General features: G+C 41.8%; 3 protein-coding genes and 2 long non-coding RNA genes across 8 annotated transcripts; 4 read left to right on the forward strand and 1 right to left on the reverse strand.

Annotated features, from left to right (window-relative positions):
• Window positions 1–488: 488 nt before the first annotated feature.
• On the forward strand, window positions 489–17972 carry LOC133478096 (putative helicase mov-10-B.1). Of its 2 annotated transcripts, XM_061773694.1 has the most exons (23): window positions 495–721; window positions 818–914; window positions 1239–1402; window positions 2660–2753; window positions 2866–3007; window positions 3350–3599; window positions 4414–4524; window positions 6092–6269; window positions 6680–6822; window positions 6905–7081; window positions 9821–9933; window positions 10008–10207; window positions 10790–10887; window positions 11812–11909; window positions 11990–12088; window positions 12685–12787; window positions 12859–12976; window positions 14914–15105; window positions 15870–15941; window positions 16063–16188; window positions 17263–17351; window positions 17453–17565; window positions 17633–17972. In XM_061773694.1, exons 1-23 carry the CDS (start codon window positions 591–593, stop codon window positions 17674–17676), a joined length of 2952 nt encoding a protein of 983 aa, XP_061629678.1. In that variant the 5' UTR covers window positions 495–590; the 3' UTR covers window positions 17677–17972. The 2 variants fall into 2 exon arrangements, 1 of the variants encoding a protein (XP_061629678.1); XR_009788575.1 differs by lacking the exons at window positions 17453–17565; window positions 17633–17972 and having other exon boundaries at window positions 489–721; window positions 15870–15958.
• On the reverse strand, window positions 17801–33604 carry LOC133478102 (rho-related GTP-binding protein RhoA-D-like). 2 transcript variants are annotated; one of them, XM_061773720.1, is made up of 6 exons: window positions 33446–33549; window positions 32089–32214; window positions 22065–22220; window positions 20053–20173; window positions 18975–19105; window positions 17801–18901 (listed from the first exon to the last, which is right to left on the reverse strand). In XM_061773720.1, exons 3-6 carry the CDS (start codon window positions 22218–22220, stop codon window positions 18728–18730), a joined length of 582 nt encoding a protein of 193 aa, XP_061629704.1. In that variant the 5' UTR covers window positions 32089–32214; window positions 33446–33549; the 3' UTR covers window positions 17801–18727. The 2 variants fall into 2 exon arrangements, with proteins under 2 accessions (XP_061629704.1, XP_061629696.1); XM_061773712.1 differs by lacking the exon at window positions 32089–32214 and having other exon boundaries at window positions 33446–33604.
• Window positions 33605–46908: 13304 nt separating this feature from the next.
• On the forward strand, window positions 46909–136506 carry LOC133478111 (chemokine-like protein TAFA-2). Of its 2 annotated transcripts, none has more exons than XM_061773734.1 (5): window positions 46909–47400; window positions 92959–93059; window positions 122986–123135; window positions 127531–127655; window positions 135699–136505. In XM_061773734.1, exons 2-5 carry the CDS (start codon window positions 92960–92962, stop codon window positions 135708–135710), a joined length of 387 nt encoding a protein of 128 aa, XP_061629718.1. In that variant the 5' UTR covers window positions 46909–47400; window position 92959; the 3' UTR covers window positions 135711–136505. The 2 variants fall into 2 exon arrangements, with proteins under 2 accessions (XP_061629718.1, XP_061629725.1); XM_061773741.1 differs by lacking the exon at window positions 46909–47400 and adding an exon at window positions 85167–85187 and having other exon boundaries at window positions 135699–136506.
• A 20169-nt stretch (window positions 136507–156675) lies between these two features.
• Window positions 156676–189813, forward strand: LOC133481619 (uncharacterized). Its single transcript, XR_009789628.1, has 9 exons — window positions 156676–156812; window positions 157001–157103; window positions 157283–157380; window positions 187345–187575; window positions 187814–187929; window positions 188629–188765; window positions 188851–188944; window positions 189071–189169; window positions 189396–189813. It is a non-coding gene; the product is annotated as an uncharacterized LOC133481619 (long non-coding RNA).
• A 66491-nt stretch (window positions 189814–256304) lies between these two features.
• On the forward strand, window positions 256305–257596 carry LOC133489081 (uncharacterized). The gene is made up of 3 exons (XR_009791814.1): window positions 256305–256436; window positions 257134–257196; window positions 257534–257596. It is a non-coding gene; the product is annotated as an uncharacterized LOC133489081 (long non-coding RNA).
• Window positions 257597–288358: the final 30762 nt, after the last annotated feature.

Genomic DNA, 288358 nt, shown 5'->3' on the forward strand with positions numbered 1-288358 from the left:
TAGCCCAGTGGTCAAACTCAAACATTACTACGAAATGATGTACGGTGAAATGATCAACTATCTGTTAGTTCATCTTTGTTCGAATGGTATACTCCGATAAAGTTGACCACAGCAGCAGTCACATGACCATCTCATCTTTCACTTTTGTTTCCAGCGTTTCCTCCATTTTACTTTCACTTTGCAACTCGGGAACATTCATTCACGGTATAGCAGTTGATTAGTGGCATGCTTACCCCGGAAAATCGGTTAAATCATATCTTAAACGGGAGCTGGCAAGCGCCCCGATTTAGTTTTCTCGTTCTTTATTATTTTATTATTCTTTTGGATCCCGTGGTTTTAAGTTTCGTTTCTTCTTAGCGGTAATGTCTGTGGATGCGCGTGATTTGATAACCGTCATCGCGCTGCCAAGCACTGCGACTTGGTATCACAGTATAACAGGCGTAAGCACCGCCCTCACGGGCTGTACATGAATTATTACCCGCGTGTCCAACTCTCTGCGAGTCGGCGAGTTGGGAGGAAGTCTTCTTTGGTACTTCCGCATTTGAACGCGCGAGGAGCTTGGTGGCCGTGGGAGAGGGTCGTCAGGAAGCATGCAAAATACCAAGAGGTCAGGGCTCAAAGCTGGGCTGCAATTCTTTGTGTTTCTGAGGGATACCGACCGTGCAACCATTGTGGTTAGATCCGAACTGAAAGACATTTACAACACCGAGTTCAAAGCAAGGTGAGGGCAACGATGTTGTGTCGATCACTCGTCACAACGCTAACCGGACCGTGTTCATTTTCAACATTTGTATTTTTATTTTTGAATACTTTTCAGGAATCAAGACACCAAAGTGCCAAACTTTAGCACGGTCCTCTTCGCCCTCAAACAGTCGAAGAAAATACACGTGGGAAGACACAAAATTCGCGTCCTGGTATGGCTATGCACTCTTGTTTTTCGCCTGAACTTCCATCGTTTTCGTGTCCCGATTCAAATGATCCATAGTCCACACGATAGTGTGTATAAACGCATGTCGTCACAATCTCGATTGTAAAATTGAGTTGGTGGGAAAGGTCTCTGATGAGGTTGAGGTAAATGCATTAAGATCAGAAGGTTCCAATGTTTGGACGCAAAGTTGGAAACAGCGTAGTTCACCATGTCTCGGTAATTCGGTGATTCACAGAGAAATTGAACAGGATAGGCGTGACAGACAGTTTTTTTGCTCGTGATCCGAACCCAACAGTGACGCTGTGCACAGGTCAGCGAGATTTTGGTGGACCAGTGGCACGTGACCAGGAGATCCCAGCCACAGGTGGTCCTAAATGTTGAGGAACATCCAGCTCCAGATCAGCCGCCGCGTTCTGCAATGGAAGAAAATAAGAAAGCGGCCAGAGACCTTACAAAATTGCTGAAGAATAAGAGGTAAAAGGAACCTAGTGTGCGCTCTAAAATATACATGCCACAAGATTGCTGTGTGCACCGTTTGTCTGCTCTTCTCTTTCCCCTTGCGCCAGTTTCATATCCCATAAATCTCAGATCTGTGTGGTAAAGCGGGTCGAATTTAGCTGTAGGAATGTATGAACAGTGTCACCACAATATAACGAAGAAGGAGAAAAGCAGGATTTTACCATATAAAGAAACCAGTGGTTAACCTGACTTTCGTGACTAATGCATTGCCATGCTATTTAAAGTCTAGATTTGTCGGCCAGCCAGACGTCGAGATATTTGTACGTTTCGACAAACTCAAGGAGTACCGTCAAGAGTGGAAATAAGGGTATAGAGGCATCTAAACTCACAGGCGGTACCTCTATCTCCTCAAAGGGTACTAATTGGGCCTGTCAATTTTTGGATAACCTGAAATCAACACTCAAATAAGTTCATGTGTCGTCGTGCGTGTCAAATAGTGCTTGGCTGCCGTTCTTTTGTTTCCAGCAGGGACACACCTGCTAATTGACAGATATAGCCATGAGTCACGACTATGACATCATTACGGGAGTGGCGCTTACATTTGTTTTATTTCACACCCAAACTGTGAAATTCCCTTGTTTATTAGCACCCAAAAATATAGTTTCATATGGGTCATGTGAGGACATTGCCCTCATGAAACTGTATTTGTATTTATTCTTTTTTTGTCTATTGACATTTTTTTTTGTAGGAATGTTGTGGAGATGATTTTGAATATTGAAGATTGCTTTTAAGTAATTAATCACTCGAGTTATTGCAAATGGTGACTTTTCAGTATTTCTGTGGACATCAGAATCAACTTTATTGGCCAAGTGTGTTACAAGACACACGAGGAATTTGTCTCGAGTAACTGAAGCCACTCTAGTACGACAACAAACGGCTACTATGACAAAATCTACATTTTGGACATAAAAAAACAAGTCTATATTTTGAAAGCAAATATTGTGTCTAGAGAATAGTTTTCTTCATATGTTCATCTGGATGAGTAACACATAAAACATGACCAAAAGTAGAGCAGGAAATGCCATCAGTGCAGTGAGCTCCAGTGAGTGTCATTCTTCTTCTCTATCAATTTAAGAGCGCTATTTTTGGCAAGATATCTTGACTAAACTCAAGTTTTGAAAGAGAAAGTTTTACTTACTTCCACTCTGTGCCCAATGATTCTGTATAACATGACCAATACTTTGCTGCTTTTTTTTTTTTAAACACCCAAAGGTCTACCTTAATTTCCAATAAATGTAAGATTGTCATCAGCTCAGACCCCGATTTCCAAAATGGATTACTTCTCTTGGATGTGGAAACGGAGCAGGTATTCATTTTTTTATTTTTATTTTTTTCCTTCAATGAAATTGTATGCAGGTCTGTGGCAAAAGAAAATAATATTCGAATGTGTTTTCATTCCTTTCCCTCTTTTTTAACAGCATGTTGTTAATATAAATGTGGAAAACACTGGAACTGAAACAGTGCTTTTTACCTACTACACTGCACTGCACAAGCTTAGCTGCTTCACACTAAAGGATGAGCACAAGGTGACCCGAAAGAACCCACTTTCACTCAAACCAGGTAGTAAAGAGGCCTTTTAATTTTCAATCTATTTACCAGACTTAACATGGGGACACCTGCTCAAGCTCATGAATTCCCAAAATCCACCTATGCGTTGCAACGTAATATTCAGTTGACAAGAAGTGTCTTTTAATATTATAGTATGTTCATTATAATAGTTTGTCATGATATGAAATTGCACTGCACTGCGCCACGCTGGCGCACGTTTCCATTTTTTTTTTGGTTCGTTTAATATTTCTCTCATAGATCTTATTGGACAGCGCAGGTGTCCCTCGTGTTATTGGCTGATGATTGCATTTATTGTTATTTTCCCCGTAACCAAGTATATGTGTGATGTTTCAGGCAATCGCTATGTAATCCAGGTTCACTACCAGCTTGAGAGCGCCGGTTGCTATCCAGTGACGTTGACCTTTGAATTTCAGCAGAATTCCTCCTCTTCTCCATTCTATATCGTGCGCGATATTCGGGTTCATTATTTAAACTCGCTGGGAATGGAGCTGAAACCGATTGCTCCGTTCAAACGCTCCCGTCCTGCTCCTGTGCGGCAGTGTTCGTTGGACTTAAAAGTTGTGGAGGGAGTGCCACCTGATGGGTAAGTTCACACGCTACACTACAATTGCAAAGTTGGGGGGGGCGGACTTTATCATGCATATTGCAATTTACAAAAGTTAACTGAAAATCGTCAAAATATAGCCATAGAGCAGGGAACTTAAATTGTGGTTAAAAAGCACCACTTTTAACATACATTTTGGCGCACTGAGCTCCGTTTGCGCACACTAAGGACTCGACATACGGGCATGTGACAAAAAATTAGAATATCGAGGGGAAGTCCATTTATTTCAAGAATTTCTTTCAAAAAGTGAAAGTTGCATGTTATATGAGTTCACCACACACAATGAAATACTTCAAGCCTTTATTTGTTTCAATTGAGATGATTATGGTAGAAAGCCAAAAAATAAACATCCAGTATTTCACAAAATTAGAATATTTCATGTGACAAACAAAAAAGGATCGTGAACACAGCAATAGTGGCCTTCTGCAAGGTTTATTAAAGTACTTTGTTGGGCGTCCTTTTGCATGAACTACAGCATCAAGGCGGCTTGGCATGGAGGCGATGAGCCTTTGGCGCAGTGCAGCTGTTGTTATTGTAGCCCAAGTTGCTTCAGATCGTCTGCATTTCGGGGTTTCTGTTCCCTCGTCTTCCTCTTGACTACTACTCCATCACATACACTGTTCATTTCCCAAAAAAATTAATTTCTCCACATTGCACAGTGTAAAAACTATTTCAGTACTGCCCTTTTAAATTAATCCCTCACAAATGTTTGGATTAGTTGACATTGCCTTTAAGATAACTCCATGCACCCATGTGATATTTTGTCTCATTGTGTTCCCTTTCCTTTTCTCAGGCTGTCAATGGTGGCGCTAAAAAGTGAAACCCCACTTTATTCTTATCTGACGCCAAAAGATTTAACCCAGCGCGTTCTGCTACTCAACGAGGACCCGCCCAGAGATAAAAGGTTTTTTAAAAGCTTGATAATAACATACAGTGGATATAAAAAGTCTACACACTGCTGTCAAATGCCAGGTTATTTAAAAAAAAGAAATTATAAATTATTTGGAGGGGGGGGGGTACACACGCTCCTAAACTGTAACTGGGGATGATGATCTGTTCAGAATGAACCAATCACATTCAAACTTCCGCTAAATGAGAGTCCGCACACACCTGCCACTGTTTAAGTCCCTACTATTGACACCAAATACAGTTGGTGTTTTGTCGTGTATTCTGTGAAAAATGTTGGGTACCCGTTTCTCCAATACCGACTGGCAGACGAGCATCCGTGTCGTCGAGCAATGACTCAATGTATTAACTGTTACTGTTAAAGGTTCACGTGTCCCGAGCTTGGAATCTGCAGCTGTTTCGGGTCCTGTAGAAGACTACGGAGCTTCTTATTATCCTCTTCTTTCTCTCCTTGTCTGCGTTTCCACCGGTGATGCCGTCAAATCCTGTGCGAGTGGGTCATGAATGGTTTGCCTTCCGTAACCTCTGGTCCTGCAAACAAACAAATCCTCTCCAAAAACACATGCGCAGACCTCCTTTGCCTTTTACAACCTTAAACAGCGGAATGTTCATTGATCAATAAAACCTGCGACGGTCCCTGACTTGCATCAATCAATAAATCAATCCTCTTCATGCACGAGTAACTGAATGCAGTATATGGCTTCCATTTAACATTAGAAATATCAAACAGAAACAAACAAAAACAACAACAAAAAAATCACATCTAAAAGTTGTTTTGCTTTCTAATAGAATCCTGAAAGTTTTCTGGCTAACATTGATTTCTGTTTGGAACTGTTCATAATTCATTCCATGTTGCCCACGGCCCCAGTTCCAGCTGAAGAAAAACAGCCACAAAACATGATGATGCCACCATCATGCTTTCCCAAATTCCCATATTACCCACATTTGTCACCCACATTTCACATTTTGACCTGTTCAAATACCCACATTCTACCTTGTTTCCACATATCTTGGTCCAGTCAAACCATTCCAACTACAGAATGGTTTCCACAATCGACACTGTGCATCACTGAAATAACGGCGTGAATCGGATTAAGAAATGTCGAGCGATTCGCACCGTTCCAGCTCATTCAAACCAACCCATTTCTCAAATTTCACAATATTTCAAAATAACAGCCTGAAATACATTTTTTTGCTATAACTTCCTTATTTCTCAACAGATTTGCACCGTTCCTACTTCTGTGTGTTCAGCTCATCATTCAATACGATTCAAGTAACTTCCACATTATTTCCACCAGCATTTCAGCGTTCACACGCAACTTTCTAGTAAGGTTTTCACACTTGTGCAACCACATCGTTTATTTTTTTTTCAATTGTGCTGTACAGGTTATAGGTCGCATTAATGGTGGCAAAAGTTTCGACACGATTTATCTTGGTCTTTATATTTGATTTTGAATATAACCAAAACCTGGCATTTGAACAGTGGTGTGGAGACTTAACATGCATTATACAGCATCCAAGCTTAGGTTCCACATTAATGTTTTCCTTCCATTTGTTTTTTTAAGTCGGGTGCTGGCCAGTCCTTTAAGTTATGAGAACTACTCTCAGAAGTTCCATGAGTTGTTGTATTTGGAGGAGCATCAGATGCAAGTGGACATCATGCAATACTTCATACCCAACAATGACAATGACTACGCTTGCATGGAAAAAGATCCAAGCAACAAGAAACTGCTCATTCTCAAGGTTGACTTATTTACTCGCTATGTTCTTTGAGCAACTTCCAAAGATTATTGAGGTTTCTCTTGTTGTGGGCAAAAAACAAAACTTGTTGTGGTCTGATTTCAAGTTTAAATGAAAAACACTTTTTTGTTTTACCATTATAGCCTCGTTACACAATTTCTAAATGATACCGATGTTAAAATAATAATAATAATAATAATTAAAACATTAAACGGGTGAGTAAGGAAGAAGTTCAGCTGAGTATGTATCATCTCATTGTCAATCAAGTTCTGGATTCTTATTCTCTGTTTTTTCTTTCAATTTTGGCTCAGGTTGTGCGTCATTTTCTGTTGCTATTAGAAAAGCATGCTATACCCATCGTCATCCAAATACAACTTGCGAAATATGTTATTGTTTGCTATTTCACCTCCCAGTTACCCGGTCTGTCTGAGAACCGCCCATCGGTGCTACGTGGAGATAGGCTGCTGGTTTACCAGAAGGGAGAACGACGACACAAGTACTCCGGTTATGTCCACAGAGTAGAACGGGACTCTGTCAAACTGGGCTTTAACTCAGAGTAAGAGGCTTCATTTAAGTCTGTGACCGGCCCGGAAGGTCAGTGTCAAGAGTTTCACGTGCCTTTGTGAATGTGCCCGTAGATTCGTAAATCATTTTGTTGATGGCATGAAGTTCAACGTGGAATTCACCTTCAACCGCCTGGTTTTGCGTCTGCAGCACAGAGCGGTGGAATTTGCGACCAAGTTTAAACTGGAAAACGTTTTGTTCCCGCCAGACAGCCTCTCCTCAAAGCAAATATCGAACATTTGCCAACTCAGGTGAGGCACACAAAATTCCAAATAAGCCACTCTTTGTTTTTATTGGTTGACAGAAACACAAAGTATGGAGTCGCTGCCACATATATATGTACACACATACATATACTCGTCACTGTCTTTGCTGAGGCGTGTGACTGTGGTGTCGTTTGCGAACTTCAGGCGTTTGACAGCCGAGCGTGTTGAGGTGCAGCGGTTCGTGTAGAGAGAGAGAGAGAGAAGAGCAGCAGCGAGAGGATGCATCCTTGCTGGTGGTGCGTGTAGATGAGGTGGCGTCCCCCAGCCTCACCTGTTGTGTTCTTCCCATCAGGAAGCTGCAGGTGGCAGGTGTGGTGTTGAGCTGGAGAAGCTCGAGGGAGATGGTGTTGAACGCAGCGCAGGCGACTTCATGACCACAGATGTCAGGGCAACAGGTCTGTGGTCAATCAGTCCTGAAATTGCAATTTTCTTGGAGACTGGGGTGATGGTGGAGCGTTTGAGGCAGGATGGGAAATCAGAGTTCCAAGACCTGCCCGAAAACCGTAACAAGCTTATCTGTGCAGACTTTCAAGGAGGGCCTGTCGCTTTATTGATCATTTGTTGTATAAAGACACATTTCACGTCCTGTTTGTGAATGGTCAATGCAGAAGTGGGGGGGGGGGGGTCAGAGGTCAGAGGTGTGATGGTGGTCGTCGGTGGTGTGGGGTGTGAAAGTGTCCTTTTCAAACATGCAGTAGAAGGTGTTCAAGTCGTCAGCCAGTCCTTTGTTGTTGTTTTGCTTGTAGCTGGTTGCCGATCGTCATCCTCGCTAAACTGACGCAGAGTCGTTCGCAGCAAACGGGTTTCCGAGCTTTTCTGCATAATTTCTCTTTCTTTTGTCAGCTGGTTTCTGACCTGATTGTACAGGGCTCTGTCCCCACTCCAATTGGTGGCCTCTTTAGCCTGTTGGAGTTGGCAAAGTTCGGCAGTGAACCGCTGCTTGTTTTGATTGAAAATGGAAAATGCCTTTAGTGGTCCACACACGTCTTCACAGAAGCTGATGTAGGATTTAATAGCAGGCTTCACACGATCGGGATTTTTGGGGCCGATCAACGAGTTGAAAAAACCGATAACCGATCACGATCCGATCACAAGATGGAGGAATGTGTCTATTTAAATGACCTGTTCATTTACTGTATATACTTGTGTACTTAATTGCTCCAAAAAAATACATTTACAATTAATAATAATGTATCTTTGTTCATCTGTCTGCCAGTGAGGCAGAGTGACAGACAGAACAAATGATAAATGGTCTTCTATTAGATGGCAGGAAGGACATTCAGTCATTAATGTATCCACTTTTTGTGACATTTTTGTTTGTTGGTGTACGGTGAGATTTTTCAACTGTAAAATATGTTCCTTGGCTCCATAACGGTTGGAAATCACTGCTCTGGTCTGATCGTGGATTCTAATCAGTCAGGTCAAACCAACATTACATGACCGAAATAATGGCCGCTAACTTACTGTCATTCAATTACTTTATTTTTAACGAAATGACTTCATCCAATCCGAAACGTTCGAGCATGATTCGACAGAACGGCAGCGTGTTTACGTCCGACCGCTTGCTAGGCTACAGAACGTTTTGTCGCCTGCTTGCGATTCGTATTCAGAGTACGGGAACACACCTCAAGCAAGCCTTAAACGAATGTTCTCTCCTGTCCTGAGCACCGGTGACCACCAACACACGTTTTCCCCCATTTTGTCCTTATAATACAAAGTCGGCTCGCTCCGCTCTTGTCGTCGCCACGGTAACGAGTGTATCCGGTCGCATTTGAGTTGACGAGATAAAGCCCAATGATCGTAAATAACGGGAGATTGTATTACAGTAGTCTGACATAGTGCCATCGTGAAAGAGCAAATTTGTTTTGTAGTCTGATCCGTGTATTACGTGTTGTCTGTTCCACACCGCCGTCGTTTTTTTTTTTTTTTTAAATAACTTTATTGGACGTCAGATCAATGACGTCATCGATCGGATCGCCGAATTATGACATTAAAGCCGATCAGGATAAAATGCTAAATATCGGCCGATACCGATCAGCCCGATAAAATCGGTGTAAAGTCTATTTAATAGTGTTCGTATATTCATCCAGCTGCCAGTTAAAGTTTCAAAGACACTCCAATCCAGTCTAAGCAGTCATGAAGTTCTGTCGTAGCTTCATTGGTCCACTTCTTCACTGTTCTCACAACAGGTTTCGCACATTTAAGTTTGTGCCTGTATGTTGCCATTAAATGAATTTAGCTGCACGGGGAATAAATAGCACAGTACGAGTCCTTCAGCGTGTTAGAGCAGCGGTTTAGAATGTAAATGCAAAGTATTTACTGGTCTTTTGTGAGATGAATCTCATCCATTTTGTTGGGTAGAGAGCGTATATTTGCGAGGTGAAGTGACGGAGGCGGCATTCGAAATCCTTAGCTGGCGTCAAATGTATGCCCCAAATTGGTGCACGGTTAACGCAGATTGCAGTTAGCAGGCGAAAGCGCGTCAGAAGAAAATCGGCCCGACTTATAACGAATCCAACCGTGATTTTGCATGTACGCTGAACTTGAGCGCAGAGTAAGAACATCTCTACGCTTTTATTAGTGAATGAAGTCCATTATTTCCACAGAGCAGAGAGAATACAGTTTGGTTGAACATTTTCACAAAGGGAAGTCTGTTTCCTGCCAACATACTGCGCCTGCGAACTTAACGCCGTGGATGTCTTCTCCTACGTGTGTGTGAATTAGTTTCTATGACAGACAGCTGGAGAAAAACCCCGAGCAGAGCAAAGCTGTGCGTCATATTGTAGCCGGCACCTCCAAGCCCGCTCCATACTTGGTTTTCGGTCCACCGGGCACAGGTAACTCAACATGGTGCTGTTCATGTGGTTGTACTAAGCAAGCCCTCGCTCAAGATTCTTCTTTATCCTTTCAGGCAAAACGTTCACTTTGGTGGAGGCTATCAAACAGATCGACAAGACCCAGAAAGACTGCCACATTCTTGCCTGCGCTCCCTCCAACAGTGCTACGGATCTCCTGTGCACGAGGATTCTGAAGGGCCACGGGAATAAGGGCAAGGTGTACCGCATGTACGCCAGCAGCCATGACCCACAGTGTGTGTCTGAGGAGCTGAAGGTCAGTTGAAGGCACGGTGTGTTTCAAGTTCCTGAAGTGAACTCAAAAGTACAGTAGTACCTTTATTGACCCGTGCCCCAACTGAACAAGCCATCACTTGGTGGATTATTTTACTGGCTTACGCCAAAACTCACACCCAGACGTTTGCTGTCAGACTAACCGGCCAAGTTGGGGCTATTCTGCCTCTTGATATCACTCGCTAGGTCACACCCCTTAAATGTACATTACTACAGTTGTCCCAAGGTGGGATAGCTGCAAGCGCGCCCTTCCCGACGCAAGGTGGGTCGGCTGAAGCGCTTTCACTCGCCCGGCAGACCAATGCTAATGAAACTATTTACCAAAAAAACACGTTTTTTTTCATCATTGGAGATTTCCATGATGCGGGACTGTAATGTCTTGACAAATGAGCGGCCTCTAGTGGACATCCGAATGAAGTGTCACATAAAGGACGACAACGTACTGCAGTCAGGATTGCTGCGCTGTGCCGAGCTTTTCTTTGTATGTTTTGACCTCGGTGCGTTCTTCCATTCCCGTCCAGTCTTAATGATGTTTGTGTTCACGTTCCTTTTGGTGACCTCACAGGCATGCTCGAACCTGGTTGGGGACGGTTATATATTCCCTCCCAAAGAGGAACTGATGGGGTATCGAATCCTGGTCACCACTCTGTTCACCGCTGGAAGGTAGTGTCAAACACGTTTTTTTATTTTAGTGCATTACACTAATATACCGTGTGTGCATTCAGTTCAAAATATGCCTGCACTGGACACTTCATTAGGTACACTAGTGGGGTCGTCATCATACTTAATGCAAAGATTGATAAGCTAATACTCTATATTACATTTTACTCAGTATTATGTAAAAAAAAAAAAAAAAGTATGTAACATTAGTGCAGTGTGAGGAGATAGTTGTGCCTAATAAAGAACACATTTTTTTTTTTACAATTGAAAATAGTTCCCAGTTGTTTTAAATAAAAGGTCTCTGACATTCTTTGGGGAAAATATGCAAAGGATAAAGAATCACAGCAATTTGTATGCAAAGCAATTGAAAAGTCAGTTTTCCATGTCTCATTTAAAGTTTCAAATAGTGGTTGACAGGAAGGACCTCCGGTACTACATTTTATTGATATTTGAAATACTATATGTTATCTGATTATTATTTCGTGTTAACATATCAAGAAACAAACAAATTCTTAAATGAAAACCTCTCTGACAAAATTGATCCAAATTGACATGACTCGACTTTGTTTTAATCATGTAAAGCACATTGGGCTACCTTGTGTATTAAATGTGCTTTCTAAATAAAGCTGCCTTGCCCTGCCTTCAGTCACCTTTTTGTGGCACACAAAACCGTGCACCTTTCCCATGTTGTCGTTGTCGTTTTTAGCTGGAAACGTGTTTACAATATGTAGGAAGCTGTAAATCGTATCAATTAAGGGGATAGCTTGAAACGAGTATTACTGTGATTGTGACAGCAGTACTTGACTGATGTCATCGAGGGGGGAAAAGCCTGACTTTTTGATCCAGCTCTTGTCTGGATCTCATTAGCTTAGATAAAGCCAGTGAGTCGTGTTCTCCTGTCAACTGTCTACTTTCTGGTCTCTGCAGGCTGGTCACAGGAAACCTCCCCATGGGTCATTTCACTCACATTTTTGTGGATGAGGCTGGACATGCTACGGAGAGTGAATGTTTAATCCCATTGGCTGGTAAAAAAGGAAAAAAAAGAAACCTCGTCGAAAAGGACTTTGAACTGAATGTGTTTGGTTGAGCTGTGCTTGCGTTAAAGGGCTGCTCGATCCCGAGGCTGGCCAGGTGGTTCTGGCTGGAGACCACAAGCAGCTGGGACCCATTGTCGCATCACCTCTTGCGCTGAAATATGAACTGGGTAAGTAGAGTCCTCATACAAGCCTACTTGTTTATGCAATACACGCAAGTAGGGCCGAAACTAATGATTATTTTAATAATCAATTGTGTAGATTAGGTTTTCGATGAATCGGATTGCTTCTTGTTTTGTTTATTATTTTCATCCCGCTATTGAAAAAAACGGGACATTATTTCAAATTGACAGTGCAGAAAATGCACAAACATAAATTGATTATGATTCAGTTACTGGTTTGGCCGGTAACATGTCAGAAAATATGCAGAAATCTAGATAGTTTTCCAAAGTAAATGTTTTTTTTTTTTTTTTTTTTGCAAATTTCTTATTTTGATGAAGCACAAAGATACTATAGATAGATATTTTACTATTCTAATACATATCATTAAAATGCAATGTTTTAATATTGCAGTAGATATAATCAAAAATATAATGATTAAAATTTACAGTTGAGGCTGAAATTCTGAAGATTTGGAGTGAAACAAGGTCTCTAAATGACTAATCGACTATCAAAAATGATGATCTATTAATTTGATAATTGATCCGTTGTCGAATATATTCGTTGCACCTCTCCATGCAAGCTTACAGTCTTTTTTTTTTTGCAGGCATTTCCCTCTTGGAGCGACTGATGAACATTTCCTCCTCAGTGTACCAGAAGGACGGTGTGCTCAACGACCTCTTTGTCACCAAACTGCTACGCAATTACAGGTGTTGTTCAGGTAGATATCACATGTGTATTTGTTTATCCTCAACACATCCACTTTTGTCCTCCTCGTAAGGTCCCACCCTGCCATTCTGAAGGTTCCCAATGAGCTGTTCTATGGCGGAGAGCTCCAGGTGTGCGCTGACGAAATGAAACGCAACTCCTTCTGCAAATGGGAACACCTCGAACGACCGGTAACGTTTCCCTCTCGATTGCTCACTTCATTTCTCTCATTTTACTTAGTATGCCGATAACAATTTCTGTATAAAAACGTCCCAGATCTGGATCAATTAAATAGCCCAATTGAAAATCTTAAAATTTCGCTTTACAAAGTGTCATTTGTTGAACGAAAAGAATAACCAATAGAAACCCAAATCAGTAATCCATTGACAACATGATTCAGAATCGTACTCAGATTATTATGAGAACGTTTCAGTTTTCCAAATTTTGCATTTTCTGTCAGTTCAACAAATGTTAACCGGTTTTTAAAAATCTAAATGCAGTGGACTGGCCCATACTCGTGGTTCAGCACCTAGCGGAATCACCTATTTGTGGATTATTATTTTTTTCTTCTCTTTCAAAAGGTTTCAGATTTTTTGTTTAAAAAATTGTCTCTCTTCTTTTTGGGGGGGGGGGAACCAACCCAGAAATGCTTATTGATAGTTCATCCCCACTTATTCAAGAATTTTGTGGGGGTTTTAAAAATAAAAATGAATGTAATTATAATAACTGTCAATTTTTTAATCATTAACTTAGAATTGTATGGCTGCAACGCGTTCCAAAAAAGCTGGGACAGGGTCATGTTTACCACTGTGTTACATCACCTTTTCTTTTAACAACATTCAATAAACGTTTGGGAACTGAGGACACTTAATTGTTGAAGCTTTGTAGGTGAAATTATTTCCCATTGTTGCTTGATTTACATCTTCACCTGTTCAACGGTCCGGGGTCTCCGTTGTCGTATTTTACACTTCATAATGTGCCGCACATTTTCAATGGGAGACAGGTCTGGACTGCAGGCAGGCCAGTCTAGTACCCGCACTCTTTTACTACGAAGCCACGCTGTTGTAGCACGTGCAGAATGTGGTTTGGCATTGTGTTGCTGAAATAAGCAGGGGGGTGGGGTCACCCGAGGGATGTTCCAAACAGGTGTTTGATGAGCATTCCTCAACTTTCTCAGCCTTTTTTGCCACCTGTCCCGGCTTTTTTGGAACGTGTTGCAGCCATAAAATTCTAAGTTCATGATTATTTGCTTAAAACAATAAGGTTTATCAGTTTGAACATTAAATATCGTCTTTGTAGTGTATTCAATTAAATATCAGTTGAACGTGATTTGCTAATCATTGTATTCTGTTTTTATTTGTTTAACACAACGTCCCAATTTCATTGGAATTGGTGTTGTACATAGGTATAGGGGAAAATGAAAAATCCATCTCGAGGTTATGAAAAAGCTGTACACTTTCATTCCAATATGCCACCACCACCTAGAGGTTATGAAAAAGTTGTAGCCTCCACTTTCATTCCAATATGACAGACAGGGTACATATGACTCCTTATATGTTCAGTTGTGGTCATAAGGTTACATATCCTGGCAGAATTTGTGAATTCTTTTTTTTTTTTTTTTGACTGATGACTGAACAACAACCATCATTCATTTCTTTATGGTTATGTTTTTTTTTTTAATGATAATGCTTTTCTGAATTGCTTAACAGTTTAATTTGAATCCCATTAAAATGCAATAAAATATGTTTCGCCTGGCCCTTCATGTTTTCTTTAAAGAATTGTACACATCTTACAAATTCTGCCTGGGTAATCAAACATATGAGCACAACTGTGTGTTTTCTTATTTACTAAATCAAAGTAGGGCTGTGAATTTCAAAATAAGAGCAAGTAAAGTATGACATGTTCAAATAAAGTGCTTAACTTCAGAATAATTCTTTGGGGGAAAAAAAAAAAAAAAAAAAATACAGATAATACTGGACTTCATGTTTTGATCATATGGGTAGAATCAAAATCATGCATTGTAAAAATGCATTATACATAGGTTAAAGGGTTTTCCAGAATTTTGAGGTCATCTTTGGGGGTGCGCATTATACACGTGAAATTACGGTACATGTGTAATTTGTCGTAGGACTTCCCAGTGATTTTCCACGGGGTGACGGGTGTGGACGAGCGCGAGGCCAACAGCCCATCCTTCTTCAACAGAGCAGAGGTGCAGGTCCTGATGGACTATGTCAAGAAACTGCTGCTGACAGGTCGCAAAAAGGGCCAGAGCGCCATCTCTCCCAAAGACATCGGCATCATCGCCCCCTACAGGAAACAAGTAAGAATTGTGTCGTTGCGTTCTGTACTGTGAACCCAATATATCATCCTTTTTCTGTAAGTGAGATGTCCTGTTTCGTTGGCGGTGGTAGAATCTACCCCTTCAACCTCCAAAGCAAAACTTGAAAGAATGCGGTTACAATTTTTCTGTCATCGCTCACATTTATTACTGTGTGTAAATGCCAAAGATGAGACTTAATAGCGTTTGTGTGACGTGCGACTGTGCATACCGGTATTTGTTTGCCTGTGTGTTTTTTGCCAGTGTGTTGATTAGGCTATTATGCTAGCTAATACCATTGATGAGTCTCATCTGACGGTGGTCTGTTTGTGTTGAACAATGAACTACTGAATACAGTCGTTTATTTAACATGGGACTGAAAAATTTAAGGGGGTCAGAAAACTTTCCGTACCCACTCTGTTTAATTGGTGTTATGGTTCTAAGGCAGTCCTTGGGAGAAAGAAAATCCTGTAACAGGCCCCAGGACCAATTAAGTTTTCAAACAAAACCCTATACTACATTTATGAAGAGGTTGCGTACAAATGATTTTTCAAAAGATGACTTAACCTATTGTGTGAACAGTATTACAATGTTATATCGCCAGGTCAAATATTATCCAAAGCATTAGACAGAAGGCGGTATTCTGTATCTGATATCGCTTAATTGACTTGAAACGACTGACTTTACATACTAAACTACAAACCAATAATTCAGACTTAGGCTACTTAAACGTTTTAATGTTTACATTTGGGTATTTTCTTTAACAGGTACAGAAAATCCGTCAGGCCCGCAATAGGCTTGGGAAAGAGTTCCCACTTTTGGAAATGAATGCCTTGAAGGTAATTAAGCAGCAAAGGTAACTTTCTTTTTGTTCGTAAAATGTAGCCGATTTTTCAATTGATGCTTCCTATTTGCGGTACACTGGGAACATGCACGTTACTTATGAATTGTTTGTGTCAGGTTGGTTCGGTGGAGGAGTTCCAAGGTCAGGAGCGGAGAGTGATCTTGCTGTCGACAGTCCGCAGCAGCCTCAATTACACAGACTTTGACGAACAGTTCAACCTCGGCTTTGTTGCCAATGAGAAGGTACACAATACACTTTGTTGGGACGCATCTCTTAAGCAAGACATTTTGGACAACTTTCTGATTGCTGTGTGGGAAGTTTGGTGAAAGTCTAACAACTATTTTGTGTCCCAACAACACCATATAAAGGTTATTTATTAGCATTTTTTTTTTTTTTTTTACAAAAAAACATTATCAAGGTTTATGCTTACACATTGGTTCTGAAAGTTAAATGTGGGATGTCTCGCCAAATACAGTGGTGCCTTGAGATACGAGTGAACCGACTTAATAATTTTTCAAGATATGAGCCATCGTTCAGACTGTTTTTGCTTTGACTTGGAGGCAGAAATTTGAGATGCATGGTGGCAGTGAACTTAACTCGCGTCACAACCAGCAGCAACTCGGCAGATAATGGACGATTCTTCAAAAAAAGAGGCTTCAAGCTGTTTAGTGCAGCTTCCAGTTTTGGAGTTAACTGTCAAACTAAACATAACACAAAAAGAATTATACAGAGTATTAAAAACAACATCATTTTAATTTAGTAAACCCAGTTTAGCTTAATGCCAACAAACAACACAAAATGCCATAGAAGGGCTAATGAATAGCATGCATTGCGGTGTTCTAACCTTTAAAGAAATGAGCAACACCTGTAGACGGACACTGTAATGCTCATAGGCAAATGTTCTTTATTCTCTGTGACGAACGACTAATATTACTGCAGATTACCAAAGGGCTGTGACCTTCTCTATGTATATCCGCACGTTTATTCTACTGCCCGGCGTGCAACCCAGAAGCAGAGCAATGTCCATTGAATTAAAGCAAAGCAATGTACAATTGATTTTAACTTGTAATGTAATTACTGTTTTTATGAAGCACAATACTACAGAGTGGTATTATTAAATAATGCATCACACATTTTGTTTTTGGGACGGTGGAATGGACATTGGGGAAAGATGATTTAACGTACTAATGTTTTCCGTTACGAGCATGGTCCCAGAACGAATGAAAAGATATTTTAAGGCACCACTGTAGTTTTGACCATATAATGTTGGTCCAGTGAGTGCACAAAATCTGTTTAACACAAATTATCTTGATCAGAGGTTCAATGTGGCAATGACGCGATCTCAAGCTCTGTTGATCGTGGTGGGAAACCCAGTGGTGCTTTGCACAGACAACGTATGGAACCAGTACGTTCCCCATTACTTTTTTTTGTCACTTTCTATGCATGGTCTATTAAAGAATAAAGCTCGTCTAATTTTATCATCTCCTTTCCCTGCTGACACGTCAGCTTCATTAAGTACTGTCAAGATTCAGAAGCCGACCGTGGGTACAAGCCTGTGGAGGAAGCTGAAGCCGTAGCCGAAAGACTTTCGTCTCTTTTCCACAAGATGCACGCTCAAGGTGACTCACAACTCCTCACTTTGTAAACATTTTAAAACAGACATTTAACCAATTTCCCTCTCTTCAGTGAAGAATGGGGACGACGAAGGATACTATCGAACAGAGGAGTGACCTGTGAGATTTTTAAAAAAGTGCCAAGAATGTTTCAGCACCTGGGACCAAACAAATCACATTTAAGAAATGAAAATGCAACATGACAAATCATAACCCAAATGACTTCAGACGACCACACATGCTACTTTAAAAAGAATCTTTATTACTAATGAAATAAGCCATGTGAAGTGTTTATGAAAAAATCAGTTGCTTGAGGGGTTTTTTTAGACAGGCACATTTTATACTATTCAATATTGTGGTACAAGATGTTATTGGAATGTTTCTGTGTCAAATAAAGGTATTACTTATGCTGAGGCTTGTCATAAATTTAGCGAGGAATTGCTGCAAAACCATACTCACGAGTCGACGGTTAACGGTGTTATTTTGAGTCTTGGTGGTGCATTAAGTAAATGGTACACAGTGATGATTTTGTCCGGCTAATTATGTGCCACATGCCACAGTTCGGGATGCTGAACAAATGCAGAAGGACTTTGTGGTAAACATTATTACAGTAATCACTTGCTATATTGCAGGTTTTTATCCCTTGCTCTCGATATTGTGTTGTGTATAAAACCCTTAAAAATCAAGTGCCATAAATGCTAAAAAAAAAAAAAAATGCCTAGGTGTATTTCACTTATTACAGGGGTGGTCTGAAATGAAACCCCAACGATGGAGGGGGGATTGCTGTAGTTGCATGTGAATTGTGAAAGGAGGAGTTTAACACTAATTAGAAACAAAGCAAAGTATCAGCACTCGTTGCAGAGGCAACTGTAATATATTTTTAAAGCAAATGCACAAATACAAACAGGAGGAGATGTAGGTCCTTGGCATGAACAGAAGTGGGACAAAACAAAAAGAAAAAGTGTGAGACGCAGAGGAAAAGTCCTACAAAGGCTGATCTGTTTTGCTGTTACAGACGAGTCAGTCTCATTTTCACCAGTGGCATAACTGCGTGGTCCACGGAAACCACTGATGTAAGGTTTCTCCAGGTTTTTTTTTTTTTTTTTTTTTTCGCCATCTCCGGGAGCCCATCCTCAGGTGCTGGCCATTTGGCATGCGACCTGTCCCTTCACAGGAGTTGGCAGCCGCTCCTCTTTTTACGCTTGCGGACCTGCAGAGCGGCACGGGTGGCCATCTCGAACACCTCCCGGACGCCGTCCTTCGTCTTGGCCGAGCACTCCAGGTAGCCGAAGGCACTGATGCGGTTGGCCATGTCCCTGCCTTCGTCAGACTTGACCGGCTCCTGCGCGGTTAAACGTGACACAAATGTTAGAATTGAATGGTGGTGGCGGCGGTTTGCGTATATGGGGCCGCACCTGTTTCATCTTCGCCAGCTCTCTGCGCGTGTTCTCGTCATTCCTGAGGTCCTTCTTGTTGCCCACCAGGATGATGGGGACATTGGGACAAAAGTGCTTCACTTCAGGTGTCCATTTCTCCGGAATGTTCTCTATGAAATGGAAAAGTAAAATACATGCCTTAAGAGTTTTGTGACCACATTCATAACATCTTTCCATATTGAAATGAATGAAACTATTAATCTGTTCCATTCCAACATTGTGCTGGTGTGTGGGCCTCGGCCACTAGTGGGCAGTATAATACAGACACGGAGAGTCTACCAACTAAATGACTCGGTAAACTTCAGTAATAGTTTTCTGGAGAGAATAAAGAATATACGACTACTATTGCTATGTTGTCTGTCTACATGTGTTGCTTCATGTTCAATTATCAGTTACATGAAAGGTTATAACACCATGTCTATTGAGTTTTGCATTGTTAGCATTTGTGGTGGTTTTAAAAATAATGTGTAATTCGTTTTGTGTTAGTTTGAAAGGAAATTGGAGTGGCAATAAATAGCTGGAATCCTGCTTTTTTTTGGGGGGGGTGGGGGGAATTGTTCATTCCTGCTTGTTTTAAAGTTGAGTTTGCTGCCAAGAGCTCACGCTCGTATAAAGAGTTTAAACCAGTCCATCCAACTACTGCTTTATGTGAAACAGGTTGGTGGTGCAAAAAAAAGTTAAAGACTGCTGGGCTAAGGTACAGGACAGTATTGCAGCTTTTTTTTTTTTCCTTAAAAGGAAAAACGTTGGCGTTTACTCAGTCTGCGGCGATATAAACGAAGAGGTCACTGGCCCCCTCTGCTAATGTGTGGAGAGAAGGAATACCAACACGGCGTGGGAAACTTACCACGCCGGATATGCTTCTCACTCAACATTCTACAAAAAAGAAAGTGTTTTTATAAGATTCTGGGGGTGAAATGCATTTACTGTAAGCAAGAAGGGAACCTGGGATGAGTCAAGTATCACAACCACAAACAACAAATATTGTCATGCTGACAGAGCAGCCCCTTTCAGCTTAACATTCTCACGGAGATTTGGCAAGTGCAGTTTGACTTACCAAGACTGTCGGGGCTGTCTATAGAGAAACACATGAGGATTACATCGGTGTCGGGGTAGGAGAGAGGTCTCAATCTGTCGTAGTCCTCCTGACCTGCCGTGTCCCACAGTGCGAGTTCCACCTGCCAGGTCGACGACAAAAAGGAGGGCAGTCCGCGTCAAACGAGGAGGGGCTTGGCCGACTGCCTGCCACTTATTTTTATGATAAACGTCATCTACATTAAATTCTACGAAGGTAGGGGGTGTCCAAAGTCAGGCCTGGGGGCTTTTTTTTTTCTGTTGTACAAACATTGCATTTTCTAATACAAGTTAATCAAAAAAAATTATTCAAAAATAAAACGAAAGTTTATTATAATACTTTTTTAAATGTATGAATATATATATCCATCCATCCATCCATTTTCTGAGCCGCTTCTCCTCACTAGGGTCGCGGGCGTGCTGGAGCCTATCCCAGCTGTCATCGGGCAGGAGGCGGGGTACACCCTGAACTGGTTGCCAGCCAATCGCAGGGCACATCGAAACAAACAACCATTCGCACTCACAGTCATGCCTACGGGCAATTTAGAGTCTCCAATGAATGCATGTTTTTGGGATGTGGGAGGAAACCGGAGTGCCCGGAGAAAACCCACGCAGGCACGGGGAGAACATGCAAACTCCACACAGGCGGGGACGGGGATTGAACCCCGCACCTCAGAACTGTGAGGCTGACGCTCTAACCAGTCGGCCACCGTGCCGCCTGTGTGTGTGTGTGTGTGTGTGTGTGTGTGTGTGTGTATATATATATATATATATATATATATATATATATATATATATATATATATATATATATATATATATATATATATATATATATATATATATATATATATATCAAAAACAAAAATTGTAAACAAAAGTTTAATAGAAAATTGTCATCATCCATCCATTTTCCTCACCGGGGTGCTGGAGCCTATCCCAGGTTACTTCGGGCAAGAGGCGGGGTACGCCCCTGAACCAGCCAATCGCAAGGCAAATCATTCACACTCACACCTACGGGCAATTTAGAGTCTTCAATGAACCTACCATGCATGCTTTTGAGATGTGTGAGGAAACCGGAGTACCCGGAGAAAACCCACATAGGTACAGGGAGAACATGCAAACTCCACACAGACGAGGCTGGATTTGAACCCGGGTCCTCAGAACAGTGAGGCACATGTGCTAACCAATCATTACCGTCCCGCCCCATAAAATTGTCACAATTTTTTAAATGGTAAATGAATGCATTTGAATTGCAAATACATTTCCATGGATACACATCGCTTTTTGCTTTCTCACCACGCTGAGAATGTACTATTCTTTTTTTATTCAACATGTAGTAAATGCTTGTGATCCATAGAGCATTTTAAATTGGTTTTAGCATGTTTCATAAATGCAAGGTGAATTGGTTCTCATCCTCCATTTTTCTGTATAGGGGCCTCATTGGAAAAGGTTTGGACATCCCTACAGTAAGGACCATTTTGACCATGAAATTGGTCTTGCTGCACATTAGTCCCGTTTGTTGTTAAAGGCTGATTCCAATTTAAGTTTAATTTAACAAACGAGGCTTTTTGTGTGGGAAATTTCGAAATATGGTTCCTCAAGTGCCTTGTGCTTTTCAATACTTGGCCCATTAGATGTCTCTTCTATGTGGCTCACCACAGTGCAGGATAAAACCAAAATTTGACTAATGACGTCACAGTGGAGTCAGCTGTCGTGTAAACAGTGACACAGTACTTTCAAACTTCATTTACATCCAACTCCCAATGGACTGATGCCTGATTTTGAGGAGCAGGAAGCAGGAACAGGAAATAGGACATTAGTCATTTGGTACAAAGGGTGGGGATTTCCATCCCTGCACAGGAAGGTGGTACTGATCCATTTCCTGTTATTGACTGGAGTTCAGCAGCAGAATTGCAAAGAAAAGTCCCAAGCTCTTGCTTATATGAGGCATTTATTCCCATCTGCATAGAGTGCACATTGAGGGACATGTACCTGTTTGCCATCCACTTCAATGTCAGCGATGTAGTTCTCAAACACAGTGGGGACGTAGACCTCTGGGAACTGGTCCTTACTGAAGACGATGAGCAGACAGGTCTTCCCGCATGCGCCATCTCCAACGATGACCAACTTCTTCCTGATGGCTGCCATCTGCAAATGCAACAAACCTTGGCTTAGTGGAGCTACAACACACGGACAGACACCAAAGTGGAGTCCTGAAAATAGTCAGTGGGAGAGGCACACCCTCCTCCCTTTTCCCGGGTTGTGTCCCATGCGGGGTTGCCTCTGTGGAAAAGTCGTGGGTGGGAAAGGAACAGGAGGATGTCAGGCACTGTCAATATCCCACAAGTGCCTGTACTAGGTGTCGCTCAGTCTTAGGTGTGCATAACGACAATTCTCTGTTAAAAATGTTTTGTTCAGTTTTATTTATTTTTCAATAAAGTCAAGCAGATTTGTTGCCCAGAATGTGACTGAAACGTGGTCTCCATCTTGCAGATGGTCATTTTGCATCAACTACTTTTTGCCCACAAAAAAAGCAGTTCCATGTGGCTAAGAAGCAGTTTCCTGTTTGGAAAGCGTTTATGACTGGGACTGATGAATTTCATCGTGCTCATTAGCCGCTGAGCAATGTTTCAATTATTATTTCACATTACAGTGGTGCCTTGAGATATGAGTGACCCAACTTATGAGTTTAAGATACAAGCTGTCATCTGGATCTGGATGGTTTTTTTTGCTTTGACTTGCGAGCAAAAATTGGAGATAAGAGCGCTGTATGGTGGCAGTAAACCCAACTCACTTCGCAATAAGCACCAGTTTGGCAGATGGTGAACAATGCTTCAAAAAGAGGCTTCAAGCTGTTTAACACACACAGCTAAAGTTTACTCTCAAACTAAACATAAAAGAATTACACTGTGTTTTGAAAACAGCCAAAACACTGCCTAAAGAAAGACACTGCTAGCTTAATGCTAATTAGCATTTCTGTTGTGGTGCTTTAACCCTTCAACCAACTGATTGAAAACAAATAGTTCAGCAAAAACGTAGGCAGACATAACAGTACTCAGTCATATACTCTTCATCCTCTGCATCGAATGAGTAATATTAGTGCCATACTGATGAGGTGAGAGAAGAGTTGCGACGTTACCATGAACCTCAGTTCTTGCCAGGACATGCACTGCTGCAATATGAGTGGCTGCTGCAAAGAGGTCGGAAATGCCTAGAATTACTACTGGGTGGCCAACGCAGGCACACCAGAAGCAGCAGCGTGACAAAAACTGCTTCATTCTTGATATTCTATTTATACTATTACAATGGCTGGAACAGCACTCTCATTTATTTCAATGGGGAAAGATTATTTGAGATACGAATATTGAGTTATGAACATACTGTACTGCTGTTACGCCAGCTTCCACGACTCCTTTAATTACTTCCCGTCCAAATCATGTTTAATTTGTGCTTTTAAATGGACTGTGTTTTTGTTACATTGAATAGCGACGCCAAATGACCTGACACACGTAAAACTGTTTACATAAATATGAGAATCAAGTCATTGGTGCGACCACAGAATGCAATAAACAACTTCTGATATAACAAACCTGTTTGAGGTCATGTCCATAAAAGCAAAGGAACTTTTTAAAAAAGTGCTTTGGGGACTTTCCAATTTTGACGTATTTGACGCAATCTAATACCTGGAGCACTGTTAGAAGTACTGTAGTGTGTGTAAAATCTGTCAGCATACTTTGTCTGCAAAGTCTGCCAATCTCCATTCTCTTCTGTTTGTCAACTATTTAAAAGGTGTCTAGTCTAGAAATTATTTTCTGTCTTTATTTTGGGGGGGGGGGGGGGGTCACTAGGAATTCCAGTTCTCGTTGTACTTGATAGCTTTAGAACATATTTTGTTGTGCAAAGAAATATGGGTTATCTTTCATTTTTAATTAATATACTTACATAGGCAAAGCAGTGGAAAAGCCTTCAAGAACGCTCATCGCTTGAAAACAACATCGTAAATAGTGGCGCTTAAAACCTCTGAGATATGCAGCCATTTAAAGTACAGTGGTAGCTTGAATTACAATTTATTCCAACCACACTCATAACTCAAAATAATCCTAAACCATCTTCCCCCACAATCAGTGGAAATGCCATTACTTGCGTTCCTGCGCCCCAAAAAAAGAAATAAATATATATATATATTTTTTTAAAACAAGAAAAATTTCACTTGGCAGTATTGTATTTTATAAAAACATATTGCAATAACAGAATGTAAAGAATTAAAGGTTTGTGCATTCTTATTTCCTGCATTACTTCAATAGGCATTGTTTGTCTAGTATGTGTAACCTTGATAAAATCCATCCAGACATACTACATTTAGACTTGATGAAACAGAAGACTGTTCGATGTCAGCAAAAAAACAAAACAAAAAAAAGATCAGATTTCCGATTTTACCACTCTTATACAAGCAGTCTATTCCATGATCCGCTCGAGCACTTCTATCCAGCAGTGCCCGGACGGCATGCAGAGCCCACGCGATCACAACAACAGGTTGCTCAGGTGCTAAAATAGTAGCAAGGAGTAAGAGTGAATGTTGCTTGCTTCAAATCTTTTATTGACACTTCAGTTTAAATTCACTGTAAAACTAAACGCGTAAAATTACACCTACTGAATGTTCAAATACATCACAGCCTTAGTTTATTTGTTTTTGTTCACAAAAATCGCTAGCTCAAAGCGAACATACAACGAATTAAAATTTGACCATTGACCAGCTAACAAAAATTTGCATTGAACTTGCGGCACTTATTTCTCTCAAAATAATGAATACTGGTACACAAACATTGCATAAACACATACCAACCAGCCAATATAACAATACCCCTTGGCATATATTCTTCAAATTTGAACGAGTTATAATAATATTGGATCGTGATTTCTACTTTCTTTGCTACTGCAAGTGTGCATCTCATTGCGTGCCCTTCAGAGGCAAAGATGTGCACGGCACGAACAGAGATTGTCAATAAAACTAAACCCCAGTTGCATCAATCATTTCAAAAGTGTATTGCTGCACGTGTGGAGAAAAATGTTCGCACCATATACTTTATTTTGCCCTATAAAAGTATAATTTGTATTTATTTAAGACTATTTTTCATGGTTTTAAAATGTATTTTTTTTTATTCATTCTATTCAAATGTATAATATGCTTATGTTTAAGTTCAGCAGTGGTTATGTTGCAATTTAAATATATATTTTTGTTATTGGTTTTATTGAAGTTATTCAGGATTTCGTAATCTAATTTGTATTTTATTGAATTGCTGTACATTATTTTTAAAGTAATCAATAGGTCAGTTTTTCTCATACCCCTGTTGCTGATTATTGATCACTGTTTGAGTAATATCAGTTCAAGCCTTTTCTAACATGTATGATTATTGCTGCTATCGGATCGGATCAAAATTCAAAGCTGCAATATCGGTATCGGATCGGAAGTGAAAAGTTGGATTGAGATGTCCCTACTATGTACTGTTAAAATAGCTAAACACACCGTGCTGACCCACAAGAGACGGTTCATATAACGGTCACGGGACACGTTTCAAGATAAATCACATCTTGCATAATGTGCCTCTGACGACATGTTAAAGTGCAAAGTTCCTGTAATGATCACATGTAGCACACACACGTCTTTATTTTCACTCCCTCCCTGATAATACCATTCTTGTGCAGTACACTAAGTTATAGGTAGCATGGAACCATTGTATATATCACACAAGCTCCTTGCAAAGCATTGCTGCTGATTGTTGAAATGACAACTCGTTCACCCGCTAGTCAACTGGAATCCGACCGTTTACTGCCACCGACAAATATGTTCATCAAGTAATTTTTTCCCCCCCAATGGCTAAAACGTGGGAAAAGGGTCTCGCCCAGCTTGTCTGTGAAATTTAAGACAAAACATAACTGGAATAAGGACCAGACGTCAGTAAATGGCAGTGTTGGATCACTTTGGATTTGAGATCAGCATTAGAGGGTGAATCTCAGTTTGTCACGCAGGAAGTCGGACAAGTTTAGGCAACTGACACTTGTATGGTATAAACAGTATGTGTCACAGTAGGTAGTAGAAAATGTGTGTTACGATCGTAAGGAAAGATGACACAGTCCATGGACTGAATGGCCAACGTCAAGTTAAAAAGCCACACGCAAGCCAGCTTTGCTCACCGCGCGTTTCTGTAAATAAATAATTTTGCCAAGTTCATTGTCTTCTTTTTGTTGTTTTACAGTTTGGTGCCACAAAAGCAAAAAATATTACCGTCACTGTCCTGCTTGACCGCCGTCTTTTTCAGTCTTTTTTGGGGATGAAACCAACCCATGCTCTACTGCTGAATATTAAGGAACGGAAAAAGCTGGAAACAAACTTTTGGTGGTGAAAGAAGAGTCTAGTCTTTCTTTTGGTAGGTTCAGTGCATGTATATGTCACAGAACACAATATTCTGTGAGTCTTAAAAGTTATTGAACGAGAATGAGAGAGGATACATAATGCTATTCTGCATCTGACCAAAACACTTGATGTCCTCACAACTTGCAGAGCGAAAAAAATGAATAAGAAGCGTTAATAGCGGAGTGGTGAAAGCAAAAAAACTGCGTTCCTCTAGGATTAATAATGGGTCACTGACTGCTCACACACGTCCCTGTTTGACTGTGTTCAAATGTGAGATGTCAAACTATGAGGAATGGCGAACCCATTTTAACACACACCCGTCACTTGTAAACAACGCCAAAACATCCCTTCTCTTTCTCCTGGTTCAACAAGGTGACAAGTAATTGTGATGTAACTTCATGGCTGATAACATACTGTGCTTTACACGAACATCAGCACTCAGCAGGAATATTCCTCCATGACCAGAAGTGAGGAATTATAGTTCATGGCCACACTAAGGATTGCAAGGATTACTAAATCTGTTCAATTTGCAAGATGCAACAATAAAGTTGTTATCCTTTAGCTTTTTTTGGTCAGTCCTAATTCATGTCAGCTAAATGGTAAATAGAACAGTTATCAAAAAGTGACTATGATAATCACATCAAATAAGAGAACCTTGCTCTGGTGTTTCGAGGAATCAACTAAACGTAAAACTGAAAATGATTCAAAAAGAAAATCTAATTAGAACAGTTATGCCACAACTCACAAGCATACCACACCCCATGGTGATTCTTAAATTACACCTTAAATTGAAGTCAGACAAACATTTAGGCATCAATTCAAACAAACAAGAGCAGAACTAGCTGTTCAGGATCTGGGGCAGACCAGAATCTAAAGTCAGAGAACTTGGCTGGACCCAAAAATGGAACAGAGCCTCTGAGACTACTCGGCCCAATTCATCACAGGTGAACCACAACTCAGAACCACTGAGGGGTCAAACAAATGCCATGAAAAAGCCTAGGCTTGTCTTTGATTTCTATTACGTGTTAAAGATATTAACACAGTACATTCAATGTGATGGCGTGGGTCCGGGAGGAAGCTAATTGGCATCTGTTAGAAATAATGTACTGCTGCAATAACATTCAAATGTAAGCTGGCATTTTTCTGGAGTTCATTCCCATCCATACAGTGGGACAGGGAAACAGCAGAGACAGAAATAGGTCGTGCTATGCACCAATTAGTGGCGACTCGAATTGTGATTCGAGTGGGCGTGCAAAACTGATCGGCGAATCAGAACGAATCTTAGAATATCATACAATATTCTGAAAAGAGCTGCTAGTGCTGCCACAGCGCATTAAAAAAAATTAATAATTTTTTAGCCTGTGTTTATGGCTGACCCCATTTTGAATTACTGCGCATGGTTTCTATGCATGTGTGCAGTTGGCCTTGGTGGCCACAGTGGGGACGACAAAAACAGACTACGATACGCGCGGAATCGCTTCCATCGCTGCAAGGAAAGGCGATCGCGGCAGGACGACGGTTGATCCAATACAAGGTAGCATATGACGAGAGCTTGGCGGCTAGCCAGACAGCTAGCTAGAAAGGAGGCAGCCATTTCAAACGAGAAAGAAAGACTTTTCCGGAGTGAGAAAAGACATTATTTTATTTTGGAATAGTACAAGGAGTAACGCTTCCATTCTGATTGGAAGTCATTCGTTACTGTCAACACGAATAAGGAATTGGGATTTAGAGAGCGAGTTCTACCGTGTTGCACATACCGTACAGTGATTTATGCAGAGGTGTAGCAACTAAGAAATTGATTACTGAATTAATCAACAACTGTTGATAATCGATTAATCGCTTAAAGCTATTGTTCAACTTTAAAATGTCCAAATCCTAATTTCAGCCTCTGAACAGTAAATATTGCCTGATTTTTATAGTTATTCATGAAAGCAGACTGATTATCTTTTGTGCTTATCAAAATAAGACTTTTGCAAAATCTGCTTTTACTTTAGAAAATGATCAACATTTTTACCTATTTTTATAGTTATTCATGAAAGCAGACCGATGATCTTTTGTGCTTGATCAAAATAAGACTTTTGCAAAATCTGCTTTTACTTTAGAAAATGATCAACATTTTTACCTATTTTCTGGACGTTACGGACTAAACCAGTCACTGGATCATAATTCATAGAAAAATAATCTACGACAAAAATAAACATTTGCAGCTGTAGTATGAATAACCTGTAAGTGACGTACTTGTACCTGACGCAGCAGAAGTGTATATGAAACTAATATCCCTTCGCATTAAATCGGTACCGAAGAAGTAACTCAGTTTCAAAAAAGGTTGAGTATTTCATCACTCTCGTGTGATTTTATCTAATCGTTGTTCATTTGGTTTAATGTTTAATCAATAAACAATACCAGATCAACAATAATAGGTTATATACTGTAAATGCTGGTAATCAGGAAAGTGGATTTTGCAATTAAATTGAATGAAAAATAGTTTTACCAGATTATTCGACTAATTCATGGGATAATCGGTAGAATAATAGATCTAAAAATATTCGATAGTAACCCCCCTAGATTTATGTGAAGCCCGTCTGGTAGAGTGTTGGTGTTTGATAAGGGGTCAAATCAATTCCTGTGTTGCACTGCTGTGCATGGACACGACTGGCTAAGATGTGTAATGAATATTTGTGAGACTGTTACTAAGGATGCACTCATACCGATAACACTATCGGTATCTATACTGTCAGTCTATACTCTTATACTCGATACTATGCGCCGCTACTTTAAGGACACATAACACATTAGCCCAACTGCAAATGATGCCCTGCAAAAGAGATAAACTCTGCTTTGGTAGCCGCCACCCGGCAAGCCGCAGGTTTTGCTGAATTGAGCGCCTGTCATGAAGTCATGGCAGGGAGGGAGAAGTTAGTGTGATAAAGTATCAAGTTATCCTGTCTTTGCTTTATTCTATAACTTGAGGTACTCTCAGGAAGCAGTCATTTCTTTTTAATCACTTCATTTTGTAGTAAAACACAAAAGGTAACATGGCATGCGTATATTTCTATTCGTTTATATCCACCAAACTTTGTTCTTTTTACGTCAGTTATTTCTTCATCTATTATCCACTGTATGCACTCCATATACATTGTGCCCCCTAGTGGTCAGACTGAGACACCACCAGCCTACATTTTGAGTTAAATGTGGCAGTACTGCTAAAAAAAAAAACATAGTTGGAGGTAAAAATATCAGTAATGACGAATTGTTACTCTAAAAAGTGTTCACATGCAAGTAGAATATTTATATTCTACTTGCATGTGAAGCACACAAAACAAGCACCGCATAAGCAAGAAGCCTGAATGGTGTTGCCACCATCTGTATCGACTCTGCTTTCCTCTCAAACTTGCCAAGTAAACTTGTTGCTTGCAAATGTAAATCAACGGAAATGTCTTTATTACGCAAATGTGTTTTTTAGTACAGACATTCAAACGGGAAACACTGGATTTTACTCATCCACATGACTGACATTTTTCTAAACACATCACAGTAATAGAAGCAGTGAGTGAGTAATCACAGCATTTTCTACAGCGCTTCAAAGCCATGTCAAGCCATTTTCAGTAGGACACTAGAGCTCGGAGAATGCAGTAGTGTTGTGCTCATGACCACACTATTCCAGACCAAGACTTCCCCAAGACTAAGACAAATCAATTTTAAAAACCATGACAAGGGTGAACAGTTGAAGAGCATTTTCTCTTTAATTTAAAGGTCCAATATTTTGGGAATTTTGACCTCCACAGAGTGACTCTCTGCCATGGACTCAGTATAAAAGTGGCAATTTCATTTTAAAAAATACCTTTTTTTTTTTGTCATACGGGTGTCCACAAAAGTCCGCTCTGACATCTAGTTCGGTTTGACCCAATTTTGTATCCGTTTTGACCATATATGGCTAAGACTGGCCCCTTTCCTCTGATTGGTCGCCTCCGTGTAGAAGACCCACTTGTGAGAGCACGTGTTATGTTGAAAGTGCTGGCTCGGGAGCGGAGAGGTAGGCAGAGATCTCTAGTGACGTAGATAAGATGGAGAAATTCGAATGACCTGATTTCAGGCCTCTCGGAAGAAAAACGTCTGGAACTCAGGAATGCGTGGACTATTTAAATTAAGATTTTACATGTTTATTGAAGAAGCCAATAAAATAGAGCCACTATTACACCCCAAATACTAGAAAAACTTGTAAAATATGGCAACTTTAAATTTTCTTTTGAATATATTTGACAACCAAAAACACTGTCTGCAACTCTTTTAATGCCAGCTACATGGGGGTGGGGGGGGGGGGGGGGTAGTCCCTCGGTCACATCATCACAAAGGTTGCAGTTATTACCAGGGTTGTGGAGGGTTCATCACATGAATCAAAGGTATTTGTTGTTTTACCAAGTGCTTCTCATTATCACACAATTGAAGTTCAAGAACAGAGCTGAGTGCTGGTCTTGATGGAAAATCCCGAGTCCAGCCAGTCGGAGACCGAGATAAGACAAAGACTTTTGGGAGTAAAGTCCGAGACAAGACGAAAACCTTCAAAATGTGGTCTCGAGTGTTACAACACTAGAATGCAGTGAATGGAAAGTTCCTCAAACTAGTAAGACATCAGCTCCTAGGGCACTATGCGAGGATACCTCTGATAAGCACCAAACACAACCCCTAGAAGCCCGTACTGGACTTCCTGAAGTTTTGTTTTGGTGATTCAGATTATACGGGCGCATAATATTCCCTCATTAACATGAGAAGACCTCGCATCATACTGCCAGAATAACATCGTCAATAGCTGGGTATCCAGCAGGCAGTGAGCCAGGACCCGACATGTTGCTCAGTGAATGGCTGCTTTAACAAAAGAGCCACATTTTTGCTTGAAGACTTCTGTTTGTTGTAAGCAACATATTTACAGTATGTATTATATTGTCTTTGGTGTTACAACTCTTATTCACTCAAAATGGGATCTTACTGTAGTTAATCAGCTGTTCCATGCAGCTCAGGGATTACAAACCCCAATTCGTAAATAAAAACAGAACACAATGGAAATCCTACATTCAATTGAATACACTACAAAGAAAGACAATATATTTAATGTTCAAAATGATAAACTGTTGTTTTGTTGTGTGTGCAAATACTCATTTTGAATTTGATGCCTGCAACATGTTCCCAAAAATCTGGGACACAGGCAACAAAAGACTGGGAAAGTTGAGGAATGTTCAGAAAACAATCTGGAACATTCCACAGGTGAACTGGAAACAAGCGAGTGTCATGTTTGGGTAAAAAGGAACATCCATGAAAGTTTATCAGTTTGAACATGAAGTATCTTTTCTTTGCTCTGTATTCAATTGAATATAGGTTGAAATTTATTTTCAGATCATTGTATTCTGTTTTTATACAAGGTCCCAACTTTGTTGGAATTGGGGTTTGTAGGCTATTTTGTTTGCAAATTTGCATTCTCTTGAATTATATGATCCTATCGCAATACATTAATCAATATACTTTGTAACTTTCGTATTGGAACCTCTCACACACACACACACACACACACTTTTGAAACTGCAACTGAAATGAGAAGTGATATTTACGTACGTAGGGTCAGTTGCTCTTTCTGTCGACTTCAATGACTCCAAAACTGTCTTAACTGTGTTAGAGTTCCGGGACGGCTACTTCTGGCGCGGTTTTGTGTTGGAATTGCGTATTGTCTGTTGTCCAGTTCTGTGTTCCGGATTTACAGGGGAATCCAAAATTAACCCATACGTCAGATTTAAAAGGAGAAGTCGCTCGCTTCAAGCTGCTGCTGCAGCCGCTGTTTGCTCGAGTAGCCATAATGTTTGGTTCCCAGTCGCAGAAGTTGCTACTACATCTTGTGAGCTTCTGTGTACAACTATTTAGGGGTCAGGATTATCCATACCTCACCCACAGGTTCCGTGCAACCCCTAACCACAGTTTCTCAGTTCAAGTCAGTAGTAGTCAATCACTTTCTAGCACCACTAAGTACCCTGGCAACTATTCTTTACAAACATCGTGCAAATGTTTATTGGAAGCTCTCAATGGAGTGTGCAGCTAGATTAGATTCACCCGGCATATGGATGTGCGTGTCTGGCCATTTTCACCATTTCAACCCACCGGTCACAATAGTGATTGTAAACAGTACTTGATTACTTGAAAGGGCTACCAATGACATCTAATTTGGATGTTTAACTGTGAGAAAATGCTGGGATTAAATGGGTTAGAGGCTTGTCTTGTAGCAGGTTCAAAGAGCAGTACATAGTGTGGTGCCTTTTTTTTTGTTCCCCATTGAAAAACATGCCGAGGCACGGATACAAGCCGCTGGGAAACACGAGGGTCTGCTCAACTGGAGGCGAACAGCACAACAAGGGTGTGGTGGCTCAGATTCCTCCGGAGAAACATTTCAGCAACATTTTAAACTGGCCTCAGTGGTCCAGACACAACCACTCGCCTTAATTTAATCTGTTGGCATTCAGAGAAATCGTCACAGGACAAAATTAACACACTCCTGAGGAATTTAATGGCAATACTAGAGGAACCAAACAGACGCATTTTTTAAAATGCAAACTTGAACTTCGCAATCAGATGACGTCATCAAATGAGACGCACCGTGCTAGTTTTAGGGCTGGGTTGCTCCGTTCAAAGGTTCTGCTGAAGAATTGCGTTTCAACGTCGAAGGTTAGTTTGAGAAAAGAATACCTCATTTTATGGAAGGTATCCCAGTTTAGCATTACCATCGAGTAACCTCGAAGTCCATTTGGAATGCACAAGAGGTAAACTTCGGGGAAAGTAACAGGTTTCAACAAGTCAGTGAGCTGTTGGTAGCTAGCTAAGAGAGCAGTGGTGGTTTAAACTTTCATGGCAAACTCGCTGTCTTGCTCAGGCCTCACAGTTTGATTGTTACAAGTGAGAACATTTATGGGGGTCGTTCGCCTACCTCGGCCGAAGAGGACTTTCAAATACTGAGGAGTCAGGACCTCCGTGTTTCCTTCCCACACGTAGCAACAGCAGCAGCAGTGAGTGGATGAAGTGAACCAGCTGAGAAGGAATCAGACGCATACCCAGTGCCACCCTCCCTCACTGCTGCGTTCAACGATCCCTCGTAAAACCTAAAGAGCAACCGTCAATGCTCGTTCGCTCGATAACACTTTGGTAATTAACATCCAAGTTCTTTTCCTGTGGATTTTATTTCACGCCTTTAATTACAGTGCAATCGAAAAAAATGCGACCCAAATAGAGGACACGTGTTCAGGTGCCGTTATAGGTCATCAAAATTCGGATTATTTTGAATGCAACCTGGCTACGATTCACAACGCTTGCAAGCTATTGGCCAAAACGATTTAACTGTTCCAAGTTCCCTGCCCCTTTACGGTTAGAGGATAACGTCACTTGTTTAGCTTGGTAACACTTTTCAGCCGTTTTAACAAAGATGCTATTAGTATTTTTATTCCGCGGTCACTAAGAAAGTCAGACTGCCGTGACGTCACTGTACATGTACCCTTTGGAATATTTCACATAACTTATTTTATTATACTACTTTTTCATTTTAAAATGTTTGTTGTGGCCACAGTAGAAAAAACAGACATCTGGAGCCTAATCACTTAGCCTGGAAGCAAATATCCAGATGAATTATTTGGATTTTTATGACAAAGGCAAGTTGAAATGTTATTCCCATCAAAGCGAATTTATCCATCCATCCGGGAGTGCCGGAGCCTATCCCAGTTATCAACGGGCAGGAGGCGGGGTACACCCTGAACTGGTCACCAGCCAATCGCAGCAAAGAGAATTTACTCTATGATTTAAAAAAAAATAAAAACATAAATGTGACCAGTGTAAAATGCTATGACGCTATTTTTATGAGCCGCCTGAGTGGGAATGTTTACTGGAATGTTTGAAGAGGAACCACGTTTCGAAAATCACAGCACTGCCTAATGATGTGTTGTCAAAGCAGCATATCTACAGCTATTCGAGACTAACACATTGTACTGTGCGCAATTTTGATTTTGTTTTTGATCGTACTTAATGAAGAATCAAGGTAATTGGATCATTTTAAGACACCAAGAACTGGCGACTTCACATATGTTGATTGAAATCATTCAATAATAGACTATGATATTGGGACATTCTGGTTTGACAACAACAAAGTCAACAGCAGCACATAGAATACAAATTCTAAAATATCTACATACATATTTACAACACCTGGCAAATGAGATTGAGCAATGGCAGTGTGTGACCCCCACATTGACTTCTGTTCTATACTGTACATACAGAAGTGAATGTGATCAGCAACAAGACTAGTCAGCAACATATATAGCAAATTAACAAAAACCTATACAGGGATTTAAGTGTGAATATTTTATGAATAAATAAACTGAGAGCAGTATTTGTTGTCAAATAAGTATGTACTTGTACTATTTCATAGGATTTACCAACAATAGGGCGAAGACTTCAACACGATGTCAATGTTTGAGCTCTGAGGGAATTGGTAGTGCTGCAAGTTGGCTGTGTCGAGGGTGTTTTCATGACTGAGACACACACACCAAATAATAATAATAATAATAATAATCATAGTATGACGTCCTCCATGTCAATTTTGTAGGATGACTTGTTGTGAGACACTACATGGTATATACAGTAGATGTAATGGCCATATATGCATCTGCATCCTGATGCGACATCTCAATCCATCTACAATTGATCGATGTGGGTGCCTGATAATCTACACAAGCATATAATTAGCTCTTCCGTAGGTATTTAAGTCTGTATTCTTTTTGTGTCATTTTGATTAACCATTTTTGGAATGTGTGGTGTGTTTGGATGCTGTTGGGTTTGACAGCAGCAACCCTGTTTTTTTGAATAACACATTTAGATGGATGTATTTTGATTTTGATTTTTGATTTTACACAAAGACACAATTGCAAGCCACTCAAGAAAGTTGCACAAGAACCACCCAGTAATCCTGTCCAGAACTATTAAATGTATTTTAATTATTATTGTTATTTTTTTGGTAAATGACTTGAATGATTGATTTAAAAAAAAAAAAAAGAAGGATTTAAATGTTCTTCTATTTGGCAGATGGTACAACCTGTTTCCATTCATACAACAGAATATGTCAAGGCTTCCTGCGAGTACATCAGCTTCGTGTTCAATTAGATATGCCCACATTTCACACTATAGTCAATTGGTGATCGTCATTATTTGACTCTTCATAATTTTGGGACATTTTTGTTTGATGATGTGCCGTGAGATTTTTCCAATGTAAAATGGGTGCCTTGGTTTAATAAAGGCTGGGAAACACTGGACTCGTCGAGTCTTGGGACTAGTCTGCCATTATATCCCAGAGAAGCGACATGCGTGACCCTAGGTCACCTTTGGGCACAACACAATTGAAAGTGTGAGTACACAGCGGCACCTACGGGCCAAAGTTTATGTGTACAACTTGCTCAAGGAGCACGCAGACAATACCCGCTCCTGATTTAGTTAGTGTTCCACTATTCTCATCGTGGCATGAAACACTTCATGTACTTTAATTAGTTCTATAATGTATTGTGATCAAAAGACAAACGTCCGTACATAATCATAACAATTAGAGCAGATAATCACTTGTCACATACGGGAAAAATATTAAACAAAGGCAATGAAATCTACTCGACACAGCATCCACTAATACCCTTATTATGGTATGTAGAATGGTCCAGTAGAGTAGTACTAGTAGAAATAGTAGTAGCAGTGGAAAAAGTAGTAGTACTGGTTAAAAGTGATCAAGACTACCAAATACATAATACATAATACATAATTGCATCCTTGTAGTTCCACCCTATTTTTGTATTTTTGTAAATGGTCTTATTTCCCGCCAATACTAGGAAGACAGCTTTAAAGCTATTTTAACGTCAACGTTTTACCTCTAGTCGTTGCACATCTCACCAGAAGAGGGCCCTCACATACAGTACAAGATGACATTTCATCCCAACCGTGATTCATTTCAGTTTAGAATGAGGTTTTATGAGGGCTCAATTAAAAGTAGTTGTTACACCCTATGAACTACTGCAAAGTATTGTTCATGCTCCTTTGCTTTTCCGGAGGATACTTTGGAGATGTTTAAACTCCATCCATCCATTTTCAACACCGCGTTTTCAACTCCTGCCTGGTTAGGGTCACAGTGTGCTGGAGCCTATCCCAGCTGACTTCGGGCAGAAGGTGGACTACACCCTGAACTGGTTGCCAGTCAGTCGCAGGGCACATATAGACACAGACAACCATTCGCACTCACATTCACATTCACACCGTCACTGAGTGGGAACTGATCCCACGCTGCCTGCACCAAAGTCAGGCGAGTGCACTACTACACCATCAGTGACATCAGTGTTTAAACTCGACCTAAACCAAATCAACAGCCTCATATTTCTTCACAAATGTCCATGGCCACCATCATTTCCTTCCTCCTACTTGTGCTCAGAGCTGATTTTTCTCTAAAATAATGCAATCAGTAGCACAAAACGTAGGCCTGTGGATTTCTTCCCTCCAAAGTGCCTTTCATCTTGACTCCCTCTGGTGTCTTTTCACTCAGTAAGTCAGTTGAGAAAAAGACACTTCTGGGAACTAAGAAAGATCGGTGAAAATTCCCCCTGCTGCCTCCCATAAAAATACCTCTAAACTGCTGCTGATGGCCTGCATCGATTATCATTATTCATTTGTGGGTGTCGTCATTGGGGAAATTGAGGGGAGTGGAGAAAAACAAGAGGGGATAGGCAGAATCAGGTGGAGAAGGAGGGATAAAAAGGAAGAATGAATGCAGTGTGGCGCCACTGATTGACTGAATTTGCGTTCAGTGGCCTCCCTTTGAACACTGATATGGATTATGGATTATTGACACACATCTGTACGGGCAGAGTGCCGTGGAACTGTCTGGCAATTTACCGCAATTTCTCGTGTATAATGCGCACCCATGTATAGTGCGCACCCCAAAGTTGACCTCAAAATTCTGGAAAACCCTTTTGCCTATGTATAATGCATTTTAAAATGCATGATTTTGCTTCTACCCATATGGTCAAAACATTTTCAAATACATATTCTGAAGTTAAGCACTTTATTTGAACATGTAATACTTTTTTATTTACTTGCTCTTATTTTGAAATTCACAGCCTTACCTTTATTTAGTAAATGAGAAAACACACATTTGTACTCATATGTTTGATTGCCCAGGCAGAATTTGTAAGATGGGTACAATTCTTTAAAGAAAACATGAAGGGCTAGACGAAACACATTTAATTTTATTTTAATGGGATTCAAATTAAACTGGCAAGCATTTCAGAAAAGTATTATCATTAAACAAAACATAACCATTAAGAAATGAATGATGGTTGTTGTTCAGTCATATTTAAAAAAAATAATAATTTCAAAAATTCTGCCAGCGTATGTAAACCTATGAGCACAACTGTACATACAGTATATGCAGTCATACGTACCCCTGTTATATTGGAATGAAAGTGTAGGCTACACCTTTTTCATAACCTCTAGGTGGCGTAATATTAGAATTAAAGTGTACACTTTTCTCATAACCTCTAGATGGCGGCATACATTTATAAATGTGAAAGCTTTTTCATTTCCCCCTATACCTATGTATAATGCGCACTATTGACCTTTGCCAATTTTTTTGGCAAAAAAATGTGCATTATACATGAGAAATTACGGTAAGCCTTTGTAATGCCAGTTGGCATTTGTCAGACTGTGTCCACGAGAACTTTTAAAAACAATAGCCTCCCCCGTGTCAGGCTTCAAAGGCATGACCCAATCCTGCGAGAATAAAAAGACAGTGAAGGTAAAATATTTTACTGCCTTAATCTTCGGGCCACCGAGCCACTGTGACACATATATCAAAGTGGCAAGTGCGTCCATGATTACGTTCCCATCCATTCTCTAATTCAGTTTTATGTACAGTACACTGAGCCGAAGTGACACATGATATTAGGCAGGGATGGGTTGGGAGCACACACTCTTTTTAAAACTGCTGGGTTAAAATTAACCTAAATTGTCTGAAATGTTTAATCCAGTGCTGCGTCCAAAAGGGACCGGGGCAATGCTGGGTTACTTATATCCAGTGCATTGGGTTGAGGATTTGACCCAGCATGTTAGGTCAAGATTCTGACCCAGTAAGGGGTGAAAACTACCCATAATAATGAGTTAAAGCTACCAAGAAACGAGTTACCAGGTTATCAGTATAACTGTGGTCAAAAAATACTAATTACCAACATTTTCTAAGAATGTTACATCCAATTTACTTCAACTTCAGCAAATTGTAATTCGATATAAATTACTATTAAATCATGAAACAACAAAATTCTTCCAGACATTCTTCCAGACATTCTTTTATTGGTTATTAAATACAGTTTAACTTTTAGAAATATTAATAAAACAAAGACCAGTAAATATATATTTTCTTCTTCTAACATTGGAACAGTTTACTTTCTTAAGCAGAATTCACAGTGACTTAGTGGCCACTCACCAGAAACCATTTCGATATGTAGGGGGCAGTTCAATAGGGCAACACTTGACACAAACAGGCCATGATAACTTTCCATCCATCCATTTTCTGAGCCGCTTCTCCTCACTAGGGTCGCGGGCGTGCTGGAGCAGGCCATCATCGGACAGGCGGCGGGGTACACGCTGAACTGGTGGCCAGCCAATCGCAGGGTCATTTGCGGGTCATCCTCCATTTTTGTGTGGCTCACATTTATTCAATATGGGCCATAACTTTGCATATGTCCTACAGCGTGGTGTCCAACCTACCGCCCGGGGGCAATTTGTGGCCCTTCATCAGAATCAGAATCATCTTTATTTGCCAAGTATGTCCAAAAAACACACAAGGAATTTGTCTCCGGTAGTTGGAGCCGCTCTAGTACGACAACAGACAGTCAATTGACAGAGAACACTTTTGAGACATAAAGACATTGGCAAAAAACAGTCACTGAGCAATAAAGGCTTGCTAGTTATCTGGTAATGCCGGTAATTTTTTTTTTGGACAATTCAGAATCAGAATCAGAATCAGAATCCTAATCATCTTTATTTGCCAAGTATGTCCAAAACACACAATTGTGCAAAAAGATGCAAAGTCCTCTAGCACTTAGAGCAGTTCGAAAGACAAATATTTGAATAGTCCGGTGCAATGACCATTGTGAAAAGGGCGCCGAGACTTCAAGCAAGTAGTGCGATAATCTGGGACAATGTTGATTGTGCAAATGTTGCAGATACTCCTCAATCAGTGTGCATATGGAGCAGATGCTACTCTGGCATGAGTGGCCAGTATTGTGCAAATAGTGTAGGGTGGCGTTGATTGTCGTTTGCAGTCGGAGTTTGTCTTTTTGTGTAGCAGCACCAAACCAGACTGTGATGGATGAACACAGGACTGATTCGATGACCGCTGTGTAGAACTGCCTCAACAGCTCCTGTGGCAGGCCGAGCTTCTCAGAAGCCGCAGGAAGTACATCCTCTGCTGGGCCTTTTTGAGGATGGAGTTGATGTTGATCTCCCACTTCAGGTCCTGAGAGACTGTAATTCCCAGGAACTTGAAGGTCTTGACAGTTGACAAAGGGCAGTTGGACAGCGTGAGGGGCAGCTTTGACGAAGGGTGCCTCCTGAATTCCATGATCATCTCTGCAGTCTTGATTGCGTTCAGTTCCAGGTTGTGTCGGCCGCACCACAGCTCCAGCCGCTCCACTTCCTGTCGATACGCAGACTCGTCACCGTCTTGGATGAGGCCGATGACTGTGGTGTCGTCTGCAAACTTCAGGAGTTTGACTGCCTGGTGCGTTGAAGTGCAGTCGTTCGTGTAAAGAGAGAAGAGCAGCAGCGAGAGGACACAACCTTGCGGCGCTGGTCGTGCGTGTAGATGAGGTGGTGTCCACCAAGCCTCACCTGCTGTGTCCTGCCCGTCAGGAAGCTATAAATCCACTGGCAGATGGCAGGCGAGACGCAGAGCTGGAGCAGCTTGCAGGAGAGAAGTTCGGGGATGATGGTGTTGAACGCAGAGCTGAAGTCCACGAACAGCATCCTCGCGTAGGCCCCCATGCCATCGAAGTGATCTAGGATGAAGTGAAGTCCCATGTTGACTGCATCATCCACAGACCTGTTTGCTCGGTAGGCAAACTGCAGGGGGTCCAGCAGGGGACCTGTGACGCTCTTGAGGTGGTCCAGCACAAGGTGTTCAAAGGACTTCATGACCACAGATGTCAGGGCAACAGGCCTGTAGTCATTCAGGCCCGAGATTGCAGGTTTCTTGGGGACTGGGATGATGGTGGAGGTGGCGGTGGATATGAAGAAGATGGGAAATTGTTACATGGAAGCTCTCTGCGGACCATGGCTTGTGCTGTAAGATGTAACTACAAAAATATCATTAAAATCCTACTAGAACAGAAACAACTTAATTTGGGGTTTATTTAAATAGCGGCAAGTGTGCGCTGATTATTTTTACTTCTCTTCTTGAAATGATTTGTTTTGAATTGCATTGTACAGGTTACAGCTAACATTAATGGTGGACAAAGTTGAAATGATTTATGAAGGTCTAATTTTTCATATCAGACAAACCTGTCATTTGAGCAGGGGTTTGCAGACTTTTTATATCCACTGTATAAACTCAGCCATTTGCCCAATCAAATTTCTTGGATGTCAGAGTGAACCACAAGAAATACTGCTTTTAAGTCGGAATGCATGACCAACCTTTAGCAACTTCCAGCTTCACTACTGAATGTTTGAAAAAGCCATGGCAATGGGTCTCATTGCAACATCTCTCCTTGCCCTTGCTCCCAGCTTTCCAGCTGGTGTGCGTATCACCACGCACGTATAAGATAACTGATCTCCTCTACATGTGGACATCTGATAAGTTAGCGCATCATCACTTTTTCCCCCCCAAGTGAGACAGCAGGTGACTCTGTCAATAAATGGTCATATGACCATTTCCTGATCTGTCGCCTCCGTCGGTTTGTGTTTTGTTAGATTGAAGGAGCTGGTAGAGCGATACAATTTCCATCATGACTACAAAAAACAACTTTTCTGTATTACAAAACGCAAACGCACAAATTCAGACATTAATTTACTTTAAAAACCATTTTTAATGAAAAGAGAGCAGTACAGCCATTAGTAGAATATTGCCAATGTAAATGACATTCAAAGTTTGAATTTGGCAGAGCAGCGTACGGTGTGTCTAAAATGTCTGTAATGTAAATTTAATGCAGCTACTGTAACTGTGGTGTTGCTTCCGCTAATGAGAGTTTCGAGCAAGGCGCGCTCGGCTTTCATGCAGAGATGCGAGGCCATCAATTAGCAATGCGGGAGGAGACTGGCCTTTTATGCTCATTGCAAGGTTTGAAGGAATTAGTCCGTTTGAACATTTACATCTTTGAGTGAAAAAAGGGAGAGGGAGAAACAGACAAGAGGAGAGAGTTGAGCTGGTAGGTTGTACCCCGCTGTTATCTGAAATAAAGTCTTCGTTGCCGAGGGCAGCTTCGCTTTTCAACTAAACTTACAGCCTGTGATAAATGATCCAATGTAACTTTTTTCAAACTCCAGAACTTTTCCGTTTTGAGAGTTCTGTTAACTATTCTCTCAAAAAGAATATCCAGTTGATTTAATTTGATGAATGAATGCATAGCGGAACTAGTGGTTAGCATATCTTCCTTACAGTTCTTAGGCTGGGGGTTTGAATCCGGGTGCCGGCCTTCCTGTGTGGATTTCGCATCTTCTCTGCGTGCTTGCGGGGGTTTTCTATGGGTAATCTGGTTTGCACCTACATTCCAAAAACATGCATGACAGCTTTATTGAGGACTCCAATTGCCCATATAAGTGAACGTGAATGATTGTTTGTCTATATGTGCCCTGCGATTGGCTGGCGTCCAGTCCAGGGTGTACCCCGCCTCTCACTTGGAGTCAGCTGGGATAAACTCGGGCCCCTAGTGAGAATAAGTGGCATACAGAAGAAAATGGATTGATGGATGAATTAATGCATGTGCTGTCATTCGTGGTGTGCTGGAGGCAAGTAGTCCAAAGGCGCGTGTAACAGCAACTCCAGGCAGCTGGGAAACTGAAAATGCTGTAATTGTATTTTCTTCAAAGAAATGAGCCAAAAGCAAGCAGATAATAACCGTCTGTAAAAAACCAAAAAACAAAACATGCAGTACAGAAGCGACAAAGACTTGAAGAATGAAATGAAATGACTCACTCATTGGGCCAAGACTTAACTACGGAAAAAAATGTCAGACAAGGAGCTGAATGGCTGACTAATCAAGCCAGCATGTTGGAGGGCCTACATAAAAAGTATACACATGAAAGTAACATCAAAGATGCCCAAAACAGAGTAGAAACCAAACCGCGGACAGGATATATTTGTAGATTGGTGAAATATGACAGCATATTTGGGGATTTGAGGAGTTATATATCCCAGACAATTTCTCAGAGCTCCGTGTTGTACATACATCTTCATACGTACATGTGCCTTACATTCCCCGTGGGGGACGATGAGCCACACACTGCATGGGGGCCAAAGCCAAAGCGTGATTGACGGGTGGCGGGAGACTCCCAGAAAGACTGGAGGAAATGCAAGTGGGAGCGTTAGTTCAGCAAGAACAGAGGAGCTGCCATCTGAATGGATAGCACAACAAGGAACAACAACAACAACAACACTGACAGATACACCTTCCAGCTGCTGTCTTTCATATGCTAATGTTGGTGTGACTGCCTGGCTGGGCAAAATTGAAGTGTACTTGTAAGTAGTGTGTGTGTGTGTGTGTGAATTTCCAATGAGGTGATGTACTCTGAGCCACATAGCATTCAAAAACATTCCAAGTGTTTCGTAGAAAGAGCCTGTCCTGAATCATACTAAATGCAGAGCTGCCAAATGTTACAGAACGGACTTTGTTCTGGAAATCACTGAACGTTGACTCGTTCCGGCCATAGCACTAATTGGTTAATTGGTTAACATCTCTGTTGACAAATCTACTACCCATAAAACATTGAACAAGAATGGGGTTCATGAGGGGTGATTCATGCCGGACTCCAAAGTGTGTCACGCATTTTAGCCATGCCCCCCGAAAAATCAGGAAAAAAGAACTGGTGAAAAACTGTTTTAACGCTATATCGCCACAGTTGAGTCCCACATAATTCTCAGTCTTTGCACGTTTTCAGCAATTATCTTCAAACAGACTGTATATAATGTATGTAGAAACACATTTCTGAATTCACTTTACAGAGTCATTAACACCTCAGATGATCATAAGTGTGCACCATGTGGCCAATGTTTGGAGGGATTATCTCAGGGTCCAGCAGGATTGAGTTGTTTTTCAGTTCACTTCCGCAACCAAAGGAAATATTTGTCAAACAAAAGTGATCAGACGACTCTGACCTACTCTATTAATATTTCCACTCGGCCTTGTTGGTGTTACGTTTATTTATGCATGACTAATGCGGTCATGTGGTCTGCAAAGCTCCTCTCTGAGGGAATGGTCTATCTTTTCGGTTACAGAAATCCACTAAGGGTCTGCGATTGGCACGTCTAAATCCCTCTGTGTGTCACAGGGAGGCCACCAACTGGAGTGTGTTCACAAATGAGTGGGTGAGGGTGTATGTGTGCAAATGCCACTGATCCCAAAGGAGTAGGGATGATTTTTGAGGGCTTCCAAGTAGCAGCGGGCTCTTCCAAGCACGTGTCTGTTATCTTGAGGTCCGCATGCCGACTGTAAGTGTTCTGCCAGTGAACAGAGCACAAGACAAATCCCACGCCACGGGTGGGTTATCCACCAGACCTACTTGAAAGAGAAAGCCACGATGATGGCTTGGATTTATTGAGAAGATAACAGTGATGGATCAGAGATGGACAAGTGAAAACAGAAGAGAGTGGAGAGTGGAGAAGAGGAGGACAGAAAGGAGATCAGTAATATGAACTCTCTGACAGAGTAACAGATTAGCTCACTGGCTGCGATGATATATGAGTGGCACTAGACCTCCTTACGTACACGCACTCACAATCACACGCTCAATATGGATCAATTACTCTGCCATCCGTGTGTGCAGCCATTTATCATCACCTCAGTTAGGGCACCCCCTGCACACACACACACACACACACACGCACACACCCTCTCAATTACACTGTAGAAATTTGCTACTTTGATTCATTGAGTAGATGGTGTACATGTGTGTGCTTTTGTGCGTGTGTTTTAGGAAGTTCACCCCTTTTTTCATAGTCGCTTTCAGAGCACCCCATTGCGAAACTGAAAATGAACATGACAAACTGCATTCGCATAAAGGAATACAGTAAAAATTCATTGTCACAATTACACAAAATAGGGCCACAAAATTGCACTTGTATCTTGGCATGGATCGCTTCTAATTAGGAAAGTCCCTTAGCTCATATGTTCCATGTCGGAATATGTATCTTTCTGACTCATGCTTGTTAAAATATTGTTATTTTTCAAATAAAAGGCAAATAAAATATTTGACTGGAAATGGCATCCTTGGATGCCAATGGAGTTCCGCTCCTCCAAATTTGTACATGAACCGAAACGTGTCATAGTCTATCACTAACTTACACTACCACAATAATAAAGTCATATTTACAGTAAATCGGGCATTTGTATAAAAAACAGTATGTTGTGCTGTGTATCAGTACTACCATAAACTAAGGACCTCCTGTAATTTGTTACGACCTATGTGCGACCCATGAATCCACAACGCACTTTTGGGTCCCGACCCACCAGTTGAGAATCAGTGCGCCATATACCGTACCTATAGCTGTCTCAAAGGTTATAGGGCAGCATTATTAAACAAACTAGACTGAGTGGAGCTGGAGCAAGTAAGTTGGAAACTTCTTTGGTCAGTGACTAAAACCTACACACACACACACACACACACACACACACACACGCGCGGCCATGGTGACGGTCACCTCCATGCACCCCTTGCCTTATTTGACTGGTATATATTTATAGCTTGGTCAAAGTGCATTCAATTTAATTTAAACTTCCCACAGCGAAGACAAGAGGAACATTTCTGCATTATGAAATGACATTTTGAGGGATAAGACATTGCATTCCAGCTATTATTAGAATGAGGTTTAGGACTGGGTAAAGAGGTCATATCCAAAATTGTGATGGTTAAGACTTAGACTGTATGCAGTATATTGTATTTGTGATGTTGCCAAGCAATAGTGTTGATTTTTAAAGGCAGATCATTATTCTTATTCACACCTACATGCTGTATAGAGTCTACAATTAACCTAATAAGTACTTTTCTTTATTGTGGGAGGGAAGCACATGTTGAGAATCCTTGCAATTTTCTACTAAATTGTTTACCGTGTAAGTGAAGTGCTCCAAATACTGCATGTTGCCACTCATACGTAGGAGGGTCCAATATATTTGGAGCACTTCACTTACATGGTACACTATTAAAAAGACAAGGAGTGGGGCAAACATATCGCAAGTACCGTATCTATGATACTAGTACACAGAGCAGGTGTGGGCCAAGTATGTTCCGGGGGTCACAAACGCCCTGCTCAATTCTTAGATCTGGCCCACCAAGGATTTACATTATTTATTCACTGCCATTGACGGCTTGAGAAGTCAAATATCCATGTTAACTGGGAAGTCTGGGAGTGAATGAGTTAAGAGTCCTGTAATATGTGTTGCCTTTATTTATCTGCTTTCCTAAAATTGTTTTTCGAAAATGTATTTGTATTTAATTTTTAGTCATAGAACTATATAAATAAATATAAATCTTTACACAACTGATATATACAGTATGTGCTACCTACTTAAATAAATAAATAAATAATAAAATATATATATATATGTATTCAACATTTGGCCGAAGACACAATATATATATATATATATATATATATATATATATATATATATATATATATATATATATATATATATATGTATATATTAAAAAAAAAATATTTTTTTAGCAATTTCAGCTTCAAACAATCGTCATCAAAGCGTAGTCATGGTCATGAGGCTAGCACGCACAGAAAGTCAGCTTGTTTTTCCGGGTTTGGTCACGTGACATTCCGCATAGAGTGGTATGAATTAAAAGCATGTTGCAAAAACTGTTTAATTCTTTACATTTAATCATGTCATTATTGCATTGTTTTTTTTTTTTTACTGTACAATAGTTCAGAGTGCTATTTTGCTTAGTAAAAATTAGTTCAAAAATGTGCGCGTGTTTTTTTTTTTTTTTTTTTTTGCGTTGCACGAACAAACAAATGAATGGAATTTTCATGAATTTCATTGGGGAGGTTGAAATGTCCTTTCACATTGACTCTGGTCAGCTGTTTCCTCATCAAACCGCTAAACGGCGCTGCTCCACTTCCGAGACTCGACGACAGACGGTCACGCACAGTGGCTCGCTCGTCCTGCAGGAGGGCAGGCCGGGAGGGTGCGGAGCGACCAAGCAAGCGTCTGTCTCATTCTAATAGCAGCGCACATCTGGCCCGGCACGTCCTCTTCGTTTCCACCACGCAAAGAAAGGATTCTGGACACAGCAAAGCCTGACGAGCGGCTTTAACTTGGATTTTTGGGCCATGTTTGCCGTCGGGCTCCACAACTAAGTTTTTTTGGTTTTTTTTCCTCGCTGCCAGCCCTGTGCCAAAAAAGGGGAGACAGGCGCAAAACTTTCAGTGCACCTTTTTCTGCGGAGGGCAAACGGGAATTCCAGTGTGGTGCCGCGTTCGTCGGATGTTTATGGTGCAACTTTACCACGTCGGGCGAGCCCCAGAAGCCGTGAAAATGATCGCGGAGAGGGGATGAGAGACCTTCTCTCGTCGCGGACCGCGGAGCGGCTATGAGGATTTAAGTCTGCTCTTAGGGCTAACGGAACCAGACCACACCGGACCAACAGGTATTGATGACGTTCCGCGCACTTGCATGCACGCAGCAAGAAGCGCTATTATTTGGGCGGTGGGCTTGATGACACATTCATAAGGGAAAAGTGACCCCAAAAAAGTTCACAAACATCCTGCCTCTCGAGTTGAATTGGAAAATCAATTAATGCTCATATTGGATTAGGAGCATCTTATCGGTTGAATTTTGCGACGCTGCAAAGCAAGGTGCAAAACAGCCTGCTATTCTTTCATTTGTTGTCATCATTCATGCTTGTGACTGTATTGCAAATATTAACGATTGCAGTTTCGGGCACATCCTGCCCCAGCGCACGCACGCGCGCGCACGCAAACACACACACACACACACACACACACACAACGGGTCACGTAGACTGCTTGTATGGCACCTTGTTCATTGCTTGTTTTTAGTGAGAGAAAGTTGGGGTCTGTGTTGTTTATATTTCAAAGCGCATTCTAAATTCTCCCAATTGTCTGCCATTTAAAATACACGAGGTGGTGTTTGGACACCTGCATGAGACCAACGGAAAATGAGTTTCGAGAGTGGAATCGGTCTCTCACTGAAACAGCTTTTATTCTTGTGGAAGAATATTTGTTCATTCATCCAAAAGAACATCTGTGAGCTCTGACGTCACTGATGTGTCTTCGAGTTCACCCAAAAGGTGTTTGGAAGGAATGAGGTCAGGGCATCGTGCTTCAACAGAGGTATTCTCTTATTCCGGCATTTATAAAGATACAACGCTAATTGTCCTTAATGTGTAGATGAGAGTAAAACAATGAGATTCATTTGTAATAAAGGGCAGCACGTCTGCTTCACAGTTCTAAGATTCCTCCCACTTTCCAAAAACATGCATGTAAGGTTAATTGAAGACTCTTAATTGTCTGTAGGTATGAATTTGCATGGTTGTTTGTCTATAGGTGCCCTGCGACTAATGGCAACCAGTCCAGGGTGTACCCCACCTCTCTGCCAAAATCAGCTGGGATAGGCTGCAGCCCATATACAATGTATGTGTAGCCCTCACTGGGCAGTACTCACAAAACCGTTGAACCCTCAGTTCACTGGGGGGAAAAACCCAAACCGATTGTCGTAGGAACGAGCCCTCAAAACGCTTCAGTAGGCACAGCGACTGGATCCCGTAGCGTCGAAGCGGCAGCCCGGTGGCGTTGAGCAGGCAGGACCCGTGGCTTTGAAATAGTAAATCCGTTCGCGTTCAAAACAGTCCAAGAATCCGTTCGTGTCCAAAAACAGTCCAAGCATCCGTTCGTTTCCAAAAACAGTCCAAGCATCCGTTCGTGTCCAAAAACCCCCGCCAAAAAAACTCTCTCCCTCTCGTCCCGCCTCTCCCGCTCTTCCTCTTCACGACTCACCTCCTTCCCCCAATCCCATTGGACCACCACCCCTTCAATCAATCATTAAAACAAAAAAAAACCTGAAATGTTCACAGACCCCTCGGGACGCAGGAAACCCCAGTATCCATCCACACAAAGAACCAAACAAACTTTTAACTAGTTTTCACAACAGCAATTCAAACAAATACAGTTCAACACATTTTAGTCAGTACACTACACTCTCCCCCCACAAAAAAAATTTTGTCATGCCCTCATGACATGTATAACAACATAAACTTTTATGAACAGGATAAACACTCCCCTCTCAAACCAATCCACTTATAAAAAATGCTCTTGTACCTCAAAGGTGATGGAGATAAGCCATATGTCTTATCATCAACCTTAGCTAGAGAGACAGTATGAGTACTAACTGCCACAGAGCTTGGACTCCCTAACAAGTCATAGGTTAGTCGGGTAGGAACCCTTTTCAGTCTTTGAGGCCGTCGTGCCTCGTCTGAACTCTCTGTAACACTGTCTTGTCTCGCAGTCGTTACATCGAATGTCTGTGCTTCAGTGTCCCTTCCAGTATCACCAGTACTTTCAAAAGTCTCATCTTGCACTACGGATCCATCGTCATCTGTTGCCGCAGATGCCTCAACTGTAACCTCATCCATCTCTTGGTTAATTGGAGGGACAACTTGATCCAAATCCATGCTGACAGGTTCTGATTGAACAGTTTCCTGAGCTTCCGGTTGTCTTGACTCACATATGGAGTGATAATCATACCACACACCCATTTCATCCTCTTCTGAGTCAGATGCAGACTCAATCTTTTCAACATGATCAAGCGCTGGTACACCAGAAAGATTACAGTTTTCAGCCCTCTTTGCTTTGAGTCTTTTGCTGGCTCTCCGTTTGCGTTGAAGTGTATCTTCGTTCTTTTCCACATTCAATTTCACTTCCTGTCCAATGGGCAGAATGTGATTTCGGTGCAATACTTTGTTAGAGCCTTGTCCGTTCTCTGGCTTCAACTTGAACACAGGCAAACCAGGGAGTTGACTCTCCACAACGTATGGTGTAGCTTTCCAACGATCAGCTAGCTTGTGTTTTCCTTGCAGTCCAAGATTTCTGATTAACACCCTGTCACCAGAGACTAATGGACAGAAACGAACTCTCTGATCGTAGCGTTGTTTGTTCCCTTCATTTTTTTTTCTAGCCATGCTCTCGGCGAGCTGGTAGGCAGTCTGTAATTCTCGTTTCATGTTTTTGACGTATTTCAGATAGGACTTGGTGGATGTACCATCACTTGAGACTCCAAATGCCACATCTACTGGCAGTCTAGCCTCTCGACCGAACATGAGAAGATATGGCGAGTGGCCTGTTGACTCATTTAGCGTGCAGTTGTATGCATGCACCAGCTGACTGATGTATTTACTCCATTTACTTTTGTCCTGCGCATCAAGAGTACCGAGCATGTTGAGAAGAGTTCTATTGAAACGCTCAGGTTGCGGGTCACCCTGCGGGTGGTAGGGTGTGGTTCTAGACTTCTTTATACCAAGCATACTCAACAGTTCATGAATGAGGCGGCTCTCGAAATCTCTGCCTTGATCCGAGTGTACTCGCTTCGGTAGACCATAGTGGACAAAATATTGTTCCCACAGGACCTTAGCAACTGTTGACGCCTTTTGATCCTTAGTCGCAAAAGCTTGAGCATAACGTGTGTAGTGATCTGTAATTACAAGAACATTACAAATGTTTCTGGAGTCAGGCTCAATTGTCAAGAAATCCATACAGACAAGATCCATCGGCCCCTCACTGGTAAGATGTGACAACCCAGCAGCTCTCTTGGGCAGCGTTTTTCTCTGAATACACCTTGGACAATTTTTACAATACGTCTCAACCTGTGTTTTCATACGAGGCCAGTAAAATCTCTCTCGCACCAACCCATAGGTTTTGTCAAACCCAAGGTGACCTGACTGGTCATGCAAAGACTGAAGAACAGTTTCTCGGAACTTCTGTGGGAGTAAGAGTTGTTGTCGAACTGGTTTGTTGGGAGGCTTACTGATTCGGTACAGTACAGAGTCCTTGACCTTTAACTTTTCCCACTCTTTTAACAACAATGACACATCCGGATGTTTTCGTTTGTTAGCCCGGTCCGCAAAGTTCTGCACAACAGCACACCACACTTCTCCGATGCATGGGTCTTCCTGCTGAGAATGTGAGATGTCAGCTAAAGACATTTGGGGCAGTGGCTGAGTGCTTACAGATAACACACTACAATAAGCTCTAGGTACAGCATGCTTGGATGAGCCCAGGAGATCCACAGCTCTGCAACGGTGAGGATAAGGTGTTCTAATTGACGACATGTGACAGACAGCTTGGACGCTGGTAGGAGACATGGACACTTCCTCTTCACCAGACACATCGCTGTCAGCATGAGGACGCCGTGACAAGGCATCTGCATCAATGTTTTGTTTTCCAGAGCGATATTTCAGGCTGAAATCATACATTGATAGCTCCGCTAACCATCTATGTCCTGTTGCGTCCAACTTAGCAGTGCTTAAGACATATGTTAACGGGTTATTGTCTGTGTGAACCTCAAACTTGACTCCATAGAGATAATCATGCAGCTTGGTAGTGACAGCCCATTTTAAAGCCAGAAATTCAAGTTTATGCGTGGGATAATTTTTTTCTGACGGAGAGAGGCTCCTACTTACAAATGCAACCGGACGCAAACCTTCTCCTTGGTCCTGATAGAGGACACCTCCTAAACCTTCTCTACTTGCATCAACATGCAGAACATAAGCCAGATTTGGGTTTGCGATTGCTAGGACAGGTGATTCTGTAAGACTGACCTTTAATTTCTCAAAAGCTTTCTCACAGTCTTCATTCCACCTTGCCCCAAACGGCTCTGAGGGGTGGTACCACTCTGTTTTTGAGTTCTCTTTCTCTTTGTTGTTCTTTTCCATTTTAGTCTTTCCTCCTGGCCTTCCAGTCACAATGCAGCCCTGCAGTAGCTGATTGAGCGGATGACAGACTCTGGAAAAGTCTTTCACAAACCGTCGGTAGTATCCGCAAAACCCAAGAAATGAACGGAGAGCAGTGATGTTCTCTGGGCGTGGCCACGACTTCACAGCTTCGATCTTTGAAGGATCAGTAGCAATGCCATTGCTAGAAACGACATGCCCAAGATAGGTTACAGAGGGACAGCAGAACTGACATTTATCCAAAGATAATTTAAGTCCCTCTTCCTTTAATCTGTCAAGCACTTTAAGAAGGCGCTGCTCATGTTCCTCCATTGTTCTCCCGAAAACAATGACATCATCAAGGTACACTAACACTTCCAGCAGATTCATATCACCAACCGTCCTTTCCATGATACGCTGAAACGTGGCTGGTGCTCCGCAGATGCCTTGTGGCATTCTCTCAAATTGATAAAATCCTGCCGGACAGGTAAATGCCGTTTTTTCTTTGTCAGCATCACATAAAGGGATCTGATAGTAGCCACTTCGGAGATCAAGCACGCTGAACCATTTGCTACCACTCAGGCATGTCAGGGCATCCTCCACACGTGGGACTGTATACTGGTCAGGAATTGTTCTCCTGTTTAATGTCCTGTAATCCACGCACATACGTATGGTCCCATTTTTCTTTCGGACCACAACGATAGGTGACGCATAGGGGCTTCTAGACTCTGAAATTATTCCAGCTTCTTTCAAATCATTTAAATGTTTTCTCACATCCTCCAAATCCTTTGGAGGTAAGCGTCTAGAGCGTTCTCTGAATGGTTTGTCCTCCGTCACTCGAATGCTGTGTTGTGTGCTCTTTGCACAACCAACGTCAAACTCACTACAGGAGAAAACCTCTTTCCTTTCCATCATTCTTTGACACAGCCTCTCCTTCCACTCAGGAGGCACAGGAGAATCTGCGAAGTTGAAAGACGAAGGGGATAGTTGAGATGTGGACGGCTTAGAGGACTTCTTTTCAGGGACTGCATTTATTACATCCACCCTGTGCAAATGAGCAATTTGCATACCACGTTTCAATGTCACAGAATGATTTGATACATTTCTCAAAGTTACTGTGATACGACGACAATGAACAGCACTTGCTTTATCAACAACGGGCATCACTAACAGTTCTTCAGGGAAGTAACCCTCCTCTGGGCGTTCTACAAGAACAGCCTGACCAGAAAACCCCCCCACAAATTTTGGCATGCCAACCACTTTTGCAACGCCCCCAGGAGACAGGACTAAGGGCTTCTCTCGAGTGAACCAGACTGTTCCTCTTTTTAGGTCAGCTGTGTCATCTGGGGTGCTCCGAAACTTCTCATAAGCCTCTTTTATTGAGGGGTGAACAGACATGTTATGTAAGAAATTATCTCCGTTTTGTGTCTTGCAGGAATGAAATAGGCTCCGAACTATGGAAGTGTTTGTGCCAACCACAATAGAAATCTCACCTTTCATGACTGGGTCTGGACACACAAGCACAAGTGTTTCTATGGTCTTAGCTACACCCACTACATCTCCAGCAAACTCAAGTTTCAAACACATATAACCATCATATGGATATCGGTCTACACTGAGGCCCCAAATCTCCAAGCACTCAATAGGGGTCAAGGGCAGGTGTTTCAGATACTTGTCATAAAAGGAGCGGTACAGCAGGGTAACTTGGGACCCACTATCAAGCAAAGCTTTGGCGTAAATGCCCTCAACTTGTACAGGAACAACAGAACTAGGTCCAATTAAACCCTCTGGCAAATCAGCCTTGCTTTCTTTTAGCGTATCACACTTTGTGGAACGTGTTCTCTCCAGAGCATCAGGCCGTTCCTTTACTGAGCTCCTGGGAAGTTTCCCATCAGCTGTTTTGCTTTCAGGAGACGCTTATTTACTTTTCGGAGATTCTCTGGGTTTTCACACTCCCGCTGAAAATGACCATCTTCACCACATTTGTAGCAAAAAACATCTGCACCATATTGAAATCTGGGAGTTCTCTCTTTCCCACTTGCATATTTTACAGCAGCTTTTTGAGTGTGGTTCTGGATTGGATGCTGTGGTGGACTTTCTGATGTAGCGACAGAGACAGATAGCAGACGTGCAATATCACTTTTAAGCCCCTGAATTTCCTTCTTCAGACTCTCTATGGCATGGTCGGTCTCCACTCCAACAGCTACTGATGGTGCAGACTCTGGTTGTTTTGACACCACTGACGCCGTAGCACAACCTGCACACTTAACCGCAGATGAAGAAACAACATTCTTCACTCTTTCTCTTTCAAGAACCATCCCCTCTTCTTCTCTTACCTCACGAAGGAGCTCTGTGAAGCTTGGAGCGGGCTTTAGCTTGTAAGTCATCCTTATACGAAGTGCAGCAAAATCATGAGTGAGTGCACCTCTAGCAATTTGCTCGATGCGTGTCCTGTTCATGTCAGTGACGTCGATCCCACCTTTCCGATGAACAGCGTGCAGCAGTTTGTCTAACCTGAGTAAGTATCCTGACAACTTCTCAGTTTCTTGCTGGAGTGTGTTACGGAACTTTACCATGAGATCAGCTGCACTATCTGTGGTCCCAAAAGCTGTTTCTAGGGCCTTAAGATACTCATTGGCAGTGGCACTGGGGTTAGTGGCTCTTAAACCCCGGACAATATCTGCTGCAGGCCCTTTGAGACTTTCAGCGATTCTCTGTTTCTTGACAACATCAGAACATTGCCACTCATCTAGCAGGTGGGTGGTCTGTTCCGCCCAAGAGTCATACTCCTCTTCTCCAGGTAGCGTTGGCTTTATGCCCGAGAAGAAGCGAAGTTTTCGATAGCATTGTCCGTCCATAGGCGGGGCTTGACATTTTTCCACAAGCAAAGAGATGGCATTGACAAGCTCTGTGTTCAAGTCAGGAACAGTGGGTGGGGCAGGCGTGGTCTTAAGCAAACCTGTCACATCATCTAAAGTCTTTCCTTCACTGGCTAAGAATGATACTAGCTTGGATTGGAAACCTCTTTTGTCACTAGTCACATGGAAAGTCTGAAAATCAGGGACACTTACTACCCACAAGTCTGACGGGTCCCCAGCAACCAACTGTTCAGGTAAGTCAGTTTTAGTCATGTCATCTGTGGTCTCAACTAATACGGACTGATTGTTGTTTGTGCGTGTTAGACACCGTCCTCTGATTTTAGTGCGACCAAAAATTTTAACTTCATCAAGTACCTTATAAATGTTCTCATCAGTAACATCAAGAGAAACCCCGCTAAGCACAATAGATTTCTTAACATCAATACCTTTGTCGTCACACCATTTGATTATTTGTTCGGACTCCATGTTTTGTTTTGAGTTTTTTTTTTTTTTTTCAAAACCAGTCACACAAAACACACTCAGTATTGTGATTACAGTACTATTACAACCCCGGTCAACATTGACCGAATTTCTTCCTTTTTTTTTTTTTCCTCTTTGCTCACCAATACACTAGTGAACAATAACGATCCCGGACGAGCCCCCACATGTAGCCCTCACTGGGCAGTACTCACAAAACCGTTGAACCCTCAGTTCACTGGGGGGAAAAACCCAAACCGATTGTCGTAGGAACGAGCCCTCAAAACGCTTCAGTAGGCACAGCGACTGGATCCCGTAGCGTCGAAGCGGCAGCCCGGTGGCGTTGAGCAGGCAGGACCCGTGGCTTTGAAATAGTAAATCCGTTCGCGTTCAAAACAGTCCAAGAATCCGTTCGTGTCCAAAAACAGTCCAAGCATCCGTTCGTTTCCAAAAACAGTCCAAGCATCCGTTCGTGTCCAAAAACCCCCGCCAAAAAAACTCTCTCCCTCTCGTCCCGCCTCTCCCGCTCTTCCTCTTCACGACTCACCTCCTTCCCCCAATCCCATTGGACCACCACCCCTTCAATCAATCATTAAAACAAAAAAAAACCTGAAATGTTCACAGACCCCTCGGGACGCAGGAAACCCCAGTATCCATCCACACAAAGAACCAAACAAACTTTTAACTAGTTTTCACAACAGCAATTCAAACAAATACAGTTCAACACATTTTAGTCAGTACACTACATATGGATGGATGGTAATGAAGGAAGGGGTCTAGTCCAACCTCTGAGGTAAAAATACACCTGCCAGTAAATGTGGTCATGTAAAATAATGACGGGGGGGGACGGGGACGTTCCTCCCAATCACGCCCTTCCAGGTCTCACTGTCATTGCCCACGTGAGCATTGAAGTCCCCCAGCAGAACGAGGGAGTCCCCAGCGGGAGCGCTCTCCAGCACCCCCCTCCAAGGACTCCAAAAAGGGTGGGTACTCTGAACTGCTGTTTGGCGCATAGGCACAAATAACAGTCAGGACACGTCCCCCCACCCGAAGGCGGAGGGAGGCTACCCTCTCGTCCACCGGGGTGAACCCCAACGTACAGGCGCCAAACCGGGGGGCAATAAGTAAACCCACACCTGCTCAGCGCCTCTCACCGTGGACAACGCCAGATTGGAAGAGAGTCCAACCCCTCTCGAGAGGACTGGTACCGGAGACCAAGCTGTGTGTGGAGGCGAGTCCGACTATATCTCGTCGGAAATTCTTGACCTCACACACCAGCTCGGGCTCCTTCCTTGCCAGAGAGGTGACATTCCACGTCCCTAGAGCCAGCTTCTGTAGCCGGGGATCGGATCGCCAAGGTCCCCGCCTTCGGCCACCGCCCAGCTCGCACTGCACCCGAGCCCTGTGGCCCCTCCCACAGGTGGTGAAGGGGGACCCCACGTTACCCTTTCGGGCTATGCCCGGCCGGGCCCCATGGATGCAGGCCCGGCCACCAGGCGCTCGCCTTCAAGCCCCACCTCCAGGCCTGGCTCCAGAGGAGGGGTGGTATATTTCAAAGGGAGTATTTTGTATTTTTATTCTAAATGCTAATAATAACTAGGAATGCACGATATAGGGAAAAATGACATTGTGATTTTTTTATACCCCTGTCACATACAGTATATTGCGATGTGGAAAAATACAGGATAATGTACTCGTGACGTGAAAACCAGCATACAATTCTCTTTATTCCCTCTATGTATTGTTTGGACAGTTTATAGTATCATTAAAATAATAAACTACAACAAATAAAATAAAACCAACTAAGCTCAAGAGAGCACAGAAGTATACAAAGTCATTTGTATTTGAATTTGGTGAAATAAACACTATATTGTTTCAAAAAAAGAGAGGAAAAAAAGCTGCTCGGTGCACGCTATTTTATTATGCATTTGTTTGTTGCATTCTGAAGAGCAATATTGTACCTTAAATGCAGGCGTGAAATTGCTATCCGTGTGCTTAATACCGTACAAGAAGATACGTATGCAACAGTCTGGACTGCTCCGTGTGTTGTTTTTAGGGTTACCGTAACACTCTAACCTAATCTTATTAGCGTGTCTATCTTTTCTGACCACTGTACGCTACCACTTAGCTAGCGGACATTCATTTGTTTGTTTTACAAGACAGTTTTACAGTAAACTACAGCTGGGAGTGACAAATAAGCAAGAATATTTTACCTCTTATTTGGAAAATGTTTTGCTATCTGTGTCAAGCTATTCACTGTATGTGCGTGCGCACATGCTCAAACTATACATCGTGCAGCCCTAATAATAACTAACCGATTGTCAAAACGTCTGGATTCATCGTGGCTTGAAGCAAACGGGGCAAAATGCAGTGCAATACTTGGCTGCAGCCAGCAGAGGCACTGTTGACTCACTCTGAACTCGTTTGCGGTCAAAGAAAAGAAAAGAACAACATGACGGTCAGCAATTGGAAGTTGAACTATATTCACACACACATACTCAGCATTATCCTGGTCAGAATGACACACACCGCTTATCCTCCCTCACTAGGGTCGCAGGCGTGCTGGAACCCATCTCAGCTGACTCTGAGACCCCTTTAAATATATTTTGGAAAAATTATGAATTGATTAACGGATCACTCATTTTCCCCATAGTTGACCCATGAAATGTGGTCAAATGTCCACCTGGATTCTAAGAAATTTACATTCATGTATCAATATTGCACATTGCCAGAACCCAAAAAGACACGAGGCGGCAGCGTTCCCAACTTCTGTACGTCTCATCAGAGACATTTAACAGACCCTTTTCTTCTTGCATGTAACGTCTTCCATTCTGCTCTTCTACCAATAAGCCCTGTGGGCCGTGGGGATAATGTCAAAGCTCCTGTCCAGTGAACGATTGAGAAAGCGAGACAGAGAACATGAGACAAATAGAGCGACCAGAAGAAATGTGTCATATTATAAAAGGCAACTTCTTTTTCATTTGCCACATGGCGGGAAGAGTGAAGAAGAGAATGAACAAAGGACAAGAATGAAAACGGGACTGAGTGACAAGGAGACCTTGACAGAGTGGATAGAAAACAAGCGGGTAACAGCAGATAGATGATAATAAATAAAAAGCATGTGTCCTATAAAAGGGTGTTGTGGATTTGATTGGCTATCTCCAGTAGGCAGGAGCTCTGTGTCGTGTGCTGGAGCCCAGAGGGAGCGTGTCGCCACTCTAAATGTGTGTAACCACCATATTGTTTCTGGGAGATCGTGTCCTGTAAATTCATTCCTCGCCACCCGCCCTGTTCGTTCTCATCCCACTTCCCCAAGGTGAGCTATAACATCCAAACATCTATTTTGCAACATTCTTTACCGGTTTCCTGCTTAAACACCTCACTCTGTGTGCACACAGATATGCACGTTTTTTTTTTCTTTTCTCCGAGACTCACTTCTTACCGGAAACAGGCACACGCAAAACATGCATTGCTCTACTCCCGAATGGCTCACGTGGGACAGCGCCGACAACGGGAGCACCTGCTGTGGAACAGAGCGCCGTGTCAGAGAAGAACAGCGGCAGCTGCTGGGCTCGCGGCTCCTCGATTACGTGAGCCTGAACAAGCTCCATTACTGCCTCCATTACCCTGGTATACAGAGCCCAGGAAAAAAAAAAATGCAGAACCACTGTTTACCTATAGCCTCTCTGTGCCTCACACACTGTCTCCCTTTACCTACACAACGAGGACAAGTTGAGGACTCCAGTGAGCAGTCTGATGCAAGCAAGCAGTATGAACTATTGCCTCTGCCGAGGAGGGTATGAGGTGGTGACAGCTGGATCACTTAAATGCGATGTAATTAATGATTATTGTTGCAGTTATTAACTAATTCATCGAGCTGTTGGTAATTAATCTCACTGGTATTTAACATTTCCATCCGTTTGCATCAGTTGTCAACAATCGACAATCTTACTATCTTATGCTGCTTTCCCACTACATAGTCGTGCCTCACCTCGGCTCTGTTACATAGTTCACACCTTACTGAACACATCAGTCGAAATTAGAAATGCTCACAAACTACAATGGAGGAGAACGGCCTAATTTCATTGATTTCTGGTCATGTGGCCATTAGAGATTAATGTCTCTGTAAAGTAAACAAAACTATGTCTTGTAAATTTGTCACTCATGTAACACTGTTGTTAACAATCCTGCCAAAAACCTGTACTTAAGTAACCTAAAAAATCAAACAGTTCGGTGACAACGAGGCCATGCCATCACGACGCCCCTGTCCACAATCTGGCTCTCACGTCCAGGGGCGCTCTCTTTTTTGCCTCCTGCCACTTCTGCATTTCTGTGTGAGACATGCACACACTCATTGCCGACAACGAGGCACGTTAAAGCACCCACGCCAGCCGGACGGAAGTCCTGGTCCTCACACTGGCTATTTTATTCCCCCCCCTCCTCGCTATTCACCTTCTTCTGCGCGATGTGCACGCACTCACAGCCGACATTGAGGCACTTTAAAGCGGCCACGCCAGCGGACAATATGAAGGGATGCATTGTTGCGGTGTACGCATCGGTATCGAATTGCACGTCATGATTATGCCGTATACCCGCTGATGCAAATGAAGGTCCTCAACATCTTATGTAGTGTGGGAGGGGCATCAAGTATGTCGCTGAGCCCCATTTCGAACACACCCCAAAAAATCAGCAAAACTGAAATGGGGAGAAAGTTTAACGCTATATAACCACAATTCTGTACTATGTACTATGAGAGACACACAGAGAGAGAGAGAGAGAGAGAGCGCAAGAGAGAGTGTCGGAGCTGGCAAGCTAATTGTTGCGTTCGTAACGTTTTGTTCTGTTGTTTCTGGGAGTAGCTGTATTTTACTGTTTCACAATAAACCCTAGCGTCTCCCGTGGTCATTGGAAATGCTACAGTACTATTCAAATGTTATACTTACCGCATCATTCAGCATTGATTGGAGATGCTCACGGTCTTTGTTCTTTGCCAATCTGAGAATTTGAGTAGAAATGCATGGTGAGGATGCGACACGAATGTCAGCGCATGCACACAGACCAGAATATTTATTTGAAAAAAATAATAATAAATACAAATAATACATAATACTTCATATTTTGAGCATGGATGCCAGCAAATTGACGGTGCGTATTATACATAGGTAAAAGGGAATTCATGATTTTGGGATTCGCATTATTCTCGAGAGCGTATTAAACATGAGAAATGATGGTATTTTGAAACAAAACCTCACAATTCTGCCAATGGAAATGCATCAATAGGAAATAGAGACATGGCAAGGTGAGGAGGTAACGTGCAGTGGAAAAGCAGCAGGACAGGAAGAGGTAGAGGCAATACATAATCAGTACATAATCACAATTAAAGGCAGTGCATAGCCACAATAAAATATTTAGCAGAGGTAAATACTGTCTAAGCATCTGAATCTGTTAAACGTAATCAGTCATGTTACCATCGAATAACGACCTCTAAATCACTTTGATGGTACATTGCCTTGTACCCAGATCACCTGCTTTAGTGGTTTATACTATTGGCGGATGAGCCCGGACACCTGTCGTTCATCATTCATCATCATAACTTTTGTGTAGTTGTGCACAGTGCTTCTAAAATGCTGAAACGGTCAAAAGTAGTTGTGTACAGTGCTTCTAAATGGCTGAAATGGTCACTTGTACGCCAAAGTGACTTCAATGTATTACACATAGCGGGACACCCAAAAAACTCAATCTGCTATAAATGACGTGGTTGTGGACAAAGCCGGGTGCTTTTTATTTAACATTAATCTAAGATGGGCTGTCTTGATTACTAATGAATTTCTGTGAAAACACATTGTTTGCGCGTGTGTTTGTGTGTGTTCGCGTGTGCGCTCACAAGTATTTCCCATGGTTATCGATGAGACTGCAGTGCCGCCACATGAAAGAGCAAGTGGAACTCACAGAAGGTTAATTAGGGCGAGAATATTAGAGAACGAGGAACAGTGCATGATTCAATGTGAATACTCACTGCATGAGTTGTGTGTGTGTGTGTGTGTGTGTGTGTGTGTGTGTGTTTCTCTTTGACATGAGTGATGAACTGCTGTTTACGTGAGCTGAAAGCCATCCATCTCTCTCACAGTGACTCCGGGGCGCTGTCATTATCGGTTTTCCTTCATTTGCACAGATAATGGCCATATAGTGCATCTTTAGCCGACTGCCTGTCTTTCTCTTTAATATGAACTCGACTTATATTTCGGTTATTATTCCTATTAATATTTATAGTTGAGCTCATCAAAATCATCTTGTGTCATTATTTTCCAAGCTGTGTCACCAAACTGTGTCTCGAATACTGTTGTTTGTGAGGAAGTGATTTTGAACGAACTATTGTGTAGTTTACAAAGCTGCCATTGGAAAAGGATGGTGAATTTTTTGCACTTCTGCCTCACAGTTCAAAGGTTGCTTGTTTGTGCCCGGGTCACGGTCTTCCACATTTTAAAAAGTCACGGTTTCAGAGCCGCGAAATGTTTCCATCGTATTGTCCCTGTGGAATAAGGTTTTTTTTTTGTATTTTTTTTTAAATGAGAACCCCGTCTTTGCACCAACTACGAGTGTAACCGGGTGGAGCATTGGTGAAATAAACACTGTAGGCTTGTTACCGAGGCAAATAACACGGCTAACTAGCATGGCTAAGATCAGCTCAGCAACAGATTCATAGTGACCCCGACCGACCCACTTTCACCACATAAGGCGACAAACATCTCTGGTGAAACAGGAGAGTAATGTTTCATTAATTTACATCGGAGTGTGCATTGAGGTGCTTGGCGTTTGAGTGTGATGACTGTTGGGAGGTTAAAGTCGTACGCCAATGTCAGAATTGGGTTAGGGCAGGAGTCGACAACCTCAAAGGTCCGATGCCGTCCAAATTTTGGGATGCTTTATGTTTCACGCTTACTAATTTAACAAATATTCTAATAAATCAATGAAATTAATCAAAATAAAATACATTCCCTTCAATATATAAAAAAAGTTGTTCATTGCTCAAATCAAATCAAAAAAATACATTTTGCTGCTGTAAGTGCAATATCATGAAACTGTGATAATATTTGCTGGAGGTTATCGTCTTGTCAGAGGGGATTCGCTGGCGACCAGCCCAGGGTGTTCCCCGCCTCTCACCCAAAGTCAGCTGAGATCGGTTGCAGCTCACCCGCGACGGATTGATGGATGGAAGAACGGCTAAAATCACACATTGCTATTTTACATTCAACACAGCCTCATTTATACGCTTAGGGAGAATTTGTGTGCATTCAGTCTTGGTTCCGTTAAAGCCTTTCCTATCTTCAGCTCATTACAGTCATTAGTCAGGTTTGTAGTCAATTGTCGTGGTAAAGTGATAGTTTATCATGTGGAGTCAAGTAATACTGTTTGAGATGTGTTCAAGTGCGTACATAGATGTCTTGTAGTGAATATTTCAATCCACTTAAAAACTTAATTGCACCACATTTCTGACTTGGTGCTCAAGGTCTTTATTCAAAACAGCAATTCAAATTTGAGAACATTTCTGCTAACGAATCTGTGGTGACCGGATTGCCCGGCATGTGGGTGCCGGGAGGGGGTCTTACTAGCACCGACAGTTATGATAAAGGACCAATTGAGACAGTGGAGCTTCGGCCGTGATGCGGCTGACTCATTACGTCTGACAGCTCAATGGAGCCGATTGCCAGAAGTCGACAACACACAGCACAGTTTTCTTCATCGGTAGCAACTACACAGTAATGACTGTAGCCATTGGCCCAGCATAATTAAGTCCTGTTTTGTGCGTGCGCGTGTGTGTAGGTTCTCCGCTCTTTGGGAGACCTGTTTATGTGGCCAGGAGTGAATAGTACGGAAAGGTGACGATCAAGACCAAGAGCGGCGACATAACAGGATAAGCCTCTGTTGACAAAGTATAATGAGAACACAGACACGCCTGGATGCACTCACGCGCACACGTTCATATGTTGAACTCCTCCCGCTTGTTTAGCTCGAGGCCTGTCCTACTGTTTGCCGTGTTTGTGTATGCACTTTTATCTTTTCGTCTTTGATTATGTTCTTTTAAGTGGAACCGGTAGTTCTTTTATGTCTGGCACATCTGTTTGTCAGGCAAGCCCACAGGACTGCAATTACTACATCTACTTATGTAAATATTCGTTCAGTATTAGGCTTCATGTGATTCAGTACTCAACAAACAACAGCAACCTGTGCAGCCTTATTGTGGGGTCGCATTCATTGATCAGTCATCCAATTGTTTTTCCATTTTCTACCGCTTATCCCCTTTAGGCTCTAGGGTGAGTTGGAGTCTATCCCAGCTTTGAGCAAAAGCCGGGGTACATCCTGGATTGTCAGTCGCAGGGCACATACGATAGACAAATAAGAATTCACACTCACATTAACACCTATGACCGATGATATATATATATATCGTGAATTGTCAAGGATGGTACGTCTTTGTTGTTCTGCTTGACCATTGGTCAGTCGTGCACGGTCACAAACTGCAAAGAACTCAGCAGTTTGGATTTTCCTCTCTGTTTACTTCCAGCGTTTTTTGACACTGCGTTCAGGCTAGCCGAAAAATTGAAGTGAAGGCAGCCGCTACAACAATTGGTAATAGTGTCTTACCGTGAGACGCCACCTCTCTGCCAACATGCTGAGAGGGTCAATTTCAAGATATAAGTTTCATATATTACAACATTGGACATCAATGCCTTTTAGTTTGAAGTTGGCACCTGAGCACAGTGCCGGAGCTTTAAGAAGCCTTAACAATGCGTTCGCCGCCCGCAGGCTGGCCGACTAGGTTGCGGGCACTGCTGCAAATGAAGCACTTGTCATAAGCAGCGGTGCCCGCATTTTAAATCACCGACAATCCGGCTCACTTAATCGTGGCAGCCAAAATCGCTATCTCAATTAAAATGTGATTTATTGTGCAACCCTATGATGAATGTATGTTTTTATAAAGTACAATATCAATATCAATCTATCAAAAACACATTACATCTTTTTTGGGAGGGGGAAGTTGCCCCCCTCATTTTATAGATCAAACAGCTTCCAAGACCATACAAGTCTATAAAGTTTTTTTTGTGTGCGCGTGTGTGTGTGTGTACGTGTTTTCCACAGGTATTGATGTGAATGCACTGTAGAGGTCATTCGTCCCCGATGTTGAACGTGAGAGAAGGCGTCGCTTACAATCCATCCATCCATATCCAAGACACGTTTAACAGATCAATATCACGATCAAGTGGCTTTGGTGTCCACATCAGAATCAAGCAGTCATCATGAAAATGTAGCGGAATAATCAAATCTTAATATGAGTAGCCAAACATTTGCAGACATACCAGTGCAATGATGAGTCTTTATAGCATTTTAATTGGGATTTTGCATGTCCCTGACTGCTCTGCAAACAGCAGTGTGTGCGAGAAGTTGTCAAATCATACAAAATCGTTTTTTGGCATGGTTTTACAGTGCAGAAGAGGTTATCTAATCAAACAAGTCATTTTGATCATGAATTTCATCACCATCTTGAACGTTTTCCTGAAATTGCTGTCCCCTCAGTTATTTAAAGTCACATTTCACCAGCATTTTGTCTTTCTTTGATGGAGGTTAAAAGAATGCATAGTTGCAGAATAATTGCTTAATCATTTTCATCATGTAACCTTAACATGTCCACTCTTTTACTGGGAATTATCAATTGATATTAAAAGCTTTCGAAAATCTGAAATACATTTGTTAAACAGCACAGCCCGCTTTGAACGGAACTGAATCATATTTCTTCGCGAAGGTCCACCATGGGCTCAATAAATGCTCTCCAGCCAAAAATGTCCACTCTCTCAGAAAGCTCACATGTTTTGCAATATGCATTTCCAGCGGCATCACATCTACTTAAAACAATGAATATGAAGTTCACTGGAACATCTCAACTTTTTTTGTGTGAAATAGGTCTCAGAAGCACCTCATGGTGACATTGACTTCCACACAAGCACTTTAAGGGGAGGAGATCACGGAATCCACACCGGAACGAGACTGAGCTCCGGCAGGGGGTTCACCTCCGTGTGTCAAGTTACTTTACAGATCCCGTTGAAAGATGCCGGCAAAGCAACTCCCAGTCCGCTCGAGAGGCCGAGCTGACAGTAATACGAGCAGTATCCGGCACCCCCTCCCAGGGATCACATACTTAAGACGGTTTCTCTTACTAATCCCCTCCTAATAGGGCTAATGATATAACATTGCCGCTTGGGAAAATCTCACGTACGCCCACATAGTGTGAGCACAGTACACGCGAACAGCCCAACAATCACATGGGTAGCAATGCAATACAATTTTCTGTAATACCTTAAGATATATATCCAACATCAGGTAAAACTGCACAGTCTTGTTAGAGCCAGTACGAGACATAAATATTATATTATAAATATATTCACTTACAAAGATACTGTATTTTTTCTCAGTTTAGATTGTTATTAATTTCACACAATAGACAGATTTTTTTTTTCTTTGCGGTGGTGTAAATCACACTGCGTTTTTTTGGTCATATTTTTCTCCCGTCTGATTTCGAAATAAATCATTCACTGCTGTGGAGGTTTACGCCTGTCAGTTGGAATCCAAACTTTACTTTACTACTGCCGACAAATATATTTTTCAAGTATGTTTTTCAACGGGCAGGCATGGAAGATGGTGTCGCCCAGTTTGTCCATGAAATTCAAGTCTGTAAACGACTGTAATGAATAACCGATCGCTGTAGATGGCGACGTGGCATAGCTTTGGCATTGAGATCATCACAGCTTTTGAGTGGAGGATAAAGATCAGGGGGGGCGAATCTTGGCACGTCACGTCGATTATGAGCACAACACATTGGAAGTCGCTCAGGTTTATGCACCTCATGCTCAAACAGAGTATGTATATGTCCTGTATGGTATGAACGTACAATGCATCGCAGTAGGTCGTAGAAAGTGTGTGTCGTGGTTGTGAGAAAATATGACGCAGTTCATGGAGTGAATGACAAACGGCATGTAAAATTGCCATTCAGAGTCAACATCGCTCATAGTTGTTTATCTGTATATAAATCATTATGTTGCCATTCAAAGCCCTTTATCTGTGTTGTTTTGGTTGTTTTATAGTTTGAGGTGTTACAAAGCAAACAAAATAAATATTAGCATCCATCTCGCTGTTCTGCTTGACGTTCCTTTTCACAAAAAGCTCATTTTCTCTGTTTCTTTGGTCAGAAACCCGTGTTTTTGGAAAAAGCTAGAATTTTATTTTTTTACTCGTGAAAGAAGAGAGTCAATCTTTTTTTGGTAGCTTTGGTGCTTATATGATCACAAAACACTATATTCCGTGGGTCTCCAAAGATCAGTCAAAATGCTCTAAAACAGATGGGAATATGGGGAACTGCTTTGAAAATGGCTTTGTAGTGAATCATGTCATGTCCATGTAGTAATCCACATCAATGCCAATTACAAGCACAGTAAAGGCACATTTTTGACAGATTTACCAATACATTTCTGTACGTTTTCATTCAATAAAACCTAAAGGAATTGCTGACAGATTACGATAGTTCTTCACAGTTCTGCATGCATCGCTGGACAGGTGATGTCCCAATTACCATTTAATGATGGTCTTTTTAAAAATGATGAAAGATACATTTTAAATACAACCCCAATTCAAAAGTTGGGACGTTGTGTTAAACATAAATAAAAACAGAATACAATGATTTGCAAGTCATGTTCAACCTATATTTAATTGAATACACTTCAAAGACAAGATATTTAATGTTTAAACTGATAAACTTTATTGTTTTGAGCAAATAATCATTAACTTAGAATTTGATGGCTGCAACACGTCCCAAAAAAGCTGGGACAGGTTCATGTTTACCACTGTGTTACATCACCTTTTCTTTTAACAACATTCAATAAACGTTTGGGAACTGAGGACACTCATTGTTGAAGCTTTGTAGGTGGAATTCTTTCCCATTCTTGTTTGATGTACAGCTTCAGCTGTTCCAACAGTCCGGGGTCTCCGTTGTCGTATTTGACGCTTCATAATGCGCCACACATTTTCAATGGGAGACAGGTCTGGACTGCAGGCAGTCCACTCTAGTACCTGCACTCTTTTCCTATGAAGCCACGCTGTTGTAACACGTGCAGAATATGGTTTGGCATTGTCTTGCTGAAATAAGCAGGGGCGTCCATAAAAAAGACGTTGCTTGGATGGCAGCATATGTTTCTCCAAAATCTGTATGTACCTTTCAGCATTAATGGTGCCTTCACAGATGTGTAAGTGACCCATGCCATTGGCACTAACACAGCCCCATACCATCACAGATGCTGGCTTTTGAACTTTGCGTCCATAAAAGTCCTGATGGTTCTTTTCCTCTTTGGCCCGGAGGACACGACGTCCACAATTCCCAAAAAACAATTTGAAATGTGGACTCGTCGGACCACAGAACACTTTTCCACTTTTCATCAGTCCCTCTTAGATGAGCTCTGGCCCAGAGAAGACGGCGGCGTTTCTGGGTGTTGTTGATAAATGGCTTTTGCTTTGCATAGTAGAGTTTCAAGTTGCACTTACGAATGTAGCACCGAACTGTATTTACTGACGTTGGTTTTCTGAAGTGTTCCTGAGCCCATGTGGTGCTATCCTTTACACATTGATGTCGGTTTTTGATGCAGTGCCGCCTGAGGGATCGAAGGTCACGGGCATTCAATGTTGGTTTTCGGCCTTGCCGCTTACATGCAGTGATTTCTCCAGATTCTCTGAACCTTTTGATGATATTATGGACCGTAGATGATGAAATCCCTAAATTCCTTGCAATTGTACATTGACGAACATTGTCCTTAAACTGTTTGACTATTTTCTCACACACTTGTTCACAAAGAGGCGAACCTCGCCCCATCTTTGCTTGTGAATGACTGAGCAATTCAGGGAAGCCCCTTTTATACCCAATCATAGGGCACCCACCTGTTCCCAATGAGCCTGTTCACCTGTGGGATGTTCCAAACAGGCGTTTGATGAGCATTCCTCAACTTTCTCAGTCTTTTTTGCCACCTGTCCCCCCAGCTTTTTTGGAACGTGTTGCAGCCATAAAATTCTAAGTTAATGATTATTTGCTAAAAACAATCAAGTTTATCAGTTTGAACATTAAATATCTCGTCTTTGTAGTGTATACAATTAAATTTAGGTTGAACACTATTTGCAAATCATTGTATTCTGTTTGTATTTATGTTTAACACAACGTCCCTACTTCATTGGAATTGGGCTTGTAAATTGTGTCATTGTAAAGGGATTAAGAACATGTTGTTCCGTTAGAGGATAACACAAGAGTGTCTCAGTTCTAGCCAGAATAAAGCTCAGGCTGTGTGAGAGACTTGGTGTGAGCCCCTGAATGCACAACAAGAATTCTAATTTTAAAGCCACGAATTGCCAAAAGACTACTTTCAATCTGATAAAATCCAACTTTATTTGTATTCCGGCTGCGGTTCTGTGACGACGCCGAGTCTGGCCTCGTGTCCTCCTGGAGACTGCACCTGTCGCAAAGGTGTGCACAAAGGTGATTAAATCAGGATACATGTGGCTTTTGGGCCGTATCGTTTAATTTTGTTGGTGTTTAATTTTTGAAATACATCCTTGTCTATCAGCAGTCAATATTTGGATCGAGATCCTAAGATCACTGTTTTGACAGTGATGTTTGTTCCACATAGAGTAAGAGATTATTACAGTTGGGATTTAATGGTGAATCTGAGTTGAGGGTAAAACAATGAAATCCCATCACTGTTGAAGGTGCCATGTGACAACATAGAATTTACTGTGTGCTTGTTTCTTGTCTTAATCTACTTTGATAGACTAATTAATCTTCCCCAAACCCCCACAAGTGGAATGTTGGTAAAAGGATGGTGTCTTCAAAAGGTGAAACGTCAGGTGAGATTTGTGATGCGTGTTGTGTGCTGGAGGCTCAAAGTGTCAAACTGAGCTGTGAGTATTTTTTATGCACAATCTGCATATCCATGACAATATTAATGGGGCCCCTGAAGGTTTCTGACCGTCTCTTTGAAACTGCTGGGTGGTGCATCTCATTCAGGGAGGAGCTGTCTGTATGTGCTGACCAGTGCAGCACAGCCAGTACAATCCTCCTTTGAGGAAACTCGCTGAAGAAATACAAACCTTTACTGCGGCCACTGTTAGCCACTTGGCATGCATGGCAGTCGTAGATCAGAACAAAAGCATTTCTCACTGGGGATACATCAGTCAGAGTCCTGGTGACCCACGTGGCAATGGCATCGCTGCTGGAGAGGTGGGGCGAAGATTCAGCACAGCATGGACATCTTAAGAATCTCCTTGACATAGCCCGGTCTTTCTGACCCTCAAAATGTATTTGGAAAAAGGAAATGATGCACAGGGCAGAGAAAATGCATCGAATGCAGAGTGTATTTGAATGGGTTGGGCGAGGAGAAGGGAGGTCACTTCTGGGTCACTGCTCTAGAAAATAAAATGCTTGAAAAGGAGGAAAAGCAGAATCAACTAAATAGAACTCTTTTCTGTGAAAGAAAGTATGGTGTGCGTTTATGTAATGCCACGCCCGGTATTTGAACACAAATGGTGGCGCAACACATGTAGACAGATAATGTTATATAATCCGATGAAATCCAATCCAATGAAATCTGACATAAGAGCTGTATCCACCTTTATAATACTGCTCCATTTTGATTCACACTATCAGAAACGTACTTGTCGAACAAAATGTGAATTGTTGTGTTTAGCGTGCATACCATCTGAACACTCTTCTCATGTTCTTATATTGTGGGCGGGCAGGCCAGCTGTGGCTACACAAGTAGCTTACCACCACCAGGGTGTGACTGAGGAGTGAATGAATAATGTGTGAAATTGTCAAGCGTCTTTATTATTATATTGTACAGTTAGACCGAATGATGTGTCAGGTGAGTGGATAAGTAACTTAATGAACCTGTGTCCTTCCCTTTGATTTGCTGCCTCTATTACATCACATTAAGCTCATGTTTCTTTGATTTGTTTTGTTTCTTTGATCGGCGCTGAAATGAGAGTTGGAGTGAGAATCCCAGTTAGCGTGCGTGTGTTTGTGGATATGCACATGTGCATAGCAAGACCTGTAAATAAAATACAAATGTGGATTTAATTTTCTCGAAAAAACGAAAATGCTACGGTCTCATTCACACTCCACCACACTGTACCCAACACATCGATTTTGACTTCACGTAACTTTGTGGCAAAGAAAAAAAAACCATTATGATTATGCTGTGCAGGGTAAGCCTGGAGGTAAGCTTTGAGAGATCTGAAAAGAAGCGTGTGAGTGTGAACGAGAGGACACATTTGAGGGGTTATCTTTCCCTGCAGACCCCCCGTCCCGTCGGCCCACATATCCGCATACGCAACAGATTCACACAAACATCATTCCCATCGTGTAATCATGTTTAGCGTGGCTCTCTTTCACATACACAAACACACACACCATGCGGTGTTGTCAATGTGCAACAGGAAAAAGCAGCGAGCAAACGGAACGTTGCCTGAGATTGTGCGAGCGGTTGATGCTATTTTTTACAGCGATGTGCTGACGGAAGATCTCGCTTCTACTCTTTGATACTTTCATTGGAATGTGTGCTGTCTCGCCGAGGTTTCATCACTAATGAATGAACAAATGCTCGGAATATATGTATTTATAATGTAAAAAGTACGGTGCCTTGAGATACAAGTTTACTTTGTTCCGTGACCACGCTCGTAACTAAAAAAATATCGAATTAGCTTTCTGCATGGAAATTCATGGAAATGCCATTATTCTGTTCCAGCCTCTGAAAGAAAAACAAAAAAAATGCAATGTTTTTTTTAAATAAGAGAAATAGCACTCCATGTTATTTCCCTTAAAAAAAATACTGATTACTGGATGTATATTTTATAGAACGTAAAGAAATTAAACAGTCGTTGCATCTTATTTCATTTTGAATCAATGGACATTGTCCTTTGTCCACAGTAGTTAGTCATTCTTCTTCTTCTTCGCAGAGGATAAAGAATATAGGTATGTGAGTATTGTTATATCCATCTACAAATATCTGTTATTTAAAGGGTTATTACCCTGTGACACAGATGCTATTCGTTAGGGCAACTATGGCGTTTTGCGTTGTGTGTAAGTTTTAAGCTCGAGGAAGGCACATTTGTGCAGTTGTTTTAAATACAAATAGTGCAATTCTCTTGATATTATGTTTAGTTTGACAGTAAACTTCAACTGGGAGTGTCATTCAACAACTTGAAGCCTCTTTTTCAAAGAATTGCACGTTCCCTGCCACCACACAGCGCCCGTATCTCAAGTTTTGACTCGCAAGTCAAAGCAAAAATATGAGCCAAACAGCAGCTTGTGTCTCGAAAAACGTGTAAGTCGGGTAGCCCGTATCTCAAAGCACCGCTGTATATGCACTGGCTGAGAGCAAATCATTTACGACTTATGCCGAAGGAAGATTTACAAGCAAGTGGCGTTTCTCAGTGGTGGTCCGGTGTGGATTCATGTATTATGGTGTGCCAATGTGTGCGTAGCGGAGCGGGAGGGGAAATCAATGCAGAGAATATAGCGGCAATTACTAAAGCGGTATGGAAGTCAACCTAGTGGAATAAACTAACCAATACATACATGAATAAATAAGCACAGCGAAAAGGAGATGGGATCTGTGTGTGTGTGTGTGTGTGTTTGTGTGTGGTTGGCCGCTCTGTAGATCTTGGACAGTTCTTATCTGTGGCCACCAATTAACTGAGTGTGTAAATTTAGCTCACTAAAGAAACACACAGGAAATGTTGCATTTGGTTCGTCTCGTCGAGCTGTTTGTGTTTGCTATCAAGTGCTCCGGGTCTGAGTGAGCGCGTATAGACACACTGTGAAAGGTTGATTTCGACTGCGTTGCTTTGAACCACTCGCCAAGAGGCGCCTGGTGAGCCACCTGTGTTTCCAGAACCGAAAGGTGTGTCTCGCGTCCACCCGCAAACTGTTACTCTTTTGCAAAGCGTCCCTATCACCTGTCTGCTGCTTCTCTGACACCCGCTTCCAGTCTGGCTTCGCTATTTCTGCAAATCCTGCCCCAATGGTCTCGAGTGGTTGATGAGACGAGCAGCACAAATAAAACATTGTCCTTGTTTCGCGGTGTACTAATGTTGAGGCCTGAGGGCTTCTTAGGTTGTGTGTGTGTGTGGGCATGTGAAAATTGTTTTTGCCCAAAAAAGACCAGGGAAAAAAAACATTAAAATTATTAGGAATCAGTTAATAAGCAGGTCTGACATTTTAATTGTATTTTGTTATGTATTCTATGCATTAACTGCCACACTGACTGCATGTGCATGTTCTATCTCGAGTCAAATCAGTTTGCTTCACTTAGATTAAATTACTCCGCTTCTACAGTATGTCACGCACACTCATTTAAATGTTAATAACCATATGAAAGGGCAAAGGTTGATTGGTTTGTGTGTTAAGTAGCAGGACTATGCCAAATCGACACCACATATTCCATGAGACTTTATGGATATGCACATGTGCATAGCGAGGCCTGAAAATGAAATAAAAATGTGGATTTAATTTTCTCTCGGAGGCCGAAAATGGTACGGTCTCATTCACACTCCACCACACTATACCCAACACATCAATTTTGACTTCACGTAACTTTGTGGCATTGTTTGTCGCAAAGAAAAAAAACACTATGATTCAATTTTATAGTATAAAAGTAAGGAAATATATATGTCCATCCATCCATCCATTTTCTGTATCACACACACACACACACACACACACACACGGCAGCCGACTGGTTAGAGCGTCGGCCTCACAGTTCTGAGGACCCGGGTTCAATCCCCAGCCCCGCCTGTGTGGAGTTTGCGTGTTCTTCCCGTGCTTGCGCGGGTTTTCTCCGGGCAGTCCGGTTTCCTCCCACATCCCAAAAACATGTGTGGTAGGCTGATTGAAGACTCTAAATTGCCCGTAGGTGTGAATGTGAGTGCGGATGGTTGTTTGTTTGTATGTGCCCTGCGATTGGCTGGCAACCGGTTCAGGTCGTACCCCGCCTCCTGCCCGATGACAGCTGGGATAGGCTCCAGCACGCCCGCGACCCTCGTGAAGAGAAGTGGCTCAGAAAATGGATGGATATATATATATATATATATATATATATATAGGTATATTTAGATATATTTTTTTACATATTTCCGGCCATATTTCCTCTACCCAAAGTTAGTGTGGTCCCATCCGTATAGACTTTACAATCAGTGGGAAGTAAAATCTGCCAAGAATCCTGAGCAAAAGTCAGTTGAATATTAAACGTAGGTACCTTCGTAAATTAGTCACAGGTCGACTGGATTGAGTGAGGACAGAGAAACCCACGCAAACCCGTGCAGCCTATTTCAGGAATTCTTATCTTTCGATTGCAATGTGAAACGTTGTAAACAAGAAAAGCATGTGAAAATGTAATCACACAAATGATATCTCTCGCACAGAGATAATATCAAGTTCAACCTTTTGTGTGTACTGTTTATTGTGTTATTGTGCAAGTGTGTGTGTGTATAGATAATATGCTGAGTGAGGGATTTGGAAGATGAGAGTGAAGTTGTGTATAAATTCTGTCACTGGTTATACAATTCAGTGAAAAACTTGACACCTTTTAAAATGAGTGGTAATACACTTCCGTTAGTCAGGGAAAGCTGTATGACGAAATCAGGGGCAAGATCAGCAAAAGCTTGTTCATATCCACGGCTCTCGGTCATTCAGCCAGAGGTGGCACGGCCGTTGGGGCAAGGGTGAGCTGGTTAGCCAGTCACCAAGCACTTTAATCTCCAACAAATTCCCACCACCTGGCCCTGCTGGCATCATACCAACCCCCACAGCACTCAATCTGGGATCGCCTACCGTCGTGTTGCCAGGGGTTCAGCAGGCACTCAGCTGGAAATGGCAGCATGGACTGCGCACACAAGTGTATCAGACCTGCATTTCTTAAAGAAGATTGAGCATACTCTATTGCCGGCTCTGTGAGGGTTGCAGTAAAGGTTAGGAAACGCTGATCTAAAAGGCGGAGCTTAGACACCACAGCAGCTCGGTGAAAAAGAAAGGATTCAAAGTTCTTTATGTTTACTGTTTTGGATGATCAGCACGCACTGTGTCATGTAGGATGATGTCACACTATTTACGTAGCTGATGCAACTAGTATGAGCCTCCTACTGAATTGCCTTCCGCATGGTGGAAACACAAGCCGAGCAAGAGCAACAAAACCCCAGCATTAAACAGTTAAATAATCAATCTTATGGATGGGCACTGAGTTTTTGGGCTCAATTAGTTTTTCATGTCCGGGAGGGGGTCAAGGGTGGGCATGAATCTCTCAGGACCTGAAGTGGGCGACCGACATCAACTCCGTCCTCAAAAAGGCCCAGCAGAGGATGTACTTCCTGCGGCTTCTGAGAAAGCACGGCCTGCCACCGGAGCTGCTGAGACACTTCTACACAGCGGTCGTCGAATCGGTCCTGTGTTCTTCCATCACAGTCTGGTTTGGTGCTGCTACAAAAAAAGGACAAATGTCCGACTGCAACGGACAATCAAAACTGCTGAAAGGATTGTCGGTACCCCCCTACCCACCCTTGAGGACTTGCACGCTGCCAGAACTAAGACAAGAGCGCAAAAAAGCAAAATCCTCTCGGACCCTCCGCACCCCGGTCACCGGCTCTTCCGGCTCCTTCCCTCAGGTAGGCGCTACCGATCCATGCAAACTAGAACTAGCAGACATTCCAACAGCTTCTTCCCTCTTGCGATCAACTTCTTAAACACCTAACCTACAATTCCATTACAACAAGCTGGCAATTTTTTTTTTGACTTGAGTCGGTTGTCACATTTCTGTGGGGCCAATTATGTATTACTCGTGCACTCACCGTAGTTCTCTCGCCATGCTGCACTATTTGCATATAGTGGCCACTCATGCCAGAGTAGCATCTGCTCCATTTGCACACCGATTGAGGAGTATCTGTAACATTTGCACAACCATTGTCCCAGATGATCGCACTACTCGTCACTTTAAACCGCATACACTCCTTGAAGTCTCGGCGCCCTTTGCTCAATGCTCATTGCACCGGACTATTGCAATATTAGTCATTCCAACTGCTCTAAGCGCTCGAGGACTCTGCATCTTTTTGCACAATTGTCAAAAAAAATAAAATAAAAAAATGTACCGGCATTACCAGATAACTAGCAACCCTTTACTGCTCAGTGACTGTTTTTTTTTTTTTTTTGTCAATGTCTTTCTGTCTCCAAAGTGTTCTCTGTAAATTGACCGTCTGTTGTCGCACTCGAGCGGCTCCAACTACCGGAGACAAATTCCTTGTGTGTTTTTGGACATACTTGGCAAATAAAGATGATTCTGATTCTGATTAAGGACATGAAGGGCTGATTGAGGTCTTTTTTTTTTTTTAAATAAACATTAATTTTGTAACAAACAGATAAATAAAATCAATGGACAAATGAAAAATATTAAGAGATTCATCTAGGAGATTTCCATTGGGAGTTTTTCCTGCATGGCTTTGCTGCCCTCTACATTTTCGCATCCGGGCTTTACTCTTTACAGTTTGTTCCGTCCAGCTGTGTTAAAGGTCAAATATGAGAGGAAAATGCATGTGGGTCAGATGTCAACACCACCCGACCAAAACACAGCAGAGATTAAAGACGGCTGCGTGGAAATCACTTGACCTCTAACCCGTTCGAGGTATATTCATTTGTGTGTGTAATATCAGTATCCTGCTGATCCTCTTCTCCCTGCTGGGTGTGCGCATTTTAGCACATCTGTCTGCTCGATGTGTTTGCACTGCGTGTAGACAGATTTTTTATTTGAGTGTGTGTATGCGGGAGACAAGCAGTTGTATGTTCGAGTCACCATTGCAGAGAGAGATCTGTGTCAAACAGGGCTGATGCTGTTTATTTTGGCAATGTGCGGTCAGGGGCAATGGGACCTGGGTTCTCGGTTTCTGTGTATGTGTGTGTGTGTGTGTGAGTGAGAGCTTGTGAACATCATGCCAGACCTTGTAGAGAGCATCCCATAATGAGGTGGAATACACGGCTGCACATGCGTGTGTGTTCTTCTCCGGAGAGGCTCAGCAGGAATCAGGTGTGATGGTGCAGCCATCACATGTTCTCTGTAGCTGTGCAAGAAATGCACAAGAACATTTCGCTTGTGAAAAAAGACAAAAAGACTGCTCTTGTAATTCTTTTGGTATCTTTGTCCACTGAATTGTTGGTTGTCGGTTGTCCGTATTTGTGTGACAGCGCCCCACAGCGAACTGCAGCTGCTTGATCGTAAAACCAGCAAGGGGCAAAAGCAACGCTATCATTTACTGACACCACTTCCTTGAGCTGATTGGTGCTTAATTCGGACCCACAGGCGCTGCTTCACAAACTTAACAGACGTTCAAAAGTTGTACTTTTATTTATAGAAAATGGAAAATGGATAGTTTAGTGACCCATAAATACAGCCTTCATCGCAAATGTGTTCTCAAGAGTACAGTGGAACCTCAGTTGACGTGATTGATTTGTTCCAGAAAGTCTAAATACAAATGAATCATACAAACTCTAAAGCAGTATAGCAAATAATGTAAATAATGTCATTCTTCCATTCCCCAAAAATGTATTTGATAGAAAATAACTATAGTTTTACACACAGGAAACAGTGGGAAATAAATAGAAATGACTAATAAAGGGGATTAGTAAAATTCAACAGCATCAGCGGAAATGCTTCAGTTGTTATTAAAAAAGATTTCGGAGAGGGAAGAAGTCCCAGAAGACTGGAAGTGTGGCGGCTTTTGATGTGGGAGACAAGGGCAGCCACATTCTCTTAGTCTTAGTCTCGAAGTGACTCACAATTGCGAAGGATAGCCACAAACGGCGCTCAGTATTTATGTAGCGGGGGAGGGCCGACGCATGCCGTTCCCTGATAGTGCCAGCGCACCGCCATTTAAACCCCGCCCCAAAAAGCTGGACAAATGAAGTGGTGAAAAACTGTTTAACGCTATAGCTCAACAGTTCAGTAGGAAATTGTTCCCAGTCTTTGCACGTTTTCAGCACTTAGCTTCAAACATATTAGTATTTAAAAAAACAACAACAATGAAAATGATATTATAGGCACGTTGAGCTCTGACCTTTGACAGGGTAGCTCACACAGATGTTTCCTGAGTGTTGCAGAGCAGACCAGGAAGGTTATTGCCTTGAGTTGTTAATAAAAGCTTGCATTGTGGAAAATGTTTTGCATAACTTACAAAAGGCTTCGTATGACAATTTAGATTACAGATGGATAATGACCGTAATCAAGACTTTGTGAAAGGAAAGGAATAGAAAATTATATTATTTTACAAACAGCTGTAGGTTAGCATTTATTCTGCCATACTCTGAAAATGACTCAACTTGCTTCTAGGAGCTGCAAGATGAACAACAGGTCGACAAATATAATGTACGGTCGCATGGATCGGAAATTACCTTTGTCTTACAAACCTTTCCAGAAGTATCCAAAGTCTCAAGAGTCAAGCTTGAAATATTCGGGAAGTTAATGCATGCAAATTTGATTAAAAGAATATGGAAAACAGCCTTTTGAGTAAGCGGGCCAGGGGCAGGGCCAGGCGTGAAAATGAATAACATTCATGCATTACGGATCAGCAGGATTCATGCATTTCGCATAGCTGAGAATTACAGATCTATTTGTTCACCCAATTTGCAGATGCAGAAATGTGTCAGGACACCTTGCGCCAAAACATTCAGCGAGTAGAAATGTCCTCAAATCACAGGACAGCACATATGTGTGAAAGTCTGACAGAGCGACGTTATGTTATGTTATGCATACATTTTGTGTTGGCATCAGTGGCATGTTTTAAGGAAGGTACTTTGACATTTGGTGTGCGCTCACAGTACAGTAACAGTAAATGGAGGTTTTGCAGTGGTAACAGATACAAATATTAGTCAGCGATAGTAAAAAATGGCGGCGCTCGCTCAATCAAGCCAACGGAGAATATTCAAGTTGTACATGCAAGAGAGAAAGCTGCTAAAGAATTACGGTTGTGTGTGTGTGTGTACAGCAGCAGGGCGCCAACTAGGACACATTTTCCAGAGTGAGGCAATATCGTACCTTCTAATCGAAGAATATTCTTCACATTTTATTATTTGTCTTACATTTTAATGAGGCATTTTATTGTATGACATTTTTTGCCGCGCACCTCAGCATAGCAGCTGTTCTGCCTCAGTGCTTCGCAAGTGCTGAGCGTGCGCAGCGTATGGAGTCACAATGCAGCCTCACCGGCTTGACACCTTCATATGTCACAAAGCAACTGTAGGAAAATATGTCCATTTAGGTTCAACCCATTTGTACTTTTCATCCTTCTCTTCGCTCATTTTTTATTGACTTCAGGTTTCAGTAAGCTTCAGTTTTTAGTAAGCCAACAATCCGTCCCCTGCTCCAAACCTCACATCCAGGGATGCACTCTTATACTTTATCCATCGAAAGACACCCCTGATTTCATTGTGATTTTCACTGCTTGAGACTCTAAGGGGAGGTTTTTGTGTGCGTGAGGTGTCCACAAATACGTGATAAAGAATTGCGATTAACCTAAAAAAACGGTACGGTCTTCGACTGGTTAGCACATCTGCCTCACAGTTCTGAGGACCGGGTTCAATCCCCGGCCTGGCCTGTGTGGGGTTTGCATGTTCTCCCCCGTGCCTGCATGAGTTTTCTCCAGGCACTCCGGTTTCCTCCCACATCCCCAAAACATGCCTGGTAGGTTGATTGCTCGTAGGCGTGGATGTGAGTGCGAATGGGTGTTTGTTTCTATGTGCCCTGTGAGCGGCTGGCGACCGGTTCAGGGTGTACCCCGCCTCCCGCCCGAAGATAGCTGGGATAGCCTGCAGCAGCCCGCGACCCTAGTGAGGAGAAGCGGCTCAGAAAACGGATGGCTGGATAACCTAGAAAACCACACTCACTAGCCCCTCCGGAATACATGACACACATTGAATGAACAGCTGGGCTGTCTCAATCAAACACGCCGGGTTCGAGTCAGTCTCGTTGCCGTGCGAAAGCTCGAACAACAGTGCAAGCAGACACGTTAGCCCAAGCATCCGCCATCCATTCACAAATTGGAGCGGCGCTGCCTCCTCGTCTTAGTAAAGCTGTGTTCGCCATCTGTCATCCACGGCTCCCACGGCGCTCACTTCACTTTGAACGCCCTGTTTACACGGATGTCCAGCGGTTGATGGCAAGCCCCGAGTTATTGCATTCAGTCGCATGGTGACTGTAGAGACGCTTCTCCCGGCTCTTCTCCTTAATCCATTGCTCCAACTCGAGCCACCTCGCCTTGTTTCCGCGTTTTGTTTCCGCGTCTTTCCCCCCCCGCCGAAACTCAGCTTCGTCTTCTTGACTTGGCGAAGCTGGTTTTCCTGCTTCCTCCACTTGCGAACCATGGATTCGTTGATCTTGAATTCTCTCGCGGCAATTCCGTCGCGTAACTGATAGCTTGCAGTTTAAACTGTGCTTCGTAAGCAGGTCTCTTCGTAGGTGACATTTTCGGGGGTCCTTAGCCAAACCCATGTTTTGCACAATGCACACCTCGGAAATGCTCGTCAGTCAAGTGGTAAAAAAATAAAAACTAAATAAATAAATAAACAAACAAACACCCCGGCGCTACATACCTACTAGGGGAGTGCCTTTAGCGTCCTTCTTCACGCAGCCTTCCCCTGTCCTCAGCCACGTCCGCTTTTCCTCTGTGCAAGCAGCGTGTCGACAGGAAATGCTAAAAAAAAAAAATATATATATATAAAATACAAAAAAAGTCAAGCGGAGCACTCATCACACAACAGCATTTATAGATGTTGGAACTCGGTGCACACATGAGGCGCCCCGTCCATTTTGGAGAAAATGTAAGACTTTGAAGTTCGCCTTATGGTCGGGAAAATACGGTACTTGTGTGTCGCTCCTCACTTGTCACACAGCCGAACAAACTTAGAATCGTGTACGCGCACTTTCTTCCACGAACTGCATCGTAAGGTTCACTCCTCCAGCCACTGTGACGTTATCACCCATGCACAAAACACATGAACAACAATAATAGACAAAAGAACACCAAATTTGAAACTCCAAATTACGCCACTTCCGGTAGCGGATTGAGGCTGACTTGATGACCGCGACACAGCAATATGTTTACTACTAAACGTCACATTAACACAAACCACTTTGGTAAAACAGGCAATGGATAACCGTACCAATCTGTTTGCATGCATGTGTATTTGGATGACATCTTGCCATTTTGCTTGGCATACTTTCTCATCACGCACACGTTATCTTCTAGACTTTTGACTGTAACAATTCTCCTCCACCATCCACGTGCCCGCTGCAAATGCGCAAATCACGCAAGACTCCTCAAACAACAACGTTATAAAAATGCATACAAAGTTAATAAATGTTTAAGGCACTTAGAAAGGTTCAGATCAACGCGATAGAAAAATGGATGGATGGCGCGCTCATCAGACTTGAGTCAGCCATGTTTGGTAAACGCATCCACAATGTCAGCATGTCTTGTGGGCACCCGGCTGCGCGAGGCCAGGTATTATAAACTCAAATTACAGAGAGTGTGGCTAACATCTGCCCAGATTTAACGGATATACAAAACCAAACCAGCCACTAAAGGTCACAGTAACACTCCAGATGTCAATATTGTACTGGCAAAAGTTGAAATATGGAATAGAAACTACATTTATTGAAGTGGAAATAGTAATGAGCATAAGAAGATAAGGAACAGAAGAAAATGTGTTCAGAGTCGAATTTATTCAAGTCCATAAAAGTAAAAATAAGGAACAGTTGTAAGATACTGTACAGCTGCTGTGGTGAATTTCAGCAGACAATACTTTTGCCGACAAGCACACTGAGGTGTGGTTAGTTAGATATTAAATAATAAATATTAAAGAGGCTACTACTAAGCAGCTCAAGGTAAAAGATGCCTCGCGACCTTTTGGTTCAAATGTAAGCACGCACGCAAGACAAGAGTTGTTTGTGCTAGTCCACTTAATTAGAACTTGGACTAATTCTAGACCACTTAAGTGTGCGATGCGGGGTCACCATGGTAAACACAGAGTCACCATTCCTATTTATGCCACAGCCTTCCAAAAGGTATTGTGAATCAAATTCATACCTTGTCTTTTTGTATTTTAGCTCCCTGTCTCTCCCTCTCGCACTCATTTTAACAGCATTTTGACCCCAAATGTTGAAAGAGCCGTCTTTCTTTAGTCCTAGACCGAAGCTTCATTAGCGTACATTCTTCATTCTTGAAGGAAAATAAATAAATAATCTGTCTGATCCTAATTCTCGACAGCCGAGTCCGCCTGCTCTGTTGAATTCAGTTCATCATGACCATTCCTGGTGGGATAGCGTGTGTCAAACTCTTGTGTTTTGTCTCGGGCCGCATTGTAGTTAGGATTTCCCTCAGAGTGCTGTTACAACAGTGAAACCACATGAATGTTTAATCATCACCAAAACATTACCATTACACAACAAATTGAGGGATAACTTGTTTTGAAATCAGAAGACAAGGATAATAGTTTGTTCAAGTATTGTTTAAGTTACTGTAGAAGAAGGGTTTGGTAACAGAAAAAAATGCAACAACATTATTATTATTAGGACAATTTGGAATTCGGGTACAGATTTGAGCAAAAATCACAGAAGTTGACGAGCATGGTTTGCTTTTGCGGGCCACATAAAATGATGAGGCGGGCTGCATCTGGCCCCCCGGGCCTTGCGTTTGACACCCATGTGGTAGAGGATGTGCATCGTGTAAAACTCTGTGGCTTCCTCTGTTAGCTCTGTTAGCTGCAGTATTGGTTGGTGCATCCTTGTTCCCAGACATTCTGGCTCTGTAAACTGTATCCCGATATGAAAAATCATATAGTGGCTGCTAAGCTGCCTTGCTCCGCCATGAGGCTGGACAGCAATAGTTTGCTGTGATGACAGTACTCCCTCCCACACCCCTGTTCCAGAACACAGGAATGCAAATTGTTTGAATAATAACTTTAGACCACGCTCCTTTTATTTTGTAGTATGATAATTGATGTTGCTTGCCTGCGTGTGAATTTGCATGCATGTGCGTGTCACTGGAGCCCATCTGTTGCAGTGTGTTCTGAAATTGCAAGTGCATATGCGGGAAGCTACGAAGGACGTTAGAAATATACACACACACACACAACCTGTGCATATACTGGATGGATAGCAATTCATTTGACACTGTAATTACAGCTAGTGATTACGTATCCATTTATCAGCCCGTTTCCTCCGGCTGTTGGCTGACCTCCAAAAAGTATCACTGTGTCACAGAGAGATGTGAATGAGAAAAAAAAAAAGGAGGAGGAAAGAAGAAAATTGCTTCATTTGTCGCAGCCTATTTTGTGGTATATTTCCAGTTGTATGAATTTTTTTTTGCACTATACCAGCAAAACGCTAAAGCTGCCATCAGTTTCTTAACCACCTCTAAATTCAGCCTTCTGCGACATTACGTGCACACCCTTTGTACGAGCAAACTAACAAGTTGAAGACCTCGAGTTGATGCAGTGCTACTTTAAGAGCAGGCCCCAAGGAAGATGGGTTATATAAAGTGCATATGTGGGAACTGTTGATCAGCAGGAGACCTACTTCCACAACGACTAAGAAGCAGCTGGTGACTCAATGCTGAAGCATGAATAAAAAGTAAGCCATCATCACGAGTGAAGATGAGCGGAATGAATAGAATGACCATGGAATTCTGCACCCTGCAGGGCTGCCCACTATACAGTACTGTATGGACTACATGTTATCCATAGCAAGGGCTGCTTTTAATGATAGTGGCAATGAAACTGGGAACATTTAAAAACAAGAAAAATGATAAGTTACACCTCATTGAATGGCCTATACGCGCACAACACTTCCGTGTTTGTGATACGGCGGCGTGACAACTGCTGGTCACCAGGCAAAGGCATAGTGACAAGGGAAACGTGTTGACTGGAGGAGCTATCCCTTCGTGGTTATAGCAAATAAAAAATAAATAAAAAACATCCTATCCATAGTATGGGCTGCTTTTAATGACACTGGGAACATATTTAAAAAGAACAAAAAATGATAATAGGCAGCACTGGATAGGACATCTTCCAACCTCAGCTCTGGTCTTGCTCTGTGGGTTTTTCCACAGGTACTCTGGTTTCCTACTCGATTCCAAAAAGAGGCATGTCAAGTTTATCAAACACTCAACGGTTGTGTCCACACAGGAACTTAGAATTGGTCAATATGTGGCCAGACATTGCTTTGTCCATTTCCGTGAATGAAACAGAATGCAATAACGAAATGATGTTACTCCTCATTTAACGGCCTATATGCACAACACTTGTACGTTTGGGATACGGCAGCATGCTAACTTCTGGTCACCAGGCAAACGCATACTGACAACAAAGGTAACGTGTTGAAACTCAAAACCCAGTTGACGCAGAACAGTGTTGACTGGAGGAGCTATCGCTTGGTATTTTTTATATTTAAAAAAAAAACCTTGAACTTTCTACCTTGATAAAAGTACCATCACCAAACTATTGAAAGAAGTTATTTTTTCCACCACATGGCATCCCAGTAGCATGAAACAATTTGACCCGGGAAAATGTGTACACCGCCTAATCCTTCCACAGGAAATGCTTAATGCATTGCATACAGTACGGTCCACTGACAATGAATCGTGACGACAAATTTACCCTCCAATATGTAGTCGCTGACAACTTCGCTGGGGGCCGCCATTATACAATCATGTGACCGATTGATGCATTTTGATTGGCCACCTCAATTCCTGACCTCAGCAAGTAGGGAAGGAAAAATATCAAGACAAAATATTTCTCTCAAGGACTCATGAAGCAGAAAATTCACAGAAATATAGAAATGGCATTTTGCACAGCAGATAGCTCCATAGGTGTGAACGATTGTATGTGACCTGTGATTGGCTGGCATCCAGTTGAGGGTGTACCCCATCTCCTGCCCAAAGTCAGCTCTAGCGCACACACATCCCTAACAAGGATTAGCATTATAGAAAATGGAATAGTTGGTAATACCAATAATGACAACAATAATACATTGTCAAAAGGATTTATGCACTTAAGATGACACTGTAGTGGGAATTCGGATTCTGTATTTTTCAATGAAAGTTGTTATTTCCCTTCAAACTGTAAGGAACGCAGTCAAACTATTTTTGAATGATGGCGTGCGTGTTTGCATGTGTGTGAGCCTGAGCCAGAAACACACGAGGGCCTACTGAGACCACCCAAGCAGATGCTTCATTTACAAAATTATGCATTTAGGGCAGGGAAATAAGTCTTAACCGGGGGAGTTAGGGAAAGTTACTGAACAAGAGCAGAAAGTGCCACAGCCATTAGCGCAATGGCCTGTTCTGATATCCATGTTGGTCCTCAGATAATCTTGGCAGAGAGGAAATAAGGGAATAAAAGAAGGGAAGCAAAGATGATGAGCCAGTGCCATTTCACCTAGGCTGTGTTCCATTTTCAGCACTAATGAAAATAAAGAAAGCCCTGTAGAATGTTCCAAGTCATCTTAACCTCTCCTTTCGTTATAGCGGTGTCAAACAATATATTTGGAGCCCAAAACTAAAACAACAGAAGATGCATGTTTCCAGACTTTATTGACCAAAAGGGAGCACGCTGATGTGACAAGATGACTGTAAACAGAAAGTGACGTGAGAGAAGGGCAACGTGAAAAACCATCTAGTGGACCGGTACTTAAACAAGGACGGTGGACGGAGAGCCACAGGAGGAAAACACTAAAGGAAGCTAGGAGAACAAACTAACCTACGCAAGGAGGAGAAACAAGAACAGAAAAACAAACACAGGTAATAGCAAGAAGCGAAGTACAATTTCTCCTGCGTCTCCCATGCTTAAATACACTGCTGATGACAAATCACCAGCAGCTGCATCGCGAGAGACTCCGCCCACCGACCGGCACACAGGGACTGCAACACAACAGGAAATTCCACACAGGAAACAAGCAAGCAAAACAGGATATGACACCTTTCTTCTCATAGTTTTCTGCTTTTCCATCACTTTCATCCAAATGTTTGTCTACATGAAACGTAAGCAGTCCTCCTCCACTCGCACACATGGAAGGTTGGAGATGCTTTTCTTTTTCTAAATTCAGGTTGCATGCCACTTTGTGTGGGAGTGCTCATGATTAAGTGTGCGTGTGTGTCACTCAGAGGCAGGTGTTGCTTCCAGTGCTGTTCTGCTCAGATGTCCGTCTTTAGTGCTTAGGATTTACTTGCAACATCGCTAGTGACTGTGACTCTCCAGGGTTAGCGCTAGGGGTTGCATGACTTCATATTTTTTTAAGTAGACCTTTATATGATGAAAGCCAAGTCGACATCACTAGTTGTTGATGACGTCATTGACATTTATTCAATCTTCACCTGTCCCACGGAGAACAAATCAGGTTACATTTCCATTAAAAAACATATAATACATGGAATTTTAATTGGATGGTTGTCCCTGGAAAAGATGTTGTCCTGAGGTCAGCATACACTTGTTTCTTGAAAAAGTCATACTTCTCGCCCCGCACATCATCACCGTGCTTTCGTACTTCCACGTTCGCCATCTCCAGCGCAAATTTGCATGTTGACTCACATGTTGCAACAAAACCTGCCCTGAACTATCACAAACATGTATGTCTGAACACAGGTTTTGTGCTCCAGCGAGTCAGTTCTTTACTTGGCATTTGGCAGGTGATATACAGATATATATTTTGTTGTGATTCGACGGTTTTGTCATTACCTCCAGAATCAGGTTGAAAATGCAATAAAAAACATGCATATTATTGTCATGTGTATAGCAGGAGCTTGCATGTGAGGGCTGGGTGTATTTTTCTTGTATCGTTTAATGATGTTGGGCTCAGTCAACAGAACTGCATTTTTACCACCTGGATCTGCATTGTCAGCAGGCGCACTCTACAGCGAAGCGTCGTTTGTACACGTGTGCACGTCTGTTTGACCTCGGGGTGTTTTAGGGGCCTCGTGGACGACGGATTTATAGTGACATCGGGATTGTACCTTGAGGTGAAACAAGTTCTCCAGGTTGGCAAAGCGAGCGACGGAGACAGAGCGATGCAAAAAGAGAGGAGAGAGAGACGGAGCGAGGGGAGGGGGAGATGGATGGAGTGTGGCACCCTTGGGTTGAAGCAAGCTTTCGGGATGTGTTGAGGACATGCATGTATACCAGGAAGAGGCAAAAGCTGATTTGAAAGATGGAAATGTCAAGTCTGTGATGTGCATTCTGTTGGGGTTGCAGAAAACTCTCTTTTAATGAGAGCGTGATGGTGCACGCGCAAACACACACATGGCTGAATTTCCGCAATTCATGTTCAATTCCAGGCTTAATTTAGAGCCACTGGCTTTGTCTACAAGCCACATGGAGTGTAGTGCAATGGCCAAATTGTGTATTTGAGGAGGTAAAACACACTTGAACCACACAAAAATGCATGCAGACACAAACAGACACGCCCACACACGCTTCTGGCTGTACTTGGGGACCATCACCCAGCTGAAACCTCTTGAGGTTGCAATTAGTTTGGATAGATTCTGGCAGCCAAAGAGATGCTTCAATTAAGTCAGAGGAATACACAGAGTTGTTCTGACAATTGAATTTTCCCTTGAGGATTTCAGCTTTTCTTTTGTTTCACTGGTAAAACAATGTACAAGTTCAAATAGGAACCTGCACCCACTACACTCAAGCTAGCAATTGGCGTAAATAGTATCATCCTCAATCATCCACTCACCCATTCACATTTTTGTGCTGTGCCTATAATGACCTAAGATGACACACGATGGCACCATAGCGCTGCCCAGTAGGAAAGTGATACATCTTGACAGAGATCTTTGGATGTGAGGCAGGACGAAGTTTTGGACAAAGCCTGGGTTGTTATCGGAAGTTAAAGAGTTGTCACTGTGCTCTCGTTGAAGACTGAGTTTAGTTCGTAGTATCTTTCGGCTTGCCCTGACTGTCGGCCGTGTAAGCAAAATGTTTCCACATCAACCTTCATGCCTCTTTTTTTTTTTTTTTTTTTTTTAAAACGCAGCTTTTGAAAACTGATCACAAACTTTTGGAACAGAAGCTTTGGGACAAAGCAGAAACAGAAGAAACACAGAAGCTGCGGAGCAGACGCACAGACTGCTGATCGGCCCCGATTTCCAATCGCGTGATCGGACTAGGACAACTCTTGTTTAAACTGTAAATATACCAAACTATCATCCCAAAACACTTTGAAAAAAATGCACCGGCAGTGCTCACGTACATGTACAAACAGCAAAAACTCAACTTCCATTAATAACCCAGGCTAAATTTAGCTCCTCCCTGACATACAAAGACCTTCTCTCAGTTTCGATGCATCACTTCAACAATAATTCCTTGTAACCAATTATTTTGCTATAAGCCAGGGCTTTGCCACCATCTTGTATTACAGAAAACACCTGAATGAGAGAGTTTTTTCAGCAAACGGCAAGATTGATTCCTCAGAAAAATATCCCTAAAGGTGGGGATTTACTAAATTCTGCTTGTCTGTCCCTCTTCATTTGATCTTCATCTACCTGTAGGGCTACTCTTTTTTTCAATGAATAGCTTAACTTTATCAGATTCTGTCACAAGGGGTTTTTTGAAGGCGAGGAAGGCAAGGCAAAAACGTGGAAGACCCAAGTGCAGGGAAGCAGGGAGGCAAGGCCGGAGTGCAGGAGTCTCCAAAAATTATATTTAATTTTCCCAAAAAAAGGCAAACAAGGAACATGGATAAAGCAAACTAAACAAAGTCCCGCAACAGATAACCAAAGTAACAAAGAAACACTTGAATGAACCTAAAACTGGAAACAAAACATGACTGGTAACTAAGACGTGGCACAGACGGAGACAATGACAATGAAAGAAACCAAGAAACCAGGGAACTAAATACAAACATATTGACGAGACAACGAGGAACACCTGGACAAGACACGAGCGGCTGGAGGGAGCTGATTGGTCGACACAATGTAGAAGGTTGACGAGAACAGGTGGACACAATAACTAAATGAGCGCACGACATGACAACATGGAACAAAGGAACACATGAAACAAAACTAACCACAACCCAAACCAAACCAAAACACAGATCCATGACAGATTCGGTGACTTTTAACAGCATAGCTAGTTACTGTGAGTATCTTGTTGACCTTAGCCAACTCTGTTACCCAGGAGACTCAGTTATTTTTGCTATTCCATAATAAGGCTAATACAATTTATACCTGGGGTTTTCTATTTTCCCAGCTTATTTTTCTCATGGAAGCTGCCCTTGATATACAGAAAGGGAGCACTAATAGTTAGGAACAATTATATTAACGTATGGGCAAATGTTCTCCTACACCCTCTGATAACGTTGCCATGATAAAGTTATTCTGATTCCTGATCGATTTCATCGATATCAAAAGCAAATTCAGTGTTGTCTTGAAATACAAGTGACCAAACAAAACATTTGAGACACGCGTGCTGGTGGTGGCAGTCAACTCCACTCCGTTCATTTCTCAACAAGCAGCAGTTAGGCAATTCTTTAAAATAAGGCTTCAAACTTTTGATTGCCGTCAATTCCCAGTTGAAGTTTACTGTCAAACTAAATATAAAACAAAAAATAATTACATGTGTATTTAAAACAGCCACGTACAGTAGCTTTGCTTTAGATGAGTCTGTTTAGCAGCTTAATACTAACAAACAATGCAAAACGCCATAGATGGGCTAACAAATGGCATTGGCTCGGGCATCTGTTTGCGATGCCTCCCTGTTGAGCACGTCCCACCGGGAGGAGACCGCGGGGACGACTCAGGACTCGCTGGAGAGACTACGTCTCTCGGCTTGCCTGGGAACGCCTCGGGATCCCCTCGGAAGAGCTGGAGGAAGTGGCTGGGAAGAGGGAAATCTGGGCTTCCCTGCTAAAGCTACTGCCCCCGCGACCTGACCTCGGAAGAGCGGAAGAAAATGGATGGATGGATGGATGGATGTATCTCCGTATGTCCATATTATACTGCAACAGGTTAATGGCATTTCCATTCCTTTCAATGGGGAAAGATGAGTGTTTTTACCAGTGTGATGATGGAACAAATTCAACTCATATCTCAAGGCACCACTATAGAGTAGTTGATCTGGTGATGTCACAGTAATTGACACGACTGTTCTTAACAGGTTGTTATTTTGTGGTGAAATTTCTATGTATCATTGATTTTTTTTGACAAAATGTTTTTTGTTTTTGTTGCAAAGATCACTTGCTTTTAATTACTGCTGTGACTGATGTTGTGGGACGTTCTCCAAATATCTCCAGGAATGGATACACCTTGAATGTTAATATATTTCCACTGCATTTTCCCGCAGACCTTTGAGAACTCAAAGATGCCGGCGGGGTGTCAGTCCGGCTTAAGCGAGAATGCATACAAACGTGCACGCCCACGACGCGCACACGCTCAAATACTGAGTGGCGATATAAAGGGGAGGCTGACGAGGCGCGCGGAGTGTGGAGCGCATTCCAACGGGACTAATTAAAGGAATGGAACAGACTGCACAACTCATCAGAGACCAGCACTTTTTCACCAAGCATCTCTCGCTCTTCCTTTCTCTTTTGCTCTTCTGAGCTCGATGAATGAAAGCAACATCATGCAGGCTTGTAAAATCCACTGCTGCTTTATTGCCACTATTTTGCCTGGCAGATAATCTCATCAAGTGTTGTAGACTTCTCGACGTGACATCTATCAGAAATACCTGAGGAAGCCGAACAAAACATCTTCAACACATGCTGCTGTAAACAATAAATTCAAACACTAACATTGTTTGCATGCAATCAGTTTAATATTCTGCGGTATCCCTAAATCCAAGTGGCTGTATGCGTGTTTGTGTGTGATTCAGATCTGTGCATACACTTGACACGAATGAAGGATCAGTCAATGGTCTTCCACATGCTTTGCCTTCTCTCATCCGCTCCCTTTTCTGTGGCCGTTACGCGTCACCCACCCACCGGCTCTGCGGCAGACAGACCAAACAAGCAGTCATGATGAAATGGTCCTGCGTTATCGCACACTCTAATCCGAGTGTGTAAATGAACTGGAGAGGGAGCAGGTACGATTGTCGACCAGAAGAGTTTACGTGAGGAGAAGAGCAAAGTGTGGGTGTTGATGAAGGAAGGAAAAAGGACACAAAATGTGGCAATAAAACAAACATGTGCATGATTCCGTGTGTATGATGCCCTTCAGCCTGAAAAAGCCTTGGCTCAGCCTGTCTGGCTTTGCAGCTTCCCTCGGCTCTAGAAATGCCTTGCATACCCAGATGACTCACACACGCTGCTTAAAAGTCAAGCCAAGGCTTAACACACATTCACAATCCCTCATAACAGTACTCACATACGTAACCCCTGAAAACCTGAAGATTGGTTGACAATTGGACTAGCTGAAGAATAAACATGGATGTAGCTTACCTGAATATGTGAAAAAGATTCATAGAATCCTGAAAAATGATTGGTGTGTGCTAGGGTCAAATCCTAAACGGTTTTTGAATTTGTATTCCTATTTTTTTTTTTTTTTTTACATCTCCAGCATGACATCTCCACTAAATGGCTCTCGCACGAAGATATCAAACTTTTTTTCGTGGTTGTAGTTTATCTCGAGTGTGCAGTCTCAATGACTTGGATGTTGAATGGAATGTTCTGGGTAATCTTAATGCAGGCAGTCTGGTAACATTCGAAACAAGCTCAAACAAGGGATTGCCAGATACGGTATGGGCCATTCAACCGAATTGGTGAGATTTGCTTGTTGTAACTCTCAAAACTTACATTTCTGTCTTTCTTTCAACTTCAACTCCAATAATGCTCAAAATAAAACTCAAAATGTGTATTGGCTAATCTCAGGCAACTTGATTTTCGAAGCCTTCACACCTACGGGCAATTTATAAACTTCAATTAACCTACCATGCATGTTTTTGGGATGTGGGAAGAAACCGGAGTGCCCGGAGAAAACCCACGCAGGTACGGGGAACACATGCAAATTCCACACAGGCGGGGTAGGGGATTGAACCCTAGACCTCAGAACTGTGAGGCCAAATGGATAACTTTAAGAAAAACTGGTCACCTTTCATTAAAACAGTGAATCTTGATTCTTGTCTGAATGTCATACAGAAATGTAATGTGTAATGTAATGTGACCTGGGCGGGGCCGGCCCCGGGGCTGCTTCCGGTCCCCTGGATGCCAGGGAGGTGCTCGCTGGCCACACTCCGCGGGTCTTGTCCCGGTCTCCGGGTGGGGGGCTGGGGGGTCGTGCTGCTGCACCCGGGGCCTGTGTCTGCCTCTTCCCTCTCGCCGGGGAGCTGCGCCCGTGGTCGTTGCCCCTCTCTCGCTCGGGCTGTGTAGGGTCCCCAGCTGAGTTCAGGGCCTACTGCATGGTAGGGTCTCAACACCCCCCGCCTTCTGTGCCCTGTTCTGGTCGCTGGGTGGTGGTCGGTGGTGTTGGCGGCGGGGCTACCCCCCTTTTCTCTGTGGTCTTCGAGCAGGAGTCTAGCCTCTTACAGCACACACTCAGCACATTTTATACTGTAGTAGAGCAACACAGATATATACAGTATATAAAAAAAAATCTTGTATTTCCAAAGGATTTAAATGATTATATCTCAGGGTAAAGTTTAATTTTAGCAAGTGGGGAGAGGCAACAAATGCTATTTTTTCAGGGTTTTTATGTAGTTTAAATCAATCCTAAATGAATAGACTAAATTGTATTTATCAATGTCCAGGACACTTTGCTTAATACAAAATATATTTTACTATTAATTTTATTGTGCCTTTATACATTATATTTCCTGGAGACCCATATGGCACTCACATGCATTTTCTTTGTCAAACTGCAGTAATGATGTACAGTAAATATAGCAGCGTTCACAATATAAACAAGCTTACGACAAAATAAAAGCATTTTCCCGAGGTTGATAAATGGAGTTTGTTTCTCTGTTGTGTGCATTTTTTCCCCACTGTCGAAGCTTAACAAAATGCTTTAGTCCTATGCGTCACTCTTCAACACCTTTATGTCGAGATGCGCTGCTGTAATTCCTCTGTTTCTGCATGCTATTTAGAGTACAGCGCGTAATGGGAGAGATGTCTTCTCCCAGAATGTAATAACAAGGCAAGGTGTTTCATTATGAATCAAACCTTTGTCATAAATAAAATATTATTGGTTTATTTAGTTTTGAATGTTTATTTTTTTTTTTGACTGCATGTGTTTTTTCAGCAGACCTGGTGAAGGCTGTGAAATCGGCTTGGTTTGGGATGACAGTGCTGTTCATTTAGCAGATGCCAGCGAATTTCAGCCATTCAAATGCACACACAAAAAGACATGGCAACTGTATTAACATGGCGCAACCTGGCTCATCTTCCTTTTTGATGTTGACATGATGTTCCAGTTGGCTCCCAGACGGGAAATTAAAGAATGAGTTTCCCAACATCCCTTGTCCCTCACCCTTTATCTCTTTGTTTCCGTCTCCTCACTTCCATGTTCTCTCTCAACCGCCCCACCGTGTGAACATTTAGGCATGAAGCAATATTTTTACATGTCTAAATGTTTTTTTTCTTCTTTTTTGCTGAGATGGTGAGGTAGTGCAGAGTGTATGTGCGACTGCCTGTTGGGCTGGTATGTTTTACCGTTTTCTTAGAGCTCTTCATGTTTTATGCATGTGTGCTTTACAGAGGTACAAAACCGGAAGGAAGTTCACCTGCATTTATCACAATTTGACGCCACAGGATTTGTGTATGTGTTCTCTAATAAACTATGCATGTATTTGTCCCCCCCCCCCACCCCCTCTCTTTTCTGGCAGAATGCGGGAGCGCGGCCCTTGTATGTGTAGAGTCGGTGTGTGGAGTCTACTGCTGTCACTTTGTCTGGCCTCCCTCACTCACGCACACAGGAGCCACACGGGTAGGTTGGCTTGCTTGTTTGACGCAATACTGAAAAATCATTTCATGACGAGACACTGTCTTGTAATAAGGAGGATTGTCAACAGTTTCAAATATTACAAGACCTTCATGACGTTTCAAGTCAGATGATGTTTTGTGCAAAATCACTACTTCGGGAATTCAAAATAACGGCATTTTGCTTGAGTTACCAAACACGGCATTGTTTAAGATGGTATTATACCTTATTTTGCTATCATATAGCGTTCTGCACCAATGTCAACACAACACCGCCCCAAAATAATGTTCTTCTTCTTCGTCTTTTCCTTTCGGCTTGTCCCGTTAGCGTGTCATCCTTTTCCATGTTAGCCTACCTCCTGCATCCTCCTCTCTAACACCAACTGCCCTCATGTTTTCCCTCGCTACATCTGTCAATCTTCTATTTGGTCTTTCTCTTGCTCTCTTTCCTGGCAGCTTCATTCTCATCATCCGTCTACCAATATACTCACTCTCTCTCTCTCCTGTGGATGTCAAAGTCTGCTCTCTCTAACTTTGTCTCCAAAACACCTAACCTTGGCCATCCCTCTGATGAGCTCATTTGTAATCTTATCTAACCTGGTCACTTCTAGAGAGAACCTCAACATCTTCATTTCCGCCACCTCCAGCTCTGCTTCCTGTTGTCTCTTCAGTGCCACTGTCTTTAATCCGTACATCATGGCTGGCCTCACCACTGTCTTATAAACTTTACCCTTCATCCTAGCAGAGACTCTTGTGTCACATAACAGATCTGACACCTTCCTCCACCCGTTCCAACCTGCTTGGACCCGTTTCTTCACTTCCTTACCACAATTACCATTGTCCTTAACTGTTGACCCCAAGTATTTCAAGTCCTCCACCCTTGCCATCTCTTCTCCCTGTAGCCTCACTCTTCCCCCTCCACTCCTCTCATTTTTTATTATGTCTTACTTCGGCTCATCGTCATTCCTCTCCTTTCCAGTGCATGCCTCCACCTTTCTAACAGTTCCTGCACCTGGTATTTGCTTTCAATGCAGATCACAATGTCATCTGCGAACATCATGGTCCACGGGGGATTCCAGTCTAACCTCATCTGTCAGCCTATCTATCACCACTGCAAACAGGAAGGGGCTCAGGGTTGATCCCTGATGCAGTCCCACAGTTAAACTCCTCTGTCACACCTACACACCTCACCACTGTTCTGCTGCCCTCATATATGTCCTGTACTATTCTAACATACTTCTCTGCCACTCCAGAGTTCTGCATGCAGTACCACAGTTCCTCTCTGGGTACTCTGTCATAGCCTTTCACCAGATCCAGAAAGACACAATGTAGTTCCTTGTGACCTTCTCTTTACTTCCCCATCAACACTCTTAAGGCAAATAATGCACATGTGGTCCTCTTCCAAGGCAGGAAACCATACTGTTGCTAGCAAATACTCACTTTTGTCCCTTGTCTAGCCTCCACTACTCTTTCCCATAACTTCACTGTGTGACTCATCAACTTTATTCCTCTATAGTTCACGCAGCTCTGCACATCACCTTTGTTCTTAAAAATTGGCACCAGCACACTTTTTCTTCTCAACCGCTAAAATTCTGCTGAACAACATGGTCAAAAACTCCATAGCCACTTCTCCTAGATGTTTCCGTCCCTCCACAGGTATGTCATAAGGGCCAACTGCAGTTCCATTTTTCATCCTCTTTAGTGCCTTTCGAGCTTCCCCCTTAATAAAAATTGCTATTCCTTGGTCCAACACACTTGCCTTTTCTACTCTTCCTTCTCTCTCAAAGTATTCTTTGCATCTATCCAGCACATTACTGGCACCAGTCAACACATTTCCATCTCCATCCTTAATCACCCTAACTTGCTGCGTATCCTTCCCATCTGTATCCCTCTGTCTAGACAACCTGTATAGAACCTGTTCTCTTTGTTTAGTGTCCAGCATACATGTCACCATATGCCTCTTGTTTGGCCTTTGCCACCTCTACCTTCGGCCTACGTCGCATCTCCATGTATTCCTTTCTCCTCTCCTCAGTCCCCTCAGTGTGCCAGTTCTTCTTAGCTAACCCCTTTCCTTGTATGATTTCCTGTACTTTGAGGACCCACCACCAAGTCTCCTTCTCCCCTTTCCTACCAGAAGATACATCAAGCACTCACCTGCCTGTCTCTCTGATCACCTCGGCTGTAGTGGGCCACTCTTCTGGAAGCTCCTCCTGTCCACCGAGAGCCTGTCTCACCTCTTCGCGAAAAGCCGTAGAACACTCTTCCTTTCTCAACTTCCATCACGTAGTTTTCTGCTCTGCCTTTGTCTTCTTAATCTTACTCCCCGCCACTAGTCATCTCACACACTCTCCCCTACCACTACCTTACAGTCAGTAACCTCCGTCAGATTACATCGTCTGCACAAAATGTAATCCACCTTCGTGCTTCTACCCTGCCCTTGTAGGTCACCCTATGTTCATGCCTCTTCTGGAAGCCTCCACTACAGGCATTTACATCCTTTTTGCAAAGTCTACCACCATCTGTCCCTGCAAGTTCCTATCCTGGATACCGAACTTACCCATCACTTCTTCATCACCACTGTTTCCTACACCAACATGTCCATTATAATCTGCAACCAACCAACAACTCTCTCTCTGTCTTGGATGAGAAAACTCTAAATTGTTACGCTGTCATTGATTAAATTTGCACGGGTACGTCGCCGCCGCCAGCCGTGCATATTAAAGTCCGCGCTCACGTCGAATCTAGAGCAACACGAAAAGGCTTACATAATCTTCCCAAACTCAAAGGTGTCATGAGCGATGCAACAAATAAATGATGAGCTGACTAAGCAGTTCAATAGGTCTAGATAGGAATCTGCATGCAGTTACCTTTGTGGCTGACCAGTTCCTTCTGCACTGACGCATTACAGTGATCAATATTTAATGAAACAGTCTTACTCAAATGTATCTAACCTATTTTAACTTGTTATTGTCACAAAACATCCAACTTTCAATCTTGAGGCGACATAATGCTGCACGGCTCCAGCAGTTTTACAACACTTCTTAGACAGTTGAGTGTTCAAGAGTGTTAAATAGATTTGTTATCAAATTATTTTGAATTGGTTAATAATGTGTAAAAATAGCAGACGGCATAGGGACAGACCAATAGTATTGACTTGTAAAAATATCTGAAATTGACGGTATTTGGACATACAAGGGCGGCGCGGTGTAGGACTGGTTAGCACATCTGACTCACAGGTCTGAGAACCTGGGTTCAAATCCTAGCCTGTGTGGAGTTTGCATGTTTGCCCGGTGCCTGCGTGGGTTTTCTCCGGTTTCTTTTTCTTTTTCTTTCTGAAAATCATGCTTGGCAGGTTAATTGAAGACTCTGAATTGCCCGTAGGTGTGAATGTGAGTGCGAATGGTTGTTTGTTTATATGTGCCCTGCAATTGGCTGGTGACCAGTTCAGGGTGTACCCCACCTCTCGCCCAAAGATAGCTGAGATAGGCTGCGGCACACCCGTGACCCAAGTGAGAATAAGTGGAACGCAAAATGGATGGATATGCAAGGTTTTGTGCATAAGAGCAACAATATCTTAATCCTTTCAATATCAGCACGCCCCAGAGTCTACTCTTCTGAGGATCGATCTATTTGCCTTCAACATAAATGAAGTTAGCATAGCGGGTTTATGAAAGGAATTCCCCTGAAGATCACCTGCATACTTAAGAGGACCGGCCTGCACAGGTCTCATGTCGTCAGTGGTAATGTTACTTATAAGGGTAAGCAGCGCACAAAAATGATCCGAATACACAACTGGTCACCTCCAAGCAATTGAAAAAAACCCCTCATGATTCATCTCATCTATACAGCAGATTACATCGATACTACACTGTCGCTATATAACCTCTTTTACAGTATATATTTTAAAATTGGGCCAATAAACCACTTTATACCAAATGGCATTCAGAATGATGTATGAGACCTCTGAGGCATCTTTCCAGAAAGCACCTTCTTAAAATTGCCCAATATACTGGAGGGATGGATATGAGTAGCCCCACAAAACAGGTCTTCAAGGGGCTTTTCTCATTGTTACAGTCCCACCAGGGAAGGATGGCTCTCGAAAATGCCTGTAGGTTGCGACTCAGACCGAGCAATGAGCCTTACACTTTTGAAATCCTCTGTTGCATGATATCGTTCCCGTGTGAGCCAAGTGGGTGAGTCACAAGTATAATTGAGCCCAGAGGCCTATTACTCCTCTCCATTTTATTTCTCATGTGAGGGCTGCATATCTTTCCTCCTCAGGTCCACTGTGATCACCCGTGTGGTGCTAAAAATGACCTCTCTTTATTGTTGCTGCTTCTCATGTCTGGATTAAGTGAATTTTCTGTATCGTTGGTGTGCTGATTTATTGTTGTCAGCGTGTTATGTAAAAGCCTTTGAAAGCTAATGTAATCGGTTTCAATACATAAGACCACTGGTGATAGTTTCACCTATTATCAGCCATATGTAATGTGTGTTGACGTTTAATGGCGATTGGTGAGATACTTCAGTTTGAATGAAATGGGTTGTCCGGCCTCAAGTCAAGTCATAAATATGCCACTTTAGTGTCTGGCTAAAAAAGTAAAACCAATATTATATTTTGTTCATCTACATCATGTTAATTAGGATGAATGACACACACACACACACACACACACACAAAGACTTTTGATAAAACCTCAATTTCGAGAACAAGAAGCCCAAATGGCACCTGCAGACAAACGCATTCTGCACTGCGGTGCTGTCACACTTGCTTACTTTTCTGTCCGTCCACGCAACATGTCAGGCAGCAGGTTTAGATTTCTGATGCTTTTATTGCAAACACAAGCTAGAAAATGGCATTTTAAGATTGCGCTTCCTGTACAACAAACCCAAGAACCAAAACAGGCCCAAAACAACATCTGGCCATACTGACTAATGTGCAATGACATTGTCACCTGAGGAGGAAACCAAAAAGTTATTAAAGTGGGCTTTACTGTATGTTTAGATTGACCTTATATGATAGAGAGTGATGGCTCGAAAATGTTAAGCTCTGCCTTTGGCTTCCGTGTGGTGATAAGAATTTGCACAGGTTTGCCCTTCATCTGAACTGGTTGCCTTTGTTGTGTTTAATTGTCACAACCGCTAAATACATTTGTATCTCTGCTGGAGTTAGCATTTCACCTCGACAGAGTGGGTGACTGAAAGGGGGGAGCGATTGTTATTGTTATTGTTACTATGAGACCATTTTCTGTGAGTTTGCATGAGCAAGTGTGCAAATGGCTATAAACGTGACTTTATGGGTTTCTATGGCACAAAAGATTACCTCCAATATTCTCCAGCTGCCAGGTGTCATTATCGACTGTAACTTGGGTGGAGAACGGAAATGTTCTCTTTAAAAATGATGTAGTAGTTCTGTCTTTGTCAGATGTAGCCCACACTTTGTTGATGAGAGCAAGAAATAGCAGCAATAATGCTGATGTCAGTATTGTAGTTTCACAGCAGCCGACTGTGTCAAGGTGTGTCGTGTCTCCGTGATCCTTTTAATTAATGATTGATTGTAGAGCAAGTTGTCATCAGGGATTCACAACATCCATTTACAGCTTGCCGCATGGGCGGGAACAAACATGTAATCAGATAATTACTGAAGACCGGCCTTGAGGTCACTCCAAGGTTGTTGCTCCAACCTGTAGGATGTGCATACATTGTCTCTTGCACGGCTCATTAACATGATAAATGATATCTTGCATTTTTCATGGACACTGAGCAACGCGCTCACAATACAGATGTGTCAATGTGTGATTAAAAGAAGGATACTTTTTGATCAAACCAAAAAGATGTTTTAGTACAATGTGGTACAACCACTACAATAAACATACAATTGAGCATTTTTAAAAAAAAATGATTTTTATTCAATCTTTGTAAGGCAACATTTTTGAACAGCTTTTATATTGCAGTTCATTACAAATGTGGAGGTGTACCAAATGATGAGTAGATTGCACACAAAGCTTCCGATTTTTTTTCTCTCTTTTTTTATTACTAGGAGCACAGTGGCCCTTAGCTTAAGATTTGTAGGTGTGGAAGCAGAAAATTTATGGGTGCACACTGTAAATCGACTTGAAAAATAAGTATTCATAATTCCTCTCATTTTTACTGTTTTGACACAACATAAATGTCATTTTTACTATACACCATGGGATGGAATTTGGACACCCCTGCTTTGGAATCAGAATCATCTTTATTGGCCAAGTATGTTAAAACACACAAGGAATTTGTCTCCGGTAGTTGGAGCCACTCCAGTATGACAACAAACAGCCAGAGGTGGGTAGACTAGCCAAATATTGTACTCAAGTAAAAGTACTGTTACTTGATAATAATATGACTCAAGTAAAAGGAAAAAGTAGTCATCCAAATATTTATATTGGGGTGAAATATCCAAGTTTGGGAAGTCACAATTTAAGAGCTGCATGTTAAAGTTGTTTTTTTTTTGGTGTCTGTAAAATAAACACAGTCGCGCGGCTGTTTTTTTTACCCCCAAAATTAGTCATTTTGATTGGCTCGCGAAGGCGACGTGCACAGTCATGTGACCGCCTTGTGTCGTCTGATTGGAGTCAAATGACATTAGTGATCCCATTTGATTGGCGCAACGGGCGCCCTATGCAGAAGTCGAAGATGGTGTCTAAAAATAGACGCGCACACGCAAGAATGAATACATAAAAGTAGCGAACGGCATTTCGATCATTGTAACGGAGTAAAAGTATCAATCCTTCTTCACATAAATACTCAAGTAAAAGTAAAAGGTACGGTGCATTTAACGTAATCTGACAACTACAGTTTGTGGAAAATGTTACTTGAGTAAATGTAGCGGAGTAAACGCAACGCGTTACTGCCCACCTCTGCAAACATCCACTGACAAAATATCCATTTAGAGACTCACATGCATGATTTTGGAATGTGTGGATAAGTATATACCTGCAGACGAGAACATGCACAAACGCCACACAGGAACGCCGTTATTTGAACCTCAAACCTCTCAACAGTGAGGCAAACATCATAACCACCTGTACAGCATATAGCCCAAAGAGGCTTTGTTTGAGGGCTGTAGATCTCAGATATGCTGCAGATGACTTCCAATGCAGTCAGATATTGGCCTTGGCTTGGGAGCAGTTACATCAGTCTCATAGAAACAGCTTTGCTTGGACTTTAAGGAAAGGCAGAATAGTGATTATGCTGATCACTTTACCACACACAGTCGGCTCATTGATTCAAAAGTTACTGACAGCAATCTCCATATGCCGCCACTTATCAGAGGCCACGAAGAAGTTACTTTCCTATGAAATGGCTCCCTGTCTGCACTTACAGTGAACCACAAACGCAGAGGCAAAGCTACATTGCAGTATCTGCTAAGACGGATACAGAAACCACTCTCACATGAGCTCAGTTCGTCAGGCACGTAAACAGGGTTTTCTTCGGTGACTGCACATGGAAGAACTCACGTTTAGGGACCCACATGCATTCGGATGTCAAAGACGCTCTCTACTGTAACGTGTGGAGACAGGCTCCGTGCCCTCTTTAGAAGCTGCTCCACACTTAAGCTACACTCTGTGCTACATGACTCAATATGGCTAGATAAAAAATTCAAACTGAAAATTAGAAATGTGAAAGTGTCACGCTGACAAACGTACAAGCACTTACTAAGATTCGCACTGGATTTGCTGGTGATTCAAAATCTAATCAGCCATCCATCCACTTTCAACGGACAACCATTCACACCGTCAACTGAACCCACGCAGACGAGTGTACCACTACACAATCAGTGACTTAAATCAAATCATCTGTAGGTATTTATTGTTCGGGGTTTTAAGGGATGTTGGGAGATGAGTTTTCAAATGGTGAAAAAGCATTTTGGGATCATAGTTTCTGGTACATTTATGGTTGAAACTGTTATCGGCAAATATAAACTGCCAATTATTGGTAGTTTTTCGCTGTTTGTTGCAGGGCTCAATCCCTACATTCCACCAATTTTAGTTTACAACCATTTATACAATTCAATGCATTTCAGAAGGGATAAATATGAGGCTTCCCACAACCAACTCGTTTATATTCATATTGGTACTATTTCAACTGTTTGTCAACTGCTGACAGCAGCTTGCTCTCTGCTGCAGCAAGTGAAGTTCAGTTGAAGTTCATTGCTTTTTTGGCGATTCAACATCATCTCTTTAAATTATTTATTGACTATCGCCACCAGCTTTTGTAGCCCAAAAATAAGCCATCAGGCTCACGAGGAATCTTCCACGTTTAGAGCTGCAGTGAACGAAGGAAGAGCAGCTTCATTCATGACTGTGGTTACAGGTGTAATGGATCCCAGCAGAACAAACACAGCAGATGATGCAGGTAGGACTGCATCAAGTGCTTCAAGTGAGGCAGGCAGCTGGCGGAGCACTGGGAGTTATCACATGAGAACTTTGACAAGAACAAAAGCAAAACAGCTAAAAGCACTCTCTGATGCGGCAAAGGCCAAATGAAGTGGATACAATGCAGGATGAAGGTTGATGGCATCTGATGGCTGTCAGGAAGACCATCAGACCCCTTCAGGAGAAAGTTGGCTTTTTTGTTGTCTCCTCCTGACAATGAACAAATGAAGTATTGATTATGCTGGGGACGACAATCAAGAGGCCGGTTTAGTGGCACTGCATGCAATGGTTGTACACTGTTCCAAACACAGAATATGGTCCGACTCAAAGCCACCTATCAATTTTTATCTTGATTGATTGATTGATTTTTTTCCTTTTACCTCAGGATGGTTTTTAATGCAGGTGTTTGTAACTCAAAACATTCTTATCTCAAATCATCTTTCCCGATTGAAATGAACGGAAATGTCATTAGAGTGATCCCTCGTTTTTCGCGGTTAATGGGGACCGGAACCCCCCGCGAAAGGTGATAAACGTAGGATTTGCCCCCCCTCAGGAATTTCCTTGTATGTGGGTACCAGAATGTTTAAAATATGTAAACAGAATTTATACTTTAGATATTTGAGACAAAGATTATAACAGTACACGTATTTACTTAAATCTTGAATTATCAAACCTTATATAGTAATTACCATTCATCAGCATGGCGCAGGAGAGGCTCGCATTTGAGTCGTAGAGGCGTTAGGTTCACACGGAGACTCTTCTGCTGGAGGCGCCGATTTTTACTTTGGAGAAAAAATGGTGATGGGTAGTTGTCGTCTTTTGTTTTTTCTTTTGCTTCAAAATCCCCCTGTACAAGGACATAACCCCATCTCTTATTACGCGGAGTTACCACACTTTTCGCTTCAGTTTTGCGGCTGTTTGCTTCCTCTTTCTTGATGTACCGCACTGTAGATTCATTCACGCCATAATGGCGTGCCACAGATGCATAACCTCTGCCCTTTTTGATCATATCTAAAAGTTTCACTTTTTCGCTGATGGTCATCAACTTCTTCTTCCTCTTGGGCGCCCCGGAGAAAGCTTTCGCAGGGGCACAGCGCTTAGGCGGCGTTGTAAGGGCTTAACTCAAAACAACAACAAAAGTTAGCGCTTAAACAAAAAAAGTTATCCCCCCCCCCAAAAAAACAAAAACAAAGTATTGTAGTGTAATTTATTGAGGAAAAATAGCGCTCCATTAAATTGTACTTAATAAACACATAAATTAGCAGATATTTGAATAGAAAGTTTTTGTCACATTTCATGAACTGAATGGCCATTGGGCTGCTTTCTGGTGTGCCCAACTTGGCTACCTGGGGGCAGTAGAAGACAGATGTAGACAGGCATACTGTTCATTGAGATGAGTATTGAGTATTGCGGGCGATGTTTAAGAGTCACTGCAAGCTGAAAATTACCATCTACAGTTTAGCGTGTTAAATGTCTGTTTTGATATTTCACCAACCCTGCACAAATGTTCCAAATGTTTGTCAACCGAAGAAGATGATAAAATGTTTTACCTCCGACAACACAACGTCAAAAATCACGGCCACCGAACCAGGTTGAAACACTTATTGCATATGTTAACCATGGGGTGTGAGAAAATGCAAAAGCTGGCAATTAATGTTCTTATTTTAGATCCACTGGAGGCGGTACGGTGACCGACTGGTTAGCACATCTGCCTCATCGTTCTGAGGACCGGGGTTCAAATCCCGGCCCTGCCTGTGTGGGTTTTCGCCGTGCACTCCGATTTCCTCCCACATCCCCAAAACATGCATGGTAGGTTGATTGAAGACTCTAAATTGCCCGTAGGTGTGAATGCGAGGAGTTGTTTGTTTATATGTGCCGTGCGATTGGCTGGCGACCGGTTCAGGGTGTACCCCACCTCCCGCCCGAAGATAGCGGGGATAGGCTCCAGCACGCCTGCGACCCTCGTGAGGATAACGGTACAGAAAATGGGGTATGGGGGATCCACTGGATTTAGACCACAGATAATCAAAATCAGAGGTGTGGTCTGTTCTTCCCGTTCTGGTCTTTTGGGCAACTACCCTTTTTTGAGTACGAAAGACCAAATCCTCTAGTTCTCTTGCTCTTGTTTTCCTGCTCCGCCGAAGACGGTGACTCCAAGCCAAAGGCCCACTCCTCACCACGTGGGCGGGGGGGGGGGGGGGGCTAGGCCGCCCAATTCTTCTAGATGACAGAGATTGATAGAGGGTTTTTTTAAATCACTTTTCTTAAAATTTGCAAATATAAAATGAGACGTGGTGCCCTATACAAGACAAAGATAGTTTGATTGTAACCTTCTTTCAGACTTATTTCTTTTCCAAATTAATTACGCTTTTATCCAAACCAATATACGCTACATTGATAAAATACCAGTCAAATTTGCGTCGCCTCACCTTTGTCAGACAGCATGTCCATGATAACAGCTGTGTTTTAACCATTTTGTGTTCAATGACAGTATTCTCTCTATTGTACATTCAAGGGACGCACAGCACAGATGTGGAATATATTTTCTCACATCTGCGAGGCAGACTGCCTGCTTGCTAAAATATTAAACTGGGACATCAGAAAGCAGCCAAAAGGGCTTTTTCTGCTGGAGGAAAATGTGTTTATCTGTTTGTTTATTTTTTAAACTGCATGCTGAAAATAATAATCTACGACCGTGGAAAGGTGGCGAACTTTGCTCCGAGGCTGTGTGATTCACGGCCCGCACTTGAACAACGAAGCTGACTCACTAAGGCTGGCTAGTTGCTATCCATATGAGTGTACTACATGGGCAAAAGTGCGACAATCACCTTGATCTTGAATCACCTCTAATCCATAAGATTTTGGTTTCGAACCCTCCCTAGATACTACGCAGGGTCCCTAAAGGCATTCTCATTACTTCTTGCTACATAGAGAACAAAAATACATCATAGTATCATCATGTTGCATTTCAGAGTGTTAATTGTAATATGTAATACTTTCGGATCTATAATCGTTCTGACATTCCAAAGCCTCCTTTTCTTCACTTTTGCCCCTTAATTCCCTGTACTTCTTCCCTCCTCTTTCCAACTTTTGCTTTATTTCACGGCTATTAAACCAGGAAATTTCAATCAGCTTGCACAGCGTGAATTTCTGCTGGAGAAGGGAGACAGAGGGAACTTTTTTTTTTTTTTTTTTAAATGCAGCAACCTTTCCTTTTCTTCTCTCCTCCTCCATATCATCTGTCTTTTCTCCCCACCCAAACTCAACCTTGCCGCTTTGTTGTTGATGAGTCCATTCCTATTTCATCCTCCAGAGGTATTTGCCTGGCGGGTGGCGCAGCCCTGTTTATTCTTATGTCTTTGTTCACTGCTCACCTCTTGGTCTGCTCTGAAACCACACTATATGCATTTGAATTTGCAGTTTGTCTTCACTTTTTAAGTGTTTTGTGAAAACCCACATAGGAGTCAACATATAATATTATACTTTCTTTAGAGATATTAATGACCTTTTTTTTTTTTTCGATGTTTGTGGTTGAGCTCACACCCCCAAACAGTCACACATTTACCCAGGAATACGACTAGTCAAATAAACACTACATTTATACATGCCCCAGTTAATAGCAAACTGTACATGAATAATAATTCTGTAATCTATATCGCAGCAAGAATAGTCAACAGTGTTGTTTTAACCCAAATTGGATATTTGACCTCAGATACAATTGAAATCTCAGTTTCCATATCCTTTAAAAATTTGAACGGTTCCTGCTATTCCCTAAAAGCCACAAACACCTGAGGAAAATCAAACCAAATGTAACAGATGGTGTTTGACTCTGCGTTGTGTAATGAAGTGAAGACGCGCACCAGGATTGCCTCAGGGTTGTACTTTATTCGTGCCACAGTATCTAAGGAATTCAGCACAAAAACAAAACTCATCCCATAAAAAATGTGGCCATATAACATGCCCCTCCGATATGGACCTCAGTGGAAAAATAGAAAAATTAAAGGCAAGGACCCAAGAGGACAGTGGCACATTTTTTTTCCGGAAGTTGGAGAACAAATTAATATTCATGTTCCACTAACTGACACAAGAGGCTGCATTAAAAGAACACATCAGGTTATGATTTGAACTTTGAGCAGATTTTTTTGCAATTATAAAAATAGCTAGAATACCTAATAGTAATAGTTATTGCTGAAGTCAACCTGTTGCCCGCACATAAATATGACTATATACTCCGACATCACTTTTAAAATGTGTTCAGAAGCACCTGAGAGATTTTACAATTCCTTTAAAATACAATTTGAAAACTTGCGATTCCTTGATAGTTAATTGTGCTCATGGTCGATCTAGGAAATTACCCATCAAACGGCCATTGCTAACCTGAACTGTCACGGATAACAATTAACACCAAAACAGTTCTAACAAGTTACGATATGACTTGTTGAATGAACTTATTTGTTTAGAGCACTGGAAAACATCATCTTTAATGTTAATTTCCTCCCAAAACATGGCGTACGCTCAAATCCATAGAATAGTTTCCCAGCATCACCTCTAAGTGTCGCCAAAGCACCAAAAGCTGCAGAAACGTGCGTACGCCAGCCGTGCAGTTGGCGTGAGGCACCGCACATTTCCACGGTCATGTCACTCTTCATACATCTGAACTTTGCCGTGAAAAAGAACGGACGCCACATTTTTGTGCGTATGCACCTTTGATACGTGAGGCCCCAGATGTTTGGAAAATAAGCACCGATCATCTTAGAACCCATCCAAATATTTTTGTAGTCATGTATAGTTCAGCAGCGCAGGAATGACCTCTGGTACATACGTACATTTTATGCTTTTTAATATCACAACAATATGATCTCCATTTATTACCTGTACCCTCTTTAATTACATTTATGAATCCCTCGAGTTGCCTTGACTAGATTGTGAATTGCTCTTCTCCGTAGTTCTCGCAGAATAATGAATAGGGTGCGTACTTATCCTATATAAAAGCTCAATATGTGTAAGTTCAAAACAGAAAAATCCCACTATATAATATGATATCATACAAAAACTTACAGTAATGACATGATTAAATACAAGGTAATGAATGAAACATTTTATTACACATTTTTTTTTGCTTCGATTCAGTGCACATTGTGCTGCTCCTTCTGATTTGCACACCCTGGCCACCGGGACAATATAATACAGACATAGAGACAAATGCAAAGAGGTGTTTTACTACTTACTCAGCAAGATGCTGTAATATTAGACATTTTCCCCAGAGGATAAAAAATATATTGTTAAATTGTCTATATGTGTTGCTCTATCGTTTGTGTTCAAATAGCAATCGCTTTAAGGCAGCGACCCCATGCTATTTGTTAGCCTGTTTATGGCATTTTGCACTGTTCAATAGCATGAAGCTAAGTCATCTTAAATCTGTGTGTTTTTTTTTAAATGCACAATGTGTGAATCTCTTAGTTTGAGAGTAAACTTTTTGTATCAGTGTTACCATACTACGGGACACAATATTGGTTCCTGACTCTCTGCACTTTTGTGTTCGTCCTAAATGTACATTTTTGTTATAATGGCTCGTTTGCTGTAGTACTCGAGTGGCTCCAATTACAGGAGACAAATTCCCTGTTTTTTTTTTACTGCACCTGGCCAAAAAAGATGATTCTGTTTCTGATTCTGAACTTCAACTTGGAGTGGCAGTAAACAGCATGAAGGCTCTCTCTCTTTTTTGTTTTGTTTTTTATTGTTGGCTATCTGCCAGACTGGTGTATATTAGGAATTGTGTTGGGTAAAATTCATTGCCACCACAGAGCACTCATCTCAAATTTTGGCTCGCAATTCCAAGCAAAAAAAAAAAATCTGTCGAACAACAGCTCATACCATGAATAACACTGATGTGGTAAACAAAACGACGGTGCGTTTCTGTGTTTCTGTGCACAACGGTGAGGAGCCTCAGTATTCCTAAGAGCAGCTCAGGGAGTCACACGCTGATGGATGCTGTGCTCTTAACTTTACTGATGTACTGTGATCAATGCTGATGCGAGGGAGAAGATGGACAGCGAGGAAGAGGGGAGGGAAGGAGAGGTAATGTGCTGCCTCTGCAGATCGCTCTCATTTTCTCCCGAACTCGCTCTCCGCCCGGTCTTTTCTATTTAATCTTCGCCCGCTCTACATGAGCTTCCCAGTCTGCTGAAGCGACTCCCTATCTGCCTGCATATGCTGCACTCTTACTCTCGCCTTAACTAATATGACACAGTCTTTCCATGCCGAGCATATGCTTCGCAGGGCAACTTTCAGCAGATTACTAGATTAGAGATTAAACACAGAAAGTTTAGCGTGCGAGAACATCTGTGTGTGGATGCATGTGTATTTGTGCGCATCCTTTTCCAGCTCATGTCTTAAAAAAGGACACAAACATCATGTTTGTCTAGCTGTCAGGCTTGGCCTCTCATGTTGCCTAAATGTGGTTAAGAGGCTTTTATTTTTAGTCTTTCGGTGTTGTGAGTTAAATAAAACAGCAGTAATGCAGCTTCACTAATCCTCTCTCACACAACTAATCCTTGCAGAACACCACTGTAAATACTCTGTGGGCTGCACTAAAGCACAAATCGCTCAATCCCTCACTGAGTGTTTTATGCTTATTTCGGTTCAGATTAATTGATATTTCTCTTTTATTTTTAATAGGAGAACTGCTCGAACAAAATAAAAGGATCTTCACCACACTCTGCTGTAAAATGCAAATGTTTACCCTAAGACAACGAGGTCTGATCTTTTTAACGTTTGTCACTTCTTCAAAAGGTTGTCGAATCATTTTCATTCATTTCCTATAGCGCTTGTCCTCATGAGGGTCATGGGTGAGCTGGAGTTTACCCCAGCTGACCTTGGGTGAGAGGTGGGGTACAACCTTGACTAGTGGCCAGTCAGTCACAGGGCACATGCAGAAAACCATTCACCACTCACATTGAGACCTACAGACAAATTTAGAGCTTTCGATTAACCCAACGTATGTTTTTGGGAATGTTTCGTAGGCTGCCCTTTTACAGCGAATACAATCACTGTTAAACGTTAAAGTGTTTGTACAATGAAAAATAAAAACATTTTAAACTGAACCTTGTACAAGGAGTCCCCTTGCCTGGCTTCAGCTGCCTGAAGGGACACAGCAAATGTTTTCCTTGCAAATTCCTCATGTCAATCATTGAAGCAACACACATGAAACACAAGTATATGGCAACTAATCAGTCTGCGGTTAGCTTACTCAGAATGAAAAAAGATAATGTTGAAGTCTACATCTTCGCTAATTGCTGCTTTCTTGCCAAACGCCACAAACAGATGGACTCAAAAGCATGACACCGGTCCCCAAATCAAAGCAATTTGTCCTCCAAATGCTGCTCGGTCCCGGCCAACAGCAACGGAACAAAAGAGGAAGTAGAGGCTTACCAAAATAAAACCGCTGACAAACATCGCTTAACAAAACCAATTGAGTCTAACAAAACCATTGACTTTATTCTCCAACATCATGCACCGAATGACACAATCATTTGTCACAAAAGTACTTTGGCACCGACCGTCATATGATCAGTTTACCGTATTTTCACGACCATGAAACGCACCGTCTCAGTCTCAGTTACTGTATTTCTATTTCTGTATTTAACACATACATAAGGCGCACCGTATTATTGGGCGCAGGCATGGTAAAACATACGCTAGCTTAAAACATACGCTAGCATGCATGCATGCATGCACGCTAAAACAATGTTTTTAAAAAGGCAAAATGGAGTTCGGTTGTACTTTATTGAAGTATTTAACAATGTTCTCACGTTATTTTTTGATCAATCCTCATCCACAAATCCATCAAAGTCCTCATCTTCTGTATCCGAAATGAAATGATATCTTAGGAAAAAGAAATGGTGAATGGACTGCACTCATATAGCACTTTATCTACACCATCACAGTGCCCAAAGCGCTTTACAAAGCCTCACATTCACACACACATTCATAATTCAATGGGCGACTGCTGCCATGCGAGGTGCTGCCAGGCCCACTGGGAGCAAATTAGGGTGAATGTGAGGCTTTATAAAGCGCTTTGGGCACCGTGATGGTGTCGATAATGCGCTATATAAGTGCAGTCCAGTTACCATTTCTTTTTCATAAGATATCACATGAACTAAATGTTTGAATGCATCTCAAGATTCAAATGAAGCTCGCTGGTTGCATTCCTTAACCGAAGAGCTTTTATTTTGAAGGTGGCGACTTATTACCGTAATGCCTAGTATGAACAAAATTAGGGTGCGGCTGGCTTGATTGCTACTTTACGAGTGGAGGCTGGCTTGACCGCAGTCATTTTCGGGGGTCCTTAGCCAAACCGATGTTGTTTTGCACAATGCACACACCGGCGCTATATACCTACTGGGGGCGTGTCTTTAGCGTCCTCCTTCACGCGCACCCTTCCCCCTTTAACGGCCGCATGCTGTCCTCAGCCACGTCCGCTTTTCCTCTGTATAAGCAGCGTGTCGGCAGGAAATGTCAGTCAAGCGAAGCGCTCATCACACAACAACATTTATAGATTTTGGAACTCGGTGCACACATAAGGCGCGACGCATTATAAGGCGCCCCGTCCATTTTGGAGAAAATTTAAGACTTGTAAGTGCGCCTTATGATCGTGAAAATACGGTACTTGGACTTGTGTATAAAAGTGGTCCCCACAAAATTGGTCAAGCTGCAAACTGTACTACTGTACAGTAATTGCATCATTATCCTACGTGTCTGTGTCTGTGTGGTGGGGCAGAGGAGTTTGGTACTACAGTGAAATCCCGTTTATCTTCGGTATATGTTCCAGACCGCAATAGGTGAAACTCCACCACAATGAGGAAACATATAAAAATGTTTTTTATTATGGTTTCATCTCTTAGCTTTAAACACATTTATTAAAACACAGTAAAACACCGTTTTGAAAGACTTTGTAAACATATATGAACAGAAAAAAGATGGCAAGCATAAAATGTATTGAAAATACAGTACTATTGTAACGTATGTGTACATGCATGCTTCATTGATTTCCGTTATTAGCTGATGTATTGTTTATGCTGAATTAATTTACCTGCTAATTTGCTGTTCACAGTTGATTTACTTTCCACTGTGACTTTTGTTAAATAATTGTACTACAAGCTACCACCAAAGCACTTATTCTGGTCTTTCACCTTCTCCTTTTCTAGCTTCTTGCTCAGTATGTCACATGCTTAACTCCTCCAGAAGTGTCACTTAAAAACCGCAATGGAGGCAAGCATTAGACGATTTTGCGGAGTGAGTTTGTTTAGCCGCGCTAGGTAGTCATCTGCGGCTCGTAGCTGGTGAGGAGCAAATTAGCTTCACGCCTAGCATCTGCCATGGGTTCTGAGCAGCCAGGAAAGCAGTGAGGTTGGGTAGGTTGGAGGTAGAAGCACGAACGGCAGGCAGCTCCTGCAGCCATTTTCACGCTGTAAAAATGCATTAAAAAATTATCACTCCAAAAAAAAAAGCGCGATATAGCTGGGGCGCGAATGATGAACCAAAATACAGCAGGGAAACATGCGTTTGGTTAAATTCCACATCCCCAGTGTACATACTAGTGCCTATATTGATTCCACAACTACCCATACATACTATATGTCGGTAAGGGTGGTAATTTGGGGTCAGTAGAGCGTGAATAACATGGCCTTTAGCCATGCTGCAGGAAAAATAAGTAGATGGTCTGGTCTTTTTGGGGTGCAGATACATAAAGAAAGTAGCAGGAGAATGCTTAGAATGGAAATGATTGGTGTGAGTGTGAAACATGCTGCGGCACGACCGTGGTGGTTCTTCAGTTTCCTTCCCACAGAGTTGCAACGCCAATTAATCAACCGTTGTCGCCTTCATCTCTCCTCCTCCTCTTCCCTTCTCATCGTTCCCACCTCTGGCTCAGCCGCTGGCCGGCTGCTGTCGAGCCGGGGTTTCTCCTTCGTTTGAGCGATGGCGCGAGAGAACGGGAGAAGCGGAGGAGGAGAGGAGCGGAAGGACGTAATGATCTGTGCTGGTGAATGCAGTGTGAGAGAAAGTGCTGATGCGAGCGAAGCGTGCCTTTACGAATTGACAGATTTAATGCACCAATCACAGAGCTCAGCATATCATTAGTCAATGCTCAGTGGCCACTGAGGGCGCTTGAAATGATTTAAGATGAGAGAAGCCTTTGTAACAAATTTAAGAAATTAATCATTAAACATGCTATAACATTTAAAGACTTACACCGCTGTCAGTCTCACCAGATCAGATTGGCATTTGTTGTGCTTAAGGGGGATTATTTAGATGGAAGGAGAGTTTTCTCAATTTTGATGTAATGTTCTACAGTGATATCAAGAAAACATACAGTATGGTACAATTTATTGTATAGTCATCACTTTGTGTCAACGCCACCGAGATGCAAGGTATTAATTAGTATTAACAGCAATGTGTGCATGTGAACCAGAAGCACTTTTGTCAAGGGAGGCCATAACGTTATCCAAATTGCGAACAGTGCTGAGGCAGCATCATGCCACCGCAGTATCTTAATAGTCCTAAAGGGTTGAATTCATTTAAACTGGAGGTGCTGCAATTAACTCATTTATTTATTTTCATCAACTAAATACAATCTAATGGCTACATTGACAACAATAACCTTACTACTGATGTTATTTAACATTAAGACCATAGTTTCAGGGTAGTGCGTATATGGTATAAAATGTTCAATTCATTTTCCACTTCAGCAATGAAGTGTTTTTTGGTAGTAGATTTTCTCTTACACACGCCTGACTTCTGTGCAGGCAGCGTCGGTGTGAATGTGCGTGTGAATAGTTGTCTGTCTCAATATGAGCCTTGTGGTTGATGGGCGACCCATCCAGGGTGTAGTCTAGAAAATGGATGGATGTTCTCTTGAAACTGCCAATGAACAGCAAAACAGAAGAACATGGACAGGAGGACAGATATCTTCACCGTATAGCCGCTTATCCTCACAAGGGTCGCGGGCTATCCCGGCCATCATCGGGCAGGAGGCGGGGTACACCCTGAACTGGTTGCCAGCCAATCGCAGGGCACAGACAAACAAACAACCATTCACTCTCACAGTCACACCTACGGGCTATTTAGAGTTGTCAATTAACCTAGCATGCATGTTTTGGGGATGTGGGAGGAAACCGGAGTGCCCGGAGAAAACCCACGCAAGCACAGGGAGAACATGCAAAAATTGTGTGATGAGCTATAACATTTAACGGTGATAAACCCTGAAAAGAAATGAAATCAGGATGGGGAAAATACTTTTACGCAACACTTTATACACATGCTGCAGTTCTGGTGCAAAAGTCTATCAGATTGTGAAATTATATTAAATAATTATGGCCATCAGAATATCGTTAAAATCGTTTATCGGATCCCACTAGCTGGACAGAAATCTTGGGACATCTCTTTCGGTGGGTAGGGCAGGTTCTTCATCTTACTAAAACATTTTGTACAATGATATTATTTACCGAATAACATAATTGCCAAATCGTTTTTAACCTAAAGGGACAATATCAATACAAAATACCAATGTTTTTTTTTTTTATGTCTGTGTAAATTGTCAGTCACCCAGGTTATGGTCATCTGCAAAGGTTGAGTGGAGGCAACTGAACTCACAATTGGAATTTGTTGGGTTTTACTTGTTATGAAAAGGTTCAGAAATTACTTCGGCAATTATGCTAATAGGCTTATTATGCTTCCAACATTGTGGGATCAATTTTAGGAAGAACCTTTTGTTTTCACACATGGCCTGGTATTTATAACATAACAAATGTCACTTTTCCCCACCCCGACTAAGACTTAAAAAGCTCCAGGAATCCTTGCCATTAGCCACTTTAGCTGTTTGCAGATGCCAGTGACAGTTTGTGCACTGTGTTGAGTGGCAGTGTGCAGTGCAGCATATGGGATTGTCCAATCTTTCACGCAGCATAAGCAGGATGATAGCAAGCCATTTATCTTGATCTGCAAAATGACACCTCCACGACAGGGTGACATAAACAACAACAATAACTCATGCATACGCATACACACACTGTCACATAGTGTCTTTATTTATATATACACTTGCACACTAACACACCTACTAAAGTAAAATACATGCTGCTTGACGTTTACAAGTGTCCGTCCTTATTCCTTTGACAGGAAGAGAATCCAGACAGAATGTAATCTGCATCAACATGCCTGGTGTGCTATAGATCTTGCCTCTCCATTCTTCCCCTGGCAAAGAGAACCAGGAGGAGGTAAAAGAGGCTGCTTGGAATGAAGACCAACATTTCATTTCTCTTTTCTCCAGAATGACAGAGAAAAACAAAAAGGGAGCCTGACGGTAGAATAGAGACACACCAGCTTCAAATGTCGCCCCCTGAAAAGAAATGGCTGCCTGGAAAGCACTGTAGAAGGATGAAGCAGATGCAAGCACTGGGATGGTTTCAATAACTTCTAACTATGCGGGAAGGAAAGGAGAGGAGGGGGGCTGAAAAATTAGGAGAGCTGGAAATGCCTGGAGCGCTCGTAGAAAGTCACCTGCAGTCAGGAATTAGCAATTAACACCAGGTTTTAAACATGAAGCGCTCGACCACACACATACACACACACGGGAAGATTAATGGCTCACTGGTAATGCTGTGTTAATACATCTGAGCATATCAACCTTTTAAATGCAATTGGCTGCCCTAGCATTTCGCCTGCAGTTCAAATTTGCGCACAGTGGTTTGCTGTGTGCTGGTAGCGACGGTGGCCGTGGGCTTTCTAGTATGGCAGGACACACCATGTGTCGCCCATCCTGTCGCCAGTGTTCGTACCTCTTATGAAGGAGGGAAAGGTCCCTGATGGCAACATTGGTTTATTGGCTGTCAATATTCGTCGTTCTTTCTCAGAGGATAAATATGTGCCTGTGAATATTGTTATAGGGTCTGTCTATATGCTTTGCAGCACCGTTTGTGTTCAGATAGCCGTTGTTAAGTGGGTCACAACACAGCCACATCAATGCTAATTGTTAGCCTGTGTGCCTATGGAGTTTACCATTGTATGTTCGTATTCAAGAATGGGAGGCTGCGGTTGCTTTAAATGCACAACGTGTAGCTCTCTTTGTTTTATGTTTAGTTTGACAGTAACCCTCAGCTGAGTGTGGCAATAAACAACTTGAAGCCTCTTTTGGAAGAACGTCAACAAATTACACCTGCCAAGTTCCCCCTTGTTGTGAAATGAGTTGAGTCACTTCCCACCATAGAGCGCTCGTATCTCAAGTTTGGGCTCCCAAATCAAAGCAAAAAATCGGCTCGTATCTTGAAAAACTCACAACAAGGGGGATTCGTATTCCAAGGGACCAACTGAAGTGATTGTATATGTGTGTATTACTCCTTCCAAATAAAATAAACTAGGAATATATAATGCATTACGTTTTTGCCCAACACTGGCACCAATTACGTCATCCCTCCGCACGTGCATAATGTGAATTTCCTATCACCATGTTTTAGAAAGTAAAGCATTTATCGCCATCCTAGAGTCAGTGGTAACTGGTCTTGAATATGTGGATGTGTTCAGTGGCCTATTCAGCTCTTCTGTCTTCAGCTTTTCCACATGATGGTCTCGAGGGTTATATTACCAGAAGGACATTAGTGTGTCAGTCTCCTTTAGGGGTTGCAAATGGTAAATGTATTCATGCGCACGAGTCATATGCATCAGGAATTTATTGTGGAGTGAATTTTTGTCATTCTATTAGCCTGTGCCCTCAAATTAAAAAAAAGTATGTATAAAATATAAAAAACAACTGGAATGTTTAACCCCAACTGCATACATAGAAGGATGGAGGGAACATGTTGAAGAGAAGGAGACATGGCAAAGGGCCAAAAAGCAGTGGTGAGGAAAATAACAGAGCTGTTGAATGTGTGTTCCTCCTGTTTTCTCTGTGCTCATTTTCTTGGTCGGTTCTATAACAGAATTTTTATTTGCCCGGTATTTACGATTCGTAACTGATGGTCCCATCTCAGTGGAATGTAATCTAATTATTAGCATAAATGCATGGATGTACATGCACTGATGGGAGCACACATGGGCACAGCGATATGTAAAATTATAATCTAATTAACTGAGCAAGTGTTTTAAACGTGTGCTCCATTTCAAAACACCCTCTGTGAACACACTACATTCAATATTTACGCCTGTTCAATAAGTGCCTTTGATGAATCATACATCATCATGCCTTGAGATAATATCAATATAATATTACTCCTTTCCTTTCAGCTTGTCCTGTTAGGGGTTGCCATAGCGCGTCATCCTTTTCCATGAGAGCCTATCTCCTGCATCCTCCTCTCGAACACCAACTGCCATCATGTCTTCCCTCACGAGATCCATCAACCTTCTCTTTGGTCTTCCTCGAGCTCTCTTGCCTGGCAGCTCCATCCTCATCATCCTTCTACCAATATACTCACTCTCTCTCCTCTGGACGTGTCCAAACCATCGAAGTCTGCTCTCGCTAACTTTGTCTCCAAAACATCGAACCTTGACCGTCCCTCTGATGAGCTCATTTCTAATTTTATCCAACCTGGTCACCCCGAGAGTGAACCTCAACATCTTCATTTCCGCCACATTCAGCTCAGCTCTGCTTCGTGTTGTCTCTTCAGTGCCACTGTCTCTAATCCGTCCATCATGGCTGGCCTCACCACTGTCTTGTAAACTTTGCCCTTCATCCTAGCAGAGACTCTTCTGTCACATAACACACCTGACACCTTCCTCCACCCGTTCCAACCTGCTTGGACCCGTTTCTTCACGTCCTGACCACACTCACCATTGCTCTGGACGGTTGAGCCCAAGTATTTAAAGTACTCCACCCTTGCTATCTCTTTTCCCTGTAGCCCCATTCTTCCCCCACCACCCCTCTCATTCATGCACATATATTCTGTTTTACTTCGGCTAATCTTCATTCCTCTTCTTTCCAGTGCATGCCTCCACCGTTCTGTTCCTCCACCTGCTCCCTGCTTTCACTGCAGATTACAGTGTCATCTACGAACATCATCGTCCACGGGGATTCTAGTCTCACCTCATCTGTCAATCTATCCATCACCTCTCCAAACAGGAAGAGGCTGATCCCTGATGCAGTCCACCGCCACGTTAAACTCCTCTGTCACACATAGAGCACACCTCACCGCTGTTCTCCTGCCCTCATACATGTCCTGTACTATTCGAACATACTTCTCTGCCACTCCAGACTTCCGCATGCAGTACCACAGTTCCTCTCTGCGTACTCTGTCATAGGCTTTCTCTAGATCTACAAAGACTCAATGTAGCTCCTTCTGACCATCTCTTTACTTCCCCATCAACACCCTCAAGGCAAATAATGCATCTGTGGTACTCTTTCTTGCCATGAAACGATACTTTTGCTCGTAAATACTCACTTCTGTCCTGAGTCTAGCCTCCACTACTCTTTCCCATAACTTCATTGTGTGGCTCATCAACTTTATTCCTCTGTAGTTCCCACAGCTCTGCACATCAACCTTGTTCTTAAAAATGGGAACCAGCACACCTGTCCTCCATTCCTCAGGCATCGTCTCAACTGCTAGAGTTCTCTTAAACAACCTGGTCAAAAACTTGGAAGCCACCTCTCCTAGATGCTTCCATAGCTCCACAGGTATGTCATCAGGACCCACTGCCTTTCCATTTTTCATCTTTCTAACTTCCCCCTTATTAATCATTGCTACTTCGTGGTCCATCACACTTGCCTCTTCTCCTCTTCCTTCGCTCTCATTTTCCTCATTCACCAACTCCTCAAAGTATTCTTTCCATCTATCCAGCACACTACTAGCACCAGTCAATACATTTTCATCTCTATCCTTAATCACCTTAACCTGCTGCACATCCTTCCCATCTCTATCCCTCTGTCTGGCCAACCTGTATAGATCCTTTTCTCCTTCTTTAGTGTCCAACCTGGCATACATGTCATCATATGCCTCTTGTTTGGCCTTTCCCACCACTACCTTCGCCATATGTCGCACTTCCATGTATTTATTTCTCCTCTCCTCAGTCCTTTCAGTGTCCCATTTCTTCGTAGCTAACATCTTTCCCTGTATGATTTCCTGTACTGTGAGCTTCAACCACCAAGTCTTCTTCTCCCCGTTCCTACCAGAAGATACACCAAGTACTCCACTGCCTGTCTCTCTGATCACCTTGGCTGCAGTGGTCCAGTCTTCTGGAAGCTCCTCCTGTCCACAGAGAGCCTTTCTCACCTTTTCTCAAAAAGCCAACCAACACTCTTCCTTCCTCAGCTTCAACCTCATGGTTCTCTGCTCTGCCTTTGTCTTCTTAATCTTCCTCCCCACTACCAGACTCATCTTGCACACCACCATCCTATGCTGTCTAGCCACACTCTCCCCTACCACTACCTTACAGTCAGTAGCCTCCTTGAGATGACGTCGTCTGCACAAAATTTAATCCACCTGCGTGCTTCTACCTCCGCTCTTGTAGGTCACCCTATGTTTCTGCCTCTTCTGGAAGAAAGGTTTCACTACAGCCATTTCCATCTTTTTGGATATCAGAGTGAACAAATCTTAAAAAAATAAGCTTCAAGCTGTATAATGCCACTCCCAGTTCAAGTTTATTATCAAACTAAACCAAATAAAAAAACATAAAACAAAAGAATTACATGTGGGGAAAAAAACAATTACATAGCTTTGCTTTCAAATCCACTAGCTTAATGCTAACACATAATGGGAAACACCACAGATGGGCTAACGAATCGCATCTATATGGCGATGTTAATAACACTTCAAGGAATGGATATTTGAACACAAACAATCCACAGAGGCATATATTCTTTATCCTCTGTGAAAACAACTAATATTACTGCAGATTAGCGAGTCCTAGTAGTTCTCTTCTTCCTTTGTGTTTGCATGACTGCATTATACGGCGGCCCCTTGGCCAAGTCGCAAACACCAGAAGAAGCCGCGGGGCCTCGATGAATGAATATGATGCAAAAACTGTTTAATTCTTTACATTCTAATTAATCATGTTATTTCCATATGTTTTGTATATATGTAAAGTATTATATCATAGAGTGATTTTGAGTTTTTTTTTTCTCGGAAGGCTGGAAAGGATTCATGGCATTTCTATTCATTTCAATGGTCAAAGTATTTTGAGTTACAAGCGTGGTCGTGGAACATGTTCAACTTGTATCTCAAGGCACCACTGTACGCATTCTTACTGCCCAGTAGGCCAAACATTTGTGTGCCTCTATTTTCAAGGCAAGGTATAGACACAAAACATACAGCAAACAAACAGCATAAACCCAAGGTCACCAAAGTACGCCGACGGAAAAAGAAATGATGTATGAATTCTTCTGTGACTGCGTCAGACAGAACAACTGGTGGGACGAGGCCACCAGTCATGGAGGATCATTCGGTGGTTGCAGCCAATCCCAGATGAGCACCAGCACGCAGAAATTTGCATAATATGGAACGAAACAAAATGTGATGTATCGTTGACATTTTTTTTTTAACACAAAGGGTCAAAAGACGAAAAGTACCCCTATCGCGCCAATGCTAGCAAAAAGCATGTCGTCCTTAGAAAGCAGCATGAACTTCCACCGCTGTGACAGAGTCATGTCAAGTTTATCTATAGAACCCTTAATCACAAGAGCTTCACAAGCCCGCGATTCAGAGCTCGACGACATTCGGCGACATACCCTGGTTCACACCCCCACCATACGCATGATAACAAGGAACACATCAAAGAAAAAGTGAGGTAAAAGTAGATAAAAACACGACATTTAAAGTGGGAAAGACCTTTGATTTGATTTAAGGCCTGAGATGACCGGTAATGTTCGCCACCCCGCTGGGTAAGTGCAGGACACAGTCGGGACAAAATGAGGCCGTGGACTGAGAAATCATTTTAAAATAGAAGGCTCATTTATGAAATAGCAGCACATCAACATGGAAATGATGAGGACGAGTTTGGGGAAAGGAATGGGACTTGAATGTGATGTGCAACAAGACAGATCTTAAATGACGTTTTGAAGTTTTACAGTCTGTAACTTTATGCCTTCAAACAGTGATCTTAGAAGGTCTGCTAATCCCCTTTTCCACTAAGCAGTACAGTTCAGTTCAACTTATCTTGTCAAAAGTTGTCAAAGACAGGCCTGATGACTAAAGAACTGATGCCTCCTGCACCATGATAGCATAGCAAATGGCATCGTTTTACATCTTGAAAATAATGCTGAGGTCGTATAAAGCTACATGACATTTTTTTGTTTGGAGTGTATACGTTTATTTTTTAGTCTTTGCACGCATGAAAATATGTTTCCACAGCAGTGAATGAGGTGGTAGGGTTGTTTTAAAGGTACGTTTTTACAGTGTCATCGTTGCAAGGTCCAGTCGGTATCAGGTAGTCTAGTCGTTCCCCAAAACTGCAACGCTTATTCATCCAACCATCCATTTCCTTTACTGCTTCTCCTCAGTAGGGTCGCGAGCGTGCTGGAGCCTATCCCAGCTATCTTCGGGCAATTTAAAGTCTCCAACCAACCTTTTTTTGGGGATGCGGGTGGAAACCGGAGTGCCTAGAGAAAACGGGAAGAACATGCAAACTCCACACAGGCAAGGCCGGGATTTGAACCCCGGTCCCCAGAACTGTGAGGCGGATGTGCTAACCAGTCGTGCACCGTGCCAGCGCAACGCTTATTGTATTATTAAAAAGACTAATTTCCATTGGTTTTGCAAAGTCGGCCATGGATTTCAATTGTGACTAAAGTGCTGAAAATATCATAAAATAAATGATTCAGTATAATATACTAATATTCAAGTGTGAAACAAATTTCACCATCTGGCTATAGAGCATATGACCGCATTTCTTTTACAATGAAGACATTAACTGCCATCTATTAACATTAACAAATGGAATCACAGTTCAATTTATTTTAACATTCCCCGAGTAAAATTGTATCCCCCCCCCCTGCGTCCCTCCAGTGAATTATACAGAGTTAATGATTCCTCCATTTATTGAGACCAAAAATGCTCCAAAAATGTACGCTTGCTGAAGCCAAAGTATTTACTCTGTTAGTTTTGGCTTTTTAGTTGAGCCACATGTGCGCCAACAGGCTTGTCATGCCTGCAAGAAAAATACAATGCAAACGAGATGCCAATTAGAATAATGTAAAAAGAAAGGCAGCAGGGATGAACAAGTATCGAACAAGACTAACTTGGTTCAATGAAGGGAATGAAGATCCAGAATATAATGAATTACACACAGCCTACTGTTTTGTACAACTTGATTAATAGCCTATGTAATAACCTCACACTCCTTAAAAATTCCAACTATATAAATAGAGACTACAGAACAGTTTTTCAAAATACGAGCCGTCGTTCGGCTTTTTGCTTGAACTTGTGAGCAAACATTAGAGACACAGGCACTGTATGGTGGCAGTCAACTCAACTCACTTTACAACGAGCTGCAATTTGCAGAGAGCGAAATATTCGTCAAAGAAGAGGCTTCAATCTGTTTAATAGCATTGCCAGTTGAGGTTCACTGTCAAACTCAACATAAAACAGAGAATTACATGTTGTGTATTTAAAACAACCACATTGCTTTGCCTTACAAAAGTCTATTTAGCTTCTAGCTAACAAACAATGCAAAACGCCATTGACAGACTAATGAATAGTGTTGGTGGTGTGGGTAGCAATAGATATTTGAACACAAACGGTGGAGCAACACGTAGAGAGACAATATCACAATGCTCACAGGGATATATTCTTTATTTTTAAGATTACTGCAGTTTACTGAGTCAGTTGTGAAACACTTTTTCGTGTGTGTCTCTATGTCAGTGTTATACTGCCCCCAGGTGGCCAAATAGCATGCACCAAAAAGAACAGCACGTAGTCCATTGAATTGAAGCAAAAAAAAGTGGCAAAAAAAAAAAAATTTTTACATCCTATTTAATTATGTCATTTCTGTATGTTTTTTTAAAAAAAAATATATATATATATATTATACAGCTCTATTTTTGGTATTAAAAATACATTACAACATTTTTTTTGTTGGATTATCAGGGGCAGATGGAAGTGATGAGTGCCATTTCCATTCATTTACAATGGGTTTTGAGTTAAGAGCATGGTCACAGAACAAATGAAACCTTTATCTCTGTTTCTTTGAAAACATACTATATGATTTTTAGTATTTTAACAGATTTTTCCAACAATTGATATTGATCACATACAGCCAGTCATATGTAGTAACTCCAAAACAATTTGCCATTATTTTGTTATGGTCTGCTTTATTTTTAAAGTGGAAATGTCATCTTATAAATCATTGGGACACAACATTGCATTGTAAAAATACTAATGAATTTTGTTGGTATTTCTCATTTCTATTACTTGACTTGGCCTTTAAACAAAACTGTCTACTGTAGCAGCATGGTTCAAAAACACAATGCGTGGACTTTATAGTTAATCTCCCTCACGAGATAAAATAATCTATCTCGCTGTTGATCGATAGGACCCATAAAAGATGTTTGTCAAACATTGTTGTCATGGTAACAGTCATAAAACCATACTTAACGATCAGATTTCATCATTTGTTCTTTCACGACCATCATTAGCGAGGATACTACTAATTTGTTTGGGGACATCATTTTTAGGAGACACAGGGCAGCACTGGGGACCGTAAAAAATGAAGATTTAATGACATGCATAATTAATTGATTATAATTGGCTTTAAATAAAATATATAAAAGGTCACATTGTAAACAAAAGCGATCCCGTGGGGGTCATTAGTGTGTGGCTCCAGAGAGAAGGTCATTGCGGTCACTAAGGTTCTTCCTCAATGGATATTTAAAATTGAATGTCTAATTTCAACAACATTCCAGACAGTTATTATTATTTAGTTGTTTGTGAATTTTTTTGTTTACATATGCTGCAGATAATGTACTCGCTTCAGCACACCGATCAACCAAGAGCAGTCGCCCACTGCTGGTAAAAGTCAAATGGGAAGAAAAAGTACTTTTCACACACATTTCTCACGATGCAACTTTCCAAATCTCAGTTCACTCGTGTGACATAATAATATTGAGTTTTCCATTGCATCTAGCCTCGCTTTTAATTATACTAATTGTGCTTCTTTCTCGCTTTCATATTGTGTCATTGTGATCATAATACATGTACAAACAAATATGACAAATGCATACATGAAAACATTGTCTCTTATAAGGCTTTACTGTTCGTCCTTGAACATTTACGTTATGAAAGGTCGCTATGAAAAGGTCGATGCGCTGAAATGTACACCACTGAATGCTTTGTTTCCGACTGAAGTCTCAGTGCCTACATTGAGCATGATTGCGAACAGGTTTCCCCTATTTACACTACATACTGCACTGCAACTATCCCCCACCCCATTCCTTCCAATACACGTGAATGTACGTGTGTGCTATTGTCTCCTTACAGTATTTACATATTTATATAGCACTGACTATAAAGCTAGCGACCGAGTGCGTCTGTCTGTGTTCCGCAGTGCACGTGAAGGCAGGCACGTGCGAGGTGATCGCCGCCCATCGCTGCTGTAACAAGAACAAGATTGAGGAGCGATCTCAGACAGTCAAATGTTCCTGCTTCCCCGGACAAGTTGCTGGTACTACTCGGGCCATGCCCTCTTGTGTTGATGGTACGTACCACGGAACCTCAATTTGTTCTATTATCTTCTGTTTGGTGCTTGTTGGAGTTTAGCCATTCGTGATCCAAGACAGCAATAGTAAACAAACAAAGCACCAATGTCCTAAAGATTGGTTGATGCTCACTCTTTGACTCGAACTGACCGAGGAAGGTCGTGGTCTCCCAGTGGTCTCCCATTTGCCACATTGATTGTCAGAGAGTTCCTCCTCAGAACGCAAACGTGCTTAGCGCCCAACTGTTACAATTTGATAGAAACACCATCCAGTATGGCAAGGCCTTTAAACATTTAACAGCTCATCTGGATATATCTTCAATTCAGTTTTTCCTCGTCAAAACCATTTTAGATATCCACAACTACATTCTTGTTACCCACAATTGTTATTTCAGATATATTTTTTTCGTGAAATCTTCAATACAGTTGCAGATATTCACGACGGGGTATATTCTCCCGTGCGCTTAAGTCGGAATAGGCCTGCAGCGCCGCGCATCTCTGGCTGTGCAGATTCTCGCGTGCACTTAAAGTTTGGAGGCAGTTATAGTATACACCATACTACATGAAAGAGACTCCCAGAAAGCTATCAAATGTCATCAAACTTCCACTGTCACACAGTTTTCTTCTTCTTTTTTTGCCACCAACACGTGACGGTTATTTATTAGATAACTTTGTATGACATTAGGATGGCCACGCAAATATGCGGATGGCAGCACAACACACCTTTGGACTGTCAATCGATTGAAGCACTAATATTTGGATTTTTGTGCAATTTCCCTGTGACGGCGCTGATACGTTCAGTGATGAGCACGGCATTGCTTATGAGTGAAGCGGTGGTCACGTCATCAACAATGCAGCGTTGATTTCACATTTGGAGTCTGGCATGTTTTCCTGGTGGATTACGATGTCAAGGGAAACTCCCCATTCAGGAAATGAGATCATCCCTTGCACTTCAAAGAGTCACGCATCTCAAGACGTTACCCGCAGATGAGCCGGGTGAGCACGGGGGCGTGGCAGGGGTCACTGCGGAAAAATCCCCTCACCTTCAGGGCGTGCAAGCACAGCGCGTAAAAAAAACCCAAAAAACAGGAGAATATGACCCTATGTGAAATACGGATATCTGGAACTGAATTGAAGATATCTGTAACTCTAGTTTGAGATATAGTATATCCAATTTGATTGTGACAAGTCATAATTTCAGTAAAGATATCTTTAATTAACCTAAATTCAAGATAGACACATTTCCCTTTTCAGATATCTTGAATTTTGTTTTAACAAGGCAAAATGGCCTTGAAGATAGAGTATCTGTAAGTGGAATTATGACTTGTCAAAATAACAATGTCAATTGCACAAATCTCTAATACACTAGTGTATACATGCAACTGAATGATAGATATCTGTAATGAGAAAACCTTCTGAACATTTAAAACTTAGAGCAGATACTGTATGTGTTGCAGATATCCGTAATTCAGTTTTGCCTCGTTAAAAAGAACATTTTAGACATCTGCAACTATATTCTTCCAATCAATCCACAATTGGCATTTCAGACATCGGCTACGTCATTTCGCCAAGGACAAATGACTTCTCTTTTGCCATTCATGTGTACGGGGTTTGTCTTTACGGATATGAACATGCAGTTGCCGATATCCGCTGTGTGAGTTACAGATATCTTTCAACAAGTCAAAATTACATTACAGATATTTTGAATGAAAATCCCAAGTACTCAACATGTATGACTACTCAGAAAGACTATATATAAGAATATCTACAATGTTAATTCTGGATAGTCCAACTCAGCTTTTAAATACTGAATTTGCTTGCCTTACATACAGACCTGTCACTAATATTATTTTTGTAGATCTTCGAAAGTGGCAAAAATGACGACATTAAATAAATGTGTGACATTCGCTATGAAAAATAGGGTGTGAATGCCCGCTGGTCGCTGTTTGCAGCTTTTTATTATGCATTACATTTGGTGTTCGCGACCAAATGTCTTGAATAAACATTACAAAAGACGGAACTTGATTTAAGGGTGAATGGACGGATGGATGCAGTACTGTACTTACTACTTGAACAAATGCCTCAAATAATTCAAGAACAAACATTTTGTGATGAAGAAATGTTGTATGAAAAAAAGGCAGTTAACGTAAACTACATCAATCTGTACTGTGCAAACCAGGGAAGATTGTTTTCATTGTCTCATCAAAGATGTTTATTTCTTTCATTCGCCTGGTTAGGTAGGGTCAGAAGTCAAACCAGTACCAGTCCTAATTCCGTTTTACAGGCAGTCAAAGAAAGCTGTGCACTTGAATTGTTTTTGTTTCATTCTGCGTTTCAGAGCAGCGCTAATAATTCTAATCTCAAGAGATGCATTGAAAATCCGCCTTTCTCCTTTTCCTGTGTCTGCAAAAATCAATAATTCGCACTGTGCACAGCTATGGATGGCGCTTGATGAAATCCCAGACCACAGTCTCTGAGCTTGCGTGTTTGTTTCTGTTTTCAGTGTGCAGCAGATAAAGTTAATGTGTGAATCAGCTCAACATATTCAAACGATTCAGTAACTCACAACGTTCCAACTTTTGGTTTAATCTCCGTTGTAGACATTTGCATTTAAAAAACGATCCATTAAAAATATGGTAAGAGAACTTTGACGATAATTATAGAACTTCGAAATGAAGTAGACATGGAGCAATACAGGTTTATAATGGGCTTTTTGTAAATATCGGTGCAATATAATGACAAAATTGTTAACAACAACCATGCAATGTTTTCTAACAAAACACTTAAATGCCGCTTATCATTTCCAATAGGCAGATGAACCGAAGTCTTCTATTCACAATTGTATCGTTACAAAACATGACATTGTTTTATTGAGCAATTCTGCCATTTCAGCTCGAACTTGCGGGGGACGATGATCATTTCTCCAAATTTCCCCACCACATCTCTTCATGCAAAAAAAAAAAAAAAAAAATGCCAGCCCATTTAATCAAATAATTGATCAATTAGTCACATTTTTAGCATATCAGTTGCTTTCATTTTCACTGCCTATGGGGATAATGGCCAAGAGTCCCATTATGTTTGCCCATATTGTGTAAATGCGCTTAATGTTAACTGAAAGTAGAAACCCCGAATGAATGCACTTCAAGAGCCAATATACCGTATAAGTATAGATTCATACAGTAAGTACAGTATGTCTTACTTTGTCCTGATGATGTCATTTGAGGCCTTCAGAGTGAGAATGAATGAGTACATTCGAATTATAACATACATAAAAGGATAGAGTAGACATAGCAATGTTAAATCAAGTCCAATCAGGGAGAAAAACTGCAAGACCGAAACGAACTGTCAAGACTGGGATGTAAAAGTAATGGCGCTATCAGTTTTATTTACCGCAGAACTCTTAAACCGCTTGCACGCGTAACATCCTTAATGAGCCGAAATTATGAAAGTCCGTCAGTCTCACTTTTTTATGATGCTTCGGTCTCTTCCCAGGCGATAGCAGGCAGAGATGGCTGTAGCGTGAATGAAACGTGATTACCAAGAAATCTCAAATGCAAAGCTGCTCTGTAGGAAACAATAACTCTCTCCAAGAGTCACTACGCTCCTGGGAATGGTGCCAGTGGATGCAATGTGTTGTGTAAACAGACTGAGCGACAGCTGTGTTACAATTTAAATGTTAATCCTGCAATTATATGGGATTTACAGTAATGTACTCATTCAAATTTGATCCAATATTCACTTATTGAAGAAGTATTTCCCCCCTCACTGTGATATCAAATCCGATTGCTCTTGATGTGTCTTTTCGAGAGCTTTTCTGTGATATGTGCTAAAGGCTTACATTCGTTTTTTTTTATCTGATGCGATGTGTGGTGCACAAATCTGCTTGGAACCCCGAAAGATCACAACACAGCTCAGCTGTCTAATGCATATCTTGCCTCCAGTTTTGTCCTTTTGGATTTGTTTCGACTTGAATTGACTATGCAAATGATCCCCTGTGTCCTGATTGAATTCACATGACACTATAGTGCCCATGAAAGCCACGCAGACAGGGATCATAAATGATAAAAACACACAGAGCATTGCCAAACTGTATTTAAAAATCTGTGTCTACAGTTGGAATATACAGTAAATTAAAAGGCACCAATTCTTTTACAACATTGGAAAATGGTATTTAAAAAAAAATAAAAATCACTAGTTTAGTTTCCATGAGTAATCAGACGTGAAAGCACTACAGTATGTATGGAGACTGAATTACAGTAGTTCTCCAAGTATAAAGTTTTATTTCTTGCAAAATTGTTGCACATTAAGGTGTGGAATAATCAGTGAATCAATTTGAATTTACATGAAGTAAGGAGGGGGGAAAAAAAAAACTATCCTTGTAACTTTTTCCACCAGCCTCCATTGTTGCCCAGAAGTGGTGGTGTCAAATGGAGCCATGTATGGAAGGTGAGGAGTGTAAGGTTCTTCCGGACCTCACAGGATGGAGCTGCAGCACTGGCAACAAAGTCAAGACTACAAAGGTGAACAAACACAGTTTTGTTTTTCTTTTTTCTCCTCCAGCCTCACACTGTAACGATTGGTCCATCTCTCTCTCGCTCTCAAACGCTCTCTTTCTGCGTCTCGTGCGCTGACTGGCAGGCACCGCCATAGCTTGCTATTTGTTCTGCTCTCAGACTGACGTTTGTAATATATGTTTCTATGCAAATAATAGCATATGTGGACTAATGTGACGCAGTCGCGCTGGTCCACAGAACAAAAGGTGGCGTTTCGGTGGAATTTCCCAACCGGAGAAAATAATTGCTGACTGTTTGTTTCTTTTTTTTATCCAACCTTTATTGATCAAGGTAAGGCAATTGAGGACAAATTCTCATTTGCAATGCCGACCAGCTGGCTGCCGACAGAGGAGTAAAACAAAGCAAAATAAAATTAAATATAAATAAATACATGCAATGCTATATATTTACAGTGGGTACGGAAAGTATTCAGACCCCCTTACATTTTTCACATTGTTAAATTGCAGCCATTTGCGAAAATCATTTAAGTTCATTTTGTTTTCTCATTAACGTACACACAGCACTCCATATAAACAGAAAATTGAATTGTTGAAATGTTTGCAGATTTATTAAAAAAGAAAAACTGAAATATCACACAGCCGTAAGTATTCCGACCCTTTGCTCAGTATTTAGTAGAAGTACCCTGTTGAGCTAATACAGCCATGAGTCTTTTTGGGAATGATGCGACATGTTTTCCACACCTGGATTTGGGGATCATCTACCATTCCTTGCAGATCCTCTCAAGTTCTGTCAGGTTGGATGGTGAACGTTGGTGGACAGCCATTTTCAGGTCTCTCTAGAGACGCTCAATTGGGTTTAAGTCAGGGCTCTCACTGGCCCATTCAAGAACAGTCATGGAGTTGTTTTGAAGCCATTCGTTCATTATTTTAGCTTTGTGGTTAGGGTCATTGTCTTGTTGGAAGGTGAACCTTCGGACCAGTCTGAGGTCCTGAGCACTCTGGAGAAGGTTTTCGTCCAGGATATCCCTGTACTTGGCCGCCTTCATCTTTCCGCATTTGGCTTGTCCCAGCAGCTGAAAAACACCCCCACAGCATGATGCTGCCACCGCCATGCTTCACTGTTGGGACTGTGTTGGACAGGTGATGAGCACTGCCTGGTCTTCTCCACACATGCCACTTAGAATTAAGGCCAAAAAGTTCTAGCTTGGTCTCATCAGACCAGAGAATCTTATTTCTCACCATCTTGGAGTCCGTCAGGTGTTTTTTTTTTTAGCAAACTTCATGCGGGCTTTCATGTGTCTTGCACTGAGGAGAGGCTTCCGTCGGGCCACTCTGCCATAAAGCCCCGACTGGTGGAGGGCTGCAGTGATGGGTGACTTTCTAGAACTTTCTATGGGTTCTTCTTGACCTCTCTCACCAAGGCTCTTCTCCCCCGATTGCTCAGTTTGGACAGACTGCCAGTTCTAGGAAGGGTTCTGGTGTTCCCAAACATCTTCCATTTAAGGATTATGGCGGCCACTGTGCTCTTAGGAACCTTGACAGCAGCAGAAATGTTTGAATATATTTACATATTTACCTAATACATTAATGTATTAAATTACATCTTAGCATATGACGAATAAAATGTTCATATCAGGGTAAAAACAGGTGCAGCGATCATGTACTATTTAAACGATGATATTGGGATGAATGAGCGAGAAAATTGAAAAATGATAGACCAAAAGTATTGCAGACCTTTGGAACAAAGAGGTCAATAAAAGTGTTGCAACGGAGCGTGCGGGTGGTGGTATGCATGGTGAGCAGTGAGCAAAGAGACGCTGTAGGATGGGGTCTCGCCAATGATTGTTTTATAGATGAACACCGGTCAGTAAATTTGTCTGTGCGAGTGAAGAGAAGGTCATTTACAGTCCACAGTGGTGAGTGTTCAAGGGAGAACCGTTGGCGGTTTGTCTTTCACTCTCTTTATTTTAGGAGAAAAGCAAAAATAAATGAATAAAATATACTGTTACGATGGATGCCACACAGTAACTCCTCGCCGGTTCTAGTACACAGGTGACAATTTATGCAGTTTTGCATCCCGGTTGTCTATGTATGCTGTTTTCGTATGAAAGCTGCATGTACTATATTAAGGCCATATGTAGCATATTAAGTTGATTTGAGTCCAAACAATCCCTCTTCAAGCTACTGTATGTGTTGGCATATCAACCAGGCCCCAGACTATGTGTGTGTGGCCTTAACACTAATAAAAAAAAAAAATAAAAAAAAAACATTTTCAAATGAAAATAAACAGAATAAGAGCTTTTTCAGTAAATAATACAATTCCCATTACACTGACAACATCAGATAGTGTGCAATGTGGCTGTACCTTGAACTTAGCAACCTCTCAATGTATCCCTTTGGACTTGAGTTAATATTTTGCTCAGGCAAAAGCCAAACTGGTACAAGCAAGACTGCAGCCCACTTCCACCCTGACTGTGCTCTAGCTTCCTGTCTTATTTCTCTCTATCCTCCTTTTGTTTTCTCCCCGGCCCAACAAGTTCTCTTTTCTTCACTCTTTTCTCTCTCGTTATGTTACGTCCTCCTTCCACCCCGATTGGATCTAACATCAAACAGTGAGGAAAAACAAGGACACCGGGAACAAGGCACACACACGATTCATTCTCACTTGCCCTGCTTCCTTGCATCTGACTGGCATGTATTCCACTTAGATGCCTAAACTCTTCACCTTGTCTGATACACCACAGCGGAAATGCTCCTTACATGTGCCTGCGGAGTTTACCATATTTGCAATGTGTGCACGTGTGTCTTCTTCCCTGTGTGGTCTTTTCGGGAGTGTGAACAGCACTTGTGCGCGTACATAATGCATCGAGCCCACCGGCTGCTCTTGAGTGATTCGACCCGAGCGAGCTCCGAACTGTCTGTCACACGGAGGCGTTTGAGTGAAACTCACCACTCATCACTGCACACCTCTGTTCCTAACCGCCGTACTACTCTCTGCCTAGTCTATTATTCATGGCTAGGTGCAGACCTTTGTTTCCAACCTCAATAATTTATTGAAGGCGTGGCCGAAGGAGGGAGAGTGCTCCTTTTTGGGTAAAAAAAAGAATAAATAAAGTGACTATACAATCCATCGCTTCCAGCCATCTCACGCTTTCTAAAACACTCAGAGGCTGCCTCTTGGACACCAGGCTGATTAAGAATTCCTTCCCTATGTTTTCACTCGAGTCACCCATAGCAAAGTGGATGAGACAATTTGTCTCTTTAACCACCCATGCTCCCATTTAAGTACGGATATATTTACAACTAGTATACAGTAGTACTAGCACTAGTAACTGCAGATTTATTTTCTTAGCAATTTTTCTTGTTGACGATGTTGTTGAAACCATTAATGTTAATACAGTGATGCCTTCAGATACAAGTCTTACGAGTTTTCCAAATTAATAGCCACCATTTCGCCATTTTTTTGCTTTGACTTTGACAAGCAAGTTTGAGAACGCGGTATCTTGGGAGCAAACTCAACTCGACTCACTTGACAGCAAGCAGCAGTTTGGCATAGTGATCAAATCTTCCAAAAGGAGGCTTCAAGCTTTTTTTTGCCACTCCGAAGTGAGGTTTACTGTCAAACTAAACATCAAATTAAGAGAATTACATGCTGTGTATTTAAAACAACCACATACTGTAGCGGTGGCACGGTGACCGACTGATTAGCACATCTGCCTCACAGTTCTGAGAACCCGGGTTCAAATCTGGCCTCGCCTGTGTGGAGTTTGCATGTTCTCCCCGTGCCTACGTGTGTTTTCCCAGGGTACTCCGCCTTCCTCCCACAGCCCAAAAACATGCATGGTAGGTTAATTGAAGACTCTAAATTGCCCGTAGGTGTGCATGTGGGTGCGAATTGTTGTTTGTTTCTATGTGCCCTGCGATTGGCTGGCGACCAGTTCAGGGTGTACCCGACCTCTCATCCAAAGATAGCTGGGATAGGCTCCAGCACGCCTGTGACCCTACTGAGGATAAGCGGTACGGAAAATGCATGGATGGACATACTGTAGCCTTAATTGATAAAGTCGGTATTAATAAAGTCAGTTTATCTTAACGCTAACAAACAATGGAAACGGGCGAACCAAAAGCATCAGTGTCACAAACAAACACATGTTGACAGAAAACAATAAGCACAGCTTTTTGGGGAAGCTGGAACAAATGAATGGCATTAATTTGTTTTCAATGGGGAAAGAGGATTTGAGATCACAGAACAAATTAAAGTCTTATCTCAAGGCACCACTGTATACAAATAAAACAATCTAAAAAATGTTTTTATAAACATATCAGTCGAGTACCATGTGCACTAATTGCTTCTCCTCCTGGTCTTATGCAAAAGCACATTTGTAATCAGAAGTGAAGGGATGAACGTGTTGCCACTGGTCAGAGTAAGTGTGCACTTGCTGGAGAAGCAGACTCATTATCTTGAGTAGCACACCCTGCGCTCTGCAATTGATGTTTTGAATGTCACGTACAGTACTCATGCATGTCCTCCATTTTCCAAAAACATATTTTTCACTTCAGATGGGAAGTATTCTGCAATTGTTCTCCAATACATTGTTTTCCATCTCCAAAAGCAAAAAAAATGTCGGGTGAGTTTCAAGGAACTTAAAAAGACAAATAGTAAAGTGCATGCATTAGATGGAGTGTGCGAACAGTTAGGAAGTTGTTTCCCCTATCGCAGTGATTTTGTTTGATCAACCGGACATTTGTAAAGTTCCTTTCAAGATGAAAGATGAAAACTAGAGTTTCAGACATTTCTTTATCACTTACTATCATAAACTTGGAAAGACCACATACTTTATATTTGCCGTTTGTTGCATCCAGGTCTTTGATCAGTGATTTGTGTGTACATGCACTGGGTGTCTGCGTGCACATTGTGTGTTAAATGATGCATTTGCCGGATGATGAAAAGCTTTGTTTTTTTTCTTCCCCTTGTTGTGTGCTAGGCTGAGGTCAAGATGCACCGGCACCCAGATCAATATCACGGAACGCATTCTTATAGTCCCATTAAGAGCCGCTCGTCAATTGAGATTGACGACGGACTGAGAGAGCGCGTGAGATGAGCGCGAGGCACGATGAGAGCCGTAAAAAGAAAGAGAGAGGCAAATAGAAGAAAAAAATCAGTGGCGACACAAGAGGAATACTGAAGACAGAGGGTGGGAGGAAGATAAAGGAGTAAAGAAAACAGCTAAAAAAGAGAGCATTGCACCTGGTCAACGGACAGGGAGCTTGAGCCTGTGCCCTGCATCACAGTGCAGGCAGCAATACAGAGGAGGTTTTGGCACTCTGGGTCCTTTGCTTCATCCCTGGATGGGAGCAGAGAAGAGGTGGGGAGGAGGCGGGCAAAGGGAGGAGACAGAAGACAGCTCGATCAATGCCAAATAATATCATGTGGATGAGCAGCCAGACATTGCTGGGCTGCCAAGTCACTGAGCTGTCATTGACCACTGCATGCGTGAGCATGTGTGGAAGTCCACATTAAGACCAGCAGTAGACTTTTGCGTTTTATTCCTAGCTCTTACATCAGACTACATTGTAGTCACCGTTCTGTGTTGCCTTTATATTTATATTGCTTGTTTTTGTGGTTTCCCAAGATGCTGCTAAACCCCACATTGCCAGCTGTTTTAGACAGATCTTCCAAGACCACAGTGTTTTCGTGACAATCTAGTTTTGTTTCTAGCTTGGTTCAATTCTTTAGTAATCAGCAGTAGAACATGGGTTGGTTTCATCGAAAACACGAGTTTCTGACCAAATAGTGGAGAGAACAAGCTTTTCTTGAAAAGAAACATGTCAAGCAGAACAGTATTTGACACGAATATTTCTAACTACGTGACGTCAGCCGTGCAGCGCATTAAACCAGCTCACAGTGCGGACACCACACGAAGTTCAAAGTTCTCACTTTTCACTGTAAATATTATTTAAGATAAGTATTGGAAGTCCTTCAACGAATCAGTCCTTACCCTGCATGACCGATTTATGACCGCACACTTTGGTATGAATAATTAACCCACAATGCACTGCTAGTTTAACACGCCAGTAAAACTGTATTCTTAAGGTGTAAATAGAAACGTAACAATCCAAAATACTTTTTTACGAAGGAAAATAACTAAAATAGTGTGGCGACACTTTTGCACTTTTATGGTACTGCACTGTAATAAACAAACGCTTTCTTCTGTTCGTTTCAAAAAAGAGCGGTCTTGGTTAAATGCCTCTGCACAGCTGGACTGCTCTTTGTTCGAATCACCAGCTACAAATTAGAACTCGCTGAGAGACATTGATGATGCAAAAGTAACTATGGTTGGTTTGAGGAAGTAACTGTAGTGTAATTACTTTCCCGGGAAAAGGAACGTGTTACTTTGCTCATTACTCAGAATTATAATCCCATAAACACTACTACTTTATATGAACATTAATATAGTGCTATAGTAATATAATAATAATGAAGAAGTAAGGAGTATTAATGTATGCATATCCTTATTCCTATATATGTTAATGCAATAATATAGTTTATTATTTCAGTATCAGTATTATTGAAAAGAAAAAAGAAAAGATATGGCACACTAAAGAAAAACAGCCATAAAAGCTCAACACCTACACCAATGTCATTTACATATGTCATATAAATATATATTTCTTTATTGTCCCATGTAGTAATAATATATATTTGTTTTGAAACTATTTCAATCTCATATTTTGAAAAAAGTGAATGAGTTAAAGATCAGCTTGGTGTCTTTATTTTAGTATTAGATATTTACCAATGAACATTTAGTTTTGATTTCCAATGTATGTATGTCTCTAGCAACATGCAAAACATGTCTGATTTGATATGCATACATACATACAGCTGTGATTAGCTGGCGACCAGTTCAGGGTCTACCCCGCCTCTCGCTTGCGACCCTAGTGAGAATAAGCGGTAAAGAAAATGGATGGATGGATGGACATACATACAGTACATAATACACGTACAGTATCTATCTATCAGGTTATCTTAGTTAGATTGAAAAGGGGCTTGTTTTTACCGCTGCGAAGAACGGTCCACTTGTGCACCTTGAACACTTAGTAGTCTGCTCAGTATAATCAGGCCACCTACAAACATATTGACATACAAGTAGATTACCGCCTCAAGGTACATGGCACCTAAAACGACAGCAGGCTGAGAGATACAGCGGCGTGTGTGTGTCTGTGAAGAGTGCGCTGGCGTGACAACAGACGCTTGTAGGCTCTCTGATCAGCCGCAGGATGAGATGCCTGAAGTCAATGGGAAGGGGCCCCAGCAGCGAGGGAGCCCTGGAGCCACAGAGCCGGCCCTGATACACCATAACCGTCCCAGCTGCCAGCTGGAGAAAAACGCTTTTTCTGTGCTCTCTCGGCGATGGCTGGCCTTCAACACTTGGCACCTGGCATGGACAAAAGATCGACTCCCACAAGAGGAAGTACAGGAGGACCAGCGTGTGTTGGTGTAAAGCAGGAAAGCCAGTGGGACTCATGGCACCAAGTGGCATGCAATGCATGGAAATGGGAAAAAGATGACATGAAAAGCCTGATCTGTTACATCCCCCTATACAACAATTTGTGACATTACCTGGTAGGCGGTGTCTCCTAATGGCTTGAAATGGCTTAAAAGAGGGTGTACGGACAAACAAAAACGGAAGATGGAATAGGGTAAAGGTGGCAAAGAGGCCTTGTGATTAGAGCGGCGGTCTCAGACTAAATGACATGGCGGCACGCCAGGTGCTGAGAGCGAGGCTGACTGCCATTACGCCAGCTGCATCTTGTTTAGTCGTGTGCCAGAAGAGAGCATGCTGGCCGTGCGCTTGTTGCTCCTACAACAAGCATCGCTTTCCATTACTTTCAAAGAGACCACTCTGTTATTCACAGCTGTGAAGTGATACTGCATGTACCAGCAATAATTCCATTCGCTCTCTCTCTTTTGTGTTTCATGCAACTTGCAAAGCTTTTTTAATTGTATTATTTATAGTTTGACCCACTTCTTTTGTCTTTGTTTTGTTAGGTGACACGATAGTTCAAAAAGACAAGTACCGTGGTGGCTGCAGTGTTTATGCAGCACAAAGGACCTGCAAGCGCAGTGCAAGTGTACTCTGATGAACTTCAGTGAAGATTTCGTTTCATTTTTCGGAAGACGTCCAAGGAATGGCGGGCGAAAAGCCAAGACTTCCATGTTGCCCAACTGACCCAAACTGTGTCACTGGTGCTTGGCTGCAAAGGACTGCGGAAAACAACATCTTTTACTGAGACAGCATCTTCGAAAAGTGAACTATGACCTGAAAACTACTAGGTAAAAGACGTTTTTCCCTCCAGCAAGCTGTATTATTCAAACCTCTTCTATGACTTAGTAGTGTTCCGTATACACACTGAGAATTATTGGGCTCCGAATTTTAGAAAGAAAACATGAATATAAAGATGGCTCATGTACCTGTCGTGTACACTATAAAATTAAACACACCATGAAATATTCAAATCTCTTCAAATGTTTCCTAATAACGAAACCTCTCCATCAAAGCTCTAAAAATGTCACCTTCTTAGGAATATCTTACTTTGAATAGTTTGTGGTTTACCAAATTAATTTTTTTAATGGGCTGTCTTTTTTTCTGTTCAGGGTTGAGTTTAGACTGATATCAAGTAAATGTTATGTTAAATGGTATACATGTAAAAATGGTTCATGGATTCAGTGGGACTAAAAGTAAATTGATGCTCAAATGGTTTTAATATCTGTGTTTTTAAACACTTGTTAACTGCTATTGAGTATGTGTCAGTACTATATGAAATGAATAAAGCCTTTCAAAAGGAAATGGAAATCTCTGTATTTTTCCACTTGACAACTCACAATACAGCAGAATTATTAAATGTAAGTAACTATATGAGGTCTAATGAAGTTAACAAAACAAAAAAACAACACTGAAATAATCCATTGCTTGATTCAATTTCAAAGAACTGGATTCAAAGATCAAACTAATTATATTGAGATGATAATCATGAAATTCTTTGCTTTCTCTGTCTACCAAAAAAAAAATAACCCATTCTTTTTGTAGTCAATTGGCAGTCAGACTTTTGTGTTTCCATATGGTGTCCCTCAAGGGTCAATTCTAGGTCCTCCTCACACTTGATTTTCGGGAACTTGAATGTTCCACCTTTTACGATGCTGACCTTAACTTTGTATATCTGCCTACAACCTGATACTACTTAATAGCCTCAACCACTACAGTGGTAATATTTATTTATTTTATTTTTGTACAGCAAAGTTAACAAAAGTACGCTTAATTACCGACATGAAAAGTGTCATTCCTAGGGTTCGCCATTTAATGGAAATAGTATGTTAAATGTTCATGTTTGGTATTACTGACATTCAAAGTTTCAAAAACGGCATTGCTATCTTCATCCACACTGCTTGTTAGCGGCTTCCAGTAAAACACCAAATCGTTACATGGTACCTCTTTAACAACATAGATGGAGTTCTCCTATGATTAAATTCCACTTTCAAAAAGGAAGGAAAAGGAAGTTGAAACCATTGACCTTATTTGATCATTTTCTATGATTATTTAAACATCCATGGACAATAGCCACAACTTACCTATGCTTGTCATGTGATATGTGTAATTAAATGTGCCTTGATGTGACTACTGTGGTTGTTCTAAATCATATATGTCAAACTCAGGCCCGGGGGGCAAATTTGGCCCATGATTTAATTATATTTGGCCTGCAAGACCATATCAAATGTGTATGACAGCTGGCCCGCCAGTATACAGCACATGCGCCACTAATATTACAAATCCCAGAATGCTTTGCTAGTGTGTCGGCCCATCAGTCGAGACCGGCGAGCGCCCCTTCCCTTTCTGTTGCTGTCGTTAGCATCTATGCGACCAGTTTCCTCGGGCAAATTGACTCTTCCCCTTCCCAAAAATGGCCAAACGAAAGATGGAAAACAGTTAACTTCCAAGACAGGTGGGAGGCAGATTATCTGTTCACGAAAGTAAAAGACAGACCTGTTTGTCATGTGCGGAGCAACGTGGCTGTAACAAAGAATATAACACAATTGAATTGTTTTTCAATGTCCTTTATCAACTCAAAGGCAGGGACTGTTAATAGTTTGAAGTTTGGGTTTTTATTGAAGAACATTCTTATTTTTTGGGGTTGTTTTGTTGTTGGCCTTTGAAAAAAGATTGACATAAAAAAGAAAGGTCATTGGAGATAGATAAATAGAAAATAGAGAGACAAAAGAATTCATTTGATCTATTTAAATACAAAACAAAAAACCAATACCACTTTATTCCAGATTCAGTGATTAAGCAAAATTAAAATTTGTTGTCATATGATAAACTTTAACGCTACATTTCTGCAGAGAAGGGAAACATGCATATCGCAGTGATTTTTCATTCGATATTGAGTTTGGCCCGCGACGTTGTCCCAATTTTTAATTTCGGCCCACCGTGAATTTGAGTTTGACACTCCTCTTCTAAATCATCAAGTTTGACAAATGGATAAAGAAAAAATTCTACCCAGGGGATACAAGTAGTGTCATATGAATTGCTGCAGTAAGACAAGGTTAATACAAGTTGAAGTATAAAATCATTGAAAGACACTACACTTGTAGGATGTGAGATCGCTGTGGATGCTGACTTTATTTTACATTATGTTACATGCGGGGTAGGTTGATTGGAGACTCTAAATTGCCCGTAGGTGTGAATGTGTGCGTGAATGCTTGTTTGCTTATATGTGCCCTGCGATTGGCTGGTGACCGGTTCAGGGTGTACCCCGCCTCTCACCCGAAGATAGCTGGGATAGGCTCCAGCACGCCCACAACCCTTGTGTGGAGAAAGCGGTACGGAAAATGGATGGATGGATGAAAAACACGTGCAAATTATTTGTGGATTTGAAAAACACGTGTGAATCGCGGATATATTTGTGGATGAGCAAAACACGTGTGAATTGTGGGTATATATGTGGATTGGAAAAACACGCGCAAATAATTTTGAGACATATCTCTCCCCGGAGATGAGAAACCTTGTCATCTTTAATTAACACAACTTAACCTGTCTGTACATAATTCGCCGTAACAAAACTTGGAGGCGGTCCGTAGTGTGATGGGAAGCCTGTTTATCACACCAGCATCTCATCTCTTAAGATATGTCAACCTCTGCTTCGTTTGTTGTGCTTTTTAAAGCCATTTTGCCAGATCTCACAGCAAGCCATGGTGTAAGGTAGTTGTTACATCGTGTTTAATCATGGCATATTCTGGCCCGCCGCAATATGTCGCATTGCATACGCCGATGGTCTGACACGGTGCGCGTTGTCTGAGTATAGAGCAGAGGATGCAGAGGCCGCAAACATGCTCTAAAGATGCCCGGCATCCTCGTTTCTTCTGTTATTGCATGTCAACATTACATAAGTATTATTAGTTCACAGCACGAGTCATACAAGAAGTGAAACAAACAAAATAACAGGCTGTTATAATTACAGAAGACTGCTGTGTTAAAGGCTTTTGACACTGCAGTGTGACAGCTTTCATTTCAGAGCATTCTTGTTCACAGTTTGCGAGGTGTTTCTCAGTCGCACCTGAATCTAAGAACGAACCAACCACGTGAGGTTTTTGAAAATTGTCGTTTCATTGCTGCGCAGTTCCGCAAAACGTTTCATTTGGTTGCTGAGGCGAGGCATCAGGTGGAGCTCGACGTCTCCTCATATCTGCCTGGCATCCCTGATCTTCAACAAGAAGGCAAGTATCTATCTTGTCATATGTGAATATGCTCCAATTACTGCTCAGATGAGTCAATGTGCTCTGCGGTTAGCAGGGGGAATAAAAAGTGGTTGCATCTGAAAACAGATGGCGGGCTGACAGATGATACTGTCGGTGGATAGCAAAGATGTTTAATTCACAGGGAAACTGGTCAGGAGAGTCGACTCGGAAAGGGAAAATATGCAACCGTGAAAATAATATTTGTCTAGCTCCACATACCTTGCGGAAACTGTCAAAATACTTTGTTATCTATAGTCGAACACTTTGTGAAGCGGTCTAATTTGTGTGGCTCTGAAAACAAAATGTACCTTTGAGATTGATTATATGCGGAATCATTTTATGACAAAACAACAAAACACTCTAATTATTTATACGTGAGTAGGGGTAATATGCGCCTCACACCCTAACTCATCTCATTTTTTATTTGTATTTTTTTTTTCATCTAACTTTCAGTCTTGAGGTGTGGTCAAGGCAGAGGCAGGTGGTCCTGAAGAATGCGACGAAGTAAACAAGGCAGGAGTGCAGGCAAATCTAGAAAAAACTTTTATGAATTGAAAAAATTATGCAAACAAAGGCACTGGAGGCCAAAATTCAAACATCCTAAAATGTCCAAAGGAACACTCACCAAGGAAAGACTCAACAATTACCAATTACCAATTACCAATTACGATTGCAAATTCTTGCGTGTGGTCAACACCGAGGTCGGCCGAGCCATGGACGCCGTAATTGTGATTTGAAACAGAACAATAGCAAATTAGGAACTGACCTGAAGCTCGATACCAATAGAGAAGCAACTGGTTGTGTTAAGTGTGAGCTAAAAAAGTCAAATGTTTATTTTGACACTTTCTTTAACGTAATTGCATGGGTGTTTTTTCCATTCCTTGGTGTAGAAGATTGATAATTTGTCTTTATCTCATTTTAAATCTACAAAGACACCTGAGCATTCACCTGATCAAATAAGTCGGACCTTTCATTCATTCATTCATCGCGGGCGTGCTGGAGCCTCTCCCAGCTATCTTCGGGCGAGAGAGTACACCCCGAACCGGTCGCCAGCCGATCGCAGTCGGACCTTTCATATTGTATATTATATATATATTTTATACTTCGATCAATGCTTCTCTGGCTTTGTTCCAGCATCCTTCTCGAGATATTTTTCATATTCATTCCGGTTTTGTGCTGCGTGAGCGCTGCGCCGGAACGCTTCTCTTGTCTGATTCTTCTGCTCTTGGCACACACATGAAGACATGAGAGGACAGCGAGGCAAGTCAAAGGAAAGGAGAGGCACAGAAATAATGGAGGAGGGAGGCCTCTGACGCTAGTGGGAAGTGATGGCCTAAAAATAATACGGCTTCTGTCATGAGACTTGGAGAACACAGCGGATCTGAGCAGGTTACAAATGAACTCAAATGATCAAAGTGACATATAATTCAGCAGAGATACTGTGCCTGTGAGTGTGTGTGTGTGTGTGCGTGTGTGTGTGTGTGTGTGCGTGTGTGGGTGGGGGGCGGTTGGGGATGAGCACTGATAAGTAGCATGGGGCCAAGGGGTTCTGCACTTGGCGGTCTCAACCTGTCACATTACTCCAACATACTTCCTGCTATCCAGTCCACTCACACAAAGGCACACAACCCCCAGCTTGGCGTTGACATTCGTGTCATTGAAAGCGTACTGTAAAGGAGGTGGAGGTGCCTTGTTCTTTTTCATACACTCGCTCCTCCACTGTGATTGAGGCTCTTTGGGGAACTTGATGCACAAAGTAACGTATCAATGGAACTGACGAAATCGGTATGCGCTTTTCTGTCGTGGCCGCTCAGTACAATAATAGTATGGCTGCAATCACAGTCAGTCAACATCATTACTAAAAGAAGAATTGAATATTGCAAAGTCACCTCTGTTTAGAGTCCATGTGACGAGATTCACCTCCCTGGGCCCATGCTATAAATCCCACTGCACCAATTTACCACGATGTCCAGCGCACACAATCACAGTTAAGCTTGAGTTTTACTGTACAACTTTTTATTTTAATGAGGTAACTGTATATTAAAGTCCCTGCAAAGTGAAAATCAATACGGTATGTTTTGTAAATTTGACACATGACAAAGAAGAGTGCTGTTCACAACCCTGCCATATTTGAATGATTTAAAAAAAAAAAAAAAAAAAGAAAAAAAAAAAAAATTTTTTTATCCCTTTTCTCCCAAACAGGACATTATTTCAAAATTACAGTGCAGAAAATGTACAAACATAAATGAATTATGATTCAGTTACTGCTTTGGTCCGTAACACCCATCAGAAAATTGGCAAAAATGGGGATCATTTTTTTCCAAAGTGAAAACAGATGTTTGCAAATGTCCATCATAAAAAAATATTTTGATTCAACACAAAGAAAATCGGTCTGCTTTCATGGAAAAGTACAGAAATTGTAGGATATTTGGAAAATGTTCAGCTAAACAAGTCTGAGTCTAAATGATTAATCGATTATCAAAACAGCTGTCAATTACTTTGATAATTGATTAGCTGTTGATTAATACATCAATTGTTGCACCTCTTGTTAACATGTAACTTAAAACATTCCCTGTGCATTAATAATCATCTGATGATGACAGTTTGAAACGTGAAGAAATTGGAGGACCTGGAAATGCTTGTGGTCAACATTTTTCCAGCACTAATACTAACATTTCTATGAGGGGTGTCAAACTAATTTTTGTTGTTGTTACTTCAGAGTGGCATTATGATTGTGAAACCATATAAATGTACAGTTAAATCGCATCATATTACCAAAAAAAAAAAAGATGGATGGCTAATTTTTAAATCAGAAGCTAATGAAAACTGTTGAATTATTATTTATCTTATTTTAAAAAGGAAACTGGTAACAAAACAGGGCTTGCGATTCTCAACGTTACCAAAGGTTAAGATAATTTGCAATTTGGTATTTCAGCAAAAAACATGAAGTCCACGCACATCATTTGCTTTCACGGGCCACATTATTGTAAATGATGTGGCCCACGGGCCTTGAGTTTGACAACTTGATTTCAATTAAAACCAAATAAAACAACCGAGCCTTTTGGTGATGCTCCTTTTCTACCCAATCATGACACTCACCTGTTTCCCATTATCCTGTTCACCTGTGGAATGTTCCAAACAGATTCTTTCTTGAGCATTCCTCAACTTTTCCATTCTTTTGCTGCACCTGTCGCAGCTTTTTGGGAATGTGTTGCAGGCATCCGTTTCAAAACGAGAGAATATTTGCACACACAAAAAAGAAATAAATAACACTCATCAGGTTGAACATTAAATATCTTGTCTTTTTATTTATTTGAATATAAGTTGAAAAGGATTTGCAAATCATTGTATTCGGTTTTTATGTATGACATTTTACACAACGTCCCAACTTCATTTGTTCTATAAATGCTGTTGACTGCTTTTCCTTTGCCTGCATGAGTTCTGTGGACACACGCGTGCGCCATCATCTTGTGTGGTAAATTATGATGTTTTCACTAAACAGAAGTGATTTATCACCTCATGCTGTGTGCCATATGTGCCAAAAGTACTTTCCTGTTCTTTTTAAGTCTATGACAACAAACATTACCACTCCATTACTCTCTTTATGACACTTTCCACTTTGTTTTCTACTTTGTATGTAAGCATTTCTCGAGAGAACTTAAAACCTACAACATATTTCAATTGAACAACTACTAAGGCAGCAGAATCACAAGCTACTGTGCGAGAAAAAGTGTTAATAGTGTGGGAAAACCCACCACATGTGGGTTAATGTGGTGGGAATCATTTTGTGGAGGCAGTGAGACAAGTCCCAAAAATATCTGTCTGCCCTGAGATTTATAAAGTCACAGCACAGGGGTGTCAATGCTGTCATGAATATTCAGTTGTTGACATTTCAGCGTGGAGCACTGAGGATGGATGATGCCAAGTTGGAGTGAGAGCATTACACAACATGGCGGAGATTAGGAAAACATGCTCTCTTAACTCTTCTTCTTATCTTAATACTAGGCTACAGTTGTATTCATTTACACCCCCCCCCCCCTCCCCCCAAAGTCCCATCTGGGTAATTAATTCTGGGAAATTAGGGCTACACAAACACACACTAGGGAGTTAGTTGAATTGAGTTGATGTTGTAAAAGGACATCGTGTATATAGTAAGAGGAAACACTGTCATGCATAAGACTTGTTGTTGATGGTTGCTATTGTCACTTTGCTGTGCAGCTCAGTGACAGTCGGCAAGCTTCGTTCATGTAGGTCACACCACCAAAATCTACTCATTAAACCCATCGAGCTGCACCGCCGCGCCATCCGCTGCTGTTTATCGAGCTACCGAAACCGCGTGAATGTTTTCTTCTTTCAACTTCAGAAGCCTCTCTAATATGGAGACTCACTTGAGCTGCACCGAAAGAAGCCAGTGTTAAATTTGGAGAGCGGTAAAGCCAGAGAGGCAGTAGAAAGAGTTTGAGGAAGAAAAGAAAGAAAAGGAGGACGCAGGGAATCTGTGCCTTTGTGCAGTTGTTTACAGACATCTTTATTAGTTTAATGACCTGTTTTGCATAATTGCTGTCACATACAGTTTGTGGTGTATCCAACACTCGGGAGAGTTTTGGCGCTATACATAGTTGCAACTAAAGACGGTGAATGTTTATTGTCACAAAGCCAAAGTGGTGTGCAGTTGACTAATCAAGGACACAGACTGATGCACAGTTATGCTCAAATCTTCTATGTGCATGGCAATTTACGCCAAGGCTCTTTTCTGTCTTACTGTTTGACTAATCAGAAAGACATCACATTCACACAAATTCGCCTTTGAGGGAAACATTTTTTCATAACTGATGACGCACAGTTTTAGCTGTACAACTGTAGAAATGCAAGAAAAGCAAATGTTTTTGGCGTGTTGAAGACATCTCTGAGACAAAATTGGCAGAGCTGAGATTGTAATTCTTATCACAGTGACTACTTTGTGATAGTGTGCTGGAATTTTCTTTTAACTCGGTTTGTTATCTTCATTTTGTACGTCCAACATTGTGCTGAAAATGCTTTGCTGGCAAGTTTCGAATTTGCTACAAAATATATACAGCAGCAAGCTGTGTGGAAGTGTTGCACCAACCCAGTTGCGTACATTCAACGCACTCTTAAAGAAGGCCACTCAAGCTCTCCCCAAAAAAATCATTAGAAAGCGGTAAGTACACACACAAACATCAACACGCTTGCAAACACCTTGTTCGACATACGTTCATTCTCACCTATAAAAAGGGAACATGGGAAATTGCACATACTTGAGGAACCCTAAATAAACAGTCTCACTGTTCTTCACAATGACTAGTTAATTATAGTACGCAACAATGGGCGTGACTGCAGATAATGAAGTCTATTTGCCTAACTGGGAGGGAGGCGGGCTGAATCAGAAAGTTATTGACAGCTCATAGTTTTAGAATGGAGCTTGGGTGGTAGCTGTGAGAAAGTAGAGGTTTTAAAAAAAGAAGGAATTCAAATTGAAATGAAAATGAACCTTTGTACCTTAGCACATCAAACACACCATTTAGTACATTGGTGCTCAGTCATACTTACTCATATGCAAATCAAGGGCACTATTATTTAAGTTCCAATCTTTTTCTCTGTCAGATTTTTTCCCTCCAGTCATCCATTTTGCTATCCCCCTCTAAAGCTTCCATTCAGCAGGAAATTCCTGAGATAATGTATTCCAAAGGAGCAGCAGGTGTGCGTAGCTTCGGAAGCGTTCAGGTGCACAATACAATATGTAACTTTTCTTGATATTTTTGGCGCACAATACAATAGTGATGATGTCCACCGTCGGGAACCTTTTTGGCTAAGAGAGCTATATCAAAGCCACATATGCATTCCGTAAGATTTTTTTTAACACTGAATACAACTAAAAGTGTGATTTTTTTAATCAAGACCAACAATTTTAGAATAAGTCTGAATCTATTCCTTTTAATAATGTCGTACTGAAGCTAACCAATAATGAATAAAATATTTCTTAGCGTGAATGTAACTTCTGGTGCTGCATGGTTTTGCTGATGATGGCTTTAGTCTGGTTTATACGTGGTGTCGTTAAGCTTTATGCAGGCGTTCGGGCTTTCATTTGTTAAACATGATCGTCGGTTGGTCTTGATGTATTTTAGATGTTCGCATGCATACGTAGAACTTAACATGGTCAATCACGCTCAACTGCGATAAATGGCTTACGTCTATCGACTCATCCGAAGCGAGAGAAAAGAATGGTGCTGCATCGACAGTATTATCCTTCACTTGCCTTTCCTTCACTTGATTTGCCATCATGATGGTACTATCTTATCTTTTTTCCCAAAAATCGGCCCCATCAAGCATGAATGCATTGGCATACTCGCCACCTGTGAATGGCTTTCTGTTCCTCACTATTGCTAATATACCAGCAAAGCTAGCCGAATTCCAGTCACCTTATTGGGTCCATACAAGGCGTTGCTGCTGGCTAGCTTGGAACATTGCAAGTAACTTCATTGTTGCTAAAATGTGTGTGATGTATTAATTTGAGTTATGTGATTTTTGCACTTAAATACAACATGCTTGATTGTTAAAGTAAAAATAAATGCCTTCCAAATTTGACACACCACAGGGACAATGCTACTACGTTTAATTGACTAAAAAAAAAAAACAATCACCAAGCATGTAAAACGAGGCTTAAAATTTGTGAAAAATCAAGTGTCAAAATCATGTCTTTGCTTGCAAATGCTGTGGGCATGTTCGCTGAATGCATGAACCCACACCCTGCTGAATAATGGATGCTACTTCGTCTAGCATCTTTCTTATGTCTACACATCCCTACATGCTTGAGCCACGAAAATATCCGCTTAAAGTCTCCAGTGGCTGGAATATATATGTATCCGCGCCACGACAAAATGCACTGCATTGAGGGGACTCTACATTTTCTACACTGAAAAAAAATAAATAAATACTGATGAGACAGATTTTTGTCCCCCACAGTAATGAACCGCCAGCCCTCCCAGTTAACATGGATATTTGACTTCTATAGCTGTCAATGGCAGTGAATGAGTTGTTTTTCACTCAGACGTTTTCTACGGATGGACATTGAAATCAGCATGCATCGTTTTTTTTATCCTTTAAAGCACACTGTTTTTCAAGAGGCTGCTGTGAACATGTATGTTAGGTGCTCCTTACCAGACACATACTTCACAAAATGCATTACAGTAAGCCATATAGAATTAATTAATGTGACTGTACTTGTGGGCAGCTGCAGACTAACATGAATAAAAAATGGATGCAGATAAAATGGGAGTGCAGCAATGGAAAGGCATTTATCTTATAAGGGGAAAAAAGTTTCATCTCCAACAGAGTTCCCTTCATTTCAATTAGATTGTTCCTGCATTTCCACAGTAAATAATTTAAAGGAAAAAGCATCAGCAGACAGGCATGGGCATATGAATGTTTTAGAGTGTGCACAGGGAGTGCAGGTAGTGATGTTTCAGATGGCTGTGTGGGGTTGAAGAATGGAAATAATCTTTAGCTGCGTTTCCTGTGCGTACAAATATTTCTTGCCAGCCCTGTGTGTGCCTCACCCACTGACGGACTACACGTGGATGAGGGTTCTTGTTGCCTCTTTTTTCCTCAATCTTAATGCAGGAAGTCAGCTCCAATGCACGTCAATATGGAAGACCAGAAAATAAGCGGTCAAAAATAGCTGTAAACATGGGTTGGGCATCTACAATGATACACTACAGAGTAATTAGAAAGAGGTAAACAATGGGTGGCTTGATCAGAAAAAAAGGCAATGTTTCTGAAGATTACACGGAATGTTTGAGATTGTGTTCAGGAGACTACAGGTGCTGGAAACATGAGTCTGCAAAGTGAAGGCCACCGGCTCCAGACCTTCTGGCTGGGCGTTGATCGACCATCTGGGTTGGCATCAGCCAAACCTAGAGGCCAGATGGGTTGGCTCTAAAGGCAGACAATGAGCAATGTGGGGTGCACCGTTGGGTTGGTACTGCTGAGCCAGGGGCTGAGGCTGAAGGATAACAGGCTGCTGGCTAGTCAGCCCAGAGGCTACCCAGCCTTGAGCAGGCCAGCAGATGGCTCGCCAGATAGGAGCCTTGCCTCTGGAGAAACAGGTTGAGACCTTGGCCAACGACCGGAGCCGTTCCAGAATCAATGGGGTCAAATAAACGGTTTATATGACAACAAGCTAATGAGACTGAGTTTTTCCTTGTTGCCTTTTTGAAAGGTTTCTCATCCAAAGGACACTGTTCATAGACCTTCAAAAAGATCACAGAAAATTCTGGAACGCATCCCAGGCCAGTTGTTGATAATGCCACATTTCCTGCATATGCATCCACTGCTTGTCTTACCCAAAAGCTGATATCCCTCTTAGGCATATACATGCTGTATAGTATATGGATGAAGACAGGGGTTCTCAACAAAACATGTAACAGGGACTAAAAAAATACAAAATAAAAATAATTTAAAAAAAAATACTGTTTCTCAGTGTTGGGAAGATTACTATGGAAATGTAGTTGGTTACAATTACAAGTTACCGTTGAAAATGTAATAGTAGTATAACTATTTCAATGACCGTGCTTTCTCAAAGTAATGTAACTAATTACATTTGATTACATTTTGTTGACTTTTCTCAATTTTGAATGAATGCATCAACAGGATTCTTGGATGCTTTCTCTAAAAAAAGTGGATGAAAACAGATCATTATTTTGGAATTAACCACATATTTTGTTCTTCACACAAATAATAAAGTGATAGCAAAACATGTAAACGCAAAATGTAAATACATAATAAAAATGTGTTTCTTGCATTACACATATATCATACACATATATACAGTATTTGTAAAGCATATGGATATCATGATACCATGTCAACCTAATGGCAAATGTGCACAATTTAGACACTATTACTTAATGTGACAAACCGGATAAGTGATAAAGGCTTTGACTGGGACACAAATTTGATACGAACATTTACAGGAACAACATGGACTGGCACCACTCTTGCCTCCTCTGCTGAAACCCAAAAACTCCACTTGTGAAAGTTTTGTTGAGTTTGCAAAGAGAGCATTATCTGAACAAGCAGTGAGATACTGCTTTGCAAGGATGTACTCATGTAGTTAGTTACTAAATGTCTTTTATTTTGCTTTGTCTTAGCTCTGCTGTCTGCAGCCAGGTTGGCATTGCAAATGAGAATCTGTTCTAAATTGCCTTAACTGGAAAAAGAAACTTACTTTACTTTGTATATTATGTTGCATTGTCTAAGTGCTTGTTTGAGTCCATTTGAAATTAGTGCAGCAAGACAACTGGATAGATGAGGCAAGTGTAGAATCAATATACAACGTAGACAGAACACGTGGGTGTATATAGTCTACTGGTATACCAAAAAAAAGTAAAAACAGTGTTATTTTAGTTTGTATTGACTTTAGACCCAAACATGATCAATATCTATACTGTGCAGCGTGACTGACAGATGCCTAATGCTGCACTGCTTGGAAAAGGTGTATTTGTTTCAGCTGACAGGAGCCCAGGGCTGCACAGAGTGAACCAAAGAAAAAAGAAAAAAGAAAACAAGAGTTGACAAAGTAGTAAGAAATACAGAGGGAGATTACCTCAAACCAAATGCACATAACAGTACCTATGATTCACGCGCAGCTACAGGTTATAAGAGCCAAGAAGCTGAGTGGCAGAATTGAGTTTGTCAATTACACACAGGAGTATGTTTACCGAGCCTGTGGACAATTGTAACAGACAGTTGACAGGCTTTCAGTTGAATTAGTGGGCTGCTATTGCTTCTCCCATCATTGCAACACCATCATTTCCACCATTGAGAGCGTAACACTTAAGGAAGCTATAAAAGATCGCCACCCTTTCTAAGTGAATTGTCAAAAGTGTTAAGTACAAGTACCCTCAATAGCCTTCCCCGAATGAAAGCAGTAGCTACAATTGCTGTTCCAACAACTTATGAATGCAAGTAGCGTTGTAGAACAAGAGATCTGTAATGGTCTCAAGTCTAGTCTCAAAAACACAGGAGCTTTGTCTTTTCTCGGAATCACATAGCTCAACCTTGCCTTGGACTCGATCATTGGGGCCTCAAGATTTATTGTCAAGACTTTTCAAAACTAAAGCTGGGCCATAATATACGGCACATCACATACGTCATCATTTTCCAAAAAAACAATTATCAAATTGGTATGCTGGAATTATACCTCCTGATAGTGCTATTGTCCTCATATTTTGTTGTTTTTTTAAAGACAATATAATGAAAGATGGTGCATGTAATTAACACTTCTGTCTCACAGTCGAGAGGTTCTGAGATTGAATTCAATTCTCACCGTGTTACCATGGGTTTTGTCCGTTTTTTTTCTCTCTAAAATTAATATGAATTAAGGACTCAAAATTACCCTATGATGGACTCAAGACCCGTCCATGGTGGAGTGCAACTTTTGCCCAAACTAAGCTGTGATGGCCATGAAAATGAATGATCAATCATAGACGCCTTAGCTTGATCTGGACTTGGTCTCTACTCCTCAAAGACTTTTGACTAGAGTTAACAAAGACCAGCGTTCAGGAGGAATCAAAGACATTCAATTTAATCTAAGAATGTTGGTAGCTGGAACGTAATATGTGGTGTGCTGTGATGTGTTTAAAGTACCTGTAAAGAGAAAATTTATTAAATTTGACACGCCAGTGTTTTTTTTTTTAAAACAACTCTTCTTATTTTGAAAGAAAAAAACAAAAACAAACAAACAAAAAAATGCCAAGTATACTGTATACATCAGTATATACATCCTGTTTGAGCCCCAAAAATACATCCACTTAAAGGCGTCGTATTTCCCCAAACCAACTTTTGCTAGTATTTGGGATGTGATATTGTCTCTACGGTGCCTCAGTAAACATGTGAACTATGAATTAAAATCATCCACGCATTCCCGCGTCCCAGGTGTTTTTCTGCCGAGAGGCCTGAAATCAGGGCATTCCAATTTCTCAAGCTTATCTACGTCACGAGCGAAGATCTTCACCTACCTCTCTGCTCCAGAGCCAGCGCTGTCAACACAACAAACACTTGTGCTCTTGCAAGTGGGTCTTCTACACGGAGGCGACCAATCAGAGGAAAGGGGGCGGTCTCAGCCAAATATAGATACAAACCTGGATCAAACAGAAGTCGTTGTCACGTATGACGAAAGCAAGGTGTGTTTTTTTGAAATGAAATTGACACTTTTATACTAAGTTCATGTTAGAGAGTCCCTCTGTGGAGGTCTAAAAATATGGGACCTTTAAAGCCTCTGGTAGTTGGAATATATTCCATTGGGTCACGCTGTGACACCAAGGCGCTCTAAAGCGGTTACTCCAGCGTGAAGCCCCGGTCCACACACTGGCTGTCAAGTCAGACTACTTTTTCCCCTCTTCTTTCCCTGTCCTTGCGCCTTTCTCATCATGACATGTGCGCACTCACAGTCGACAACGAGGCACTCTAAAGTGGCCACGCCAGTGGACTAAATGATTCAAAGCTGCATTTTCGGGGTGTAAGCATAGCTAGCTGGCTAAGTGCACATCGCAATTGCACCTGAACGCATGAACACAGTTCTTACATAGCGGGGGTGTGACTCATATCGGACTCCAAAGTGCATCACGTGGTGACATTTCAGCCACGACCCCCCAAAAATCATGAAAACCTATATGGTGAAGAACTGTTTAAAACTATATCGCTACAATCGTTTTCATTCTTTGCACATTTTAAGCACTTATCTTCAAACAGGTATTTAAAAACCAACTTCGGAGTTCACTTTACAGGGTCTTTAATCACAAGGGACATGCTCAGTGCATACAGGCTACGGAGGAATGTAGCACAGGCAAATATTTCTTCATTACCTGTACTATGAGCACTCAATCATCAAAGTGAAAGATGTAATTATTCATAGACAACATTGCTGTTCAGTGTTTCCTGCCGATGTCATAGCAGCAAGGGTTTATTTGTGGTAGTGTCTTATATGTTCTGTCAATTTCCCTCAAGATGTTGACATCTCATTTCCTCATCATTTTTTGAAGTCTGACCAAATTGAAACAGCTGTCAGAAACTTCACCTCGACATGTTGCTGTTTCCGCCCCAGCCAACCAAATTAAGTTGCACCCCATATTACACACGTGAATACCGAAAACAGTTTAAAACACACACACACACATGCACATGCACATGTACACGCGCACACACACACACACACACACAAACAAACAAGCATCTGTCTGCATTTCCCTCTCAACATGTGATCTGTGAGTTGAGGTGTCAGCAGTGATTTGTTAGTGCTGAGGTTGTCCAATTTGGAGGATTTTTCTGATTCCTGATCCTCTTATTGCATCTGCCTTGGAAAAAGGACTACATTTTGTCCTTGCTACTTCGCTCGAGCTTACAGTCCCAAGGCCAAGTGGTTTGAATGCATTGTGAAAGGCGATTCAGTATATTTGTCTAGCTGGCATAGCTTTGATCTTCAAGCAGTAGCGATCAGACTAATGGAAAGTTAATTCTAAAAACTTTCATCCTAATCATGACGCATAGTTGGAAATCATTTGTCTGCCACACCTAAAGAATAATGTGGAGTTTGGGACACAGAGATAGACTTTGACTTTGCATGCTGTAATGAAGAGTAATCATGTGGAAAGTGCATATGAGCAGCCAATGATTAATAACTGCATGTTTTACAAGGAGGTCAGAGATTAGAGCTTATGCAGTTAGGTGATGTGATTGGTGTGGTAAAAACTCACAGGGTCGAGTGTGCAATGACTGGAGATGGATAAATGAGCTCCTAACTTCCATTAAAGTTCCTTTGTTCCCTTCCACCCCAACCTCTTCATTTGTATGCGAAGTCCAATCCCTTAGGCTCGCTTACCCTGTCTTTAATTTTCACCCATCTTTTTTTAATCAATTTTCTTTTATCTCTGGGAAGTTATTTTAATACTCCTATATCTTATTTCATTCTCAGCAAGACTGTGTGGGTATATCAATTATTCAATGGGGAGGGAGCTGAAGAATATGTTAATATTGATTAAGCTTTTGCCACACCTAAGACGATTGCTCTCTCTTATCACTATGGTAGAGTGCTATATTAGACCAGCAAATTAAAGGACACATGGATCCACTGTATTAGATGTAAGCGATGTAAAGAGAATATCATTTGTGTTTCTTCTGTGTTTGGAACAGGAATTAAAAGCAGATTTATGCAACCTCAAAGAAGTGAATAGGAGGCAACATCCACATTCATCATGAAATGCTTTGTAGCTTAACCCTTTTTATTACAGCAAAGCAGAGCAATTAACCCAAGGGCAGAGAAAATTAAATACATCTTACCCTTAGACTGGATATAAAAGAAAGAAGAAGGTCTGCAGTCTCTGTAATAAACGCAACAAAAAACAACATCCCTGAAGAAAAAAGAAAAAAGAAAAATAGCTCATATGTTTAAAGGTTTATTCAAAAAAAAAGTCCTTATTTTTCACTTGGCTAATTGCCACACTTGTTCACATGCTTCTAAGCTATGATACTGTACATTCGGTACAAGCTTGCTCATATTTGGAAGTGGGTGAAGTAGCATGAATGCTTTTCCCACTTGTTGGTTGATTGCTATCATAGATATGAACAAAAGGCATCGAGAATCAAGAACCGTCTGGAACCGGCCGGGGCTAACGTTCCGATTCTCCCCGAATCGTTCAAATGTAAAAATTTCGCTTCCCAGTTTCAATGTCGTCCTCCGGCCCCGAAGAAGTGGTGAAAACCAATCAAGAAGCGGCATAAACCAAAGAAGAAGAACACGCACGTAGACGTGCTTGTGCTCAACGGCGGCGGCGGTGGCGAACAAAAGTGTGTCTTAACTTTGTTAAAATGAATGACCAGTCGCCTCAGTGCAACACTTGGAATAAGATTATATTGTGCAAAGGAGGCTTTCATGATGTGTAGCATCTGACGCGCTCCGAGTCTCAGTTCACAGCGCGGGAGCTTCAGTGAATGAAGCCAACTCTCAGTCAGTTGGGTTAGTGAAACAATAAAATACGTCTATGCCAACATTGAGACATCTAACAAGGTAAACGATTGGTTGCACTTTTGCACTGATGGCTTTTAGCATTTATTTTAGTCTTCAAACCAACATAAGAGCTGATGACAGAAAAAAAAAAAAAGCTTAACATTGAGCTAAAACTTCACCGTAGCAACTTTACATCACAATAGAATTGGGAGAAAATTCACATAAACGTTGTCTCACAGCATCACAAACACTAACCTTATGCCTCATCGTTAGGTAAGGAAAGGAATCAACGTTATATAGCATTTTCTTCCATCTATTTAATTAAACAAAAATAAATCACCAGTGCCGTATGAAGTTACATTTCATGCCAAAATGCTGAGTTCCGGTGCGTAGCCTTCAAAATAAAAGGCGAGAAGCTTAAAATAGGAAGTCAAGTTAAAACTTGCACATATAAACCATTTGATGTGATAAAACAGTCGCAAATAAGGATTTTAACAATGCTATATTTAACTTTCACCTGAAACATTCATTGATAAATATTAAGTCTATTGGGTTGGTTCCACACACATTGCCTTTTAGTTCAGAGGTTTCATTTTGATACTGGTTATAAAGAACCCCGAGTCAAATGTTCATTTTAGTCTATGCTGCGGGCTGCTAAGAAAAAGGATGTTCATAATTTGGACACCCTTTATTTAAACCACGCAAACTTTTTCGACCCAGCCCCCTGAAAGTATCGGAGTCGAGAATCGTTTGGAACCGGAATCGCTATTAGGAACCGGAATCGGGACCGCAACCGCTCAAATTGAAACCCTAACCCTGCCTCTAGCCCAAAGGTAGCTGGGCGAGGGCATGCATACACACACACACGCACACACACGCACACACACACGTAAGCTCAAGTAACACTTTTACAATCTGTTTGTGTTAAACCTAACCGAGTGTGGTGTCAGGGTACTGCATGGTTTTCGGCAGTGATCCCTTAGATAGTGTGGCATTTGTATCTCATTTCCCCAGAGTCATGTGTGTAAGGCAGCCAAGAAGTGTATATCTGTCAGGGCACAAAGCCGCCAGTCAGAGGGTTGAGGGAAAAGGGAAAGGAACAGAGGTGGGCGTTTATGGGACAGAATGGCTCAGAGATTTGCACGTGTTCAAGGAGCTAAAAGAGGCTTTGAAGTCAAAGAGCTGCTTCATGCATTCGTCCATGCATTTCCACCCACAAAGACACGCAATATTTTAACTTGTTAAGTGAACAGTACCCCTCTTGCAGATGACACACTGAAAGTAAACGAGATTCCCTTTTCTAGCACCTTGTAACCCCCCGTGTCCAAATCGAATCATATCCAACATATTTTTCATGACCGTTTGTGTGAGCCTAATAATAATACATAATTCAGGGTAGTGGCCTGTGAAATCCTGGTGCTTTTAAATGAAAAAAAAAAATGCAAGGACTGTTACTATGTTTTTCCAGACTAGCTGCACACTGTTTTGCAGATTTCTAATTGTTTTTGTTTGTTTTTTCTTTTGACAAAATAAAGTAATGAGGAGGAAAAGATAGAGCGAAGGTGAGAAAGGAGGAAGGGAAGGACATAAGAGAGACAGATAAGTAAAGATTGAGACCAGAGGAGAGCCCCCCGCTCTGCATTAATGCTCTGTTTGCCAGTCAGAGCATGCTTTTCCCTATGAGATCAGGCTGATAAAATGCATGCGTGCATGAGTGTGTCCACACACTTACATGCCAGTGTGCGCGAGTATATGCACCCTCCCTGGTGAAATTCGGCTTATTTGTTGGTGATGCAGAGGTTCATCCATGATTAATAGCCCGGCCGGCTGAAAACGGTGTTATTCTGTGTTAGCTACCTGTGGGACACATTGCACTATGAATATGTGTTTCAATCTGTAGCATGGATATCAATCACAGCATTGTGTTTCAAACATGTTGACAAGGGTTGTACACGTCAACCGTGTTTGTGTGTGTGTGTGTGTGTGTGTGTGTACGTGTATGTGCACGTGTATGTGCACGTGTGTTTGTGTAAGGTTTGCTGTGTTATTTACGAGTCCACCGATCGAATCTCCCAGCTGCAGAGTCACCAGGAAAGGTTTGGACAAGTGTGTCTATCAGGACCTTGGGTGGGCGTTTAGTGTTGATGTTAACTCATATTCAGAGGTAATAGCATCAGTAGATGCCATTAAGTCAGATAGATATGGGAGATTCCATATTACATACATTACACTTCATACATTATACATGAGAGATACAGTAGATGAATCATTTTGGCCTTGGGTAAGGTCCATCTTCGCTGGGATGCTCTAAGAACAGTCCATGGATTTACCATCATCTATGAGTGAATCCTCAACACTATTTACTTGAACAAAAAAACAGAGGTGTACAAATCTGTATTGGATCTGTCGGGTGACATAAAATCTTTTCACATGTGCTAGCCTTTGGCTAACAGAGTGATGGAAACTCCATATTTACTTTGTTTTTCTTTTGTGACGGTATAGCCAAGGGACCCCTTACTTTGTCCAAATTAGTGCCATTTAGAAAATAATTACATCATAACATTTCACACAATCATCAATGCAGACACACATTACTGCACCCTTGTTATCAACTCATCTGTGAGTGAATGAATGCCGGGATTAGGTTTGTCTGCACCAATGCATCTGATTTTAGGCAGCTAAATCGGAATGTGACTTTAATCAGTTAGGTAAAGGACTGCGTTAGCTTGCGAATGAAATGTGCAATATAAATACATTTGCTTTGCTTTGCTCTTTTTTTATAAAGACAAATACTATGCCTGTGTGTGTAAGACACCAGCTGTGGATGAGATGAACGAGTCTGTAAAGTGAAGGAAATGATCAATACAAGATGCACAGATGCACTGGAGAGTGGGGAAAGTATATGTCGTCAATTAGAGTGCAACTTCAAAGAGGGAAAAAAGATTGTGTGGCATTTCATTAAGTGGAATCTTGATTGAACACAGATCACCTTGCAATTATTATGTATTATATTATAATATATTCAGTTCTATCATTTGTGTCCTTCTTTAATTTCTTGATTTTCTCTTAAAAAAGGTCTGCATATTAGCATGTGGACTCACATGAAATGTATACACACACCGCAATCACATCATGCACATATCCTGCAACAACATTTCCTTGGCTGGCACTTTCATCAGAAGAGAGCATCTATGGGAAAAACTACCGTAACTCCTCTCTCTTCAACTTGTGCTCCTTTCAGCAGATGCATCCATTTTTCAGTTAAGAGCATGAATATTTCAAGGCTGAGCGACACATCCAGTGAAGAATGAAAAGGCAGGAGTACGGGATGCTGAGGCTGGATGTCCAGTGAGGTAAGGGTAATCAAATTAACTTCAGCAGATTTCAAAATGATGGAAGCACTGCGCATTTCAATCACTAGTCTTCATCATCTTCATACTTGTTATATGAAGTTGCTCATTTTCATTTTTTTTCTCTCGCCTCTCGGTTTTGTTATTGTACAAGTCTGTACTAAACCTTGTGAATATTCCCATGGATCCAGGTCGTTGTATTCTCAGGGCTCTGAGTCGATCCCAACAGGACTATTCGGGTTGTTTCGCCCTTCATCTGAGCAGGCTTCATCAGTTCATGTTCTTACGGTAGAGGTACGCCCCAATCAATAATGGCTTCATTGAAACATAACATTTCCACATTGCAGTTGCTCATCTGGAGGAAAAAACAGTGAACTTAACAAAAGAAGAATTACAACATATATGATGTTTTTCAAAGAACTTCGTGTCACATTGAGAAAGTTCACATCTATGTCCTTCTGTGACTCTTCCAGTCTCTCTGAAGCTCCGTTGCAACCTGCTGATGACAATCTGTGGCACTCTGAGCTCGGAGATTGTTCATTCTAAGATCACCCTGTTTGAAGACTCAAAGGTACTACTTATTTCCTAGAACACCTTAGCTGCCCAACAAGGTGCCTCACATAAATTTATGAAGGTCAGCACAGTCTGAGCAATGCATGTACAAAGCGTAGCAATAATAGGGAATGACTCACTCTGACTGCAATATACTGCCTAGGATATTTCTGTCTGATATTTTCCTCACAAACAGAGATGGACTTCGATGTGAAAAGAAAACAATTACTGCCATGAACAAACACCAGACATCTTCCCGAAGACCCTTTAGCTGCCCAATAAGCTACCTGACGGAAAATACACGAAGTTCAGCACCATCCAAACAATGCATGTACAGAGCGCAGCAATTACAGTCCCTCTTCCGACGAATCCAGCTTTGTTCCCTCACCAGTTGTTATGTTCCATCCCGAAACCTATCCTCGCAACACACTGGTCTTTTGGTGGCTCCGAGAGCCAGAAAGAAATCCACAGGCTCGAGAGCATTTTCTATCTGGGCTCCAGAAGTCTGGAATGCCCTACTCGCGGATATTGGGGCTGTTACCTCAGTAGAAATGTTTAAATCTCGATTTAAGACTAATTTTACACACTGGCATGAAGTTAAAGTATGCGTAGGCCTGGTTTACTGACACTTGTCCTATTTCCTCTGTCCCTTTATTTTTTTCATCAATGTATTTTACTCACAACTCCGATATTATCGCCAAACTGGTTCTACTATTTGACACATTTGAATGATTTAAAGGCATCAAATGTACCTTCATTCATGGCCTCGCCAACTCAATCTTCCAAATTCCCTGCAGCAATGTATTAATCCAAGCGCAAATGATCTGTGAACCCAAATAACCTATTTTTAGCAAGGCAGGAAACATGTCATGTTTCTCTAGACTTTCTTTTCCACTTTAATTGATTTATTCCATTAGATAAATAGCTGCTGTAGCAGGAAACATAAATTCCCAAGGCAGGCAGGTAGAAAATCTGAGAACTTGTAACCTATATCGCTGTGCTTTTACAAATACAGTCAAGGAGATAAGAGTAATACCCCCTGCTTGGTTGGAAATGGAGGTCTGATTTACAAACACACACAAGCGATATAAAATCAATTTCCCTGGAAATAGAGGGAGTAATCTCTTCTCCTTTAAAGCTGCAACCAGGGAGTCTGTGTCTGAGGAAGGCAAATAGAACTGTTGGCTGCTTTATAATGGTTGTCTGTAACTATGTATGTGTGCGCGGGTGTGGTGGTGTTAATCCATTGAGTATGGCACAGCAAACATTTGTTTCCACACATGATGTTGTTTTCAATCCAATCGGGTTTTTTTTTCTTTCCTTTGGACTACATCAAATGTTTCAAAACACCTATTCAGCCTCATTCAGTTCTACAGTGTAAATATTGTATAAATCCCGGATGTACAGCAATTATACACAAACTATTGCATTACTGTCTCTAGATAATAATTTGGTTTTCCAAATCAGTTGTCACCATTAACTCTGCCAATAATGTTTTTGACACTGTACTTTCTTATTGTCATAAAAAAAAAGCAACATTGCAATAGATACACTATTGTCGAACAAACAGCAGGCTCAACTAAATGTGGCACAATTTTGTCCATGTATGTATAAAGGAGTTGTGGCTGCAGATATATCGACTACTGTACCGAATAGGTAACATGGAAGCTCCCGAGTGGGGACTGGACCATTTTACTGCGGACGTTGCCATTGAGATTTCCTAAATAGATCTCCAAACCACCACAGCAGACATCCAAGACAAAATAGGAAACTGGAACAGCAGCAACCCTTCGCTGACAAGCGAGTTGAGCTGGAGGTTTGCCACGCTGCATTAACTCCGACTGCCTCACAACCACTGGGAAAGTTTTTCAATCTGTTTTGTCTCAGCTAAATGCCAAATTGTTCATGGCTTTGTGATTCAGGATCCAAATTACAATTGTGCATAATTTTGTATACAGAGTGAATCATCCAAATATTCATATTTTGTATGAGCAGTTTTTATGCAACGCTAGACCTTGATTAACAGATCAGAGCAGTGATGATCAATTAAGAAAAAAAAACACCCACCGAAGCAACATTCTGTTAAGGCAATTCAGCCAACAACAAAGAGATCTTTTAGGAAATCTCCGTGTCCCCACAAAGCATCTTAATTACGGTGACAATTCCGTTCTTTTCCCTATCATATATATGGAAAAGCATGGTAAAAATATCAAATGTAAAAGACTATAGGATGTGAGTTCATGTATTTAATGTTGAAATAAGCTTGGCAATAGTTTTGTAGTTGAATTTAATGCAACTATTGAGGGAATGCTATGTATGTTTGTGGTCTGTGTCACCACAACTCACGCAGGCACACAGCAATGGTTTGAAAATGGTACACTTTTGTTGTGGTTTTAATCACGTCAGTTGCTGAGATTTGAAGATTTGATGCCAAGGGGAAGTAAAAAGCCTGCGGTATTACGTCGTGAAACCAATATGATGAGTGACAGTGTCTTTCAACGTAAATGAGAATATTATTATTGGATTAAATTGCACACAAATTGTAAAAAAAAAAAAAAAAAAAAAAAACTGATCAATACACTGTAGGTGCAGTCAATAAGACAGGCAGATGGGTTAAGGGGCTGAGAATTAGAAGTGCCGTCTCCATGGTAATTGCTGCGCGTAGCCAACAGTGTTTTGACAGAAAAAAATTCATGCCTTTGATATCGTGCCCTGTGTAGTTAACCCTTGATCTTAAGAAAACACGCCGAAGAACATCCAGAAAGTGAGTCCATGCACACTCACACTACAGAGGATGAGTTGAGCTGTAGTTGACTGTGAGACTTCATTAAGCTTCAGACATGTAGCATACAGCACTCACATATCCCCCAAGGCCCTGGCTGAGGTTAACTGGGCTTTTTACGTTCACCCCTCCACTCGTGCGAGGCGTGAAAGAAAACTCGAGCGGTGAAAGAGCAAATGCTTTGATAAGTATGACCAAACCCAAAAGTCTTTTTGTGTGGGAGGACTTCAGAGTGGCAGGGATTGTCTTATTTGGTGAAGGGTCCTTGAAACATGTACAGATATGAAACAGGGTGACACTCTTTGCAGCTCTCATGTCGAACTGAGGATGTGTTCACGTTCATCCATTTTGGGGAAAAACTGTGCAAGCTGTTTTAAGCATTGCGTGTCTCTGTACATATCTCTGAGAAAGGGCATTATCCAAAGCTTAAGTGGCTGAGTGACGGGAAAAGGGTTACTTACCTCCTGCCTTTGGTTCAAGCTGAGTTCATTGGCCAAAAGTGACAAAATGGAAATGGATTAGCATACCTTAGTAGGTGTCATGTTGTAATAGTAGGGGTGCGAGCATACAGAAGACGGTATACGTTTGGCCTATCGATTTGGACTATCCTGACCAATCGTGACAATGTTTGCTGATGATGTCATTGTATCTACCTCAGTGTGAAAAATCTTCAAGCACATCTGACTTGGGAGCTGCCAGCACAACCTTTTTTAAACAACTCAGAGCTGGTTAAAAATCGCCACGTCCACATTAAACAGTTACCCACCCGTTCCTGCTTTCCCCACGGCTCGGGAACTACTGGGGGAATTCTAGGGGCTAAGCTAACTTGCTCTTCCCAGGACATTTATCAGCATATTGCACAAGAATATTGTGTGGCAATATTTGACAATTAATAACTTCAAGTTACTTCAAGTCCAGGCTGTATACAGGAGAACATGCCAAATCAGGTTTAGTTAGTTAGAGCTCTCAATGCCATGAGGCACATTAGTCCACAAATTGCAGATTCTGTAATCTGTAGTTTTTTTTAACAGAAGCAGGTGATTGTCTTACTGGCCAACCCCAGCACCTGCTATTCCTAGGTGGTCTCCAATCCAAGTACTAACCAGGACTAAGCCTATTTAGCTTCCGAGATTGGTCGAGATCTGGCAGCATCTGGGGATTGGGCTGTCACTAAATCATGTTTACACAATAGTACTTTAGTTAAGCTTTTATTTAAAAAAAAATAATAGTTAAAATGACATCAAAATGTAAGTAATGAAATATTTTCAACCAAATAGACAAGTTTGTCACTCCAGTACACACTGGCAAAGAAATTTGGCTAGAACAGTGCAGAAAGAAATGTAGTTGATGGCGTTCTTTATGTCTTGCCACCGTTTGTTGTTGTTTTTGTCATGTAGTACATGTTTAGTAAATGACTCAGCGAGGGTCCTTTGAGTGTATTTTGCAGATTTTATCATCTTTTCTTTAGCGGAAGTCGTGAATGGATGGCTGGATGAATACTTTAGTCATCCCGTGAGGGAAATTAGATTTGCTAGCTTCATCACAAAGTTTTAAAACCTTTCCACATGACAAGGTGTTTCTTATGAAGCGTGAAATGGAAAAAAAGATCAATCTTTACACTCACGGGCACGTGCACGCAAATCAAATAAGTAAAGCACTGGGTGATTGGTGATGGGGTATTGAAATACAGTATTTACTTACAAAAAGCCTGCGATTGGCTGGCAACCAGTTCAAGGTGTACCCCGCCTCCTGCCCGATGATAGCTGGGATAGGCTCCAGCACGCCCGCGACCCTAGTGAGGAGAAGCGGCTCAGAAAATGGATGGATGGATGGACTTACAAAAAGTAGGGCTATGCTAGCTAGCTCATTGATTAGTCTCGCCAGCAGTCGGGATGACAATGAGAATGTAGTTTTCTTTATAAATGTTATGCAAAATGTATAAATCCTCCAGCGAATATATGATCGTAACAGCACCGTCCATTCTCTTTGTTTCGCTCTTAATCTGGCCACGTTTGGGAAGCCAGCGTGTACATCAATGGCCTGTATCATTTTCCTGTTGGCCAACAAAAAACTATAAAAGCGTTCCATTGAGGTCCAAACAATGGACAATTCACCCACTTGCTGCTGAACTCCTGAAAAGGTTGCTCGGTCCGCTAGTTTGAGAGCGAGAGTTTATTTTGCTTGCCACTGAGTCACGTGACTGAATCATGTCCGCTGATTTGGCGAATGTGGACTTTCATGCACTGCTTCCTTTCTCTCCTCCTCATATGCCGTCCATGCACCCGTTCGGTTGTTTTCTTTTAGAGACACTATGGATACTCGATAATGTAAAATTGCTCATCGTTAAAGGAACGGTCACGATTATATCGAAGGTGACGTATATCGGCCACCCCTACGCACAAGCTCTCTGTATATCGCAGCTAAACACTGTTCTTCCACTGAACCACGTCATTGGGGAAAGTAACCAACTGTGAACAGCAAATTAGCAGGTAAATTAGGTGTCTAGAGAGAAAGTAATACAACAGCTACACAAGAGGCACACACGACACGTCTGAAAACCAGAAAGGGATCAGCATGTTACCACGTACATCAGCCAGGGGAAGCTCATGAGGTCAGAAGTATATTAAAGTTTCCATCCATCCATTCTCTGTACCGCTTATCCTCACTAGGGTCGCGGGTGCGTTGGAGCCTATCCCAGCTGACTTTGGGCGAGAGGCGGGGTACACCCTGAACTGGTCGCCAGCCAATCGCAGTTATTAGTACATACTATATTAAATTGTGTTTTTACTGTGTATCAGCAATGTTTTTGTGTCCCTTTTCATTATGTTGAGCCATACAATGCTGAATTTTCATTTTAAGTTTTGAGATGGGCAAGTTGAATGTTCTCAAAGTTACATTATACCCGTTTTTGTTTTTAATCAATTTAGCTTAGCTCGGGACTATATAACCATTCAGAATGACTTCAATTTTGACACTTAACTTTCTATCACGATGTATACATATTGATTCAATTCATACCGTGAGATGAATTTTAGGATATATCGGCCCGCAACAATCATTTTCTCATTGGGACAGAGGGAAAACATGAAACATTAGTTTGGTTTGGGGACAATGACCCCAAAACGGGGGAATATATAGTAGAGTGACCTAACGTGAACCCACAGTAGAATGGGATCATTCTGACCTGGTTATGTAACTGTACGAAAAACAAAATGAAATGTTTTCACCAGTGAGTTCTCCCCTTATTGCTTTGTCCTCATGTTTCCCAGAATCAGAGTCGACTTCCTGGAATTGTTGTCTCCTGGCCGCTTACAAAAATCTGTGTGTTGAGTAAAGGAACAGATTGTCACCCTCACTACTGCAGTAGTGTGGGTTAGTATTTCAATTTATGTACAAATTCGGGTTACATCACCGCGACAGGATGGGAACTCCGTTGTCAACCAAGAATCCCCTGTAGTAGTAGAGATCATAATTACAGAAAAATCTCAGAGTGGCGGGCATTCTGAGATTAGACAGATTTTGCTGCCCAATCATCAAAAAGCATTGTTATTGAACAGATGTGAAGTGTTGTCCTGGTAATCTAGTTTCACTGTTGTCAGCCAGCTGGTGCTGCGTTCCTCTATTGTCGTAACTAATAAGATTAGAGCCATATTATATTGTCATGCGTACATGCAAACTTCATTTCAAGAGTACCCGTGGTACAAAAGTAGATGTACTGTGCTGTGCAGGCCTTCCTCACAACACTAAGATCATACTAAAATGTATCTTCTGAAGGATCTTGCAAATACTGTATCTTGCACTGAGTAGAAACTGAGCGAAAAAGAAAAAAAAACAGCACGATCATCCACTTTTTCTACTACGGAAAAGGTCTATTAAACGGTGTAATATTAGTGCCCTCTCCACTCTCCCATTTCTCACATATGAAGTCACACTGTCAGGGAGAGTTTGAGTCAAAATCCATCATCCCGTCAACACTATTAGGTGTTAGAAGGCCGCTGGCCCATTAATAATGTCTCACCACTGCAGTGAGAATTGTTGTGAGTGGATATGAGTGGAACATTTCTGTGTTAGGTTTTGTTCTAACGGTGAATTATTTTTGGATTTACAATTGCCAAAAGATGGCATCAAATAGATATCAATTAGTCCTCAATGGTTGTACTGACAAAGTGAAGGTTGTCAGTGAATATCATTGATAAATAAATCTTTGTACAACCCTGAGATGATGGGTCTCATCGGTGTAGAGGTTGCTGGACACAGTGGCTGGAACATGAGATGGATTCTCCTCCAATGGACTACTTGCACCAGATCCATGACATACTTCCGAATTTGCCAGTGATTGGCAAATTAGTTTCCAGCAACTTCGTGCTTCATTCACAATCAGGAAAACCTGAGCGCTTTAACTGTCAGAAAAATTATTAAGTATAATGTGAGGGATACTTTTACGTTGCATAAAATGGTGGGTGGCTCAAATGAGACTGCTTTGTGCCACTTTGCACTGGATTGAGTCAAGTCATTTTGCCAAGGACCCCATCCTACACGCGCATCTGAAACAAAATTAGAAAGATGGGATTTGTTGTTACTTTGTTTGTTGTTTTTGGTCACAAACGTCCCACCATCATTGTTTGAATAGAGCAACTACGTTGATCTTTGCCGAATGTTTCCAAGGGGACCAGAGGCGGGACCATTGTCGTCAAAAAAAGACTTGCTTGGGGAACCCACTTTTATACAAAAAACAACATCGGGTAAGACGTTTGTGTTTTTGTTTTTACTTTATGTTTAGTTTATTGCAGGGTGCTTCTTTAATTGGCTACATTCCATTCCACATCACAGACGTCGGTCTCCCCCACACACATGAAGAGTTTTGGTCGTACTGTAAATATTGAACACGTTCATTATTTAAGATTGTCGCCCCCAACCTGTTTCGGACCCTAAAATCGGGACAAATCAGACCCAAGGATATTCTTATAGGATGCATATTCAGATGCAAATTTTGCTATTTCCTATTTGAAAAAGCTTGAAGGTCGATATTAGGGGACTTGGGCTGCAGTGAACCATTATAAAATATTAATGTTTTTAACATGACATTTATTTGCAAAGATAAGTTTTCAGCATTGCAATATTCTTGCTTAGAAAAGACTTAGCTCGTCCACATTTGGGAAATATTCAAATGAAATTGACTTCCAGCAGGTGAGTTGCCCGTTAGGCCAAATGTTGTTTTGGGAACATCCACAGGGAACTGTGCTGGAACTCAATTCAGCTAACAGACTACACTCAAGCACCTCCATCTCCTAACATTTCTGTAGGCTTTCCGTGGAGAATAGCATATCAGCTTCGGGGCACATGGGGTTATATACTTATATATATATATATATATATACTCTGCTACTTTCTTCTAGTCTCTTGCCTTCTATCCCATTAATAATCTGCATGCGGAGAAGGGTCGACATTACACACTGAACGTTCAGACAGTGGTGCAAAAAGTCTGTCACATTCAACACAGATCATTCTTAATGTCCAATGACATGCTAACTTATAGTTATACTTCAGTCTGGTCTCAAAAGAGTAGAATGGGATAATGGACCTCATTCATGAACAATGGCACACTTTTTAAGAAGAAGGTGGTATTGACCAATGAATGTTTTCTTACAAACATGACACAGAATCCATGCCTCAGTGAGATCAATTTATTGCATTGTCGATGATTCTACATTGTACAACATAATCAATTCATCAATTTTCTTTTTCTCTTTGACCACCTGGTCCTAAGTAGCAGAAGTAAACTCATTCCATGCTTTTAGTGGGGCATGAGACTGTCATCATCCGTTCTTATGTAGGAAACAGGAACACAATATGCAAATCTTCCTTGGCACAAATAATGTCTTGAGATTTTTTGATTTTTTTTTAACTCATCACCTTAAGACTATAGAAAAGTAATGCCACAGAGAGAAGTGGAATGAATGGCAAAACTAGAATGGCACTTAGAACAGCTCAAACCTCCACCACTGCTAAACAATTGACATGACAACAATTGACATAAAGTGTTGTACTCCAGTTCTTTAGGTGGCAGTCATGCACGTTACAAATTGGGGGCCACCTGCCACTCTACAAGCTTTTTTTGGTTCTAGTTTGCCCCATTATGTTTTCTCTCAATGTAGACCTTGTGAGAATTGAGTCTTATTTAGAACAAACATTTTTTATGAGTAAAAAGCTTGTAGGTTGCTGGGTTACTTAAAACAATCTTTAATGAAAATGTAGGAATAAAAATATACAGTATGTAGGGAAAAGGTACTGTGTGTGTTTTTAGAGGAGCATGTCAAGCACGTTTATGGTGTGTTGTGGCGTGATCCTTCATTTTTCTGTGGCATGTCGCTCTAGGGTTTTGTTTATACTGTATGTGAGAAGCTTGCACAGTGATGCTAAGGAAGCAACATATTATGGGATACTAAGTTTCCTTACAAACCAGCATTGCAGAAGCACCAGTACCAAACACATTCTGGCATGAGAAATTTATTAGAAGAGCAAATTCTTAGGGAAATAAATTTCATGGGTGCAATTAACGTCTGTCACTCACCCGAGAGGCTGTGTGGTAATAAACCCAGCATCATGTCACGACCAAGCCGCAAAGCTGAGTCAACATACGCTTATAAAAGCGAGTAACTTCTCTCTAGCTGGGTAATATTCAGCTGAAAACTTAATCACTGCACAACTTCAGTGGATGAGTTGATTATTCTTGTGAGGAACCACAACACCAAATATTCCCACAGTGACTTCTTATTAAATGGCAAAACTCAAAAGCCTCATAAAGGCAGTGGACATCACCATGGCGCTGGACAAATAGACATAAATCAGGAATAATTTCATTAAAGTAGGCCAGTTGAAATAAATTACCACTACATAAAATTACCAAATTGAAAATGAAGAGTGTTCATGTAATTTGATAACGTGTTTGCAGATTAAAAGCATAATACCTCATATGATTCCATTAGACGATGTGTACTGTGTGAGAGAATGTGTGTAAATGTCGACACGTGCAAGGCAAACACATCAGTATTGTTCTAGCAAAGCATCTGTTGGCCTCTAGATAGCATTTTTTTTTCTGTATATATATCTACAGCCTTTCAGTACCCAATTATTGGCCACAATTCTGCAGTGTTTTTAAAAGGTCCGTCCAACCTCTTAAAGAGATTTATACGAGCATATCAATCAAATCTTTTTCTCATCATGCGGAAAACATGCCTTTAAAATCAACTTTGAGCAGCTATCTCCTGTGGAAACAACAAAGTGCTGACAATATAAACAAGGAACCAAGCCAATACAGTGGTGCCTTGAGATACAAGTGCCTTGACCGTTTCGTTAAGTTTTTGAGATACGAGCTGTCGCTTGGCCGATTTATTTTCTTGAGATACGAGTGCCCTGAGTGCAGTGGCTGGTAAGCTGAAAAGTTAATGTCAAACCCTGACTACAACACTGTTTTTTTCCAATTTGTCTTTTGAAAAAAAACACATTAAAAACCTAATTTGGGTTTTTTTATTTTGGGGGGGGGGGTGCAAATTAATTGGATTTTTGTTCATTTCAATAGGGACACGACTGTTTTGAGGTATAATAGTGGTCACAAAACAAATTAAACTCACGTCTCAAGCCACCACTGTATACAAGACAGACAGCACACTAATTAAAATAAAAAAAGTATTGTAATATCAAAACAACCGTAAGCAGACACTGAGAAAGATGCTTTTGCCTTTCTTATTATGGGCAATAACTAACAAAGTTACTCTGACTCGCAGCCTTCCTACAATTGTAGCATATGTACAGCAGAAGGTAAACAATTCAATGTGCACTCTGTAGACGGGCCCAACTCTCACAATCCAGCATTCGAGATGCAGTAGGCCCTGAGGCTGACTATGCAGAGAAGTGACAAAGTTGTGCTCGTCAGCTGGCCTGAATATCATTTATCTATGACAGAAGCAACTTGACACAAATTCAAACTGAACACATTGCATACAGACACTACCTAGGGTCAAATGTTATTCGTTCGATTAATATTGCAACCTGAAAAGGTTATTCTATAAGGCCACAGCAGCAGAATGGTAAAATGACAAAGTCACTTTGCATATTCTCTATCACAATGACTCAGATACCCCAAAAAACGATTATATGAAATGTTTTAAGATTTAAGTGGGTAGTTTGCAGTTTTTTTAAAACCACCAGCAAGATTTGAATGTAGCCTCACTTCATTAATCCCTCCTCCGCCTCGAGTCTCTGAAGAGCACAAGTACTATTCTCAAACATGGCCATTCATAATGGCATGCAATTATGAAAGTGTGATAAATAGTCAACGAGAACACTGTTCTTCTACAACCCCAATTCCAAAGAAGTTGGGACGTTGTGTTAAACAAATAAAAACAGAATACAATGATTTGCAAATCATGTTCGACCTATATTTAATTGAATACATTACAAAGACAAGATATTTAATGTTCAAACTGATCAACTTTATTGTTTTTAGCAAATAATCATTAACTTAGAATTTTATGGCTGCAACAGGTTCCAAAAAAGCTGGGACAGGGTCATGTTAACCATTGTTTTACATCACCTTTTCTTTTAACAGCTTTCAATAAATGTTTGGGAACTGAGGACACTAACTGTTGAAGCTTTGCAGGTGGAATTCTTTCCCATTCTTGCTTGATGTACAGCTTCAGCCATTCAACAGTCTGGGACCTCCGTTGTCCTAGTTTACGCTTCATAATGCGCCACATATTTTCAATGGGAGACAGGTCTGGACTGCAGGCAGGCCAGTCCAGTCCCCGCACTCTTTTACTACGAAGCCACGGTGTTGTAACACGTGCAGAATGTGGTTTGGCATTGTCTTGCTGAAATAAGCAGGGGTGTCCATGAAAAAGACATTGCTTGGATGGCAACATATGTTTCTCCAAAACCTGTATGTACCTTTCAGCATTAATGGTGCCTTCACAGATGTGTAAGTTACCCATGCCATTGGCACTAACACAGCCCGATAGCATCACAGATGCTGGCTTTTGAACTTTGCGTCCATAACAGTCCGGATCGTTCTTTTCCTCTTTGGCCCGGAGGACCCGACTTCCACAATTCCCAAAAAACAATTTGAAATGTGGACTCGTCGGACCACAGAACACTTTTCCACTTTGCATAAGTCCATCTTAGATGAGCTCGGGCCCAGAGAAGCCGGCAGCGTTTCTGGGTGTTGTTGATAAATGGCTTTTGCTTTGCAAAGTAGAGTTTCAAGTTGCACTTACGGCTGTAGCGCTGAACTGTATTTACTGACATTGGTTTTCTGAAGTGTTCCTGAGCCCATGTGATGATATCCTTTACACATTGATGTCGTTTTTTGATGCAGTGCCGATCGCAGGTCACGGGCATTTAATGTTGGTTTTCGGCCTTGCCGCTTTCATGCAGTGATTTCTCCAGATTCTCTGAACCTTTTGATGGTATTATGGACCGTAGGTGATGAAATTCCTAAATTCCTTGCAATTGTACATTGAGGAACATTGTCCTTAAACTGTTCGACTATTTTCTCACGCACTAGTTCACAAAGAGGTGAACCTCGCCCCATCTTTGCATGTGAATGACTGAGCAATTCAGGGAAGCTCCTTTTATACCCAATCATGGCACCCACCTGTTTCCAATTAGCTTGTTCACCCGTGGGATGTTCCAAACAGGTGTTTGATGAGTATCCCTCAACTTTCTCAGCCTTTTTTGCCACCTGTCCCAGATTTTTTAGAACCTGTTGCAGCCATAAAATTCTAAGTTAAGGATTATTTGCTAAAAACAGTAAAGTTTATCAGTTTGAACATTAAATATCTTTTCTTTGTAGTGTATTCAATTAAATATAGGTTGAACATGATTTGCAAATCATTGTATTCTGTTTTTATTTATGTTTAACACGTCCCAACTTCATTGGTATTGTGAGATTGTGGAGATTGATCTTCCAAAATAGTTCAAGCAAAACTCCTGAAACCCAAGCTAACATTTCAGCGTGAGACAGCGTGTGTCCGTAAGTGTGTGGCAAAGGATTGACACCTCCTTGTTTCACACTTTCTGTCTCTGATTAGTTGTTCTTCCTCTAGCGTGGCAGTTTTGTTGGTTGTTCTTCCTCTCGTGTGGCAGTTTCTTTCAAAAAACAAAACTGCAAACTTCCCTTTAAATGTGCACAGGGAGGTCAGTTAAGTGTTGCTTGTCTGTCTGAAAGTTTCATTAAACCACATCCCCAATGACAGATGTGCAAGTGACCAACCATAAAGAGCACATGCGTGAGAATATTTTAAGTGAGGGTGAAGGTGTTCTGTATCTAAGCATGTGCAACAACAACAACTGACTATGGCTTGAGAAATAGCAAACAAAGTCATTACTACGTGCTTCTGTGCACGAGCACCTCCTGAAATGTGTTTTTACTATAGTGCTGGATCATTGATTACCGAGCTTGAAAGCTGTTCTGCCTGGGCATGACGATGCTGAGAGAAACAGACTCCTACGTTGAGTCAAGACTTGGAAAGTTGTTAAATTGTATCCAAAAGGAAAGTTTTACATATACTGTAGAGAGTTTCTGCCTCAAGCTATAATTTGATGATCAAGTAGCTCTGAACTCCGGGAATGCAATTGTTCGAGGTTCGGAGAAGAGAACAAAGGAAAAGTCGCGGCCTGGGTATAACCTGCCGGCCGTACAAACCTCTATTGCCCAGTTCTTTTATTCTGGTTGAGTTAAAACCTCAATGATTAGGCCGGGCGGAAAGTTTGACAATTTATTCGAAAATACAAAGTCAAACAATAAGGTTGGAAAAGGTTCAGCGCTCGGCTCTCCCCACTTGGTTCAGAACAACGGCCATGGAAAAGAGAGCACAAAAATTCTTGTCCGCTTGTTTTGTGGCCAAAACCGCTTCCCGTCGTGACATCACGCAGTCTCGGACCAATCCTAGCTTCGCCTGTGTATGAGGTCTGTTCGGAAATTCAGTCCGATACTCCCATCGCGCCCGAGACCGCGGCACCCAAGAGACTTAGTCTGCTCGACTTTCTATAACTTTACTAATGAAAGTGTTGGCTATTGCTCGGGATGCGGTACATCCGCCATATTGAATGTGTCCGTTTTATTTGTATCGAGTGGCACACACACTACCAACGCTCTGAGTTACCGAAGGTTCCGGTGTGCGGAGAGCGCGCTCGGAGTGAACTTCTCAACGCACCCTATGTTGATATGTTGTGCGTTTGTTGCGACGGTGCGACTAAGTGTAATTCAATTATATGTTTAGAAGGATATCTGGATGTGTATCTGTAATGGGATGTATGAAACAAAAGTGTATCCAGTGTTGTGTAAGCATGCAGCCAGTAATTTCTATCGCAGTGGTTTAGTGAGTCGATGAAGCACTTTGAGCTCTGCTTGACTATTTAAAGTTGAGTAAGTGAGGAGAAAAAAATCCATTTGATTCAAAATTTGTCAGACAGTCCATGCAGCGAAGAGAAATACAATTTTGTTAAAAAACATTTGTTCTTATCAGCACTCGAGCGGCAGCATTCTGGACAAGCTAGAGGAGTCTTTGGAGACTTTTGAAGCGAGAGTTACAACAATCGACACTTTGAGACTGAATTTTTTATGTGCTTGTGGGCAGCAGACTTATTTGAAATAGAGTGTCACTTACTAACACTAAATTTATCCACTTGAAGATTTATTTTGTGGAAAAGTACAATCAATTAAAAATCAAAAAGAGTCGATAAACGTACGTCGAGCAGAAATGTTGCTAATTCCGCATTGCTTCTGATTCCTCTCAGCTGCCTGAGGTCTAGTCGCTTTCTTTCTGCTAATTTGTTTTAATTTTGATTTGTCTGAATTTACTGATCAATACATTTTTCATTTCATTCCGGCTAACTGATAAATCTGAATCCGTTGATTGAATTTAGTTTTCGTCTGCTTATCATAGTTCATGCTTAGAGTTGTACAGAGTGAATACTATTGGTATAATTAGTAAGACTTAAATGCGGAGCTCTTTAATTGTTAACATGTACAATTTGTAAGCTGTCTAATAAGGATTACAAAAGCCACCTTAAGCTTTTATTCTTGTTAAATGTGATTTTTTTTCGATTCCAATTTAATGCCCACCTCTTTTAAAAAGGATTCTGTGAGTTCAGGTTACTACGTTGACAACTAAAAAAAAAAGCATGCTAGGTTAATTGAAAACTCTAAATCGCCCATATCTGTGAATGTGAGTGTGTAGAGGTGGTTTGTTTATATGTGCTCTGCCCAGTAGAAAATAGATGAATGGGTTTTGAGATTTTGCAATTTATTCATAGGAGGAAAATGTAATGCACCACACTAGATTGTGTTTCTGTGAGTGTGTGAGTGTGTGTGTGATTGACAACCCCATAACCCCTGTGCATGTAAATTTGTCTTCTCTCTATGTCACATTGTTTATATTCTCCTTATCAATCACATGGGGCTGCAGGCCTGCAAGCAGACAGAGGGTGTTGGAAAGCAAAGAGTGATGCGATGGTGATTGGTGAGTGTAAGATAATCAGCCCTCAATTTTTAATACAACTGACTAATTTAGCCCCAGATATGCATGGATGAATATGTACCCCTTTCCTGAAATGAAAATCTGTTGAAGTTAAAGTATTGTGCGATATGATGGAGCAGGATATAAAGCACTGGTACGAGATCAGCATGTCAGCCTTGCAAGATTTGCAAGGAGAGGAAGGAAACGTTGTCAACACACAGTGTCCATAATAATGATATAGCAACACTCACATAACATAATAGCTCTCTGATACAGATTGGGGTTAGAGTTTGCAAATTTGACCACCCACTGAAGCGGGGAGGGGGAGACAAGGGTGACCTTTTTTAGAGGAGGAGAAATGAAGACTTGGCAGACAGAGTGGGTTTGTGTGCGTGCACTGCTATTTGTTTTGCGAGGCCTCTTACCATCACTGCCTGGTGCTGACAGTGCTCTATAGATGAGCCACAGCAGAGCAACATGGGATCTGCTTTGGCATTTTCAATGTGATTCATTAAGTCTTGGCAGGGCTGGTGACATCCAGTACACAATTAAATGGGTGACACACCCGCCACATGTTTTAACAACGTATTTAAAAATAGCAAAGCTGTATGACGCAAAGCTCTACTCACAATCACAATCTCCTCCTTTTTTAAAAAAAAAATCTTCCTCCCTGGAGATGCTCTGACAATCTTTTGTAATCTTGAATTAAAATTGAAATCCTTCTGCATATAAATGTGATTGAGACAACACTTGAGGGCGGCACCACAAGGGCTTTATCCAGACTTGTCCAGAGGGAGTCTGCTTTCTAAGCCCTTGGAGTGTGACCAGTGGGCTGAAGCTTCTGCAGGATGTCTTGCGATACCGCTGAGTTCACAGTGGTATTATGGGAGTCTGTGTTCAAGCTTGAATCAGCTTCTGTGATTAACAATGGGGAGAGAAGCTCATTTCCAAGCTGATGACCTGCTTAAAAATATCATTCACAGTCCAGTCCCACCGTGACTGGAAAGAATTAAGTCGCACTTAATGGACATAAACAGTGTGCGAACAATAACATACAACACAAGTCTATTCTAGTATATGCACTAGTGTGTACCAGATAATTTGCCTAATTTCCTCTGGTGATTTGTAACTAAAATCAAATGACTTACTTTACATGATGGTGCTTAAGCTTTGGGAAGTACACAAGGGGCTAGTATAGAAAGTGACAAACAAGACTGAGTGGGCTCTATATTCGTAGAGTACGCCACGTGTAACGCTGTGCAAAGGTGACGGATCTTGATTTTCGTGCAAGCGCAATGCTCTCTGGCGTGTTTGCCAATTTGGCAGACCAGTCTGCGCCAAGCTGGGCGTATACCGACGCACAGATCGCTCATGCGAGTCCGTCATTGCACCTCAATTAAAGGGAATGAATAAGCCGCTTTGATTGGCGCTGTTCACGCCCATGAGGCACAGACAGACCCTTTTTTTGAATACACTGGCTATGCTTGTCTACTAAATTACAAACACTCGGTCTAACCCGCCTCTTTGCAGAGTTACGCCCAAGCGCCAGTTACAAAAATAACAACAAACATGCCGGAACCCAGACAATTTAATACAACAACTAAAGACAGCTTTGGAAAATACAAGTAAACAAAGTAATTAACAGATAGTAATCCAATAATCTCACAGATTTAAGATGATAGTCTTCAAACATTACCTCGCTTTGCTTTCGTGAGTGAATGTGCAAGATCTTGAGTGTTCATGCATGTAACCATACAACACACTAATTTCCTCACTTTTATGGCCTCCAGCTAAGCAGTTCAATAAATGAAAAAGTGGAGACGCATCGCGCTCTGCCGCTCTGACTAGTTCATATCTACAATCTGAAGTCTAAATTAAAATGTCACATTTCATTTAGATGTTGGGCTGCAAGTGAAGTTGATAAAAAACATGACAGTCATCAGTCATCTTATCGTGATCAGATTCTTCTCTTGGATGATCACAAACGTTCGTGCTATTCCTTGAGTTCAGACTGTCTTAAAAAGGGGACAAATTGCCTGTTTTGCCTTTTAGTGTAAAGCTTTTTGGACTCACTGAGGTATTTTTCCCAAGTTAATCCTCTAAGAAGATTTAAATTCAATGCATTTTCGGCTATAGCCACTAAAGCGAATTACGGCAATCCAACCATTAGGATTATTTTGCACCAAAGAATAAAAATTGTATAGAGTGGTGCCTTGAGATACAAGTTTAATTCATTCCATGACCACGCTTGTAACTTTAAACACTTATATCTACAATCATCTTTCCTCATTGAAATGAATTGAAATGCAGCCCCCGTCCTCCCCAAAAAACAAAACTGTTTCCTGTTTTTTTTTAGTCAGAATAGTAGCACTTAATAATATTGCAATTCATAAAAACATACAGTAATGGCATAATTAAATAGAATATAAAGACTGCCTCATTTCTTGCTTCAATTCAATGGCCATTGTGCTGCTCCTTCTGGTGTGTCTAATACACACATACATTGTTTCTCTGCTTATGTTTAAATATCTGTTGCTCAAAGGGTTGTAACACTGGTTTCTTTTATCTGTTGGCATTAAGCTAACAGACTTTAAGGTAAAGTTCTATGTGTCATGAACGGAACAGAGGATCGGACCCAAAAATGCACGACTCCAAAACAAATGGACATTTTCAAAAAGAGAGAGGTTTAATCAACGAGCAGAGGTCGGTACGCAGGCAGGCAATCCAAAAAAGGCTACAGTATCCAAAAATGTGAGGCAAAAAGGCGAGAACAGGGTCTAGTCTTACTGTGAGTCTGTGAGGTGGAAACAAGGAATGCTGGAACGCGACGACAAGGTACAACCAACTGGCGACTAGAAAGAATGAGACACGAGGTTAAATGCAAGGGGTAATTAGGGTGAACGAGGCACAGGTGATGAAGATGCTCTCAGGAGCAGGTGTGTACGAGACAGGGGGAAGACAACAACCGGAACACACACCCATGACAATATGGTTGTTTTAAATACGTTATTCTCTTTGTTTGTTTAGTTTGACACACTTTAACTAGGTTTGGAATTAAACACCATGATGTCTATTTTTACAGAATTGTTCGTTAACTGTTGCGTGTTGTGAAGTGAGCCGAGTTTACTGCCACCATACAGGACTCATCTCAAATTGTTGCTCGGAAGTCAGTGCAAAAACTACTCGGCCGAACAGCGGTTCGTATCTCGAAAAACGCTTAAGTCGGGTCACTCGTATCTCATAGCACCACTGTATATGCGAAGTTCAGTTATTCCTCTGTGGCCATACTTACTGTGATTCCCTATGGCTACGCCAGCGTGTGTGCATTATGTGCAGCTAAATGTGTTACGTGTGTTTCATATCATTCTGCTACTATGTCATGATGACACATGCGGCTTCTCAATAGGCTGTGATCTGCATATTTAATATTATTTTGTGCAGTGCTGAGCAGTTGAGCTTTGAATCCTTAAGTGATCGTGGGGACAGACGTCATAAATCTGTGCCCCCCGTTTTAACATCAATGATCGATATATAACCACAGGACTTACATTATGTGTGTTACTTTGAGAATACATAATTCCTGTTCCAGCGCTATAGTTAAAATATACAACTTAATGTATGATTTTATGGTATGACAGTAAGCTGTCTCATCTCGACAGAGGAATAGTCACAATAACAGTAACTTCAATATGTACTGTATTCTTGCTGCTGAATGCTGCTCAGTGTGACTGCTAGACTGCTGGCATGACATACTGCATGTGGATGAAAAAGGAAGAAAACAGGGGCAAATTTGGTGGTGCATGAATTAAACTCATATATTAAAATGTTTACCATTGCGTCCATGAACAAATGCGTGCGATGTATCGCTACTTCTTCCCTGTCATTTGAGTGGCAAATGGATGAAAGGAAATGACACGATGCAGCCAAATGTCACGTTGGTGCTGCTTTTAATTCCATCAAAGGGAGGACGTAATTAAGCAAGTCTATCCCTGCGCCATTAGCCAATTATCATCTTGGTCAATCAGTCACTGGGACGTTAGCATCCAGCAGTTTGCGATCCATACGACAGTGTGCCATCCAGCGCACATAGACTGCTAGAATGCAAACTAGTTCTCACGCTAACACTTGTCCGCTTTACATAAGAAATGTCATCCTTAACAAGAAGGCATCTGGATATATACGGTAATTTATCATGTATAATACGCTCTCGAGTATAATATGCACCCCCAAAACCAACCCCAAAAATCAGGAAAACACTTATACCGATATATATTACGCACCATTGATTTGCTGCTATCCATATGCTCAAAACATGAAGTATTATTCATATTATATTAGGTTTTTCAAAGAAATATTCTGCTCTGTATGGATGCGCTGATGTAATTCAGATTTTTTTCATTATTGATGTTTGTGTAGGCTCCATACCATTTTTACTACACTCTACTTTCTACTCTCATATTAGCAAAGATGGCGATCGACTCAAATCAATGCTCAAAGATACGGTGAGTATAACATTTAAATAGTACTGTTGAAAATATTATAGTCTTACTAGGTATGCTGTGAATGGGTGCCATGTCCGTCCTTTCCTGCGATGAAGTACAAAGTGGTCAGCATGCAGCGATGGCTGACAAGAGGAAGAGCGGCGTTGTTGCTGTGGGGCTTGTCTCACGCACAAGTACTCCCTTAGACTCCACAGCCTTGGATGAATCAAGTTGTTGGACAATAATTGGTGTAAAGTCCACCAGGGATTGTTTTTTTCGCCGGTCGTTTTTGTGCTCAAAGTCTGGAGATGCTAGCAGCTAAAGGAGCTAGCCCTGGGAGCTAGTGACAGGAGCTAGCTAGACACAGAGTAGTGATACAAGGAGTGCGTTCTGAGCGAAACGTCTTAAAGGTAGCCAACTCGAGACCGCGTTGCGGTGCAAAGTAAGCTGTAATTTACCAGATAAGTAGGAATAAAGTAGATAGCAAGTGCACCAACATAACACGCACACACACACACACACACACACAAGTGACCCGCGACCCAGAAGTCGATCTGGACATATATGATATCAATATTGTTGCGCCTGCGAGGAAGTCACGATTCTAAAGTGATCAGCAAAAAGTTACCGTTTTAAATATACATTTGTAACATTAGACAGTACATATCATATTGGAATGAAAGTACCGTGGTGGTGGGTTGACATTATTCCCCTACGAAACTAAGAGCCGATTAATGTGTTCCACATGTTAGTTTTGGGGTGCTGGACTTCCAGTTGGCTCGTTTTTTCTTCTGAAATATGTGTTCTTTTACTCAACATTTTTGTACTTTGGCGATGCGGTCTATAAAGTGGCGGTACAAGAAATACATCTGCCATCTTGTAAACAAAGACGCTAATCCGATGCTGTCAAATCGACGTGGGAGCAACAGATACGATATAATATGGCAGGACCCGCTAAGACGTCATGATTCTCGATGGGCAGTACAGAGTACACGTTTACACAATGTGAAATATTTGTTTTCCATTTTTCTTATACTGTACCCGTGTATCATACGCTCGATCCACTTTTGGTTGATTCTGGGAGGAAAAATTGCGATATACTATCCTTGAGAAATTACGGTACTTTTGTATTCCGTTGATAAACAAAAAAAGAAGCTACTGAACCTCAAAGTTTGTACACGTTTGCAATGCCACAGGCAGACCTTCAGTTAGATGATTATACATGTTTTAAGTCTGCTTATATCGTTCATGTAAAATGGGTCATTATTGCTTGTGGGATCCAATTCCTGTTTTGCTTTTAAATATAAAAAGTTATTATTATTACACTACAGGGTTCAAATCAGACCATCAAATCAAAAATACTTACCTGCCTGAATTTGGTTTTCTCTGTTATAAAGCATCATTAACATCCATTCAGTTCATAAACTGCGATTAGACTACAAATGTCTGGTGTCTGCTGAAAGGGTCTTACTTGCCGTGGCCACGGTCTCTTTAACTGGAAGTCGGCTCCACAACTGGAATCCTCGGGTATGTTGACATCCGGCTCGAAGGACCAATTTAATGTTGGATTTATCTTACCCAACATTGTAAAAAATAGACACAAAAGGAATGAAGACACTGGTTTCTTTTTCTCATGAGGAGGGCGTATGGGAGATTGTTCAGATCACAGCCTCTCAACACGCTCTAAACAATCCCCCCCCCTTCGCTCCTGCATTTATTTGAAATAGGAGGGATTTACAAATCATAATGTTCTAAGCAATAAGACACAACACAAAATATTTGATAATAAGAGGGTTTTTCCCAGACATAGTATTCTAAGTAATAAGACACAACACATAATATTGGACCAACACCTGTCACGACCCGACCACATCCGATCACGTCCTTGGTCCAGGCGCCCTTCCATCGGATGATGCTGAGTCTTCTTTTTGAAGGCGAGACATCTAAAATTGTCCATTATACTAATGCAAGCTAAGCAAATAAACGATAACTTCTATAATATATTGAACACCCTAAAAATAAGAAAAGTAGAATTTTATAAATTAGAATCTGACATTGGAAATGACTAGTCTGGGAAAGTCTATTACCTTGTTTTATTTCCTTATTTTACAACAATACCATGAGATTGTGTGACAGCATAATTTAGATGGGTTTTCAGTGATCATTGCAAATTTTCATGCATTCGTTGTCTTGTTCTCCATCAATAACCAAACCTCCTAGCCTCTCGGTGAGCCACGTATTCCCTTAACATTTTTTTCTTTCCACCATGCAAGCGGCAATGAGCAGGACCTTCTGTTCTTTTGTCTCAAATAATCAAGAGAGTAGGAAAGAATAAAATCACCCCGCTGGCTAACACCCAAACAACATGCACACGCTCCATGCACAGTAAAGGACGCATGCACATGCTTTATAAAATAACGTGTGTCATGTGATCACACGCATGCATACACACACACACACACACACACACACACACACTAATATATCCTGACAAAATAATGAAGCCATATACAGTATAGGCGCATTAGGCCTTAATCGTAATCCTAATCATATCTTTCAATAATGCAATAATGTAATAATGTCACAACAGAGATATGCAAAATTGGCAAAGATTGGCAACATGCCACAATGGAATTGGAAGTCAACTTTTTAAGAAGTTAATGGAAAGAGGGAAGAAGCTATGGAATGTCTCCTGGTTTTATTGTGCATTATTCGATAGCGCCAGCATGAGGTAAGGAGCTGGAAAAAGTGGTGAACAAGATGTGGAGGATTCAAGAGAATTTTCACTGGCCTTGTCTTAGTTCTTGCAGTCTGCCCCTGGTCTCAAGAGTTGGTAAGGGGGTACCGATGATCCTCTCAGCAGTCCTGACTGTCCGTTGCAGTTGGATATTGTTCTTTTTCGTAGCAGCACCCACCCAGACTGTGATAGATGAACGCAGGACTGATTCAATGACTGCTGTATAAAACTGCTTCAACAGCTCCTATGGCAGGCCTTGGTTCCTCAACAGTCGCAGGACATAAATCCTCTGCTGGGATTTTTGAGGATAGAGTTGATGCTGGTCTCCAACTTCAGGTCCTGAGACATTGTATTTCCCAGGAACTTGAAGGTTTCGAGGGTTGACACAGGTCAGTTAGACAGCGTGAGGGGGCACCTGTGGCGAAGGATATTTGCTGAAGTCCACCATGATCTCTACAGTCTTGAGCGTGTTCAGCTCCAGGTTGTGTTGGCCCCCCCAGAACTTCATAACCGTAGATGTCAGGGCAACAGGCCTGTAGTCATTCAGTACCAAAATTGCAGGTTTCTTGAGCACTGGGATAATGGTGGAGCGTTTGTTGCAGGATGGAACTTTCAGTTCCAAAGACATTGAAAATCGGATTAAAAACTGAAGAAAAAAAAAAAAATAAGTGGAAAAATACTACCAGGATCGTTGCTACTAAGAAGTGTCTGTCTATTTCTCCTTTATCCTTACGTGAGGTCATAAATACAGAAATGAAAAGATAGCTATCACCTGCCTCATGCAACTGCCCACCAGATTATTATTATTATTATTATTTGTTTTTAACAGCACAGTGATAATATAAGAGAGAGAGAGACGGGAACAGGCTGTCCTTTCTTATCCTCGCACTAAAACGAAAAGCTCTATGAGGTTATAACTAACAGAATACATTTTATATGTGCAAAGGCATATATTTTTTCTGACAACATTTAATTACACAATAAAATAATGAACAGAAACAGGCTTCATAGGAATTGGATTAGAAGGAGAAAGCAAAAATGTGGTTCTTATGTTAGGAACGCATTTTCAGATTTGTAAATTTAGGTTTGCACACTTTCTGTCCACATATTTACAACAAATTGTTTACAAAAATATATGGAGAGAGGAAAAGACTGGAAAGAGAAGTCTTTTCAGGTCAGTTCTTCATTACCAGAAGGTCTCTGCAGTAGACAAGGTGGTGTGGGGTGGAAAAATTGATTTTTTTAAATGTTGTTGTTGCATATTATGCGTAGAAATTGGAAAAACTAATTGAATACTGAGAGAAGGGGGAGGCAAGCAGACAGACTGATTGATGCTGAGTGATTAACCATCCATACTCAGATTAGTATCCAAAAGAGCTCAAGCAATTGGGCTTGTCATGGATACTTGGCAATGTCTAATACCGGGCCTCATTACACACTTCCACTCAAGTAGTGTCCAGATGGGAGCCCATTTTTCATAGTCTCCATGGGACACTTACTGTATGTGTGTGGACCCTATGCGTAAGTCACCATGGTCAGGGATCCCAGAATGGCTTGTCCCCATGACAACTATGGCACACCAATTGCAGCTGATCCCACTGTAAAAACATTATGCACAGTGTCAGTGTTCAGGGTGAATGAGGTGATCATTGGTTATGCTCTCCATTTTGTCTCCTGCCCCTTTTACCAAAGATACTCAAGATGATCCTGTCATCACAAGCATGTACCAGCGAAGAACAGGAAGGTCAGCAAGTTCTATGTCCATAAAAGTAATAATAATAATAATAATAATAATAAAATACAAATAAATGAGAGTGTTTCAGTCAGTGGGAAAATTTAAATTTTCCTGATAAACTTTTCAGAGTAATATCTAAATTCATTTTCTGTAGAACGCTGAACCTGAACTTAATCGCTGACTTGTGGATTGACAATAAACGATTTGGAATGAAGGAATAATGTGAAACGTTTTTTAATTCTTAATTTATTCAGAACATTTTGGGAATTTGGTTGAATGGAAATAGTTACTATAACAATGAGCAATCACAGCATATTACTTCAATAGTAAAGTCTTTCCACTGGCTCTCAGTAACCTATAGAGTTGAAAGTTCTGCTTACTGGTCTATAATCTCTGAAATGGAAAGAAATGCTAAAGGAATTTCAAGCCAGAAGGGGTTTGGGATCTGCAGACTCAGGTCAGATAGTTTAGCCCAGAGTTCAAACCAAACATGATGAAGCAGCATTTAGCTGTTATGATACACACAAATGGCATAGGTTGCCAAAATAGGTTCAGTCAGCCTCAAGTGTGAATAATTATAAATCCATTTGAAAAAGTATTCTTTTTTTCTGATGCTTGCCATGAAGCTCTTTTAAAGCACTTTAAAATCATTTTGAAAATATTTTACTTGCTTTAATTGCACTGTACATTCTTGTAATCATTTTAGTAGGCTGTGTTTTATTTCTGTACTTTGTTTTTAAAATGTCTTTTGCTCTTTTTTAAAATGTTTTTAAATGTTGTACTTTTCATCATGTAAAGTACTTTGAGTCACCTTGTGTATGAACTGCGCTATATAAATGAAGCTGCCTGTCCTGAATGAGATGAACATGTTAAAGTTGGAATGGTTTGACTCATTTAAGAAATGAGGAAGGAGGATGAAATAATGTAGAATATGTCTTGAGTTGGGTTCTTTTAGTAGAAAATGGAGAATTCTTGGGAAACTGGGAATTTTTGGAAGATGATATATCATAGCATCAATGCCCTGAATATTTGGAATCTTTGGAATCCATCAATCCATCCATTTTCTACCAGTTAGCCGAGGTCGGGCCGTTCCCAGGCCAGCTGAGAGACGTAATGGTCTGTTATTTGTTTCCGCACGTTGCGTAGCGAGGTATACAGCCAGGGCTAAAAGTCCAATACTATCAGTGTTTGCGTATACATGAATATATAGATAGTATGCGACGGCACTGTATATACCATCTGTTGTGGTGCTGCAGTGGTCAGACACCACCTACAACCGTGACTAAGACTGTATATGCAATTTACTATGTGCAAAATGTAATTAGTGCGCTTGTGTATGTGTAAGAGAGAGATAAAGACAACGTGTGAGACAGACAGATAGTGAGAGAGATGATCCCTGGAGAGGCTGATTTGATAGAATAATGCATGTTTTCAAATATTACTATGTTGAATCTGGAAGAAATATTGGGAGGTATTCAATGCACTCTTGGGACTCTGCAATGATTGCAGTGACCTGGACTGGTTACACGCGAGCACGCAAACACACGCTGTGCTGTAAGAGACTGTCAGCTCTAAATGACTGGTATTAATGATACTGCAAGTATTGACGCAATCCAGGTGCTACATTTTCTTGGAACCGTTCCTATTTTATCATTTGATTACTTCTTCGCAAGCGCATGTGCACACGTGTAACTGTGAAACCTATCACGCTCGTTTTGATTACCAGTGATAGGCTGTGTAATAAGGTGCCATAAAATCCTAATTAATAATTGATTTGAAGCTGGGCAGGAAACCAGTGCCAGATGCTCCCTGTCAGCTTGCTTCTCTCTCACACACTCGCAAACATTAAGCTGATGTAGCGGTGGGTAGCGGGTGCATGCAGTCTCTTGTTTCATCAGTACATCAGTGAATGCTTAACTGCAACAGTGTTTGGGAAAGTAAACAACTGCATCCATGAAACGTCTGTGAAGAGCAACACTTTGTGAAAGCAATGTAAGGCCATATTTATCAGGTGAGGCAGGGGGCTGACAGTAAGAGGTTTGGGTTTGAATTTAGAAGCTTTTCTGTGTGGCGTTTTCATTTTCTCTGCATGGGTTTTCTCAAGGTTAGTTTTGTTTCTTGCATATCACTTTGTCTTATTTTGAGAATGTTGTGACACTGTTATGTGTTGCTACAGCATATCATTGTAAACATCTAAAACAAGAGGGTACTCGAGGTCCACAAAGATTCAAAAAGTGCCTGAAAATTTTATGACGATGGCTCAGGAACCATTTTTTTTTCCACCCATGTTTTTCTGAAAATTTCTTCCAGGAGGTACATTTATGATTTTTTTCCCCCCCATGGCAGGCTGTTCGCCAAAAGTCAGCAACAAATCAAAACACGTCTTCTTTTGAAGAGCTCACTGTAGTTAGCTAATTAAAGCATTTCAGACTTGGACTTAGTGCTAAACTATGTTACAGTTTGGCACAGTTCTCTGGTTATCCCCACATGTGAAATCGAAATAAACAGTAAATCAGTCTCCAATGATGTGTGTTCTATCCACAGCTAAGCCCCAAATCATGTAAAACCTGGCCAAAGTTTTTGACAGTGTGTTTGAATTTGGTGATTGGTAATCTTTTAATGAAGAATGACACAAAAACCAAAGCAAGGTCTATAGTACATTGGAAATATGTCAAGATGGGAATATGGGCCATTTAAAACATTTAGACATTCACACATAAGATCCTGGGAATATGGGATCCCACGAAAACAAGAGCTTGGAATCAACGCATTTACTGACAATGATGTGGTTTTATAGCCACATTATTGTGGCTATAAAACGGCCACGACCGATCCATACCGGATCGGTCATGGCCCGGGTTAACAACGGCAGTGTGCTAGGTAGATGGAAAGAATACTTCGAGGAGTTGATGAATGAGGAAAATGATAGAGAAGGGAGAGTAGAAGAGGCAAGTGTGGTGGACCAGGAAGTGGCAATGATTAGTAAGGGGGAAGTTAGAAAGGCATTAAAGAGAATGAAAAATGGAAAGGCAGTTGGTCCTGATGACATTCCTGTGGAGGTATGGAAGCATCTAGGTGAGGTGGCTGTGGAGTTTTTGACCAGCTTGTTCAATAGAATTCTAGTGCGTGAGAAGATGCCTGAGGAATGGAGGAAAAGTGTACTGGTGCCCATTTTTAAGAACAAAGGTGATGTGCAGAGCTGTGGCAAGTATAGAGGAATAAAGTTGATGAGCCACACAATGAAGTTATGGGAAAGAGTAGTGGAGGCTAGACTCAGGACAGAAGTGAGTATTTGCGAGCAACAGTATGGTTTCATGCCTAGAAAGAGTACCACAGATGCATTATTTGCCTTGACGATGTTGATGGACAGAGAAGGTCAGAAGGAGCTACATTGTGTCTTTGTAGATCTAGAGAAAGCCTATGACAGAGTACCCAGAGAGGAACTGTGGTACTGCATGCGGAAGTCTGGAGTGGCAGAGAAGTATGTTAGAATAATACAGAACATGTACGAGGGCAGCAGAACAGCGGTGAGGTGTGCTGTCGGTGTGACAGAAGAATTTAAGGTGGACGTGGGACTGCATCAGGGATCAGCCCTGAGCCCCTTCCTTTTTGCAGTGGTGATGGATAGGCTGACAGATGAGGTTAGACTGGAATCCCCGTGGACCATGATGTTTGCAGATGACATTGTGATCTGCAGTGAAAGCAGGGAGCAGCTGGAGGAACAGTTAGAAAGATGGAGGCATGCACTGGAAAGAAGAGGAATGAAGATTAGCCGAAGTAAAACCGAATATATCTGCATGAATGAGAGGGGTGGTGGGGGAAGAATGGGGCTACAGGGAAAAGAGATAGCAAGGGTGGAGGACTTTAAATACTTGGGGTCAACCGTCCAGAGCAATGGTGAGTGTGGTCAGGACGTGAAGAAACGGGTCCAAGCAGGTTGGAACGGGTGGAGGAAGGTGTCAGGTGTGTTATGTGTTATCTGCTAGGATGAAGGGCAAAGCTTATAAAACAGTGGTGAGGCCAGCCATGATGTATGGATTAGAGACAGTGGCACTGAAGAGAAAACAGGAAGCAGAGCTGGAGGTGGCGAAATTTAAGATGTTGAGGTTCGCTCTTGGAGTGACCAGGTTGGATAAAATTAGAAATGAGCTCATCAGAGGGACAGCCAAGGTTCGATGTTTTGGAGACAAAGTTAGAGAGAGCAGACTTCAATGGTTTGGACACGTCCAGAGGAGAAATAGTGAGTATATTGGTCGAAGGATGATGAGGATGGAGCTGCCAGGCAAGAGAGCTAGAGGAAGACCAAAGAGAAGGTTGATGGATGTCGTGAGGGAAGACATGATGGCAGTTGGTGTTCGAGAGGAGGATGCAGGAGATAGGCTCACATGGAAAAGGATGACGCGCTGTGGCGACCCCTAACGGGACAAGCCGAAAGGAAAAGAAGAAGAAGAATGTGGTTTTATAGCCATTTTTCCAGAAGTACAGTTAACCTTACTGAGCATTCTAAAATCATTTAGCGCTATGTCACAAATAGCTTGACTCCCAGGTAAACGTCTACATACATTTACACACAGTAACATAAAGTTCTATCATTTGAATGTGTCTTAGTATCACATCAGAAGGTTATACTGTATGTCCAAGGAACCAATCGAACCCCTGATGACCTTCAGTCTCCAGTGATAAGAATAAAATCAATCTGTTAAAATTTGGAAAGTTTATAGTATTTAGTATAATCCACCAATAAATTAACAAATACCAGCGAAGGAGGGTCTTTTTAAAGTTGCCTTTTGTGAAACCCATCCATCCATCCATTTTCTGAGCCACTTATCCTCACAAGGGTCACGGGAGTGCTGGAGCCAATCCCAGCTATCATCGGGCAGATTGAAGATTTTGTCGTTGGCAGGTTGTCTTTTAAAATTACAATGCATGCATGATAGCATTTGGCTTTGTCCACTTTGCAGAAAATGTTGGTCAAAGTGGAGAATGGAGGCATCAAGAGGTTCATCAAAGTGCCTAGCACTGAAGAAAGATTTGATGTCCACCTGTTTCTTAAAGAAGGTTTTTGTATTATAGTTATAGATTGAAATTTAAAATGAAATGCAAATTTGCACTTTTATTAATCTGCGAAATGCAATGGTAGCTATGTTTTTCTTAATTTTATTATTTATCGAAGTAACAAACAAATCTAGTCTGCAAAAGCAGTTGGAAACCGACTGTTGGAAACTGAACTGACTGATGAAACCAGCAGCAGGGTCGATGAAGACATCTTTGATGAACTGCTGAAATCTGGAGTGAAAGATTTCAAGGCTGACTTGCAGTTCGAGGTTTAGGGTAAATACAATATGTATGATATCTTTGAATATTTTTAAAATAATGTTAGCAACTCGGCGGCACGGTGAGCGACTGGTTAGCACATCTGCCGCACAGTTCTGAGGACCCGGGTTTGAATCCGGCCTCGCCTCTGTTGAGTTTGCATGTTCTCCCCGTGCCTGCATTGGTTTTCTCTGAGTACTCCGGTTTTCTCCCACATCCCCAAAGCATGCATGGTAGGTTAAGACTCTAAGACTCTGTGCCCAGCGATTGGGTGGCGACCAGTTCAGGGTGTACCCGCTTCTCGCCCAGAGTCAGCTGGGAAGGGCTCCAGCAGGCCTGTGACACTAGTGAGGATAAGCGGTGTGAAAAACGAATGAATAAATGTTCGCAACTCATTTTACACTTTTTTTTTCTTAGACCTTCAGCTGGATATTTTCAGCGATGCTACAGAATCCTCTGTAGTTGAACCATCACAGCCTACTGCAGCATCATCACCAAAATCACACGTCACCAATATCACAGCTTTCACATCCAGAGGACCATTCATCATACTCAGGAAATGATTCAGATGCTACCATCACACTGCCATCAACTAAAAAGAGGTGCCAGAGGCTCCACACAAAGATGGGCCACGATGAAGCATGACAGGTATTACTCCCACAACGTTAGCTTTGTAATAAGCATGTGTAAGAACATGCATCAATGCAGTCATGTCATGAGACCAGATTTGGTCAAATTAATTTTCAGTAATCCCACATTCTTAAACAATTTCTAAACATTAATTCAGCTCTACCAAAAGCAAATTTCGCAGTTCTCTCCACACAAAAAAAAAACACATTTGGTGAATGGTGAACTGTGATCTTACTCTTTTTTTTTTTTTACAAAGAATAAATCTACCCACCCTTGAGGACTTGCACGCTGCCAGAACTAAGACAAGGGCGTGCAAAATCCTCTCGGACCCTCCCCACCCTGGTCACCAGCTCTTCCAGCTCCTTCCCTCAGGTAGGCGCTACCGATCAATGCAAACTAGAACTAGTAGACATTCCAACAGCTTCTTCCCTCTTGCAATCAACTTCTTGAACAGCTAACTTACAATTCCATTACAACAAGCTGGCAATTTTTTGACTTGAGTTCGTTGTCACATTTCTGTATTATGTATTACTCGTGCACTCACTGTAGTTGTCTCGCCGTGCTGCACTATTTGCATATAGTGGCCACTCATGCCAGAGTAGCATCTGCTCCATTTGCACACTGATTGAGGAGTATCTGTAACATTTGCACAACCATTGTCCCAGATTATCGCAGTACTCGTCACTTTAAACCGCATACACTCCTTGAAGTCTCAGTGCCCTTTGCACAATGGTCATTGCACCGGACTATTGCGATATTAGCCATTCGAACTGAGGACTCTGCATCTTTTTGCACAATTGTTGTTTGTTGTTGTTTTTTGTCAATGTCTTTATGTCTCCAAAGTGTTCTGTAAATTGACTGTCTGTTGTACTAGAGCGGCTCCAACTACCGGAGACAAATTCCTTGTGTGTTTTGGACATACTTGGCAAATAAAGATGATTCTGATTCTGATTCTGATCTAATTGATACTACTGGACGAAATGCTGCCCAATCAAGGCATACACGTTTAAATGTATTGTTTGTTTATTGAGGCAAGTTAAAAAGGTATTTGTAATGTCTACTGTTTTATAGTAGGTGAAAAGTGTTCTGAGGACTCATCCCAAGGGGAAAGTAGTACTTCTGGAGTTTGGAAAAACAAAAACAATGTCTGCTGTAACCCACGGACTTATGGGCAACACTTTGGTCACAGAGATGATAGAATCATATGGGTATGGTCATATGTAGTTAGAACATTTGTATCACAAATTAGTGCACATGCAAAACATCTGAGTTTGTCGTGTTTTCTTTTAACAGAAGACTTCCACCAAAATATATACGAATATCTTATGCAAGAGGCATTGTGGCACTGTTTCCTTATCTTGAAGACTCATTCTCAAGTAACGGATATGTGAGTTCATGTCTTCTGCAACTTTGACCTTGGTCAGAATTGTGTTAAAACACAGATTTTTTTTTGTTTGTTTGTTTGTTTGTTTTTGTAAACCTGTTGTTACTGATGACATGGTGACTTTTCTAGAGCATTGCAATCTGTGTGGTGAGCATCTGATGCAGTGTTATGTGAAGCACTGCACTTGGAAATTAACACAGACGTGGCTGTAACCAAATGGATAAAAAGGTATAGGACATGGTATCAAACTGGACTTTTTGTATGCAGTGGAATGTTCAATGACTTGCCTTCGTTTAAAAGAATCAAGCAAGGGTTTAAAATTAATACCATGTGACTTGATTTGACTCAGCTAATTTTGCTATGTACCTGGCCCTGTGTGAAAAAGTAATGCACGTCCTTGTTAAACCATGAATTCACTTTGGCTAATCACATTTCATTTTGTTCATTTTCACAGACCTGTTCAGTCAAGAAACACCTGACCTACAATTCCATTACAACATGCTGGCAATTTTTTTTTTGACCTGAGTTGGTTGTCACATTTCTGTGGGGCCAATTATGTATTACTCGTGCACTCACCGTAGTTGTCTCGCCATGCTGCACTATTTGCATATATTGGCCACTCATGCCAGAGTAGCATCTGCTCCATTTGCACACTGATTGAGGAGTATCTGTAACATTTGCACAACCAACATTGTCCCAGATGATCGCACTACTCGTCACTTTAAACCGCATACACTCCTTGAAGTCTCGGCGCCCTTTGCAGTATGGTCATTGCACCGGACTATTGCTATATTAGTCATTCGAACTGCTTTAAGTGCGAGAGGACTTTTTGCACAATTGTCAAAAAAAAAAAAAAAAAAGTACCAGCATTACCAGATAACTAGCAACCCTTTACTGCTCAGTGACTGTTTTTTTTTTTGTCAATGTCTTTCTGTCTACAAAGTATTCTGTAAATTGACTGTATGTTGTCGTACTAGAGCGGCTCCAACTACCGGAGACAAATTCCTTGTGTGTTTTTTGGACATACTTGGCAAATAAAGATGATTCTGATTCTGATTCTGAAATCATTTGAACCTGTTTGACAAAATGAAGTCAGCCAAAATATCTCAAAAAGCTGTACCAAATGCCACAATCCAAAGAAATTCAACAACAGATGAGGAAAAAAAGTAATTGCCATCAATCAGTCTGGAAAGGGTTACAAAAGCCATTTGTGAAGCTCTAGGATTCCAGTGAACCACGGTGAGAGCCATTATCCTCAAATCAAGAAAATATGGAACAGTGGGGAACCTCCCCAGGAGTGGCCAGCCTACAAAAATTACCCAAAGAGCACAGCGACGAGTCATCCAGGAGGTCACAAATGAACCCAGGACAACATCTAAAAAACAGCAGGATTCTCTTGCTTCAGTTAAGGTCAGTGTTCATGACTCAACAATAAGGAGTGGACACTGGGCAAAAATGATGAATGAAGTTACAGTGCGTAATAATTGGTTCATGGTTTGTAAAAATTGAGCATATCACCCTATTATTATGGAAATATTATGACAGAGTGTATTGTAATATTAAAATAGTATATTTTGTATGCTAAATGTGCAAGAAGACCGTTTCCATGTTTACCTTTTGAATGCTGCCCCCCACAGAATGCCACCCTGGGCGGCTGCCCATATCGCCCATATCAGAAACCGCACATCCAACCCCCCCCCCCCCCCCCCCCCCCCCCCCCCCCACACACACACACACACATACAATCCCAAGGTTAATAGTAGTTGTCATGGGCAGGGTGAGCAGTAATGGAGCACACAAATGGCCCAGGGAGAAAACGGTCCATAGAATGATGCGGAGAGCGACTGGCGACAGGATGAAGGAAGTGTTAAAGTATAATTTCTGCACTGTTACAAACTGAGCAGGTGGAATCTCAATTGTAATAATATTTATCTCTCCATCAGAACTACATTATTCAGAGCCAATGTGTTTGTTTGGACTGTTGATTACAGTGGGAAGAGCAGAGCGCTGGCAAATTGAACAACAAGCAATTGCTACTGATTAGTGAAGGCTTTCAAATCAATAAGCCACTTCCTGACTCATTCTTCACACACTTATTAATTTTGTCTCCAAGATTTTTGTGTGTGTTTTGTGGTCACAGCCAGGACTTTTGTGTGGATGTACAAAGGAGAGGGAACATTTTGCATTGTTCCAAAAATAAAATTCACATTCCTTTTGAAATACATCTCTAAGGAAAGCCCATTGGTGGTTTGCATGTTTTCCTTATTTTTTTCCCTCCAATATATTATGGAAAATTGCCTCAGAGAGCACTAGGATATAATCTAAAAACGGTGCAAAGGCATAAAAAGATTTCAGCTCTTTTGAGAATACATTTGAATAAACGCAAGATAAAATGCATAGCCAATGTGACTTTGATTTTAGCTGACTTTTTAAGGAGAGTAGCTCATATTCTCAAGCTCGAAGTTGCATCCCATACTTTTGTCAAAATATACTGTAGCACTATTAAGCTCACGTGGTAGAATAAATGAATCAAGACTGTTGTTATAGTATACTGTAAAAACAGACAAACTGAATTAGTCAAACAATACTAAAATTTTAAAAAACACAACAACATACTAACTCAACAAAAGATTAAAAATAAACATAAGCTTGTTTAAACTTCTGCATTGGTCAGCTAGAACTGATATGTCTTATCCTGTCTTCACACAGTCACAAATTCATCCATCCATCCATCCATCCATTTTCTTTACCGCTTATCCTCACTAGGGTCGCGGGCCGCTGGAGCCCATCCCAGCTATCTTCGGGCGGGAGGCGGGTTACACCCTGAATCGGTCGCCAGCCAATCGCAGGCCACACTGAAACAAACAACCAGTCGCACACACATTCACACCGACAGGGAATTTTAGAGTCTTCAATCAACCTACCGCGCATGTTTTTGGGATGTGGGAGGAAACCGGAGTGCCCGGGGAAAAAACCTACCCAGGCACGGGGAGAACATGCAAACGCCACACAGGTGGGGCCGGGATTTGAACCCCGGCCCCCAGAACTGTGAGGCAGATGTGCTAACCAATCGTTCACCGTGCCCGCCAAATTCATACAAACATCCCAAAATAAAATATATGTCATCACACATTCATTTATATGAACATACAATATGTACATACACACATACCTGTATTTACTAATAACACACAAATAATAGTATAAATAAACAAATCTGTGAAAAACCTTTCTCCCTGCCTGTGAAAACCATGTTTTTGTATCACTTTTTGAACTGGGTCATGCTTGGACATTGCTTTAGCTTCAAACCCAATCTGTTGCACAGATTCTCTCCACTTATGGAAATATTTCTGTTTAATAATGTTCTGACACAAAGCTGTTTTGAGTTTAAATCCTCCCACCTTCAAATTATAACCCCCAAGTGAACATTTGTAAGTATTGCCCCAATTCTCTGCACAATTATCGCAGTGAAACAAGTCAACAGTGGAGAATATGTAGTGATTGGTGGTTTAGCCATACTTAATACTGAAATGCCTCTTTTAAGTTTATTTTGTGCGTTTTATGAGAGCTTTCCATCTTATTTTATCATCTATTATAACACAAAGGAACTTATTTTCATTAATTCTTTCAATGGGGAAAGAATCTACTTGTATCGGCACTTGAGTAATATTATTACATGTAACAAAAAGCATGATTTTAGTTAGTTAGCTTTATTTCAATGATTTTATTTTTAAACTCGCTACTGTAAACTGCTCCCACAATAAAAGATATTTGTGTCATCCGCAAATAATTCTGCTTTAAATGTTTTTTATGTAGAATATAGCAAAATAATCAACAATTTTGGTCTGAATACTGACCCTTGTGGGACGCCACACATCCAAGGAGGATGATGTTAACCTGACTCTTTAGGTTATAAGGTTATTTACTTTTTTTATTATTATTATTTCTAGTCCAGACTGTATAGGCGCGAAGAGGAGCATCGCAAAAAGTGAAGTGATGTTAAAACATTTGTACTGACACTCTCCTTTCTGCTAATAAAAGGGAGCAATGTTGTACACGCAGCCAGGTCGTAAGGCTAAAATAACAAACATGAGGACACCACAGGCAAGATATCCTCTCAAGGTAGAAGGAGGTCCACAGAGACCGCCGCAGAGGAAAAAAGAAGCGCAAATGTGAAAAAGATGAAAACAAATATTGTAGAAGTACGGTGAGAGGTTCACTTTTTAGTCACCATCACGCATTGCTTCCTTTATAGAACAATTCACAGTAGTGCAGTGTTGTGTGAGGATGATTAATAGTTAATCTGAAGTCGACATACAGTACATTTTCAGTATATCACATATATTTATTTATTTCAAGACTATATCATAGGTGGATGAAGAAACATTTTCCACCGAGGGACATACACAGAAACTGAATTGAATAACGCTGGTTAATAGTAAACCTACTTAAACCAATCCATTGTATATCAAGATATGCTAAGTAGTATATATTGGAAAAAAACAACAGCAGAGTCAGATTTTTGTGTTATGGATGATGCTTTTGTGTTCTTTCTTTTGTGTTCTGTTGCCTTAATGTCATCACGGTTTTCACATTACAGTGGAGCCTTAAAATATGTACTTAATTTGTTCCATGACTATGGTCATAAATCAAAACACTTATATCTCAAATGATCTTTCCCCAATGAAATGAATAGAAATACCTTTAAGCCATTGCAGCATCCCCCCCCCCCCCCAAAAAAAAATTTGTAATGTGTTTTCATAAGATAAATAGCACTCTGTAATATTGTACATTATAAAATCATACAATAATTACATGGTTAAATAGAATGTAAAGAATCAAACAGTTTTTGCCACATTTTTTTTGCTTCAATTCAATGGACATTGTGCTGCTCCTACAGACATACTATATATATATATATATATATATATATATATATATATATATATATATATATATACAGTTTATAAAGGAGACGGTCACAATTGCTCAGTAAGTCATAGTAATATTTGTGGTTTTTCACCTCTTTTTTGAAGATTTGTTTTCCTATGTGCCAAACGACTCCTTGTTGTGATGTGAGCTCAGAACATTGCAATGCACAGCAAATGTATCTACATTTTTGGCTCAGAAGTCAAAGCAATCTATCAGTATTATAAACTCACTGGCTACAACTTTCACCGCACCATTTAGAATTGAAAAAAAAAGATCAAATACAGAATTTATGTGAACAATTCTATCTGATGCAGGCACAAGATTTTAGGGGGCCCTAAGCAGAATTGGATTTGGTAACCCCCTCCCACCACCGCGGTGTCACCTGTGCTTGACTAGCTACCAATACTGTGTTATACTTGCATCTAGGATTTTGATGTTAGTGTCACCTTTTTCATTTCTTTAACATGTTTAAAGCATAATTTTTTTTTAATAATTTCCGCTTGTGCCTAGATAGGAGTACAAGATTTTAGCCCCGAATATTGGCCCGATTAGCTATTGCAACCAATTTTCCAGATCGGGCCCGACATATTATATCGGGAACGACAAAACTTCTTGTAGTGTGACATAATCCACGACCAACAATTTGGCCCTGCGATAGCCCTACTATGCCAAAATGAAAAGCCTGGCATGTTTGATTTTTTTTGCCCATCTTCCGTGTAGTGTGACATATCAACGACAACTCTCCGACAGCACACCTTGACGTCGACCAATAGGATTGTGTATTGTGACTGGCGCATCGCCTCCAGTGCTTGCCGTTGTCAATATTCATACACGCGCACAAAGCAATGTTTACCGAAGCTTTAGAGCATGATTGGACAGAACGCCGGCATGTTTATGTACAACCGTTAGTGCTAGCGCTGGCTTGCTAGGCTACATAACATTTTGTTGCCTGCTTTTGAGCCGTATCGTATTAAAAGTATGTGAACATACCTCAAGCAATCCTCGAATCAACGTCCTCTCCCACACACACACACACACACACACTTACGCTCACACAATACATTAGGTGCATTTGGATTGTTGTTGTCGTTTTCTGGTTCCACCTCTCTGTCAGTATTTGTTTTGACAAGATAAAGCCCAGTGATCGTAAAAGAGGGGAAGCGGTGGTATCGGAATACATGTCGTGTAGTGTTGCCACTGTCTGTCCAAGATTTGATGGCAGTAGTCTGACATAGTGCGATTGTGAAAGACCAAATTTGTCTTGTAGTCTGGTCAAGGCATTACTCCTCAGCCGTCTTCTTACCAAGAAAAGGTTTGAAAATCTCCATAAAGATTTGAAAAATTAACCAAACCATATTTGTTAAAATATACGCTTTCCTAAGTATCAAGAAGGAACCATCGTCCACATGGTCCCTCAGACAAACCATACAGTGCTGTTGTAAAGCAATGGAAGTCTGTGGAAAGCGCTGCTCTTTTTCCACTTGACTGCTCCTCCTGTCAGGGAAGCTGAGAAGGCTTGGTGGGCTTTACTCGCCCTCTCTCATTGGCCTGCTTGGCATCGTGGCCGGCAGGGGCAAAAGCACACTGCTCACTCGACCAGAAGTTTCTCAAGTCAGATGCACGGGCCTCAAGGGATCTGGGTCACAGTGGAATTGTTCAATTTCACGCTTTTTCTCACAAGCTGGAGGTCAGCACAATGGAGGACGATTCAGGCCTGGGAATTATGAGGTAACACAGTTCTGCTCTATCACGATCTGCTGCTTTTAATTAGTACTGTGGCAGAAAAAAAGCAAACTACCACATGATATGTCTCAAATTCAACATTTTATTCCTGGCCTTCCTGCAACCCAAGAAGGGGAAAAAAACTGTCAGTTCCACAAAACAACATAGACCAAAGTGCATGAGCTCTGAAGCATTCATTTAGGAATTACAACTTGTAATAAAGTGTCACTTTGCTACACTTGCACAGAGATTTGGATGCTTGAACGGGTTCACACAATGTTGGGTTTGTAACACTTTCCTGTATGGAAGGTTGGTTCCATATGTAATACTGGTAGCCCCTTGATATTTTGATGACAGGAACAACGGAAAGACAAAGAATATTTTTAGGAATATATTTAATTTTCCATCCATCCATCCATCCATTTTCTGAGCCGCTTCTCCTCACTAGGGTCGCGGGCGTGCTGGAGCCTACCCCAGCTGTCATCGGGCAGGAGGCGGGGTACACCCTGAACTGGTTGCCGGCCAATCGCAGGGCACATAGGAACAAACAACCATTCGCACTCACAGTCATGCCTACGGGCAATTTAGAGTCTCCAATTCATGCATGTTTTTGGGATGTGGGAGGAAACCGGAGTGCCCGGAGAAAACCCAAGCAGGCACGGGGAGAACATGCAAACTCCACACAGGCGGGGCCGGGGATTGAACCCAGGTCCTCAGAACTGTGAGGCTGACGCTCTAACCAGTCGGCCACCGTGCCGCTTATTTAATTTTCCTTTCTCAAATAATGCGTTTGTTTCTCCAGCTCTTCCATGATGAGAACAACAGTTAGATGCCCTTACACACCTCTAACGTGACATAACACTACAGCTTTACAGAGAAAGAGCAGGGAATCCTCTAGGTGCTTACCCACTCAGACTTTCACCATTCTATAAACCAGCTCAGACAGAGGTCTTTATCTCGCCGGAACTTGGGTGATGCTGGTTTGACAGTTCCTAGACCTCGCCTGTGCCAATTAGCAAGTCAGAGGGGCACGGTCGTCGGTTAAGTGAGCTATGATTGGCTGTGGCTGCGGAGGGTGTTTGTATGAGTGCGCTCAAATCTCTGGGGGATGGGGGTGTTATTCATCTCAGTCTTTTGCCCTTGGTCATGACTCCTCTGTCTCTTTTGTTGGCTTTTATCAACTGTTCTGTGAAACCCTTTATGTTGCTTTTCTACAGTAACTTTGACTTTGTCATATGGCCGAAACCTCCTATGTCCAAATTTGGTCAATTTCAATTTTTTTCACACATCTATACTATTGGTCAGTCCTCACGTGGGTGTGTTATTTTTACAAATGATTGACCATTTTAAATTAATGAAATTGGCTAGCTCTCTTTGACCCTGCAATGTTAATAGCTTCACAAACATGCTGTTTTTTGGGGGGGGTTCCTGAAAAGTGATGGTTTTGGAGATGCAAGAGTTCTGCCGGATCCCAGCAATATGAAAGTTGCTATACTGCATAAATAAAGCATTGATTGATTGATTTCTTTGCTTTGTCATCTACATATTACAGACATTAGAACTGATTCAAGCTGAAGCATTTGTGTATTGAATTGTGGTCTCAAGACTGCAATGGTCCAAACATAAGTCAAGTCGAATAAGCTAAATGTTGTTGATACTGAGCCAGTTCAAGTTATATTAAGGCACTTTCCAAGTGTAAAAGTGCAATCCTTGCACATTAACACATTCACTGCCATTCACGGTTTTAGAAATCAAATATCCATGTTAACTGGGAAGGCTGGCAGTGAATGAATTAAAGAGCACTGACTGAACCCCACATCATGAGCAAGCAATGAAAAACTCCATGCCATAGTTCTGAACCATGACAACTTATAACATTACTTATAGCTGTGAAAGTGCCCATATTGTGGATTTAAATTTCAATAGTCTCCTTATCAGGGTTTAAGAAGTCCAGTTTAACCTCCATCAGTTGTGTTCCATAAAGCGTTTTACTTCCCCAGATGTGCTGACTTCACAGAGTTAGCTGAGCAGCTTAGTGAAGATCTCACAGCGATGACCCACCACTGACACAGGAAGGGCTCAGAAGCCCCTTTATAACATTGTACAGTAGCCCATTTTGTGGACGTCCATCAATCAGATCATTGAAATTGATTTAGCCCTACTCAGGTTTCACACACTAAAATCAAACAGGCTCTGATAACATGAATGAAATGGTGGTTTGTAGTGGATATGATGGGTAGCGCGAGAAAACTCTAATAAGATGTGTCACTCATTTACGCATCCACTGTTACTGAATGTAATCATCTATGACATAGTGAATCGAATTTGTTCCCAGTTGTATTGATATTTTGAACTTTCACAGCACCTTAATCGAAATCAAAAATGAACATTTTAAATGCTTTCATGAAAAAAAGACATGCAAAGCATGGAAAGTCACTTCCTGTTGTTGTGGGGGAAATTATTCTTTCGGATCAGGAATAACTGAAATGAACACTTTAAGACAAAGTAACTTGGAGAGTTTATTTCCTTATAATAGGTCAGACAGTTCAACGTGGAGACAACCAACATCTCGAAGGTCTGGCCAAGAGGCAGGTTCAAACCCTGATTTGAACACCTTCCTAAATTTCATGGTTCTGATCAATACACATAACACCGACACCGACAATTGGTCCGAAAGAAAACATCGTACACGCAGTACATGCATGCATAGTCAGACGAACTGGAGTCGCTCTCGAATCATCCATCCATCCATTTTCTGAGCCGCTTCTCCTCACTAGGGTCGCGGGCGTGCTGGAGCCTATCCCATCTGTCATCGGGCAGGAGGCGGGGTACACCCTGAACTGGTTGCCAGCCAATCGCAGAGCACATAGAAACAAACAACCATTCGCACTCACAGCAATTTAGAGTCTCCAATTCATGCATGTTTTTGGGATGTGGGAGGAAAACGGAGTGCCCGGAGAAAAGCCACGCAAGCACGGGGAGAACATGCAAACTCCACACAGGCGGGGCAGGGGATTGAACCCGGGTCATCAGAACTGTGAGGCTGACGCTCTAACCAGTCGTCCACCGTGCCGCCGCTCTCGAATCATGTAATTTAGTGTTGCGATTCACTATTCAAGGTACTATTGAAGGCACTGAAATAAGTTAGACCATATTGATTTCCATTACATGGTCAACTGGCATGTAGAATTTGATCATTCAAATGTATTATAGTGTAAATAAATGGATAACTTGGAAAAATGAAAATGCTAAAAGAAAATGTTATTTGTAAGGAATTCAGTCCAGCGTAGACTCAAACTAAGTATCGTTAAAAACTCAGGTATTAAATGACACAACAAGGCTGGCATTCAAATACAGATTAGTGCTTTTGTGATTTTTACACAATATCAACGCCTCGATCTAGTGTAGGCAATTAAAAGAAATCACTAGTTCATAATACCTGTACAGCAGATCATCTTCCAATTATAAAACATGTTTGGAATGAATGGGGAGGAGCTTGTGCTCATGAAGGAAGTCATTCCTAGTGAACAGAATCATGCAATCACTGTTGGCATCATTTGTGAGAGCGCCTCTCTTATGCCTCTGCCGAATTCCTCGGCACGGACTTGATCAGCAAAGAGATAAATGGTCGTCTCAAAAGGCATTTCCACCCAAGCAAGCCCTCTCATGCATACACATACACACAAACAGAATCACCATATAATCATAATCCTGCTTGCATATGAAAGGGCACACATGCAGTAGTATGGAAAATAAGTATAATGCTTGAAAGGTGGGCTGAAACAGCAAGGGGGGGGGGGGGGGGGGGGAACGTCACAGAGGAGCAATTCAGCTTTACTTTAATCTTGTCAGAAGTGTCCACAGAGCAGAAAGTTCAGCAAGCTGAATAAGTGTCTAAGCCTCCACTTTTACTTTTACCACCCAACTTTTCTGGAAGACTGGCGGATTCAACAAATTTCAAAGTTGTTTTCAAATTTTTACAAAAACGTGTACAAGCGTTCAAGCGTAACACAAGCGTGACATCATATTCGTCTCAGATATGGTTTGCGGTTTCCCCAATTAAACAGACATGTATTCATAGTCTCAAGTAAACAGCTGAACATCAATCAATCAATCAATCAATCACTTTTCATCCAATGACATGCAACTCCAAGTGCTTTAAAAATCAATCCCCTCCTGCCACTCAGCCACACAGACGCACACACATGCTTTCACCCGCACACACCTGGCATGGTGCAGAGGGTAACTGTAAGTCCTGCAATTGAAGGGCAGCCGGTTCATATCCCTGCCCAAGTACATGTTGTCGTTGTGTCTCTTGGCAAGACAATTAACCCACATTGCCTATGAATGAATATGGTTGGAAGTTTGGTGGTGGTCGGAGGGGCCGTAGGCGCAGAATGGCAGCCACTCTTCTGTCAGACTCCCCCAGGGCTGTGGCTACACAAGTAGCTTACCACCACTAGGGTGTGACTGTGAAGTGAATGAATAATGTATGCAATTGTAAAACGACTTTGAGACCGTTGAAAAGCACTATATAAATTGAATGCATTGTTATTCTTCTTCTTCTTATTATTATTATTATTTATAGCGCAATTTTTCAAAGCCGGAATAGACTGAGGTGTATTTCAGCAACAAGATTACGTGCCAAGAGCTTATTTGTCGTGAAATAAATGACATGACGAACAATCGAATTTCCTCCTCACCAAAACTTTTAATCTGGATAAATATGATATTTAAGGCAAACACAGGACAGTCAAATATGTTGTGCAATGAAAATCAATTAGCTGACCAACACTATATGGCTTTATTCGCAATCACAAGCTACAGTAAGTTCTAAAAACTATTTGTTTTTTTTAATGGAGAAACATGTGCACTGTTTAACATGAAACATTTTGAAAAATGCAGAAACAACTTTCTTTGCACTGAATGATTTCAGTTAAATGTCATGTTTAGCAAACAGTGAACATTTTACATAATTGTTCTATCTTTTTGTTTTTCTCCAAACCTATTTCTGCATGATAATGACATTTAAACTAAGGTTGGGAAATTAGAGCACAATTAACTTGTTATGCTGCATTTGTATTAAAAATGAATTATTCAAAGTCGGTTTCAATTACCTTGTGCTTGACACTCATTTGATGAGTCGAATGGGAAATGATTTAAAGCAGTGATTCTCAACTGGTCGGTCGGGACTCAAAAGCGGGTCGTGGAGACATTTTTGTTTTGTTGCGGACAGGTAAGAAAAAGGACAGGGGGTCCTCTGTTTACCACGGTACTGACATACAACAATTTGAGGTTACAGATGGATACAAAGAATACATTTTCGTGCAGTACAGGCATGCTCAGTTTCCACTGTATTTGCTGTTTTTCATTGAACTGTTTTATATTTATGGCCTATAAATGTTTTTTCTTTGACTATTTACTGTAATCATGACTTGAATACTGCGTTATGGCGTGTTTTGAAGTGCGTACAAATTCAGGTTTTGTCGCCCCCACAGGAGCTGTGAAATATTCAAAGTGCATCCCCTGTCAGAGTTGCCATTGATTTGGAAATTAACATTATTCAAGACGTTATTACTTGTGGTGTAACACAACATCCCTCCAGTGTCGTTTAAACAGCCTCACAAGAAAAAGAAAACAAATTCCCTAATAATCCTGACTCTTATAACTGTTAAGGTGGCTTTCATGTACATCCCTTGTTTCCTAAAAACAAGAGATGAGTGTCAAGCTATTATTTTTTTGTACATACAGTTGTCATATGTTCATCATCATTTTCTTAAACAGGTACTCCGAAAGTCATTTAGAACATGTATAGTTAAAATATGATATAAATACGATATAAATATGGTTCTAAAGGTTATTAATGAACCATACATTATCTTTTTTGGTGTTAAAGTATATTAAAGTGGGTCGGGAGTCAGTGACAATAGGAAAATGCGGGTCCTGGTGTGACAACAGTTGAGAACCGATGATTGAAAGTTAAACAGCAGTCACTCACAGAAAATGTGACGTGACATTTAGCATTGTGACATTGCTCATTGTCATTCCAGGCAAACCATTAGACATATTCAGACGTGATGAACTTTCTGATGCACTCATTTCCTACTTGATACATTTAAAAATTGCTGGCAAATTTTATTGTAACTTAATTAAATGTTACAAGATTTAAAAAGCTGCATTTTAGGCAATATCACCTCAGCTGCTGGTTGGTTGGAGCATCTTCTGCTTCTTGCACTTCCTTATTGTTCTATCAGGAGAGAAAAAGTCAGTTACTTGCTGCTGGATCAGACAAGCAAGATTTTTTTTTTTTTCACGCATGGCAGCAGTTGCCTCTCACAGGAGTAAAGCTTGACCTTTTCAAAACTTCTCCACGGATTACAGAACTACTTGTAACTTGGTGCAGGCCCTCATGTATGTGTGTGCATAAATTGTCCTCAACGACAGAGTCAGAGGAGCAAATGGAACAATGGAACAGACAAATTGTCAGCACACTTTTCTTTTGGTTTTTTTTTTGGCAGTGGAGCGTTTTAAAGCCCAACTACAGTACAAAGTTGCGGGTGAGATAGGTGAAGAGTGTTCACTGAAAGTTGTTATACTTCAGCTTTATTGGGTGGCCTGCCACGCAAATTCATCTGTAAACATTTTGAGATTATCAGGATAAGTGGGATACATATAGTTGATGATGAGTAAAGTTATTCCCTTCATCTCTGTTGTCTGATTGTGTGACGTGTTTCCAGTCTGGGGCGCACAAATCTTTATGGAACTGCTGTTAAAAGTCATGCGCAGTAGCTCCTCTTCAAAGCAATAGATAGGACCAAAATGGGGGATACAAGCTTGTCAAAGTTCATTCGCTGTCTGCTGGAAGTTTTACGACTCATCGAACCTCTGCAATTGTGAAGGTAAGTTTTCTAACAATATTTGCTGGCTTACTCCCATGCTTAGTCAATAAATGAGACGAGCAAAGACGTCTTTATTGCTCTTTCAAGGTAATTACAAAACATTGTGAATATGACTAAAATGTTAGGAATGTATTTCTGTGTGTGACTGTTGTTTAGTGTGAAACAGACACATTTTAGTCCTCACTCTCCAGCAGCCTTAAGAGTGCCGCTGGCTACTAGTTTGTCAGACTGGGCATTTAGCCTAGTCTGACAAAGACTCTGAAATCATTTCGGACACATTCAAACAATTATCCCTCCTAGATGCAGTCCTTGGTGAGAACAGCTACTGTAAGAGGCCCGAGGACTAAGGAATGTAGGAGGTTTGTAAATAAACCGCTATCTTACCTTAAGTCCCTGTCCCCTATGTTACTTGTGCCTTGTGACGCGTCGCGGTGGGCTTCAGCTGTTCCGACACAAATATTTCCAGTCATTTATCTATGACAAGACTTCAAGGCACCCCCAGCCCCCTGTATGCATCCTCCCTCCTGGCTGTCATTCATCCATTACCAAATATCCTTTGGCCACACACTGTATAGGAGCCTTGTTCACTTAAGCAATGTAAGCCTGAATGTTATGCTTCTGAAATATTGGACCCAAACACACATCCGTATAGAGTACTTCTGAGCAACATACACATTTACTACTATCTACGGACACTCCATCCATAAGAACATTGGCTATGTTGACATCCAGTGCTTTTAGAAGTTTGAGATGCTAATTTCATTTCATTTCATTCATTAGCGACCCAATGATTAAATCGAATGTAAAGAATTCAACCGTTTTTTTTTTTTCAACTCAAGGGACATTGTGTTGTTCCTTCTGGTGTATTCATCTTGGCCAACTGGGGGCAGTATAATACAGACATAGAGACACACATGGAGAGGTTTCACAATTGAATCTATTTATTCATGTTTTACGTTTGTCTTTTTTACAGTGAAACACAACTGGGTGTTGCAATAAAGAGATTGAAGTCTCTTTTTTGAAGAATTGTTAACTATCTTGTGAAGTCACTCGCATCTCAACGCACCGCTGTGTAACTTTTTGGCAGCAATCGTTCCAACAGTGTGTTAGCTCAATGAATGGCTGCCATTGTCAGCAATTTATGCTCCTAAAAGTGTCCAAATAAAAAATATATCTTCAATACTGAGTATCTCTGTGCTAATTAACGAGCTCCCAAGGGCCATAGCTTGTTTGGTACTGACTGACTGACTCATGGATTATTGAAAAAGGGCATCACTGAGGTACAGCACACAATACATCTTTTTCAGATCAAAATCAACTCTACGAGTAAATAGCCAAAGAAAATCCAGAATAGGATGTTAAAGCAAAAGACCGCCTCCCTGGTGGTCACCTAAATAGAACAGAGTCTCTTTAGAAATCCCGGTTGTACAGAGCTGCTGGTGCATATAAATGTTTTTCGATACTCGGAAATGAATTTCGTTTTGACTGAAATATTGCCAATATTATTTTTTTTTTTACTGTGAATAAATTGTCCCAGCTGGGTTTTATCGTGAAATGTTTTGCAACTACCTATGCCCTTGAGTATAATTAAAAAAAGAGGGATTTATCCAATTAGAAAACTGATCGCACAACTGAAACATAAGCATGTTTAGCTTCAAGTCATTTCTTAAAATGATGATGTAAACCTTTTGAGTTTGGGAAAGTGGAAACAAGGGCTATCTAAATGAGGGCTACCTAACCTTTTTGACTACATGAACCAGTTTCACCGTCTGCTGTAAGAAGATTGTATTTTGTGTGATCAGATTTGAGTTATAACGCATTACTTTTACTCAGTTACATTTGCTCAAGTAACAGTTTGGATACATTGTACTTGTCACAGTAGTTTGAAGGCAACATACTTTTGACTTTTACTGGACTATTTATGTAAGAACTGATACTTTTACTCTATTAGGGGCGGGTCGCGTACGCCGTACATGCCAAGCCAAGTCTCCCGGCCGCCGGCCAGAGTACCGGTATAGATAATACCTGGAGCCTGCAGGCTGCAGCTGTCTTTATGATTCGTGATTTCGTCGGACCCTTGCTGTTGTACCGTGCGCGATGCGACCAACAATTGTTTTTAAGCAGCAGACAAACCCTAAGCTGGTTGTCTCTGCCCACCAACTCCACACCAGACATGAATCAAAATGTGCAAAGCTGACAGATATTTTCTGTGGAGGAAGGACCCAGCAGCACGACGACAGGTGGGCACAATGGGAAAATGCCCAAGTCTCTGTGACCTGACTTTGGGATTTACACGATAAGCAATTAAGGGATACAAATGAGCGTGATTATTCTGATATAAGAAATTGTAAATCCTCCAACAGTGTGTGTGTGTGTGTGTGTGTGTGTGTGATTTATGGCATTTTCTTACATGGATTAGTTTTGTGTATTAAGAACATAACTCTTGCCATGGTGATGATGATGATGATGATTATTATTATTATTATTATTATTATTATTATGAGCAGCAGCAGGAGTAGCAGCAGGAGTGAAGGTCACTAGCAGAGGGGTTATTGATGGACTGGGTGACCCCATGGTGGCAGTGAGGAGGTGGTGCTGGTCTTGGAGAACAAGGAGGAGGAGGAAGATGTGAAGATGTGGTGGTCTTATTGGGAGAGGAGGAGGAGAATGGAACAGGAAGCAGCAATCGCCAGACAGGTAGAGATGCCGTGTGTAAGGCCGCCATACTGGGTAGGCAATTGTATTATGTATACAGCAAAAATAATGAGACCTAAAATCACGGTCATCGCTCATTGGTTAGTATTTGGGGCTTCGTTGGAAAAACAATTATTCGGTCTTCAGTAGTGCACACCGGTGGCCTCTCCATCTAAATTCCCAGGCTCAATTTTGGGCCCAGTACATCCCTCGATGGGACACACTCGTTGCAGAGAAACAAGCACAGGAATCCCACTAATTACAACACCAACAGTACATTCAGCGTAATGGTGGGTTGTATTTTGAATGATCGTTTTTTTTGTTTCTTTATCAGTCTGTCAAAATATTGCTTTATATGAAACCAGTCCGTGGCGCGAAAAAGGTTTGGAGATGGCTGTAGTAAATCATCTATATGATTCAAAGCAATTCCTCTGCAGGCCCAATGCCTTCCACCAATTCATCCATCCATTTTCTTCCGCTTATCTGAGGTCGGGTCGCGGGGGCAGGAGCTTTAGCAGGGACGCCCAGACTTCCCTCTCCCCAGCCACTTCATCCAGCTCTTCCGGGGGGATCCCGAGGCGTTCCCAGGCCAGCCGAAAGATGTAGTCTCTCCAGCGTGTCCTGGGTCGTCCCCGGGGTCTCCTCCGGGGACGTGCCCGGGACACCTCACCAGGGAGGTGTCCGGGAGGCATCTGAATCAGATGCCCTAGCCACCTCATCTGGCTCCTCTCGAGGTGGAGAGCTCTCCAGCAGCCCCCCCAAGGACTCCAAAAAGGGTGGGTACTCTGAACTGCTGTTTGGTGCATAGGGACAAAAAACAGTCAGGACCCGTCCCCCTTCCCGAAGGCGAAGGGAGGCTACCCTCATGTCCACCGGGGTGAACCCCAACGTACAGGCATCGAGCCAGCGGGCAATAAGTATAACCACACCTGCTTGGAGCCTCTCACCATTGGCAACTCCAGAGTGGAAGAGAGTCCAACCCCTCTCAAGAGGACTGGTACCAGAGCCCAAGCTGTGTGTGGAGGCCTCGACCTCACACACCAGCTCGGGCTCCTTCCCTGCCAGAGAGGTGACATTCTACGTCTCTAGAGCTAGTTTCTGTAGCCGGGGATCGGATCGCCAAGGTCCCTGCCTTCGGCCACCGCCCAGCTCGCACTGCACCCGACCCCTATGGCCCCTCCCACAGGTGGTGAGCCCATGGGAAGTGGCCCCGGTGACCCGCGTCCGGGCAAGGGAAAACTGAGTCCATCGTTTGTCGTCATCATAAGGGGTCTTTGAGCCGTGCTTTGTCTGGTCCCCCACCTAGGACCTGTTTGTCATGGGTGACTCTGCCAGGGGCATAAAGCCCCAGACAACTTAGCTCCTAGGATCATTGCGACACACAAACCCCTCCACCGCGATAAGGTGACGGCTCAAGGAGGGGAATCATTTTTATTTTCCTCCTGTCTTCCACCTACTGGTTTCAATGAGAGTTTGATGTAAACAGTATTGAAAGGTATAAAGACTGAATAATGGTCATACAGCTTAGCTCAGAGCCATATGCCCTGCAGGGTTTTTATTATACAGCCCAAATAAAAGTGTGAATGCATAAATGACGCACAAGCAGTAATAGACACAGTGCTGCACGGCTTGTCAACAGAATATAGATTTACAGCTGTTTTTAAAGGAGTCATTCAGGCATGTTGGAGTGGAGTAATTATAACCTTGAGATACTTTACTACATGTATGCACTTGAGGCAAATTTAACAGCTGCATTAAGGCTAGTAAATGCAAACCACAGAGAAACGGGAAGTATAGAAGCTTAATATGAAGTCTGCTTGCGAGACAATTCATAAACAGTTGAAGGGGAAATCCTAATGAATGTGAAAGTACGCATAGTTCTCAAAAGAGCCACTAGTGGGACATTATGAGGGGCCGTTAGGGACATTATTCAGGATTAGCTCTCACACTTACTATTCAAATGCTTTCACACACACACACACAAACTACTGAAAGGCTCTCATAAGGACTACTCAAATTTGATTTGAGTATATTTTCTGAATGGATTTGAGGATGCTATGTGAATAGATTTGACATGTTTCTGCGAGTGTGTATTTATATGAGTTGAAAAGGAAGTGGTTTAAAAATAAAACATGGCATTGACCAACAGCCATAAAGTACAATCGTAAGCCTAACTTAAGCAGTAGCGTTACATAACATTATACTGTATAGTACATACATATATTTTTTAAATATATATATATATGTCGTATACTTGTTGATTATTGTGTTACAATAACGCTTTTCCTCATTGATTTATAATAGGATATGACGTAATGGTTGGCCAAACAGAAGCCGTGTCGTGTATGACATAGGGTAAGGATGGCTCGTCTATCAAGAGCGAGACGCAATTATTCGGACCCGGATGCTGCCGAATAAATGTGCCTTTCGGGCTAAAGTGCAGTGGACGTGTGTTTACTCCTGGACTCAAGGCAGAGTTTCAACACAATCTGAAACGTATACGGTTCGTTGCAGGCAGGATGGCCGGATAGGCGCGTTTAAGCTCCCCTGCGTCGGTGTACCTAATGAGGTGTCCAATGGGAATGAAGGAATTTAATTGTCGTCGTGAACATGCAAACTCCACACAGGCGGGGCTGGGAATCGAACCCAGCTCCTCATAACTGTGAGGCTGATGCTCTAACCAGTCGTCCACCGTGCCGCCACATTATATTTTAGTTTCTCAATATGGGGATTTTTTTTTTTATTTGCTATGTGCTACAATATAATGTTATCAAAATAATACATATTTAAAATATGAAATACTTCAATCTGAGTGTGTGCAGTTTATTTCTATAATTTCACTTTTTGAATTGAACTACCTAATAAAAGATTTTCACTATTCACGTGTGAGCATGATTGACATGAACTCGTGAATGCCAGTGATGTGTGCGAGAATGGGATTGACGTGCTCGCGTGAACGCATTTGAGTAGTGTTGATGAGAGCAAGACGCGTGTGTGTGAGAGCATTTGAGTATTGCAAATGAGAGCATTTGACTAGTGTAAATGAGAGCATTTGAATAGTGTAAATGAGGGCATTTGACTGGTGCAAATGGAAGCATTTGAGTAGTGTAAATGAGAGCATTTGACTAGTGTAAATGAGAGCATTTGAATAGTGTAAATGAGGGCATTTGACTGGTGCAAATGGAAGCATTTGAGTAGTGTAAATGAGAGCATTTGACTCGTGTAAATGAGAGCATTTGAGTAGTGTAAATGAGAGCATTTGACTAGAGTAAATGAGAGCATTTGAGTAGTGTAAATGAGAGCATTTCAGTAGTGTTAGTGAGACCAAGACTCGTGCGTATGAGAGTATTGGAGTAGTCCTTATGAGAGCCTTTCAGTAGTTTGTGTGAGTGTTAAAGCATTTGAATAGTAAGTGTGAGAGCCAATCCTGAATAACGTCCCTAACGGCCCCACATAGGACATGACCATACATGAATTGGGCTCTCTGATTTCTAAGCATGCGTGTGCACACACACACTCAAACCAACCTTATGAACTCACTTCCCGCCATGCATGTGCACACGCCCACGCTTCAAGTGACAATCACGAATGCACAAATATGTAGATAAAGTGCACTGCGGGAAAAAAAACAAAGTCGATTCTAAGCAGCATGTCCCGTGCGACAGTGCACGACATGGCGGTGATGAAGCAACCCGGGACAAAATGTGCCCCTTTCCTCAATTTGGGGCGTTTCCTAAGGCTGCGAATCGTGAATGCAAGCCTCCCCTTTTGGAGGCAAACTCCACACACAGACACACGACACCGCATGCACCAGACCCATCCAAAGTGTATTTTACGGCTGGTTTAATCGATTCATCACTGCAGCACTACATCATGCTATAGTAATGATGTCACTTTCTCCGGGAGTGTCAGTCTTCTGTCATTCCTATCTATCAGCTAACAGAGTCTTCAGGCAGGTGTCCTGGGGATGAGCTTCTTCCTGTCACAGCGTGCGAGACGGATGGGCAGTGAGCTTACAGACTATGAACTATACACTGACCAAAAACGAAACTTTCTTCGGAACAACTCCGGATCATTTTTGCCCCTATGTGTCAATGTAATCATTTTCCGCCCTATGTCATGTCTGTGTGTTTGTCTCAAATGGAACATAGAACATAATAATGTGGTCAAATGCAAAAGCAGACATGTCCTTTTCTTTTAAATTGACGAAAATAAGATTGAAAATGGATAGATGGATGGAAGATGGCCGACTGGTTAGCACATCTACCTCACAGTTCTGAGGAGCTGGGTTCGATTCCCGGCCCCGCCTGTGTGGAGTTTGCATGTTCTCCCTGTGCCTGCGTGGGTTTTCTCCGGGCACTCCGGTTTCCTCCCACATCCCAAAAACATGCGTGCTAGGTTGATTGAAGACTCAAAGTTGCCCATAGGTGGGAATGTGAGTGTGAGAGGTTGTTTGTTTGCGTGTGGCTGGCGGCCAGTTCAGGGTGTTCCCTGCCTCTCGCCCGAAGATAGCTGATATTGATTTTATTGACATTGATACTGGCATGAGCAGATAACTAGCAACCCTTTATTGCTCAGTGTCAATGTCTTTCTGTCTCCAAAGTGTTCTCTGTCAATTGACCGTCTGTTGTCGTACTCGAGCGGCTCCAACTACCGGAGACAAATTCCTTGTGTGTTTTTTGGACATACTTGGCAAATAAAGATGATTCTGATTCTGATATTTTTTCAAAGAGGCCCTTGATGTCATTTCATTGCAAAATGAGACAACTCCCAAGAAAATAATTTACTTCAAAAACCAAAGAAGTCAAAGATTTTTCAGCCCAACGCCAGCAACATTCATGTTTTGTGCAAAATTCTCGAATTTAACTTTGGAATTAACTACTGATCAACATGATTATCATACTGTATGTTGTCAGTTTCTGTGTTTAGCCAACTATCCGGCGGTATCAATCTTTTGAAAATAGGATAAAGATGAGGAAAGTTATTAGTTTCGGGGCTACATCTTGTGACTTTAAAGCTCCACGCATTGGTTGAGATGTGTCAGATGGAGGCCCTTTTATAGGGAAATAGTGGCGCGATTTACGCAGGTTGCAGATCACGGGCACAAGCTTGTCATTTACGATTTATGATGACGGTGATGATGATGACGACGATTATTATTCATTGCTGCTATCCTCAAGATCCTGTTGACCCACTTGATTGCGACCAACATCGATGAAGACTTCCTTGGCTAATCTGCGGATTGGATCACTAACACTAATCTCGACAATGGGTTTCTTGACATCATCGCTCCTGAAGTGTGCCACGCAATTAACCATAGGCAATACTGTTGAAAGTTATCATATTTTACCCTTACTTTTAAGCACAATCGAAACTTGATGAGCAGCGAGTTAGCGAGAAATCACGGGCACAGATATTTTTGAGGATGTGTCTGATGAGTACGCGATGATGTACCATATGGGCTTGTGATTGACTTTAAAGGAGATGAAGCGAGCTGCAGTAAAATGCATATGGCACCTGTCTGTTTCTGAAATAAAACCATTTTTTTGTTTGACAGGGTTAGGAAAGGCGCAGGTCTATTTTTGTCTAAATGGCACTTGTCGGCTTTTGCGCTTGAACTCGTCATTGCGTCAGATCTGGTTGGACTGTTTCAAAGCGTATTAATCCAATTTTTTGGGAATCATAAACCGGTTAATTAAAATGAATCCTCCATAGCATCTTAGGGTTTTGGAATATTGCCACTGTCAAACGTCGCTGCGTTCACACCGGACGCAAAGTTTGATCTCAGGAGTTGTGTACTCACCAAACGTGAATTCGCTTTATTCGCGCCACACTAACCTGAGGAAAGAAGGGGCTTCCCGTGGCAGATACAAACAGCATTTCTTTGAACATTGCTCGTCAATCAAGTCAGACAATCAGTGTGTTGGTATCACCAGTGGGCAGTGGTTGTGCTTGTGCTTGTGCGTTTTATTCACTAAGAAATCCAGGACGTTGTGTGCGATCTATTGTATTCTCAACGGCAATTGAGTGTCGCGGGCCTTGCAGCGCAGCGTCACACGAATTTGTGGCTTGAGTTGAAATTTTCCAAATCTTTGCAACGTATCTTCACGTGTTTGCCCGACTCGCAAGTTGTCAAACGGCATGAATTTGCACCTATTCGCGTGTTTGCATTGACTTTATATGTAGTCACGTTGTGCGAACAGTTAAATTCGCGTCTGGTGCGAATGCATCACTATGCACTAAAAATCCACATCAGTATAACTTTTTACAGTATTTGCATGTGTATGGTAGGGGATTCTGTGTTAAGAAAAGCCAAAGAAATCAGCAAAACTCTAATTTGCAGAATGTAAGAAACAGACTTGGATTTATCCCCGTGTACTTGGACTCCTCAGCATTCGCACATGAAGTTGCCTTTTGAGCAACGTTTCTTTTGGACGGCGCACTCTATTGATGGTATGCTGGCACCATATACAGTAAGTGGTTTCAGTCTGCCGTCATGGGACAGATTGACCTCAGAGCGGAAGACATGTTAATCCATCTGTGAAAACACACTACTGCTGGCTCCGAGGTCTTTCCCATCTATCAGCAGTGCGCGCCCACAGACAACAACGCACACACCAACACACGTAAATCCATGGCAAAACACACAGATACACACTTTATATATGGTTGTAAAGATCATTTCCTGGGACTGATAAAGTATGTTCATTATCTTGACAGAAATGGCAGCAGATTGTGGAACCACTCCCTTCTTGATGACTATTAGTTGATTCGAATCCATTCTTTACTATCAAATGGCAACTTGCACAGTAATAGCCTATATTGGAACCTTAATAAAGTGTCAGAGGAGCACAGTCCATGACATGCACTTGACTTGGAGAGTGTATATTAAAGACCATTTCTCTAGATTGTTACTTTAGTGGCATCAAATTAAAGAAATTAGGAAAGCGCTATGGCTGCCTGATCAGAGAACTCCATTTTAAAGTCAACCACGAGGAAGCACTTAATGATGCTTACTGTAATATGCACATTTTCTCCTGACCCTCTTATTCATATTTCACACATTATTCTGTAGGTGGATCATAATAGGAATTGTTTCTCCACCGTAGCCAATTAAGTGTAAAAGCACCATGCAGAATTCATTTCACTGATGGATCTGCCAGTTACGGAGCCCCAGACATGACATGAGGGGGGGGGGAAACTACCACTTTGCGGGCACGAAATCGTTATTCTATACGTACGAAGTAGTCGTTTGTGCTCTCGAAATGGTTACAGGTTGTGCACGAAGTCCATACTGGAGAGGAGGGTACGGAAATCGAGCGCACCCTCTTTGGAAGTTGAAAGTCGAGGCAGCGTTGCAGTTCCGACAAACACACAAAGAGTCGTCTACTACTCGCTGTAACAAAGTAGCAAACATAGACCCAATCATGATAAGACAATAAACTTACCCTGAAGCCATCGCATGTGTCTTGCTGTTTCGTAAAAGTGCGCTCGATTTGGTTGCTCTCCAGTCCAGTACGGAGCCATGGCTTCTTCATGCGCATGAAGAAGTAGTTTGTGTGCACAAATTAGTAGTTTGTCCGGACGAACTAGTATTTTTTTTTTTTTTTACATGTCATGTCTGGGGCTCCGTAGGTCAGTGTTCCAAGCCTTTTATTTGAAAATGTTCGAATGTTAACTTGCCGCAATATAGTGTTTTCTTTGTATGTGACTGTGTGGTTGTGGTAGTTTTTCCATTGATATTTGAAAGCTAACGTAATAGGAAAAATATCTGAGATTAGACTCCCACACTCCTATTAAAGTCCCCGAAAGTGGCAAATTGTTATCAGTAGTGCAATTTGTTTTTATGAATACTGGTTTGATTTTCCATTTCTTTACGTATTTGCCACTCTTGCACTGTAGTGTACAGTCCCAGCATCCACATCAAAGATAAACTGTGCAAAGAGCTGGTTGTATTTTACAGTCAATGTGGATACTATCATGCTACGAGACCGCCGATGAATTATATGTAATTTAGTCATACCTGCACAGTGGCTGCAAAGCAGGAAATTAGCATCTTTTAATTTCCCATATTAAATTATTCACCTTCAACCTTGAAATTAATTGTTACCTCCTTCAGGTGAAACAATGAGTGGGAACACACCTGCACCTCCTATAGACACACAAACACACGCACAACATACACGCAAACTCACAGATTGAATATAGTGAAACGACTGGCACCACGCTCTGGTAATAATTTCAACCTGTGGTGTCATCTCAGATGTAGCGTACATTTTAAAGGCCTAAGCCTCCTCTGTGACTGTCCCAGGAGAAATTATTGTGTGGCTGACAACAAACCTGAAATCAATTCATAATTTGGCTTTGTCGGGGCAAACGCTGCAGGTACATATTGCCTACAAACAAATTGCACAGGCTACTGTGTCCCTGTTTGATGTCAATGGCAGTGAAAGGACTGTTTTCAGTAAGTGGATGTAAATAAGATTTAAAATTAAACAACTAAAATATGAGATTAAGCTTTCTTATTTTTCTAACCCTTTCACCTACAACTCTGACAGGGGCGTCGCTAAGGCCTAGGGGGCTGAAGTTAAAAAGCTTTCAAACCAGTTGTTCCTCAATCTAAAGTTTTAAAATGTTCACATTTTTTAGAATTTAAAACTGCACCATTAATATACACGGCAAGACTGTACTGTGAGGTTCCACCGCCAAGTCTCCTTCTCTCCTTTCCTGCCAGAAGATACATCAAGTACTCTCTGATCACCTTGGCTGCAGTGGTCCAGTCTTCTGGAAGCCCCTCCTGTCCACCGAGAGCCTGTCTAACCTCCTTCAGCTTATATCGTCTGCACAAGATGTAATCCACCTGCGTGCTTCTACCTCCGCTCTTGTAGGTCCTTCTTGCAAAGTCTTCCACCATCTGTGCCTCCAAGTTCCTTTCCTGGATGCCGTACTTACCCATCACTTCTTCATCACCCCTGTTTCCTTCACCAACATGTCCATTACAATCTGTACCACTCACGACTCTCTCTCTGTCTGGGATGCTCAGAACTACTTCGTCAAGCGCCTTCCAGAATTTCTCTTTCAGCTCTAGGTCACATCCTCCCGTAGGGCGTAGCCACTAATCACATTATAGCCTCATCACTCGATCTGATACTATTTTCACCTCCAATACCTTCTGAGCTAACCGTTCCTTTAAAATAACCCTTACTCCATTTCTCTTCCCATCCAGACGATGGTAAAATAATTTCAACCCTGCCCCTAAAGATCTAGCCTTACTCCCTTTCCACCTGCTCTCCTGGACACACAATATATCAACCTTTCTCCTAATCATCATGTCAAACAACTCCTGAGATTTTCCTGTCATAGTCCCAACATTCAAACTCCCCACATTCAATTTTAGGCTCTGTGTTTTCCTCTTTTCTTTTTTCCAAAGAACCCGCTTTCCAGCTCCAGTTTCCTCCCACATCCCAAAAACATGCGTGGTAGGTTGATTGAAGACTCTAAATTGCCCGTAGGTGTGAATGTGAGTGCGATTGGTTGTTTGTTTATGTGTGCCTTGCGATTGGCGGGGGACCGGTTCAGGGTGTACCCCGCCTCCCACCCGAAGATAGCAGGGATAGGCTCCAGCCCGTGTGAGGATAAGCGATACAGAAAATGGATGGATGGATGGAGGTTAAGGCTGTAGGAATAGATACATAAATACCTCCTCCTACTCCTTTTTGCACATGGTCAGATATGTTTACGTAGACAACTTATTATAAGTTTGTGTTGATTTCTGTTTTAAATATGTTTAGTTTTTTTCTGTTTTTTTTCTGTTTTGTATTCATATTTTCAATCAGGTTTTTTTTTAAAGTTACTGTATTATACTTTACAGTACTTTTTAATTTATACAGTCTCAAAATAATATATATATATTTTTTTAAAAAAGCTTGCAACCCTAATTAATCTTATTTCAAATCGATAATCCCCAAGCCAAATTATTGTTAGCCAAACGCGTCTTGTTTCCAGATACATACACTACACATAATAACCATGAATATAACATAATAATTAATTACTAAGTTAATGATGTAACTCTACAGTGGTCTGAGGCATTAGCGTGTAGCCTGTGTGTTGCCTTTAAAACGGAGTCTTTATTTCATGGTATTAACCTCTGGACTTTTTTGTAAGCAGTAGGTAATTTGCAGCTTTTCGTGTGTGTGCGTGCGCGCACATGTTTGTGTGTGTGTGTGTGTGTGTGTCTAGTGACACCCCAATGACCTCCAGTAACAAGCTTATTAGTGATTTATCTCCAGCTGAGGAGGCCAAGGGGGCAAACCTCTTTCAGCAGTATCCCCCCATGAACACTTCATTAGCAGGCCCACACAGCGACACAGCAATAAACGTGCGCATGAATATGCACATGCCTACATTGGCTCTCTCAATACTTACTGCTTAATAAAAACATTATTCATTAACTGTCATGCAAAATTATGATTATAATTGAAAGTCAGAGTTTGCTATTATTAGCTGAGATCATGGAACAAAAACTCAAGCAAGTTGTTTTGTACCTTATTTGCTTATACAGTCGTGCTTTGAGATACGAGTGTACCGACTTATGAGGTTTTTTTTAGATATTAGCCGCCATCTTTCGGCTAATTTTTTGCATTGACTTGAAGGCAAAAATTTGAGATATGTGTACTGTATGGTGGCAGTGAACTCAACTAACTTCGCAACAAGCAGGAGTTTGGGAGATTTCAGAATTCTTCAAAAAAGAATTGAATTCTTCAAGCTGTTCATTGCCACTCCCAGATGAAGTTTACTGTCAAACTAAACACCGAACAAAGATAATTACACATATTTAAAATAAACACAAAACTCCCTGCCTTGCAGTCCATCCATCCATGCATCCATTTTCTGAGCCGCTTATCCTCACAAGGGTCTGTTAGCTTTATGCTAACACATAATGAGAAACACCATATATGGGCTAATGAATAGCATCTGTGTCAGTCTTATAATGCTTTAAGAAACGAATATTTGAACACTAACTGTAGTGCAACACATGACAACAGACAATATGGCAATACTCACAGGTATATTTTAATTGTCGTCTGTGAAAAATGACTAAAATTACTGAATTATACTGCCCCTAATGGCCTAGTTGCTCACACCGGAAAGAGCCACAGTGTCAAGAACGGATGGAAACTGGACCCAAGAGGCGGCGGCTGAGAGGTTGTGATGAACAGTTTATTGAAAAAGGGAAATGTAGATGGTCCTTGAGGTGCGCTGGCGTACTGATGACAAGGAGAGACAGGGAAGTCAGAAAGGAGATGAGGAATTGTGTAGCTTACGTGGAGACTGGGGAGCCATTGTACCGCTGGAGAAGCTGCAATACTCTGGCGAGGACTTCCGAGATCAGGCAGGCTTAAATGCAGGTGGTAACGAGGGCTGATTGGTGACAGGTGCGTGGGCGAGGAAGGTGCTGGAAAGAGAGAGGGGAGGGCAGAGAGTCTGAGCGAGAGGGCGCAAAACGCCACCCAGGCTCCAACAGTAGAACTGCAGGGCAGCTCATGACACACAATGAATTTAATCATGAGGCGCAAACTGTTTAATTCTTTACATTCTAATGAATTACGTTATTACTATAGGCTTTTATTAAGTAAAAACACATACATACCACACACATAACATATTTCCTGGGTGTGTTTTTTTTTGTTTTTTTTCGGTGGTGAGGCTAGAACGGATTAATAGCATTTTCATTCATTTCAGTGGGGAAAGATGAAGTCTTTTGAGTTACGAGCATGGTCACGGCACAAATTAAATTTGTATCACCAGGCGAAACTGTAATTTACAGTACGTGTGGAAGGGGGCTGTTCATCTGCAACATTCGGTGCACGATCTAATGACCTGTCAAAAATGTTGCCCTTACAACTAATAATGTTAATAATAATCAGTTTTTATTGGCACTGTGAGGTACTCATTCAACAACGTTTATTATTGTAATTGAAGTTTGCAGTATTGTAGAAGTGCACGACACCGCTAATTATGATAGCGTGCAGGTCTACAACATTGTCAACCAGCCTATCAGGGCACCATGTTGATTCTTAACGGTCTCTCTCACCCACACAAATAAAACATTGTTAGCAGACAGTGAAGAATGGGTAACAAAATGATTTCGGGGCTGAAAACTAGGAGGTGCAGTAGTACACTGCTGCTGTAAGTTTTCTCTTCCACTACCGATTACCGATACCACTAATACTTTTGATAAATATTTTTTTTATTAATACGATAGCAGATAATTGTGAACAAAAACTATTCTTTCTTTCTGATGCACACAATGATTCGCCGGTGTCAAACCGCCACAGTGTAGTGCCAACTAGTGGCGAGGAGGACTTACTCAATGTCAGATTTTTGTATTTATTTTTTTGCTTTAAGTATCGGTGGCTGATATCAGCAGTCCTCATGATTAGCTGATACCTTGAAAAGAAATCTGGTATCGGTCCGATACTGATACGTGGTATCGGTACTCGCCCATCCCTAGTGAAGGAGAACCGTGTGCTACTTTTTATTGCATGGGTCATCTTTATTTTAGGTTTGCTCAATGTTTCGATGTTTAATGTCATTAAGACTGAAGAGACTCTTCTTGGGATTTATTGATGCTACTTCAGAAATACTTTCCATGTGCATTTCCTACAAAAAAGACCTGACTAGGTCTTTCTGCTTCTCCTACTGAGTGGGTCGTTATCTGCCGTGAACATGGAAAGAGCCCATTACCTCCTAACTGAAGTCTTTTATGGCTGGGCACAATACTAGATCTTGGTTTTTAGTTTAATCGCAGCCAATCGCAGGGCACATACAAACAAACAACCATTCGTACTCACATTCACACCTACGGGCAATTTAGAGTTGTCAATTAACCTTGCATTCATGTGGCATTTTGGAATGAAAGTGTACAGCTTTTTTATAACCACGAGATGGCGGCATACATTTATAAAATATGATTTTTTTTCCCCATTTTCCCCTACACCTATGTATAATGACCACTATTGACTTTAGACAATTTTTGGGGGGAGGGGGAAGGGTGAATTGCGTATTATACATGAGAAATTACAGTACTTTTTTGTGACATGATTGTCAAGACAATTTTATTTGTATAGCCCTTCCAGGCCGCGATGGCTGTCGAGCGGGCAAAATCTATCACATAGTATGGTGCTGTACAATGTTCATTAAAATGGCATAAGAGTCCATTTAAAGACAAAAGACGCCACAGGGTAGACCACTTCAGTGGTTGTGGTCGGTCAGAACAGAATCTTCCATGGCAATGACTCCGCAGGAAGTGGTCCACCTCAGATCATGTCCCAGTTGGTCGGCGCAGAACCCAAACAGCAACAGCCTCAGATTCTGTCAACGTCACCTAGCCCTCGGATTCGGGACGGACCATACGACACAACTAAGTCAGGAATATTATTATTATTAATAATATTATAAAGGACCTTAAAATGTAAAAATATGTGCCTTGGCTCAATAAAGATTGGGAACAACTGCTTAAGAAGACTAACATCGCTGCCACAATATTGGCCAGCCAGTTTACTCTGCACAACATCTATCGATCCTTTTCAAGTACTTACCATCTCCTTACATAAAGAGGTCTCTGCTGCCGAGACTCACAATGTGGCGCCTGCACTCTTCCCAAGTTGGTTCTGCTCATATGAAAACGGTACACGCACGCGCACACGCACACACACACACACACTAGCGGCGCTATTGTGAGGAGGCCACCATGGCAGAAAGAAAGAGACAATGCCTGACTAAAAAGTACATCTTGCAAGTGGGGGCACAGAGCAACTATTAATAAATTCTTGGTCACGTGCACATACATGACATGTGGTTTCACACAGCATCAGCAGAAATGGTTACACTTATAGTGGATCTCACCGTTCAAATAAGATGACGTGAAGCAGTCTAAATAAGTCACCAAAAAATTAAAGGGGACACAGTATGGAAATGTTACTTTAATATCTTGTAGACAACTAGTTGGGTGAAATTAAACAACCAAGTGAATTCAATTAACACACATTTCAACATGTATATAACAAAGTACCACTATTCTGTTGTAGCGTATACGGGTCAAATACAAATTTATTAATTTAGGAGAAAAGAATGAGCTGGAAGCGACGCCTGCGCATAATTTTAAATGACAGTGTTATAAATCTTTTTATGTGGATAAAATTGAGGTAAATTGACAAGAAACCTTTTTATCAGTCTCGTAATCGGAAGGTTGCTACACTTGAATTCTTTAAAGAAAACATGAAGGACCAGGTGGACCACATTGAATTTGATTTTATTGGGATTCAAATTAAACGGTCAAGCATTTCAGAAAAGCATTATCATTAAACAAAACATAACCATAAGAAATGAAGGATGGTTGTTGTTCAGTCATTAGTCATATTTTATCGGTCTCGTAATCTGAAGGTGGCTACACTTTAGGAAACTTTGATAAGCGTTCTCGATGGCCAGAGGTTTATTTCCTCGAACCCAAACACACCCAACAATGCAGGTGGTGAATTTTATGGACAATTTAATCATCTAACATGGGGAATCTACAGGAAACAACACAGAAAAACACAAAACAAATTAAGTGCAGATGAACATTGGCAAAGGAAACTGACTTGTGATGTGAGATTGGTAGAATGAGCATAGAGCTGGGGATTCCTGTTCTCGTTCATTTAAAACCAAATATGCACTAATCTGTACTTTTAGTAGACCGCATTGTTGGATTTACGTGTCGTGAACACGTTAGAGGCGTGTTTTTCTTCTTCCTTTCCACCAAATCCACCTGTTCCCATTGCAGACCACTTGTTCCCCCCCTTTCTTTCCCACCACCTTCGGGGTCACGCCGGAGAACGGGGTGCTGGGTGTCAACTTTTCATGGCGTGTCCGCTACAGCATATATTAAAAAAAGCGATGGACATCCATGCAAAAACCCATACATAAATAATACATGCAAGGTTTTTGTTTCTGATGAGTCAGATCTGTGAGGTGGTCCAGCAGAGAACAAGGAATCAATATATTATTAAGTTCCCCGTGTGCGTCTGTGTGACACCCAGAGACGCGCACGCTGTGCACTGACATTTGAATGAAGCAATAAAGCCTTGTTCTTCCTGCTGGCATCTGCAAACTCAGTGGGGAGCAAATGCGTCTCACATCAGTTGTTTGGATGGATCACGCACACAAACAGGTGCCTCACACTCGTAGAAGGCGCATGAGCTGCACAGATTCATGCTGGATATTATCCAATGTTTTTTTCCCCCCCCTCAAACCTCTTGAACTTGCCTACCTGTCTTGTAAAAGCATTTGCAGACTAAGTGATTATTTTTAGAAAGTTTGCGCTCTCTCTTCCTGGAGGGTACATGTTCTCACGCATACACATACAAAGACCGAGCACAGATGCAAGGGTATGTGCGTCACGTACTTTCGGTGTGAAAAGAGATAAAGAGGACTCAAGCGCACACAAACACATGAGGAGCCAATGCAACCTCTCCGTCAAGCCACACTAAAGGGACGTGAGACTCTTTAGGCAAGGTCACTCATCAGCGAAATCTCTCCCCACTCACTCTCAAGCACAAACACACACACATGCACGTATCCATCCAACGTCTTGCCTTCAATATTTCCTGTGATCTTCTCCTTCCCTAGTTTCTGTCCTGATGTCTGATTTGATGGATTAACTTTCCTGCGTACGGAACAGTAAAAGGTTGCAGGAAAACAGCTGGGAAAGAAAACAAGGCCCACGAGATAGATATCTTAGTTTGCCCTGAGGAGGAGAATATTATCCATTTATTGCTCACAGCAGCAGCTGCGTGTTGTGTTGTGTTGTGTTGTGTTGTGTTCCAGCTCTTCTCTCAGCTCTGTGGCGTCAAGCTTTACGATGTTCACAGATAATGTCTTTTATATGAAATACAGATAGTCTTACTGTGTGTTTGAATATCTCGAGTTGGCATAAACAGTTCTGTCCAAGAAACACAAGCTCTGCTTTGAGAGGTGACATGATTGTCACTGAGTTCTAATTCAGTGGTAATCATAATAATAATAAAGTGTTAAGGATTTTTTTTTAACTTCCCAAGATGCAACTCAAATTAAATAGAATATAAATATAGTTACGAGTGAAAGTTAACATATTTGTCCATCTATTGCCAACATAATGTATATGGACCAATTTATCCAAGATCCAATTTATTCTCACCTAACTCGGGATGAAAACACATTCTTGGTTGCTGTTAAAAACCTCATGAATATTGAAATACAATTTGTGCCTTTTTTTTTTTTTTTTAAACAAGGGATGCATTTGAATGAATTATATAACGTCCCTGAAATGTAACCAATTGTGTCATTTGCATTTGAAATGAACAGATTTATTAGTAAAAGGATTTGACATGTTGGCAGTTGTTAAGGAGGTGATACCATGTGATGAAGACTTAATACTGAATGTTTAAACCATTGAGAGCATCACTGAAGTAGGTATAATGGTTAAATCAGTGAATATTTCAAAGGAGGAAGCTACCGCTTTTGAACTCAATGACTCAGAGACATGTTAAATATACAAAATTGGACACTGTCTGTTTATACATTTCTAACAGCACCGTATGAATTGGATGGGGACCAGTGATATCTTATGCTGATGTTGTGTAAAACCCACAATAACATGCAAAAGTTGTCCTTGCACATCATGTAGAATATAGGGAATATTAGGTAACTCGAATATACAGATGCATACTTTATATTATCATTTGACTCCCTGTTTTTAAATGAACTCCGGACAAATGCAATGTAAAGTGACAGTGCACTGACCAAGAGGGAGTTGTGCACTTTTGAAAAATTCAAGGCACTGTGAGTACTTGCTGGTGGTTATACTGGACCTTGGCTTTCATTAATATGACATTCCGCTTTAATATGGCATCAAGAAAAACAGAGTATCTATCCCCTTGACATTTATTAGTGGGGTTTGTGAAGCAGCTACTGTGTCCTTTACGGAAAATGGCTCGCTTTCACCTCCAAGACGCAGCAGGTAAACAGTACACTTACACCACCCCGTGCCTGCTAATGTAGGAGATCGTGGACTTGCACGTAACGGTTATTTTCTATTGCATTCATGGTCTGAAGGGAGAATTTGAGATTTGAAGATGAGATTATTTTCTTTATAGAGGGGCTGCTCCTGTGGATGCCTTCAATAATTGTAAAAAATGAATGTAATAAATGTAATTTTACAGTTTTGTGCAATTGAAGTATCTTTCCCCACACAGAAAATGTACCAAATATACATCACTTCGCCATATTGTCCCTTTTGGTATGCAAGAACTGCTATGTCGATTATGCTTTGGGCTGTTGTTGGTATGCATGCTGCATAAGCTCTTGGATTGACAACAGATGACCCAAAAAAATATATAGCATTGTTTGAAGGAGGCAGTAATCGGCGCGCAAGAATGAGCTCCAACTGCATGTGTTGGGATTCTGTACTCAAGCAAAAACTAAGAGTGAGGGAAAAGGAAAATAAGCCTGAGTGAGAGTGAGTAGCATGACTGATGAGTAGGATCATTTCTTTTGGACATTAAGTAGAGGTGAAACTGTATGATTACAGTATACAATAAGGTAAGATATAAAGTACTGTTCGTCTCTCAATATATGCCGCCTTCACCAAGGCTAACAAAGGAAAATGGATCGGAAGCAAAATGATTGCGCTGATGCTGACTGGTGTAATTTGTTATTTTTTTGTGTGTTTTGACAATTTTCACTTCAGCACAATGATGTCTCTCGTGCTTGCAGTCAGGTCATCTTAAATATGTCACTCATTCAACTGGGATCAATGGGCTCCTCCGTCATTATTCAACACTTAACCACGGGCAGGATGAAGGCAGTGATAAAGTGCCACTAATTAACAATGCCGTACTAGAATGACCTCTGGGTCATTCTAATGTTGGCCCGGGGATCATTTGCTGCACGGCGTCCATTTTTCAGCGGCATCTGTCACGTCCCGCAATGCAAGTTAAAAAAGGTGGCGGTGGGCAGCGTGAGATGTGTGCGTGTCCAAAAAAAAATTGGAAGTAGGTGATGGGGGTGTGACACCCACATCCCATGGGTGGGAGGATGTGATTGATGGGGACTCCCAATACTACTAATAAATTGGTTTTATATTGCTACTGTAAAGGTTCTGTCAATATGCAAGATTCAAATAAATTATTAACTATAATAGTGACAACATTTCTCTTCATAACATTGTGGTAAATAAAGATAATTCACTTATACAAGCAAAACTGTTTTTCTATGTTCTATGTTCATGAACGGAACAGAGGATGGGACCCAAAAATGCACGACTCCAAAACAAATGGACAGTTTCAAAAAGAGAGAGGTTTAATCGACGAGCAGAGGTCGGTACGCAGGCAGGCAATCCAAAAAAGGCAACAGTATCCAAAAACGGGAGGCAAAAAGGCGAGTTCGATAATCGAAACAGGGTCTAGTCTTACTGTGAGTCTGTGACGTGGAAACAAGGAATGCTGGAACGCGGCGACAAGGTACAACGAACGAACTGGCGACTCGAAAGAATGAGACACGAGGTTAAGTGCAAGGGGTAATTAGGGTGAACGAGGCACAGGTGGGGAAGATGCTTTCAGGAGCAGGTGTGTACGAGACAGGGGGAAGACAACAAGCGGAACACACACCCATGATAGTTATATACACTTGTAGCTCTTTTTCTGTGATTTGATGTCACTCTTGCACAGATAAAATTCACCATCCGCATGTTTAATATGCGTGAATTTACATATTAGTCACCTTTGGTATCGCTCAACAGTTGTGCTGACTGCAACTGTTGATCCAGTATTCATCCTACTGTAAACGTATTCAGCCGCAGCTCCTTTTCAGGAAAATGTAAAAGGAAAAGTGTCTTGATCCGGCCCACATATGAGACAGCAACATACCAAACACTTAAATCCTTATTTAACCATCAGATCTGATTAATAGTATGCTATGCAGGAGTTATGGAAGTAGGAATGCACAAGAGGAACTTAGTATGTGAAGTGGACCATTGATTGACACATTTTGAAGGATGAAAAGTGATGGGCTTGCTCATCGTAAAGCTGATATACTTTTTAATTGAAGAAAGACACACGTGCACTGAAACCTTAAAAAAAAAAAAAATTCAATGAAGAGAAATTACATAGTTTCTCATGGCCCATTGGTTGGTAATCACTGATGTACAGGATTACACACCCAAAAATGTGTGGTTGTCCATACACACCGCAGGCAGAGCACAAGTGATACCAAGCTTGTTACGAAAGTCAGTGACAAATGAGCTGTAGCAAATTGTGGTGGCAGAGATGAACAGAGGTGAGAAAATGTCACCACAAATAGCCACTGGTCACCAAATGTCACCTTTCACCACCACCCCTCACTCTGTTTTTGTTTCTGCTCATTTCATTTCATTTTTCATTTCTCAAAAACACCACACAAGCTCTTCTTCTGTTGAGACACTAACAGTGATGTCTTTTTTTTATTATTAAACAAAACAGACAAAATGGTGGATACCCCTTTTTTTGGATGATGTAAAGGTAATATAACATATTTTGTGTCGAATAGGGATTTCATCGTGTAAGATTGAGATGAATTGATGATATGAAATATTCCCTCCTTGGGCTGTTACCTTATCGTGGTGGAGGGCTTTGTGTGTCCCAATGATCCTAGGAGCTGAGTTGTCCCTGGCAGGGTCAGCCATGGCAAACAGGTCCTAGGTGAGGGACCAGACAAAGCACAGCTCCAAAAACCTCTATGAAGATGAAAAATTCAGGCAGACGTTTTCCCTTGCGCGGTTGCGGGTCACCGGGCCCCCCCTCCGGAGCCGGGACTGGAGGTGGGGCTCGAAGCCGAGCGCCCGGTGGTCTCCTCCCAGCAGACCCAGGACACGAGGCGTTCACTCGGCTGGCCAGTGCACGCCTCGGGATCCCCCCCGGAAGAGCTGGATGAAGTGGCTGGGGAAGTCCGGGCGTCCCTGCTAAAGCTAGTGCCCCCGCGACCCGACCTCGTATAAGCGGTAGAAAATGGATGGATGGATGGATGGAAATGATCATGTTCATTTGGTTGTCACAATAAAAGATAGTGATGTTGAATATTACTTCATAATATAAAACATGTCTTTGGTTCTACAGTGGGGAAATTATGTTTTTGCAGCAGTACAGATGAAAGATATAAAAACAAGATGAGTGTATTTCATTGGAATCAGGCTCGCATTGACAGGGTTGATCCGATCGGTCTATTCACAGCGCAGACATCTGATTCACAATAGATTTATTGTATCCACATTTAAAAGAGGCCCCTTTCGGGTTTGATGATATTTTATTCCATGTGGATTTTATTCTGTCTCTGCTGCCATGGTCTATATCCAAATTGTGAGCATAAAATATTGGAAATGTGTGAAGCATGTAGTATAACAAGTGTGTGTCTCAATATCCATGTTGGTGTGTGCATTTAACAGGAAGTGCAATGTGGACAAACATATGAACTGCTGCACTTTTGCCAATCAAACCTGGGCGGCCTGGAATGATTTAACCGCTCAGTAGGAAAAGAATGATGAGAATCATCTCATCATTATTCACCCTTTGCAAACAGTAGGCCAGGGAAACAAACAACACACCTCTTTCCTGCAGTGTGGCTGGCCCACTTCTCATCTTGTGGAGAGTCAGGGCTGAATTTACTAAAGGTTTGTTGTGTGCAAAAATGGGCACAAACTAGATTGTGCATGCAAACAGAAGCGGATCCACTACTGGGAGCAAACGGGATTGCGTCTGCCAAAGGCATTAGACCTCCGCCATTTTGGAGGTCCATATGCAAATACACTAATCAGCATGCACAATGTGATTGAATAAAATGAACCAACAAACGAATAAAAAGAATTGCGGTGGCTGATTTTGAAAGACAGGTGCAAACCAGCCAGAGTACGGCAGGTAAAATGAGGCAGCTGCCAGAAATTATTCACTCATGTAAACATTTTTGAAATGCCAGAAACAAAAATTGTTATGACAAATCATCTATTTTATGAATAATCTATTATTAGGAATCTGACAGGGAGCCGACGACAAGAAGGAGTCATGCAATATCACCTATGATAAAACTTTTAACAACTCTGCATTTGTTGCATCGCAAGGTGACAATTGGTGCTGGCCTGTCCTAGAGCAGTTTTCAGGTGTTCAGTCCCAAGTTTTAAACACAATACTGCACAGGATGGGCACATACCTGTACATTTAATTGCCATGTTCACTCAAGCAAAACATGGCTTTTGTGGGGTTGCTGGCGTTCCCAAAATGATCAAATGCGATTCATTTGTTATCCATCCATCCATCCATCCATCCATTTTCTGAGCCGCTTCTCCTCACTAGGGTCGGGGACGCGCTGGAGCCTATCCCAGCTATCCTCGGGCAGGAGGCGGGGTACACCCTGAACTGGTTGCCAGCCAATCGCAGGGCACATACAAACAAACAACCATTTGGACTCACATTCACATCTACGGTCAATTTAGAGTTGTCAATTAACCTACCATGCATGTTTTTGGGATGTGGGAGGAAACCGGAGAAAACCCACGCACGCACGGGAAGAACATGCAAACTCCACACAGGCGGGGTCGGGGATTGAACCCCGGTCCTCGGAACTGTAAGGCAGACGCTCTAACCAGTCGTCCACCGTGCAGCAGATTTGTTATCTATAACTAAATATGTTTGTTCCACTTCCACTCTCACTTGCAATTACATCACTTTCAATTTTTTTATGAAGTTGATCAAAGAGGCGCTGTGAGTCGGCAGCCTGGTACAGTTGCTCCGTTAACTTTCTCCTTAGTCTGTTATATTACAATTTAATACTCTTAGCGTGTTGCGCTAAACTGGTTGCACAAATACAGCGTCTTAGCCATGATTATGTGTTGGCGGAGAATATCAGCGCTAGCTGACCTTTGTTTCGCCGTTTGTTAAAGGTGATCGCCTCCAACTTGGAGGAGTTACTCCGCTTCAAACACTGAGCTGGCATCCCCTTGGCGCACTTCCCAGAGGAGATATGGAGAGGGACTCACCGACAGATTCTTCAGATGCTTCCTTAGATATTTTATGGTGAACGTGAGGTCACTCGCCAACAATACAGACAACATAACGGCCGCAGTAAACAGCCAGCAGGCTAACAGGAAATATAGCCTTTTGTGTTTGTCCGCTTCCCGGGACGTGGATTTATCCCTCCCTTTGATGTGGAATGGAATTTTCTGGAACCCATTAATGCCTGTCTGGAGGACGCATGTGGATCTGGGCTTCAGGCTGGCGTGGCTAATTTAGAGCACCAGGGCATCCGATAACAGTGCACGCAATCTGTTGAAGTGAGCATTCAATTTTGCGGCCTCTATTTAGGATCTTAGGAAACGAGGCCCTCTGTTCCTCCTAACGATGGCCGGGACAACACTTCACCATGATCGCACCACAGGTGTGCATGGTATTGGTAATGGCACATTAAACAGTGCTGTCCGGGCTAATTGGCTAAAAGAGTTTCAACCTGACTGATCGGCCACGGATGGATAAAATGGAGGCGTATTGAGTCCACAGTGTCAGTTATTGATAAGCAGATCGATCGTGCTGATAAGTGCCTGACAAAGCTTGTTTACTGGCACATAATCTATTGAGTCCTGGCAAGGAAAAGACAGTGTTTCAGCCATAAGAGCTAAACTGAGAAACCTGTGCAAGCAAATATACAGTCATACTAGAAATGCCCACTGATAACATCTTTATTTTTAATAGCTGTAAAGAACTCTCCTGTGTTAGTGATTACCAAAATCCCGTTTGCCGACTAGTCAGTAAAGTAAGGTAGTAAAGTTATACGAGAGGCAGGAATGGAACAATCAATTAGCGTCTTCTGGTTACAATTTAGACAACTATAACTCAATGACTCGTGCATTCACACCCATGGACAAAATAGGGGCTCCGTTCAGATGAAAACAGCATACAGTATTATTTTATGGTGACAGCACAGAGGCAAAGGAAAACATCAGTATCATTCATTTGTAAACTGTCCATCTCAATCATTAAAGCAATGTTAAGATTTCAGATGTTTATTATCTGACTATGAATTCATTAATAAGTGAATAAAGTGCTCCGAAAAACAAACATGAATTCAAAATAAATAATAATAATCCCTGTACATGAGTCAAAAAGGAGTCATACAAAAGACAAAAATAATTTCACGGTTTGGATAAAGTTCAGGACATTTATCTGTCTCATGTGTCTCCCCTGTAGATACATTCATTTTATTTATCCACTATGTGCACCATATAGTTTGTATACACATACAGCGGCTGAAATAAGTATTTAACTGGTCACCATTTATCTCACTAAATATACTTTCAAAGGTGCTATTGACATGATATTTTCACCAGATGTTGGGAAGAACCCAAGTAATCCATACATACAAAGGAAGAAGAACAAATAAGATCCGAAATTAACTTGTGTGTAATAAAGTGAAATGACACAGGAAAAAAATGATTGAACACATAAAGAAAGGGATTTGCACCTCCCTGGCATGGAAAGACAACACCTAAAATCCATCAATAATCAAACAGCAATCCAGCCCCTTGAATATCAGCTGGTGCAGTCCTAATTGATGGCCTACAAAAAGGTCTCATTGCCAAGGTGTGAGTCAAGACACATCTCATGATGGGAAAGAGCAAAGAGCTGCCTCTGTCATATACTGCCCTGCAGTTCCATTATTGGGCGCTTTGTGTCCTCTCGCTCCCCCCTCCCCGCTCTGTTTTCAGCCCTACAATCTACAATCAGCCTCATCACCACCGGTGTATATAAGCCTGCCTGCTCCTGGAAATCCTTGCCTAAGTATTGTAGCCTCTCCTAGCGGTACCACGGCTGCTCTTGGGTCCAGCTACTCCCCCCACGTGACAGAATACTTAGACAACTATGGACTCAGCAACTCCGGAGGCTCTGAAAAATGCACTAACCTCCAAGGCGCCCACATTGTACGACAGGACAAAAACCTACAAGAAATCACTGAAACGCTCAACTCCCTTTCGCAACGTCTCCCTCCTTTCTCAACAGATGCAATCCATTCCATCCCCTGTAAGTACTCCTCCCGAGCCCGCAGCCTCCGAGCCACCCTGCTTCCCGTACAAAGAACCTCATGTCCCTCCGCCCGAGCCCTACTCCGGGGACCTAGGTGCATGTAGCCAATTTATTCTTAATTGCTCACTCGTATTCAATCTCCAACCGTACAGTTATCCCACCGAATGTTTCAAAGTAGCATATGTCACTAACCTCCTCCGCGGCAAAGCAGCAAAATGGTCCACTTCATTATGGCAAAACTCCTCTGCGGTACTTCATTCATTCGATTCTTTTTCCGCCGAACTCTGCAAAGTATTTGATCACCCAGTTCAGGGCAAAGAAGTAACCTGTCGCCTCCTCACGCTCACGCAGGGTGATAAATCAGCAGCGGAATATTCCATTGATTTCCGGATATTGGCAGGTGAATGCGGGTGGGACGACCCGGCGCTTGGGGGAATTTTTTCAAATGGCCTCTTCGACCAACTCAAGGATGAGTCTCTCTCATCGGATCTCATCGCCCTTTCCGTTCGGCTTGATAACCGACTGCGAGAGAGAGCACGAGAGAAGAGGGTCTGGCTTTCTTCTCACGACCTCCCGCTTCAGACAGAGTCCCGGAAACTCACTCCGCGTTTCATTGGTCCCTTCCCCATTACCGAGATCACCAATCCCACCGTCCAATTGAAGCTTCCACAGTCTCTGAAAATTCATCCCACATTCTGCGTAAAATGTATAATAAAATAAATACCAGTTGGCGTGTTCAATACTTTTTCCCTGTGTCAATTCACATGATTACACACAGCTTATTTGTTCTTTGTATGTTTGGGTTACTTGGGTTGTTCCCAAAATCTGGTGAAATATTCATGTCATTAGCACCCTCGGAAATGTATGTAGTGAGAAAAATGGTGACGTGTTAAATACTTATTTCAGCCGCTGTATCCTGTATTTGGGAAGGGCCAGGAGTCTATGGATCACTAAAGAGCGATGGTGGCTGATTGCTGCTTTGTATAAAGAGAATAACTATGGAAGTAGTCAATAACGAGGGGAGCAGAATGTGAGATAAGCCATTGTCTTTATTGACTTGTCAAAGTGTCCCCAATAACACAATGCCTGTTTGCGCATGCATTTGTAACACCACGTCATGTGTGAGCGTATATAATTACCCTATAGTGGGCTTCAGTATGTCTTTGCCTGACAGCTAATTAGTTGTTTTCTCAGGAGAAAACTCAATGAGAGGGAAATGGTAGATCATATTCAGATGATACTGTGGTGGGATCATTATGTCCAACACTCAATGCTTCATAGTATTAAGTGAGAGTAGCTACAAACACAGACATAACAGGCATTATTATTGTATAAGACTCCTTATCTGATAGCACCCTGATTTCGCCAACTAACATATACACTGTACTTGCTTCATGTACATGGTGATTTTGTTGTATGCAATTAAAACCGAAATGATTGCTTCTTTCAGATGTACCTAACGTTGAACTGGTGAGTGTACATTTACAAATAATTACATTTTCATGTTTAATTATTTGCGCAATGGGGAAAAATAGGCACCCAAAAAGCAATTTTAGTATCCAACTTACTGAAAACATGGTTATGAAATTGCCTTTAATCTACAGACCACATTCTGGCTATTGCAATCCAGCTAATGCCCATGTCACCTACGTATCTATGTGTACCTCTTTTCCATAAACTGATAGGATGTTAAAATGTGTTTAAGGTTAATGTGCTGAATGTACAATTATGTGGCTATCGTAGTCAAATGTCTACATGGTCTAACTCGTTCTCATCATTAGAAAAAATGTAAACGATTTATAATGTCTATGTAGGGACAGATGAGGCTGACATGACCAAACTTGAAAGCAAATATTAGTTTAATACAATGAAAAAACTGTACAGTGAACCAAGCAAGTTAGTGACACAGCCCCCAAATTATTTATTATCCATCCATCCATTTGCTTTACAGCTTATCCTCACTATCACCTATGTTAATAATTTAGCTGGCAGTGGTGGTTCGAGCTTGCATGGCTCCTTGTGTGAGACCCTCCTTTATCCCCACCAAAAAATAACAAATAAAATAAAAACACTGGAGTGGAACTTGTATTTTTGGGGAAATTGAAATACAGTAGGTACAGAAAGTATTCAGAGTTTTTACTCTTTGTTATATTGCAGCCGTTTGCTAAAATCTTTTAAATTCATTTTTCCCCTCATTAATGTACACACAGAACCCCATATTGACAGAAAAAATAGAATTGTTGAAATGTTTGCAGATTTATTAAAAATGAAAAACTCAAATATCACATAGCCATAAGGATTCAGACCCTTTGCTCAGTATTTAGTAGAAGCACCCTTTTGAGTCTTTTTGGGAATGATGCAACAAGTTTTTCACACCTGGATTTGGGGATCCTCTGCCATTCCTCCTTGCAGATCCTCTCCAGTCTTGTCAGGTTGGGTGGTGAACATTGGTGGACAGCCATTTTCAGGTCTCTCCAGCGATGCTCACTTGGGTTTAAGTCAGGGCTCTGGCTGGGCCATTCAAGAACAGTCACGGAGTTGTTCTGAAGCCATTCCTTTGTTAAGTTAGCTGTGTGCTTTGGCTCATTGTCTTGTTGGAAGGTGAACCTTCGGGCCAGTCTGAGGTCCTGAGCACTCTGGAGAAGGTTTTTGTCCAGGATAACCCTGTACTTGACCCCATTCATCTTTCCTTCGATTACGACCACTCGTACTGTCCCTGCAGCTGAAAAACACCCCCACAGCATGATGCTGCCACCACCATGCTTCACTGTTGGGACTGTATTGGACAGGTGATGAGCACTGCCTGGTGTTCCCCACACATACCGATTAGAATTAAGGCCAACAAGTTCTATCTTGGTCTCAGCAGACCAGAGAATCTTATTTCTCACCATCTTGGAGTCCTTCAGGTGTTTTTTTTAGCAAACTCCTTGCAGGCCTTTTTTCTGTCAATATGGGGTGCTGTGTGCACATTAATGAGGGGGGAAATTAACTTAAATGATTTTAGCAAATGGGTGCAATAAAACAAAGAATGAAAAATTGAAGGGGGTCTGAATTTCCATGCCCACTATATATTGAATTATAGACAAATAAGTAGTCCGGACGGTTGGTGCTGATAGCCAGCCTCAAGCACACTTCCAATTGATCATCAGTAATGGTGGAACAGTATTATGAATTAATAATCTTCATGTGTGAAAAGGCTGACTCACATTAAAAAAGTGGAGCTGAATAATGGTGTCAAGGCTTCACTGCATTTTGCAACCGTAGTCTCTATGAATAGTCCAAAAATGCAGCTGCACATTTCCCTTCTTTGGAACTGCAATAGTAAACTGGCTGATTAAAAAAAACTATAGCTGGATAGCTGTGGGTTTTTTTTTTTTTTTTTTTTTTTTTTTGGGGGGGGGATTCCACAGAAAAAAAGGGGTTCACTGGACTACCTGATATTTATATGTTAACAGTTTCGAATATAACAATTCATATACAGTGGTACCTTGACTTAGGAGTTTAATACATTACATTACATTATGTAATGTAAGCTCCTAAATTAGTTTCCTCCAATATCAAATCCATAGTCACAATTGAAATTAATTGAAATGTCATTCATCTTTTCTAGCCCTAAAAAAAACAAAAAAACATCACAATGTAGTGTAATTACTAGGCATTACACGATCGGGATTTTTGGGGCCGATCACCGATCAACAAGTCTAAAAAAAATGATAACTGATCACCGATCCGATCACACGATGGAGCAATGTGTCTATTTAAATGACTTGTTCATTTACTGTACATACTTGTGTACTGTAGACTGAGTATACATACTGAGTCCGGTCCGCCGATTCTCAACCAGTGTGCCGTGGCACATTAGTGTGCCATGAGCGCTCTTCAGGTGTGCCGTGGGAAATGATCAAATTTTACTTAATTGCTCAAAAAATTATATTTACAATACATGTATCTTTGTTCATCTATTTATGCCAGTGAGGCATAGTGACAGACAGAACAAATGGATGGTCTTCTATTAGATGGCAGGAAGTACATGTTTGTTGGTGTGCCGTGAGATTTTTCAATTGTAAAATATGTGACTTGGCTACATAACGGTTGGAAATTACTGTTCTAGTCAGGTCATGTATTCTAATCAGTCAGCTCAAAGCAACATTACAACATGACAGAAATAATGGGTGCTAACTGTAATTAAATTACTTTATTGTAATTAAATTACTTCACACACACCGAAACTTTAGAGCATGATTCGACAGAACGGCGGCACATTTACATGCAACCGTTAGTGCTAGCACTAGCTTGCTAGGCTACATGACGTTTTGTTGCCTGCTTGCGAGCGGTATCGTATGAAAATTAAATGAACGTACCTCAAGCAATCCTTGAGTTAAAGTCCTGTCCCGAGCACCGGTGACCACCACCACATTTTTTCCCATTTTGTTCTTGTCATACAGGCGACGTGATCCATTGTTGTTGTAGTCGCCATGTTTAACGAGTGTATCCGGTCACGTTTGAGTTGACAAGATAAAGCCCCGTGATCGTAAAAAACGGAATGCGGTGGTATGGGAATAGAAGATTTGATTGTAGTAGTCTGACATAGTGCAATCGTGAAAGACCAAACTGTTTTGCAGTCCAGGCATTATGTGTTATCTGTCTCAGATGTGTTGTCTGTCCCACACCACCGACATTTTGTTTTAATAACTTTATTGGCAGTCAGATATTTACAGTACTATGTCAAAAGACACATGACAAGGCTAAAAATAAACTGGCTTTTTCATTCAAATATACTGTACACGATGGTGACGCGGAGTAAATGTCTTTTGCAGAGCCGATCATTGACATCATCAATCGGATCGGTGAATTATGACATTAAAGCCGATCGGCCGATCATCATAAAATGCTAATTATCGGCCGATACCGATCAAGCCGATCAGATCGGTGTAAAGTCTAGTAATTACTGTACGAGCTGTATCATCAGAGCCAACACCACCTCCTTCGGGGTGGATTATAGGGTAGCCTCAACAGTAGATTAAGCCTATCAGATCCTCTAACATCTTGTTTTATTTTTCAGTAGTTTATCTTTTATATTTCGCGTCAGCCGGAAATATTCCACGGCTCTGTGCTTGCTGGCGTATTGAAAATGACTTACCGAGGTGATGGACCTGAAATGACGCATTTGACCTAGAAATGGGTGGAGCACCGCCCCTTGTCTCCCTTTTGTAAATACAACATACATACATATAACCCCAACTCCAATTAAGTTGGGACGTTGTGTTAAACATAAATAAAAACAGAATGCAATGATTTGCAAATCATGGTCAACCTATATTTAATTGAATACACTACAAAGACAAGATATTTAATGTTCAAACTGATAAACTTGATTGTTTTTAGCAAATAATCATGAATTTAGAATTTATGGCTGCAACACGTTCCAAAAAAGCTGGGACAGGTGGCAAAAAAGACTGAGAAAGTTGAGGAATGCTCATCAAACACCTGTCTGGAAGATCCCACAGGTGAACAGGCTAATTGGGAACAGGTGGGTGCCACGATTGGGTATGAAATTGCTCAGTCTTCCCTGAATTGCTCAGTCATTCACATGCAAATATGGGGCAAGGTTCACCTCTTTGTGAACAAGTGCGTGAGAAAATAGTCGAACAGTGTAAGGACAATGTTCCTCAACGTACAATTGCAAGGAATTTAGGGATTTAATCATCTACGGTCCATAATGGGGCCACCAGCTGCACCTCGGTGTACTCAAGACCCCTCTGTTCAAGTCATTCACTAGTGCCAGGTCACATCAGCACTCCACGACCCACCCTTGTCTCTCTTCATTTCAACGTTCCTAGTTCCCTGTTTTTACGACAGCGACACCGGAAGTTGTTCTCACATGGGCATATAAATGAGGCTCTCAATTATTTTAAATGTGCTTCAAGGAGTCCGGAATGAGCATCAAGGAGGTTCCACTGAGGAGCCACTGATGTTTCCTTTGTGGAAGTCTTAACTGGAATCACAATCACACACTGGGAATTGTTGTGTGATAGGCCATGGGCCAAACAGCCCTCCACTGCTTTGTGTAGCTTCAGGAAACTTGCCAAAAAAGGAGTCAAATCAAAAGCATTTTTCTTAAAAAGAAGAGACTCACGATGTTGATGTTTCATTTTAAATGGCGTTAAAACTGACCAAGTTTACACAAATAGTAAGCAGTTTGTTCCCTTACTGTACCAGATGTGAACCCATCCGTGAACTGAAAACCAAGGTAATACGTTCATTTATGTGAATTCACCGATATAATCACCAACCTGAGGACAACCAATATTACAATGTGGCCCTTTATGAAAATAAGTTTGACACCCCTGTAAGGGCATAACATATCGAATGCCCCCTTTTGGAGGTGATAGTTGATGAGTTTAGAGATTAGATGATTAGTGTCCACTTACTGTACTGGCCACAATTTAAAAAAAAAATCATGATCAAATGATCCCACACAACAATAATGATAAATGCTCAGTTTTCAGCCGGCACAGTGGGCACAACTGGTTAGCACATCTGCCTCACAGTTCTGAGGACCGGGGTTCAATCCCCGGCCCCGCCTGTGTGGAGTTTGCATGTTCTACCCGTGCCTGCGTGGGTTTTCTCGGGGCACTCCGGTTTCCTCCCACATCCCAAAAACATGTGTGGTAGGTTGATTGAAGACTCTAAATTGCCCGTAGGTGTGAATGTGAGTGTCAATGGTTGTTTGTTTCTATGTGCCCTGTGATTGGCTGGCGACCGGTTCAGGGTGTACCCCGCCTCCCGCCCGAAGATAGCTGGGATAGGCTCCAGCAGCCCGCGACCCTAGTGAGGACAAGCGGTAAAGAAAATGGATGGATGGACGGGTCAGTTTTCATTGTCACAGTCTAAGAGGAATTCATGCAACAATGTGTTTGCATGGGGGTCACACTGAATCCCATCCATCCATCAATCCATTCTTTTTCTTTACTGCTTGTCTCATTCCGGGTCAAAGGGGGCCCTGGAGTCTTTCCCAGGTGATGAACATCTGAGAGGAAGATGACACTCTGCACATATCAGCAGTCAATCATTCTGCTGACATTCACTATAGCGACTGACGACCATTCACACCTACAGGCAATTGAGGGTCTCCAATAAAACTAACACGCATATTCTTGGACTGTGCTGTATGGCCTATTTACAATTGCCTGTGGTCTGATTATTTGGCTGTCCTTCTAAAAAAAAAAAAAAAAAGGTGTCTGTTGAAATTTCGATTATAAGCATACTGTTAATATTGTCATTTTGAGATGAAAACCTAAAACAATTGTGTTGAAGTGCTCTTCCACATTCTGGGTACTCATCATCTCAAAACTAGGAAAAGTAAATTGCCCCTGTTGAACAAAAATGGATGATACAGTATCATTCTGTCACAGGAAACGCATTGTCATTCTTTTCTGATTTTTTATCATTGTCATCATCCAAGTAAGATAATCCTTCTCTCTGCTCGTTTTATCTATGCCCTCTGAATATACGACCCAACTGCTGCCCATCTTGTACCTGTTCGAAACCGACTACAGAAAACAAGCCTTTGTTTTAGGATTGATTAAGATATGTCTGATCGTTTTGTAGCCCTAAACAGTCAGGTTCTCGTCTCTACAGGGGATATGAAAAGTTGAGTGTTCTTTTGGTGATAGGCAGTGTTGTTTTTATGCCAAACATACCTTTTGGAATTTAAAAAAAAAGTTTAGCCTTGGTTTCATCTGACTATAGCACGTTTTCCCAAATGTGTTTGGGAGACGTCAGAATCAGAATCCGACTCAGAAGAATGTCAAAAACACACGAGGAATTTGTCCCCGGTCGTACGACAGTAGACAGCCATTTTGATAATACTTCTGAGACATAAAAACATAAAAACATACTAACGGAGAGTCATTTAGCCGCTAGCAATTTAATGGCAAGAGGGAAGAAGCTGTTGGAATGTCTGCTGGTTTTAGTTTGCATTGTTCTATAGCGCCTACCTGAGGGCAGGAGCTGGAAGAGGTGGTGACCAGGATGTGGAGGGTCCAAGAGGATTTTGCATGGTCTTGTCTTAGTTCTGGCAGCATGCCCCTACCCACCATTGAGGACTTGCACGCTGCCAGAACTAAGACAAGGGCGTGCAAAATCCTCTCGGACCCTCCGGCTCTTCCAGCTCCTTCCCTCAGGTAGACGCTACCGATCAATGCGGACTAGAACTAGTAGACATTCCAACAGCTTCTTCCCTCTTGCGATCAACTTCTTAAACACCAGACCTATAATTCCATTACAACAAGATGGCAATTTTTTTTTGACTTGAGTTTGTTGTCACATTTCTGTGGGGCCAATTATGTATTACTCGTGCACTCACTGTAGTTGTCTCGCCGTGCTGCACTATTTGCATATAGTGGCCACTCATGCCAGAGTAGCATCTGCTCCATTGCACACTATTTGAGGAGCATCTGTAACATTTGCACAACCAACATTGTCCCAGATTATCGCACTACTCGTCACTTTAAACCGCATACACTCCTTGAAGTCTCGGCGCCCCTTGCACAATGGTCATTGCACCGGTCTATTGCAATATTAGTCATTCGAACTGCTCTAAGTGCTAGAGGACTCTGCATCTTTTTGCACAATTGTTTTTTGTCAATGTCTTTATGTCTCCAAAGTGTTCTGTAAATTGACTGTCTGTTGTCGTACTAGAGCGGCTCCAACTCCCGGAGACAAATTCCTTGTGTGTTTTGGACATACTTGGCAAATAAAGATGATTCTGATTCTGATTCTGATTCTGATGCAAGTTCTGGCAGCATGCAAGAGGTGAGGAGTTTCTTTGTCAGACTAGGCTTCCATCTTGCTACCCTACCTCAGAACCCAGACACATGAAGAAGACGAGATATTGGTGTCACCCAGCTGTACTAAACAGCCAGTACTAAATTTCTGCAACACATTCAGTGTCGGCCGCCTCCTTGACCAGTTTTTTTCTTGTCTTCTCATAGATTTTGGAGGCCGTCCACTAGATAATTACTGTCTTCACTGTGTTCCATGGTATATTTAATGCCTCCCAAATTTCTTTTGTACCCTTCCCCTGATGAATGCCTTGATGTTTTATTGTGAATTGCACAGTCCAAGTACAAATCCCAATAGAATGGGTCCATGTCTATTAATGAGTGCACCACTGGTTCTTAGAAGTAAAAAGATTAACAGAAAGCACGGGTAACGTATTAAATATATATTGAAATCAAAGCGACTGATGTTGTTGTCGTCGATACTTTTTGTGTCACGCTGCACTCCCTGTGAATATCAATATCGAACAATGTGTATTGAAGTTGCAGGTGCACAGAGATATGAAAATGTTACCCTGACTTTAGAGGCAATTTGCTAGAAATAGTTATAACCTAAACCTTTTTGATGAATCATATTGGCTTCAGGCCACATAGTCATGCATTCTCACACTCTGTAACACAAACAGGGAAGAAGGAATGAGCCAGGGGAGAGGAGCGATATTAGCTGCATCCCTCCATCCCTTACCTGTCTCATCAAAAATGATGTGGCTGTATAGAAACAGTCTGCAGCAGTGGGAAAGGACTGCTGAAGCTCAGGCTTATCACTTGCTGTAGTGATGGGCTTGAGGGAGCGAGGAAGCCAGGCAAAAACACAGAAAGGATGAAAGTTTCAAGACAGTGAAAAAAAACAGGGAGGCAGAGGATGATAGAAAATGGAATTATGATCATAAAGCTGTTCGTATTTTCACACAGAGATAAAAGATAATCAACTACAGTTCAGGGGCTGAACCGAACAATCCACTTGTGGCCAAGTCGACTTTATTACTTCACTTATGCTTGAAGTGGACAAATCGCTAATCAGGTTTTTGACATTTTATCTGCCAATTGGTCAATTTATGGAGGAAATTCAACTCACGGGAAAACTTTATGCGCCTAACGTGGGTGCTCTATGGAGCAACGAGCTGTCCGGCCAACATGGCGACTATCATCAAGAAGCACAAGTGAAATAAAAACAGTAAAAGAAAGAAATGCTTTTTTTTACCTGGCTATGATGTCCCATCTTACGATGCGCCATGCTATGGAGCACAAGATGAGACCGGCTCATTGAAGAGAAACATGCGCAGGGCTCCCACTAAGTGTCAGTTTAGCATAGTGCTGAGTTGTGTTTTTAATCATTTGTTTCTATGCTTTTATGTGAAACTGGTCTCTGCTATGGAAGAAGTTGGGGACGGCTGTTAGGTGGTAAAAAAAAAGTCTCAATTAATCAGCTGGACTCGACTTTCATCACATTATAGTCGACTACAAAAAAAGGTTTAGTCATCCAACCGCTATTATGGTTAAACCTTATGTATTAAAAAAGTGAGTGTGGAAACCGGACGGACCATTGTAAATTGTTGCTATTAATTAAACACATCTCTATTAAATAGATATGAATTTGTTTGGAATATAGATTTTTTTTCTTGTATTCTAGTACTGCATCACATCGTGGGTGAAAGTGAGGTACACAACGTGGTGGCATGACGAGGATCAAAATAATCTCAGTGTGTGGTTTTACTGGTGTCCTCGATGACCAACTGAGCACATTACACGCACTTAAGTATATCTCTGCCAACAATCAAGAGTCTTCTTCCCACAGACTAGATGGATCGGCAGACCCCCGTGTTGACCACACCATTATATACTATCCTAAATATTTAACAGGTTTAAATTTTACAATTGTCACCACTGACTGTTTTATTCGGCAATCACTCTTGACGTACCCAACCCTGCTGTGTAATCTGTCAGGGTCTTCCAAGAATCTGGCTTTTGCTGACTTTGATGAAAAGACAATGCTAAAATTTGACCTGATTGTTGTTATGCATCAGAATCAGAATCAGAATCCGTTTTTAAAAAGCTTAAACCCTTTAAGTTAATGACTGATTTGGTTACAGAGAGGTGAGCAGTGAGTATATATCTCGAGTGGCCACAACTGCCGCCAATCATGAAGCCACCTACACCATTAGTCACCTGTGATTGCTATGCTCCAGAGGTTTTTATATGTAAATATGTTGGGATAGCATGAAAACCACAGTACTCTCTTATGTTATCACTGTTTTAAATTTCAAAACAGGACCCTGTCCAAAACAACACTGACAAGTAACATTTGTGATATGAACTTCGTAACAGATATTCTCTACATGGCAACATGCAAGAATGCTATTGCAGTTATTTTTATCTTTTTATACACTACATTGACTGAAAAACAGTCGAAAATTTTAGCAGTGTCCAAAATACTTGAATTAGGGCCTACAGAATGTCAACCAGTTGTGGGTTTTTTGTGTGTGTGTGTGGTTTGTAAATGAAGTCCACATATTGTTCTACTCTATGCAACTGGCCTGTGAAACACGTTCAAAAATATCAATTCTTTTACATATTGCAATGTTTTTCAAAAACGTAATGTAATAAGTACTTCTCCTGGTAACTAATTATATTATATATGAAGGAGTAATTACATGACTAATTCAATAAACTATTAACTTTTTATAGCTCAACAGTGAAAATAAGGTCCATAAAAGAGCAAAAAAAGTCCTCAGTGTAAAGAAAGGATGATTTCACTGCCAGTAAAAGTACAGTTCTCTACTTTTTGATGGACATGGATGTAACAGACAGAAGATTTGGCCGATCACCTTCATTTTCGCCCCCCCCACCCCCCCAAAGAGCCTCTCCTTCTTCAAACAGCCCCATTTTTCCTTCTCCTCGCTGATGGTTCAGCTATTGTGATCTCCGAAAACACACTACAAGTTGAAAAGCGAAGCTATTATGTCTTCATGTGTTTTCCTGAAGTAACACTTTACGGCAGTATTTTATGGTGTGATAAAGCATGGCCATGCTCGGCAGGGAGCAGTAAATGAATGTTTTTTTCCATTATAGATAAGAGCCAGTGAGAGACAGGGAGAAGCAGCATAGTGCATGTCCTTGATTTAGCAGCATTGATCTCTATCTGTTCTCTGGCCTCTTTCATTTAATATGTGTAAAAGTGTATGTGTGTGTGTGTGTATTAAGGGGGTGGCCCTTTGGCTATGCAGAGCTCAGGCAGAGATAAGGTTATCACAATCCGCCTAACCGATATGATTGGCAAGGTGAGAGGCCACTGTGGCCCCTTAGGGTTGACTTAATACACGCACACAGGAGCACACAGTGGCTGACTGGCCTTAAAATAAATGTATAATCCGTTGTTTATCCCCGTCACAAATGGAGGCAATATCTGCATAAGACAGCACGAACGTCAAGCAGCATGCAGCAACTTCAAAAGCTGCTTATTATTTTCAGCTGGTGAGGTATGACTTCTGATAACAGAAACTCTCAAGAGATTTGGTGAGATAGAGAGCGAAGGGAGTTGGAAAGAAGAGAGGAGTCCAAACACTGGATGGGAAGTTGGGTCTTTCTGCAGTGAAGCAAAAAAGATTCTGCAGGAAGACGCTAGCATAAAAAGACGGAATCCCAAACGGAAGCAGAGAGAGAATGGGCGAGGGAGTGTCGGGTACTTTATCGACTCAAAGTTCGACAAAAATATTGGAGAGGAGAGAGAGAGAGAGAGAGAGCAAGGCTAAAGAGGCAAACACAAAGCTTTCTCACCACTCAGTTTCTTGCTGCATCTCCTCCAAAAAAATAAAAGGACTATATAACAGCAGGAGACTGTGTTTTGGTTGCAGCAGGTGGTGAAGACTTCAGTTTTCTCGACTCATGTGTCACAGTAGCTTTCTGGAGCGCAGGGAAAAAGTGTAACTTGACAATTGGTACAACACGATCACAGTCGTATTCCCTCAGACTTTGTTTCCTATCTGTGTCTAAATCACATTTCCACCCGGCTCATTTATACCCTGCTGTGATCTATGATGCCCGGGAAAAAAAAAATGCATCCCAAATAAATGGCGCCGCATATTCATCTGTTCGCTTTATCAGCAACAAAAATGAGTTGTGTGCTGGCAGAGCAAAAGAAGAGAGGAAACATGAGAGTATATTAAAGGAACGGGTAATAGATCATGACTGGTTCACTAAGGAGAAGGTAAAATAAGTAGACAAAGACTGTGAAAAGCAAGAAGTGGGTGATGGAGTTGAACAAAAAACTGCAGTAGGGGGGAGAAAGTGATGCATGATGGGAACCATTGCAAAAGGACAACGACCAACAGCCTTATGGTGTTCATGAGCTAACCAATCAACGAGATTGGAGTGACCAAGCTTTGGATTTTGCCGAGATTATCTGCCTTCGTTAGGCCGACTTTTTGCTTTGACTTGTGAGCAAGAATTTGAGAGAACTCAACGCACTTCACAATAAGCAGCAGTTTGGTGGATAGCAAGCAATTCTTCAAAAAATATATATACAGTATTTTGTCACTCCAAGTTTACTTTCAAACTAAACATACAACCAAGTTATTACGCATTATGTGGTTAAACCAGCCACAGTCTTTAGCTTTGCTTTATTAAAGCCTGTTTAGCTTAATGCTAATACACAATGTACAACACCACGGAAGGGCTAGCAAATAGCATTAATGATGCTGTGTTATAACACATTAAGCAATGGATTTTTGAACATAAATGGTGGAGCAAGACATAGACAGAAAATATATCACTACTCACAGGCATATATTATTTATTCTTTGCAAAGAAAGACTAATATTACTGCGGTTTACTGAGGAGTTTTGAATGGCTCCATGTCTGTATTACACTGCACCCAGGTGGCCAAGGCACACACACCAGAAGGAGCAGCACAATGTTCATTGAATTGAGCCAAAGACTTTACATTAAATTGAAGTATGTCATTCCGGTAGGTTTTTATAAAGTACAATACCATAGAGTGCTACTTTTTAATGAGGAAAAAAATACATTTAAAATGTTACTTTTACTATAAGACATGTTTCCACCCACCAGTATGCGTTGGCCTGCTTTGATACACTTACTCACTGATTTGGGAAGCATATTCACTACAAGCATCGCATAGCATATAGCATCAGGACACCATGTTAACTCACCGGTAAATTATACAAAGAATTGTACTCACATTTTTGTACATACAGCCCACCCTTAAAATAAAATAAACACCTGATATGCTCTGCGGTTTAATCAGAATCAGAGATTCAAGATCAAGTAAATTAATGCCACCACTGTTTTGCAAAACACCGTTAAAAAAAACTGTTTTTTGTTTGTTTGTTTGTTTGTTTTGGGTTGTTTTTTTTAAGCATGTTCCAATTAAAATTTGGGGACAGTCCACACATAAATCACCTCAGAAACTCTTCTGTTTAAAAATAAAATCTCGACTGCAAATTTGGAAGCAATTTAAATAGATATGGAAATCTGCTAATCACATTAGAGCTGGTGGCAAAAAAATAGATATATATTTATTCCCTTGGATTCAGATCAAAATTCTGCATCCGGTAGGAGTAATTTCTCCTCTAAAGCAACACGACTGTCAACTCATCATTTTCCCAGATGACAGGTTAAAGGTTACGGCCTTGCTGGTGTGTTCCAGTCCCATGTGTGTTTCTGCCTGTTGCCTTTAATGTGAAGGATGCATCAGCGACTTCTTCTGCTCTGTTATTGCAGGACAGAGAAGCGCAAGATGGGCAAGACAAGGCAGAACATCTCAAGTTCCGCTCTTGACGTTAGCCTGCAGCACCTTAGCGGTATTTATCCTTGAAGCACATAGGAGAAGCTGTCCATCTAAGTAAGTAATTTGAGCAGCACATTTAATAACATATTAATGTAAAATATCACAAGAGTTGTGCGTTGAACTCAGGGTAGCTTAACTTTGGAAACTACTTTGGGTGGAGGGTGGGGGGATTAGTATTAATATTGAATTTGTGATCAATCTTTGATGGTAATAAAAGGACAACAAGAGGAGGAGAAATAGTTTTGAACTTAATGAGCCTTTCAGGATTTGACTGGCTATTTTTAAGATAATAGTTCTTGATTTAGAAAAATTGGTAAAATGAACTTCAATGTTTTAACACTCTAATTAAACATCACCATTTGGTAAAAAAAAAAAAAAAACAATCCTAAGTACAGTAACTTACATAGCTTGTAATAAACGAAGCTATAATGAGCAACAGCAACTTGCACAGTAGGCAAGGCTATTGTGAACATGGAGGAGAGTCAACCTCCAAAATGACAAAAGCTCTGATAAGAGATGTCATCAAAATCCAAGCAAGCAAACTATGTGCAGAAATAAGAGCGACTACTCTGTAGAAATGTTTAAATTGCGTCTTTAAACGGAAAGCGCACTTAAGGTCTCTTTGAAATTCTGTTTAATGCTTAGGAACTTTACTATCCAAGAGCAATGACCCGAAAATACTTTAAGCTAGTTTGAATTCTAAACATGCTAAGGATAGGCGCGCGATACAATCTTGAACTCACCTTTAGCATGTAGGTTACTTACCATTAAGTAAGGAAAGGTACTGTATGTTACCCATAATACTTTCCGCCAGCAATCCATCCATATATCCGCATTTTCTCACATTCACACCTACGGGCCATTTAGAGTCTTCAATCAGCCTACCATGCATGTTTTTGGGATGTGGGAGGAAACCGGAGTGCCCGGAGAAAACCCACCCAGGCACGGGGAGAACATACAAACTCCACACAGGCGGGGCCGGGATTTGAACCCCGGTCCCCAGATCTGTGAGGCAGATGTGATAACCAGTTGTGTCCACCGTGCTGGCCCCAGCAGCAATATTTAAAGCAATGAACTCTACGTGAAAACGCTCAAGAGTTTTACCCGAGAGAATTACCTCAGCAAAGCTCGCTGTTGCAAGATGACAATTTATAATATCACTATAATATCATGTGATTAATGTTGCTCCTCAGCATCAATTGCAGCTTGGTCATCCTGGAAGGGGGATCCTTCCATCTGTAATCCCTTCTCCAGGTTTCTTCAGCTTTCCCAAATTTTCTCTGTCAATTGTGGGCTTTTTAAATAAACTTGACAATCTATACGTTGCCTGAGCGAGAGAAGGCCATATGAGAGACAAAAGAGGGAGTGAGAAAGTACAATGACACATGACACCGTATTCATGGAAGGCGTGAAGGTCAAAGCATCAGCATCGTGCTGTAATTGTGGGAGACGTTTTAATTAAAACGCTTTGAGAAGGCTTTCAAAGGGTTACAGCCTATCGGCGTGTGGAGGGAGCCTACTGTCACAAGAACTCACACAAACTGACGAGACAAGACAGTGCGTGGGTGCATGTGTCCGTGTGTGTGTGTGTGTGTGTGCGCGCGCGAGTGTCAGAAAACTGAAGTCCTGTTACTGTCATGACAAGCATGTTTGAAAGTCCCCAATGTTTTTTTTTCCCCCTTTTGCCACCTTATCACCTAATTGCTTTTTTCCCTACTCTCCCTCCCCCTCCACCCACACCCTCACTTCCCAAATGATAAAAAAAATATATCTAAATATATTTCAAGTTAGTATGTGCCATGAGGTTGGTCCAGTGTGAGTTTAAAAACGATGATGTGATGGTGAGCTTCAACAGAAGACAAGCTAGTTGCGATAGTCGTTATATTTTTTTATCGTACGTTCAGTCTTGAAGTTAAAGGTCAAGGCATTTGTAAAAGATCATCTTGGCCATTAAAGAGCTGATGCGAACCACATGATTCGTTCTCTGTGTGCAGTGGGAGTTTCGCCTTTCAGAACAGCTGACACAGCGGATAAAAAAAAAAGTACTGGCTCATGCCAATACAAAATCCACTTGAACAGAATAAAACATTTAAAGAAAAAAGTTATGAATTTTATGGATTATTCCAAAAATATACACTAAAAGAACCCTATAGAACCCCGACCCAATTGCAAAGCGCTACACAACAAATAGACGACCACGCAATAACGGCAATACTAACTTTCAATGTCCAGCCACAATATTAGGTACACCTATAAAGCCAGCGGTTTCTGATAATATTTCAGTTACCTCACCTAGAGCTACAAGAATGTCAGAATAGTAGGATTAGCTCTCGTTATGCTGGAGTTCAATTGACAACACTGAATTACACTCAAATTTGTATACAGTATAAGCACTTTGAGAATAGAGATACAACTCATTACAGTAAATACTTACTTGCAAGGAGACAGTTCCTCTTGAAGCCTCCTTTCTGAAGAATCGTTCACTATCTGCCAAACTGCTGCTTGTTGGGAAGTGAGTTGAATTGAGTTTACTGCCACCGTATGGCGCTTGTATCTCAAATTTCTGCTCACAAGTCAAAGCAAAAACTCGGCCGATCAACAGCTCATATCTCAGTCGAATCACTCGCATCCCATAGTACCACTGTATTCTTGTGTGTGTACGTGTGTGCGTGCATGCATGTTTTTCATGTTTGATGTGTATGCAGGCATTTCATCCGAGTTTCCATATACTGCACAGATGATGCACGGCAGAAATGCATTTGAGAACAATAGATCAGGCTTCCTTTCCAATGTGCCTGCACTCCAGGCCATAGAGCTTTGGTTATCTTATCAAGAATGAAGAAATCATTCAGCGGTCACAGCGGCAGCATCTCTGCGCCTACCTTTGCATTGTTTTGTATGTGCATGCTCTGTGCAAGTCTCAATCCAGGTTGCAGCTTTGTTCTTGCCTTGTGCCCTTACCGCGGTATTGATTGGTGTTGGCCAGAGGCTGTCTGCCTATCGATCCAAGTGCTTCTACAAACATGTGAATATGGCTTGTGGTGATTATTTGTGTGTGTCTGTGTGCATGACACAATGACTGTCCAGTTTGATGATGGGACGATTAATACGGAAGGCGGACAGAGAGTGAAATACCAGTGTAATTTTACACTCATAAAACCATGAGATAGTGCAGTCTTGTACAAACAACCAGAAGAGCACACCGGGGAAATAAAAGCTTCAGCCATTTAGCTAAAACAGAGTATCTCATTAACAGCATCAATCAAAAAGCCTGGCAGAAAACACCATCGTCATTCCAAATAATGCAGGCCTCGGCACGAAGCTGGACAGATTTTTTTGCACCAATTCCGAAGGCCGCTGAAATTCATCCAAACAACTGCGATGCCACAAGTATGTTTCTATGATATTTTCCAAAGAATATGATCACCAGAGCCTATAATAATATGCATTCACAGTATTATTTACATTTGGAGCTACATATTTCTCAGTAGCTCCAAATGCCATATTTGCTCAAGTGGTGGTCTTCGCTCTAATGGACACGGTGCCCGCAGTTAACTCAATGACTGCCGTTGACCTTTACATTCGTCAACTGGAATCCAATTGTTCACTGGCATCGACATACAGTATATACAGTACATACATACACATACAGTAAGTTTTTCCAAGGGTAGGCATAGGGGAGGTTCTCATTCAATTTGACTGTGAATATCGACTTTGTAAACTATTTTAATGACAAACATCCCTGTAGATGGAAGCGTTGCGTCGCTTTGGATTAGAAATCAGCACAGCTCCTGAGAAACTTTAATTACCAGGAACTTGAAGGTCTCGACGGTTCACACAGGGCAGTTGGAGAGAGTGAGGGGCAGCTGTGGTGAAGGATGCCTCCTGAAGTCCACAATCATCTCTACCACCTTGAGGGTCTTTGGCTCCAGCCGCTCCACCTCCTGTCAATACGTAGACTCGTCACTGTCTTTGCTGAGGCCGATGAATGTGGTGCCATCTGCAAACTTCAGGAGTTTGACAGCCAGTTGCGTTGAGGTGCAGTCATTCGCGTAGAGAGAGGACACATACCTGGGGTGCCCTGGTGCTGATGGTCCGTGTGGATGAGGTGGTGCCCTCCAGCCTCACCTGCTGTGTCCTGCCCATCAGGAAGCTGAAAATCCACTGGCAGATGGCAGGCGAGATGTTGAGCTGGAGAAACTTGGAGGAGAGGAGTTCAGGTATGATGGTGTTGAATGCAGAGCTGAAGTCCATGAACAGGATCCTCGCGTAGGTCCCCGCACCATTGAGTGTTCCAGGATGAGGTGCAATCCCCATCTTGACTGCCTCATCCACAGACCTATTTGCTCAATAGGCAAACTGCAGGGGGTCCAGCAGGGGTCCTGTGACACTCTTGAGGTGGTCTAGCATGAGGCATTCAAAGGACTTCATGACGACAGATGTCAGGGCCACAGGTCTGTAGTCATTCAGTCCTGAAATTGCAGGTTTCTTGGGGTGATGGTGAAGCGTTTGTGGAAGGATGGGACTTCACACAGCTCTAAAGATCCATTAAAGATCTGTGGAAAACCGGAGTGAGCTGGTCCGCGCAGACTTTGGAGCAGGAGGGAAGCTTTGCGTCAGCTTTGTTTATCTTTTGTTGTTTAAAGACACGTTTCACGTCCTGTTCGTGAATGGTCAATGCAGAAGGGAGGGTCAGAGGTGTGATTGTGGTCATCGGTGGTGCAGCTGGGTGGGTGTGGGGTGTGAAAGTGTCCTTTTCAAATCTGCTGTAGAAGGTTTTTAAGTTGTCAGTCCTTTATTGTTCTCCGCTTGGGAGAATGATTGCTTGTAATTTTTGCCAAACTGACACTCCAGTCGTGGTTCCAGGGAATGTGGTGGGGAACACTATGGAAATAAAAAACTGACATTGAACTCACTCATGTCACTCATGGCGCCTTCATAGTTTATTATCTCGGAATAAATTATTGTGTTGCCATTAAAAGCCCTTTCTCAGACTTGTCTTTGCTGTTTAATAATCTGAGGTGTCACAAAAAGATTAGTGTCAATATCACTGCTCAGCTTGGTATGTTTCTTATCACAAAAAGCTTGTTTTGTCTGCTTTTTGGCTTGAAAATGCTGTCCGTGGTGGTGAAATAAATTCTTGTTTTTTCTGCTGATTACGAAAGAATGGAAAAGCTAGAAACAAATGTTTTTTTTCTGGTGCTAGCTTTGGTGCTTATTGTCACAGGAAAAAATATTCTGTGGGTCAGATCAGTCAAATGCTCTTAAAGGGCTGGCAATATGAGGAACTTTGCTTGGAAAATGATTGGCAGTGGAAGAGGCAATTGCCAGGGGAATCATCCACTTGAATAAATATGATGACATCTGATATCAACCATATCTGGTAGTTGTTGTGATAATTACCACAGCACATCCTACCTGCACAGTAGACATGGCATCTGTAAAGCTATATACAGTTGATTTTGAAGCGTGCAGTGCAAAGCATTCAGGAGCAAAAGCTGCTTAAAATTTCAACATGGACCCAAAAAGAATTAGGGATTGGATAAAAAGAATACAATAAATCAAGAGCTGCAAGTTAGCAAAGGAGTAAGACAGCTTTAAGATTTATTCTATGTGGGACAGTTTATTATGGGTCAGAAGGAATGGTGTTGTAATACCCTCACCTGACTTCTGTACAGACAGCGAGGATTCAGTTCCCACTCAGTGATGGCGTGATTTCGAGTGTTAATGGTGGTCTGCCTTTCGGCCCAAGTCGGCTGAGATAGGCTGCATCTGCGTATGTAACACTTAACAGGATAAGTGGTGTGGATTGATGGAGCAATGGATGTCAGATGTACCTATTATAATACATATTATATTTGAAATCTATCATTTGAATTCAATATTATTGTTTGTGGAAAAATAATGTATATACAGTATTATACAAAAGGAATTTGTACAAGTAAATGCACCTAATAGATGCGGTACTATCATGGTTGCCCCTCGCTACCATATGTTGCAATATGGTGAATAATCTTTATCTTAGGGTTTTCACATGTGATTTGCTTGTTGCGAAATGATGAAGCAGTTGTTGACAAGCCGCTCACTTGACTGGAAACAAAAGACTTATTAGAGGCCACTTGAATGAAATGTGAAGTAGTCTTTGGGGGAGAGATGATTGGACGGAGTCGTAGCTCACGACGCCTTTCTCCAAGCACAATAGCCAGATGTCGTTCACCCTACTAAAACACACAGAAATCAAACTAAAACTAAAAGATCCATGAGCAGAAATGTTGTGTTTGCAGCAAGAAGTTGCAGAACCTCTGAAAAGAAAAACCCTCCGCAGTGGGCACAACATAACCACCATTTCATGGTCAGCCACAGCGGTTTATTTGCATCTAGAAGAGAAGGGACATTCTTTAAAAACCCTGCAAAGTTACTTCAAAGATTTGTTTCAAAGTATATAATGCATTTGAAGGTGATTGCTTAAAACATGCAAAGACTGAGAACGATATTGTACACTGTAGCGTTAAACTGTTTTCCACCATTTCAGTTTTCCAGATTTTTTTGGGGGTGTGGCTGAAACAGGGCCCAATGATGTGCTTGGGCCAGGGCATGAGTCACCTCTCCCCTACTACATAAGAACTTGAGCGCCTTCATTCGCATCAGCGGCACAATTGCAACGTGCAGTTAGCAAGATAAATATGCCGACATCCCGAAAATACATCTTCCCTTCAGATAGTCCGCTGGCATGGCTGTTATAGAGCACCTTATTGCCGGTGGTGAGTGGCTGCTCGTCACAGAGCGAAAGACGAAAGAGCGACGAGGGAAGGGGGAATTTCGTTGTCATAGTGTACATAACTCAGTGAGATACATTTTAGCCACCGTAGGCTTTAAGCGAAAATGTTAATGCGGCTCAAACGTCATCATGTGAGGGTAAGAAAGAAGCTATACAAAGTGGCATACATTTTCTTCAGATTGTTCCACTGGTATTTGATTGACAATGGACAGTCAGGCGTGTTTTCAGCAGACCCGCCCACAGCGAAGAGAACAGTGGTTAACGACACTCTTCTCTGTGGCGTATCATATTTACAAGACATACATATTTTCACTTTACAGGGATTTTAAGACTACCATGCTAAAAACAACCATTTCTTGATCATCTGGGCACCCGTGAATCTACAGAGACATTCAGTTCTACCAGTTACTGCCAGACAGACTGCTCTAAATGTCATCCAAAGCAACTAGAACTAGTAGACATTCCAACAGCTTCTTCCCTCTTGCAATCAACTTCTTGAACAGCTAACTTACAATTCCATTACAACAAGCTGGCAATTTTTTGACTTGAGTTCGTTGTCACATTTCTGTATTCTGTATTATGTATTACTCGTGCACTCACTGTAGTTGTCTCGCCGTGCTGCACTATTTGCATATAGTGGCCACTCATGCCAGAGTAGTATCTGCTTCATTTGCACACTGATTGAGGAGTATCTGTAACATTTGCACAACCATTGTCCCAGATTATCGCAGTACTCGTCACTTTAAACCGCATACACTCCTTGAAGTCTCAGTGCCCTTTGCACAATGGTCATTGCACCGGACTATTGCGTCATTAGCCATTCGAACTGAGGACTCTGCATCTTTTTGCACAATTGTTGTTTGTTGTTGTTTTTTGTCAATGTCTTTATGTCTCCAAAGTGTTCTGTAAATTGACTGTCTGTTGTACTAGAGCGGCTCCAACTACCGGAGACAAATTCCTTGTGTGTTTTGGACATACTTGGCAAATAAAGATGATTCTGATTCTGATTCTGATTCTGATTCTGATTTGCTGAAACTGAAAACACTAAGAGAAATTCATCTATCAACTCCTAAAATCGATAAATAACAGAGGAGTAGAGAGCAGTTGGTCTACGTGCGAGTCTGTGCACGTGTTTGTGTGTTTGCTGTTTACCTGTTGCACCCTCAGGTGTTGGGTACATACTTAAAGCACACCTAGTATTGACGTGAAGAGAAATATGAGTTCTGACTGAAAACAAATGATGTATGAACATGGACGCATGCATCCGAGTGTTTGGTGTGTGAAACACCACAGGAAATTGAAGCTGATTGCCCCACTGAAGGGACCATAAATCAGTTTCACCATGTTAATCGTCTATCTGCAAGAGCTTATGTTATGTAATAAATCTCCTTATCCCAGTCATGCTCAAGTTAAAACATAAATATAAGCACAAATGGTTCTATTTCATGCTTTTTTTAATCATCTTTCCATAGCTGATGCAGTACAGATAGGCCTTTAAGCCTTAAGAAGTATATTTTTTTTATCGTTGTGTAGAACAATTTTTAAATGGACACACAAACGGCAAAACCCCTTCTCAATTCTTCAAAGGTCTAAAGACATTTTGGGCTTCACACACATTCTGCAATTCGAAACAGCGCTTTTTATATGCACTGAAAACAGTTCTCTGCATAAAACACAATAATCCCACATGCTGTATATAAACACATTTACCATTTCAAAACTGCCATTAAAAATGACACGACATGAGCTAATTGGTGAATGAGAGGTAGGGGTAGAGCTGGTAGAGGAGTTCAGGGCCAAAGAAGACAAGAACTTTCAATTGAAATCAGAGCAACCTTAAGTTGATCAGGTCATTGACTAGGGCTGAAGATGCGAGAGAAAGTACAGCCCAACTTGAGCCGTTTTACTCTTGCCTGATCCTCAATCTCTTCATTTCATTTATCAACCCCATGTGAGCAATCTAAAGAATTTTCCACAATTAGAACTATTTTAGTTTTATGCTAAAGTGACACAAGTCTGGCGTCCCACAACCTCAGCGCTGCAGAGGAGAAAGCCCTATCACTCATGCCAAGCCCCCAGAACCAAGCTCCCCACCTTGGTTCTGGGGGCTTGCAAGGTGTTTTTGTGGTTGCATAACAGAGGGTGCGTTACTATCCTCTTGTTCTTTTTTTATTTGTTATCTAGGGCCATTCAAAGCCATCATTATCCCCCTCAAAAAGCAGCACGAGTTGATGTTGACAGTCACACTGACTGCCGCCGTCAGTAGGTGTTGTAAAATTGTTGCAATTAGCTTGTGTAGGCTTAACTTTGGGTAGAGACAGAAAGCAAGTGATGCAATGTTAGGACATGACATTTAAACACCCACTCTCATTTTAACACTCGCGCACAAATGCATGTGCTCTCTCTTTTGAAAACAGGATTGACATGTTCGCCTGCAAGAGGTAAAACAAAAGAAATGGAATCTTGCCTCCTCCCACACATGGTCTCTTTATGGATGGCATTTGTGCTTTACAACAATACTGAGCTCTTCTGAGAGAGGAGATTAGTGTGTGTGTGTGTGTGTGTGTGTGCGTGTGTGTGTGTGTGTGTGTGTGTAGTTTCTCTTTAGTCAAACACTATGGCAACGCTAGCGGAGGTTAGCTACCAAATCCTAACTGTAGGCTTGTACTGTAGTTCAGGTCCTGCTAGTTAAAGCGATCAAATAAAATAAGTGTCCCTCAGTGTTTCACTTTCAAACAAAGTCAGTCAAGTTTACATACAGACATGGACAAAATTGATAATGCTTCTTTTTTATTATTTCTTTTTTTTTTTAAGATAGAAAACCCCATGATAAAATTACGTAACCCTGATAAGTTGTACAAAATTACTGATAATTGACTAATAAAAATTGGGCGTTGCTTTATTTTGGTGGTCCAACAGAATTATTTAAAATAAAAACAAGAACAAAAACAAATGAAACAGATCTGGGGGGCATTCCAGAAAGCAGCTGTGAAAAGATGGATCAGAGAAATGTTGAGTCATCTCTTCGTGCAGTCTTCCATCCATCCATTTTCAACAGCGCTTATCCTGGTTAGGGTTGCGGGGCGCTGGAGCCTATCCCAGCTGGCTTTGGGCGAAAGGTGGACTACACCCTGAACTGGTCGCCAGTCAGTAGCAGGGCACATATAGACACGGACAACCATCCGCACTCACATTCACACCGTCACTGAGTGGGAACTGAACCCACGCTGTTCACACGCACACGCACGCACACGACCACCACAGTCAGGCGAGTGTACCACTACACCATCAGTGACCTCATGTAGTCTTATTTTTTATTATTCTTTTTTTGCCTCTGCAAAGCCCTACGGATTTGTCTGTGTATAAATGATGGTATACACTCAACCTCATTCATCTCAATATCATCATTTAAAAAGGGAGTGAGGGATACTGTACATGATCGCTGCACCTGTTTTTAGCCTGTTTACAACCTTTTATTCACCATCTGCTGTGATGTAAATGTAATTAATGTACTATGAAACTGTGTAAATGTATCACCATGTTGCCAGCTCGGCATTGCAAATGAGAAGCTGTTCTCAACTGTGTTACCTGGATAAATAAATGTATTTGAATCGAATCATCTTTATTTTGCCAAGTATGTCAAAAAACAAACAAGGAATTTGTCTCCGGTAGTTGGAGCCGCTCTTGTACGACAACAGACAGTCAATTGACAGAGAATACTTTTGATACATAAAGACATTGAGAAAAACAGTCACGGAGCAATAAAAGGTTGCTAGTAATCTGGTAATGTTAAATTCATAAATAAATAAAACCTATTCATTGGCGCCATGCCATGGAAGCTGGCAGCAGCAGGCACGCCTGAATTTAAGATTTTTCAATGCACGCTGCATGTGACGATATCACAGCGCCTTCAAATGGATAGACTATGGCAGAGGGATTTCCAAGGGACAACGGCAAGAGGTTTTGGCATTGCAGTAAAAACAGCAGAAAAAAATAAAGAGGGGAGAAAATGGAGGAATTAATCATTATTGCGGTGTTCCAGTGTCCTGAGCTTATAGGACACAAGACAGATAACGTATGTATTTGTTTGTATTGTAATTCCTCAACATGTCATTTCATATCCCTGTTACTGCAATAATTTCCCTTTGCACTAGTTGTATGGCTACTGCTTTGCACAAAGATGCAACTTACCCAACTTTAAAATGCTGCATTATATTCTATAATGCCATGCGTGATGACAGTTACATATATGTGTTTGGTTCGCAAAGATGCAAATTACACAACAAAAAAACACTGAAATATGGTTGCTAAAACTTACCTGAAAAAAAAACAAATGCATGATCGGTGAGGGGTGTGCATGTGTGTGTGGACTCAACGAGGAGGGGGAGGAAGAGGAGCCACGTGGATGACCGACAGACAGCAGCATAGCCGCAGAATCTGCGCGCAGTACAAACAAGTCCGCCAAAGTGGCTTGAGGGAGTGGCTGCGCGACCCGCCACGGTGAGAACGGACCCGCAACAGCTGCCCCCTCCCCTCCCCTCCCCTTTACCATTCTCCTCCCACAGGCGTGCCACCCTCAAACTCATTATGTGACACCCACGCTAATGGCCTACGACAGGAAAGTGGTATAATTGGCCCATAAGTCAATTGCTAGGTCACTGTGTTGGAGGCAAATGATCTCAATCGTAAGCGACACGCACACACACGCGCAGACACAAAGATTCAAAATGCAGTAAATGCCTAAAACTCACTTACACCTCCACAAGAATAATGAGGTGCTTTAGTTAACCCTGTGTATTGTACCTACTTCCAGTCTTTTTAAAAAATGCACAAAATGACCAGTATCAATATTGTGCATTACTGCAGTGAACCAACATTTACTAGCAGTGATGCAGCTGGAAGACAACTTAACAACCTCAAAGAAAAGCCCTTCATTATCACTTTAGCTGACGTATAACACACGCAGACTGGTGGTGTGCCAAATTAATTATGTTGCGTTGCGTGTGATTACGTTCAAAGCTTGCGGGGATTCTTCACATTCTCACGCAACCTTGTGTCTTGCCGTCTCATCAAATTAGCCTCTCGCCGCTCTGCATCCAATCAGATTAGCATCTCCGCTCCATTGTGGGAACATCAGCAGCATTGACCTGCTCTCTTCCACTGAAGAATGATCTTAGTAATAGTATAGAAGAGGGGGCGGGCTGGCGTACAGGTGGGCCGATGGGCCGGTCCGGGCCACGAGACAGAATAAAAAATAAAGTGGGGAAAAGTCTAGCACAACACCCATTGGTGGGGTGGTTGGGTGGAGGGCCTTGTGATAGGTTACATTGTACCTGTGTTCACGTATCACTGCCTAAGCTGATCCAATCAAATACAGACCACTTGGGGGTGTCCCACCCATTTCGCTCTGTGCTTAGGGTACTAACTTGTACATAGCCAGTCAGCCTGAAAAGATGGAAAACGAAAAAAACAAACAAACAAAACAAACATCCCTGAAACAGAAAGGTGGTGCTGAAAACATGAGAGATGAAAAAAAAAAAGTTGTTTTTTTTTAAATCCATCGAAGAAGTGGCCGCAACACACAGAGTATGAACATTTCGGACTTATTTGGTGGTCGTCTTTAGCAAGACAAGAGTCCGTTGCCAGAGCCAGCACGAGCAGCGGTGATATTTCGCAAACACGAAAGAACGAGTGGTATAATGGTAAGTTATGTTTGCAACTGTGATAGTTTAGGTGAAAATGCTTATTTGGCTAATGTTAGATTGTTTGCTAATGGCGCAAAGTCCCAATCTTTGTGTTAGCTAGCCACATTTCACAGAGTCCAAAATTAGCACCATTCATGACCATATGTTTCCTGTATTTGTCATCCTGATTATTGATAATGTTATCAGGTTGAAATCAACCTGTTACTGTCTTTGGGCTGACTCTGAAACTAAATTAATATGAATGAATGACTAGTTTGTGCCCGTACGTGCCCCATCCTGGCATCATCAGGAGACCGACACAATATCATTTAATCATATTCCAGTGTGTATTTGGCCTGCACAACATGAGGAAAAACTGCAATGTGTGCAATATTGCAATGATATGACTTCAAAATAAATAGATAAATACAATAAATAAACATGGCTCCATGATATAATTTGTTACCACTTCCTCATTAACTTTCATATTTATCTTAGTTCAGGTTGTCTTGGCAATAATTTAGTCAACATTTAAAGGATGATGAAAATATGATAAATTGAGCAGCCCTTACATGTATGTCTGGCTTAAGAAGGCTTTATAGCCTTACATCATCTCATGTACACATTGTACTGAAATGTAACTAATTTGTTCATATGGACTGATAATATTGTATTGGGTAACTAGCATAATAAACAATAGTTATCTCCGATCTAGTTTGAAGAGGATCCAGCTGTGGAGAGAGGAGAGGATCCTCTAGAAAGCACCGTCATCGTTATGGTGAGGCTAAATACTATAATACTGTTTGTGTTGTTTAGCCATATGCACTAACTCATGCACTAATACCAAATACTGATATCTTCATATTTTCTTCATAGTGCAGTTTTAGGTGTTTTTACTACTAATAGTGTCTGTAGTCTGAAGATGATCCTGCTAAGGCCAACATGTTAGTGCCCCTCATTTAGCAGTGGATTACCGTATTTCTCGGACTATAAATCGCTGTTTTTTTCATAGTTTTGCCGGGGGTGCGACTTATACTCCGGAGCGACTTATATGTGAAATTATTAACATATTATTATATAATATCACGTGTTATTTTCACACTGACACCTGCAAGAGGGCGCTCGAGGCCTGACGAAAGCGACATAGAAGAGGAAGCGGCGCATCGTCTACCTCCGGAGTTGGCAGAGTTGTTCAGAAGTGACATCGAGGATTTCATTGGATTTAGTGATTTGGAGTGACACTGATGGTTTGGTAAACTTCTTAGCATGCTCTTTATCCTATAATTATCTGAATAACTGTTAATATGTTACGTTAACATACCAGGCATGTTCTCAGTTCGTTGTTTTTGCATCATGTAACGTTATTTTTATTTTAAATTGCCTATCAAGATGAAATGTCTGTTCTTGGTGTTGGATTTTATCAAATAAATTTCCCCCCAAAAATGCGACTTATACTCCAGTGCGACTTATATATGTTTTTTCCTTCTTTATTATGCATTTTTTTGGCTGGTGCGACTTATACTCCGGAGCGACTTATAGTCCGAAAAATACGGTATTTGACAAGCTAAAGCCAGAGACATTAGACGTCTTTCTACGTTTCAACCCCATCAGCAGGCAGACAAGTAGACTGTAGTGCAGAGGGCATTTTTTCACAAAGATGGTTGTCTCACCCATATAGGCCACCATGCATGTTCTAAAGCAGTGGTTCTCACCTGGACACCCACATTTCTATTGTCGCTGAGTTGCAACCCACCTTTTTATAGAAAATGTATTGTTGAAAAATAGCCTGTGAAAAGATGTTTAATTTTTTTTTTTTTTTTACATAATTACACGATGTACACGTTAAAAGTGCCTTTCATTGGGCACAAAAAAAACATATACCATTACTTTTCTGCTACGTGCCTGTTAAAATATTTGATCTACATAAAAGACAAGTAAGACATTTCATTGTACACAGGGTCTTCAGCTAATGATGAAGTTCTGCTCTTACAAATTGTTTCACAAGTCGGAACGCATCGTAGCATTACTAACCTATACTAACGCAGTAATCTTCTTTTCCTTTCGGCTTGTCCCGAAAATTGTTTGCCTTAATTTAACATCGATTAGGTAAAGAGTTATAAAAAGATCAATAAATCAAAGCTATTAAAAGTCCACCCCACCAAATATAGTGTGTTAAAAAAAAACTATATCCTACTAAATAATATACTGTTCATGTTTCCCGCTGAGCATACAAAAAATATGTGAACAAAACATTGAGAGTAATAAACTTGATGATTACAATTACAAGAGAATGGACAGAATTGACTGACATTGGCTTTGAATGTACTGTATACGTAGAATCAAAACATCAAGAAATGATCTCCGTTGTGGTGCGGGTGTTTAATAATGATGATTTGTCCAGCATAAACTGTGACAGTCAACCGTAATTGCTATTGTTTGTTGCTTCTTCATCAGTCTCGAGAGTTGTTGTTCATCTTAAATATATCAGTGTACACTTTGGTTTTGTAACGTGCACATGAGCAAAAGAGACAACATAGGCATGTAGAATATGCTGCACTCTAGATCACCCTCAGCTCATTCTCCAGGAGCTTCATGAGATTTCAGTACTGTCTTGTTATTGTGGAGGGGAGATCGTCCCTTAGTCGTCATCACAAATGGCTTTTTCCTTCCCTGAGTAGAAAGCAGAGGAGGCGCATGAAGGGATAAATGGGAAACAGAATGAAACTGTAAGAAAGATGAAGCAGAGCAGAATGGACGATGGAGGTCAAAGACAGGACAGTGGTGTATCCTGGGAATATTTAGGGCTGGGGAGGGAGAGCAGTGGCGCCGATCAATATGACAATAAGATAGAGGACATGAGGGTCTACCCGAGTCAATAGACTGAGAACACTGGAGAGAAACATATTAAAGAGACGATGCCATGATGGCAGGGATTCTTAAAGAGTCCGCTCTCTGCATTCACAAACAAAAAGTCCACTTCCAGCTAGTCGGAATACGATATCTCGCTCATGCTTGTGAATGCCTCCAGTTTTTGTTTACTCGTTTCAAGCGGCGCAAGACTGGGTTTTGCTTTTAACCTGTGCCCCACAGCTTGCTGCAAGCAAGCGGTGTGATTAGACAACTGCTGACCAGAGTTGCATCTGAGAGACTTCCAGTTGCTCATTTGAAATGTATTAGAGAGCAGCTGTTTTCATGCTTCATGACAAACAATACCTAAAGTTTTATGAGGAGCATTTTCAGACTCACGCTGCTTGCAGCATTAGACTTGGCCCGAGTTGCATTTGCAACAGCAGTGACTGTGAGCTTATATGAATTTATATACTGAGTGTACATAAGTGTGTTTTGTGTGCATATACATTGTACATGTATGCACATGCACTACACTTGTACTATATGTGTGTAACGAGGTGTATATACGTCTGTATTTGTATATATGTGTCTGTATAGTTTTGTTTGTTTGTGTGCATCTACATGTACAGAAAACACTCATTTATCTTGGGGGTTACATTCCACAAAACCCAGTAAATTAAATCCATGATCTTGCAATTAACATTTTTTTTATACTACTATACTGTATATATTTAAGCATTTATATATATATATATATATATATATACATGTAGTTTTGCGTCTGCCCAAACGTGGATATTTCAGCCTACTTCTAACTTGAGTAAACACCTTGCGGTAAGTTGCAGATGTTTCTATTGTTGTTTTGGCAGTGCATCTGGAGACATTAGCCCTATTTCATGGCCATAAATCCATGTAAATCATGCATCTTAAATCATGCTTCTTGGGGACAGTGCCCTGCTGTATTCGTAATCTATCTCACTATGTCTCTCTCTATCTATCTCTAGCTCTCTCTCTCTCTCTCTCTCTCTCTCTCTCTATATATATATATATATATATATATATATATATATATATATATATACACATACACACACACACACACACTGTTCAGCAAACAGCTTCTTCATTCAGTCATTTAAGTAAATAAAGCAAAGAATGTTTCCGTAGGGCCCAATGCATGTGTTGTTGGTTTCTGGGCACTTTGAAATGGTGGCAGGTGTGCATGGAATCCCATATATTATTCATTTTTAATATATTGCTTTATTTTTTACTTGCTTCCTTTTACCCAAGTAAATATTTGGAGGACTACTTTTTACTTTTACGTGTGTCATATTATTCTAAAGTTATTTGAGTAAAATTTTGGACTACTCTACCAACCGCTGGTTATCAGTAATTCTCATTAACTTTCAAGTTTCAAGAAAGTCCAAAGTGGCCGCGGCAAAAATTAAGCCAATTGAGCAAACTCAATTTAAAGCATGTCAAGCCAAGTCATTACTTGGTTTAAGCCAGATTTAAGTCAAGTTATACAAAATTACTCAGTTACAACATACAGTAGGTTGGAGTGATAATTCAATCTTTTTGTCACTAATCAAACCACAAAATAGTGCACCTAATTAAAACTGTATTAACTATTGTGTTTTGTAGTATTATTAAATGGGCATTGCTTTACATTTGACATTTTAAAAGTTAATAATAACTAGTTTTCATCTAAGTGCAGATTTTCCGATTTTCCGATTTCCCCCCTGAAGCCACAGTGCCTTTAGCATTCCCTGCTTTAGTATGTAACCTTTTAGATTCTTGTTCTAAATGTGCCACTAGCCCTTTCACGCAGTTTTGAGTTTTCTGTCTGCAACTGTCTGTTTCCTGACAATTCTCTTATAAACTATTTAGTCCTTTTCAAATCTTGCCAAACCATTCAACTTCTTTGACATGAGATATACTTTTACAGTATAGTATAATCTGGTGTTGCTTTGAAATAAATGCATTTAATGGGGCTGGAGCTTGATGATCTTACTCATACTTCTTTTGAACATTTCACAAAGTATAAGTTGTACTCAACCCAAAAATACACATGTACTGTACATGTCCAAGTAAAAATCCGGTTGAGAAATGAGGGAGAAAATAAAGTGACTTTGAGTTTGAAGGTGGTTCTGGTTTGTTCCAAAACAGCGTTTCCAAATTTGAGTTTCACTAACAAGCTTCTATCACATCCACATAGCGTTCCAAAATTGATAAACCCATTGAATATTGACTTTGCGCAATATGGAATCAGATCAAAGTAAGACTATTTAGAATTCAATTATAGATTTCAGATTTGTCTTCTTTCCGCTGACAGCCTTTCATGTCTCTGCCATCTGCTATGTCTCTCTTTCCCATCTTTGAAGCACCTTTCCTCGCGCTATGGAGGTGTCACCTTGAATTTCTAGACATAAACTTAAAAAACATATGTGCCTCATCACATAAATACACATATTTCTCTTCATATGATGTGCTTACCCTCATTAAAAAAAAGTCTAATAATTAAAGGAAAATACTAAATTATGGCCCATCCTAAGACTTTGCAGTTTTAACCATCTGACCAACAGCACATTAAGGGAAAACAACTTAATGCATCTTTAACCGACTTAATAATGTAATATTGACTACAGTACTTTGTTTCATGCTACTGCCATCTTTTCGAGTCCTAAATATGTTTGCACATGTGAGGACACTTTGTTTTTTCTGGGATGCCATGCAAGTTTGCACACACTTCTGCACTAAATGGGACACGCTTAACGCCAGTGGCCAACGGCGCTCATTTGCAGCCAGTAACAATCAGCACCAAAGCCAGTTAAAAGCATGCCAACCGTTCACGTGATAACGAAAACATTGCTGTCTGTTCTTTGTGCTCTTATAGTGTCTGGTGTACTTGAGATGACCAACACACCACAGACGTAGCAATGTGTGAGAGGCAGCATGGTGCTACAGGGCATGAAGACAGACAGACAATATAAAGAAGAAAAAGGAAGGCGAATAAATAGGACGAGCGAGACGAACTGTAAAATTAAACTGAGAACTACATGTTATATATTATCAACTTAAACAGTTCCCCCTCCATTTAATTGTCCGGCAACAGTGTAGGATTTGGGTCCCATTCTAATTGGCTATTTCGGACAATCACAATCCAGTGATCAGCCAACATTGTTGTTGACCACACCCAATAATTTACAATCGTAAATATTGAACAGGTTTAACATTTACGATTGCCGCCCCTGATCGTTTTCCTAGCAACTCGAGGACTTAAGTTCATTCTTAACACACCCCTTACCATAGAATGATCGGTCAAGATCATCTTTAGAGACGTTTGGTGATCAGGCCTATATGCTGACTTTAATCGGAAGGGAGGAATGATATGTGCCTATCCAGCTTTCAGGCATTTTGGCTGTGCTCAGAAAGACAGTGTGCATGCATCCTTTCAACAACCATTCCCAAAGTCCATCACATAAGAGAATAATTTTTGGGCCTTTGGGCTGCATCCTCCTGTTCCCCAACTCTTAAGGCAAGATCCTTATGTACTCAGCCACAGGGAGGAAACCATATTTACATGAAAGAAAAATAAAGTTATTTAAATTACAGTACAGCGCATGGTGGTGGATACCAACGACCAAAGATGAGAAGAACTGCTTAGTTATCCATTCCATAAAGAGTCAGCTGGTCACCGTGGTAAATGCCTGTAAACATAACCTGCTTGCTGGCAGGTTTTCTGTAAGAAACTGAGTTTCTACCTAACCTTCTCAAATTTCAGTGAAATTGCTTTGGATGTTGTATAACATTTTGACTGATGTTGGTAGCCATGACATTTTCCAGACCACTAATCCAGTTCAGGGTCAGTGCAGATATTGGCGCTTACCCAAGCGGACTTTTTCCAATTAGTTTAGTATATTGTGGGTTGCCTAAAGGTTTCCCACAATGGGATTTATTACATTTATTTTTTATGACGGTGATCACACTGTACTCAACCACAAATGACCTGAATGAAAACAGCATTTGGATTGACTGATAGATTTGTCTGCTGCAGTCCCCTGTAAAGGAAGTCCATCCTTAATCTCTGAGCCACAGACCAATGTGAGGTGTAGATGGGAGCAATTGAATTAGCCCCACCCACTCCGGCCGGCAGCGAGTGATGTGCGGCTGGATTCCATTACACAAACTCTATATAACCCAGACAGCGGCCTATCTAAACCTCATATCCCTGACAAGACTCCATACATCAGCCACAGGCTAATACTCTCTAATAGGCTAGGGCCGCGCCCACAAATTTACCACATGACCTATCTGTTTGAGTTGCTACCGTTTGTTTGCCCTTTTCTCAGTGCCTACAGTCACACTGTGGGTATATTCAATAGTGTTGCCACTCAGACTGATGACCTACAGAACATACTCAGTATGAATCTATAGTTCAACAACCTAGCCAGTATTGCTATCTAATGCCTATTAAGCAAATTGCAATTCATTGCGATCGTTGTTGTATAATGCAGGCATGGGTGAGTGTTAGTCCATCATGCTGTGGTAATTCTAATGTGACGCTGGCTGATAGCAGAGCAACAACATGTTGACTCCCGCGCTCTTTGCAGTGTGTATGTAATGCCTTTCTTGCATTTGCACCCTCTCAAAGAATTAACCCACGGGCTGTTGCGTGTAGGGGCAATGAAAGTAATTGCTTAATTTTCTATCATCTCGATTGAAATGACATTACTGGAAATAGAGCTGATCAGTCATTGTGTTAAGCCCTGGGGGAAAGGGAATGTCTTCTACAGTTTTAAAAGACCAGATTTTGAATGGTAGAGTCTCCATGCCAAGACTCTTTCCTTCAGAGTGCCAAAACTCACTCTCTAAGGAATACGGTTAGAGTTTTTTGCCATTAGTATTGACTAGTTTTGATTTTTTGTTTTTTCAAATTTAGCTCATTTTTAATTCGTTTTTAGAGCAGGTTAAGAAGCTTTATATTTTTGAAAATGCTTAGTTTTAGTTTTTATTATTTTTAGTTTTGTGTGTAATGTGGGCTAAACTGGGGTATTAGACAGGTTTGAGATGACCAAAGTTCAAGATAAGTGTTGTGTAATTGAAGCCTCTTTTTTGTTCATGAATTGGTCTAAAACTAAACTGCTGCTTATTGTAAAGTGTGTTGAGTTGAGTTCACTGCCACGATAAAGCGCTCGTATCTCAAGTCTGTGCTCGCAAGTCAAAACTAAATATTGGTCGAACGAAGGCTCGTATCTTAAAACACTTGTATGTCGGGTTACTTGTATCTCAAGGCACTACTGTACAGTATATGGAATTTGGGACTGGTTATTGGAGCGATGCGCTTCTCCTTCCTGGGGATGTTGGGTCCTTGAGCAAGCATGCAACTCAAGCATACAAAAAATATAATACATTATGTTACATTACATATGAAATAAAAAAGATTCATCTTTCTTTTTCATCCTCTTTTCTTAAACCCCATTCATTCCCCCAGGAACAACATCTCCATCCTCACAAGTCCCCCCTCTCTTCCCTCACCTCCGCCCCCTTGTTCCCCCTCCTTTGACAACATCAAACGGCGGTGTCAGTGCAGCGGCTCAGCTCAACAGTGGAGTGGGTGACCTTGGACTCTCACACACCACCCTGAAGAAAGGCAGAGTGAGGGATAAGGAGAGAGAGAGAGAGAGATTAAGAATACAGCATGGCACTAGAGAGAGAGTGAGACAGACAGACAGACAGAAGAAAAGAGGAAGCAGAACATTTGTACAAGAATACGAGCAAAGCTCAAGACATGCAGATAAAAATCCTCTTTATAAACTGTGTGCATGGTCCTCGTTGTACTATAATATCAATGTGCATGCTGTTCATGCAGGGATGATTATTCAGGCTTTGTTTACATTTTGTTCCCGGCACCAACGATGACCCCATTTCAGGCCACCGTGGACAAAACAAGAACGGCTGTGCGAGATCACGAGGGGGACGGAATGGACAACCGTAACAGGTCGTGATTGCCGTGGATGCCCAGAAAAAATTAAAAATTCTCGAAACATTAGCCACGGCCAGAGATGTCAAAAGTACTCGTATTCAGGAATTAAGTAAACGCATTGCAAAAAAATAAAATGGTAAAAGTACTGAAACCACTCCCTTACTTAGTACAAAAGTACACACTTATAAGTGTACTTGAGTAAAAAAGTAAAAAGTGAATTGACATTTTTCAACCCAAAAATAAAATACTGTACATATAGTGAGATTTTTGTATCTCTCCAGATAAATCAATAATAAATATTTTCTGGGGGCAACAATGGACATACCATACAAAAATAAATACAAGGAGGCTTAAATGAAAATACAAATATTTATTTGTACTATTGAAATAAAGTATATACAGTACAACATAAATCGGTCAAAATAATGTTTCCAAAAGCTGTATTTGTTTCGAACACATTTATGTGTCCACTTCCAAATGGGAGAGAGGGGGGCAGTGAGCAAATAGAGATGCTTGGCTACGGGAAGGTCAACAATTGTCAAACACCAAGTCAGACAACACGACATGAGAGCTGATAAGATGATAAGTAGTTTCCATCCATCCATCCATCCATTATCCTCACAAGGGTCGCGGGTGCCAATCCCAGCTGTCTTCGGTTACACCCAATCGCAGGGCGCATATAAACAAGCAACCAATCACAATCACATTCACACCTACGGGCAATTTAGAGTCTTCAATTAACCTACCATGCATGTTTTTGGGATGTGGGAATATTTCCTGCAGCACACCTGATGATCTCTCATGACGCCCTGCTTGGAAACAACAATATTAATACATGAGAAACAATAAAACACACTTTAAATACTATCTTTAATGACAAAGTGTTATAAGCAATGCCTTGCTAATGCAACAAACACATTTCATTTATTTTAACAAAATAAAGTGAAAATAAACAGTATTTCTAAATTTGACACATTACAGAAAAGAGTGTAGTTACACCCCTGGCAAATCTGAAATTGTGAAAAATCAAGCCAAAATCAAGCCATTATCTCAGTCCTCTGTGGGCGTGTCGGCTGAATGTACTGAAACCACGCACCGCTCAACCGTCAATTTGCAATTAGCACTACTAAGACCTGTAAAAAATGTATGCTACTTTGTCTACCATCTTTCTTATGCCGACACATAACTAACTATATGTTTGAGACACGAAAATATAGCTGCTTAAAGCCTCCGGTGGTTGGGCTATATCTCACCGAGTCATGTTTCCACACTGCGACAATGAAGTGCTCGAAAGAAGCCTGGACTGCATGAAGCCCCTGTCTACATGCTGGCCGTCACGGCTGACTTTTTTTTTTTATGTTAATTACCGCCTTCCTCACTCTTCTGCCTTTTTCTGCCTGATGCGCACGCACTCACGGCCAACAACGAGGCGCCGGGCCAGCGGTCCAAGTGCGTCGCTAGGCCTTGTTTTAGCACAAGTATCCGAAAAACTGAAATTGTGCTCAACAGTTAGTTATACAAACAGTACACCTCCATAATTGAGTGTGTACTACATAGTCTTTGTATTTGTTTTCAGCAATTATCTTCAAACGTGTATCATGTATTGAGAAATAAATCTCTGAATTCACTTTACAAGGGTTTCACAGGGTTTGTATACTTTTCACACAAGTATACAATGAAATGTCATGTAAAACGTTGTCCCATGCATACACACACAACTTCTGGTAACGCTGCAAGAGAGCAGACCTGTAGCGAGTCCACAATCTTTCTGATCTCAATTTGTAGAGGACATTGTTTACCCATCTCCTCCACTCCCCCCGATGTCAGCGACTCCTCATCAGGGACCGCATTAAAACTCCATCGGTTTACACACACACACACACACACACACGCACACCTGTCTATGGCTTAATGGCGGCATCTCTCTCATTTTGATCCCGTGGCCTTGTTGGCACTGGCATTCAATTTAGCTGTCATCCAGACGCATGCCTCACCCACAAACTGAGGGACACATTCACACACGTGCACGCACTGAATGGATTTCCTGTCAGGACAGTTTGAGACCAATCAGACTGTGGTATCTGAGCATGCCCTGATGGGGGCTAAAGGCCATCAAGGGACTGACACACACAATGAACTACTCCCTTTAATCCTCAACACACAAACACACATGCATGCCAAGTGTGTGTGTGTCTCTCTCTCTCTCATTCTCACTGGCGCCATGAGGATGTCACCCAATATGGCTAAAGCCAAGTCCCACAGGAACTCAACGGTGTCTGCTCAGTTTCCACAAGTTCAGCGGAGCCCAGAGGAGAGGACAGAAAGGAGCGAGACAGCGGAAGGGTGACAATAACAGGGACAGAAAGTGAGTGAGAGGGATTAAGACGTGAGCAGACAAGAGGAGAGGTGTGATGAAGAAAGAAAGGAAGAGAAGAACAGATGGGTGTTAAACTACTCCAAGGTGTTAAGACTTTTAATAAACTTTCCACGTCAGTAATTAGCAGTATGGAAATATTTCAATGTTATCATTTGAAAACACTGGATTTTTTAAGGCGTCAGCCTCACAGTTCTGAGGACCCGGGTTCAATCCGCCTGTGTGGAGTTTGCATGTTCTCCCCGTGCCTCCATGGGTTTTCTCCGGGCACTCCGGTTTCCTCCCACCTCCCAAAAACACGCATGAATTGGAGACTCTAAATTGCCCGTAGGCATGACTGTGAGTGCGAATGGTTGTTTGTTCCTATGTGCCCTGCGATTGGCTGGCAACCAGTTCAGGGTGTACCCCGCCTCCTGCCCGATGACAGCTGGGATGGGCCTAGTGAGGAGAAGCGGCTCAGAAAATGGATGGATTTTTTAAAATCTAAATATTGTCACCAGGCCATTGATAGTGTAGTGGTTCATATAACTCTTGTGAAACTAACATGGGATCAATTTTGATTCATTGTGCTCTTTAATGACCCATGATTGTCAGTGAAGCAGTCCAGGACGCCAACATCTGCAGTGATCCTGAACTGGATGAGCGGTCCAGAAAACTTCATCAGTCACCAACATCAGTAAAATGTTACGCAATAGTCAGTGTTCCAGTTCAACTGGAGTTCACTTTGTTCAGAAAATTAAATAAATCAATTAGAAAAACAGACTGAAGTCCATGTGGGACTTTTAGTTGCTGGAGACAAAATTGAGTTTTCTACAGGGAACAAAATGAAATTCACATTTGGAAAACATGATCTGGTTTGTAGTTTTACAGGGGATTTTTATGGGGATTTGTGGTAGTCTTACATGCAAATAGTCTCGTGCCCTGTCTTAGCCCCTGACATGTTGACTTTGGTCAGTTTTACTGCCACTTCTCCTCCCCCACCCCCACCAACACCCCTAAATAAAGGCTATGAGCCATATTTTCCCGTGAGCTTTAAGTTAGAAAAGGGCCGCAGCTGCATTCTTTTCAGACAGCACACAACTCAAATCTGTCATTTACGCACCCTCATGCCAGCAACGCACTCTGGGTGGAACAATCCTGAAATTTGGCCCTTCTCTGTCAAATCTGGCCTTGCACGCATTCTCCCATGGATTTAAGAACTTTTCCTCTTCCACACTCCAGAGGCTATTGTTACTGTAAGTCTAGTGCCCATGAAGGTGAGACATCATATTGCACGTTTTGATTCAGTTAACTGCTCCAACAGCTGACTCGTGCTGACAGTGCGTGCGGGACAAACCTGCCCCATATATGTTCACCTATGCTCACCGACTGCTCAACGGCTGTAATGTTCCCCTATCCTTACGCTGACGGCCAAACATTGCCGAGTTATATCATATTAATTGGCGAAAATGATCGGCACCATGCAGGGAACTCTTTCACCTGCGAGCTTGGAGTTTTTCTGAAAGTGCTGCTCCCAACAACTGTAGTCATCGTAACGGTGCGATGGTTAGTTAGATTTTGAATAATTTATTTTTTTATTTGATCAATGTTGGCCGTAATATACGTAAGTGACTCTTCTGCGGTCTGTGGCACAAGCTGGTCAACAACGGCTGGCTCACCTACATTTCTATGATGGACCTGCAAACATGCATTCAGTGATAAACACAGTATTCTAATGAATTTACTTTTATTTGATTTACTTCATACAGAATGAAAAAAAACACCGGCTTGTTAGACGAGCGGGCGGGTGCGCACATCAGCGGTTCTCACGTCTCACTAGCAACGATTAACTATCCGCTACGTAAGTTAATTTTACATTTAAAGTGTGATATATTTTCCAAATGGAGCTCTCTGGAATTCACGTCTCGGGAAAGCTCCACGCTCCAGGAAGTACAGTGAGCTTCAGACTTCACTGAGTCACGCTTCATGGGCGGTTGCGCACACATTCACCGGTTGCACATGGCGGTTGTGTCAAAAGTCATTACCTCAGAATCTGTATACATAAAGGTTACATGAGACAGGCGCATAAAAAAAGACTTAGAGTACGCATGAACATGTGAATACAAATGAATGAATATGGATATACTTGTCTACATTGAGCTGCGCTGCTTTCTTGAAGCTTTTCTGGTCGGTGTGGTTGTATTTGTCTGCATGTACACAGATAAATCCTATGTGTTTTGATTCAGTCAGTCAAGCTCAGATTTGCGAGTGCAACAAATTGTGTTCAGGTCAGACAAGCGGTGAAGTCCAAGAACACAAGTGTAATGTAAACCCAAAATCGTGCTTTAAAACAAAACAAAAACAGCTGTAAAGTTTTTATTATCATAGTTGAGATGGTTTAAAATCTGAACTAGTTCTGCTAATCAAGAAAGAAACAATTCAAAATACACTCAAACATTTATTTTCCGTATTTACAGTGCATGGTATATTTTTCAATTTTCTGTCATTTTTAGAATGCCTTATTCACAACCACTTAATTTTTAAACATCAGAAGAAAAAGTTTACTCATTGTAAATGTTTCCTTAGTCCTTTCAGTGAGTTGAAAATCTGCAAAGAAAGCATTGCACCAGTTTTTATTAGTAGTGTTTCACAGTCAGTTGGTGATGAGATTCTCATTCATGCTATACATTATGATGTTCCACATTTTCTTACAGCCTCTTAGAATCTTAATTGAAGACGCCTGATCAAGATGGAAGCATGGAAAGGTTGGAGTCAGTAATCACTCAAAGTTTAAAATAAAAATGTAGGTAATTCTTCCTAGCCAGTAGCTGTTACATCTCTTAAATTGCACAAACATCCTTCTGATTGTTGTGAAATCCTTTTGGACACCAACAAACGAACGTGTGTGTGTGCGTGAGACTCGTGTGTGTGCATGCGTGTGTGCGTAAGTCACAAGTCATCCGCAACCATTTTCAGTGGTGTGCTACATAGGACCACCAATTACAAGCTCAAAAAAGAGCATAAATCATCATCATCCACACGAACGGATTCATTTATAATCCGCATCAAGTGATGATTATTTATTTCCCACTACTACTAAAAAAAAGGCAAATGAGCCACTAAAATCATATTTCTTGTGCCGCCTGCCTTAGAGTCCATGTTTGTCTCAGATGAGTATTTAGGTATGTTTACCTCACATGAGGGAGGCCAGAAAGGCTGATTGCCGGTTGACTGCAGGGCTATTTTAGGTTTCAGTTTAATTTGTGGTGATTGATTGTGATAATTAATTTGCTGTGGTTAGATGATTGTAGTAATTAATTTGCTGCAGCTGGTTGATTAAGGGTTGCCCATGTCCCGTTGTGACATGCACTGTTTGGCCGATTACCGCCTTTGCTGGAAACAGACTACAGTACACCCATTTTAATAGCTGTTGCCAAAGCCAACTATAAGAAACAAACTTGGGCTTATCTATCCATCAATTTACTCTACTGCTTATCCTTTGTTGAGTAGCAGGTGAGCTGGAGCCTATCCCATCTGAATTTGAGCAAGAGGCAAAGTACTTGTACAACCCGAATTTCTCACCAGATAATCGCAGGGCAATACAGTGGTGTCTCACGATACGAGTGAGTTATTTGTGATACAGGCCGTCGTTTGGCGGATTTTTTTTTTTGCGTTGACTTGCGAGCGAAAACTTGAGACGTGACTCGTGTGCTGTGCGTGGTTTGAATAAACTTTATTGACACCCCATCACAGCAAACACGGAAATGCATCCAGTACAAATTAATTATTTAATCTAAAACAATTGAACATGCGCAATATTTGACAGCGACTACCTACTACTTACCATAAAGAAACAATTAGCCGCATGTTTAAAAAAATAGTCACTTTATTTTAGTTTTAAAATGAGTAAGTAGTCTTTCTGGGTTTCTCAGAAAACCATGCATCATGCCCTTCAGTGGACAAAATTAGCAACAACAGTTACTTTTATTGAAAAACAGCAGCGACTGGGTTCACTAGCCACCGGGCCATATTGAACCATTGGAAGGGATAGTTCTGGCCTGCGTGCCGTATGTTTGACACCTCTGCTTGATGCAAAAGATATTTGAACACAAACGGTGGAGAAACACATGTAGACATAAAATATGACAATACTCACATAGTATATTCTTCATCTGCAACGAATAATGACTAATATTACTGCCGTACTGAGGAGGTGAAACCGTTTCCATGTAAAATGTATTCATAAGTCTGTAGTATACTACCCCCAGGTGGTAAGGCACAATTACCAGAATGAACAACACAATGTCCAGTGAATTGAAACAAACAAAAAAAATATTTCCTTACTCTCTATTTCATTCTGTCATAACTGTGTTTTAATAAAGTACAATATTATACAGTGATATTTCACTGATTAAAATCGATGAATAGCATTTCTACTAATTTCATTGGGGAAAGATGATTTGAGATAGTTGTTTCAATCAATCAAACTTTATTTGTATAGCACTTTTCTAACATACAATGCAACCCAAAGTGCTTTACATAAATTAATGGTATAGAGGTTCACTTGCCTGACTTTGGTGCAGACAGCGTGGGTTCGGGTCCCATTCAGTGATGGTGTGACTATACAGTCAGTGTGAATGGTTGTCTATCTCTGTCTATCTATGTGCCCTCTGACTGACCGGCGACCAGGACTAGTCTGCCTTTCGCCTGATGTCAACTTGGGCCACGAACAGGAAAGACTCCGGAGCCACAGTGACCCTGAACAAAAAAAAAAGCACTATAGAATATGCATGGGTGGACTTTATTCATGAGCAACATCGAAGGATGGATCTAGACAGCTCAGTTTGCTTCTGTCAGATTTTATTACGCCTGTGTTCACTATGAAAGGAAGCTACCACAGCAGTCAAATTCAAATGAATACCTTGTATTTTCTTCAGCAGACAAATCTAGAAACCTAAAAACTATATATATATCCAATGTATCAAATAGGCTTTGTCTAAATAACTGGGCAATTTACTGTGAGATTCTCTCTTTGCATTATAATAAAGGGAATCTCGCACACGATTTGCAATCAAAATGATGACTTGCTTTCTTTATTACAAACAAATCTGTCTGTCATAGCAAAGGAGGGATGTTCTGACACATTGCAATGCACTGCATAACTATAACATTAATTTGATCAGTTTTACATCAAAATTATCTCATCACACTGATGTGGCAGATTTTCAGTGAATTTTAAGTTTTAAAGGGACCCATGCCTGCAAAACATGCAGTATTTTTCTAAATGACCATGAAACAGAAATAAAATATGAGTTCAATATTGTGTTGAGAACAACCAATTAAATTATGTGACCTACAACGTTGAACACAATCTGTGTTGGAAACTATTTTGTTGTGTTTTGAAAACAAATCAAGTCGAATATCACAAAACCAGTCTAAGCAATGTTGTAAGCCAAATTTTGCATATAAACAGTCAGACATAATAGGTAGTTTACTGCTATAATATTGATCTGTTAAAAGAATGAAACCTTTTAAACAATAACCTAACTTTAATACAAAAATTTCATTCAATGTTAGAGACAGGTTTTCCCAAAAAATTGGGTGTAATTCCAAACTGTACTACCGTTACGGCTTTCAAACTTGGAGGTTTCATTTTCAGTCACGCATTAAAGAACTTGGATAGTGAATTCAGAGATTTGTTTTTAAATACATTATTAGGGGTGTAACAATTGGTTGTATTCATTATCCGATTCATATCACAAATTGTGGTTGCAGATTCAAGCACGATATTGGCTCATTTAGAACAATAGGATCCGAAACGATTCAATGGCTTGAAATCGATTCAGTAAATTTCAAACCCCAAATTCACTCTGTGTTACTGGGGGGGGGGGGGGGGGGGGGGGAACCTGGCAGGGTTGTTCCAAACACTTCTCTGTGGTGTGTCAAATTTAACGTTGGTAGTTGACTACTAAAATGCAATGATGTTATTTGTGTTATTTTGAGTTAAGCATAGGAGAAATGTTGCCTTTGTGGCAAGATTATGGGTGAATCAGTGTGTTGCTGTTTCTTCACTTGCGATCAACACGAGAAGTCGCTCACCTTTATCAGTCAAATTCATGTTGACTTCTTCCATTAAAACAGATGAAATCCTGCGAGTTAAAGTCTTGTATATTTAGAAAGCAGAGGAGATGTATATTCACAACTGGTGATACATAATGTCATACGGTCAATATGAAAGGAAAGCTCACAAGTCAGTCAAATTCATACCACTGATTTGTTTCCCCTGGACATTTACAAGAAACCTTGTCACGTCTTCTTTTTAGCCTGCAGCACTTCAACTTCTCCAGCACTACTAACTTATTCTTATTCACAGAAAAGTATGATAACTCGTGAAACCCAACTCTGAAAAGGACTTGAAATGACAATAGCCCGGGTGGATATAACATGCTCTGTGGGAGTAGAATTGATTAAATCTGTTTTACATAATGTCTTAAATATATTCTCTCAATATATTTTATTGCCACATTACAGCTCAGCATCTCTTGTTCTACAGGAGAAGATAGTAGAAATATTGCCATTTCCATCTTTCATTTGCCTGTCCGTCCCCGTAGTCTGGGCAGGATTGGTGAGGTGGAAAACTACTCCATTCAAGCAAATGAGACTTGCTGCTCAAATGAGAAAGAATGGCTTCTCTAACAGCGATATTATTAAACACACAGCACCAGCGTTTCAGATGTATTAGTGGGGCTGATATGACGTTGTTCGTCTGACTGGCGGAAACAATGAACCGCGGCTCACATTATTAATCGTAATCATGAATCTATTTCTCATCTGCTCTATCAAACGAGGTGGGAGAAAGCAGGGAAGATGTTTCATATTAAACTGTGCAAAGCCTCATGGTGCACGGATGTTCACACAGACTTTATAAAAGGACTAAGAAAAATGGGAAGCAAAAGAGGAAAAGTCAAGGGAGGGTAGCTTTTGGTCATCTTTTTCCGTGATAATTTATGAATGCATGCAATCATGGATGGACCTGCTTTATTGAGACAAGGAGAGAGTAGGAATCTGCCTCTCCCGTTTGCAATATGAGGCCTTTTTATATTTTAAAGCTCTGATGGATTGATGCGAAGGACAAAGTGAAAGTACATTTGAACAGAATTGCAGAATGCATTCAACTCCTAAGCACTAAAACACTTTGAATGCTGAGACTGTAATTTTTGAAAATATCGGGGGAGTCTCATTGTGAAGGAGATTAATTTATTACATGCATCATTTTGACTTCTGTGAGGTTTGGATAACCTTGAGTAACTTGTACCAAGTGGATGCATGGGCTTCTCTACAAATGAATACAGCAACACCCATGGCCACCATATGACAAGGTATGGAAATCAGGACCCTTGGGAAATAATTTTAAGTGATGCCTTGAACTATAGCGGCGTGGGGACGAGCAAATCTGAAGAACTGTGAGGCAAATCCGGCCTCGCCTGTGTGGAGTTTGCATGTTCACCCTGTGCCTGCGTAGGTTTTCTCCGGGTACTCCGGTTTCCTCCATCATCCCAAAAACATGTGTGGTAGGTTAATTGAGAGCTCTAATGTGAGTGCGAATGGTTGTTTGTGATTGGCTGGCGACCAGTTCAGGGTGTACCCCTCCTCTCGCCCAGGGTCAGCTGGGATAGGCTCCAGCTCGCCCACGACCCTAGTGAGGATAAGCTTTACGGAAAATGGATGGATGGATGCCTTGAAATATAAGTTTAATTCGTTCAGTGACCATGCTTGTAAATCAAACACCAGAGGTGCGGACTCGAGTCACATGACTTGGACTCCAGTCCGATTTGAGTAATGAAATTGATTACTTTAGGCTCGACAATAAATAAACTCGACTTGGAATAAATAACTAATGACTTCACTTGGACTTGAAATGACTTTTACCAAACCCCTGAGAAACTAACACTCTGTAACTATCTCTTTCTACAATTGTATGCTACTAACTGTTTTACTTCAAGAAAATATGAAAAGTGACAACATAAAGCTGAATGTCTTAATGATTATTTATTAGGATGGGATCATCACCATCATTATTGCAAATGTGTAGTTAGCTCATATTAACAGTTTATGACCTGTTGAGCACGCTCTGACAGAGGAATTGACAAAGATGTCATTCTTTCCCACATTACCTAAAGTAATGGTTTCATGAAAAAATAATAATAATAAAGTACAACATGAATCAACAATAAGTGTGACAGTTAAATAAAGTGTATATTCCAAGAACCAATGTTAACATACACAGAAACAATAATGACATTTAACATAACAATAAGGATGTTAATTATTGCAACAACAACAAAAATCAATATTGCTTTATGGGAATTGCGCGGCTGGCGTCACTTTTGGTAGTTTTTGTTAGCATTAGCAGCTAGGTTTGTGGGCGGTCACGCAAATAGTTACACGGCGGGCAAGCCGTGTGCTGTCTGGGCTTCCTGTACATTACAGCCTGATTTAGTCAGTGTAGTGTTCTCAAGAATCAGTCTTGTACTGTATTTCTTTTTTTATTCACTAAATTTACCAATCGATCAGCACACAGCTAATATCTATTCGACATGAAACTACATTCTTCTTCGTGTCCTTTTCGTCACCTGTATTGACGTAATATTTTACATAGCCCTGGAGTTGGGGCTCGATACCGTCAAGCTGAAGAAGGAGTCCTATCGGGCCTTTTTGGCCTGTGGGACTCCTGAGGCAGCTGATGGGTACCGGCTGGCCAAGCAGAATGCAGCTTTGGTGGTCGCTGAAGCAAAAACTCTGGCATGGGAGGAGTTCGGTGAAGCCATGGAGAAAGACTTCTGGACGGCTTCGAGGAAATTCTGGTCCACCATCCGGCGTCTCAGGAGGGGGAAGCAGTGCACCACCAACACTTTGTATAATGGGGATGGGGCGCTGCTGACCTCGACTCGGGACATTGTGAGCCGGTGGGGAGAATACTTCGAAGACCTCCTCAATTCCACCGACACGCCTTCCAATCAAGGAGAAGAGTCTGGGTTCTCTGAGGCGGGCTCTCCTATCTCTGGGGTTGAGGTCATCGAGGTGGTTAAAAAGCTCCTCAGTGGCAAGGCCCCGGGGGTAGATGAGATGCGCCCGGAGTTCCTCAAGGCTCTGGATGTTGTGGGGCTGTCCTGGTTGACACGCCGCTGCAACATCGCATGGACATCAGGGACTGTGCCTCTGGATTGGCAGACTGGGGCGGTGTGAGTGCGAATGGTTGTTTGTGATTGTGGTCGATCTACATGTTCCAACTACAGGGGGATCACACTCCTCAGCCTCCCTGGTAAGGGAGAGGAGGGTCCGTCGGGAACTTGAATCTCAGATTCAGGAGGAGCAGTGTGGTTTTCGTCCTGGCCGTGGAACAGTGGACCAGCTCTACACCCTCGGCAGGGTCCTCGAGGTTGCATGGGAGTTCGGTCCCTGTACGATCGGAGTCAGAGTTATGTCAGAGCATATCCGGCAGTAGGTCGGACCTGTTTCCAGTGAGGGTTGGACTCCGTCAAGGCTGCCCTTTGTCACCGATTCTGTTCATAACTTTTATGGAGATTATTTCAAGGCGCAGCTGAGGCCTAGAGGGGATCCGGTTTGGTGGCCTCAGTATTGCATCTCTGCTTTTTGCAGTAGATGTGGTTCTGTTGGCTTCATCAAGCCGTGACCTCCAACTCTCACTGGAGAAGTTCGTAGCTGACTGTGAAGCGGCTGGGATGAGAATCAGCACCTCCAAATCTGAGACCATGGTCCTCAGTCGGAAAAGGGTGGCGTGCCCTCTCCAGGTCAGGGATGAGATCCTGGCCCAAGTGGAGGAGTTCAAGTATCTTGGGGTCTTGTTCACGAGTGAGGGAAGAATGGAACGGGAGACTGACAGGCGGATCGGTGCAGGGTCTGCAGTGATGCGGACTTTGTATCGATTCGTTGTGGTAAAGAAGGAGCTCTCGATTTACCGGTCGATCTACATTCCTGCCTCTTTTTTGAAGAATTGTTTACGATCTGCCGAACTGCTGCTTATTGTGAAACGAGTTGAGTTCACTGCGACCATACAGCACGTGAATCTCAAAGTCAGAGCAAAAAAATTATCTTTCTATCGAAAAAGACTGTAGATGCCCTGCAATTGTCTTTGTGAAAAACTGAAAGCAATCTGGAACAGCACCGGTTTGATATTTGCCTTGAGGAGTGTCACTTGAATTTAAGTGGCTGCATTTAAAACAACACAACCATCTTATTTGACTGAAGTTAAAAATGAATATAAATTCCATTTTTCATGACTCAAGTTTATTTTTTTGTAGGTCAGAAAAGTCCACTTTCCTTGTCTTTTTTATAGTGAAATGCCTCTCTACATTTACATTAAGATGCCGGTGAAAATGGCATCATAAAGTGGCATGGCACTAACTTGCATGGATGGATGGTTGCAGACACACATGCTTGCATTTCTCAAATGACTTGATGAGGTTGTTATGATTAATAGGCGAGAAAATCACTTGCAATCTAAGAGGACCGTTCAACTCCCCTAATTCCTTCAACACACTCATCACATGCCGAGCACTCGGGCCGAGGTACTTAATGGAGCCCTCATATGGGTTATTGATTGGGCGGGTCACAGCTTGATTAATTTATTCTTCCAATCAAGCTTTAATTAATAGCAGGACACTGGTAAGACCTCCATTAAAAGTGGTGGTCATTACTCACAGCAAGACCATAGAGGAAACCAATAATCCAAATAGGGCCGATGCTCCTTTGTCTTTATTCGTGGCTATATTTTTCCAGCTGAACCAAGGACAAACCACAACTACTTCCCGTTCGAGAAATAAATATATGTAAAATACACTGAATCATACATTATGTGTATGTATGTGATATTCGTCAAACAACATGGATGGAAAGACAAATGAGGGGCAGAAACAAAAAGGCTGCAAAAAAATAAAATAAAAATAAAAAAAAGAGCAAAGTAGTGGAAATTTGACAGCTGGAACATTTGCCAGCTTGCATTCAGCCTACCATGAATCACTCCCTGTGCTGTGTATGCTCACCATGGATGCTAAAAGTGGATATTGGACCTTCCTGAGGTTGGTGCCATTAGAAGGCAGGAACTACTCAGAAACACACACACAAATGTTTGCTGTGGATGAAATGGGCTGTGAGTACTAAATGTGACTAAGGCGAGGAAGAGAGGAGGGAGAATTTAACAATTAGTGTTCCTAATGAGATCAGGGTTATCAGATGGCTCACCGGTCACGGATGATAAAAAGAACACTAATTCAGTTTGTCTCTTCCTCTCTTCCGCTGGATCTCAACACTTGCGAAGGGATTGGCAGGAGACAAAAGAGACAGGGTGGGAGAATGTTAAGAATAACTTCTATCTGATGTGCTACATTATATCAGCAGTGTAATTATATTTCTTTCATTGGTTACAATAACTGTGCGGAGCAGAGGCCATCAGGGGAATCGTGCAAAAGCCTCTTACAGCTCTTTGTCAATGCCAAGATGCTTGACTCTCAACAATTTTTTTTCCGTATTATGTGCGTCCTTGAAAACAAAAGGCTTTAGACAAGTTGTAAAATTCGGAACATGATAGCGAAAAAAACTGCACTTATCTCTTTCTCAATGGAGCTTTTCGCAAGAGTAAGTCACATGACTGAGTAGCCCAATCATTACTTCCTACATCATAGTTGCGCATGCACTTAATTTTCGGAAAACACTACCTTATCCAAACGAACCTATTAAAGCAAAATACCAATTTGATTAGAGTGGCATATAAAGGTTGCTCTTGCGTAAATTATTGACAACTGTAGCATTTTAGAAGCCTGCTGGAACAGATTAGTGCTCAGCATTACAAATCCATCCCATCCATTTTCTGAGCCGCTTCTCCTCACTTGGGTCGCGGGCGTGCTGGAGCCTATCCCAGCTGTCATCGGGCAGGAGGCGGGGTACACCCTGAACTGGTTGCCAGCCAATCGCAGGGCACATAGAAACAAACAACCATTCGCTCTCACAGTCATGCCTACGGGCAATTTAGAGTCTCCAATTAATGCATGTTTTTGGGATGTGGGAGGAAACCGGAGTGCCCGGAGAAAACCCAAGCAGGCACGGGGAGAACATGCAAACTCCACACAGGTGGGTCCGGGGATTGAACCCGGGTCCTCAGAACTGTGAGGCTGACGCTCTAACCAGTCGTCCACCGTGCCGCATTACAAATCATTGCGTTAAACTGTTTTGATTATGTGGCACGACTAATAGCGATGACCGATATCCTGAACGACTGGAAGGGGGGTGTCAATTTTATTTCCTTTCCTAAACCAAAGAGCAAGTATGAGAAATGCCTACACTGGATCAAGCAACTGTATGTTGGAGACCACACAACCAGCCGAATCAATTGACAATTAATAGCAACATATATGCTTGTCCAAAGGTAATATTTTGGATTTTCACTTTCTTTGAAACCATTTTAATAATTTTGAACTGTAGCAAACATGCCACGCAAAAGATGCCACCCGGCCCCCCAGCCTCGCACTACTGCCGAGCTAGACGTTAACTCCAGAGTCACACGCAGACTCCATCCATCCATCCATTTTCCGAGCCGCTTCTCTTCACTAGGGTCGCGGGCGTGCTGGAGCCTATCCCAGCTGTCATTGGGCAGGAGGCGGGGTACACCCTGAACTGGTTGCCAGCCAATCGCAGGGCACATAGAAACAAACAACCATTCGCACTCACAGTCATGCCTACGGGCAATTAAGAAATCTCCAATTAATGCATGCTTTTGGGATGTGGGAGGAAACCGGAGTGCCCGGAGAAAACCCACGCAGGCACCGGGAGAACATGCAAACTCCACACAGGCGGGGCCGGGGATTGAACCCGGGTCCTCAGAACTGTGAGGCTGACGCTCTAACCAGTCTCCACCGTGCCGTCCACACGCAGACTCTCAACGGATTAACAAAATAAACTATCTTCGACAAGACACAGACATTTGCTTTGCCACGCCGACGCTAAGTGAATCACGTCTGCCTGAGACTTCAAAGCAGAGACCCAAGGATGCTGGTTTCGCCCCCGAACGCTAAGTTAATTAACTCCCCGCCAGTCGAAGGATTGGACCCACAGCGACGCCTCCACCCTGCTGAGAGCTGCTACTTGGGAGTTGGAACAGACAACAGCGGCACCCACGGGCGGCGGAACGACACTACAGACATGGGTTCATAAGACAGTCTGTGATTCGACTGGGAGTCAATATTTTAAGAACTTTACATGAACGCCACTAGTGACTGTATTGCTGCAAACTGGAATGTCTAACGTCAAATCTGTTGTTAACTGAACCAGATGAAATGTCTCACCCCATGCCACAAATGTCACATGAAAATAGTAATGTTCTCCACACCACATAACATTTGTAACATTCATTACAGGTATGAAAAAGTATGAGCGTGGAACAATGCAGGGTGGGAAAATGGTCTTGTTATCTTAAACCCGATAAGTAATGGTTTATTCCACTGGTTTTAAACCACAAAATAATCCTAGAATGGAAAAATAACGCCAAAAGGCAGTCCAGCCCCTCGGTGTTCGCGAAGGTGGTAGAAAAAGACCCGCTCTGCCATAAAAGGGGCCGGAGCTGGGAAAAGTAAAAGAGAAGTTTTTGGAGTCTTGGTGCAGAAGGCTTTTTGGTCACCCTGAGCAACTCGCCGACGATCGCGCCAGGCAGGACGCCCACCTCACCCGAGATGGCAAGGACACATCGGACGATCCCCGGCTGCAGCTCCCTGCAAGCGCTCCGAGCCACCCTGCTTGGGGGCCCGAACTCAGTCTGAGGGAACGGAGGCGGACGCAATGCGCCTGCTCCGAACATCACCCGAGAGACGTCCTGCCTGAGAACTCGTCGGCCACCTGTTTTTCCTCTCTCCCTTCCGTCGAATCCACCTGCTCACGGTGCGGACCGGGCCGGCCGAACACTCGGGAGCCTGTCTCGCCTGCCTCAAATGTGTTCCAGACACGTAAATCCAACATTGCGGTCTACTAAAAGTACGGATTAGTGCATATTTGGGTTTATATTAACGAGACCAGGACTCCTCAGCTATACGCATTCACGACACGCCCATTCTGCTCATCTCGCGTCACAAATCCCTTCCTTTGCCAATGTTCGTAGATACTTTGTTTGTTTTGTGTTTGTCTGTGTTTTATCCTGTATAAACCCATCCATCCATCCATTTTCTGAGCCGCTTCTCTTCACTAGGGTCGCGGGCGTGCTGGAGCCTATCCCAGCTGTCATTGGGCAGGAGGCGGGGTACACCCTGAACTGGTTGCCAGCCAATCGCAGGGCACATAGAAACAAACAACCATTCGCACTCACAGTCATGCCTACGGGCAATTAAGAAATCTCCAATTAATGCATGCTTTTGGGATGTGGGAGGAAACCGGAGTGCCCGGAGAAAACCCACGCAGGCACCGGGAGAACATGCAAACTCCACACAGGCGGGGCCGGGGATTGAACCCGGGTCCTCAGAACTGTGAGGCTGACGCTCTAACCAGTCTCCACCGTGCCGTCCACACGCAGACTCTCAACGGATTAACAAAATAAACTATCTTCGACAAGACACAGACATTTGCTTTGCCACGCCGACGCTAAGTGAATCACGTCTGCCTGAGACTTCAAAGCAGAGACCCAAGGATGCTGGTTTCGCCCCCGAACGCTAAGTTAATTAACTCCCCGCCAGTCGAAGGATTGGACCCACAGCGACGCCTCCACCCTGCTGAGAGCTGCTACTTGGGAGTTGGAACAGACAACAGCGGCACCCACGGGCGGCGGAACGACACTACAGACATGGGTTCATAAGACAGTCTGTGATTCGACTGGGAGTCAATATTTTAAGAACTTTACATGAACGCCACTAGTGACTGTATTGCTGCAAACTGGAATGTCTAACGTCAAATCTGTTGTTAACTGAACCAGATGAAATGTCTCACCCCATGCCACAAATGTCACATGAAAATAGTAATGTTCTCCACACCACATAACATTTGTAACATTCATTACAGGTATGAAAAAGTATGAGCGTGGAACAATGCAGGGTGGGAAAATGGTCTTGTTATCTTAAACCCGATAAGTAATGGTTTATTCCACTGGTTTTAAACCACAAAATAATCCTAGAATGGAAAAATAACGCCAAAAGGCAGTCCAGCCCCTCGGTGTTCGCGAAGGTGGTAGAAAAAGACCCGCTCTGCCATAAAAGGGGCCGGAGCTGGGAAAAGTAAAAGAGAAGTTTTTGGAGTCTTGGTGCAGAAGGCTTTTTGGTCACCCTGAGCAACTCGCCGACGATCGCGCCAGGCAGGACGCCCACCTCACCCGAGATGGCAAGGACACATCGGACGATCCCCGGCTGCAGCTCCCTGCAAGCGCTCCGAGCCACCCTGCTTGGGGGCCCGAACTCAGTCTGAGGGAACGGAGGCGGACGCAATGCGCCTGCTCCGAACATCACCCGAGAGACGTCCTGCCTGAGAACTCGTCGGCCACCTGTTTTTCCTCTCTCCCTTCCGTCGAATCCACCTGCTCACGGTGCGGACCGGGCCGGCCGAACACTCGGGAGCCTGTCTCGCCTGCCTCAAATGTGTTCCAGACACGTAAATCCAACATTGCGGTCTACTAAAAGTACGGATTAGTGCATATTTGGGTTTATATTAACGAGACCAGGACTCCTCAGCTATACGCATTCACGACACGCCCATTCTGCTCATCTCGCGTCACAAATCCCTTCCTTTGCCAATGTTCGTAGATACTTTGTTTGTTTTGTGTTTGTCTGTGTTTTATCCTGTATAAACCCATCCATCCATCCATTTTCTGAGCCGCTTCTCTTCACTAGGGTCGCGGGCGTGCTGGAGCCTATCCCAGCTGTCATTGGGCAGGAGGCGGGGTACACCCTGAACTGGTTGCCAGCCAATCGCAGGGCACATAGAAACAAACAACCATTCGCACTCACAGTCATGCCTACGGGCAATTAAGAAATCTCCAATTAATGCATGCTTTTGGGATGTGGGAGGAAACCGGAGTGCCCGGAGAAAACCCACGCAGGCACCGGGAGAACATGCAAACTCCACACAGGCGGGGCCGGGGATTGAACCCGGGTCCTCAGAACTGTGAGGCTGACGCTCTAACCAGTCTCCACCGTGCCGTCCACACGCAGACTCTCAACGGATTAACAAAATAAACTATCTTCGACAAGACACAGACATTTGCTTTGCCACGCCGACGCTAAGTGAATCACGTCTGCCTGAGACTTCAAAGCAGAGACCCAAGGATGCTGGTTTCGCCCCCGAACGCTAAGTTAATTAACTCCCCGCCAGTCGAAGGATTGGACCCACAGCGACGCCTCCACCCTGCTGAGAGCTGCTACTTGGGAGTTGGAACAGACAACAGCGGCACCCACGGGCGGCGGAACGACACTACAGACATGGGTTCATAAGACAGTCTGTGATTCGACTGGGAGTCAATATTTTAAGAACTTTACATGAACGCCACTAGTGACTGTATTGCTGCAAACTGGAATGTCTAACGTCAAATCTGTTGTTAACTGAACCAGATGAAATGTCTCACCCCATGCCACAAATGTCACATGAAAATAGTAATGTTCTCCACACCACATAACATTTGTAACATTCATTACAGGTATGAAAAAGTATGAGCGTGGAACAATGCAGGGTGGGAAAATGGTCTTGTTATCTTAAACCCGATAAGTAATGGTTTATTCCACTGGTTTTAAACCACAAAATAATCCTAGAATGGAAAAATAACGCCAAAAGGCAGTCCAGCCCCTCGGTGTTCGCGAAGGTGGTAGAAAAAGACCCGCTCTGCCATAAAAGGGGCCGGAGCTGGGAAAAGTAAAAGAGAAGTTTTTGGAGTCTTGGTGCAGAAGGCTTTTTGGTCACCCTGAGCAACTCGCCGACGATCGCGCCAGGCAGGACGCCCACCTCACCCGAGATGGCAAGGACACATCGGACGATCCCCGGCTGCAGCTCCCTGCAAGCGCTCCGAGCCACCCTGCTTGGGGGCCCGAACTCAGTCTGAGGGAACGGAGGCGGACGCAATGCGCCTGCTCCGAACATCACCCGAGAGACGTCCTGCCTGAGAACTCGTCGGCCACCTGTTTTTCCTCTCTCCCTTCCGTCGAATCCACCTGCTCACGGTGCGGACCGGGCCGGCCGAACACTCGGGAGCCTGTCTCGCCTGCCTCAAATGTGTTCCAGACACGTAAATCCAACATTGCGGTCTACTAAAAGTACGGATTAGTGCATATTTGGGTTTATATTAACGAGACCAGGACTCCTCAGCTATACGCATTCACGACACGCCCATTCTGCTCATCTCGCGTCACAAATCCCTTCCTTTGCCAATGTTCGTAGATACTTTGTTTGTTTTGTGTTTGTCTGTGTTTTATCCTGTATAAACCCATCCATCCATCCATTTTCTGAGCCGCTTCTCTTCACTAGGGTCGCGGGCGTGCTGGAGCCTATCCCAGCTGTCATTGGGCAGGAGGCGGGGTACACCCTGAACTGGTTGCCAGCCAATCGCAGGGCACATAGAAACAAACAACCATTCGCACTCACAGTCATGCCTACGGGCAATTAAGAAATCTCCAATTAATGCATGCTTTTGGGATGTGGGAGGAAACCGGAGTGCCCGGAGAAAACCCACGCAGGCACCGGGAGAACATGCAAACTCCACACAGGCGGGGCCGGGGATTGAACCCGGGTCCTCAGAACTGTGAGGCTGACGCTCTAACCAGTCTCCACCGTGCCGTCCACACGCAGACTCTCAACGGATTAACAAAATAAACTATCTTCGACAAGACACAGACATTTGCTTTGCCACGCCGACGCTAAGTGAATCACGTCTGCCTGAGACTTCAAAGCAGAGACCCAAGGATGCTGGTTTCGCCCCCGAACGCTAAGTTAATTAACTCCCCGCCAGTCGAAGGATTGGACCCACAGCGACGCCTCCACCCTGCTGAGAGCTGCTACTTGGGAGTTGGAACAGACAACAGCGGCACCCACGGGCGGCGGAACGACACTACAGACATGGGTTCATAAGACAGTCTGTGATTCGACTGGGAGTCAATATTTTAAGAACTTTACATGAACGCCACTAGTGACTGTATTGCTGCAAACTGGAATGTCTAACGTCAAATCTGTTGTTAACTGAACCAGATGAAATGTCTCACCCCATGCCACAAATGTCACATGAAAATAGTAATGTTCTCCACACCACATAACATTTGTAACATTCATTACAGGTATGAAAAAGTATGAGCGTGGAACAATGCAGGGTGGGAAAATGGTCTTGTTATCTTAAACCCGATAAGTAATGGTTTATTCCACTGGTTTTAAACCACAAAATAATCCTAGAATGGAAAAATAACGCCAAAAGGCAGTCCAGCCCCTCGGTGTTCGCGAAGGTGGTAGAAAAAGACCCGCTCTGCCATAAAAGGGGCCGGAGCTGGGAAAAGTAAAAGAGAAGTTTTTGGAGTCTTGGTGCAGAAGGCTTTTTGGTCACCCTGAGCAACTCGCCGACGATCGCGCCAGGCAGGACGCCCACCTCACCCGAGATGGCAAGGACACATCGGACGATCCCCGGCTGCAGCTCCCTGCAAGCGCTCCGAGCCACCCTGCTTGGGGGCCCGAACTCAGTCTGAGGGAACGGAGGCGGACGCAATGCGCCTGCTCCGAACATCACCCGAGAGACGTCCTGCCTGAGAACTCGTCGGCCACCTGTTTTTCCTCTCTCCCTTCCGTCGAATCCACCTGCTCACGGTGCGGACCGGGCCGGCCGAACACTCGGGAGCCTGTCTCGCCTGCCTCAAATGTGTTCCAGACACGTAAATCCAACATTGCGGTCTACTAAAAGTACGGATTAGTGCATATTTGGGTTTATATTAACGAGACCAGGACTCCTCAGCTATACGCATTCACGACACGCCCATTCTGCTCATCTCGCGTCACAAATCCCTTCCTTTGCCAATGTTCGTAGATACTTTGTTTGTTTTGTGTTTGTCTGTGTTTTATCCTGTATAAACCCATCCATCCATCCATTTTCTGAGCCGCTTCTCTTCACTAGGGTCGCGGGCGTGCTGGAGCCTATCCCAGCTGTCATTGGGCAGGAGGCGGGGTACACCCTGAACTGGTTGCCAGCCAATCGCAGGGCACATAGAAACAAACAACCATTCGCACTCACAGTCATGCCTACGGGCAATTAAGAAATCTCCAATTAATGCATGCTTTTGGGATGTGGGAGGAAACCGGAGTGCCCGGAGAAAACCCACGCAGGCACCGGGAGAACATGCAAACTCCACACAGGCGGGGCCGGGGATTGAACCCGGGTCCTCAGAACTGTGAGGCTGACGCTCTAACCAGTCTCCACCGTGCCGTCCACACGCAGACTCTCAACGGATTAACAAAATAAACTATCTTCGACAAGACACAGACATTTGCTTTGCCACGCCGACGCTAAGTGAATCACGTCTGCCTGAGACTTCAAAGCAGAGACCCAAGGATGCTGGTTTCGCCCCCGAACGCTAAGTTAATTAACTCCCCGCCAGTCGAAGGATTGGACCCACAGCGACGCCTCCACCCTGCTGAGAGCTGCTACTTGGGAGTTGGAACAGACAACAGCGGCACCCACGGGCGGCGGAACGACACTACAGACATGGGTTCATAAGACAGTCTGTGATTCGACTGGGAGTCAATATTTTAAGAACTTTACATGAACGCCACTAGTGACTGTATTGCTGCAAACTGGAATGTCTAACGTCAAATCTGTTGTTAACTGAACCAGATGAAATGTCTCACCCCATGCCACAAATGTCACATGAAAATAGTAATGTTCTCCACACCACATAACATTTGTAACATTCATTACAGGTATGAAAAAGTATGAGCGTGGAACAATGCAGGGTGGGAAAATGGTCTTGTTATCTTAAACCCGATAAGTAATGGTTTATTCCACTGGTTTTAAACCACAAAATAATCCTAGAATGGAAAAATAACGCCAAAAGGCAGTCCAGCCCCTCGGTGTTCGCGAAGGTGGTAGAAAAAGACCCGCTCTGCCATAAAAGGGGCCGGAGCTGGGAAAAGTAAAAGAGAAGTTTTTGGAGTCTTGGTGCAGAAGGCTTTTTGGTCACCCTGAGCAACTCGCCGACGATCGCGCCAGGCAGGACGCCCACCTCACCCGAGATGGCAAGGACACATCGGACGATCCCCGGCTGCAGCTCCCTGCAAGCGCTCCGAGCCACCCTGCTTGGGGGCCCGAACTCAGTCTGAGGGAACGGAGGCGGACGCAATGCGCCTGCTCCGAACATCACCCGAGAGACGTCCTGCCTGAGAACTCGTCGGCCACCTGTTTTTCCTCTCTCCCTTCCGTCGAATCCACCTGCTCACGGTGCGGACCGGGCCGGCCGAACACTCGGGAGCCTGTCTCGCCTGCCTCAAATGTGTTCCAGACACGTAAATCCAACATTGCGGTCTACTAAAAGTACGGATTAGTGCATATTTGGGTTTATATTAACGAGACCAGGACTCCTCAGCTATACGCATTCACGACACGCCCATTCTGCTCATCTCGCGTCACAAATCCCTTCCTTTGCCAATGTTCGTAGATACTTTGTTTGTTTTGTGTTTGTCTGTGTTTTATCCTGTATAAACCCATCCATCCATCCATTTTCTGAGCCGCTTCTCCTCACTAGGGTC

Source organism: Phyllopteryx taeniolatus, chromosome 1, assembly GCF_024500385.1.
Source record: "Phyllopteryx taeniolatus isolate TA_2022b chromosome 1, UOR_Ptae_1.2, whole genome shotgun sequence".
Lineage (NCBI taxonomy): Eukaryota > Metazoa > Chordata > Actinopteri > Syngnathiformes > Syngnathidae > Phyllopteryx > Phyllopteryx taeniolatus.

Bases quoted from the DNA above. Each gene is read 5' to 3' on its own strand.
- LOC133478096 (XM_061773694.1), top strand. From the start codon at position 591: ATGCAAAATACCAAGAGGTCAGGGCTCAAAGCTGGGCTGCAATTCTTT. The intron at 915-1,238 runs GTATGGCTATGC...CGCTGTGCACAG, and splicing joins GACACAAAATTCGCGTCCTG to GTCAGCGAGATTTTGGTGGA. The intron at 16,189-17,262 runs GTACACAATACA...TATCTTGATCAG, and splicing joins GCTTTGTTGCCAATGAGAAG to AGGTTCAATGTGGCAATGAC.
- LOC133478102 (XM_061773712.1), bottom strand. From the start codon at position 22,220: ATGGCAGCCATCAGGAAGAAGTTGGTCATCGTTGGAGATGGCGCATGC. The intron at 20,174-22,064 runs GTACATGTCCCT...TCGACCTGGCAG, and splicing joins TTGAAGTGGATGGCAAACAG to GTGGAACTCGCACTGTGGGA. The intron at 19,106-20,052 runs GTAAGTCAAACT...TCCATTTCATAG, and splicing joins AGACAGCCCCGACAGTCTTG to AGAACATTCCGGAGAAATGG.
- LOC133478111 (XM_061773734.1), top strand. From the start codon at position 92,960: ATGCGGGAGCGCGGCCCTTGTATGTGTAGAGTCGGTGTGTGGAGTCTA. The intron at 93,060-122,985 runs GTAGGTTGGCTT...TGTGTTCCGCAG, and splicing joins CGCACACAGGAGCCACACGG to TGCACGTGAAGGCAGGCACG. The intron at 123,136-127,530 runs GTACGTACCACG...TTTTTCCACCAG, and splicing joins CATGCCCTCTTGTGTTGATG to CCTCCATTGTTGCCCAGAAG.